At 38.6% G+C, this 288,358-nt stretch overlaps 1 protein-coding gene and 1 pseudogene across 2 annotated transcripts; both read right to left on the minus strand.

Moving 5' to 3' along the window:
• Positions 1–4,063: 4,063 nt before the first annotated feature.
• P3H2 (prolyl 3-hydroxylase 2) lies at positions 4,064–167,930 on the minus strand. The gene is made up of 15 exons (XM_084872821.1): positions 167,235–167,930; positions 42,451–42,603; positions 39,138–39,327; positions 33,400–33,531; positions 31,511–31,653; positions 31,101–31,190; positions 28,448–28,488; positions 26,749–26,843; positions 19,782–19,909; positions 19,133–19,228; positions 18,414–18,564; positions 17,425–17,542; positions 16,449–16,524; positions 11,237–11,377; positions 4,064–5,062 (listed from the first exon to the last, which is right to left on the minus strand). The coding sequence occupies exons 1-15, from the start codon at positions 167,715–167,717 to the stop codon at positions 4,970–4,972; spliced, it is 2,130 nt and encodes a 709-aa protein (XP_084728947.1). The 5' UTR covers positions 167,718–167,930; the 3' UTR covers positions 4,064–4,969.
• On the minus strand, positions 9,736–10,159 carry LOC311616884 (cytochrome c oxidase subunit 7A2, mitochondrial-like; annotated as a pseudogene). The gene has a single exon. The product of its transcript is annotated as a cytochrome c oxidase subunit 7A2, mitochondrial-like (transcript).
• Positions 167,931–288,358: the final 120,428 nt, after the last annotated feature.

The following is a 288,358-nucleotide window of genomic DNA, read 5'->3' on the forward strand; positions in this document are numbered from 1 at the left end:
CTGCCACAAATTTTCTTTCACAGCACGTAACTCATTTTATAGTTTTCATTCATTTACATCTATGTTTTTCCACTTTACTTTGACTTCCATAAAGGGTTAAAGTATTACTCATTTTTTTACTACCTACCTAAAACCACTACTGAGTAGCCATTCAAAACTGCCTGAAGAATTAATTCATGGATTTACCACCTTCCCTGTGACGGTTTCTTTTCTCTGTATACAAAATGAAGATTGCACTGATGTGTCTCGAGATAATTGCCCAACTTACGTATGACTGGCATGTGGCTCAAGACCCTAAAAGAGCTTTGTAAATGCCAACCATGATTACAACCCTTTAAAACAATGGGATCTATGATTTACAAGTGGAAAAAGATGAGACACAGCAGGTAATGTTTCTTGCCTGGTTCACATTTCTATCCCCACCCATCATCAGATAGTGATTCAGAGGTAAAAACATCAACTTGGGAAGAGTGAGGAGGGTGTAAGTCGGGTCTAGGTAGAATTTCCAGGACCAATGCCATCACATCTGATGGGGCCAAGGGCAAGGGCAAGGGCTCCCAAGTGGAACGATGCTATCCAATTCACTACTGCAGTGGAGACTCAAATGACCTGCCCTACCAGAGCAAAAGAAGACTCGGGACAAGGTCCGAAAATTTGTCCAACTCTACGGCACCCTCCACCTTCTCTGTGGTGACCTACAAGGCACAGGGAGGGTGAGGCTTGTCTTGTTCACCTTTTTTTCCCTCTCCCCTAAGGTGTATCACATCAAGTGGCCAGAAAAGGTGGCTGTCTATCGACTGAATGGGGCATTCAGATTTCCTCCCTAATAATGTGTATAAGGAAAAGAGGGGGCAGAAACGTTTTGTTTGCTTATTTTTCTGTGGGCCCTTAACAAGGTCTCTGAAGGAATAAGTGACTCACTGCGCCAATTTCTCATACGGCTGAGGTCATCATCCATTGTAGAGCAGAGCCAGAATCGATGATCTGATTGTTCCAGACGTGACATCGTCTGGCCTCAGAGGTCAGCAGCAGGCACAGAGAACACTGTGATTTCCCAGGGGGAGGAGGACTGGGGGAGGCTCTGACAGGGTGAGTCCGAAGCTCAGCCCAGGAGTGAGCTCAGAAGTGGTTGATGTTACTTGTCTCTCTGTGTTTGAGGAAATCAACCAGGTCCAAAACAAAATGAGCCCTGATGTCTCCTGTTGGAAACATCCAATTACCTAGGACTAGAGGTTGTGTGGGCGGGCTGTGGGAGTCTGTGGGAGGTCACTTCACATCACAGGCTTCTTGGCAGGAGCTGGAGAGGGAATCATAAACGTGGGCCCAGTCTAACTGATGCATAAGGGTTTTCTGCCAAATGGCTCCTGTTTCTCCTGAATTCTGGATGTGGCAACAGTTCAAATTGTCTTCCCACTTCTCAGCTGTACCATTGTCAGTCACCTCAGAATGGTAATCCTTCAACATAAGGAACTGGTGAAGTGGCCCCCATTACCTCCTTTCTTGACGTCAGTGAGGGGTTGTTTGCCTGTGGCTCTTCTGTGAAATATTCATCATTTAGATTGCAATTAAAATTCATGGCTATGCATTATTAAATGGTACTGACTCATTCCATGACTTCCCCTCCACTGAATAAGTGCCAAAAAGTGTCATGTCCACAGGTTGCATGAAACTAAAAGTTTCTTGTCAAACAATTTACATTCAGGGCTCCGAAGACAGCACATTACAAATCCAAGAATATCAATCAGTGTATTCTCAAGGGGAAAGTTAAGTTCAGGTTTCTTCCTGCTAGAGGAAGAGGAAAATGGCTCCTGAGAACTTTCTTCCCTTTTGTGAGTTTCAGGAAAGCAGTGCGTGGCTCACAGAATTTACTAAAAAATGGGCTAATCTGATTGAATTATATACCCCATATGTACTATATCTTAGAGGAGAAGAGCAAATGTGCTTTCACACATAATTCAGCAGGAAAATAAAAGAGGAAGAAGTTTAGATTTATAAAACCAACCAGTTTCCCCCCCCCCCCCTTCATGTATTATTTAGTACATTGGATATGTTTGGAAGCATGGCAGAGAGAGCAAACAACCCTCGTCCTTTCCTCCCTTCTTGTTTAAAAAAAAAAAAATGGTTTTCTGCCTCAGACATGGACATCTCGAGCTCACCAATCACAGGCTTGCATCTCACTGTTCCCCACCTCCTTATCTGCAAAATGGACACGTAAACAAGCTGTGTGTTACAAGCAATGAAATTACGTAGGTGAAAATAAAGCTTTGTAAAACCTCAGGCTTTTTACACATATGGCAATTCTCCAAGAGGTAGAGATGAAGAGTCTTAGACATGAAGTGATGAATTGGGTTTTATAGCCTGACCTGCCTCAAGCACATAGAATGCTATTGAGTGAAACTAGAAAAAGGCACCCCTTCTAGACAGGCACGAGTCTTCGGGTCCACAGATTGGAGAGCAAGCATCACTTTTGCCAATTACAAAAAGGCAGCCCTTCTTCTTGTGGACGATGCCCTTTGCCAGGATTCCTGTGCCCAGAAGCCTCCTGGGCCAGCCATTCTCCCATCGCTCCGATTCTGTAACCAGAGTTTCCTGATCTCTGAGCCTCAGTTTCCTTCCAGGGATGGGATTCAACTGTGACTTCTATGACCTCCTTCACGCCTTTATTTTTTTAGTTCTAAAAGCTGCAAAAATTCGAATGGGCTCTTCTAGCACACGGACTGTCATTTTTTAGTTCAATTTTTTAAAGTTGTCTGATGATACTCCCTAACTATTGGAATGAAATCATGTATGGTTTTATGTGGAACAGATTAAAAATACAAATACTTTCCAGTATAGTTGATGTCCCAGGTGTAAAACAATATTGGTAACCTACAAAACAGGAAAAACTCCTCCGTTGTCAGCAAAGGGTGGGAGATACTGATCTACCACAAAGTAGATTTATGGAGGCCTTCACCTACTTTCTGTGGGGCTGAATGTCAGAATCCCCCCTGAAGCCCCTTGCTTGCTCAGAGCACTCAGAGCACCCAGAGCACCCAGGAAGTGGGACTGCAAGGAGCCAAGGGCTGTTTTCTTTTTGATGCCTTGTTGCCAGAAAACAGAAGTCAGATCCTTGCCAGAATCTTCTTATCAGCGGATCTGAGTGCCAGCAAATGCTCCTCAGAGATAGCAAACAAATAGCAATCTACCTTCTCAGAGCTCAGAAACTTTTATAGTCTTAAATTGGGTTTAAAGTTTTAAAATCATATATATATATATATATATATATATATATATATATATATATATATATATATATAAAATGAACCTAGTCACACAAGTCTCGAAATATTAGTAGAAGTAAATGTGATTGCATTTGTGAATATTTCCAAAATCAGTTCTTTTGTTGTTTGTTTGTTTATTTATTTATTTATTGAGAGCCAGGCTTCTGGAAACAAATTCAGCCAGTTAGGACACTTACAGAGAAGAGAACTGGAGCCCAGAAAGGGAAGGAGAGTAGCTCCAGGTCACACAGCAGGGCATATGTGATCGCTCTGCGATTATTATCTAATGCTCTTTCCATCTCCCATGATGGAAATGCAACTAGAAGGTTGGGTGGAAAACAGCATGTAAATCGCAATGACTCATTTGTTCAGACTCAAGGATGAATGTTCTTATCACTCACCCAGATCATAAATGGCGGAAAGTAAATGTGAGTTTTAGAGAGAAAAAAAAAATTTGTATTTGCTGCTTTTCTGAAAGGCTATGACCACTATCACTGTCCATCAAAGAGGCAAGTAACTCCCACTGTCTAGGGGTGCAGGTTCCCCTTAGCTAGAACAACAAAGCTTCATCCCAAATAATGTCTCAGAATGGGCACCAAGGACCAGACATTGTCTGGATGAATATCTCTGTTTGTTACCCACTTCTGTTTCTTCAAAAGCAGTGCTCCCACAGAGCATCTGCCAACAAAACTAGTCATTGCCCAACATTGCACTTGGGTCATCTCCAAAGCTCTTGTAGGACCACAAAACCATTACCTCAAGATAAAGCAAATATTCGGGAGAAGAAAAACAAATGCCAGATATTAAAATAAGGTTCCCTTTATTAAATCAACCAGTCCCAAGAACAAGCCCACATGCTGGACAGTAGCAAAGAGGAAGGACCACCAAGCTATGCAGATGAAGATTGGAATCAATTAAAAATCCATTTTTCTCAAGATCAACATGCTCCTTCTCACCCATGGACTCCACTCTCAGGCGACGTGTCCAGATTCAGATGAGATTCAAGATTTTCTTCTAAAAGTCACTGGGGTGAAGGTCCACTCTGTTTCAAACCCCTCAACAACCTTCAGAAGAACATGACTCCCATGGTGTCCTTTCTGGAGCGCTGTGGAGGATGGATGGAAGCTTCCAGTGTAAGTTTATCTTCTGGTGGAAATATCACCAAGGCCTTGGAAGGGCTGGGCCGCTCCATCTCACACAGTACTTGTCAGAGGTCAGAGTGGTTCTTTCTCAGTGCCTAGGGGTCCTCAGCCAGTGACAGGTGAGGCAGTGAAGACCCCACCACCCCTGGGCACCTCAAGCTCAAACTCATGGCCATCATTACCATGAGAGGAGGTGGCTAAGATGCTCAGAGCCAGAAAGGCCTTTTGAGAGGGCAACACACGCTAGCTTTAGAACTATATCACACATAGTTTATCCCGAATTGACTTATTCTTTCTGCTTTAGCTCTTGGATCTGCAGCCATTGAAGTGCATGTGTGTGGAGGGGTTGGGGGTGGGGGATGACTGGGCATTGAGAGATGAACTGATGAAAACAATAAGACAGACAGACTGAGTGAGGCACAGCAAACACCCTTAGGAACAGAAGGAAGATCTGATGACTGGTATTAACCTGTTAATTTATACCATGGCTCTGTACAAAAATAAAAAGGTTCTCATAAGATTATTAACAATTTAAATAAATATCTGATAGAACACTCTTTCTCATTTTTATAGCTCATCTTTTGGGTTGATGTTCAGTTCGTGTTTCCCTCGTTGTTCTTGATCCAGGATTGCAATCACTTCATCGGCTTTTATCCGCTCCTGCAAAAAAGACAATTTGCACATTTTTGTTACAAGCATCATAGTCAGTCCTGGTGGCAGATGCTTTCCCAACACTTCCAGGCATCCATCTGTTCATGGGATGGAAGCTAAATCCAGTTAAGGATTGAGCCTCACCTCATCCCTGCAATGGTGCCTTCTCCTAACTTCCCTGTGTCCTAGTCAATCACTTTCCAATATTTCTCTCTTGCCAAGAATTCTTCTATATTCAACTGCTGACTCCCTTTTCTATGTTGTGGTCCTATAGACATCTCTGGGTCAGCTCTACAATTCAGTATTTCAAGCTGAATTCACCGTTTTCTTCTGTACAGACCTACTCTGTTCCTCTTCACAAATCCCCCTTCTCAGTGAGCCAGCCCCTGCTCACCCATATGCCCTAAAAGCCTGACCATGGATCCTTAGATTTCATCTACCTCCTGTGCCCTCACCTTTCTTTTCAGTGCACATTACTGTTGCCTTAACTTAGGCCAGGTTTCTCAATCTCAGCACTACTGACATTTTGGAACAGTGAGGGCTGTCCTATGTGTCATAGAGTGTTTAGCAGCATCCCTGGCCAGTAGCAGCTCTCTCCAAGTTATGACAACCAAAATTGTTCCTGGACATTGTCAAATGTGCCTTAGGAGGCAAACCACCTCTCGCTTAAAAATCAAGGATTTAAACTTTCATCGTCTTTCAAGTCGGTTGCTAAAGTAGCTTCTAAATTAATCTGCTCCACACCCCGCACCCACATGCTTCTAACAGAACCTATGCACTTGACTCATGACCACATCATCTTCCTGTTCACTGCTCACAGCCCTGGCATGGCCTCCCAGTTCGTGAAGTTCCAGGCCCAATCTTCCTGCTGTGTTTATAAGGAGTTGTTTGATTTACATCATTCTTCTTATTTAGCTCACCTGTCCTCTCTCACTTTACCAACCTGCTAACTCACCTCAAGCTCTCTGAACCCATCACTCTCAGAAGAATTCCCCAGTTCTAGAGTTAGCTAAATGCCCCCCTGGATGCTTCCGTCATATCCTGTGCTTTTTCTTTCCCTCCACATCAGTCAAATAGTAGGCCCAGTTGGTCTATCTTCAAATGGCATCTCAAACCTTCCACATTTTTTCACCTTCTCTCTAACTACTTTCATCTATAACATGCTGGCTGGATAAGTAGAACAGCAAATTGATCTCTCTCTCTCTCTCTCTCTCTCTCTCTCTCTCTCTCTCTCTCAAATCAATAAATAAAAATTAAAAAAATAAAGCTATTCTGTAACCATTTCATACCCTATAACTCCCCAGGACTAGGGGAGGCAGGGTAGATAGGGTACATTGCTTCCCTCCCCCACCCTCAGTTAGAATACAATCCATACTCCTTAACCAGTTTGTTGAGTTTGACCCCTGTCTCCTCTGTGGCCTCTTTTCACATCACTCTCCATCTTGTACAGCACATTACAGTTACTGGGCTTCTTGTTTCTTGACCACTCTAAGCTCCCTCTGGTCCCTGGGCCTTTGTAACCTGTTCTCTGCCTAGAATTCTCTTCCCAAGGCCATTATCAGAGTTGACTTCCTGTTACTCAGGTGGCAACTCACCTGTCATCAGTCCCAAGGACCTTCAGGGTGCCACCCCTTCCTTATCCCTCTCATATCAGTGACCTTGTTATCTTTTCCATACATTTCTCACTATCTGAAAACCTCTCAATTATTTATTCTTTTACATATCTGTTGTCATTTTTTCCACTAGAAGGGAAGCTCCATGAAATCAGGGAATCCTGTCATTTGTAGTCACCGCTGTATTTCCAGTGACCAGAAAAGCTACTGTCACTTTGAGAGGCCTCCATTCTATCTGGCACATTAATGTAAAAGTAAATGAAAGTCTTGCTCTATAAAAATATCTCTCTTTAAAGAAACTGTGCTCATCCTCTGAGATTCATGTCAAATGTCATCTCCTCAATAAAGCCATTCCTGGTTTCCTGTTTATATCCCTTAATAACTATTATTGAACTGCTTCTTGTGTTTTAATTACTCAGGCACCTGTAATTAGCTGTCCACTTTGACTTGAAGCTCCTTGAAAATAGGAGTTTTGTCTGTCTTACCTATTTTGTATCCCCTGTAGTTAGTTCCTAGCACAATGCCTTATACTGAATGTCATGACAATAACTATTTTGCAACTTGAAAACAAAGCCCCATTCATTCAAGAACTTGTCATTAAAAATGACATCGATATAAAGGTAACTAAAAGGCCCAAATACACTAAATAACAGAAATCTAAATTGCTGTCATGATGCCTAAGTAAAATGCCTGGATATCACTTTCTGAATACGGGAAGAATAACCTGCTTAGCAATGATGTACACACGAAACTTTCTCCCCAAAGTGCCGGGGAAGGGGCCTGCTGCATCCTCTCTCTCCTGAAAGGAAAGAAGTTCCACAGCGGGGACACTACACACAGGAACTGAAGCCTCTAATATTGGGCATCTTTAAGAGTTTATGATGTAAGATACTCCGTAAGAATTAAGTACCTTTAAAATAACCTATAACAAGCATAGAAGTTGCCAGCTCCAGTGATTTATTCACAGGCAGCCTTCGTCTGCTCAGGGATTTAATCTGAGACAAGGCGCCTAATTCAGAAATTTTCAAAATTTGCTGCACATTAGAATTACCTGAGTAGATTTGAAACTTCCGATACCCAGGTCACACCCCATGCCAATCAAATCAGAATTTCTGAGGTGGGCAGCCTGATGTCAGGAGTTTGTAAAGTTCCCCAGGTGATTCCAATGTAGAACATTGCTTGAGGCTCTGGTCATTTTTTTCAGTGGTCACTAGATGTCGCTACTGTCCAGATATTGGAAACATTTCCCATTATTTGCCCTTCAGAGGAGCACTGATGTTACTGGCTAGGAAGGACCAAAGAGAACTATTTTGTGTTAAAACTTTTATTTTGATTTAAAAAAAAAATCTTGAAAGAGAGAGTTGAGATCTGAGTAATAAAACAGAGGAACTGTTTTTTGGATTGAACACTAAAGAGAGGAAACAGTAAGGCAATTTTTCAAAAAGCTATCTTCACTGTCGGCTGGCTTATCTAGGTTCCCTAGTACAGAGTGCTGTGGCGGCATGCTGGCATGTGGAGGTGGAGAAGCACAGGAAAGGAATTAATCACAGATGAAGGAGATTGCTCAATGTCCCTTGAAGTTTTCAGAACTCTCTGTGCTCCTTTCCCTCAGCAGGGCCTTTTTTTTTTTTCTTCTTTCTGCACTTTTCTATGCTTTTCTTTTTCTTTAAAAATTATTCTCATTGAATTTGAGAGAAAGAGAAACATTGATATGAAAAGAAAATCAATAGGTGGCCTCCTGTACTTTCTCCTGTCCACCAATGAGGGGCATTGAGCCTATAGCCTATCCAGGCATGTGTACTGACTGGAAATCAAATCAGCAACATCTAGGTGCATGAGACAACACCCAGCCAACTGAGCCACGACAGCTAAGTCTATATATGCCTTCCCTGATTCCCCTACAACTCATACTGATGTCTTCTCACTTTCTATTTCCTTCTTGACCTCCCTAAGCTCCTCCTGGTCAGGTACTATGTTTTGTTCCCCTTTGTTCCTCCCCCACCCCAGCCTACCTATCAGAGTTTCCCAGATACAATAGTAGCTCTTCTGTAAATATTTGTTAAATATATGAATGAATGCTTAGAATATGGGTGAGTTAGGTTTGATGGCAAAAAAGTATATGAGAAATTTGGTTAATTTTAAATAGTTTCTGATTAAATTGGATTCAATTTAGGGATCTAAAGAAGAAAATTGGATGGAATGTCATTTTATTTATTTTTAAATTATTTTTAAATATAATTTTATTTATTTCAGAGAGGAAGGGAGAGAGATAGAAATGTCAATGATGAGAAAGAACCATTGATTGGCTATCTCCTACATGCCCCCTACTGGGGGTAGAACCACCAACCCAAGTGTTTCCTTCACCGGAATTGAACCTGTGACCTTTAAGTCCACAGGCTGAAGCTCTATTCACTGAGCCAAACCAGCTAGGGCAGATGGAATGTCATTTTAAAGAATAAAATTCATCAACAGTTGAGGCCAGAGAAGTCTTTGAAACTGTCCAGTTGAAATTTCCATTTCAATTTCAGCATTCCATGCCAAGCAGCTGGTAAGGCTTTAGTGAGAGCCATCCTGTGATGAGGAACACAGTACTTCCAAAGCAAACAATTTCACCAAACAGTGGTTATGATTTATAAGTTATTTCTAATATGTTTAATCCATTTTTTCCCCTAGGGAATTCTACCCATTGGTCTTTATTTATTCCTCTGCTACTTCACAGATAGAGCCTATCACCTCTGCCCAAGGGCATCCGGAGGATAAGATCATGGTCTCTAATCCAGGCTAAATTTCCTCAGCTGCTTCCCATATAATAAGAACAATATTTTTATATTTAGGATTTAATTTATTATAATATATAACATTGAACTTCCAGGTTCCCTTACCTCTTCTACATGTTTCATAAATTAGTCAGTGCTCCTTTAATGATTTGTTGAGGAAACAAATAATTCTTCCCAGTAACCATAGAAAGTGGTTCGTCTCTCCTGATGCTAGAGTTGTTGTTGTTTTATTTATTTTTGTTTATTTTCTCATGGTAAAGACTGCTTTATTGGTGGCAATAAAGTACAAGTCAATAAATATTGATCCCAAAGAAGAACTGTTATTGTCAGCATACTGGTCCATAGAGAGCTGAATGAAACTGAACCAGCTGATTGCTGGGAGGATAACTGACGTCAACCCTGCTTCTTGGGAAATGAAGCCATAGCCAGCTGATATAGGGCATAAATTGTTCCACCAACTGTTAGAACCATGGTAGCTCTATACAGGAGGGCATCAGCTACCCCACCTTTTAGATGCACTGGAATTCCATTGTCCTCCTAAAATAGCTTTTGTTTTTCTTGAACTTTATTTTCAAACTGCCTGGGTGAAGCAGTATTATGGTCCTCTGGGAAATATGACGAAGAGCCAGCAGATTCTGAAACCTGTTGGCTCTCAGTTGTTGTTGTTTTAAAAGCTCAAAACTAATTAAGGATAGCCACATATCATTGATATATCAACTTCTGCAGACGTTCACTTATTAGAACGCATGTGATTAAGAATTGCCTTCATTGGCAGTGACGTGTCACATCACACCTGTCAGAATGGCTACCATCAACAAATCAACAAATGACAAGTGCTGGTGAGGATTAGAGAAAAGGGAACCCGAGTGCACTGCTGGTGGGAATGCAGATAGGAACTATGGAAAACAGTATGGACTTTCCTCAACTGCCATTTGACTCAGTGATCCCACTTCTAAGAATATATACTAAGAAACAAGAAATATAAATCAGAAAGAAGAGATGAACCCCCCCACCCCCCCCACCCCCCCCACCACCACCAAGTTCACAGCAGCACGATTCACAATAGCTAAGATCTGGAAACAGCCCAAGTGCCCATCAGCAGATGAGTGGATAAAAAGCTGTGGTTCATTTATACCATGGAATATATGCAGTTGTGAAAAAGGATCTCTTACCCTTTGAAATAGCATGGAGAGACCTGGAGAGCATTATGCTAAGTGAAAAAAGCTAGTCGGAGGAAGAAAAGTATCACATGATCTCACTCACATGTAGAATGCAATAAACAAAGTAAAGTGATGAACAAAATAGATCCAGAGACATAGAAATATAAAACAATCTGATGAATCTCAGAGGGGAGGCAGGGGTGGGTGGATAGTAGGAAGAGATTAACCAAAGAACTTATATGCATATATGCATAACCCATGGACACAGACAATAGTGTGGTGAAAACCTGGGGTGGGGAGGGTTAGAAGAGGAAGAGGGACATCTGTAATACTATCAACAGTAAAGATAAATTTTTTAAAAATTGCCTTCATCATCATCTCTCTCCTTTCCTACACACTCACACCATAAACATTAGATGATCAGGAGAATTTTCTCTTGCATAAAAGACGGTCTATATTAAAAACATGAGAGAAAGAATTCTGTAACAGCTATAAAAGTTTTTTTTTGTTTGTTTCCCGTGTTCTCCAAGGTTCTTGAATGGTTGTGAATCAACTTAAAGGACTTTTCATATAAATCAGTTTATGAATTAGGTCTATGAGGCAAGTAACTGGCTTTCTGGGTGGGACACTCACCAATTCTCTATAAATTGGGTCCAAGGTAAACCACAGAGCCACAGCACATCTCTGGCCCTTGGTGACTGCCTTCACCCCATGCGGGTTCTCCCCTCCAGATGAGAAGCTGATCATTCGTCCACACTTGGGTTTGATAGAAGCCTGAGAAAAAAAGTGAAAATCAAACTGTCAATTCCTGTGTCACAACATCTCTACAACCCCGTTCTTTATCCTTCTGTGGGAGTAGTTGAGTCCCACAGTGTTGAGTCAAAGAATAATGGTGCAAGGAATATGAGGTTGAAGAAGACACAGATTATTTCAGTTGCCTCATCTGTAAAACAAAGGTAGGTCAAAATAATGCTAATTCAGAAAATAAAATTATTCAGGTGAAGGCTTCAGGGAAGGGCAGGGCTGCGTAGAGGAGGACAAAAGGGGACATCCATAACACTGTCAACAATTAAAAAAAATGTCTGAGGCCGTGTGTGTGTGTGTGTGTGTGTGTGTGTGTGTGTGTGTGTTCAAGGGAAGAGCAGAGAAAAGGAGTCAGTTTCCAGTTCTTTTTTTAATTTTTAATATATCTTTATTGATTTCAGAGGGGAAGGGAGAGGAAGAGAAAGATAGAAACATCAATGATGAGAGAGAATCATTGATCAGCTGCCTCTTGCACACTCCTCTCTGGGGATCAAGCCCACAACCCAGGAACTGGCTCTTGACTACCTTCAAACCTAGGACCCTTTGATCCACAGGCTGATGCTCTATCTTTTGAGGCAAATCAGGTAGGGCCTGGTTATTATTATTTCACAATAATGAGGGGTGATTTGTCTTTGCTAGGGAAAGTTGCTTATGTTAAACAGCTTGACCATGATAACTTTTCTGATGTCAGTCTAGTGAGTTTAGTAGGTACGATCAGTATCTATCTGATTTCATTTTTCTGAAGAAGAAATATATTGTGCATTTCCAAATAAAAACAGCATAGTAAATAATACCCAATGTATATAGCATAGGATGGTGTTAAGACCTGGTTTCAGGTTTTCTGGCTGCTCATTCCCTGGCACTGGTCAGGACTCACTCAACACACAAGATTGCTGTCACTTCTGTGTGATTTCTGAATCTCAGCATCAGCTTCTTACAATACTTCTTACAAGAAAGGGCATGAGGACAATGGTATGCTTTCGCTCTGGCAGAGAGGGAGGTTGGAAAGCATTTTTACACATGAAGAACTTTGGGAAAGTTTAGGAAAAGAAGCTGTCAACTGCCTGAAGCAATTGGAATTGACTACAGGTATGTGGATTCACAAAGTCTCTGGGACTAATGTTACTATATAGACAGTCTCACCTGTTACATAGCAGGTACATGGAGGAATGGACAAGCCCAATTGATGACTGCTTCTGTAGGATAATACATTCTTAAGTATAGATAAGTAATTGTAAACATATTATGAAACACAGCTCCAGAGTGATTTTAATTTTTTGAAATTTTATCTTTTGGAAACTTGCACAGAGAAACCCAAATTCCTAAATACCTATGTTTCACAGATAAATGTTGCTGTTGAAATAATCCATGTATCTTCCAAGTATAATAAAAGCAAATGTCTTTTGCTTTTCACTTAACAGCTGATGACATGTCAGAGAAGCTTTTGACTGGAGTAAATGTAAACCTTTAGCCACCATTCAGTTAATTATATTATTTCCAAATTTTTCAAAAATAAAGATGCTACTCCCTGTGTAGTCCCAAACTGGGTTATTTCCCTACTTCATCTGTTCCTCTAGAGGCAAAGAAGGGGAAGCTGAAAAGGAAAACTACCCCATTTCTCTTTGCTATTGGGATCAGTTACTTAGGAGTTTTGATTACCTACAAAATTAGAACTCTACCACATAAATTCATCTGAAGTAGAAATAATTTTGGAAAGTAAAACTCCTAACTTGGAGATTTTGAATAAAAATGTTTAAACCATGTTTTTCTTTTACTTTTGAGGGGAAAGAATAGTTAAAGTCAGTAATTTTATTTTTATTTTTTAAAATAAATCTTTATTGTTCATATTATTACAAATGTTCCTTTCCCCCCCCCTCCATTGAACCATTAAAATAGTTTCTTTCACATAATTAAAAAGCAGAATAACAATTAATCCACTTATATGTAGAACCTAGTGAACAAAATAAATTAACAAACAAAAACAGACTCATAGATACAAAGAACAGACTGAGAGCTGTCAAAGGGAAGAAGGTTGGGGGTTGGTTATAAAAGGTAAAGGGGTTAAGAAAATAATAGCACCACCCATAGGCTCACACAACAGTATGGTGATTACCAGAAGGAGAAGGGGAGAGGGGAGGTAGAAGAGGGTAAAGAAGGGATAAATGGTGATGGAAGAAGATCTAACTTTGGTTGCCGAAACCGGTTTGGCTTAGTGGTGGAGCGTCGGTCTGCGGACTGAAAGGTCCCGGGTTCGATTCCGGTTAAGGGCATGTACATTGGTTGCAGACACATCCCCGGTGGGGATGTGCAGGAGGCAGCTGATCAATGACTCTATCTCATCAGTGTTTCTAGCTCCTATCTCTCTCCCTTCCTCTCTGTAAAAAATCAATAAAATATATTAAAAAAAAAAAGCTTTAACTTTGGGAGGTGAACACACAATACAATATACAGATTATGTATGGTATACCTGAAACCTACATACTTTTATTAAGCAATGTCATCACAATAAATGCAATAAAAATTATATATATATATATATATATATATATATATATATATACACAAATAAAAAATAAAATAAAATCCCTGAATACTGGGAAGGAAATCCAGTTAATTTGCATTCAATAATGAATGAATTACTGATTCAGAGGCTATTCCAGTCATCACTTTCAAACACATTTCCAAATCTGGCCACGAGGTGGAGTAGAAGCAAAGAAATCTTTCAACAATCGGTCTGATTTTCTTTCCACCTGGGCAAGATGCATTTTTGAACCTCAGTTTTAGTGTTAGCAGAGCTTAACAATCAAATCCTTCTTCACAGAAGCTCTTCAAAATATTAGAATTTTGTATAGAGACTTTAAACTCCAACCCAGACTTTCCGTCTTTATTTAATTTCCCAGATAATGAAGCATCACACTACTCCCATGTTAGTATTTAGACTTTATCAGAAAGTGTAGGCACCATAGCCTTTTAAATATACATTATTACATTAAATTTTATTAAATATAATTTCTTAATTATAACAATGTACCTGGACAATTTTAACCAGAATCTTTATATTTCTTCTTTTACAGTAACATACAGGTTTTGAATACCATCTGCTTATAGTATAGCAGTATGTCATTAATGATAAATGACTGTTTCATTATTTTTTAAAATACATTGTTATTGATATTAGGGAGAGAGGAAAGGATAAAGAGAGAGAGAGAGAGAAACATTGATGTGAGAGAGAAACATCAATTGGTTGCCTCCCGCACACACCCTGACCAGGGATCAAACCCTCAACCTGGACATGTGCCCTGACTAGGAATCAACCAGCAACTTTTCCGTTGTGCTAGAGATGACACTCAACCTAATGAGTCACATTGGCCAATGGATGACTGTTTCACTATTAATAAAAATATGTAAATTTTGAGGAGAAAAACCATAAAACTAAGAAAATGTTACGGAAATAGCATATGTAATGCAAAATCCTTAAAGTTTATCACATGCATGTCTCATCTATTTATATTTTGTATGCAGAAAAGAGATATCTCATAATCTATTTATAATTGAACTAGAGGCCCAGTGCATGAAATTTGTGTATGGGTAGGGTACCTAAGCCTGGCAGGTGATCCTGCTGGCCAGGATCTCCCTTCCCTGGCTTCTGGCTGCTGGCTGGGGCCTCTCTTCATTCCATGCCACCCCCTGCTGGTCGTCACATGTCATAGCAAGTGATTGATCTCCTGGTCGAACTCCCGTGGGGACAACTTGCATATTAGGCTTTTATAATATATATAGACTAGAGGCCCAGTGCATGAAATTCGTGCATGGAGGGGTGGTGTCCCTCAGCCTGGCCTGCACCTTCTCCATTCTGGAACCCCTCTTACAATCTGGGACTACTGGCTCCTAACTACTCACCTGTCTGCCTGACTGATTGCCCCTAACCACCTCTGCAGGCCTGATCACCACCTAACTGCTCCCCTGCTAGCCTGATCGCCCCCACTACCCTCCCCTGCTGGCCTGATTGCCCCTAACTGCTTCTGTCTCAGCCTCCACTACCATGGCTTTGTTTGGAAGGAAGTCAGATGTCCAGAAGATGGCCAGTCACCCAGTCTAATTAGCATATTACCCTTTTATTAGTATAGATTATCTTGTCAATTGGAAAACCTGCTTTTCTACCACAAGTATCCTCTTTGCTGAAAGACCAGAGCATGCTGCCCATGTGGTCTGTATGTACTCTGCAAGTTGCTTTTCCAAAGGCATCAGTTGGCTTAGGAAGATGGTGGTTAAATTTAACTTTTGATTTTTACCTATGAAGGTATGTTTGGAATCTCATCCAAAACATGTCATGTGGCCAGATATACAAACGTGTGCATATGTGAATATCAATGTTCAGATATGGATTTATTTGCAATCACAATCATAAATATGCACTCACACATTCACACCAATATACATACATACAAAGATAAATGTGCACACATTATAGCTCTTGTATCTTGGATCTGATGGCCAATAATCAATCCAAGTATGTACAACACCAGGTTATTTGAAAGTCACTCTGTGGAATCACTTGACTTGTCCTAGGCTTGGGTGACTTAGGAATTAGTGTTTTATGTTTCCACCTTCTATTGTATAATAAGAAGACCAAGGTTCTGTTTCCAAGACTAACTTAATTTATATGAGGATCAGGAAATCCTTAATATTTCTATTCTTTAATTTACCCATCTTTAAAATGGATAGAAAGATTTCTATTTTGAAGGTTACATTTCTAACATTTTACGATGCATAAATTTACTGAGATTCTTTGCACCTCTTGAATTCTTGATCTCAGAAATACTTAAAATCTAATTGTCTGAGTCCTTGGAAAATGGCAAAACTGAGATTAAGAATAGTAAATAAATATGCTAGAGAATAGGTATATTTACCATGGATACAGATAATAGCATGGGGAAGGTCTGGGGAGGGGAAAGGGTTTGGTGGAAGGGGGGAGAAGGCAGAAAAATGGGAGATATCTGTAATATTTAAACAACAAAAAATAAAGAATAGGTTTACTTACAGTCACAGTCTTGGCATCCATTTCAGTGAATATGAATTCTCCTCCTTCAAAGTCATCATTCATGTAGAGCAAAGCACTATACAAAGAAAGGGGAATCATTTGTACTGTTAAATGCTTACAACATCATTACCACAGAATACTAAAGATTTATGATGAGCTTGCTGTACGTTTCCTTTGAACTAGACATTGAAATAATTGATCCTTCTAACCTTTCAAGAGTAAGATCGGATGTAGTTTGGATCATACCCTTGAAGTATTTATTCCACTTACATTAATTTTTAATTATAGTTTAAAGCTCATCTCACATTTCACTTCCTTCAAAGAAAACCTAACTGGATTTAATCTAGCCATTTGAACCTGCCCACACTACTTACAACTCTTCTTCCCTGTCATACTAGTAACTCTACAGAATGTATTTTTTCCTTAACTAGCTGGAGAACTCCAAGAGGTTTAGCTTAGCCTTGCAGATAGAGGGCGCTCAATAAAAGTTTTTGTATAGAGCATGGAGTAACAATAATTCACACACTGTTACCTATATGGTGACTACAAATCCTGACTCTTCTCCTTACACACAAAAAATATCTTTCAATAAGAGAAAACATTTTTCCCACTTGAATGTCCAGTTTCTTGGTAAAATGCAAATATAGATAAGTGATGTGATAAGATCCATCTGCATAAAGGATATGTTTCAGTGAATGCTAAGGGATCATATATATATGTATATATTATATGTATTTATATTATAAAAAATGGACACTTTTTTGGATATGATATGAAAAATATGTATGCATTTTTAAGATTAAAATATGAGATTAAGTCACTTCTCAATTGTGACAGCTGCTTCAAAAGGTTATTTGAGACTCTGCTTTGTGGCGATGAATGTGATGACAAGCAAAAATGATCCGCTTTCTAGTTTCCATGAGTTTTTGGTAACTGTTTGACAAAAGCTTGGCTTTGCAGCAGGTGCTGGCTATACCTATAATCCCGGAATGTGTAAGCAGGAGGCTCCTTCCAACATTCATTGGCCTCTGGATCCAACAGGCAATTATCAGCATGGATTGGATGACTGAGGTCATTTCTTTTATCCTGTTGACCTGCCAGGAGAGGAAACAAGGAAGAATGAAATAAGGAGAGTGTTAACCTACAGCAAAACGGACCATCAGACTGCCTTCTCCCATTGCTGGTGCCCTTGTAAATCTGAAATTATAGAAAGCCAAACAGAACAGATGAAGGAACACTAGGCGAGCAGTCAAGAGACTCTATTTTGTCCCCACTTTGATATGAACCTGATGTAAAACTGTGAGCAAGTCACACTTGCTGCTAGAGCTATAGAAGTTATCTGATATAAATAGACATTCCATGCATTTCATAGGTTGTACTTCATGGGGAGCAGTGATAGGAGGAGGGTGAAATTAAAATGTTAAAAAAAAAAAAAAAAAAAAAAGATCTGATTCAATTGAACTGTCCCAAGTGTAAAAGTCTTGCCCTGTGATGTTATCCATTCCCTCCTACTCTGGAGTGGTGGAAGGGAAGGTCTAAAGAAGAAATAATGATAGCACATTGTGAGGGGGTCTCTAACTTTTTAAGAATATTTATTTCAACAATCCCTTCATCTTCTACACTACCATTCAATGCTTATGGATATAATAGGAGACTAATTTCCAGGTTCCTAGTTCCCTGAAAAGTAAAATCTAGAACAGAAAATAATTTTTCTGTGCAAAAGAAAGTAGAAGTTTATTTAAATGGGGGAAAAGGTAGGGTGATGGTCTACTGGTACTTTAGGGATAAAAAAAAAAAAGGAGAAAAAGAGGAAAGGGAAAATAAGAGCGATCAAGTTAATTTTGTTTTGGAAATTTAGAACTCTTCTAAACCATTTGTCTAACATGTAATGGAATTTGTTGAGCATTGTTTTCTTTCTCATCTCTCTGTGGGTAGAAGGAACAAGTGAAGACTCTGAAATCTCACCAGACAGGGCTGTTCGGCAGACCATGTGTGTGTAGGAAAAATACAGGGTTGAGTTCAGCATGAAATAGGATTCTACAATCTTTCGAGCCTTCTCGCTGATGTCATAAAACAGACGGGCACTCTTCAGTGGGACTCGGCCTTCATAACCAAACTGAGGAAAAAGGAGAATATTAGATATCATGGGGCTGGTTGGAGAGCTCGAGAAAAACAGATGCTAGGTTTCAGTCAGCCAAGGTACAATGGTCATCTCTGCATTGGTTGGTGAGGATACTCTACATGCTTGTGGATTTGGGTTAGGAAAATGAACCATTGAAATGAGCCTTCCTAATCACAGAGAGAACATTAAGAGCTAATCACTCTCTTTTCTCTCATAACACTCTCCTCATTCCTCTCTTACGTTCTTGAAATATGGAACGATTACTTGTTTGGGTATATTTTCACCATTGGACCATGAGTTCCTTGAGAAAAGGGTGGCAAGGGTGGATGGGAGCTGTATGTTATTGGTCAGATATAAATGTAGAAAATATTAAGTTTGATAAATAGATGATAAATAGATAAATGAAGGATTTAAAGCGATGCAGATGCCATTTCATTCTTGCTCCCTTCAACTGTCCTAATAAAACTATATTCTAAGCTCTTTTTTTCCCTGTGCCTGCCATTCACAGAAGTTCCTGAATTAACACTTAAAAACCCACTCCCCAAACAAATTAAGACTTTACTTTGAGTGCTTTCAGAACAGTTGCGCCTTCAAACTTTTCATTGGGTGTATGAGGTGAAGTTTTCCCTCTGTATCCATCACCAACAATCATGATTCCCTGAAATACAATACAAGATGTTTTCTTAATGATAACTCTGAATGCATAAGGTCTTCCTTTCTGCCTTGATTTCCAGGAAGCTAAGAGCCAAAGCCATCCCCATTTTGTTTCCAGGATCCTGGTATCATTCATTCTTCTAAGCAAAAGGGATATACTAGTATTTATTTAACTTTTACACTCTATTTTTATTATAAAACACCGCCACTTTTTGTGGAAGTATGTAGACTCGAAATGATTAATATATTGGTTATTGATTAAAGTAAAGGGATTTCTCAGTAACTTTATATGGTAGATAGGGTCCATGCTGGATGATGGTTGTCCTAGGAATTTAGCTGCTAACTACTCCAGATCCACTAGCTATATTCAAATCTGGACAAAACTAAAGTCATCTCAATGCAAAGGCTATGAAAGTGCCTCTACAATCAATGACCTTCTCCCAGAGAAAGTGACATTGCAGGCCTGGTTCTCTGGCTCCGGGTGAGACCAGAACCAAAGCACTTGCAGGCTCGCAGTAGTCCAACCTAGTCAGGCCCCACCCTCCCGAGGTCCTCACATTGGCCACACTGTGCAGCTCCCGGCATTGATCTTCTGACAGGACATTATCCAGAAGAACCCGCTGAGTCCCGTTCAGCTGCTCTGAGTTGTAGACGAAGGTGATATTCTCGTAGATCAGAGGGCCACCTGAAGGGACAGAGCACATTGTCTTCTCTGTTACCTCTGTCCACGAGGGGAAGCACAGAACACCCACCAGCTAGCAATGTGCAGCTGAGGAGAGCCAGTATCTTCATGAACATTTAAGACTGCTTTGACAAATGACTAATTCAGAATTTGAAAAACAGTGTGGATTCAAGAAAAGGGCAGCTGTGTGGCTTTTCCAAAATGTCATGCTGATATAATATATTTGCGTAGTATCTTGTATTTGATAAAATATCTTTATATTTGTATCTAGTGACAATCCAGTGAAGCAGAGTGGGCATCTCACAGGATTCTCCTCTAGCAAGACTTTCCAGGATTCTCTCCACAACTGGTCTCGCCCTGCTCCACAGCCATTGGTTCCTACCATTGCTATAACATCATATGCAATTACTCTATGACATGCTTCATCCCCATGCATGACATAAACATCAGTTTCATGAGTATGTAGAACAATGCCTTCACCAGGAAATCCAGGTAGTAAATGCACTGTCAGTACAGTCATACCCAAGTCACCTGACTCCTTCTAAGTCTTCTTTCCACCACTCCCTGACTCTATATAATAGTATTGATTTTAGAATATTTATTCTACTCTGCTCTATGGGTATATCATTATATCATTGTCCTTGCACTGGATGGCTTCCTGCAGGCTCCTCTCTCTCCCTAGATAGGGTCCACAACTTTATCAAATTAGTGCCACACAGGCTCTTCGGAGAATGATGCATTTGGGCCATGTTTAGGTGGTGAAATGATAAAATCTGGGTCTTTTTCTCACAGAAAGTAGGATTAAAGGACAAAACCTCTGACGGTGAGGAAATCTTCAAATGTAACCGAGTGTAACCATCTGGATTTGAACCAGAAAAGTGAACAGAAAAGAAAAACACTGTTTTTTCTACTCTTTTCAGTACTCCTAAGGGACCTGACATTTACCTGTCAATAACAATAACTCGGCCCAGAGGGAGTGGTGGGGAGGACACAGCTCCTCCCTTCCTCCCATGGTGGCCAAGCAATGGTCTTGAACATGCAGGTCTCAAACATGTCAGTTGAAGGGAGAAGAGACAATTGGTGTCCACTATATCGCTTTAAAATAGATTAGTCAAATTAGAGAGCAGCACTAAGTGTTTATTAATCTAGTGAGGATAAACGAATCACTATAGCCTACAATTAAAGGAATTGTCTGCCATTCACAAAAGATCCTGGATTGACACTTAGGAACCCAACTAAACCCAAAACAAATCAAGACCTTACTTTAAAGTAATGAGGTAGTATTTATCAGTCTTGAGTAATATATGGTTATCTGCTAAAGCAAAAGTTCCCTAAGGAACTATGGTGCTGACAAATATTATTTATACTATAATTTTACTTCCATATTTGCAATTATAAAATTATGAAAACAGTATTTATTTTTATGGTTTCATAATACAGAAAACCAATTTACAAGATTAAGTAAAAGCAAGACCATAAACCAAATAAATTAAAATAAGCAATATTAATGAAATGAAACAAAAAAGTTTACAGAAACAAAAAAGCTACATTCCTCATGAATATTCTACTAACTGATCTGGTCAAGGTTTTTCGAGGCAATGTTCCTCTATACTTTTGGTGTGTAATGACTCACTTATTCTACCACAACTTTTCTCTATTGAAATTACGACAAATCTTAGTGTACCATGATGAATTTTGGTCTTCAACTGGTCCTCATACATTATTTAAAATTTGTACTACTTTATTTCTTATTAGTTTTCAACCATTGAATATTATTAACTGCTGCCAATGTGATGGTAACTGCACCCATACCATGGAGGTGTGAAATCTCATGGGAGTACTTGGCTATAAGGTGGTTATTCAGATGTCCCATTAGTTGCCCCTCTTAATATTTTTAAATTGTCAACAAAATTGATTATTATAGAATTTCTTGGCTTTTAGGAATAGATGTATAAGCTCCCAGTTTCAGTACAAATATTTTGGGTGAATAGAAAAAAAAATATTTTTTCCCTACAGTTCAATGTTTCTCAAACTTTTTTCTATATAAAGCTTTTGATGAAAAAGTAGTTTCTTTTTTTTTTTGGTTTGTTTTTAATATGGAATGCTTCATGAATTTGAGTGTCATCCTTGTGAAGGGTCCACACTAATCTTCTCTGTATTTTTCCAATTTTAGTATATGTGCTGCCAAAGCGAGCACGAAAAATAGTTTCTTGATCAAATGTGTTTGGGAATTACTGAGTTAAACCAAATTTAATAGGAGTTTTTAGAACATGCATTATGAATATCCTAAGTATCAATATAATATGTAGTAATTCTCACCCTTAATTGAGCACGTTATCCTCCCTCCCTCCCTCCCTCCCTCCTTTCCTTCCTTCATTTCTTTCTTCCTTCCTTTCTTCCTTCTTATGGCAGAGAGACTCCAAGATGAACCCTAATGATCACTGCCTCCTGGTGTTCATAGGCCTGTGTAATTTGCTTCCCTCAAGTGTGGGCAGGGCTTGGATCTTGCTTATAACCAATAGAATATGGAAAAAGTGATGGGATGTCATTTCTGTGATTGCATTGCATAAGATTACAACTTCTATCTTGCTAGCTGACTCAGTCTATTACCTTCTCAGTTTGCAATTTGATGCAGCAAGTGACTGTATTGGACAGGCTCCTACGGCAAAAAATTGATGGGATCTTCTAGCCAAAAATCAACTAGGGCCCTAGCTGGTTTGGTTCAGTGGATAGAGCATTGGCCTCTGGACTGAAGGTCCCAGATTTTATTCTGATCAAGGGTACATGCCCCAGTTGTATGCTCAATCCTCTGTAAGGGGTATGCAGGAGATAGCCAATCAATGATTCTTTCTTATCATTGACGTTTCTATCTCCCTCTCTCTTCCTCTCTGAAATCAATAAAAATATATTTAAACAAACAAACATAACAACTAGGAACTGAGAACCACAGTCAAATAAGCTTTTAAGTTCCAAATTCTGTCATCTGAACTTGGAAGAAGATAGTTCCTCAGTCACCCTTAGAAGAGATGCCAGCTTGTAAAGGTCTTCAAGCAACAGACCCCTAGCTAAGCTATTCCCAGACTCCTGGCCCCAAGAAACTGAGAAATAGTAAATATATGCTATTGGAAGCTGCTATATTTGAGCTAAATTTTTTCATAGCAATAAAAATTAACAACAGTAGACTTTCTCTCCCATCATGGAACTTCTTAAAATAAAACACAGTTTGCTTAGGGAAGGTTACTCTAATCTATATAGTTGAATAAGATCCATAACCAAATTGAGGCTATCTCTCAAATATTTGGAAAAGTCAAGTGCATATTCCAATCTCATTTAGAAATATAAAAACATTTTCTTTCAACAAGAAAGACAAGATACTCATAGGTTCACTGAAAGCATTTTCTAACATAAAACTTAATTAGAAATGGAAGACAAAGAGTTTAGTGAATTTCATTGGTTTATACTTTGCCATGTTTATCTTGTTTTCTATATTGAGAGTGTATTACTTTAAATATAATTTGATTTATTTTAAAAATATAACTTTAAAAGTTACTAAAACTAAATAAAACACTTAGAAAAATGCCTACTATTCTTAAGCTCCATATAAGTATTTACTATTACTATAATGATTGTTTTTTAATTAGTAATATATGCCCAATATATTGTATTAATTCTGACTGAGTCATCTTAATAAGCATAATGGAGTATATTTAAAAGAGAGCTACTGAGCCTTGGCTGAGTGGCTCAGTTGCTCGGTGCATTGTCCCATATACCAAAAAGTTGTAGTTCAATTCCTGGTTAGGACTCATACAGGAGGCAACTGAGAGATGTTTCTCACATAGATGTTTCTCACTTTCTTCCCCTTTCTCTAAAAATTAATAAAAATGTGTAAGGATTAATAAATAAGATAAAAGATAACTACTGAGATATTGACAATTCCCCTAACCATGTCATAAGTAACAACATAGATCAAGTGAAGGAGCAGAATGCAAATGGAGTCTTAAATGCCTAAACCCACAGGTTCAGACAGAATATGTACCGTATTTTCCGGCGTATAAGATGACCCCCTAATTTTACAGTTAAAACATAGGTTTAGGCCTATATTCGCTGTATCAGACTACCCCCCACTTCAAAGAAAAGACTTACTTTGCCATCAAGATCTGCAGGTAATTTTTGTGCAATTTTGGTCTTTTGCCCCCGATTTTCTGTTTCACTGATTGACTTTTTTCCCCCGTTTCAAAAGTTGTCTTATATGCCGGAAAATACGGTACTAGAAAACTGCCTTATATGCAGCTGACACTGTCACCACAATGAAGTTTTATTCAGGGGTTTCTCACACATACATTTAACCAAAAGACAACCAACTACCCACTCACTAACCAAAAGGGAAAAAAGAAAAAAAATCCTGCCATTCAAAAATGCAAGCCAACCAGCCTACAATGACTAGTAGCACACCAGACAGAGGAAAATATTAAAATAAAATAAAATTTTAAAAAAACGTAGTCCAGCAAGTTGTGGTTCCTGGGCCTGATTTGATAGCTTCAGCCAACTCTTAACCACAGCCCAAAGGGATTTCAACAACTTAATTCTTTTCTCATTCATAAAGTATGTGCCTGGCTACAACTCTCCATTTGCAATAAGGACAGATCATTCAGGAAAACACCCTTCATGCTCAATGTCTGTGGCTCATAGAAAGAAGAATCATTTTGCCGTAAATATCTCAATGTCATAAAGGCATGACAGGGATATGCTGACTAATAAGCCCTTATATGAGCACAACTTTTTAAGGTTTACAAAAGACTTCATATTCATCCTCTCCAACAGTGACTACCCTTTTGTACCAATGGGGAACATAGTGCCCTGAGAGATTGAGTATCTAGTTATGCATCATTTCAGAGCATGCAAAACTGAGGCAATCCAGGAAACCTGGTCTCCTGATTTCAAGTCCAAAGTTAGTTCTACTAGAACCCACTGGCTCTGGGATTATTATCGAGCAGGACCTTTGGAAAACGGATGGCTGAAAGAAGACTAGATAAGTGACAGATGTTTTTTGGAAGTTGACATGTATGTTCCATGGACTAGAGTCAACCGGCCACTCCCATCTTAATACTTGGGAGCTGTCCAATATGAATATGACTAACTACTGTTAGATAACCAGAGTAGATGACAATGTCTTTGTGGAAAATGTGAAAAGCTGAAACACGTTCTACTCTGTGAAGCATGCTTCCTTTCTTGTCTCCCTGACACCTGCTTTAAGCCAGGCTATGATAGGAAAGTGTTTTCTGGTTGGGAACTTTGCCTCTGTCTACCACTGTTCTTAATTTAGATACTATTTATGTCTCTAGTACTGCACAGAAAGTTTTCCAGTGGATTCCCAGAGAACATCTTAAGATCCATTGGCCTAATTCAACTAAGCAGAAATGATAGAATTTGGTAACCCAGCCAATCATGATCTTTCTCCATCCTGTGTAATTCTCTATTCAACTTTTCCCATTAATTTTCCTCATTAGTTGCTGGACATCAAATTCCTTGGTAGCTAAAAAAAAAAAAAATAATAATAATAATGCTTAAAATTTGGCAACTCTTCTGGAGTTTCCCAAACCTTTACAGCAAAGTTCTGGCTTATTGTCACGTACTTCCTGGGTGACTTCTTGGATTAAAAGCAGCATGAACTCTGGCTGACCATGAAACACTTATGAAACAGCTTGGGCTTTGTGGCTACAAATTAAGGTCTGGGTCAGATTAGATGATCATATTATCCTGTTTACTACCTCAAACTGACTCGGAAACTAAGGAAGGAAAAGGCTGGGAAATATGAGCTATAGAGAGCCAGTAGTTTTCAAATCAGCTAGAAGAATGTGCTGACAAGCTTCTTTCTGGGAAAATAGTACTGTACTTCCTCTCCATGAGAGTTTCTGCAATTACTTAATTTGGATTATTTTGGATATCTAGAAACTTCCATCTTCAAGTGAAGAAGAGAAAATGGGGGTTTCATTCAAAAGCCTGGGCTTAAATGCCTGCTTAACCTATTCTGAGCTATGAGACTTTGAACAAATCACTAAATGTCTGTGAGGCTGGCTTTTCTTGTCAATGAAGCAGGGATACTTTTCTCAAATGAGATGCTGCCTTTACCAAAAGGAATTGTGTGTATTATAGGGTGTTTGATTGTCTAACCACTATGCTCTACACCTGAAACTAATACAAAATAGTATCAGATGTAAAAATTTTAAAATAAATACAATAAAATGCTTTGTACATTAATTTGCTTAAAAATTTGTTTATTTTAAGTAAGCATATGATGCTTTGCTTTCTTCATTTCTGTGCCTTTGTTCCATCTGTTTTACCCACTAGAATGGCTTTCTTGACATCTGTTAATTCAACCTAAATTCTACTTCTCTCTCATAGCCTTGATCAGATATATGTGACTCAAACATTTTAGATGAACTAATCTAACATCCCATGCAAGCTGTCTCTTTAAGTTCTTCTGATACATAGTCTATTCTATACTATCCAGCACACTCACTCACTTATGACAAAAGTGAGCCATGTGACCTTTCTAAGCCTCAGATACCGAACTGAGAATGGCAATGATAACACAGCTCCTACCTCTCTCACAGGATTCTTGTAGGAAACAGAAAGTCCTTTTGCTGGAAACTAAAAGTAATGATATATAAATCTAATATATTCTTGTTTTTTAGCCTTGCTTTCAGAATTTCATGAATTGTAGTAGCTTAGTCTTTTTTTTCCACATAGAAAGCAGGTTTTGCCTTGATCTGAATAACAACTGGTCAATTCCCATTCTACCCTTACCTTCCTTATAAGAGTTAAAGTGCATAGATACTTACCCTCTCTTAGGTCTCGGTCTATCTTGGGTGATGTTTTTTTCCCTACTGACAATCCATGAACTTCTGCTCCTTCCACATTCACTCCTGAAGGAACCCTGCTTATTAAAAAGTGGAAATGGCAATTTCTCATTGAATAAAGATGTTCAAAAGCAAAAATACTTTACCCAGGTACTCTATGACTCCATATTTTATATGCTCATTGTACAGAAGTCTACCTATCTTTCAAGATCAAATAAAATGTCACTACCTTCATGAAGTACTTTTTAAAAAAATATATTGATCTGAGAGAGAGAGAGAGAGAGAGAGAGAGAGAGAGAGAGAGAGAGAGAGAGAGAGAGAGAGAGAGAGAAGGGGGGGGAGATAACCCTAGTGTATCAGGACAACAGCCCTAACAACCTAGCTACTGAAAATTCATGAAGTTCTTTTCTATTCCTTCATGAGTGTGTTCTATTTCACTTCTCTAAATCATCTTAGCAATCATTACTACAATTAATTGTATCCATTACTTAACCCCCTTAATTTAAGACTTTGAATCACAACCAATCTGGAAAAAATTATCATGTGCATCTATATAATGCTCAGAGTGTCACATTATATGTCTTGAACATAGAGTGTTCATCACTGAACAATGGTTAAACTAAAATAAATCACGTTCTAATGTAGTGGTTCTCAACTATTCCAAGAAGGAAGCCACAAATTTGTGTCAAACTTTGCAAACACACAAATAATAGCATGATGAACACAACCAAATGTGCATATGCATTCTTGGATCTCTTGCAATAATTCTAGGCTACCCCGAGGTTGAGTCTTTGAAGTCTAGGGAAAGAACACAAGATTTTGAATAAGAAGATCTGGATGTGCTGTCCTTGTTACTGTGAGACTCTAAGGATTCCTTTGCCTTGTCAGGTCCTCAGCTTTAGAATTTGAAAATGAATAGGCTAGTCCATGTGACCTCAGACATGTAACATCAACATTCTATAATACCTTGAACTGTTTGTGACACATAAATGGACTTTTGACTCCTATCATTTCAAAAAATGAGTTATCTTCCAATTGAGTTAGTTAGCACCTAGTATTTTAGCTTACACTAAAGCTTTCAAGCTTTATTATACTAATAAATTGTGAAAAATCCAATTTGCTCTGCTATAGAATTACAGAATGTTTAACCCTCAGAGATCACCTATTTCAATTCCTTCACTTGAGTAAAATCATGAGGCCCAGAAGGGAAAATAAATTACTCCAGGTTACACAGAAGTGACAGGAACAGCTGGGACCAGTTCCCAGTTTGGAATTCTTTTAATTATATATTTTTGCCTATTCATAGAACTCAGTTTCTTATAATAGGTCTGACTCTATATATTTCTTTTAATTAAATATAAACAGTTAACAAACAATATTATATTAGTTTTAGGTGTACAACATAGTGATTATACATGTTATCCTCCCGGATAAGTCTAATACCCACTTGATACCATACATAGTTATTACAATATTACTGACTATATTCCTGTGCTGTACTTTACATCCCTATGACAATTTTCATAACTAGCAATTTATACATCTTAATTCCTCCCCCCTTTTCCCCAATCCTCATCCCATCTGGCAACCATAAATGAATTTTTTTTAAAGGAAAAGAAATTGTATACCTTTGAAAAATATTTTAAAATTAAACAGTTGGTGTTCTGAATGGAGAACTCACCGATTCTCATCCTGTCGTCCTCCATATCGAATCCAATAGTTCTGTTTTAAATTAAATATAGCTCAGTAGTTTTGTCACTAAAACATCACTTACAGAAATAGAATACCTTTGAAATACTCAAAAGGACTATGAAACATTCATGTTATATATGATATTTTATATTTTTTATTTAAAAGTAATAGAAAGAAAGGCTAAGGTTAATACAATTTTGACAAAGACAAAACAATACACACATTTTTTAAAAATATCATGAAATTATCCTGGACATCCATTAATTTGTCCAAGAAGTGATTTAGAGTTTGGTATCCAGAAGACATTTAAAAAATCATTTAGTCTAATTCTTTTGTGTTTTATGAATAAAACAAACAAAAAATCCAGCTCAATCATCTCTACAAGACTATAAAGTGACCAATTGGCTTTCCCTGGGGTCTCAAAATAATGCAGTTTTGAAAGAAAAAAAAATCCTTTGTAGGAGTAGATAAAACTATTAGAAGTATTACATTAGAATTGATAAATTAGCCCTAACCAGTTTGGCTCAGTGGATAGAGACTGCAAGGTCCCAGGTTCAATTCTAGATAAGGGGCATATACCTTGGTTGCAGGCACATCCCCAGTAGGAGGTGTGCAGGAGGCAGCTGATCAATGTTTCTCTCTCATCGATGTTTCTAACTCTCTCTCTCCTTTTTTCTCTGTAAAAAAATCAATAAAATATATTTTTTTAAAAGAATTGATAAATTAAAATTAAACTAATTTTTAAATGTGCCAATAAAATATGATATAACTAGGATACAAATGAAAGGAATATGTTACAAATAGGATATTTTGCAAATAGTGCTTTTTATAAACATATGACATGCAAATTATATAAAGAACACATATAATAGCTAACAGATAAAAGAACAAAAAGTACATCCAGACAATTCAAAGTAGAGGAAAAATAATTAATAGTATGTGAAAAGTTTGTTTATAGTGACCATCAAAGGTAGCAATAATGAATGTAACAATGATGTACCATTTTGTATATAATATATGATTAATACATGTTATTTTAAAATGTTATTTCTCATTGCTGAGATGCTTGTAGTAAACTAGTATCTTTATGCATTGCTAGGAGCAATAAAGGTGTCAGAAACCATTCTTAGAAAAGCAATTTCAAGAACTTTAAAACTTATCACATCCCTGAATGTCAGAGTAATCCCATTCCTGGGAATTGATTCAAATGGTGTAGTTCAACACAGGGGAAAAATGCTTTATGCATTAAGCATAAGAGAAAACAAATAAAATGTTCAGCATCATGATAAGAGTTTATTTATTGGACATAAACTATATATATGCAGCTAAAATAAACTTTAAAAATATGGAAATTACTTATGGTTCCTGAAATCAAAATCAAAATAGAAACATATCTATATGCCACAGTACTAGTTCTGCAGAATATATGTCTTCATATGAAGAACGATTAAACAAGTGAAGAAAAGCCAGCATGTTTGGGTACTATAATCATGAGTGATTTTGTTCTTTTTGAAGTTTTTAAAATGTTTTAAATGTTTGAGAGAAAATACAAAATGTTGCATTCATAATTCAGGAAATAAAACAAACCTGAGGCAAATGCATCATGTACAAAATACTTCACTTCTATCCAAATATATTTGCTTTTGACTTGGGATCTCAGGAGTATGGGAATCTATAAAAATCTTATAAAGTTTATCTATCACTTATCCTATATAATAAAAGTGTAATATGCAAATTTCCCCTTGACTGGGAGTTCATCTGGGAGTTTGACCAGGGGGCAGGACCAGTCAGGGGAAGGAAGGGAGGTCCTGGCTGGCAGCCAGCAGCTGTTAGGGACCCTACCAGTGCATGAATTTTGTGCTCTGGGCCTCTAGACTATATATATAAAAGACTAAGTGTCCAAACATTTGATTGTTCAGCCAGTAGCAATGATGCACACTCACTACCAGGGGAAAGATGCTCTGACCAGTTAGTTAGCTTGCTGCTGGAGTCTGGCTGATTGGGATGAGATGAGACAGCTGGACATGCCCTAGAGCCTTGGGTAGTCCCTCTCCAGCCCTGATCATGCCCCAGTGGGTCCCTCAGCCTGGCTTGTGCCCTCTTGCAATCTGGGACCAACCCCTTGGGCATTGTTGGAGAGCCAGTTTCGGCTTGATCCCTGCAAGCCAGGCCAAATGACCCCATGCACTGGGTCTTTACTTTGAATAAACATTCATTCACATCCTCTTTTTGTTCAGGCAGGGGATTAAGAATTTTTAACAGCCAAAACCGGTTTGGCTCAGTGGATAGAGCTTTGGCCTGTAGACCGAAAGGTCCCAAGTTCGATTCTAGTCAAGCGCATGTACCTTGGTTGCGTGCAAATCCCCGGTAGGGGTTTGCAAGAGGCAGCTGATTAGTCATTCTCTCTCATTGATGTTTCTAACTCACTATCCCTCTCTCTCTTCCTCTCTGTAAAAAATCAATTAAATATATATTTTTTAAAAAAGAATCTTCAACAAACAAGACTGGCTAATAAAAGTATAAAGAAAATGTCTACTGAACAGTTCTTTTAAAGAACACTTAATAAAGAAATTTTAAAAATAAATAAATTTTAAAAATAGAAAAAAGAAAACAAAACACTTCCTTTTTACTTTTTCTCTTACCGGTTCAGTATATGAAAACCCCAGGCCCTCTGCAGCTGATTTTATTAGTTCCGATTCCAGTTTATGACGCTTCACAAACATAGCCAAATCCTAGAGGGGGAAAAAATGAAAGAAAAATTTAAATAACAGTTAAGAGATATAATAAGCATTTAAGTAGGAATCATTTTTATTAGACAGTGGCAATAAGGGAAAAAAAACAGAACTGTAAAAATGTCTCCATCTCAACAGGTTTTTATAAGCTAGTACATATGAAAAAATATGCTTCTGGCATTAACAAAGTTCAAAAGAACCGAGTTCTAGAATGTTTACTACATTTTCAGGTATATTTAAGTGCAGTGTTATATTTTTTACTAACTCTCCCTGGAGCACCTAGTAGAATGCAGAATGGCTTCTGAGGACATTGATCTCACCTCTCGGGCCTCGATGGATGCTGGGTTGATGCTGTCGTCCAGCAGGCTCTCATAGTAAGCCACATTGTCCAGGACATCCTCGTCATCCGGATGGAGAAGAAGATAGGCCTTGGCACACTCTAGGGCTTTCACATATTCACCAACTGAAAGATCGAGGAGTTGAAGCATTAGAGTCAGCTGAGGTCTGTCTAAAGGAGGTTGAAGGATACTTCAATATGTATGTGAAAATTCAGCATTATATGTCAATAAGGAAAGATAAGGTGAGGCTGAGTAGAGCAATCAGAAAGAGTTACAGGTAGAAGGAATATGATTTCAAGTATTCAAAAGGTACTGCTTTGGTCTTCTTTGGTGTTAGTTGTTTTACATAAATATTCAAAAGTTTCCATCTGAAGATGTATATTGACAACTTATAATATTTAATACCGATACACAGAATAGAATTTTAGTAGTTAATTCTGATCTTTGTACTGATTTTGACAACATGGTACCTAAGACTAATTTCAGCAATCAAAATTATGTTCAATGCCCTTAAATATAAGAAAAGATGCTCAGTCTCTTTCACTTTTTTAGATAATGGAAATTAAACTATATTGAGATATCATTTTTCACCTAATACATTGGGACAATTTGATAATATCTGACAATTTGATAATATATTCTGTTGATGAGCAATAAAAAATGTCCTCAATGGAGAAAAAATTGGCAACATCTATTAAAATTAAAAATAAATAAACCATTTAATTCATATAATTCCATTTTATAGGTATTTATGTGCAAATGTAAAGTGAGATATGTAAAATGTTATTCATTTTATCATTGATTATCATAACAAAATATTACAAACAATGCAATGCCCATCAGTAAAGAATCACATGAAATAAGTTATATGATATGAAGACTGGAAGAAAAATTAATGAGGAAGGTCTGTATGTACTAATACAATTAGGTTGAATCATATAAAATTATCAAAATTTATAAGAAAATGGTAATTTCATAGGACAAACCTACTAAAAAAGTATTATATGTAGTATTAGGTAAAGAAATCAATGTAGAGAATAGTGTAAAGAATATGCCATCTTCATTGTGTAAGATGCAGAAATAAGTTAGAGTGTGTATTTGGGTGTGGGTGTGGTGTTGTCTGTATTGTTTCTATATAAATTTTTAGAGCAGTGGTTCTCAACCTTTCTAATGCCTCGACACTTTAGTACAATTCCTCATGTTGTGGTGACCCCCAACCATGAAATTATTTTCGTTGCTACTTCATAACTGTAATTTTGCTACTGTTATGAATCATAATGTAAATACCTGTGTTTTCTGATGGTCTTAGGTGACACTGCTAGCAGTTAAGAACTGCTGCTATAGAATCTAAGACCATCTAGTATCATTTTCAGGACTTTATCACAGCACTAGAAGCCAAATGCATGAAGATTTGTGCTAGAATAGGCTTTCCTTTCCCTGGCTGCCTGCACCGCCTTTCCACTCTGGCCTAGCCCCTTTCCGCTCAGGCCCTGGAGCTGCCTCTTTCTACTCAGGCCCCTTCTTCCCATGCTGCCAGAAGCCCTGAGAGACCAGGAGTGGGGCAGAATGCCTGCATCATTGCCATGGTAATGACGCAAGCATCCCACCCCCATCATTCAGCAGCTGAGTATGCAAATTAACTGTCATCTTTGTTGGGTTAATTTGCATATCACTCCTGATTGGCTGGTGTTGTAGCGGAGATATGGTCACTTTACATGTTTGTCTATTATTAGGTAAGATTTGCCCATTTGTAGTTTAACTTCCTGCTCCTCTTGTCCTGAGCTATGGTGATGTGAGAGGTGAGAGCGATTCTGTTACAAGGAGCAAAACCCTTGGCCCCCAAACATCTTCATGGATAACCCACGCTTTACCTCGATAATAGGCAAACTGTAGGTAGTCATAATGCAGGGGAAGAAAGTTCTCAATCGGAGAGAGGCGGCCAGGTCGGGTGGCAAGTTCCCTCACGCACTCATGCTGACAAACCAGCACCTGCACGTAGTGATCTGGAAGACAAGAGCCCACAGTGGGTCCCTCCAGTCAGCTCAATGGCCAAACCTCAGATAGAGCCATAGTGACAGCAGAGCATTCCTCACCTCACCACACCTAGGAACCATATCATTATTATCCTCACTCCACAACCAGAAATCCTTTTCACCAAGGGAGTTAAGTGACTTGCCAAGGCCTCCTAACCAGTGATCATGATAGTAATTAAGAGTAGAGCCCAGCTCTAGCCAGTTTGACTCAGTGGATAGAGCGTCAGCCTGCGAACTGAAGGGTCCCAGGTTCAATTCCAATCAAGGGCCTTCAGGAAGGGGTGTGCAGGAGGCAACCAATCATTTTTTCTCTCTTATCATTGATATTTTTATCCCTTCTCTCCCTTCCTCTCTGAAATCAATAAAAATATATATTTTTAAAATAGTAGGTTCCAAATCTTCTGTCTGCTGGTCTTGTGTCTATACTGCACTCCTCTCTTCTGTGTACCCTGTTTTCTACACACACCCTGAAAGTGACATAGGCCATCTTACTCCACTCACACCCAGATGAATAGTTGACTTTCCTATTATAACAACTTCAGAGCCTCTTTTCAGATATTTTAATAGGCTGGAATAGCTCAGAATCAGAATCAGAAATTTGGGTCATGGTTCCTTTAGTTCTGGGCTCTGGCTTATGTAAGCATGAGCTGAGGAAACACAGTGGCTAATGAACCAGAGGATATAAAAACAACACACTTGCTATATTTTGTCCCAATTTTGATTTTTACATTGAAGATGAAGGTAGTCTTTTCCATCAAGAGAACAGTTTTTTCATGCTCGTGCTGAGTGAGCAGGTTCTCTTGAGAATGATAACTATACCATTTAATTTACCACAACAGCCTTCTTTCAAAAGCTTCTCAGTTAGGCAGAATTCAGATTGTATCTTGATGTCCTTGAAGAAAAACCCCAAAACACAACAGGAAGGAAAGGTACATTAATGACAAGGTGTGTAAAAAAAAAAAGGAGTGTGCCATCCAGTCATGGTTGGATTCCTGGTCAGGGCACATGCCTGGGCATGCAGAAAGCAGTCAATCAATGATTCTCTCTCATCATTGATGTTTCTGTCTCTGTCTCTCCCTCTCCCTTTCTCTCTGAGATGAATGGGTGGGGGGGAAGAGGGGAAAGAGGAGTGTGCTATTTTTTACATAAGCTGGCTAACTCAAGCTTATATAGCATAGCTAACAGAATCCTTGCTGTCCATTGATTCTTAACTTCAGGTGAGGGAATGTGAGGGAAAGAATGAGTTCTGTTTATTTGATTAGAATGTTAGAAACAAATAGCTAGCTATTTTATTTCTTAAGAAAATAACAACAAACAACCTTCAACTGTTTTCTCTTAATTAGCTGGTTATTTACCTTTTAATACATATTCCTCCTAATTCCAAATGACAAGCAAAAGGAAAAGGTAGAAAACACATCCACTGAGGACTCAAAATCTGAATAAATGTATTTTTCAAAGCAAGATATAAATAGCAGCAAAGGGTGACATAATAATATCCTTTAGGGCTTCAACAAGGATCGCTAGTAATAAATAAATGTATTCAGAAACTATTTGTATATTTCTCCAATTTTTAATGGTCTTCTAATTCTAAAAATTCAAATATTCTGGCTTTCTAAATACATTTATGTTTTAAAAGCCAGTTTTACTCCACATTTATGACAGTTTTGAACCAAAGAAGAATTTACATAGAGTTATAATGTCACTTTTTATTAGTTGTACTCCTTGCTTCTTTCACCAAACATTATTTTGCAATTAATATGTTTCTAATAAGTTTAGATCTAAGACTCTGTGTGGTAATACTTTTTAAAATTTCTTTCTCATAAAAAAATTTTTGAATATGTTTCAAATACCCAAGACTTACCATATGACTATAGTATATAATATTTGGCTTGAACTTAAAGAACTATGACATTTTCTTAAATCAATTTGCTTTACTGGATGTGAGCGTCATGGTGTTGGAAGTCGTGTTAAGTGTTAAGAGCCTGAGTTAGGAGATCGCTCTTCTTTTTCAGAAAACAGCATGCTGTGGTGGCCTTGAGGAAATTACTAAATGTTAAGCTGTGGGAATTGTTATTCAATTTTCCTAAACCAGATCTAGGACCTTTGCCAAGGCTGTTTAGTTGCCATTGGTAGAGGCAGGCACATGTAGAGGCAAATGTGGAAGTGGAGGGAGGACACATATCCCCACAAAGCCACAAGATAGTAAACTATAATAAAGGAAAAGTATTTCTCTGTAGAGAAACACACACCACTTAAAATGTTAAACACATGCAACTGGCATTCAAATGAGCAGTGCTCACAAAAATGCAGGCATATGGTTCTGGCAGAAGCCCCATGAAACACAACTCTGGGGAAAAATTCCTCAATAATTCAAATATTGGTATTGATTTTAAGTGAACTTAGTTGATTTAGGGCAAGCGAGTGTGTGGCAAATTGGTCATTTGACAAATCGATTTTCATTCCAATTTACTTGTCTAATGTAATAGATATTTCCCCAAGTGCCCCACTAAAGGAACTCAATAATATATGATCTACATTTTCACAAAAATGGAGTATTATTAACCCTTTTAATCTCTGCAGTATAACTGATGGATATGCCATCTCCTTCGGTTATGCAGCCCATTCATGTAACACATATTTACTAAGAACCTATTATTTGCCAGTCCCTGTACTTAGGCACTGGGCACTGAGCAAGATCGGACATTAGGCAGTGATAGAGGAAAAGGATATTTGGAAGGCCTCTAAGTGGAAATGAACTTGGCATATGCAAAGAATTAAAAGAACTACAGTAGGAATGTGTCACAAAGAGAGGATGAAAATGTAGACAAGTATGTCCTCCTTATTGAAGGTTTTGGGTTTTATTCCAAGTGCAATGGAAGCCAAGAGGGTTTCCAGCATGTCTGTGAGTAGACTTTTCCTTTTTTACGAAGACTGCTCTGTCTGCCTACAGAGTAAAACCTGAAGAGGACATAAGGACCAGTAAGAAGGCTTATCGTAGTGGCTTAGTGAAAATATACTGTTGATTTGAAGCAGGGTGGTAGTGAAAGAGGTGAAGAGAACCAGGGAATCTTAAGTACTATTAGAAGGGAAAATCTATCAAAGTTTGGTAACAAATTAGATGGCTATAGGAATTGAGGGAAATTTTGGATTGAAAGATACTTCTTGAGATTTGGTTTGAGCTACTAGGTGAGTGGTGCTTTCTACGGACGGAAAAAACATTGGAAGTTGGGGAGAGAATACTGACTTTATCAATTTAAATTTCTATGAGTATATGTGAAGTTGAACACTATTTTTCATCTATAATAATAAAAGTGTAATATGCAAATCAACTGAATGACCAAACAACAGAAACACTGTCCAGATGACCTTTCAGATGACCCTGTCGGGTAGGCAGGGCCACCTGGCCAGCCGCCACAGAGGGAGGCCCAGGCTGCCCAGCTGGCAGGCTGCAGTGGTTGGGTGGGTGCTCCTTCTCTGGGGTAATTGATCTGCAGGGCAATCGATCCAGGGGTCCCCAGATTGATTGCCCCACAGAGGGAGGCCCAGGCCAGCCAAGCAATCATACCCCACGCCTGTCACCTGGAGAGAGGGAGGCAACTGGTGGCAAGAAATAGGTGCAGGGGGCAGTGCCACACAGATGGCAAGCAGTGGCAGCTGGCAAACAGTGGCAGCTCTGGGGGTGGGGCCAGCTATCAACAGCAAGGAAAAGGAAAGTTCTGATAGGCCCTGATCACTGGCCAGGCCTAGGGGCCCTACCTGAGGGGTCTGGGATTGTGAGAGGGCACAGGCTGGGCTGAGGGACATGCTCTCCTGTGCACGATTTCATGCACCAGGCCTCTAGTATTTTTATAACTTGGAACATACTACACATTCAACAATTATTTGTTAAACAATGGCATTGAATAAATCACTCTTTGCTCATTTTTCAATTGTGTAAACCTTTAAAACATGGGGTTCCAGAGTGAGAAAAGCTAGTCTTGTTTCTAAATTTCACTTTAATTACATTACTTAGGCTTTCTGAGGTACAAATCCCTCCCTCACTTTTAAAAAACAAAGAGAGTAAATAACAATAATATCTACACAAGAAGTTGTTTAGAGAATTAAAATATAAAGAAGTAAAATGCTTTGTATATTGTAACTGCTAAGTGAGTGTTTATTATTATTATTACTACTAGTAAATAACGAATAAATTACTACTCGTAATAATTAAGAATTTAATTAAGAATAGTAACTCTTTGCCTGTAATGTTTTATTTTTTCAATTTTTCCCACTTATCCTTTGTAAAACAGCTTGACTTATTATATCTTTTGTGTTTGTCTTATTAAGGTCTACCTTTTTCTTCATATTTCTTGTTTATGCCATGCAAAGAGCTTTTCCTCTCCTAATATTACACAATATTACTCTGTATTTTCTTCTAATAGTTTTACTTTACACCTAAATTATTAATATAAATAGAATGTATTTTTGTGTAAGGTGACCAGATGTCCTGCTTTTGGCGGGACAGTCCCGATTTTTAACAATTTGTCCCACGTTCTTCGGTGTTTTAAAAAAGTCCCAATTTTCTTTCCAAAAATCAAGACTGTCCTACCAAAAGTGGGATGTCTAGTCACCTTATTTTTGTGTATATTTTTTATACACCAGAAAACTCACTTCCCATCACAAATGGTTAGCTAATCCCCTCAATTAATGTAGAATGCATATTACCTACTATTTTATTTTTTTTAATATATTTTATTGATTTTTTACAGAGAGGAAGAGAGAGGGATAGAGAGTTAGAAACATCAATGAGAGAGAATCATCGATCAGCTGCCTCTTGCACACCCCCTACTGGGGATGTGCTGCAACCAAGGTACATGCCCTTGACCGGAATTGAACCCGGGACCTTTCAGTGGGCAGGCTGATGCTCTTTGGCTCCACGGAGCCAAAACGGTTTCGGCTTACCTACTATTTTAAATACTACTTTTACAACACATGAAATTCTCACATATAATAGAATACCCTTTTAAATAATTAAATAAGACTATATAAAAGTATTCACTACTACATTGTTTATAAGAATAATAAATTGCAACTTCCTTAATATTCATCAGTAAAAAACTGGCCAAATAAATTGTGCTGTCACCAAATAATGAAACATTGTGCAACCATTAAATAAAATAAGGTAGATCTCCATGTACTTACATGAGAAGAAGTCCACAGTACATTGTTAAGCATAAAATAAAACAAGAAATATACTGGTAATCAGTATTTATAGTATTGTCCTATTTTTTATAAAAAATAGAATTATCTCACATGAATGTTTAGATATGCATCTGAAAAGATTTGGGAGGGAGCACAGTCACCAAAATTTAAACTGCATAAAGTTATCTATAGCAGAAAGGAGTGTTTAGATATATGAGAATCTTTCATTTCTTACTATATATATATATATATATATATATATATGTATATATATATACATATATATATATACATATATATATATATACAATTCTATGTTGTTGGAATATTTTTAGAGATTGCATGTAGTATTTTTATAATCATAAAATAAATAAAAGAAAAAAAGTAAGTTTTACCTGCAATAGCTTCATAGAGACCAGCTTTATACCTTAAATAATCATACTCTTCAAATCTCTGAGGCCCCTCACATAGGACTCGACATTCTGTATCTTCATTGAAATATTCTCTCAAAGCTTGTTCAAAATACTTGATAGCTAGCTCAAAGTCATCAGCCTCATAATGCTTGACACCTGCACTGTAGCTCTCCTGCAAAGAAACAGAAAAACTTTTTTTCTTTTTTTCAAATAGCACTTACCCACAGGGCACTTGGATAGCAGGGTTCATATAGACTCAGGACCACTGAGGTAGGTGGGATATTGGATTCCTGTGCTGTGAAAGGGTAAAAAAGGATTGCATCGGGAGATAAAGTATAACTTTCCCAGTTTCAACTAATTATAGATAAGAAAGGACTTAATTGGGCAACTCGTGTGATGCCAGTCAATTTCATTTTCTTCCTGACCACACTCAAGACTATACTGTCTGCACCTGAAACCTCTATAACTCTTATAAGCAGAAGCCAACAGTAGGATTGGCAGGAGAAGCACCACAGGCTTATGAGAGGCAAAAGAGCATATAAATAAGTACAGGTGCTTGGTTTCTATGATCTAACACTACTGGAAGAACTGAACATATATGTAACCCAGGAGGGGACGTTATAGGGGTCTTTGGTTACACCAAATCCCAAAAGGGCTTGGTCCCAGGTATGGAAAGGGGCTGAAAATAACACCTTGCTGTGGGGGAGGGGGGGAGGCGGAGAATAACCTGTTGTTGCCAGCACCCCAGGTTAACACCCTAGAGCCGTGGTCTGCAAACTGTGGCTCATGAGCCATATGCGGCTCTTTGGCTCCTTGAAAGTGGCTTTTCCACAAAGTACCACAGCCTGGGCGAATCTATTTTGAAGAAGTGGCATTAGAAGTTTAAGTTTAAAAAATTCGGCTTTCCAAAGAAATTTCAATTGTTGTACTATTGATATTTCACTCTGTTGACTAATGAGTTTGCCGACCACTGCCCTAGAGCTAGTGTATTCACCTGGCCTCGGGAAACTCAAACTGGTACCTGCTGGTGCACTCTCCTAGCCCCATGGAGGGAGGGTCTTGCCCTGGGCTTGCTACCATAATTGATAAGTGGCCAAGTACTATTGCATCTGGCATATTTGTATTTCTCTTCTCACAACTAGTATTCTGGATTGGAGGGGACATCACCTATTGAAAAGATATGGTATGGAAGACCAGAAAGACCACATGAACAAGCCACTATTTTTACACAGAGTACAGCAATGGCCTGTATACCACCCACTGGTGCTAATTTGCCTCTGTTGGTACCTACTAAACATTTATCTTATTGCCCTTAGTTCCGTGCAGGCTAAAGCTTTGCAAGATGGGCTAACGAAGTGGCTCTCAGGTTACTTCGTTAGCCCATCCGTGTTTCAGACGGTTGGGTTTGTGAATAAAATGTCCCTCTCTGCTACTGCTGGGCTATCTTAGAAAACAAATCCGATCAACCTGACAGTATGGTCTAATCTTAACATATTTAAAAATGTTCTTAGGACTGGCAATCAACTTTATGTACTTTGATACTAATATGTATAAATGTATTATATATCCCTATTATCCCTTTACCATATGCTATATGACTGCTGTAAAAAAAAACAAATGTAATGTCTCACCCATCCTCCTCCCTCCCCAGGATATATGCAGAAAATATATGGGCAGATTGTATGAGAGTGAAAAGAAAAGCATCCATGTCGGGGTGGGATGTGTGATAAATAGAAACATGGGCCCCATCCCATGCTCCAACTCTCTCTGGAAAATATAGTGAAAGCTATCTGCAGATGGACTGTTACACATTGGGACAGGCAGGACTCCATCCTCCCCTCTCCTTCAGCAGTAAGATGCTTTCCATAAATACTAATCTCATAGATACAAGACTTAAAAGTAATGGGGAAGGAAGGGACACTAAATAGAAACAGAATCACAGTTGTTTGATAGCTACTCACTATAAAGAAAAGATTTTCTTACAAATCCTGGGGAACTGAAGGACATGTTATAAGAAAAACTCTAGCTGGTTCGCTCAGTGGGTAGAGCATTGGCCTGCGGACTGAAGGGTCCTAGGTTGGATTTCAGTCAAGGGCACATGCCCGAGCTGTGGGCTCAATCCCCAGTGTGGGGTGTGCAGAAGGCAGCTTGTTTGAAATGAATTGTTAGAGCCATCTTTTCAGCGTGTTACACCTGCTGTCCCTCCCTCAGATTGCTGACTTTCTGATTCATAAGCACACTACAAAGATTCAACCTCGTCTCTGTTTATTTGATTGGTAGCAGCAGGCAGCTCAGACCCTTGCATGTCCCATTTCATATTGACTGATGGAACTGTGACATACAGGGCTGAAAGGTAGATAGAGAAACTGAACAATTACTATGAGAAAATTATGAGATCTTGAAGTTATTAGCTATAGAGCTTAGTATGCCAGGTCATATATTGCCAGAAAAGGTTACCAAGCTCCTTTAATTTTATGTTATCACAAATGTGCTATCGTTATAGTGTGTGTTGACATATTTCTTTTCATCTTACTTAAAGAGCAATGTGATTTTGTGCTGGCTACAATGCTAAATCCTAGGCTTTTTCTGGTTGCATGGGACCTAGTCCTTCTCCCGACCCACAAAAATGATGATACTTTCGAATCCTTTTGAATGTAGGTAGGGCCATGTAACAAAGTGCATGAAGATTGATGGGGGTGGACATGACAACCATTTCCTGACCTGGCCCAGTTGAAAAAAATAAGAAGGGGGTTGGGGGGCTTCCATTTAAAATCTTTCTCTCTTATCATTTTATTTAAATCAGTCCACGTGTTGAGAATAGAGATGTCTCTAATTGTAAAAGAAGCTCTTTCAACATATTGTGATTTTAAGTAAACAAATAATGATATAGCTTAAAATCAAAACCCCAGAATTTGAAAGTACAGGCACAGTGGAAAAACCACAGGGATTTGGAGCTAGGAAACGAAAGTGTGACCTGAGCAGCCCACATTGGCTCAAGTCCCAGGTATAAAATAAGTCAGGCGGAGGATCTGAAGCTCAGAAAAGGTTACAGATATTTATATCATATTCTACTTTCTACCATGTCAAACTGATTTTCTACATTAATTTTAATTTCTCAATTTTTTAACCACGATAATTATAACATTTTATGTAATAACTCTAAAAGTATAAAAATGCCCCTGTTTTGGAAACCAGGAACCATTTTGAGATATCCATTTACAGGAATCTGCTTTGAGGCAAATGACACTTAGGAGCTCTTAGCTCCACATGGTTGGTTGGGGTCCCCAGAGCTCACCAGGTGCGGTCTGGCTTCTCGATCTACCAACTGGGATTCTTTGACGCCGGCCATTGTTCTGTAATTCTCAATGTTCTGCTGCATTTCCATGTGCTCAGGATTGGCCATGAAAAATGTGTGCCCTGCTTCCACTGCCTTTTCCAACTGGTTAAGCTGTGGAGAAGGGAAAAAAAAAATAATAATAAAGGTGGGGTCAAACATTTCTAAACCAAGCTCAGTACTAGGCTTGAAATTGGCAGGGTTGGGTTTCAGTTCACATTCAGGATACTAAACCTCCATCCCAAAGGGTAGGAGGTTAATATATGGTACTACTAAAATATGTGGATGATTTGACTTTAGTGAGAATGGATACATGTACTTTGTTCCAAGTTCCTTCTCTTCCCCTCTTTTCTAAGCCATCTGTGTTTTCCAGGAAATTGAATCTATATGCTTTGGTTTCTTTTATAATTAATCAAAATAAAAAGCTGCTAGTGCTGTGCCACTTCCAATTCAGATTTTCAACATATTTTTCTTTTTTGCTCTCTTCATTTGTTTTTGTCCCTTTTGCATTAGTCCTAACAAAGGGAGTATAAACACATTTATGATTTTCCAAAGCAAGGGATTGGGTATATCATCCCTATACCAAGTTTTTTACCAGGCTTTAGAATATGAAGAATACTAAGTTGTAAGAAGTAAATTATTCCAATAAGAGATGCTAAATACAGTACATACAATGTTCTATCACACTCCTTTGACTGAGGTATTTAATTTCAAATTTACAAGTTTGATTATCAAAAGTACAAAAGGAAGAACTTTTAATAACCACTACATAGACACAATAAATCTTCTCCTAACCCACTTAATATACTGCTCTCCATGTAACATACAGTGATACATTTTTTTTTAAATATATTTTTTATTGATTTTGTACAGAGAGGAAGGGAGAGAGATAGAGAGTTAGAAACATCGATGAGAGAGAGTCATCGATCAGCTGCCTCTTGCACACCCCCTACTGGGGATATGCCCACAACCAAGGTACATGCCCTTGACCGGAATCGAACCCGGGACCCTTCAGTCCCCAAGCCGACGCTCTATCCATTGAGCCAAACCGGTTTCGGCCAGTGATACATTTTTAACAAAATGAAATTAAATTGACTCAATTTAAGAAGTTTCCTTATGCTTTAGTCATGAAGAATGTCTGTAGATAGATCCATTTGCCCTATATCAGAAAATTGAGTATTAGTAGCCTTTTCCATGGTAAATCCAAATAATGTTTGATCTACTTTAAAGTGAAAAGAATTAAAAACTCATTGTTCCTGAACAAGCAAATGTAAAATCATGAAACAGCATAAAAGATTCAATTGAGTATACTTTTAACAGTTTGGCCACTCAACTATGAGTAACAAAAAGTCCCCAGTAATTGCATCTCATGATATATAAAGAATCTTAACACTTACCTCAGAAAAGATAAACTTCCATATTTCAAGATCTGACATCCTTAAAGTTGTCTAATAATAGTAAAATGTTCCCCATTCCCCTTTAATTTTCATATTCCTACCCTACTGGCCCTCCTTCCATTAAATCTCGTCTGAAACTTTTCCTACCACTTTGATTTTGTTCTCAGTTGTATGCTCCCAGAATTATTTTGAATGTCAAAAGTCACTAATTTTGGAATTGGTTTCTTTATTAATTAAAATTCATCAATTTATCACACACTAACACAAATAAATATGAATTTTGTGGACATATACATAGCAGCAAGTATATAGATATAGAGGGAAAGGAATAGGTTGTAAATTGGGTGATCGTAAGAACCTGGAAAATATCATCTATGCATTTGTGCCTCAGTTCTCCTTTAAGAAAAATGACAATAAAACACCCATACCATTATCTACTACATAGGATTTTAGAAGAAATTAATTGTGCAATATATATGAATGTGCTTCAGAAATCACTAAAACTCAAATAAAATAAACAACAGAATACAACTTATACATGATCAGTTCTAAGGTTGTAAATATGCTCTCTTAATGATGGAAATCCTATATAATAAAGTGCTAATATGCTAATTAGACCAGATGGTGGAACAACCTTCAGGAATAAACTTTCGGGATGACCTTCCAGAACAACCAGTTGGCAGGGGGTGGGGCCTCAAGGCAGCAGGGCCTGCTGTGAGGGCCAAGCCCCTTGCATGAATTTTGTGCATCTGGTCTCTAGTAGTATATAATGCTCACCCTATCTAATAAAAAGGCAATATGCAAATTGACCATACCTCTGCTGCACACACAAGCCATACCCATCAGCCAATCGGGAGCAAGTATGCAAGTTAACCCAACCAGAGCTGCAGCATGCACGAAGTTTGGGTTTCCCCAGCAATGGAGGAAGCCAAGCTTCCCTGCTGCCCTGGCTGGCCCAGGCCTACACTCAAGGTTACAAAATTTCAATTACAGAAGATAAATAAATCCCAACAAAAATGGCAGCAGCCATGGAGCTGGAGAGAGCAGGAGGCTTGAGTTGCCCCTGGCAATGGAGGAAGCCAAGCTCCTGCTGTCCTGGCCTGCTTTGTCTCCACTACAAAGTTTCAATTATAGAAGATAAATAAATCCCAACAAAAGTGGCTGCAGTCATGGAGTGAGCAGGAGGCTTGGCTCCACTCAAGGCTACAATGTTTCAATTATAGAAGATAAATACACCCCAGATACCAGGGCCTCCACTTGGGTCACTGGGGAGCATGGCTGGCCTGCAAACCACCACAGGCCCCTCACGCAGGTCATCCCACACCCCAAGAGAACCTCCGCCCTGATCTGAGACACGCTTCAAGGCAAACCAGCTGGTCCCTACCTGTGCACCAGGCCTCTATTATATCTAATAAAAGAGTAATATGCAAATTGACACACAAGATGGCTTCCCCTATGTGGTCAAAGTTGGTCAGCAGGGGAGGGCTGTTTGGAGGGAACAGGTCTTCAAGGGAAGGCAGTTGGGGGAGATCAGGCTATCAAGGGAGGACAGTTCAGAGAGACCAGGCCTGCAAGGGAGGGCAGTTGAGGGCAATCAAGCCTGCAGGGGAAAGCAGTTAGGGATGACCAGGGCGGCAGAGGAGGGAAGTTGGGGCAACCAGGCCTTCAAGGGAGGGCAGTTGGGGGGGTAGGGACCTAAGCTGTAGGAAAGAGCAGTTGGGGGGAACCAGGCCTGCAGGGGATGGTAGGGGAACAGTTAGACATCAATCAAGCTATCAGGGCAGTGGTTAGGGGGTTATCAAGCTGGTAGGCAGAAGTGGTTAGGGGCAATCAGGAAGGCAGGCAGGTAAGCAGTTGGTAGGCAGCAGTCCTGGGTTGTGAGAGGAATGTCCAACTACCCTGGTAGAATTGGGCCTAAATGGGCAGTTGGACATCCCTCAAGAGGTCCTAGATTGGAGAGGGTGGAGGCTGGGCTGAGGGACACACACCCCTGTGCATGAATTTCATGCACCAGGCCTCTAATGAATACATAATTTATAAGATTTGTTAAGGTTCTTGTGGTTGTGCAAACTGCCTCCAGTTAAGAGTCAAACTATAAGTTATGAACAAAACAGGCCAGCACTGACATATTCAGGTTCTATAGCACCATTATAACTGATAGAACATATATCAATATTTATTTTACATTTTCCTATTTTCATGTTTTGCTCAGGCTGTTCCATTGACTTGAAGATCCTTTGTCCCTTGGTCTTTTCTGGTTGAAATCTAACATCCTAATATATAAAAGCCCTGAGTCATAACATTGGAGGCTCAATCAACCAGAAGTCAGTCCTGCAGTCAACACTGGGTTGCTATTGCAACCCAGCACTGACTACTTCCACTATGGCTTGGTGCCCCAGCACTGACTGCTGAGGGGGCTGAGAATCAGGGCCAGAGAGAGATTTAAAGAAAGAAGCAGGGATGATCTGTTGCTTCTGTGGCAGCTTTTGATCAGCACTTGCCTCTCTCTCTCCCAGTCTGGCCAGTAGCTGCTCCTCCATTTATCTTCAGGCCTCACCAGGGCTGCTGATCAGGCCAGCCTTTTTTATCAGGCCCCATTGATAGGCTCCGAGATGCTGACTATCATATAAACTGACCAATCAGAACCAAATCTGAGTGAATGTAATGAGCCAATGGCTGCCTAGGAGGCAGAACTTTTGATACTGACTGGCATAGAAACTGACCAATCAGAAACAAATTTGCAAGCATGGGAGGGCAGTTAGGGGAGAGATCAGGTAGGTAGAGGAGGGGAGTTGGGGGCGAGATCAGCCTGGCAGGGGAGGGCAGTTGGGGGTAATCAGGCTGGCAGGGAAGGGCAGTTGGGGGCTAGATTAGAACAGCAGCGGGGGACAATTAGGGGCAAGATCAGTCAGGCAGAGGTAGTTAGGGGTGATGAGGCCAGCTGGAGAGGCAGTTAGGGCTGATCAGGCAGGCAGTTGGGGGTGAGATTAGGTTGGCAGGGGAGGGCAGTTAGGGGCAATCAGGCAGGCAAGCAGGTGAGTGGTTTGGAGCCAGCAGTCCCAGATTGTGAGAGGAGTGTCCTATTGGAGTGCGTGAAAGCTGGGCTGAGAGAAACCCCCTCTCTGTGCACAAATTTTGTGCACCAGATCTCTAGTACACTATAAAGCTTAACTTCAATTCTGCCTTCTCTAATAGATCCTTTCCCCACTCTGTAGCTGTAGCCAAGCATTGCAATGCCATCCCTTTTTCTTTACTGTCACTTATATGCTGCCATACATAGTGTCTACTGAGTATGTTTGTTTCTCTGACTAGAGTTCTGAGGAAAGGGACCATAAGACTTATTTATCTTTTTGTTTCCTACCTACTTCACATACAGATGATGCCTATGAAATGTCTAAGAAAAGAGAAAAGAAACTTCTAGCAAGTAAATCTTTCACATACAAATAAAAAGGTATATTAGTATACTACATGGGAGTGTGCTTCATAAGCTACCATGCACTAAAATGATATAAGTTTAATAACATCTCAGAAGTCATTATTTGCACTGAGAGCTCCCAATAACGTTTAATACTGATGACTGTGATCCAGTAGCTCTTGAAAACTGTCAGACAATGTTGATACACTGGATCCTTTTCTTAAATTTGACCACATTGGTTTTTTTGCTTATTTGGTGCTTTCCCCATTATAACCTAGTATTGAACATAATACCATCATCCCTAAGTATAAAAGATTCCATGACTTAAACCATAAAACTTACTCGTAAACTGGCCAAGGCTTTTAAATCATTGTGAACCAGTTCAGGAAACTAGAATTAGCTGCCAAAGTCTATAAAACAGGCTATTATTTTAACTGGAAGTTTAATATTTTTGTACTTTATTTTAGAAATTAGATACACATATCTAAAGTGGTAGGGAAAGTCCACGTGAAGTTTTTTAGGTTGTAAATTGGGTGTATACTCCATATAATGCCATATTATTGGCTGTGGATTTTTACAAGGCCTTGTAAGTACAAGGTTTCAGCTAAGAAAGGACCTACCCCCTATTCTTTTTAAACAAACGGAAAACCAACTACATTAAAGGCTCCAAACTGGGTTTCCTTTAAGACTAAAATAAAATAAACCACAGGAGAGGGTAGCTCTAAAGTGAGGATAATTCTATGATTTAGAAAAATAAATTTCAAATACTGGTAAAGAACAACTGAGAAAAGGGAAATGATTTGACAGCAAGTTGGTATCACTTTTAAAGAAGCCCACTGTTCCGATGAGATATGAGAGATGGGGTCAGATATGCCTTCAAGAAGCACTGGCTCATTTCCCCCTGGGCTGTGAAGAACTAAGCAAACATGTTCTCCTGCCAGCCCAGGAGCACAACTGTACATGGCTGTCATGCTGCATGGAAAAGAAATGAACTCTGATTAAATCAATACCCTGTTTGCATTCAGAAGTCCCTCTGTCTACTGCTGAGGGAATGAGACTCTTCTGAAATGCACCTAATTTTCCAGGACTAATCATAAAGGAGCATTTCATACACACTGACTACTTCAAAATCTTCAGCACCTATCCAATGACCTCAAAGAGATTCCAGAAACAATGTACCATGACATTCAAGAACCTCTAGGATTTGGCCCTCACCCTACCTTTCTTTCTAGCATAACTTCTTCCTTTCTGTCATTATGCAATCTTTCCCCAAAAAAATGTTCTAGAAGAACTTCTAGAAATTTTCTAATTTACCACCCTCCTGTTCAAGAAAACACACATGGGCCCAATTCTCCATGCATACCCAAATTACTTATTTAATGCATTCATTTATTCAGCTAATATTTATTTTGCACAGATTCTGTGCTAGACATTGTGTAGTCAATGAGAATAGACCATCTATATGACCCAAATGGATAAAGAACCAGTTCTTTCCAGGAGACAAGTCTCAGGTAAACAAATCATTAATGAAAATTATTTCAGATTGTGCTAAATGCCATGAAGAAACCAATGAACAAATAATACTGTAAGAGCCTGCTGGGATTGGAATGAAAACAGGACTTATTTAGGAAAATTAGTCAAGGAAGGTCTCTCTGCAAAGGAATTTTTGAGGTGAGACCTAAATTTTTAAGAAGTCAGTCATGATCAAATGGGAGGAAAAGTGTTCCAGGCAAAAGAATGTCAAGTGAAATAAATGGACCTGAAGTGGAAAAGTCTTGACATTTTTTTAAAAGCAGAGCAGAGACTAGGGACAGAGATTTGAGGAGTTGGAGGACAGATCACTTGTAGGCTACAGTAAAGAATTTGAATGTCATTTTAAGTGTAGGAGAAAACTATTAAAAATTTTGGAACATTATCTGACATGCATTTTAAAATAATTCAGTCTGTTATGTGGAGAGTAGGTCTTTGGTAGCAGGCCGGAGAAGACCAGGTCAGAGATAACATGTTTACTTTGCAGACTAAAAATATCACAGAATAGGTCATTCCCCATCCTTTTTTCTCTCCTAATTTCCATTCCTTTCTCTTTCTTTTCATTTTATCCATTCTTGCTATAGCAATGTTTCTAAATTCGGAAGACAAACACATAGCACAAAAGAAAAAACTTCTAAAATTTCCAAGCATATTTTAGGGAACTATTACAAGTTCCCTCTTTTCTGAATTAGAAGAAATATGAAGCTCACATATTTTGAATAGGAAATTTAAAATAGCTTCTAAGACACATGCAAGGAAGGAAAAAGACATTCTGAAGCACATAAGAAACATGTAAAGAACACTGTGTACTTGTGAAATAAAATATTTAGGATCACTTTCTTCTGGAATCTGGAGCCTTTTTCATACAATCAGGGTAAAAGGTCAAACCTGAAGTAATTTCCATTCTTCCACTCAAACATCAACATTTTCAGTAAAGAAGGGAATTCTTTCTCTGTTAGTACTTTCATCACCCTAACTTTTGGAATTCGCCCAGTATCATGCATTACATTTTGATAAAGTGCCATAATTTTTGCCTTGGCTCTTTACTTAAATTTCACAATATAGCAATTTTAGAGAATTTTTAACCCCATATGAGATTTCTTACCAACTGACAAGATGTTCTGTTTCTAAGCCATAGCAGAATCTTTAAGTTCTACTTAGCAGTGGAAACACACTGGCTGAAGAGAAAGAAAGTCACCAGATTACAGGATGTACATTATGCTAAACACTAAAAAAATTATGGCCTAAAAACTTTAGTCTTCCTTTTATGGATCAGTAAGATTTTTTTCTTAGTAAGATAACACCAGACATTTTTTTATTTTTATTTTTTATTTTTTAACACCAGACATTTTTGTAGATATTTTAGCATATGCTATTATCTCCAAACAAATTTTGAAACAAAAATTTGAAGTAATTTGAGCTACTAGATTAAACAAGTTCTATAAGTCAGAGTGTTTCAAATGTAAACTTTGGGGCTGGTTAATCATATTGAATGACACTTGTAATTGAAAAAGAAACAATTAGCCATATAGAAAACAATGTTATATACAATATATTCTTATTTCACAATTTCTGGTGATGGTATTATTCTTTGTACTGTTCATGTAACTTGCAAAAACACCTATATATTGGATTATTTTAATAATTCAGTTAGGCAAAATAACTGTTTCTTTTGACAATTTGTAAAATTAAGTTACCAAACATTGAGGACTACATAATATGTTGTGTTGTCTTTTTTGCCTTGTCCTTTTTGACTAATAGAAAGCTCAAAACCAAGTTGTATTTTTTAGAAGCTGGTACATTTCCCCTTTTGTAATTTGCCATTGTTTTTGTTTTCATTTCAAAAATCTAATTATACAAATGATTGGTTTAGAAGGGTAACTCAAAGTCCTTTGGGACACAAAAAAGGTACAACTTATTCAAAATATAAACCCTTATAGTAAGGGAAACTTCTACTAATTAAATTATTTCCTATATTTCAATGTTGAAAATTTAGAAATTTCTAGCTTTAAAGATCACATGTTAACCACAAGTTAGATTTTCATGCTAATGCAGAAAGTAAACTTATCTTTGCATTTATTGAATGTTAGTCTGAAATGTAGTCATGGTTATAAGTAAATATTTACAGTTTTCAAAGCCCTATTTGGTAAGAAATGACATTTCTAAAGAGTAACATTTTCTCGGTGGAATAAGTTGGAAAGGAAGAATGTCTTTTTAAAGACACTTTCTTTTTGCCAAACTGCTCATAATCTTTCCTTCAACTCCTTATAGTCCTCAACCTGATTAATATCTTCCTGCTCTTTCTAAATACACTAGTGAGGTTTTAATCTGATGTTTACAACTTAATGTTAAACACTGGTGGTGAATAGCCACTGTCAAATGAGGTTACCCTTATAAGCACAGTGGAACAACAGGTTCTATCAGCTATGTTAGGTTTCTTATCAGTGAAAACCATCTTTCGGGGTAAGGAAAAACTAAAGTGAAGAGGCAGAACGTTTAGTCATTAAAGTCTAACTTGTGATTAACATGTGATCTCAGGTTAGAGACTATTTAAAACAAAAAGTCCCTGAAGTTATTTTAAAGAAAAAACACCCTCAGTGTATCTGCCAAAAAATAACTGCGTGCTTAATTGGACAAAATCCCTCAAGCCATCTGTGTATTGTCTAATTTCCTAACAAGAGAATAGCCAAGACTTGAATGCCTGCCGGATAAGGAAGAGAGAATACTATCTTTGGGATGGAATGTGGGCAAGTCATATCTGCCAGGGAGCAAATTAAATTAGTGTGTATGTTTTGTTGATATATTTCTATTGCTTTTGGTTCTAAACATTGGGAAAGAGTAATGTGGAAGAGCCGGGCTGGCATCTTAACCTCCGAGGTATTATGCAGAAGTCTCCCTTGAGAATGACTAATAGTTACTGAAAAGTAGGTTTGCGCCAAGACCTGTCTGACATTTGCTTCCTGCTACTGTTTTTGCAACCACAGCTTTAATCCTCTTTAAAATTTCCTTGGAAGGTAGATGCCACTCAGTTTTGCCAATGTCCCATGGCTACTGCAGTAGTCATCACTTTATAGTGTAAAAAATCTTATTCGTGTCTGAGTTTGGAAAATAAATAAATAGAATTCCAGTGTCCCTCTTTGTGAGCTCAGAACTGTACTCCCCTCTTTTGGGACCTTCGTATTGGTGACCATGATCCCATATATGAGGTTAAAAAAATTTACCCTTGTATATTGTGCAAAGAACTTTACAATACTGATAACAAAAAAAAATCATTTATTGTCTACTCAATTCCTATTGTAAAATTTTTCAAAAGGCTAAAAAATTAAACTTCTACATCACATTGGGTCCAGGTGATCATTATGTGCAAGGGCATATGCACATAAGCAATAGCACCGTGTAGAGCTAGTGCTGGGATAGACTGAGTTACCCCTAATGAACTTCATGGTTCAAAACCAAATTCTGTTGTTCTGACCGTTCACTCATGCTTTGCTGCTTCTGCCTGGTTTTCATTATGATAAATGGAGATGAATGTTGTCTTTCCCTAGTGACCCATTTAAAAACATCTATCTGGACATCACTTCTCTAGAGCCAACAGCCAGCTCCCTAATTGCTCACTACTGGAATTATGTCTCTGCAGCCATCAGCAGCCAGACCACATTCCCACCCTCCCCGCAACACACACACACACACACACACACACATACACACACACACACACACACACACAAACACACTAAAATCTTGCAAACACTTGGCTTTATTTGTCAAATGTATTTGATTGCAAAATGGCAATTAACTATGGATTTGGGTTTTCTGCTTCTAAGGTAGTCTTTAAAAACTGGTAGAGAAATAGCTTAATACAGACCTACCACTGGTTTTTCTGCTCTTGAGAATATTAAAATTTCACAACTTTTTTGTTTTTCTGTAGCTTTATTTTGTGAAATAAAGTGATAGCCTAAAATGCTTGTCATGGACAAGAAGGAGTGGGCAGACAGACCACCAAGAATCAGAGCGTGGGTTTCTTTCCTGTTAATCTCATGAACACCCATTTTTCCTGCATGGTTTGCAGGTGGAGGCATGTGGACCAGGGGAAAGAAGAAATAAACTGGGCGTTGCCTTGTTAAAAATGGTAACAGTGTGAGGCTCACACTGGAGATAGGCTGGTCAAACTGATGATGTGAGAGGGGGGATTTCAGGGTCTAGTGAGCATATAGAAAAATGTTGTTACTATTTCTAACATCTCCCTTCTATTCTGGTCTCCCATTTTTGTGTTTGTGAAACAAATTTAACATTCCACCAAATCACTCCTCTGTGAGAAATATAAGAAAACCAAATAAGCAAATCTAAAGCTTTTCCACTTATACCTTTTTGGTATAAATATGCCACGTTCCCCTGTGAAATACAAACTCTCTCTTGCTCTTATAAGGGTGGGGAGATTACTTCATAAAGTATTTCCAAACATTCACTGGAGCTCATGTAAAGGAATGCACCATGGCTGGAAGCCAAGGGGAGTTTCACTCTAAAGACCCCTCATGCAGGGAACTTCAAGGAGGACTAAGGTCCCTTTAGGTATAACCCATCACGCTAATTGGTGCTCTTAACCTGACAGGTCACATCGTCTTAGTAAAGAGGTAGTTTTGAAGGCAAAGTTCTGTCAAAGTTTCATAAGTTCCTCTCCATCACATCTGCACTTGATAAGTATTCGTCCACAGCAATAGCCTTCAGGCTGTACTATAAATTAATTATCCCTGCCTATACACAGGTTAAATATAAATCCAAACATTCTCTCTGTACCTTAGCCAACAGACTGTACTAGAAAGAAGTTCCAGGCTAGGTGAATTTGTGAAAAGTTAAAGCTTGGACAAAATCCACTTACTGAACATATCAGGTAGCATTAATACTTATGATACTTTTGCAGTGCTTGCATTGGTCTTATGAATGCTAACTTTCATTAACCATAGGTGACCAGGGCTAGAAATTCTATTTAAATCATTTAGTATCACTGCTTCATTTACAGGTGGAAGAAGGATTTGCTCAGAAAATTAGTGGCAAGATAATGGTTACAATCTACATCTTTTATTAAAACATTCACAAACATATATTTGGGACTTTAATTTACTATTTCTAAGTAGAGATGAGTTTGTGCATATCTGGTCCATAAAAGAATGGTTTTCCATCTGTAGATAAAAACTATTTTCATTATGATTCTTGAACGTTTATTAAATACAGTCCAGTAGGGCAAGGACATATACACAAATAACTAACATCATGAACTAAGGATCTGGAGAATTAGAGGGAAGCATGAGTGGTTAACAGGCAATGCAGTGCTATAGAAATTGAGATAAATTTAAAATCACAATAACCTGTGTAGGAAAAAAGATATCTACTAAGAAGGGATATTGGTGGCTAACTAGGCTCAAGTTTAAACAGCAACAAAAGTGTGGGGGGGGGAGAAGAAAGTAAGAAAGAAAGAAAGAAAGAAAGAAAGAAAGGAAGGAAGGAAGGAAGAACTGAGCCTAGGAGCCATTTCTAAGCAAGTGCCTTTCACTCTCATACTCTCTCCAACCACACTTCATAGAGAAGTTTGCACTGAACACTGGCCTCTGTACTGAATATCCTGTCTGCATTGTTCCTGCCATCTGATCCAGCTCTTTTATTTATTTTTTATTGATTTCAGAGAGAAAGGAAGAGGCAGAGAGATACAGAAACCTCAATGATGAGAGAGAATAATTGATTGGCTGCCTCCTGCACGACCCCACACTGAGTGTCAAGCCCATAATCCTGGCATGTACCCTGACTGGAAATTGAACGATGACCTCCTGTTTCATACGTTGATGCTCAGCCACTGAGCCATGCCAGCTAGACTGAGTCAGCTCTTTTAAAGGAGTTCTTGGAATCCAATTTCAACCAACAGAACTGCTATATTCCCACGAACAACTTCACTGACCAATCAGACCAGCTCCATTCTGATCAACCAGGAGGGTGCATTTTAGACCAATCAAACTGCAAGGATTTGGAGTCCTCATTTGCATGAGGACAGACCAATCAGAGACCAGGATGTAGACTTGTCTATATGAGCCAGCTCCCTCTGGCTCTGGGAGTTCCCTTTCCCTTTCCACTAAAGACCAAAAACTGTTTTCCTGGTTGAGCTGAAATACCTACTATGTCTCAGTGGAGCAGACGAGTGCAGAGCGGACAAGTAAAGAGCAGAGCAGAACTGAACTGTCTAGTTGGAGAGGGGCCTGGCCTCAGGGCAGCCTCACAGCCGGGCTATATCACAATAGAGCTGTTCCACAGCTGTGTTGTTTTCACAGATGTGCCTTGTCACAATTGACCTGTTTCTGCACCAAATAAACTTTTCTTCTTCACCACATGCCAGATTAAGGATTCCTGTTGGCATTGAATTGGCACCAACAAACATTGGTTGACACCGGGAAGAATCAGAGAAAGTGGAACTGAGGCTGGGTCTTTAATAATAGAAAACATGTGGATGTCTCTGATGCAGAATAGAGGAGAGAAGGGAAAATAGGAATGACTCAGATGTTTTCACAGCATAGTGATTTGACTAACCTGGCTCACTTGGAAGGTCTAGATTGCAGAGTAATGGAAAACCAGGTTGAAAAGGGCTGGATCATGGAGATCTTTGAACACTAAACTGAGGTGTTTTGATTTTTGTTCTTGGGAAAAGAGAAACAGATGTATCTACGTGTGCATGTATGAGAGTGTGATCATGAAAATCTCCACTGTCTCACTCCAAAAAGTAGTCAAAAAATAAAAACTAAAATATTTGATGTAGCTCTGAAAAACCTTTTAAGACTCCTGTTTTGTTTTGTTTTTGTTTGTTTGTTTGTTTGTTTTAGCAACTTTAGGTTCCCAACAAAATTGAAAAGAAAGAACAGATTCTCAATATGCCTCCTATCCACAGGCATAAGATTCTCCCATTATCAATATCCCTAGCCAGAGTTATACATTTGTTACAATTATGGAATTACACTGCACATTATTATAATCACCCCAAAGTCCATAGATTTCACTCTTGCTATTGTACATTCTTGAGTGTGTAGAAATTTATGACAGGTATATATCATTCCTGTGTCATATAGAGCTTTTCATGACCTAAAAATCCTATTCTCCAATCATTCCATTCCTTCATATCCCAACCCCTGATCTTTTTACTCACTCCATAGATTTGCCTTTCTCAGAATATCATATATTTGAAATTAAACAATATTGTGCCTTTTCAAGTTGTCTGCTTTCACTTTGTATATGCATTTAAGTTTCTTCCATGTCTTTTCATGGTTTGATATTTCATTAATTTTTAACATTAAGTGATATTCCATTGTCTGGATATACCACAGTTTATCCATTCAACTACTGAAGGACATCTTTGTTGCTTCCAAGTTTGGCAATTGCAAATAAAGCTTTTATAAACATTCTTGTGCAGGTTATTGTGTGAACATATGTTTTCAACTCTTGTGGGTAAATATCAAGGAGTGAGATTGCTAGATAACAAGGTAAGAGCAGTTTAATTTGTGAGGAACTACCACACTATTTTCTGGAGAAGCTTCATTATTTTGTATTCCCAATAGTAATGAATGAGAATTCTTGTTGTTCCATGTCCTTGTCTGCATTTGATACTTTCAGTATTCTAGATTTTGGCCATCCTAATAGTGTGTAGTGGTATCTCATTGCTTTAATTTGCATTCCTTGATAATATGTGATATGGAGAATTTTTAATATGCTTATTTATCAACTGTATATCTTTTTTGGTGAGGTATTTGTTAAGGTCTTTGATACATTTTTTAGTTGGGTTGTTACCTTATTTTTGAGATGTAAAAACTCTTTGTATGTTTTGGATAGCAATTCCTTATCTCAAATATGTCTTTTGCAAATACTTTTTCCTTGTCTGTTGCTTGTTATCTAATTCTCTTGACATTGTTGTCTACAGAAGGTTTTTTTCCCCCTTTATATACTGTGTCCTCACTTCTTTTAGTACACACTAGAAAAGTTATTGGTTTTTCAGTCTGTTCAGCCTTTTATTTGTTGTTAGGATGGAATGGCAATGCCACGCTTCTTAAATGCAAAACCAGGAACCAGGAGTCTGAAATACTTTTCTTTTCTCAGCAGGCAAAATGGTATGAGAATGAAGATGTATTATTGACTTGATAATCCTCTCTCATGGAAAGGTTTACCTGGTTATTGTAGGATAAACTGGAAGCAAGCTCTCTGGTGTCTCTTTTTATAAGGCATTAGTCCTATCACGAGGCCCCATCCTCATGAACTCCTCTAAACCTAATTATCACCTAAAGGCCCATGGCAAATACCTTCATTCTGAGTTAAGAATTCACTATGTAAACTAGAGGTGGGAGAGGAACAATTCAGCCCATAGTATTAGCCAAAGGACATGTAAAAGTTAAAGATATCCTTAAAATTCCAAAACCAGGCAATTAGGAATATAATAGAAAAACTAATGTAAATCAGTACTTTTTTAAGGCAACTCCAAAATTTGTTTGTGGATTGGAGAAAATAATTATTTCATTTTGAACCAGTTTACTAGTATATTTGATATAATGAAAAGGCATACAAAGGAAGACAAATTCTTACTAGTAAAGAATATTGATTTGAGAATTGACTGGGCAAGGTTTTCACTTGATGTACATTTTTTATCTTTGGCTCAAAAAAAGTGAGACAAGACTTCCCAGAATGAGGGCATGATCATTTGTATGTTAATAACAAATTACTCAGAGCAACCTTGAAGGACAGGAAAAAATGTCTTTGGGTTTGTAATTAGCTCTTACTTTGCTAAAAAGTTTATCCGGATGGTTATAAAACATATAAAATAAAAGTTTTTATAGAAATGTAAGATAAAATGTATTAAACATTAAGCATATTTACAGTAACATTTTAGAATATTTAATACTAGAGGCCCGGTACACAAAATTCAGGTACAGAAGGGGGTTGTCCCTCAGCCCAGCCTATAACCTGTCCAATCTGAGACTCCTTGAAGGATGTCCAACTGCCCATTTAGGCCCGGTCTCACTGGGATTGAGCCTAAATGGGCGGTTGGACATCCCTCTCACAATCCAGGACTGCTGGCTCCAAACCGCTCACTTGCCTCTGCCTGATTGCTTCTAACTGCTTCTGCCTGCCAGCCTGATAACCCCTAACCACTCCCCTGCCAGCCTGATCATTGTCCAACTGCTCCCTGGCCAGCCCAATTGCCCCTAACTGCTATCCCCTGCCAGTCTGGTTGCCCCTAACTATCCTCTCTTAATGGCCGGGTCATCCTGAACCGCCCTCCCCTAGAGGCCTGGCCCCCTACCCAACTGCCCTCCCATGCAGGCCAGGTATCCTCCACAACTTCCCTCCCCTGCAGGCCTGGTCCCCAACAACTGCCCTCCCCTGCCTGCCGGGTCACCCCTCCCAACTGTCCACTCCTACTGGCCTGTTCTTTCCCAACTGCCCTCTCCTGCTGGCCCAGTCTCACCCCTAACTGCCCACAACTGCCCTCCCCTGCAGGCCATCTTGTGGCAGCCATCTTGTGTCCACATGGGGGCAGCCATCTTTGACCACATGGGGGAAGCCATCTTGTGTCTTGGAGTGACAGTCAATTTGCATATTACTCTTTTATTAAATAGGATATTACTCTGATAGCTAATTTCCATGAATGGGTTAGTGTGTTCTACATTTTTCTATTTATTTATTTACTTACTTTCTTATTTGCTTATTTATTTATTCTTACCAAAGAATCATCCTTCCTTCTTCAGAGTAATTCAAAGACAATTAGCTTTCTGAGACTCTACATTAGGGGTGTCAAACTCAATCAGAGAAGGGGCCAAAATCTAAAATCCAGCCTAAATCGCGGGCTGAATGGTTTACTGAACAGTCATAAACTGACAATGACATAAACTGACAGCGGAGTGCAGTGATGACAGTGCGGTGCGGGCCACATTGCAAGGCCTGGCGGGCTGGATTTGGCCCGCGGGCCTTGTGTTTGACACATGTGCTCTACATTATTGGTATATATGTGGCAGCCTACACTTTGGGTAAACTTCATTAATTTTGATAAAAGAATTATTTAACTTGTTAAATCATCATCTAAGTGATCCAAAAGTGAAAAGACTAATATGGTTCTTAGACATCACTTGGTGAAAGAATCCTCCTCTAACTATACTTAGATGGACAAGTAAGAAATTGTTCTATTAGGCCACATGGGTCCTAACAGAAATGCTGAGTTTACCCCCGGCCTTTTAATTCCAAAATTAATTATTTTTCTGGTAAAATGCAATATGTCTAAGACTAAGTAGCAGGAAAATGAAGAATAGACCATTTTGAACAAGTGCATATCAAAAATTTACACCCAAATATATCTCTCCAAAAGTCTTAAAGGAATACTTTTCTCCATGCCACCCAGAATAAGTCAAATTAAACTTGCAAAGTGGCTGCTAATGAGTACAGAAGAGAATTAGGATTGTGTTTGATTGAAGAGCCTTATTTGAACTGAACCTCAGCCTAGAAAAATCATATCAAATAGACCATAAAATTATATTTAGTGGTTATAAAACTTAGGGTTTCTGATTTTGTCCTTGCACATACTGTGGTTTACATTGGCTTCCTTCTCCTTGAAATGTTATATTGTAGCAGAGGTTAGTAGTTTCATGGTTGGTTGGTCTGTACCAAGAAAAGATTGCCATTATGATCTTCCACAGAATCCAATATTCCCATCTCATCTGCATATGGCACTATAAGCTTTGTATTTCTAAGGTCCCTGAGGCTTAAGTTACTCTACTTTGTCTTTTAATTCAACATTTAATGAAGGTCTTATGCTAAGTATTGAATGGGTGGGGATGGTGGGAAGAAAACTGAAATACTCTAGGGGATGGGATGAGAAATCAAGCAAATACCTATAATTCAAGATTAAGTAAAGGACCATAAGTAAAGAAAAAAAAAAACAGATTACTATAAGGATTTAAAGTAGCAGAAAGCACTTCTAGCTGGGTGGATTTGGATCTCGAGAGTTTTCCTGGAGATCTTATTATGAATATGGAATTTGTAATGAACAATGAAGGATGGATGGGATTTCAACAGGCAAAGGTGCCAGGGAGAGCATTTCATCATGACCCTGGGGACACTGCATATGAGAATTTAGTTTGTTGGGAGTAAAAATATTGAGAGTGCGGTGTAGAGTAGCTGAAAATACTTAAGAAGTAGACTGGTGCCAGAGTATTGTGGATTTGAAGCTGAGCAAATTTGAGTGAGCTTGAAAATTTCAGAATAATGGAGTGACTTTAACCTTTTGAAGCTCTCTTCCAGAAACATCCTCATCTCATTGGAAAGGAGTACGTCTAAATTAATAGGTTATACTAGCAATGTAGAATGATCTATTGTTGACATAGGCAGATTAGATGAGTCCCACTGAGTTCCAGGTGCCAGTACACCCTAAACCACCTATCAGGTCTCCACATGGCCTTAAAATCTGAGCACTGTGGAACCAGGCCACATACTTACACTCCAAAAGTACAGTATTGTGCATGCCAATAAAGGGCTAAAATGCCACATTTCCCATTTCTGGAAGCCTCACCTTCTGTCAATCTAAAACCTTTTATATTTTAAAGACTCCATAGCAAGTCCAATTTCAACCAGAGAGAAATCCCAGCCAAGTCATTAAAATGAACATAGCCTTCCATCTGGAAGTTGCCACCTCTACTCTTTCTACCCAGAAGAACATGTGGTCTTATTACAAAATAATAAGCAGTGTTCATGCTTTTCATTTGAAAACACTCCCATGAGGCACTAGAGGAATTCTCACCTGCCTCTATTTGGAGAGATTCTGCTACACTTTCATTAATTATTGCCTCATGCCCCATATGAGCAGAGTCTTTATGGGAAAGGCTTTATAAATTGGTAATTATTAACCTTTGCTTTCCTATTCAAGAAGTGAGGATTCTGAGACCTATAAGAATAAAAGGGAGATAAATGTGAGCCTAAATCCTCCTCTTGCAAATCCCAGTTCTAATGGAAAAGAAGCTAAGAGCAAATGCCTAGATACAATGTGCATATTCTCAAAGGGAAGGCAGTAAATATGTATGTACACATGTGAAATTAACAATAAACTACTACTTCTTATTTTTCAAAGAAATTTAACATGAATTATCTCAAAATAATCATCATATGCAAACTGGTTATATACTAATATCTAATATCTAATTACTGAGTAAAATGAAGCTCAGAGAGACTAAATAATAATAGTTCCTACTATTATTGAGCACATAATATGTCAGAGAACTGAAAGATATACTACCAAATGTTATAGGATAAACTGTATCCCCTAAAATGTATACGCTGAGGCCCTAACTTCCAGTGCTTAAGAATGTGACTGTATTTGGAGATAGGAACTTTTAGAGGTAATTAAGTTAAAATGAGGCCTTAAGGGTAGGCCCTAATCCCATCTGACTGATGTCTTTAGAAGAAAAGGTTAAGACATAGAAAGACTAGGGACTCTTGGCACACAGAGGAAAAGACCAGATGAGGACATAGTGAGAAGGTGACCATCTGCAAGCCAAGAGGTTGACCTCAAAATATTATAGACACTGTGATCTTATACCTCAGGCCTCAAGAACTGTGAGAAAATAAATGTCTGTTGTTTTAGCCACTTGTCTGCAGTACTATGTTATGGAAGCCTTAGAAAATTAACATACCACATTTTAAAAAATAATAGTGAAGTAGGAATCAATAACTTCATTTACAATTAAGAAAACTAAAAACCATGAGTAATTGAATCAGACTTTGAACCCAATGATGTCTTACACCAGATTTCAGACCCTTAATCTCTCAGCTATATTCTCAAGTAATAAGCTAACCAATGACAATGCTAACAACCAAATGAAAGCCTTATAACTTTTAATTCAGTGTTTTTTTTTTTGTACAAAAAGTATCATGAAATTACCTTGGTAGACCCATTTAACATTAAAACGGGATGGAAAACATAGAGTTCCTAATGAACATTTAAATAACTGGTTTCTTTTGTAATATCTTAGGATAAGGCTAAAAAAGTCTAGGCAAATGATTCTTTCCCTATAGGCATTCTGGAGTGGTAAGGCTGTTTTTATTTATAGTACATAAACCTCCTATTTTGATTTATTCTAAAATGGAGTTTGATCAAGAATATTCTGCTAAGCATCTCTTTTTATTTTCTTGTAAGTAAAAAGTTTTCCTGCCGAAACCGGTTTGGCTCAGTGGATAGAGCATTAGCTTGCGGACTGAAAAGTTCCAGGTTTGATTCCGGTCAAGGACATGTACATGGGTTGCGGGCACATCCCCAGTAGGGGGTGTGCAGGAGGCAGCTGATAGATGTTTTTCTCTCACAGTGTTTCTAAATATCTGTCCCTCTCTCTTCCTCTCTGTGAAAAATCAATAAAATATATTTTTTTTTAAAAAGTTTCCTAATGCAGAAGACTTCCAATGGGACGATACTTTCCTAGTATTATTTTAATTAGAGGTAAAGTTCTCCCAATATGAAAACTCATAGTACCATATAATCAGACAGAGAATTCTGCCTGGGAAATGTCATCTTAATTTTGTGGAAGAAGAATTTCTGAAACTCACATGGACTCTGGTCTGATCAAATGAAAAGTGAAGTTTCTAACAACAGGAATGGACTAATTTACAGTACAATCATATGGTAGAATATTTTGTGCCCACTGAGACTAAGCATGCAGAGATGCTCATGATATGCTCTTGAGATCAAAGCAGACTGAATATGTATAGTATGAATCCAATTATGTAATATAAATTCATAAGAAACATTTTATATGCCAAATAATAATAATAGTACTGTGGTCAAGTGGAACCAAGGGACTTCATAATCATTATTTTTAGCTTTTCTCCTCATTTTCATAAGCAAATACATGGAATACGTGTGTTATGAAGAAACACATGGAAGTAGAGTGAGAAATTTAGTTTCGTAGGCTATAAGTAAATTCTAATTCAATCTTTTTTTTTTTAATTAAAAAAAAAATGTGTGCTATCTAACCTTGATTCCCAGAGGTAAAATACTCCTCTGGGAATCAAGGTTAATCATGATTTCCTAAAAAAGAATTTTTTTCAGGTAATGAAATAGTAATTTGCTTAGATATTATTTTCTCTGCTATGTCTGCCATGAACCACCAAATCCCACATGCCTGGTTAAAATCCCACATAGTGCCTCCTTCATAGTATCACAACCATCCACAGACATGCCTGAATTCCCCACAGATCCTCTGGGGGCAGAGTTCTAAAGATATCCTTTACCAGTATACAGAAGAAGATTGAGATTCTGCAAGCTAAAATAATAATAACTCGTTTGTAGAAAAACAAAACAGAACTATCTTATTATTTTAAATTTTAAATTATACTAATTCATAAAAAGCTGTGTTTCTATGTCTCTCTGATTGGCTGTTGTATTACCCTCTTTGGTATAATTTGGGTCTCAATAAGAACTTCATGAAAGCTTGTCCATGTAGTTGTCCACTCATCAAACACTTATTGAAAATCCTTGATAATTCTGCGGGTTAGTCACTGATTATACATGATAGGCACTCTGGGCAGGAGTGTGTCTCTCAAAACATATGAATATCCATATAATAAGAGATTATAGCTCTGTGAGGCCTACAGCATGTAAACAGATAATAATCAAATAGTGAGTTAAGTACAAAAGGGAGTGTTAAGTGCAAAAGGAAGTGATGTGGGAACACACAGAAAGAGCACCTAACTCAAAATAGATGCCATTTATCACCTCATCAAGTTTAAAAATTATGGTAACTGGTTAACAATTATAGCACTCTCTTGATAGCTACTTCTCAAAAGGAGTTTGGTTGAACTGAAACTATTAAGTCATTTTTTAGCATTTTAAAAAATTAATGATAGTTTTAGCCAACTTTGATGAATTGAAACACATTTCACTTAAACAGGCAAAGACTTCTTCACCAGTGACTGGATGGTGGATTCATCCATGGAAAGACAACTGGATTTCCTTGCCATGTAGGATGACACAAAGGAGAGGCATGTAAGGAGAGAAAAATAGACAAATAAAATCTGTAAATTCCAAAGAGAAAACAGATTTTCCTTGTAAATATTTCCCCTTAGGATTTCTGACATCCTTTGGGGAAATGATGATTTTAACAACCATAACTTTGAATGCTGCAGGATTTTCAAATATCTTTTCCAGAACCAGAGGGTAAATGGAATAGTCCTGGCTGCCAAATACTGATGACTTGAAAATCCCCTATGAGGGAGAAAAAGGGGGGAAAAAAGTCAATTAAATCATCACCTCATCATTTTTGCATACTGCATGGAGACCACAATTTAATGAGATGGGTTATCAGTAAACATCTGATTCAATCCTATTTAAAAATTAAATTAGAAAAAAAAATTGTGTGTTATCTTTACTTAGTATTTTTCCCCGAGAAAAATAGCACTAATCTAGGAGTCTGATATGCACTCCCTTTTTGTGTCTTGCTCATCCCTTTTGGGACCAACCTTGAACTACTCCTCAAGATGAAAATGGATCCAACATTTCTGATCTTTCTCAAGATGCTATCATTAGGGTCTGGTTTAGTTCAGCATCATTGCACATGCCTCTTGGAATTTATTGTCTACTAGAGGGGAAAAATGTTTGGTTGAAAAATACAGACAATAAATAACTGATTTATGGGAAACATTTATTACTTACAGGTGAGGAATTAGGGAGAGATTTATGCTGGCCTTTGAGGAAAAGATGTGACTTGGCTATGAGAAGGTGCTCAGAAAAATTTTGTTAAACTAAAAGATTAAATGAATAAATAATTGAATGAATGAATGAATGAGTGAGTGAATGAATACCTACATCAGGTCTTCATGAAGTCAGAGAATTTCTTGGCTTTGAAATTATTTTCTCCAAATAATTTTTATTCTTTCTGAGAGAAAAGTAGACAGATGACCAACAGGTATGGCTATGTGAGAAAGCATATTATTGGAAGAGAGAAGTAAGACTCCATAAAGGATCAACCATTATACATGAACAAGGTTGAACAACTGAGTATGGATAAAGAAAGGTATTCTGAGTGAAATAAGTGTAACTGACAAAAGTAAAGTGCCTAAAAAGTATAGGTTATGTACTAAGAAAGGTGTTCCAATTGTCTGAGGCTGATTGGAAAGAGTGGGAAATTAAGCTGGATGAGTAATTTACATTGTGAATGTATTCTACTCCAATCAATGTGGACACCTACTTGACAAATTTTTAAATTAAAAATTGAACATAAGTTTACCATATTCCTACTACTTTATCCATTGAAACTCAGAGATAAAAATGACCTGGAGAATACAAGGTTGGCCAAACCTCCACCTTCTCTTTTGGTACTTGAATCTTCTGAAAAATTCTACCAATGATCATGTTACTTCTTATTATTTTTATTTTTTTTATTGATTTTTTTACAGAGAGGAAGAGAGAGGGATAGAGAGTTAGAAACATCAATGAGAGAGAAACATCAATCAGCTGCCTCTTGCACACCCGCCACTGGGGATGTGCCCGCAAACAAGATACATGCCCTTGACCGGAATGGAACCTGGGACTTTTCAGTCTGCAGACTGACACTCTATCCACTGAGCCAAACCGATTTCAACTTGTTACTTCTTCTTGAAGTAACCCCCATTGACAGGAAATTCACCATCTTCCAAAACAGCCCGTTATAGTTTTACACAGCTTCGGCCATTCTGAAATTCTGTTTTATGATGACTAGAACCTGTGTTAAATTTTTACCAGCTGATCTCCAATCCATTCATCACATAGGTCTAAAGTAGCCATTCAAATGTAGGTACACTAAACTAATGAGTCCTTTCAGTAGAAAATGTTGGTCCTTTAAAAATATTTTTATCATGGGCAATCAATATCAAATCTGAACTCTCTACCATTAAACCTACCCCATCTTCTCTGTGTTCCCTTACATTTGTTCTTTAGTCCCTTTCCAGCTGTTCTGTCAGTCACATACCCTAAAGAATTTTGTTCAAGGAAGTAGTGTATCATATGGCAATATCATTTCTTTTTCCTCCATAAATCAGGAAGCCATGACTGGAGCAGTGAAATTCTACTTAGTAGTTTAAATTTAAGCCACCTCAGCTGCTCTCTCAGGGACAGAAAAAAAAAAAAAAAAAGCACACAACCAAAAAAACTATTTTACTGTTGGTTCTCTAGTTACAGAAGTTTGGGAATTATCCCAAAAAAATTTCAAAAAGAGATATTATTTCCAGAGGCTAAATAGCACACACATGGGGTACAAAAGATTTGTTAACTGCATGGAGCCAGCAACAGCATGGTAAATATATCTGACTCCTGACAATAACCAAAACAAGTCCAAAGACAGCTTGGATAATGGGAAATGGATTTAGAAAGAAATTCTCTTCTGGATTTCTCCTTACCACATTCACTGCCAGCAGTACACAGTTATGTGTTTGCCATTGAACCACGCCTCTAAGCCACAATGCATTATGCATGTGGTAAGAGATGCTGAGTGCTGCTGATGCTATGGCCCTTGTTAATCTTGGATCAGGAGGCAAGGTTTGTGTGTGGATCTGCAAGCAGACAGATTAACGTTATATCTCTCTGTAATCTATTTCCTGAAAAATGTCTCTTTACTTTCAATGATCTTGTCTTTGTAATTAAAGCCAAATTCCTTTGGACTTCAGAATGGTAACACTTGGTCCCCAGACAGTAGAAAAATGCTTTAATGACAGAGAATGTTTGCTAATGCCATAGACACATACATCCTGGATACATATTAACCTTAAGTATTACAGATTTGAACAAGTCGGTGAAAGTAAACGTGCTTAACTTATCTTTCTCACAAATTGTCATGTGAGTAGCCAATTCTATAGTTCTTTAGGAGCCTATCCTCTTATAATGAAAGCTTTTACATGCTGCCACTAATGAAGTACATTAACCTTTATGAAGAAGTGATGTACTACTCAGTAAGAATAATTTCTAAGAAGAGGATGCCTACTTTAAGTTATTTTCTCAGTCATTATGGTCTATTTGGTAAGCTCATTATTCATATCTCCTCACCAATTAATCTCCCTTGTATACAGATGCACTTTTCTGCAAATTAATAATAATAATAATAATAATAATAAACACATATTGTACTATTGTGCAAAGCACTTTAAATTAATTACCATTAATTTAATCTTCTTAATAACTATCTAAGTTGGGAGCTAATAGTTCTATTTTACTGGTGAGAAAACCACAGCTAAACTAAGTTAAATATTTCAGATTTTTCTAACTCCACTATTTCATGCTGCTAGTTTATTTTTATACTAGAGGCCCTGTACACAAAATTTGTGCACTGGTGGAGGGAGGTGTCCCTCAGCCCAGCCTGCACTCTCTCTAATCTGGGAACCCTCAGAGGATGTCCAACTGCTGGTTTAGGCCCAATCCTACATCCCTCTCACAATCCAGGACTGCTGGCTCCCAACAGCCCACCTGCCTTCCAGCCTGATCACCCCTAACCACCCCACTGGCAGCCTGATGGATTCCTAACTGCTGCCCTGCTGGCCCAATTGCCCCCAACTGCCCTCACCTGCCAGCCCAATCACCCCCAACTACCCTCCCCTGCCAACCTGGTTGCCCCTAACTGCCATCCCCTGGCAGCCTGGTCGCCTCCAACTGCCCTGTCCTGCTGGCCTGATTGACCACAACTGCTCTCCCCTGCCAGCCATATTATTGCAGCAATCTTGTGACCACATGGGGGCAGCCTTCTTGTGTGAGGGTGTGATGGTCAATTTGCACATTACTCCTTATTATATAGGATGGGCATAAGGAGGGAATGAACTAAAATGTGGTTATAGATATATTTCTGCATGTACCACTTGAGAATGCTGTACTCCTTTCTTCAAATTATTCACTATTTTAAGACAGAATAACTATTTCCATATTTCCCTCTAATACAGATGTCTGCAAACTCCTTACATGGTAATATACCAATTATTATAGAAATACACATAGAAACCTTAGTGCCACTGTGACTGATGTAAAAAAAACTACTGGATTATATATCATTCAGTCTTGTCCAAAACACACATGGAAGACTTAAAACACAGTTTGACCAAGGCCTCCTTGAGAAAGCTAAGAAAATTGCTATTAATTTCAATAAATTAATAGAAAAACCCAAAGGGGACTGGCTTCCTACTGTCTGTGAACACAGACTGCTTTCGGACAATTTTTTATTAATGATACTGATGTTACATTTAAGCCCATATTCTCCTAAAATAAATGCCTACCTTATATCCAAATGTAAGGTATTTTGTTCTAACTCAGAAGCACGATGTTAGAGCTATGTATTCAGAATATGGTACTGAACATGGTAAGCTCAGTTTCCAGAACTGAGAAATGTTATTGACTCCATGACTTATTTATTTATTCTTACATGAAAATATCCTTCTATGCCTACATCCAGTCCTAAATCTACACCTGTCAGAATGCTCATGGTTATTTCCACTTCCATTTACTGTACTTTGTAATAGTAAACAGACAGATGACCCTGAGTCTGTCTTTCATTTGTGGAACCTCAGTCAAGTCACTGCACTGCCCTCCTAATTTTAATAACCTCATGAATAAAATACTGTTAGTAATGGCAATCCCTTTTGGTTTGCTTCAAGTGGTTGCTGCTAGAAGCAAATTGAAAAATCTAGGTGACATTGCTTAAAACACACACACACATACACAAATACATACACCGAGAAAACCAAGATGGTGACATAGGTAAACACCTAAACTGCTGCCTTGCACAACAATTTCAAAACTACAACTAAAAGACAAAACATCTATCACCCAGAATCATGGGAAAGTTAGCTGAGTGGAAAATTCTAGAAGAGAAAAGAGCATTGAGACATGCACAAGTGCTGTAAAGCTGAGGTACAGAGGCATGTGAATTGGGCTGGCGGTGGATGTCTGGGCATGCTGTTTCTTTCAACCCAAAAAGAGACAAGCTCCTGATGACTATGAACTCCAGTTTCTGGGGAGAAGCTGGGGACCCAAACTTCTATGGGGAGAAGCTGGACTGTCTGCCATTGGGTCAGAAAGTGAGGGCAGCTTACTTGCAGAGGTGAGTGTAACAATCATTGTTTACTGCGCTGGGGCATGGGACTCAGAGACAGCTGACTGACAGCCATCACTGTTTGCCATGCCCTAGCCTAGTGACTCTCTGAGACCCCGCCCCACACAATCTACAAACCCACCAAGCTCCACACAGCTGCCTTTGCATATAAATTGCCTGCCGTATGGCAGCTTAACAAAACAAACTGCAACTCTGTTCAGACAGTTCCAAAACCTCCAAACCCCAAGCAAAGAGTAGAAAACTGTAGTTATTGCTATAACTCCTGTTGGGTTGCCTCAGACAGTAGCTGACCTGCACCCCTTTGAAGATCCAGAAGCTAGTGTACCTAGTGGTCAGTGTGAGATGACACCAGATTTCAACTACTTACATCCATAAGTGACACATTCAAGAGGCAGACTCAGTGAGTACCAAAGCCTCACTGAAGCATGTCCTGCCCCATAAGCTTGTCTCCAGTGCAGCAGTTCTTTTATTATAGACACAGCAGGTCCTCATAGCCAACTGGTCTGGAGGTCAGTTCCTCCCAGTGATACCAACAACAATCAAGACTTAACTACAACAAGGCTGTACACACAGTCCAGAAAGGGGTGCAACAAGAGTGTCCACTTCAGGTAACTGGGAGGCTACCCAATGAACCATGTAGGACACTTTTAAAGCCACCCTACCAACTCAGGGAAGCAGCAAAAATACAAAGACAAAGAAACAGATCACAAACTAAAGAAAGGGAGGAAAACAAACAACTTGATATAGAGTTCAAAACCACGGTTATAAGGTTTGTCAAGAATTTTTTAGAAAAGGCTTATAAATTCAATGAGACCCTCAAGGATATGAAAAAGGACCAACTAGAAATTGAGCATACACTGACTAAAATAAAAAATAATATACAGAGATCCAATAACAAACTAGAAGAATGCATGAATCAAGTCAAAAATGTGAATACAAATAAGCAAGAAACACTCAACCAGGAAAGCAAAAAGGAAAAAAAAAAAGTGAAGATAGTGTAAGCCTCTGGGACAACTTCAAGAGTACCAACATCAAAATTATAGGGGTTCCAGAAGAAGAGAGCAAGATACTGAAAACCTATTTGAAGAAATAATGACAGAAAACTTCCCCCACCTGGTAAAAGAAATAGACTTACAAGTCCAGGAAGCACACAGAACCCCAAACAAAAGGAATCCAAAGAGGACCACATCAAGACACATCATAGTTAAAATGCCAAGAGCAAAAGACAAAGAGAGAATATTAAAAGCAGCAAGAGAAAAATAGTTAATTACCTACAAGGGAGCACCCATACGATTGTCAGCTGATTTCTCAACAGAAACTATGCAGGCCAGACAGAAGTGGCAAGAAATATTCAAAGTGATGAATAGCAAGAACCTACATCCAAGATTAATCTACCCAGAAAAGTGATCATTCAGAATTGAAGGTCAGATAAAGAGCTTCACATACAATAAAGAGCTAAAGGAGTACATCACCACCAAACCAGTATTATATGAAATGCTGAAATGTATTTTTTTTAAGAAGAGGAAGAAGAAAAAAGTAAAGATAAAAAATTATGAACAACAAATATATATCTATCAGCAAGTGAATCTAAAAGTGAAGTGAATTAAAAATCTGATGAACAGAATAAACTGGTGAATATAATAGAATCAGGGATATAGACTGGGAGTGGATTGATAATTCTCAAAGGGAAAGGGATATAAAGGGTATGGGAAGAGACTGGATAAAAATTGTACACCTATGGATAAAGACAGTGGGGGGAAGGTAAGGGCAGAGGGTGGGGTGGGAACTGGGTGGAGGGGAGCTATGGGGGGGGGAAGGGAGAAACAATTATAATAATCTAAGCAATAAAGATTTATTAAATTAAAAAAAAATACATACACCCACAAACCCACAATTAATGTTGGTGCGATTATTTCTGTTTAAGTATGTCTTCTTTTCATTGTGACAAGAACTTGTCATATTTCTTGCCATCTTGAGACTTTAGGAAGGGTAGACTTTCAGTGAATATTAATGATATTGATGAGAATGAATCTTAGCAAGCCTCACCCAGTGGACATAATTCAGTCAGTAGCCATGATCAGTGTCAGAAGAAAGTGGTACAAGCCCAACAGCTGTGATTAGAAAGTTCACAGTTGGTTTACTTCTATAATAAACTATGAAGCTATCAAATTACCTTCAAAGTTTCTTCCATTAGCTGTGGTGGCTGCCACCTCCAGAAAGGCTAAGGCATTCAACACCAGGTGTCTGGTAAAAACAAAGGTGGTGATTCAAGAAATGGGCATCAGATATCATGAAATCAGGGATAATTTTCAGCACACAGATTTGTTACCTTAATAAGGTAAAAATCCAAGAGATTTAGGAAAAAGTAAAATCAATTAAAAGATGCTTTCCGAATAGCCAGGTTTGCTTCTTCTTTTCCATCTTAATCCAACAAATTTTCCTTCCTTTCTATCTAAGCAGTTTACTGGATCCCCAAATATAGCATCAGCAGTAACTTCAAAGAAGCCACGATGAGTTCTTCAAGGACTTTCCCTCATAAGCATCTTTTTTTTTATGGCTGAACAGGGCTGACCTCCAGGTCTCATCTTAAAAGTCAGAACTTTCCCAGTTCATGAAAGCCTCCTATGTCTGATCAGTTCCAGACACATAGCAAAATTAAAAAGGGTCACAGTTAAGAGTGGATATTTAGTGTGAAGCCCATCCAGGGGTGGGGAAATTTCTCCTGTGCGTGATCTGGCTGGGTGGCTGCCGCAGACACATGTTGATTATTTTAATTCTGCTGAAGTGCCTGGAGCCTAATTTTTCTAAAGCTTTATAAGGAGTAATTTTACAAAGTGGAGGGGACTCTATAAAAAATGTGAAACCAAAGGAAGCAATGTCTACAAAACCCCACTTAAAATTATGCTGGAGTAAGGACTGGAAGGTTATGGAGCTGCAGTGAGTTTTAGGCACACTTTAGTTGCAACCTCTCAATTTTATGAAAAAAAAGAGACAGATCCAAAATGGGTAAATGATTTTCCCAAATTCACTTGGGAAACTTCAGACCCCAGGACCCGAGCTAATCATCTTTGCCTTACACCAGGCTAGGGTCTTCCAGATGTAAAGAATGCCAAAATAATAAACATCTGGAAACATCCAGCATGGGATGTTTCCAAATGATCAGAAATTTAGATTGAAAAGTTAATATACAACAAAAAACGTTTGGGTGGTTTCAGAGATTTCACACCATTTATGTAAATGTTTTAATCTGGTGGAGAAATAAATGAAATAAAGAAATACAAAAGTGATTCCCTTTCTTATGCATCATTGTAGCTCATGAAAATCATGATGCTTTGCCTCTGTGTTTATTTTTTTTGGCATTTCTTAAGCCCGGAAAAGTAAAATTCAATTGGCTTGTTTCACTTTGTTTTTAAAGTCTTCCTTTTTTCATTTTTTGGTTTTATAGCAATTAGATTTTCAACACTGTTAGAATGCATCAATCCAAACCAAACAGATTTTTTACTTTTATAATTTCCTTTTTCTAAAGAGTAAGTTTTTCTTCTCTGAAAATACTTTATTCCTAGATTATGTAAACTTTTCCTCATCCAGTTTTTTGAAAATTAAGTCCAGACTTAAAGCTTATATTGCACAAATCCATAATATTCATACTACCAGATGCTTATCCACCAGGTCATCCATTTGCTAATTCATCCATCTATCCATCCATCCATCCATCCATTGACTTCTTTTCTCTTAGACTATTTACTTAAAAAATGACATTCTTGATTCTTACATGCCTTCCTCATAGTATTGTAACAATTAAACTGAAATGAGAAGAGCTTTGTAAACTGAACATATCAAACAAATGATATTGGTTCTATTGTAATATCTGGGTCTGATTTTTCAATGGAAATTTGCTGGGGTATAAAGCCAAAAGATTTAAAAGTTTAGGCTAGGAGAGAATATCTAAATTTTATTTCCAATATCATTACTTTTCACAAGCCAAAAACTGATATTAGATGAGCTACAAGCATTAAATCCATATACTAATCTTAAGTAGGTGTTATTATCATACTCATTTACATATGGGGAAACTGAGGCACTAAGAAGTACCCGAAGAAGGGACTTGCCCAAGGCAATGGGGTTAGAAATAATAGAGAAAATAATTCAAACCAGGCAGTTTGTTCTGAGGTATATGATTATAAGCTATGATGCCTAGCTAAGTCCTTATCACTTAGCTCTGAAGAGAGAAACTCCCAACCACATAACTTACTATGAAGTAGAGGTGCTATAAACTTACCTCTGTGTTCTACCCATAAGGGCAATCAAACTAGGGAATTACAGCCAACTAATTTCTCACTATGTAAAATACAGTAAATCCATCCTTAACTGAGATGAGAGACAGTGGTAGGGTACATGAGAAGACTTAGAATAAAATAATTCATTTTGAGAAAACATAAGATTATATAGGGAAGGAGGTTATTAGTTAATTTATAAAACACTGTAAATATTTAACTGATGGATAAATAAATGCAATCATCATTCCCTGCTCAAGATTTTACTTCACTATTCTCCCCTCTCACCTCCATGCAGGTACCTGAGTTTTGCACACAGGAGATCCTCTGTGCTGGATCTGAGCACCTGCCCTTCTCTCCACCTTTACAGAATAGAGTTCTCAGACTCTATTGTTCCCTGAGGCCTCTACAGTCTATACTTTGGCCATTCCTTTGAGTGACTTTTTCTATTCCTAAATAAATAAATAAATAAATAAATAAATAAATACAACCCTCTATTTCCTAATATTCCCATAAGTAAAAACATGATTGGTATTCCCTTTGACTCTTATTCTGGTAGAGTGCAAAATCAGGGTGAAATGCTTAAAAAGCCAAGTCAGGATTTGGGAGAACAGGACAACTCATTTTTGAGAGCTGTTCCAGCCAAGCTCTGGAGTCTAGAACTCCTCTATTCCTCTTTCCAGTAGACATACTTGAAGGGAGATGTTTCTGGGTTTAACCTTTATAGTAGCCCTTCATACAGATTGATATTCAGTGAATGCTACTGGAATTAATTGAAACTCTTCATTCTAAATTATTAAAATAAAGACCCTGTGTTCTATTTGATTTTATTGTTATTTTAATTTGTTTGGTTTCTTAGTTTGTTTACAAGGTCTATTCTTTAAAAGTGAAAACACATCTCTGCTAAATATAAGAGAAGAAAATGATGATAGGTCTGGACCTAGGTTAAACAAGACTAAAGAGAGGAGAGTGAGAAAAAGCCAAAGGATAAATTCCCAGAAGCCAAGATAAAGGTAGAAAGCCTGAATTACAACCAACACAAAATCATTCACAGGCCTTTTTGATTTCTTTAAGCTCTTGTCTGCATTTCTTGAGTAAATATTAGATTACATCTTAAAAGCTGGATTGGGGTGGTTAATGTTTACTGAGTGACTATTGTTAATTTGACAGATTGTTGGCAGCTCAAGGACATTATCTGATAATGGAATTTTCAGTATCTGCATAGAAGCTGGTACTCCCAGCACCTAAAACCATTGATTTCCCTCACTATGAAATTCCTTATATCAGAGGTAGACCTCTCATTTAAGCTCTTGTGGATAATTACAAAGAAGATTTAGGAGGTCAAATGCATCCAGAAAATATTAAAAACTTCATACTGTTAACCATATTAAGTCTTAAACAGCCTCGACTTGACAATTTCATTTGATGAGAACTACTTATTTATATGTCAAGCTATGGTCGGTCTCTCACAACTGATTTTTCTCTAGAAATGCCCATAAGCAAAAGAAATTTGGTGACTTTCCATATTTTTTTTCTTTTCATTAAAGTGTCTGATCTGTGCCCTACATTCAACACAATTTCTAACTTAAAATCATACTTAGTGACAAAATATTAGAGAAATCCTTATACACAGGGTCATTTAACCCTGTTTTAGAAAGTCAATCAATCTCAAACTATGACAAAAAAATATTAGAAAAGAAAGAGATAAATTTATCATTTTTTAAGAACCCAAGAAAACAAGCTGAATTGTTATACTTATTTAGAACTCAATTAGCTTTATAAAAAGATAATTATATAAGGATGTTTAGTTTTCCTGTATTTCTTTATTAAATAATTTAAATATATAATTTTAAAAGATACATCTACAAATTAAATAGGCATAAGTTTAAAACAATGACTTTTATAAGTTTATGTGTTATAGCTACATGAAGGAAACTACAAAATTTAAATGTTAGAAAAATAATGAGAATCTCTTAGAACTATATCAAATGATTCTGATGTTCACATGGAAAAATGAGAAAGCAAAAGAGATAACATTTTGAAAAATCAAAAGTAATGGGTTAAAATTTGTTAGAATAAAACAACAGTAATTAACATAGTTGATTAGTGAGAGAAAATTGGACATAAAATCAATTGAACAGACCAAATAGATCATAAACAGATATTAGGATACAAAAAGAGACAATACTACTATATATGAAATCAATAAATGTTAGAGAATATTGATTAATTATTTAGAAAACATCACTTTGATCTTAGCCTGATATCATAAAAATAATAAGCTTCAGATCAAAAAGTTACATGCACTGAAATGTTTCTTTAAATTATATACATTTTAAAAAGTACAATAAAATAGATGTGAATATTTCTGATTCTACCTGCATAAGGATAATTTCTTATGCTTAAAAGTGATAAAAGTAAATTATAAATCAATTAAATTGCCCTAAGATGATAAAACTATAAAGCAACTGGAATAAAATATATGTGGATATTTCTGATTATTAGATAAGAGAAGTTCTTTATTTTTTAATAATAGAGGACCTCGCAAGGAATGTAAACACACATAAACCAAGAAAAATAAAACAAAATAAACCACCACATACTTCAAATGGTGTACTCATGATGGAAAAATATTTTAAGTAAATATAATTTATGTCAATATTTTAATACTAGAGGCCCAATGCATTAAATTCATGCACAGGAGGGGGCGGTGTTCCTCAGCCCAACCTGCACCCTCTCCAATCTGGGACCCCTTGGTGGACAGGCAGTCAGGCATCTCTTTCACAATCTAGGACTGCTGGCTCCCAACTACTCCCAGAAACATGTGTCTAATGATGGAGGATGTACTTCTTTCCCTCATTTTATTCTGAAGCAGATATTTATAAATTACTTATCTCTTCAATTCCAGAAATGTTTATGATAAAACTCCCTGGTACACATTACTCATTCTCAAAGATAAAATAATTCTTTCAAGTCACCATAATCCTGAAGTGTGGTATCAAAATGCTGGTTCATCTGCTCATGCACTAAATTTAACACATGGATTGCCTTGGAATTCTGGTGAGACTCTAAATTCTTTCTCCTAAAGAAACATTTAAAGACTTCAGTTCCATAATTTCTGTGATTTGGCCTCAAGAAATTTAGAACAAAAATGCAATGTTAAGGTTTTAGTAACAACAAGGAGGAGGAGGAGAGAGGAAGAGAATGGAGGAGGCAAGAAAGAAGGAAGGGAAGGAGGGATCAACCATATAAAAGTAAATGTTAGACACTGACTCAGAAACCATGAGAAAAGAGAAGCATAACATTAGCATTTACATGGTACATTTGGAGCTTTGGCTTTGCAAGATCAAAATTTGAGGCTTATTCCCTTCTAGGAACATTGCCCACAATTAGATGAATTGTCATTAGATTACAGAGGGCACCTAATCACCAAGGTGGAGCATTACATTTTGGCTTTCTTAGTACCATTGCTTTAATTTACACTAAAAGACAGCAGGGTGGGAGTATTGCACTATTGATAACACAAAATTATTCCCATTTTAAAAAAAGGCAAATGGCCAAGCACCATCTGTTGAACTTTAGGGGATTTGGGGACTTGAAACAAACCCAGATTGCATGTTAGAACGTTTCACTGGATTTTCCTAAACATATGCTGCTAATTAGCTGAGAGGTTTGGAGAGGGAGCAGGAAACAAGAGGTACATCAGAAATGTGCCCAGTTAGTAAGCAGTTTAGTTTAAAGCATATACAGTAAACTGTAGTGAAGAGTTCAAGGGAAGTATCTATCAGTTGAATGAATATTTCCTACTAACCATTTATTGAATTGCAATTACTATCAGTACTGTTCTAGTTTTGAATCATTTGGCTTCCCATTTTCCACACCCAGAATAAAACTTACTTCTGAAAGTTCTAGTATCCACCACCAGTTCCTTCCTACCTCTGTTGTCTCTAATATTAAGTTATAGTTTCTGCTTTTTGTACTAATCACTAATAACATTTAAAGTGGCTATCACTTTATAGTTGACAAGCTGCATCCCATGATTATTTCATGCCCAATAGAATCTTATGAGATTGTTCTTTTCTGTCTCCATTTTAAAACAGTAGCATCACATCTCAGAAAGAATATGTCAATGATTGTATGGAAACAAGGCAGAGTTCAACTCAGAATATATTGTCAAGTCACATTCATATCTCTTTCGACTTCTTCCTCAATCTTATTCACTCAACCTATCTTTGACCTGTATTGAAAGAAGAGAAAATTATTTTTCCCCAGTTCCCTTTGAGTGACTTTTTCTATTCCTGGGTAGAATCTGACCCAGGCCAGGAACAACATGGGATCTATCACAGCTTGTTGGACACCCTGCCCTGCCTCCACTGTGATGTTGATTAGGCACTGGACATAGTGTATTACATACTGACACTGACTCGTTTAAAAATAAAGGCCTCAGAGGGTGGGAAGAGATCAACCAATGACCTTGTATTCATAAAAGCATAATTCATTGGATGGTATTATGTCACCAATAGGATGGTGAAGGTCTGGGGTGGGGGATGGAGGTGGGTTAGAAAGGGTCAATGGGGAGGTGACATATGTAATACTTTAAAAATAAGGATTTTTAAAAATAAATAGAAGGATAAAAGCCTCCAAAGACATGGAAAGTCTACGAACTGAATAATCAATCTCTGAAAAACTAAACTGACAGCATTGGCAGGATAGAAAGGACATAGTTACTTGGTAATGGGATAAAATTTTCAACCAGCGAAGGAAAATATCTTGCATTGGCAGTTACAGAAGCCCAAACAGTTTAAGACAATGGTAATAATCCCTAAGTTTTCATATCTCTTATTGTTTATGTTGGCCAGTCACATACCCCATGTCATTTGACTCTCAAGAGGAAAGCGAGTATGGATCATTGTAAAATGAAAGATATTATAGTTGAATAGTTTCCCACACAAGATATAGCACCAAGCAGAGTGTCTGCCCTAAAAGCAGAAGCAAATTAGAAGTAAAATTTCGCATTACTAATACTTAATATTACTGGGTTATTATTTTAGATTTCTCCCCAGAAAGATACTCCTATATACACAATTTTACATGCAATTTTATAGACTTCACAGACCCCCAAGCCTCAACAAAAATATGGACTTCAAGGGAGAATCAGTTCTCTGGTTAGAGTATGCAGAAATGATGATACAGTGATCTTAGATTTTATTTTATTTTTTATTTTCTTCATTGATTAAATAAAGTATCACATATGTGTCCTTTTCTCCCTTGCCCCCCTACCTCCTACTCATGCCCTTACCACCCTAGTGTCTGTGTCCATTGGTTATGCTTATATGCATGCATAAAAGTCCTTTGGTTTAACTCTCCCCTTTACCCCCACCCTTCCCTAACTTCCATCTGAGGTTTAATGGTCTGAGTGATGTCTGGATCTGTTTTTGTTCATCAGTTTATGTTGTTCAGTATATTCTACAAATGAGTGAGATCGTGTGATATTTATCTTTCTCCAAATGACTTATTTCGCTTAGCATAATGCTCTCAGGTGCATCCATGCAGTTGTAAATGGTAGGAGTTCCTTTCTTTTTATAGTAGTATAGTATTCCATTGAGTAGAAGTACCACATTTTTTTATTTTTTATTTTTTTAAAATATATTTTATTGATTTTACACAGAAAGGAATTGAGAGGGACAGAGAGTTAGAAATGTCGATGAGAGAGAAACATCGACCAGCTGCCACTTGCACACCCCCTACTGGGGATGTGCCCGCAACCAAGGTACATGCCCTTGACCGGAATCGAACCCGGGACCTTTCAGTCCACAGGCCGACGCTCTCTCCACTGGGCCAAACCGGTCCCGGCATGTACCAGAGTTTTTTAACCCTCTCATCTGCTAATGGACACTTAGGCTGTTTCTAAATCTTAGCTATGGTAAATTGTGCTGCTATGAATATAGGGGTGCATATGTCCTTTCTGATTGATGTTTCTAGTTTCTTGGGATATCACTGGGTTAAATGGGAGTTCCATTTTTAGTTTTTGAGGAAACTCCATATTGTTCTCCACAGTGGCTGTACTAGTCTGCATTCCTACCAGCAGTGCACAAGGGTTCCTTTTCCTCTGCATTCTCTTAGCACTTGTTTTTTGTTGATGATAGCCATTTGGACAGTTGTGAGATGGTACCTCATCGTCCCTTTGATTTGCATGTCTCAGATGGTGATCGCAAATTTTAGCAAAAAGGCTTTTTTACATTATATCAATCTTTTTCCCTGGGTCTCAATACCTTGTTCTCCTAGGCTTATGTATCCTATTTGTATGGTACTGCTTTCTTCATGTAATTCTAAATCATCAGGCTTTTAATAGTTATTTAAAATTACTAATGTACATTTATCATTGGAAATGCAAGTGTTGATGGTTCTATGAAATGGCTTCTTGATAAAATCAAATTATAAACAATTTAATTATAGATACTGTTTCTAAATTTTTATGCATCTCCTTCCATGTCATATATTTCAGACACTCAATATTTGGTCAATGAAACCATGATTTTTCATAATTAAAACAATTGATTATTTCCACAGCAAGGTAAACCTCAAAATGTGGCTTCTAGTAATAGGATCTATATTATAATAAACATTTATTTTCAAAACAAAGTCATTTTCCAGGTTCTGCTGAAGTTATATTTCTTCACTGATCTCAAAGACCTCTAAAATGTAAGAACACACCTGAGAATTGCTAGCTCACACTGATGATAGGAACTATTCTCTCAAAAAATAACAAGAAGATTGAATTAGGATTGGTACTGAGATATATTTAAATCTAGAAGCAAATTAAAACAAACCTTTGTTGACACCTACTTGTATTATGAATTTTAAAACTTCATATTTTTGCTGTTTCAACATCCCCACAAAGAGGTTACAAAACCCTGCCAGGTAGCCAGGTTCAGTGGTGTGATAAGGCTGTCCCTTGACACAGTTTGCCTTCTTGCCCTTCTCTGATTATAATCTAGATCAGTGATTCTCAACTTTTCTAAAGCCAAGACCTTTTAATACAATTATCCATGTTGTGGTGACCCTAACCATAAAATTATTTTCATCGCTACTTAATAACTGTAATTTTGCTACTGTCATGAATTGTGATGTAAATATCTGTGTTTTCTGATGGTCTTAAGCGACCCTGCTAGAAGTTCTCAACCTGTGGGTTCCGACCCACAGGTTGAGAGCCATTGCTGTAGAGCCTAAGACCATCCGAAAGCACAGATATTTACATTACGATTTATAACAGTAGCAAAATTACAGTTATGAAGTAGAAACAAAAATAATTTTATAGTTGGGGGTCACCACAACATAAGGAACTCTATTAAATGGTCACGGAATTAAAAAGGTTGAGAACCACTGATCTAGATAGTCAAACACACCAATGAAATCCTCTCATGCTTTTTGCTTATGTACTCCACCCTGGCCCCCAATAGATTTACTTGCCCATGGGTCCTCACACTTTCTTGACTCCCCAATGCAGGATCCCTTGGTACTCCCCTCACATGGTTCTCTCATTGCCTGTGTGTTGGGTCTGAGTCCCTCTGCCAGGGACTGGACCTCCTTGGATGTCAGGCATTAGAAGATGGAGAAGACATGAGAAGTCATGGGTATATAAAAGAGTCTTTATTGTAGTCCAAGTAGCCATTGTTTCCAAGTAGCTATAAAACAAAGCAGTCTAGAAAAGCAGTCCTTGCTAATACAGGAGCCCTCCTAGTAAAAACAGCCAGCACTGGCTGATTAATAATACTACATCTTTCCTACAATGCAGCCTCCAACATAGGAGCCTAGAGGAGCCAGCCACTCTGGCTGATCAGTAACATACTTTATACTAACTTAGACAAAAGAGGCTTCTTGCCAAATAGTGACATCAATCTTTTGGATTGTAGAAGGGCATGTTTATACAATGAAACTGCTGTGTCCTTGCACCTGCATATGGCAACCTGGCCTTGAATATCCTAATTAGGATTACCACACTCAGAGTGGCCTTGAACATTCGGCACACTCTAGACAGGGCCCCCACTGTGTGCTGTGACTCTCTCTCATTCTCTCTCTCTCTCTCTCTCTCTCTCTCTCTCTCTCTCTCTCTCTGTGACTCTCTCTCTCTCTCTCTCTCTCTGTGACTCTCTCTCTGTGACTCTCTCTCTCTCTCTCTCTCTCTCTCTCTCTCTCTCTCTCTCTCTCTCTCTCTCCCATATTCTCTCTTTCTCTCTCTCTCTCTCTCTCCTCTCTCTCTCTCTCTCACCTATGATTATAATAAATTTTGTTTTTCAGTGTCTCCCCTTGTGGTTGTGCCTGGCTAATCATATCATGAAAAAAGTACAATACATACTCAAATGGTTTCATAAGATACTCATCTTCTGCACCTAAGTACCCAACAGATCAAGATCTGGAATGAACAGGGAATCGTGATTGGTCCTGTGTCTCCTGAAGGCTGTAAAAGAGTGATAATGGTAAGAGGCACAGAACCTGCTAGCACTAGAGTACTGGGCACAGCCCTGCATTATCTCAATCATATTGGGTCTCCTTCTAGATAAAACCCCATGTATAAACAAAAGGAAGAGTTCATTCCAGAATGAAAAAAGAAAATTGTGAAAGACATAAGCAGGAGTAGAAAAAAAAATCACCCAAAATAAAATCTAATTTTTTTTCCAGTTCACATTCCATTTAAAACTCCGAGGATGCAATAAGGATAGAAACTGGCATTGTAGCTTAAAGGAAATTGTTCCTCTAGGATGCGTTAATCGCAGAAACCAAAAATAGAAATGACTGAACAGGCCATTTATTTCTTCCTCATAACAAGCCAGAAATATACCTTATAGTTTCCTTCCCAAAGTACATACAGCATTTATCGTACCCTGAATAGAACCATATGCCATGGTAATTCACATTTTATGAACGAGACAAGGTTAACAGTTTTGAAGAATAAACTAGACTAGTATGCTTCATTAGAACCCACTTCTTAATTTTTAAAACAGTTGTGCATTGTAAGAAAGAAAAATTTTATGGGACATATAATTGAGTTTTCCTGCAATAGTAAGGCCTCTCCGATTCCTTCACACATCATCACCAGCTATGGTTAAATGGCAACTCACGGTTCAATGACAGCACATATTCAGTTTTAACAGGTCTGCTTCACAGTTTGCAAAATTTAATGAATCTAATTCTGAGGTCATGACTTTATAAGATGTAACATCCCTACTTCCTCACTTACAAATGAAGAGAAAGGACCCAGAGGTACTAGATTACTAGCTAAATGTCTCATAGATTGCTAGTGACAAAACCATCAGATCATGCATTCATTTAAAAAAAAAAACATGTTAAGCTCATAGCATGTCTTAAGAATTATGAGAACTAAAGTATCTCTTTTCATTTTGTTGATTTTTTTTCCAGTGCAGAAGCTTTCTATTCTAATGTATTCCCATTTGTTTCTTTTTTCCTTTGTTGTCCTTGCTCTGGGAGATGTATCTGCAAACAAATTGCTATGAGAGATGTCTGAGATTTTGCTGTCAATGGTTCCTTCTGGGATTTTTATGGTTTCATAGCTTACATTTAAGTCTTTTATCCATTCTGAGTTTATTCTTGTATATAACATTATCTCACTTATATATGGAATCTAATGAACAAAATAAACTGACAAAATAAATCCAGAGACATGGAAGCATGGAACAGACTGATGAATCTCAGAGGGAAGGTGGGAGGGGGGGGCAGGAAGAGATTAATAAAAAAAACTTAAAGACATATATGCATAATCTATGGACACAGATAATAGTGTGGTAGGCTTGGGATATGCAGTGAAGGGTGGAGGGGATTAATAGGGGGGGAAGGGAACATCTATAATAATTTCAACTCTAAAGATAATTTTTTTTAAAGAACTATATTGGTAACCAGGGATACAAAGATGAGGAATACTTAGTCTTTGCCTTATAGGGCTTCCAAATCTACCAAGGAGCATAAAAATGTCTCTAAAGTAAGAGAGACTATGGCAAGTCTCCCTAAACACTTCCAGAGTGGCATGGAGCTCACAGGAGGAAGAAATCAATGTAAGAAATTACTTGAGTTTATTTTCTACTGATAGTGAACTTGTCAAGGGTGAAAACAGGCCTTATTCATTGTTTCCTCAGAGAGGCTAAAACATTCTATAGGTTGTTTGGAAGGAATAAACAAAGTGAATGCATTAAGTTGTCCAGCCCCTATATTTCCTTTACATGAGATGGCTAAAACAAGCACTATTTACTCTAGGAATAAAGAACAGAACAAAAACCCAATGCACTACAAGAAGAAGAAGAAAAAGAAGAAGAAGAAGGAGGAGGAGGAAAAAGAAGAGGAGGAGGAGGAGGAGGAGGAGGAGGAGGAGGAGGAGGAGAGGAGGAGGAGGAGGAAGAGAGGAAGAGGAAGAAGAAAAGAGAACATTGACTACAGCTACAGTAGATGTTTCTTAAAGGGATATTTGTCCTTTTAATCCTTTTCCATGTGATGATTCAGCATGCAGAGGGGTGGGCAAAAGTAGGTTTATAGTTGTGAGTACAGGAAACAGCATATTCTTATGTTATTATTTATTACTGTGTTATTGATTTGTATTGCAACTGTAAATCTACTTTTTCCCATCTTGTACTTGATCAGAGGGCATGCAGGAGACTGCTAAGTATAAGACAACTACATATTTAGCAGCATAGATTCCAGGAAAGATTTGAAAGGTCTGGGATGGGAGTGTTTTCAGAGTACTGCCAGAACACTGAAACAATTTTTATTGGGCCTATAAATGATTGTGTTGCTCATGTAGTCTAAAAACCTGTGTGCAAAAAACAGGTTATTTCATGCTCATAAAAGAGGATGCCAACTAATAGTTACTGAATCTGCCACTTACAGAATAACTTTGGAACATCATTCTATTCTGCTGAGACCCATAGAAGTGAACTGACTTGTCTTAGGTTTACAGTGAATTAGTGATAACACCAGTTTTCTGACTTCTAAAGAGGATTCTTTTTGCTCTTTGACTATAGGTAAGCTAGCTATGTGTTGGTGCAATGTTTAACAACAGATTCTCTAGACATAAATACATCTTGATTTGTAGCATTTATTGGTTTCTGTAGTATAAGTATTTTTATTTTGGTGAATTTCAAGGCATCTATATGAAGTCACTGAACCAAGTCATGAAGAGTTGGTTTAAACAGGTTCCCAATTCCATGTTCTCTACTATCTTAAAGGTTCATAGAGCTTGGAAGTCAAGCCATTCAAAAAGTGGTTGTTGTCAGAGCATGCTAATTTCTGGCTATGAGATCATGCAAAGAACTATAAATAAAAATAACAGATCCAAAAAATAACCTGTTGAAAATATGACCAGACGACCAAGTAAATAGCAAGTGCTGTTCATCGTCATGTGTTGGGACCAAAAGTCACTGATAACTTCTGCAAAGATGTATTAATGTACCAGAAATATAAGTCCCCAAAGCAGAGCAGAGAAGTCTATGTTCTATAATGTTCCCTGTACACTTACCATGTGCCAGGCACTGTTCTAGGCATTTGAGATACAGCATGGACAGCTGCCCTCATGAAGCTGACATTTGAAAAAAGAGTGCAGAGGGGAAAATGGACACTATAGTGAAGCTGAGAAAAAATCAGAGTAGAGACTAACTCATAAGGATTTTATTTTACTTTAACTAGCCTGGAAACTTAATCTTTTGAACTTTTCAGTTGTGTGTCAATGCCTAGAGATCTATAAATTCTTTAGATAACCTTCTGAAACGCTTAGGAAAGAATGCTCATGTGTCTAGACCATGGGACATTTGGAAGATCACTATCTTAGACAAAATCAGAAGCTAAGAATGCAGGACTGCTTCTTATGAAAAATGTGCTTTTTACTATAAAAACTTTCAACTCTTTTTTAAAGAACACTCTGGGTATTATCTAATAGTGTTTCTTGAGCTGCAAGTCACTTGTTTAAGAACCTTGGGGGGAAAAAAACTTTGTCGTTTAATTCTAAAAGGAAAAAAAAAATCAGCCTCTTCCATTGGAGCCAGACACAATGTGGACTATCTTTTCATAAGACATGGCAATAATTCTCCAATGAGTGTTTGGTGGGGAAGATGGGGGCCAACAAGTAGTACCCGACATCAGCTGGGAGTCCTATGATTCAACTCAAGTCTGACACTACCTCCTTGGAGATCCAGTCAGATCCCACAAGTTAAGGCCTCAGATCCACTAAACTCCCTTCCTGATCTCCCCTCCCTCACTTCCCATTTCTAGACACTAATCAAAACTCAAAATTGTTACCTGTGTTTCTGACCTACTGGCTATAGATCAGGGGTTCCAACAACCCTCTCATCAAATTTGATTATTGTACAAGAGCAGTTCACAGAACTCAAAAAAACAACAACAACAACAAAAAATATTTTATTTACTAGATCACCAACTTATTTTAAAAGGATGTAATTCAGGATCCGGCAGATGAAAGAGATGTATAGGGTCAGGTATGGAGAAGGGGCATGAATCATCCCGTGCTCTCTCTGAGCTCACCAAAATAGGGGGTGTGCCTAAAAGTTTCAACACTCTATTCATTTTTGGTTCCCCTGGCAACCAGCCCTCATCTTTAGGTGCTTTCCAGAAATCATCTTCATTAATATAAACCCAATTTTGGTGAAAAGGGGCTTGTTATGAAAAACAAGACAGGACACTCATTTCATCTCTATGGCTCTAAAGCGATTTCAGGAACTAAGACCAAATCTATCTATCCTATCTATCAATAATAAAAGAGTAATATGCAAGTTGACCATACCTCTGCCACATCCACAAGGCATGCCCACTAACCAATCAGGAGTGGGTATGCAAATTAACCCAACCAATATGGCCACATCCACAGAGCTGCAACAAGCAGGAGACTTGGGTTTTCCAGGGAATGGAGGAAACCAAGCTTCCCTGCCATCCTGGCCAGCCCAGGCCTACACTCAAGGTTACAAAGTTTCAATTATAGAAGATAAATAAATCCCAACAAAAATGGCTGTGGTCACAGAGTGAACAGGAGGCTTGGCTCCACTCAAGGCTACAAATTTTCAATTATAGAAGATAAATAAATCCCAGATCTCAGAGCCTCTGCTTGGGTCACCAGGGGGCGTTGCCAGCCTCCAAACCACCACAGGCCCCTCGCCCAAGCCATCCCACACCAAAGGGAACCCCCACCCTGATCCGGGACACCCTTCAGGACAAACCAGCTGGCCCCTACCTGTGCACCCAGCCTCTATCCTATCTAATAAAAGAGTAATATGCAGATTGACCATCACTCCAACACACAAAATGGCTGACCCCATGTGGTCAAAGATCCAGCCCGTATGTGGACACAGGATGGTCATGACAAGATGGCCAGCAGGGGAGGACAGTTGGGAGGGACCAGGTCATCAAGGGAGGGCAATTGGGAGAGACCAGGCCTGCAAGGGAGAGAAGTTGAGGGTGACCAGACCTGTAGGGGAGGGTAGTTAGGGACAAACAGGCTGGCAGAAGAGCAGTTAGGCATCAATCATGCTGGTAGGGGAGTGGTTAGGAGGTGATCAGACTGGCAGGCAAAAGCAGTTAGGGGCAATCAGGAAGACAGGAAGGTGAACAGTTGGGAGCCAGCAGTCCTGGATTGTGAGCGGGATGTCCAACTGCCATTTAGGCCTGATTTATGCAGTTGGACATCCCTTGAGTGGTCCCAGATTGGAGAGGGTGCAGGCTGAGCTGAGGAACACACACCCCCATGAACGAACTTCATGTACCGGGTCTCTAGTATATATATAAAATTCTAATATGGAAAGTGTTCCTTCAGGGGTTCGATCAACTGGGAGTTCGATCCCTTGCTCTGACATGCACTGCCACCAACAGGCAGTGCAGAACAAAGGAAGGCCCTAGATGGCAGCCAGCAGCCAGGGAAGGGAGGCTCCAGCCAGCAGCCGGCAGCCGCTAGCGACCCTACCTGTGCATGAATTTCATGCACTAGGCCTCTAATATTATAATAAAAGGTGCTTCCATTGCTCTATCACTCAGGAAATTCCAAGGGTTTGGGGAGCTGTGAGCCAGGAACCCTTGATGAAGACCAAATATTTGAGAAATATATATTTGATTATTGAATGACCAAATACATATTTATTATAAATCAAAATCTTGTACATAGAATCTAATCTATATGATCATCTAAGGACACTGTAAATGGGCTAAAAAGAAATTCATAGCCATAGACAAAAAAAAAAAAAAAAAGGCAATGTTTTCATCTTCATGATCATGTAGCAAAGTAGCACTTTTTTAGGAGTGGTGATGGTTCTGAATTAAGTCATTGACATTATTTCACTTTGTTCACCTCATACAAAGTGGGCCTCACTTAGGACAAACTGAATTAATATCTGTGGGAACTATTGGCCTTGCAGATAAGATTGTATACATTCTCATTACTCACAAAAACTGAGCTACCCAACATGATCCATTCAACAACTATTTATTGAGCATCTACTACAAAGCTAGTATGTAATAGTCATAAATTAAGTTCCATATGGTGGGTTGTATGACCTTTAGGTCAGCACTAAAATCTGTGTTCAACACAAGTTCTTCATTTATTTTTTTTTTTCATATCCTATTTCCTTTAAGTTTATTAAGAGTGTGTTTTCACAAAGAGGGTGGGAGTGAAGAGAAAACAAATTTACTGCCCAATCAGCAAAATGTTTAAAATTCTCAGTTCAATAAGAGGGTCTAGGGAGGCTCACAGCTAGCTTCTACTTCATGCAATTATGAATGAAATCCAGCACTTTTGTCAGAGCTTGCTTAAAAGTTTCCATGCCTGACTTGTAAAAGCTTAAAGAGAATAATAGCTATTCTGCAGCCTGAAAAGCCCCATAGACCTAGGTCAATAAGTTGAACATCTGGTCTGGTCATTCATTGTTTGCCCTCTACTAACATTTTAAGACTTAAATTAAATAATTTCTCCCAATTGCTTTTTTATGGTTTTATATGTCCCCAAGTACAGTGAGAGAGACAATCTGCCTTTATTGGCCACACTGACAATATTTAATTTTTAATAGGAAATACTGTAAACAGAATTTTAAAATTCACGGTCATGAGAAGTTCAACTTCTTTGAAATTTCTAAACATACAAGAAAGCAATTACTTCATTTTTCTTACTAGTTTTTCAGTTTTGTATCACATGTAGTCCCCAAAGGAAAATATCTTAATTATTAAAGTCTGTCATTGGCTCACTGTCATCTGACAATTAGTTGCTTTAAATTTTCTAAATTGGCTCCCAATGTCTGAATGCAATGGTAGAGGAGTGATGGGATAAGGAGGAAAAAGTGATTTATTTTGATGATCACCTTTCTGCAGTAGGATCCTAACAGATATCAATAGGAATCTCAGATTCTGAACTGTGTTGGGGGTTAGGGTGACAGGCATATTTGATTTTTTTTTTTAACTGATCTAGCCTATAAAATTTGTTGCAAATGTCCATGAAACTGCAGTGTAAATAGCAGAAAGAATCAGTGTTAGGAATTAGATGATATAATTCCAAAATGTTTTACTTGTTTACTCTGTGTGTCTTTAGTCACAACACCCTAAAAATTTCATATAGAGATAGGTAGATATAGATATGAATATACACTGGCCAAATTTCTTATAGTAATAGAGAGTACAGATATAGAAATGGATACAGTTATAAAAGTATTGTGGGATATATCAAAGTAGACTGTAAGTTTTAAGCTATCTTACTAATGTAAAGTATATTACATTTGTGAGAAAAGATTTTTAAAAATTAATGTAGCTTTGCCCTAGCCAGTTTGGCTCAGTGGATAGAGCACTGGCCTGCAGAACAAAGGGTCCCGAGTTCAATTCTGGTCAAGGGCACGTACCTTGGTTGCAGGCTCCTCCCTGATCCAGGCCCTGGTCGGGGTTCATGCAGGAGACAACCAGTTGTTGTGTTTCTCTCACGTTGATGTTTCTCTCTGTCTTTCACTCTTTTTTCCACTCTTCCTAAAAATCCATGGAAAATATCCTCAGTTGGGAATTTACAAAAAAAAATTTAATGTAGCATCTTCTTCATAACAAAATTATGGATAAAACTAATGTATTTTCTATTTTATGTCATTTCCAGTCCTTATATTAAACTTCTTGGCCTGAAATCAAAGGAATGGTTCCTCTTTTATATTGGCATAGTTGCTGTTCTTTGTTAAGGATAAGTGGGATTCCAGCATGCTGACTATTCTTAGAACAAGCAGTGAAAACTTGTCCCCAGAGCTCCACATTCCAAAGAAATCTGGTGAACCCTAATGTTTATTTTTCAATCAAATAAAAGAATACTTTGGTAAGAAGCCAGAGTAGTAAAGAAGGCCAACTGAATGTAATGCTGAAAATAAAGGCAGATAGGTATATTCATTTGAAATGTAACCATTAAAGATGGTCATTATATATAGTTTTCCAAAAATACTCTCCAATAACAGAACAGAGCCAGATATGTTGTGTGTGTGTGTGTGTGTGTGTGTGTGTGTGTGTGTGTGTGTGTTTTAAATAAGCACTGCATTTATCACATTTTTTTAGTAGTTAATTATAGTAAGATCTCATATGAGGCTTATTATATATGTTCATAGAAACGTACATGTTATGTTTAAAATATATGTAGATTTCATCCTCTAGGAACCAAAGCAACAGGTCAAAATGAAGGAACCAGTGTCTATAACATCCCTGGGTCACCCTGATGAATAGAGATGATGAGGCCACTGAGCAATGAGTGGAAAGAGTCCTGACATGCTGAGGCTGATTCACAACTCTGAGCATTTTCTTATTTTCTTTGAACTGGTACTTTATGCTGGTGAAAGGGAGGATGGCAGAATGCAGGCAGACTTGAGCTTGGTACAATTTCATTATACAGAAATGGATTGTTATCAAAAAATATTATACCTCTATCAAGCTCTTATGCTACTTTTGATATCAAGCAAAAGTTTATATATCATGATTGGAGCACTAATTAGAATAATGGTAATCAACTTTGAAAGCCAACATTTCCCACAAGTCCTGACTCATTTCCAGAATTAAGTGGAGATGCCTGGGGTTGCAGAATGATACTATCTGGGCTGAAAGCCATCCACTTTGACCTTCTCAGGGAGACACTCTGGGGTAAGGGTGAGAGAGGTGAGGGGTGTATTCAAGGTTCTTGAGGGTCAGTAGCAGAATCAGAGCCAAAACTCAGCTTTCTGACCCATTCTTTCCATTGAACTCATGCTGTCTCTCTTAGTTCTCCAGAAACTGCTGGAAGAGGAAGTCGTAGATAAGGAAATCCAATTAACTGGACTACTGAGTCAGCAAGTTCATTCTGACAGAAGAGGAAAAAACAAAAATTGAAACCAACAAAATATGCTTTGAAGCCAACAAGGCCTCCCTGTGAGTCCCAGTTTTATCTATTATTGGCAGAATACTAAGCCTCTGTGATCCTTACTTGCTTATCTGAAATTTAACTAGGAGATAGTGCATGCCCACGTTTTGCTCCTAGTTGCTAGGACAATATTTTGCATTTAGTAAACATTCAGTAAATGGCAGTGCTAAGAAATGTGTTAAACCTTTAAACAAATCTGGGTATTTATACTCAGGTCATTTTTCTCACTTAGGTTTGCATCTGCCACTGAACAATCCAAGCTCTCTGTGAACTCCTTCAGAGGGAGGAGCTCCTTGGATAAGAATTGACTGTGTTGAGCTCTAACCTTGTAAAATCCTCCCATTTGTACTGTTCGCACTTTTCCAGCCATTTCTAAGAAATCCCATCTCACTTACTCCAGAACTTGAAGACAGCCCTCAAATTCTCACGTTATCTTTCCTCCAAGATAAACTTTTCCATTTCTTAGAGCTAAATGAATTCCTTGACTTTATTTTTATTTTTATTTTTTTATTTAAAAATATATTTTATTGATTTTTTACAGAGAGGAAGAGAGAGGGATAGAAAGTTAGAAACATTGATGAGAGAGAATCATCTATCAGCTGCCTCTTGCACACCCCCCACTGGGGATGTGCCCGCAACCAAGGTACATGCCCTTGACCGGAATCAAGCCTGGAACCTTTCAGTCCACAGGCCAACACTCTATTCACTGAGCCAAATTGGTTTCAGCATTGACTTTATTTTTTATTGGCATTCTGATGACTATGTTTGGTTCTCTGTGTAGGACTAGGATATGCCACTGATGACACAAAACCAATTCAGAGTTCCATGTAACCACTGAGCCAGGGCATTTAAAGGGAAGATAGATGACAAATGTGTATTATGTCCAAAAATTATCCAAAAATTTGTGTAAGTAACAAGCAGCAATTTGAATCTCCATTTGCAATATTCCTTTTATTTACCATTTCGGGTTTACAACTACTAAACCAACTTCAGCTTAGATAAGATATTCCTTTTACAATTTATAAACATTAACAAAGCTACTGACTATGGGTGAAGGTCAATCACATAAACAGTAAGCACGTGTAAATAAATGAAAACTTTTCCCCCCCAACATATTTATCTGTCTTTATCTATGCTGGTAAAATTTTCCAGAAAAAAAAACAATTCCAGTCAATGAAATAATTTCATAATTCAAATAATCCTCACAGTATAGGGTGTCTTGGTACACTGAGAGACAAGCAGAAAATTATATATACTTTTAAAAATATATATTTTATTGATTTTTCACAGAGAGGAAGGAAGAGGGATAGAGAGCTAGAAACGTCGATGAGAGAGAAACATCAACCAGCTGCCTCCTGCACACCCCCTACTGGGGATGTGCCCGAAACCAATATACATGCCCTTGACCGGACTCGAACCCGGGACCTTGCAGTCCGCAGACCGATGCTCTATCCACTGAGCCAAACCGGTTTCAGCAGAAAATTATATTCTTGCAAGAGTTTCTTCATAAAAGCAAATGGCATTTGAGGAAACTTCTCTGAAACTAGAACATTCACTAATGAAGAATAGCAATCATAAATTTTATCATTATCTCTTCCGAATTTTATTACACTTGGTATCCATTGCTTTCCCTGTACACATTTTTTATGACCATCAGAGTAGGAGGTGGTGAAGTTCTAGGCAACACATTTCCAATTCAAAAATGCTTATAGAGAAAATAATCACTAATTCAATACAAAAGGGCCCTAAGACACCCTAATAATCTACATAAGTTCATGTCACTTTGACAGGAGGACAATATAGGCGATAGAGAAACTAGAGTGCAACTCTTTTCATAAAGCATCTGCTAGTCATAAGATTCAAACTTTGAAATTATAATCTGCCCATAAAATGGTTCCATTATTTGAAAACACATCTTTTTAAAACAAACAAATAGATTTTTTCTAACAATCTGCCTTAAAAGCAGATCTTTGTTATTAAAATATGAGTTTGGAATGCTATCTGTATGAATTCTGGGAGAAAATCTAATCAAAACAAGCAACAGAATATATTGCTTTTCTGGACTTCCCAGATAGTAATAAACACTTTGCAAATAAGTGTAAAAGTAAAAATGACAATTGTTTCTATTTTATTTCTACTTAGCATATTACACATCTGTTAAAATACATGCAGGGTCAAACAAGTGTGTTTAAATAAAAACAAAACAAAAGCACAAACAAGGGAGTTACTAAGTGCCCAATGCCACTTCTGAAATATTTTGAAAGCCATCAGCTAATGCTTATTCAGAACTAGTTAGAAGTGGAACTTATTCCCCAGATACTCACTGCTTTCTCACCACACTTCATAATTCTAACACATTAGTTTTGGCTGAACCAGATGCCAAATGGTTGCACAGTACAGAGCAGTCAGCGTGGTGGAATGATACAAAATATTTCAGCCGAGCTTCAACCCCTGGGTTCTCAGTTCCCTCCCAGCTCTTCCTCGGACAAATCACACACCAAATGCAGTTCTGACTTTTGCCTCCCTTGTACATCTATTATTCTTCATATTATCTGACTCTTTAAACATGAATACATATCTTTCTCCCATATGTTTCTATTATGGCAACATCTCATTCATGCTCCTTATTTATCAGTATACTCTGATTTCCAAATGCTCATTTCCTTCATAATGGAATTTCTGCCTGAGAACTTCAAGAAGAACCCAAACCTGACTTAGATCATGGTTAAAAAAAAGTCTTCTCTGATTCTTCTCTGACAAGAAGCTCCATTCGCCTATTTAATGACTCCCTTACATGAATTTCTGGACTGCATACTCCTTAGGTTTCTTCTATACCTACCCCCTTAGCCATGGCACAGAAATCTATTCATATTCTAGGGAAAAACTCAATGATCATATGTTCCAGGTTCCTTTAATCATAGTCATCCCCATCAACCGTTTTCAAACTTCTATGACACTTAAGACATCCTGTTTTAATTCTAGATCAAAAATATCAAACTCAAAGGGTCACAAGTTTGATATGCTTGTTCTAGATGGTTGAATTCATATTCTTATTTAAAGCTAGATTTCTCTGTACTTGTTTTCTTAAACCCATACGTATTTTTCTTATAGATCCAGTGCCTATAAGATTCTATTTCTTTGTAGGGTGGAAAAAAGTAACCTAGAGCAGTAATTCCTAAACCTACAGGCACAGAAGACTCACCTTTTGTGAAGTATTATTAATTATTTTAATGTTTTGGATTCAGACGATGGAGCACAATATAAAATCTACCAATTCTGAGCCTCCAGGGTTGTGAAACAAAACTCTATTTTCAAAAGCTGGCTTGATCCCCAGTGGGGGATATGCAGGAGGCAACCAATCAATGATTCTCTCTCATGTTTCTCTTTCTCCTTTCATCTCTAAAATCAATAAAAATATATATTTAAAAAAAAATAAGTAAGTGGGGCAGGAAGAGATTAATTTAAGCTTAATGTCATGTCTTTGGTCTATTTCAAAGCTATTATTTTCCATCTCTTTGGTTAACTATACTAACATATGTAATATACATAAAGCATTCCCACAGACATTTTCTTGGAGTAGTTTATCAGATTGGAAGACTTTTTGTGTCAGATTGCACTATAGGAGCAACAGCTGAAGGTCAGCTGCAACATATTCTGGAAGCAGTGTTTCTTCTCATCAGTATTACATCATTCACAAGTTTTAAAAAAATCCTGTAAGAGACAGGAAAGGGATTTTTCTTGCTGTTTTCTATCTATATGTCCTCTCAGCCCAGATCCGTTCAGAGGAACAAGAAAAATAGCTTTGCAGGTGTGTGCATATGTGTGCGGATAGCATTTTAAGAGCTAACCAGCTGCCTGTCACTTATTGCAATTTGCTTCAGATTCTGGCTTCCAGTTTCAGAAGATGTGAGGGAGGGCACGTCCATGACTCAGTCCTCAAACCTTGCCAAAGTAGTAGTTTTCTAGAGAAAAAGCTACAGAAAAAGAAAACAAAGAAAAGAGAAGAGAAAAAGAACCTGCTATGCACATTCATAACTCCTGCTCATGACTAAATCCTGACAATGTGATAAGAAGCACAGGTCAGTGTGTTCAGCAAAGACAAATATGCATAATAAGACTTACCTAACGTTTCAATATACACACGGTTATTTTCAGCCACATTAATTAGACTCTGTGCACGGTGCTTGCACATAAATAAAACCAGATGCTTAAGATGTGGTTCAGACTTGTATTCTCTCATATCTTCCTGCCCTCCCTCACCACTTTCAAGAAATTGGCGTTTGGCCTAAATGGCAGAGGAGGAAAGGGGAGAATAAAAAAATAGTTGTGGGGTTATACTCTTACTGCTGTGTTGATGAGCAGTTGATGATGTGTGATGACTGCATTTGGCTTTCAGGACCTCTCGGAGGGAAAGCTAAGAATTGTCGTTTTCTTGAGGCAGCTGGGATGCTGAAAGGTTTGTTTAATCATTAAAACTCAGTTACACACAAATTAGCATGTATGTTAATAAATGCAGAGAGAATGGTCTCATGGAACTGGAGTCATCGGGTCTTCCTCCCTGAATTGCATTTTTTTAAACTGATTTCAAAGAGGAAGGGAGAGGGAAAGATAGAAACATCAATGATGAGAGAGAATCTTTGATCATATGCCTCTTCTATGCCACCCACTGGGGATCAAGCCTGCAACCTGGTTCAAAGGTCAACACTCAACCATTGAGCCACACAGATCTGGCTGAATTGCATTTCTTTTTTTTCTTTTTTTTTTTTTTTTTTTTTTTTTTAAATGTATTTTATTGATTTTGTACAGAGAGGAAGGGAGAGAAATAGAGAGTCAGAAACATCGATGAGAGATGAGAGAGAGTCATTGATCAGCTGCTTCTTGCACACACCCTACTGGGGATATGCCCGCAACCAAGGTACATGCCCTTGACCCGAATCGAACCCAGGACCTTTCAGTCCCCAAGCCGACGCTCCATCCATTGAGCCAAACCGGTTTTGGCTGAATTGCATTTCTAAGCACACTTGCTCCACCAATAAGTGGAAAATTTTTAGGATTTAAATGAATCTGAGAAATGCTGGGTCACACCAAGTTAGACGTGTTTTCCTTATTGTGGGACTGTCAGAGCCACTAATGTGTAGGTGCACATTGTGAATATTCATGTGAGCAGTGTACTACTCAAAGCTGGCTCACTCAGACACTTGTGGGATATTTTGTGAGGGTAGCGATCTGCAACGCATGCTGTGAGAAATGCTACTCTAAATCAACCCAACGTGTTTGTCTAGTCTCTGGTTGAATTTTCCCTGTGTGAGGAAAATAGCCACTTTCCAAAAAAGTCCCTTCTGTCCTATACAAAATCTAAGTCAAACGAAATTTTCCTAACATTAGCCATAACCAACTTCCTTCTAACTTCCACTGCTGCTCCTGGTTTTGAATTTTAGAAAAACAAAAACAAGAATAATGTAGTCCCTTTTTTTCCATGATAACTCTTCCAATATTTGAAGGCAAAAATTATATCCCCACAGTCTTCTATTTTGCAGGAAAACTCCAGTTCTTAAGTAAATGTGTCAAATTACAAGGTCTAATCCTCTGTATCTGAATATCTTCTTTAACAAAGGCACCCCAAAGTGAACACAGAAATTCAGATGCCCTCGTATAAATGTAATCCTAGATCTCACTAGTTTCTGTCTGGCACATGTTTCTTATCATTGATCCCCATTAATTTACTAAAACTTTTGAGTGTTTCTCACAAATTTTGTGGCAAAGTGTGCGTGTACATACAGGAGTTTTTTTGGTGATGTTAGGAGCACACACGTCCATTAGATTCCATTTGCCTTCCATCACAGAGAGTGTTCTGTATAATAAACTCGTTCTCTTTTCTCAGTTACCTTATAAAGTCATCTCAGTTTAATGCAAATTTTATCACTTTAAGAGAATGGGCTGATCGACCATGAAGCTTATTATAGGTACTAGAGACCTCCTTCCAGTTTAAAACTGACTCATAATGTGATACCACATAAATCCTTTCAAGCAGTTACAAATGCACGTAATACTAACTGGAAATTTCTCTAGCTGGTCATGAATTCATAATATAGTGAAAGATACCAACAAATGCCTTCTGATACAGAACTATAGTGATTTCCTGATTTGCAAGTCTAAGTGGCTAGTCTCATTGATGTAGATAATGCAGTTATTAATTCACCATCTGTGGCATCAGTAATAGGACCATCACATAGTGTGACATGAGTGTTGTGGGAATAGGATGATGTTAATTGCAAGTGATGTAGACACAGGTTGGAATCTGAAGGAAGTGGCTGGCAATGAGATCACTTCAAATGACAGAAGAGGAAGCAGTTAAAGAAAAAATCACCATAGTCATGTTAATAGGCCACCAGTACACAGCAAGCCTTTTGTTTTTATTCTTTATTTTTTAAAAATGGAAATGGAAAAAGAGGTGACATTGAGTTTTATGGCATTAAAATAAACAATGTCATTTCAGTCTTTGTTCAAACAATGATTTAATTTGAAAAAGGTTAATTTGCTCAAACTTTTGTACCACTGGTCTCATCAGTTGTTGGTTTTTTTTGTTTGTTTGTTTTTAATCATATTCTAAGTATTTAGTAGCTGCAATAAGATTTTACTAAAAGAAGAACTGACTTTGAAAAGTTATAGCTTAGTCTGCTTTCTTTAAAATAAAAATAAAAAGTAAGAGGAGCAAAAGAAATCTTCCATTTGACAAATTCAAGTGTCTTATTGTCGCTATTCTGGAAAATCCCCAAGAATTTAATTGAAACAGAGATAATAATGAAAATCTGTAATACTTGTTTGTCATTTTAAGGACAAATATTACTTTCAAATAACTTTCCCTTCCCAAGATTTAATCTGCCAGGTTTCTGCCCACAAGGAATTCTTGCTGCTAAGAAAGGGCATTCAAGTGAGAAATGCTGAGGGAGGCATTTCAGCTGTGGAGGAAGATGGAAATTTTCTGACACTAGGTTTTCCCCTATCAGGCCTGGGAATGCCATTTGAAAGGCTTCTTCACCCTTGTGTTCTATTCATGCTGTCACAACAGTCACGTCTTGCAACAACAAAGAAAGGAAAAGTTCTGGAGGGAATGCAATATTGTTCCTGGTAACAGACCCTCTCAAAAATAAAGGAAAAAAAAAAAAAACAGAGAGGCAAAGTAAACAAACCAATAAGGTATAAAATGATTAGCACAGGGTAAAAATTGTAGCAAATATTTTGTAGATCTTGCTCTGTGCTCAGCATGTTGTTCTGAGGGAATATTATGTCACCATTTTACACAAATATAAATTGAGGCAGAGAGGTCATTAACTTGACTAAGAACAATTGGCTGTGTGTGTGTAAGTGTATGTAAAGCATACATATATACATATCTGCATGTATATATGTGTATACATGTGTGCATATACATTTATATAGATGGCCTTTACTAAGGTCTTAAGTGAAGACCAATAAACTTCACAAATTAAAGAATACAATTTGAGTTGTTTTGACATATGTATTTGCCCACAAAATAATATCATGATCAAGATCATGAATACCCTCATCACCCTTGGAAGTTTCCTTGTCCCCCTTTGCAATCCATCTCTTTGCCTTTGTTCATGCTGAAGCAACCATGGATTAGTTTTCTTTCTATAGTTACTGTGCATTTTTTAAAAAAATTTTATATAAAAAGAATTTATACAGCATATACTTTTTTATCTTGCTTTTTTCACTTTTTTCAGTCCCCATTTCTTTAAGGATGCTCCTAATGGCTTTAAAGCTCTTCCTGGCATTGTGCAAATCTATGATCCTAAAACATTCACCTATTAATCCAAATTAATCAGGCATATGAAGACAGTCTCAAGTATTCCCATAATCATCTTTCCTGCCCAGAATTATGAGTGGGGACTAAAGGACAATATTCCCCCTTTTTCACATTATACAGTTACATGCCGCTTCCATCTCATTCTTCATCTAGAGTAGCTCTACATTTTCAATATTTTTTTTAAATGGTTAGCCCAAAACTAAACACAGTTCTCCAAGAAGGGTATCACAAAAAGTACAGTGGGGCCCACTTGGTGTCGTTCAGTGGTTGAACAATGAACTATGAACCAGGAGATGAAGGTTCGATTCCCAGTCAGGGCACATGCCTGGATTATGGACTCAATCCCTAATAGGGAATGTGTAGGAGGCAGTCAATCAGTGATTCTCTCTCATCATTGCTGAATCTATCTTTCTCTCCCTCTTCCTTCCTCTCTGAGATCAATAAAAATATATTAAAAAAAAAAAAAAGAACTACAGTGGGAAAGTCATATGTGTTATTCTTTAGGCCTCTCTAAGGCCTTTGCCTTCCACAGCAGTCAGAGAAGGATATACATCTTTCTTGCTCTGTGAAGGAGGGGCCTCAGTCAATCAGAGGACTTCTGCATGCTCTTCACATGTGTAACAAGGACATCACATGGTAACCCTGGAACACAAACCTCTGTGCTCATAAACAAGCTTTAATAGTGCATTTTAGAGTTATGAATAATAACCAGGAGCAATAATATATTGCCTCATGATCAGTAGTCTCCTTATTTATCCAACTTTGTTTTGGTTTGGATAAAAATAAAAATGTTTTTCAAGTTGATTTTTCTTCTGCCAAAGAGTGACGTTATATTTGATTTTTGTAAAACTAAGTTTGAAAGTTTGAATTCACATCAATGTGTTTTTTATTACACCCCTTTTACTTGAATACCAATCCCAATAACAAAAAAGGTTTTCCATTCATGTAATAAAGACCTTTAAATGCTAAACAAAATGTAAGCAAATTCTGGGATAGGAACTTCTGCCAGATGCAAAGTGTTATGTTTCCCTTTCTTGGGTTTCACTAAATACCAAAAGGCCCAATACTTAGATATGAGAGGCATCTACTAATTACACTTCAAGAGTCAAGCAACGGTCATAGTTACATTTCACAAAATGATCATATTCTCTTGAAGAAAGTCAAAGATTACTATTTGGGCATTGAAGCAAGTATGAATAAAATAGACTCTGGTTTTCACAAAGGGAATATAGAATACAATATCATTCATTCTCAATTTTATCCTCCTGGCTTTACTGATTTGTATTTTTGGTGGATGACAAAACTAATTTTTTTAAAGCAATTCCATGAAATAGAGCTCTAAAAAGAGCCTGAATCTCTTTTCATTTTAGCATGTACCATACTTTGAAATTAGGTATCATTTGTGTGTTTGTTTTGTAGATTGAATGTTTGTGCTCTTCCCAAAAAATTCATATGTTGAAGCCCAAGCGTATTTGGAGACAGGATCTCTGAGAAAGGTTAAATGACATGCTAAGGGTGGGTCCCTGATCCATATGATTAGTGTCCTTAGAAGACATCAGAGAGTACTCTCTCTCTCTCTCTCTCTCTCTCTCTCTCTCTCTCTCTCTCTCTCTCTCTCTGTGTGTGTGTGTGTGTGTATGCACTAGGAAAAGACCATATGAGGACAGTTAGAAGGCAGATGTTCTCAACAGAAAATCAATCAGAAGGAAACTTGATCTGGGACTTCTAGGGTCCAGAACTGTGAGAAACAAGCGTCTGTTATTAAAGCCAACTAGTCTGTGGCAGCCCCTCCTGTCACCCACCACCAGTGTACTAAAACACATTGTTAAGTGGCTGTTTCCCCCAGCTAGATTATAGGCATTCTCATGTGAGAGGCTACCATCTCCATTTGGTTCACAAGTGTATTTCCAAGTACTCAACTCAGGGACTCCATATAGAGTTATTGGTGGAGTATTTTCTGTGTCCCCACTGGTTGCTTGTGGAAGTGGGCTTGAGAATAAGAATTCTCAGAGGTCTCCACAGGAGGATGAGATATCATGAAAACTTTTATTTCTGTGGAGTTAAACCCCTTCTGTGCCACCAATAAAAAGGTCCCATTTTGTCTTTAGCAGGGCTAGGATTAAAGCCATGGTTCACTTTCTATTCCATATCTGCACAGTCCAGTCCAACAATAGACTAGCTTAGCTTGTGTTCCCAGCAGCAGTCCACTATGTCTAGGGCCACAGGGCTATGAAAGGGGCATGGATGAGTACAAGGAAACAGGAGCAAATCCAGAGAAACAGAGAGAGAATCCTTTTGTCTGCAGATTTTAACCTTCTAATATTTTGCACATGTGCAGTGGCTCCAACCCTTCTAAGCAATTACCTTTTTCCCATTTTAGACTAATAGGCAAGTATTTTCCCTACATCACCTCAATTTTACTGTATATGCATCAAACTTCCTTTTTGTTGGATCCCTTCCCCCAGTGATTGGCAGGGAATGGACCTGTGATTCTCTGGGGAGTGTGAAATTGCAGCTTCATGGTGAAACTGCCCTGATGACCATGCTTATAATGTCTGGCCTTCCCTTTGCTCCTTTCCTAATTGCATTGGTAACAATAGCAGACACTTAATAAATTGCTAGAAAAAAAGTAATTTTAACTAGAGTTTTTTCAAATGAACTTTGGGAAACCTTTATATACTCACTTTTTATTCAGAATAGTTGATATCGAGACTCTCTGTGACTGATTCTGAGACAAATTCTGATGTGTGTGTAGGAGCTGGTGGTAGTTTCCTCACACCAACAAGCAATTTGTTGGACATCAACTTGGGTCCTACCATTTAAACCAGTTCTGGCACTATCTACCTGAATATGGCATCAGATCCCACAAGTTAAGGGCTCAGTCTTACCCGTGCTAGCCAGAAGCCCAGGTTGTTACTTGTACTTCTTCTGACTGACCGACTATAAGTCAAAGGTTCTCAAGACAGGATATCCTCCTTGGTTTTGACTTACTGGAGCAGCTCAAAAAAAACTGGGGAAACCTGTTTACTCACTAGAGTACTGAGCAGCCCAATAGAAGAGAGGCATAGGGTGGGGAATCTGGAAGGGCACAGAGCTTCCATGCCTTCTTCAGGCGTGCTTCTCTCCTCATCTCCATGTGTTGACCCACCCAAAAGCTTTCAAAAAAATTTTTGTGTTTGGTGGAGGCTTGATTACATAAGCATGATTGATTAAATAACTGAACACTGACAAGTGAGTTCAATATGCATCCACTTTTTCCTCCTCAGAGGTTGAGAATGGGGGCTGGGACTGAAAGTTCTAACCTTTTAACCACAAGGTGGTTCCCAGGGCAACCAGCCCCCATCTTTAGGTTACTCAAGGGCTTTCCAAGAGTCATCTTATTAACATTTAAAGACACCTTTATCACTCTATCATAGGAAATTCTGAGGTTTTTTTCGCAGCTGTAAGCCAGGAACCATGGACAAAAGTAAAATATAGGGTAAAAAATGTATACACACACTTTGAATAATTATAAAGATCGTGTTTATTAAAATACATTTCATTTTCAAAATTGAGCTATCATCTCTTAAAGTGTGTATACATTTTTGGGACACCTATTTTTTTTAAAATAAAGCACAGCATCACACTTGAAAATCCATATTTATAAGGAACATAATTTCAAGGTGTGGATGATAGTTTGAGTTAATGTATCCCTCTTAAGAGTCATCAACTCTAATGAAGCTTCTATGTATGAACAGAAATAACAGATTTTTTTTCTGAGGTCCAAGTCACTGAAATGCCTTAAACAAGCCAGGCCAGAATCTACTTCCATAAAACCATTAGACTGGATTAGAAAAGCAGAGGCAGCTGCTCAGACCTCCCCACATCCTCTGCCTAGGGAATGTTCTCAAATCCATGCTCTTCCTAGACTCTGCTCTGTCTTACACAGGCTACATACACTTCCAGGCTTCACTCTCAGACAGACCCTCCCCCTTCACCACAGACTAGAAACATGTCTTTTGGAAAATGTGACCTCATCCCAGGATAACTTGGGTTCATTTATAGCAGAGAGGACTGATGAAGCTGCTGCCAACCTTCAGCCAAGGAGGAGTGGGAGGAGGGGAACTGGAGCAGAAAGAGGTGGAACTTGCACTACCTATAAATCAATTTTGAAAAGTTTGGAAGGTTTGACTCTAAAGCTTTAAATATCTTCTTATCCTTTTACATAGTGATGGGTAGTTAAGAGTCTTGCTATTCAAAGTGTGATCCTCAGACTGGAAGCAGAGTCATCAGCTGGAAACTTGTCAGAAATGCTCATCTCTGGCTCCACTCCAGACTTACTGAATAGAAGCCACATTTTAACTAAACCACACAGGGATTTATATGCACAGGAAAGTTTGAGGAGCACTACTTTTAAGGGGTAGGAGTAATAGTTGGAGAAAGATAAGTCCTGGGAGATATAGCTGAAATCGCCAGTTCTGATCCCTACTCAGGCCCTGGATGAACTCTTGGGTCCCTCTCACAGTTCTCTCCTGAGGCCTCTCTCCCTCTAGGGCTATACACTTCCCTGGTTCCCTGGGAGCAGAATCTGCATCTCTTTTCTACATGAAGCAAGCATTTTGTCCTCTGGGGGTTTCCAGTGGTTAATGATGTGGATGCTGAGAAGGAAGAAAGAGGCTGCCACACTTGACCTCACAGGATCCTCCTGTAGGAGAGAAAATTCAAAAGCTGCTAAAGGGTGGGGCAAAAAGGGATGGTGTGGTGTGAGGTCTCTGTTTTAGGATAAATTTAAATTCATCTCCCTTTCAGTAAAAAGACACACTTTGCCTACGAAGAGCATCTTTCCACAGAAACGTGGGAGTGAAGAGAAAAATGAAGGAATAGGAAAATAACCAGTGCTAGAAAACTACTTTCAGCTCTGAAGGTTAGAAAGAGGGGTAGCAGAGATTGAGAAGCAGCTGGGGCAGATCAAAAGTAGGATGAATAGCTCTCATTAATTCTCCACCCCACCCACAAAACATAAAAAGAATACAAGGGAGAACATGGAAATTCCCAAAACACCTCAGCAGTTCCACATTTAGTATACTTGAGTAGCGTGCGTGCTCTTCTACACATAGCCTTAAGGTGTCAGCAAGGTGCCTTGTATATAGAGGACTTCAATCCATGTCTGCTAATCACCTTGTTGAAGGCCTACTCCTTTTCCATTAAGGTGGTGATAAGTTATACTCTCCTGTGTAGAGGAAGGAGCATTTGTCAAATTCTTATAGGTTCATTTTTTTTTTAACTTCATGGTGAAGTTAATGGGGTACTGGTGACTTCCCAGGAGGTAAAAATTTGTCTTAAACAGAGGCAAAGATTGTTGAGCTACACAGGAACTGTAAGAGACACTCTCTTGGAATTTTGAGTCAAGTGTTCTGACATTGAATGGGAAGTAATGATCTCAGGAATGTGAGGAGCAACTTAGTAACAGAGTGGGAGTGAGAGGAAGAAGGGGAATGGACCTGGAATGGAAACAGTGACATGTTTATATCAATTTAAAAGAGCAAGGGAGATTCAATTGCTTTGACTTATTCAACATTATGGGAGAAGCTGGGGAGGGTGGGAGGAGTGGTGGGGAAAAGAGAAGGGCCCCATGCTGTGCTCCCAGACAGCAAATCATAGGGGAAATGTAAAAAGGTCAGCAAAGTTCAACCTGCACTTGAGCAACAGCTGTTATTTTAACCCTGTGCAAAGGGTCACAGTGTTCTGTCCCTGATAGTAAAAGGATGTTGAGAAAAGAGAGAATGTACCACACAACCGAATTCACCAAAGGTCAGATTTCATTTCAGGGGAAACAAACTGGCTTTTGTGGAGGGTCTCTGTAGTGGCACACGGTATGGTTTCTTTCTTCTCCTGGTGTCCTTTTAGCTTAATGGATTGGAGAAGGAGGCCATTCTTAGGGAAGTTCTGCTTTCATTACCACCTGTGAGCAAAAAGGGGCCACTTACTAAACCTGACAAGCTCAGGGGAGGTCTGCATGGCAGGCTTTATAAACTCAGAGGCCAAAAGTAACCACATAGGATGGTCTGAACATAAAAAGCAAGTCATGGGTCATGGCCAATAATCACATCCTAGGCCTTCACTTCTTTGACAAAGGTCAATCTTTACCTTAATTGAGCCTGTTTATTTATTTATTTGCATCTAAGATAACATCCCTTTAAGATGTCAGAGAAGTAAAAAAATAAAGGTCCTTTTCCAGACCCCTCAGGTACAACTTCCCACCAGAGCATAAAACTCCAGAACCCATTACTGTTATCTTGTTCCCCAAATACGTTTGGTCTCTACGTGCTGTAAGTGTTAATTACAAACTATCCTGTACCCACCAATGAAAAAGAAGCATGTGTCTCACTGTTTTACGTTTTATCCAATACCAAAGATTTCCCCATTTCGCTTTCTCCCTCCCACTTCATTGACCACAAATGGATTTCATGCAACCCTCCTTAAATCTCCTTTTGATTCTCATATATAAAATAAGCTGCAAAACTGCCGTCCTTTGGAGAAGTTTCTCAATCTGTTGAGATTTTGCTTCCAGAAAACAATCGTCAGTTTGGCTCAAATAAATTCTTATAAGACTCTTAGGCTGGACATTCTTTCATCAACACATCTTTCTGGATTGCCTCCTGGTACCCAAACCTTCCCTTGAACAAAGGCTGGGCCAGAGAGGAAGCCAGGCCAGACAGGCAGTGCCTGTTTCTTGGCAGCAGGTGAGTACCCTGTGCGTCTGCAGCCCTGCGGGCATGCCTCTATTATATACCCCCCAACCTGTGCCACACAGCAGTAGCATCTGTCTCATGCCTGTCTTCCCTACTGACTGTGTGTCTTTTCAGCACCAGGTCTGTGTACTCCATACTTTCATAAAGCTGGCATACATAGTGCAAGAATGGAAAATGTATCACAGAAAGACAGTTTCCGTGAGTAAGGGACTCCCAGCACAGCTGGGCTGGACTGGGGTACTCCCAGCGCTGTTGCATCAGGCAACATCAAAAGCACATCCTTGTTAACCCACACTAGAGAATGGAAAATTGGAAAGGTCACTGGTGTCAGTCATGAAGGCCCTTTCCCTCCCCTGCCTCTCCAGCCATAGTGTCATCTTAAAAGAAGCAAAGACCAAGGGAATGAGGAAGCATGAACTGCCAGAATTGGAAAAGGGCACATTTTCCTATGTATCATTACATCCTCACTTCGTTGCTCTACTCCACCTCCAGGGCCACTCACCTCTGCTGTATCTGCCACCCACACCCTTCAGAAGCTCTTGCCACTTGTTTCCAATAATTCTGGCCTCCTTGTTCTGGTAGTAGCTCTTTATTCTGGGAAAGAAAACCTGAATGCCAATTAAGGACCTAGGACAAATATGTTCTCAAACTTTCTTTAGGATCCTTGCAAGAACCCTAACCATGATTTTTCATAGCAGACTCTTGTTCACCAGCCTAACTGGCTCCTTTTTTCATACTGTGGAAGTGAGGATCTCTGTTGATAATCTGAGGTTGTGTGAAGTAAAAAAGTGTGATCATGATTCTATATAAATTGCACTGGCAAATCCTAACAGGTATGATTTCATTTTTAAGAGAAAAGATAAGAAAATTTTTATCAGGTATGACAGGCTAATAAATGAAAAAATTTCGAAGAATTTATGGTCTGCTGAGATATTATAAGGCTTTAGTCAAAATCAAGAACATTCTCATAAACTCTGGCTTTATTATGTCACTTAAATTTAAGAATTTTGAACATTTTGCTTAAAGGCTAATCTAATGCCTAATGAATATCTGGGTTTTGTACCAAATAGCTGGGATTGTTTGCCCGAAAGCGGCTTTTGGAAGAAACAACTTTACTGAAATTCACTGCTTTGGAGGTCCCTAAAATGCCCTAAAGTTAATGGAAAGAAGTAGCCATTAGAAAAACATAGTATGGGGGGAGGATCCAAGATGGCTGCTCGGGTATACACCTAGCCGCAGCAGCTCACAACAATTTCAAGGGAATACAACTAAAATGTAGAGTGGACATTGCCCAGAGCTACAGGTAGTCGACTGACTGAAAACTCTACAATAGGAAGGAGGGAGAAAACCAGAAGGAAAATCAGAGGAGCTGAAAAAAAGCCTAAGGTATGGAGACATGCTGCGCACTCGCACGCACGCGCGCGCGGAGAGGTCGCAGCCGGAGAGGAGGAGAGGGCTGGGTACTGCCTGGCGTTCCCTAGCAGGAAGGAAATAGAACCCCCAGCCTGGGCTGAACCCCCGAACCGGCAGCACTGAGCCCCAAGTTATGGGCCAGACCCTGGGGACCCAGGCTCCGGCAGGGGGAGACAATCCCAGGGGGACGGCGAAATGCGCGGCCCCCGGAGTCGCGCGCACATGGCGCGCAGAGAACTGAATGTTGACTCTGATGCTGGATTACCCTAGCCGGAAGAAACAAAGCCTCCGGCGGCGGCGCTGAGCCTCAGTCCGGACCGCCCCAAACTCCAGGTCTGGGCCAGTCCCTGGGGACCCAGGCTCGGGCAGGGGGAGACGGGGCTGTGAGGTGGAGTCCTGGGAGCGCGGCGAAAGGCCGAGCCCCCAGAGTCGCGCACACTGTGCGCAGAGGACAGTCTGTTGACTCTGATCCTGGACTCCCCTAGTGGGAGGGAGAAAGAAAGCTCCAGACTGGAGGAACGCGACGAGGAGCAGGAGCCCCTGCCGGACACCGGCCAGCCGGGCGCCAGCAAGGAGCCGGGCGACAGGGCCCCCAAGGGGGGGTGCCCCTGAGCCTTCGACTGCTGAGCTCGGGCAACGGAGCCAAGGACGGGGGCTGCTTCCTGGGCGGCGCTGACCCCAGCAACAGGCTGGAGCAGCGCGGGAGCCCGCGGAGAACAAAGGGGTGCCACAGGCCAACCTGCTGAGCTCCCAGGACAAGGAGGAAGAAACCAAAGAAGTTCTCAATGTGAAGAAATCAAGTGAGAGCAAATGATAGTAAAATTACTTAAGAAAGAATACAAAGAAGATCTTGAAAAATCAAAGACTAAGTCAGAACTCAACGCACCAACCAACATTGCAACATAAATGCGTTTTTGTTTTTTTTTTAAAAAAAGAAAAAAAAAAAGAGAAAAAAGGGACAGAATGTTGGAACAGCGGCGACCAGGCCTAGAGTGGCTAGGCACAAGGCAGTGGCAGCTGGGCCCGGAGCAGCAGTGGCCAGGCCCCAGAGCAGCAGCAGCCAGAACAAGAGCATCAACGGCCAGCACTGGAGCAGCCAGACCTGGGGCAGTGGCAGCCAGGCCTGAGGCAGAGGCGGCCAAGCCCAGGGTGGCCAGTCCAGGAACACCCAGACACGGAGTGGCTGGGCCCGGAGAAGCCGGGCCCAGAGCAGCCGGGTTGGGAGCAGCCAGGCCCAGAACAGCAGTAGCCAAGCACAGAGCATCCAGGCTGGGAGCGGCCAGGCTCGAAGCAGCCGGGTCGGGTGCGGCCAGGCCCGGAGCAGCGGCTGCCAGGCTGGGAGCGGCCAGGCCCGGAGCAGCTGGGTCTGGTGTGGCCAGGCCCGGAGCAGCGGCTGCCAGGCTGGGAGCGGCCAGGCCCAGAGCAACAGCTGCCAGGCTGGGAGCGGCCAGGCCCGGAGCAGCGACTGCCAGGCTGGGAGCGGCCAGGCCCGGAGCAGCCGGGTCTGGTGCGGCCAGGCCAGGAGCAGCGGCTGCCAGGCAGGGAGCGGCCAGGCCCGGAGCAGCCGGGTCTGGTGCGGCCAGGCCAGGAGCAGCGGCTGCCAGGCTGGGAGCGGCCAGGCCCGGAGCAGCCGGGTCTGGTGCGGCCAGGCCCGGAGCAGTGGCTGCCAGGCTGGGAGTGGCCAGACCTGGAGAAGTGGCTGCCAGGCTGGGAGCGGCCAGGCCCGGAGCAGCTGGGTCTGGTGCGGCCAGGCCAGGAGCAGCGGCTGCCAGGCTGGGAGCGGCCAGGCTCGGAGCAGCAGCTGCCAGGCTGGGAGCAGCCAGGCCCGGAGCAGCCGGGTCTGGTGTGGCCAGGCCCGGAGCAGCGGCTGCCAGACTGGGAGCGGCCAGGCCCAGAGCAACAGCTGCCAGGCTGGGAGCGGCCAGGCCCGGAGCAGCCGGGTCTGGTGCGGCCAGGCCCGGAGCAGCGACTGCCAGGCTGGGAGCGGCCAGGCCCGGAGCAGCCGGGTCTGGTGCGGCCAGGCCAGGAGCAGCGGCTGCCAGGCTGGGAGCGGCCAGGCCCGGAGCAGCAGCTGCCAGGCTGGGAGCGGCCAGGCCCGGAGCAGCCGGGTCTGGTGCGGCCAGGCCCGGAGCAGCGGCTGCCAGGCTGGGAGCGGCCAGGCCCGGAGCAGCAGCTGCCAGGCTGGGAGCGGCCAGGCCCGGAGCAGCCGGGTCTGGTGCGGCCAGGCCCGGAGCAGCGGCTGCCAGGCTGGGAGCGGCCAGGCCCGGAGCAGCAGCTGCCAGGCTGGGAGCGGCCAGGCCCGGAGCAGCCGGGTCTGGTGCGGCCAGGCCCGGAGCAGCGGCTGCCAGGCTGGGAGCGGCCAGGCCCGGAGCAGCAGCTGCCAGGCTGGGAGCGGCCAGGCCCGGAGCAGCCAGGTCTGGTGCGGCCAGGCCCGGAGCAGCGGCTGCCAGGCTGGGAGCGGCCAGGCCCGGAGCAGCAGCTGCCAGGCTGGGAGCGGCCAGGCCCGGAGCAGCCGGGTCTGGTACGGCCAGGCCCGGAGCAGTGGCTGCCAGGCTGGGAGCGGCCAGGCCCGGAGCAGCAGCTGCCGGGCTGGGAGCGGCCAGGCCCGAAGCAGCCGGGTTGGGTGCGGCCAGGCCCGGAGCAGCGGCTGCCAGGCTAGGAGCGGCCAGGCCCGGAGCAGCAGCTGCCAGGCTGGGAGCAGCCAGGCCCGGAGCAGCCGGGTCGGGTGCGGCCAGGCCCGGAGCAGCGGCTGACAGGCTGGGAGTGGCCAGGCCCAGAGCGGCCGGGACCGGAGCAACCGGGCCCAGAGCAGCCGGGTCGGGTGCGGCCAGGCCTGTAGCAGCAACAGCCAAGTCCAGAGCAACTAGGTCGGGAGCGGCAGTGACCAGACCCGGAGCAGCTGGTTGTGGAACGAACCAGAGCAACAGAGGCCAGGCCCGGAGCAGCCAGGCCCGAAACAGCTCGCTCCTCGCCTGTACCTGCCCACGGCTGCCTCTCAGACATGGCTGGAAACTTTTGCGGGAACTTGAGGGTCTGCTGAATCAAGTGATGAAGGCTTAGATCTGGATGTGTTGAGTTAGTATAGCGCTGGGGTGTTGATCTGTGAGTGCCTTGGGTGGGGCCTGGATGAGGCTGGTTGACCTATTTGAAAATGTCTTTTGTGTGAAGTGTATCATTGGGCATGTGGAGGTATTATTGATATGAGAAAATGCTAAGTAACAGATTTACTATCTGAAAAGGGATTTACTATCGGGGAAAGGGAGGGAGGAAGAGACTGAACATAAACTGTGCACCTATGGATGAGGACAATGGGGGATGGGGAGGGGGCAGAGGGTGGGGTGGGAACCTGGTGGAGGGGGGAAGAAATGAGGAACCTTTGTAATAATATGAACAATAAAGATTGATTTAAAAAAATAAATAAATAAATAAATAAATAAAATAAAGAAAAGAATTTCCTTTTTCCAAACCTGCTCATGATTTTCTACTGTGAAACCAGAGGGTATAAATATAGCACGGTCTTTTTCTCTTTTTGTCACTAAAGAGCAAAAAAAACCAAACAAACAAAAAAAAAACCCAAAAAAACAAACAAACAGCTGATTGGCTTCATATTTTATATTTGTGTTATTTTTAGATCTATAATTTCATTTTATAAGCTACATCTTTAAATGCAAAGAACACCAACATTAACTGCTGATTTTCTACAGGAAGTAGAACAAATCCCCAGCTGCCCCAATCTTTCCCGCATCTCCTGTTCAATTTTGTACAACCTCCCCATCCCCTTTTCAGCTAGAAACTATGAGAAAATACTTAAAGGCAATCTTATTTGTTTTTAGTGAAATTATGACCCAGAATTTGTTTTTAATCTTTATTGTTGAAAATATTACATTTGCCGGGACTGGTTTGGCTCAGTGTATAGAGCGTCGGCCTACGGACTGAAAGATCCCAAGGGCATGTATCTTGGTTGCGGGTACATCCCCAGTTGGGGGTGTGCAAGAGGCAGCTGGTCGATGTTTCTCTCTCATCGATGTTTCTAACTCTTTGTCCCTCTCAATTCCTCTCTGTGTAAAATCAATAAAATATATTTTAAAAAAAAGTTAAAAAAAAAAAAAGAAAAACATAGTATGGACCACTATTAATGATACACAAGGCTAAATCCTAATCTAGGGCATCTATTTTTTAAATCAGGTTTATGATTTATAAGCAAGTTCATTATCTAACTTGTAACTCAATCAGCAGTCAAAGCTTCCAAGTTATTAATTTTGTGGGAATTAGAGAGACTGTGAATGCCAAATCAGACTTAGAATAAGTTCTGGATATTTTAACAGTCAGTGACTCATGGTAGTAGTTCCCTCTCACTTGCTCTAATTCCTATTGGCAGTTTTATTTTTTTTAATAGTTGTCCATGCATTTGGTCTAATCATCCCTTCTCTCTCTCTCTCTCTCTCTCTCTCTCTCTCTCTCTCTCTCAACTGAATGTGAATGATATACTTTTCTTAGTCATAAAGTCACAATGGCCTAATGTAAACTATGATCTCTACTTCTTGAGATGGAGCCTATCCCAAGGAACAAAGCAGAGAATCCACATCAAACTATACTTTGGTGCTATTTTGTTCCACTGTCTCATAAATGGGTGAATCCAATTATGAAAATACCACAGAAATTGGATTGGATTGTACGGCATGACTCATCTATTAACATGCTAGAAAGGTAGGGAGGAGGAGTGCAGTAATGGCCAATATGCTCGGGCTCTCAGTACTGCCAATGACGCTGTTTCTGATCAAGGGGCATTTGTGAAGTGAGACTGAGCTGGAATCCAAAACAAAACTAAAACATCTTTCCTGCTCTATTTTCTCCTTATTTTCCCCACAACTGCTTGAGAATCCCTGCTCCAGCTTCTTTCCCCTGGGCCTCAGAACAGCAGTCACACAGCATGATGTCTGGAAATTTACTGTGTACTCATCTCAACTAAGGGAGAATTGATGTCTCATAAGAACATACATTCCACTGAAAGGTTGATGCCAAGAACCTATGGTTGGATTTTATTTAGTGCAATGGGGTCTATGTTCTTACTTTGATAAAATTCCGGTGATAAGGTTAAAGTTAGGACAACGGTACAAGGACAAAATCAGGAATTACAAAGACCAGCAGCAGGATGATGGGAATGAGTATACGTATAGCCACAAAATTCAGAGTCAATGTTTGGGACAGAAATAGAATAGTGGGGACCAGCTATAATTGTAATAAATATTAATCATGTTCTGTTAATCATGATCGTTTTGTTCTGATTAAAGACGAGACATTCTAATCTGGCTGGAAGTTGCACGCAGATGTGGGAGTTCACCTGGAAATGTGGCCCATCCTCTCCATCCGGGAGCTCCCTATTATCAAGGAAAGACTAACAACCTGTTGCAAAAACTGGAACCAACGCAGCCCTTTGAAAACCCCAGCCCTTGCAAATCTCTAGCCCCCATTAACTGTAATCTCTGCCTTTCTACCCAATATAAGCAGCTGGCTTATGGTGGGGGTAGAGCAGCTTTTTGTGGATGACCTGTGGCTCTCCCATACTGTTGGCAGTATTGGAATAAATGTCCAAATATGATTCAGCCTTATCTCTGCTGAACTGGCTCAAGTAGTGACAGACAGCCCGGACCCTTTGATTGCCTGGTTACAACATAACTAGGTCATCTAGTTTGTGTAACTCCTCCTTCTATACTGCTGCACAATCTAAACAATGCTAAGCCTTACAGAGTTTAATTCTGTAATATCCTGCCAATCATTTCTTATTCTCCATTCCCCTGCCAATTCCATGTTTAAGGCGACCAATATCTCGTAGTCTTGCTTTCTCTCTACTCATTAAGCAAACTGGTGCCAGTTACCATATATTCTTCCCCAAAGAAAAAATTTAAGGGTTCTTCATTAACTTCAAAAGAAACACAATATGATAGAAAGGAAAGAACACATATTAGGATCCATGCTATCCTGGATAAGGATCCTAGTAAACTGCCAATTGGCCTCAGGCAAGTTCTTTAGTCTATCTAGGCTTCAGTTTTTCCTTTGGTGAAATAGAGAAAGCAACAATTATTTGTGAGAATCACATGAGAAAAAAAACATGTCAAAAGCCTGGCATGAGGTACTCAATAAATAAATGACAGATGGGCTTTCTTTCTCCTTAAGGTCCACCATGATATGCCAGTTTACCTTCCCAATCTCAGCATGCCTCTACTCTTCAATGTGCACCAATATTACCCCATGCATTTACTTTAAAAAAGGGGGAGAAAAGAGAGTGTGGAGCTGATAGGTTCAAGCAGGAAGATGCTTTGTAACTTGATATAAATGCAATTAATGTCAGTCATTGTGCATTCACACATGTATTTATTTGTTTAACCTATTTTTATTAAGATTTAGGGTGTGCCAGGCAGAGGGTGCAGAGCAAAACGTGGCACAACCTCAAGCTTCATTGAGGAGACTATTTGAATATGTGTAGTATTTACAAAAACAAAGATGTCCACATTTTATTTTTTAAATATTTTTATTGACTTTTAGGAAGAAAGTGAGAAAAGAAGAGGAAACAAAACAAAACAACAACATTGGTGTGAGACAGAAATGTCAATTTGCTGCCTCCTGCATGTCCCCTGGTGGGGATCAAGCCCACAACTCAGGCATGTGCCTTGACCTGGAATTGAACTAGCAACCTCTTGGTGCATGGGACAATGACCAACCAATGTAGCCACACCAGCTAGGACATGATGCCCACATTTTAAATAAGTAAAATTTGACTCACTCTGTATAGTTTTGTGAATCCCCCCTAAATTAACATGGTATCTTGAGTGTTTTCCTGGCTGGGAAAAGTAACAGGATGACCTGTCAGAGGACCTAAGATAAGCCTTCCTGATCTATCCTGGGCAGATACAGAGCAAATTCCAATGTAATGAATGCTCATTAGGCACAAACAGAAGACTGAGCTGTTCAGCAAATTCCATCTTCATCTGGGCTCTTGGTTTCTGGGATTGGAGGAGTCCATGCCTTAAAACCCCTTGTGCCAGAATGCAGAATGCCCATGGACCCACTAAGAAATCAAATATCTCCCAGAATTAGTGCAGGCAATGTCAATATTTCAGAGACTGTCTGATTGTCCACTGAATCTGCTTTCACCCTGGGAACAAAGCTAGAGCATACTTTCCAGCCCCTTTGCATTAACTCAGGCTGCAAGACTGAGTTAAATAATGCAATACGAGTGCAGGTGATATATGCCATTTCCTAGCCTGGCCCATAACAACTTTTCCTATAATCCTATGTGTTCTCTCTCTCTCTCCCTCTCTCTCTCTCTCTCTCTCCCCTTGTCTACCAATTACACTATCAATACCAAGGATGACTTTGGAAACCATTTATTTGAAGATGCTAGAGGAGCAGTACTCCCCACCATCACTTAGACTTTATACAATTTTTTTTTGTTTCAAGCCACTGAGACTTAGAAATTTCTCTTTTATAACAGCCAGAGTTATTATTACTTAATAAGGAACAAATATGTTTTTTTAATTTTATTTTTATTTGCTTCTATGGAATTCTAACTGAAGGCTTGCTCTCACCAGCCAAAACCTTGGTCAACATAGGACTCAAAAAGAGCCCTGACTGGTTTGGCTCAGTGATTGGAGTGTAAGCCTGCGGACTGAAAGGTTCCAGGTTCAATTCTGATCAAGGGCATGTACCTTGGTTGTGGGCACATCCCCAGTGGGATATGTGCAGGAGGCGGCTGATTGATGTTACTCTCTCATCAATGTTTCTGACTCTCTGTCCCTCTCCCTTCTATTCTGTAAAAAATAAATAAAATATATTTTTAAAAGAAACATTAAGTTTTATTTATTTTGCCATTTCCTTAATCTATATATATAAAACCTTAATACGCAAATAGACCAAACAGCAGAACTGAACAACTGAACCATCAGTCACTATGACATGCACTGACCACCAGGGGACAAGTGCAGAACATGGCAGACATCAGCAGCAAGTAGCAGAGCACAGAACATGGTGGGCATCGGTTGCAACCGGATGGCAGAGAAAGTGAGTGGGGACAACAGACCAAGGCTGGGTACCAGTCATTGTAATCTGGGTGAGCCTCTGGTGGTTACTGAAAATTCTTTGTTCCTGTGCAACACAGTCCAGCCTGGCACTTGCACCTGTTGCCAGCGCCAGCCCTGTAGCACCTGCTGTCTGCACCCAGTGCCAGCCCCTATGCTCAGCGCTGTCAGCATGTATGAGTGGCAGCTGCCAGCCCTGGTCATTCCTCATGGCTTCTCCACCTTCCTCTGCTCCTGAGGGGTAATTAGGGCAGCAGCCACTGCTCACACCAGCTGACTGTGTTGGCCCCGCTCACAACCGCTGCTGGCACCAGCCCCAATCACTCTGTGTTGTCAGCAGGTGCAAGCATGGCTGGTGCTATCAGTGCATGGGAGTGGTGGCAGTGGGAGCAGGACTCCACCAGAAAGGGGATCAGGGGCCATGGTGGGAAGGGTTTGGTGGGAGTTCGGAGGATGGACCAAGACCCACCCCTGTGCCCACTGCAGCCTCGTGGCCCACAGTTCCTTTCAAGGTGCATGAATTTATGCACTGGGCCCCTAGTCTGTATGTATATAAAAGTCAGTGTCTCTAAAGACCACAACGACCAAATGACCAGTCACCATGAGGTGCATTGAGCACCTCTCGGTCCCTCCCCTTCCCCTGCCGCCCCACCATCCGTGAGCAGCGGCTCCTGGCAGCAGCGTGGGGAGGCTCATGGTTCCCAGTGCAGAAAATTCAAACCAAAAGGGTAGGTCTGAGGCAGTGGATCAGATTTTAAATTAACTGCTTTTGTGGCACAAAATGTAGAGCTGGAAAAGTGGTCCAGGCTAGGCAGTGTCTCTCACAAGAATGATCACCATGTGTTCCTCCTCCAGCTTGCCCAATGTCCTCAGTGTTGACTGGAGGTACTGCTGCGAAAAGTCAGGTGACTTGTGGCTCCCAGCAGTGGGGAGGGTGGGGCAGTGGGGCTGGAGGCTCTTGGCGGTGGCTCGTGCATGGTTTCATGTGTGGGCTTCTAGTTTTATATAAAATGTCCCAGAAATATTTGGTCATCATATCTGCCTTTGTCACCAAGACCTAAGAAAGCCTTTCTGGGCTACTGCACAGCTTCCTATGTGGTCTTCCATTAGTGTGCTCTACAATCTATAATCTATACAACTTTATGAAACAAATCTGATAGTGAAATTCCTCTGTTCAAAATCATTTAAGGCTTATAATATACAGCACAAATGTCTATTGTTCCATTTAAGCTCATGCTGGATCAGACTCCAACTTACATCTCTAGCCTTGTCTATTCAGAACCTTCCCCTGTGTTTGTTTTGCTTACAATGTTCCTACCATCTAAATGTCTTCCAACTGCCCTCCCTCCCACCATCCAAGGTCCAGTTCAAAGGTCATTGGCTAAACAGTAATTTTCTCTACTAGTAGCTTACCTTTCCAATTTAACTGTTATTTTATATTATAGTAGATGTCTCCACTATCAGATTCTTAGCTTTTTGTAGACCTGATTTGAGTTGAATTTATCTTTTTACCCAGAGCAATTCCTGTCATCTGGCATTTAATAATTACTTATTGAATAAAAAGAAATAAAGGTGGGGGGGGGAGGAGAAAGAATATAAATTACTGTGAAATCCTCTTTTAGAATCTACATTGTAGGACCTTGAAATCAATGTTTCTTGTATAGAAGCAAAGAGACAAATCCTTAGTGTTCTTTTTACTGTTCATTTCTCTAGAGGTTTTCTTTTGGATAAGCTGTAATTCTGTGTTATTCTCTAGTATTTAATATGATTTTACATAAAATGCTAACACGTTTACTTTCTAGACATCTTTCTTATGATAAAAAAGTTGTTGGTGTGTGTTTTTTTTTGTTTGTTTGTTTTAATTATTTACAAAAGCTATCTAAGATAAATTTTATGAATCACCAATGCAGTATTCCTGAATAAAGATGCAGACATAGACAGGGCAGTTTTATAAAAATCAGTTGCAATTTCTGTTTTGCCCAATGGAAAGATTGATATATGTTGATCTACATCATACATATTTTCTTCTTTGGCAATAATTTTAAGTTCTCCTACATATTGATGATTTTGTATCCAAAAGTTAAAAATAAAGTATATCTTCTAAGACTTTTTTTAAAAATTGCAATTTTTTTTTTTAAAGACCAGATTTAAACCTCAATTCTGACTCTTAAAAACTATTGCTATGTAGACCATCCCATGCCCAGTGGTGTCCTGAGAAACCATGGAAAAAATGTTTCATATTAATGAGGTCAGTATTTTCATAGGTGGCACTTTAAATAGTTCCAACAAAAAATTCATTCTCTAGTATATTTATCCAAGACAACCTCGCCCATCACTGCCTTCCACATAGTAGCAGCTCAATAAATATTTGGGGAATTAAGGAATGAATGTCAGCTTCCATGTGGTTTGGCCCTAGAACCTAGAGTACCTTTTGGAGAAAGTATACCAAGAAGAACAAGAAAGTCTATGATGACACACTTCTGGGACGTTGTTGACTTTGGTTTCCAATAAAAGGTCATTGTTGCCTTCAACATGGGGCCTAATTAGCTCACCAACCTTACTGAGCTGGCATCCTTTGACTTTGCACCGATTTCAGGGCTAGAAAAATTGTGAAATCACAATCCCTGGAAAACTTTTCCTAGTTTCAAGGTAGATATTATGTTTTATGAGGCATCTCGAGCTCCATCTATAAGTAAATTTCCTCTTCAACTAAACACCAACCACACAGTACATTTCTGTAAAATTTATGTGTTCACCTTTCTTCCTTTTTCAGTCCTCCTTACAGTCTCTCCCTCTCTCTTCAGCCACTGAAATACCCATATTCCAACATTCCAGGGTCTAGTAGAAGTACAGCCAATAAAGGAGATTGAAAACAGCCAGTTAAATAGAAGGAAATCTGCAAGAGTGAGGGAAAGGAAAACTAGAGAAGGAAAGACTGCAAGATATAATGTAGTGAGAGGGGAATATTGCTGGGAGCTCAAGAAAGCTGAAGGCAGATAACTAACCATTGGCCCTAGCAAGAAGTAGACCACTTGGGACATTTATCAGCAGCCATTCAGTGGAAATCCAATTTGCATGAGTTGTGGGAAAAATGTGGGAGAAAATGGGTAGAGACAGCAAATACAGTTTTTAAAGTGTGATAATGGAGTGAGATCAAAGGTGGTTTATTTTTTTTTTTAATATGGACGCTTTAAGATAAGTTGATGTGCTACTGAGAAATGGATGATTTAGGAGAAATAAAAAAGATAATTGCAAGCATGAAATGTTTTGGAAGACTAGGAGAGATAGGTTACATCCAGGGTATGAGTCAAAAATCTTGACCTCCTATTAATTTCACATAGGTTTTTTAATTTCATATTATCATCATTATTATTATCATTGAGATAAGAGGAAAAGCAGCAGTATCTATCTACTTACAGAAGCTAATGTTTTGGTGGAATTGATCAGATGAGATTTTTCTCATTTGATGACATCAATCTCATTTTCATAAAAGTCATGCATGGTCTATTAAAATATATCGAAGAGGTCCAGCTGGTGTGGCTCGGTTGTTGAGTGTCGACCTAAGATCCAGGAGGTCAGGGTTGGATTCCCAGTCAGGGCATATGCCTGAATTGCAGGCTACATCCCCAGTGTGGGGTGTGCAGGAGGCAGCCAACCAATGATTCTCTCTCATCTCTCCCTCAATCTCTCCCTCTCCCTTCTTCTCTAAAATCAATAAAAAATACATTTTAAAGAAGACACAGAAGGGTTCTAGCAAGTATTGGGTCCGACTTTCTTGACTTGTATTCAGAAGGACAGTTCTAGGAATGTGCTTCTGAAGTTACAAAAATCAAATGTGTCCTCTGAAAGTCTATCCTGGGACTTCTCTTATTCAGGCTGCCTCTCCTTTTCTTCTACAAAATCAAGAGCTGTAATTAGGATTACCCCATCCAAGGAGGGAATGCCCACAGTTACAGCAAAGAAAGCTTATAGGACAATAAAACTGGACTGTCCATATAACTATTTCTACTTCCAACATGAAACACTCGTTTCTCACAAGCCATGTGAACAGCCCGTCTTCTCAAAAAGTTATCTTTAGTAAAAACACATTGTGTGCCTGAAGCAGGAATTTCCATTACCTCAAACTTGCCTCAAATTCCCACCTCCTGCTGCAGCCTCATGTTTCACGCTTACGTGATGCCCTCACTTCATTAACTGTTGCTAATTGAGTCCAAAATGTTCTTCTCTAAGCTGACCAGAGCAGAGCAACATAATCCTATGTCATATAGACTGCACGAGGTCTTTTTAATGATTTAAAGGCACAATAAATTAAATCAAGGAAAATAATTTATTAGAGAAATTTCAGAAAGTAAGACAATCTTGGCTCTAATTCTGGACTCTAGCACATTTTCCCTAGCTTCCAAGAGATCCATCACATCTGAAGTTCCTAATTTCCCCAATAAATACCAACATATTCCAGGATGATGTTTGTACTAAAATTGATTAACTAAATCAAAGTCTTATGAGACCGGCTTTAGCTATCATGGTTTGTTTTAGACATTCAGATAGTATCCAAAAGTTTACTAGGTAAATGCTGAAATAAAGCTCCTTCAAAAGGCATAAATTATCTTTGTACTCTCCTATTGCAAACCACAATAAATAGTTTGGGGACTTTTCCTGCCAGTCCATAAAAGAATACATCACCTAAAATAAACATTAAATTAAACTTAAAATATTCAATATGTCCTTTCCTGGAAAATCAGTTAAATATGTTTGCCATGTCAGGAACACAGATATTCAGTCTACTTCTATAATTCCTAACTAACCCCTCATGATATTAATCATTGAGCAAATATTGTTTGATACCTACTATAAATTTTAATATAAAAATTTAAAAAATAATTGTATTTATTCCAAATAATTTCAGTGAGAATTTTAAAAACATTATTGGGCTCATGCCCTACTTTCCATTCTAGGAAAGTTCATAGTCATAGTCACTGTCTTCTTATATTATTCATGGGTCTTTATAAGCATATATAAAAAGAATCATATATAGCAATAAAAATAACACCTCAGTAAAATGGACAAAATACATGAACAATTAATAACATTTTTAAAGGTTTTCATATTGATAACCAAAAATGCATATTAAGACAAGATATGTGTTTTTATCCAACAAATTGTCATAGCTTCCCTCTTTTTAAAATATTTGATTTCAGAGAGGAAGGGGGAGAAAGAGAGAGATAGAAACATCAATGATGAGAGATAATCATTGACCGACTGCCTCCTGCACGCCCCACAACCTGGGCATGTGTTCTGACCAGGAATTGAACTGTGACCTCCAGGTTCATAGGTCAATGCTCAACTACTGAACCATGCCAACTGGGCTGTCATAAGTTCCTTGATTTAAGTATAATCTAGAATCTGGCATGGCTTCTAGGAAATAGATCCACAGCCACTGCCAATTTAGTGGAGTAAGTGGTACTGACTTTCTAAAGGACAATTTGGCAATAAATACCAAATATCCTAAAGTGCACATAAATTTTGATCCAACAATTTTCTGCTAGGAATATACTTTACAGAAATGATAAGCAATGAATATTGAAATATAATAATTATCCCAAACAATATTTTTGAAACTGCAAGACTGCACAAAGGTCAAATAACTAGAGCAGGTATTTGTTAAATAGATTATATATATTCATATACAGGCATACCTTAGAGATACTGCAAGTTTCATTCCAGACCACAATAATGAAAGTGATGATCACATTAAAGTGAGTCAAAGGAATTTTTTGGTTTTCAAGTGATTATTAAAGTTATGTTACACTATAATGTGATCTATTAAGTGTGTAATAGTATTATGTCTGAAAACACAATGTACATGCCTTAATTTAAAAATACTTTATTGCTAAAAATACTAACCATCTTCTGAACCTTCAGCAAGTTGTAATCTTTTTGCTAGTGAAGAGTCTTACCTTTAATTTTTTGTTTTGTTAATCCTCACCCAAGGATATTCTTTCCATTTATTTTTAGAGAGAGTGGAAGGGAGGGGCACAGACAGAGAGAAAGAAACATTGATGTGAAAGAGACACATATTGGTTGCCTCCCACATGTGCCCTGACCTAGGCTGGGGATGGGGCCTGCAACTGAGGTATGTGCTCTTGACCAAGAATTGAATCTATTACCCTGTAGCCTCCAAACATTGAACCAAACCAGCTAGGGCCTTACCTTGAATTTGTAAGAAATGCAATATCTGTAAAGCAAACTGGATGCCTTAAACTATAGCCATAAATAAAGAGGTGTTGTTTTATATTGCTCAATTAATAAAAGCTACAATATGCATAATATTATTCAAATATTGAATATATTTGGGTGATGATGTTGAGTATTGGTTACTTATTTGTCTCTCTTGTACTCTGCATTTTGTAAATTACAATATCTATGTTGAATATATATTAGTCCATAAGAAGTAAATATTACCCTTAAATCATTATTGCAACATTACATATCAGAGTTACTATATTTCTGTATTATTTTCAAACTGCATTTATGTCACTCTGAAAATAGCAAAACAAAATTACTTGACATATACAGAGACAATGCAAACAGTAACACTGAAAACACTATCAGGATTTGGCTAATAAACAGATTGATCTAATTGGGAGCTGTGAAATGATTGCAATTGATGGTAAACTGTTTTTGTCAAATGAGTGCAAACTGTAACTTATAAACTTGCACTATTCTTTGTGTATATTATACTTCAAGCAAAATTAAAAATAACTCTAGCCACTGACCCCTGACTTGCTTTTTACAGACTGGAGGCAGAGCTAGAAGGAAACCCAAGAGGCCATTAACTCCAATGGCTCATCTCACTTCTTCAGTACTACCGATAAGAAATTCCACAGTGGCTGGAATGTCCTTCCTGCTGGACAGCCCTGATAAAACCTTATTTCTCACAATGAACCACAATCTGCTTCTTTTCAACTTCTGGGCAAGTCAGAGCTAATCAGCTACAGGCACGCATGAGCATCCATAGTAAGACGATCATCAATCACTAAGGCCTAGAATGCATTCTGTCATTTGGCCTGGAAACAGTGGTTGCCACAGCAGCCCTGGTGGGCATGATTGAAGGACGATGACAGCAGTGTGTCCAGAAACTGCAGTGCGGTCTACAAAAGTAGGGCAAATGAAAAAAGTAGGGCCAGGATTTCTAAGGCTCAGATGACGGCAACCTGAGTTTCTTTTTCAGAGCTGGTGGTAAAGTGGTGTATGGATGTCCAATATATGTGAGCTAAAAGGAGAGATGCTGGCAATAATGGAAGCAGACAGTTCAAGTGTAGCCAAAGTTTGGCTATTTTTGACGTAAGGCCATACCACAAATGAACTACAAGTAAGACTGGTGAATCATGTCTGCAGCTATATGACTTTGCCTGAATTTTTAAAATTATAAACAAGACTTATAGACAATACTTTTAAATACAGTTAGCTTTTTGCAGGTAACTACTGAAGCAGCTCATACAGTGAATGATTTATTATTAAATTAAGAAATACTGTACAAATAAAAGACAAGACAACCTATAAGTTAGGACACTTGGATTTTAAACTTCAGTCTTCATAACTAAATCATCCAATCTTATACTGTTGCAATTTATTCATTAGTAATGTGAAATTGGATAACTTATTTTTCATATTTATAACATTTTTTTTATTTTTTTCAATTATGATTTACATTGGATATTATTTTGCATTAGTTTCAGGTGTATAGCATAGTGGTTAGACAATCATATACTCTATAAAGTATTCCCCCTGGTATTTCCAATACCCAATAGGACCACTTAATCTTTTTTTAAATCCTCACCAAAGGATATTTATTTATTTATTTATTTATTTATTTATTTATTTGAGAAAGAAAGAGAGAAAACTCTGGATGTGAAAGAGAAACATTTTCAGTTGCTTCCCATCTGAACCCTACTGGGGATTAAACACACAGCCTAGATATGTGCCCTGACCAGGGATCGAACTGCAACTTTTTTGTGTACCAGACAATGCTCCAAGCAATTGAGCCACCCAGCCAGGACTAGACCACTTAATCTTAAACTCTCATTAATTCCAATGAGTCTGAATTTAAATCCAAAACATTGTGATTCTAAATTTATAGTCTCACCTGAAAAACTATTCTGTAATGAAAAAGATATCTCCTAACTTTTTAAAACAGCGTGTAATTCCCATATTTACAAAAGCTGTATTTGCATGAAAGTTATAGAATCAATCCTACCTCATTACAGCCACAAGGGCGAAGATAACAAGAAAGGGTGTGTGCACAATGAACATAGCTTGCTATCTCCTAAACCAAATATTTCTTTTGATTTTCAACAATTTTCATGTCTCTGTATCGCACTTTTTTAGCATTCTCTTAGACTCCTTTCATGCATTATAAAGATAAAACTAACAATGGAAAGATGTGAAGGCATTCTTCCAAACTGCAAGGCTCAGGGAAAGCTTCCTGAAAGATACCTCACTGGAAAAGGCATTGAAAGGGGGTAGGTTTGATACGAGGAAATGAAGGGCATACCTGAAAAAGATGAGGGGAAGACCTTCCTGAAAGATAGGATGGGTCAGAGCATCGGACCCTGAAAGCCTTGAATTCCAGGCTAAGGCAGTCAAAATCTTTATACTATCCAGAAATCATTACAGATTTTATATTAGAGGAACAGCATGACTGGATCTGGACTTTAGAATGACATAAACTTCCCAAAACTTAAGTATTTCTTCTGAAGATGTATCAACTACCTTTCAGAGAAAATCCTCCAGGGAAATTAAACATAGCTTTGTCTTGTACTGCTCATGGTAACATAAACTGTTACTCCACAAGAGCAACTCATCATTAGATATGAATTGAGAATATTTTATTTCATCTATTTGATTAATATTGGTTGGACAACTTCAGGTTTGTTTACTCTTGGCTCAATCAACTTTCCCTGTCAACAGTAGTGGCTTCCAGACATTTAAAGTTTTAAAATGATAAAAGGGGTATATATATATATATATATATATATATATATATATATATATATATGTTAAAACTAAAGCAATTAAGTACAAATGTCCTTAATTTGTGAGATATTTATGTGCTTTGGCAAAAGCACACTGGATCTCAAGAGCCAAGTGCTCCCTGCTTCCTGGAATCTTGACAAGAAAGAGAACGTGTTTGACCTTAAGCTCTGAAAAGCCAAAACACTCCCCAAAGTAGCTTTCTGGCTCTAGAAAATGAAATGTTGGGAAATTCTTATATAAAGTCAATTGGTATCTTAATCACACAAAGCCCCAGCAAAAAGAAGAGTACCTTCTTACTAATCCGCACATTCTCCCTTTCCCATTCTACCTTGGGACCCAAGCAGAATAAATGTAAGTTGATCCAGGTTGGTGATACCTGTCTATGGTACTGGAATCATATAAAGCCAAATATTCTATAAGGTCTGATAATCCAAATTCTGGCTTCATTTATCTGGGGGTGGGGGTGGGGGGAAGGCAATTCATAGAGGAAGCATGACCTAATGACCTATGCAAGGCTGCACTGGCTATTGGGTGCAAGCACAGATGTCAGTCAGTAAGGAGGCCTATTTTGTGGAGGTGAGGCTACGCCTTTGTTATAAACAGTGCAAAGAGTTTTGACATTAACTCAGTAACGATTCATTTGATCAACAATTTAGACTACCTCAGATGAACTTTGAGGACAAGTAAGTTAAAACTCTCCTTGGGCTTACTTATTTTTTGGAGTAGTGGCTTAAAATACATTCTGGAAAGTGGCTTAAAATACATCACTATGTACCTCAGAGTGGCACTAAAAATGTCTATGCATTCCATGACTACTGTTGGATCATTAATTAAGAATCTGTATATGAAATAATTGAATAATAAAAAGAGGATAAAAAAGGAGTAGGGATACTTTCTTGACTGTTTTTATCTCTGGTTGATTCTGACTCAGTACACTGGCATGCATGATTCAACAGTTTTTGTCAGACACGAATTCCAGCCCACTACCCTCCATTGTGCATGTTCTCATTCCTCAGCCTGACAGCAGAACTGGTCTCCTAGCAACAGTGAGCATTTTCTCTGCCTAGTCATCTGTAGCAATTGGCTCTTTTTCAGGGCCGTTCTTCTTTTATCTTCTGTCCAGACAAATCCATGTTGTCTAGCACAAAAAGCACTGACTGTTGCTCACCTAGTGTGTGGATCAGTAAGTAGACACTCTCCCATTGCTGGTCACCTCTGATGACCTCATCATGTGAAAGGGGGGTGGTAAATATTCAACTCACAGTGTTCTTGTAAGGCACAAAAGAAATAGGCTGACTGGCATGGCTCAGTAGTTGAGCATCAACCTATGAACCAAGGGGTCACAGTTTGATTCCTGGTCAGGCCACATGCCCTGATTAAGGGCTCAATCCCCTAGGTGGGGTTTGCAGGAGGCAGTTTATCAGTGATTCTCTCTCATCATTGATGTTTCTATCTCTCTCCCTCTTCCTTTCTCTCTGAAATAAATAAAAATATTTTCAAAATAAAAGAAATAACCCTAGCCAAAACCGGTTTGGCTCAGTGGATAAAGCATCAGTCTGCAGACTGAAAGGTCCCAAGTTTGATTCCAGTCAAGGGCATGTACATTGGTTGTGGTCACATTCCCAGTAGGGGGTGTGCAAGAGGCAGCTGGTCGATGTTTCTCTCTCATCGATGTTTTTAGCTCTCTATTCCTCTTCCTTTCTCTCTGTAAAAAATCAATAAAATATATTTTTTTTTAAAGAAAGAAATAACCCTAGCCGGGTTTGCTTGGTGGATAGAGCATTGGCCTGTGGGCTGAAAGGTCTCGTGTTCAATTCTAGTCAAGGGCTTGTACCTAGGTTTCAGGATCCTTCCCAGCCCAGGACCTGGTTAGGACTCATGCAGGAGGCAACCAAACAATGTTTCTCTCTTGATATTTATCTCTGTCTTTTTTTCTGTGTATCACTCTCTCTAAAAAAATCAATTGAAGAATGTCCTCCAGTGAGGATTAAAAAAATGTTTTAAAATAAATAAATAAATTTTAAAAGAAATAAAAGTTAAAGGGTTTTGAAACAAAACAAAACAAACAAACAAAAAAAAGGTGCAGAGATATAATGCACTGACTGTATTAACTTTAACAATAAGGAGAGGAAGTCAGAGTCAGTGTCCTGTAGACACCTATATTAGGAAGAGACACAACCAAGCAAACCTGTGAAAACTGGTTATTGCGCACTTAAAGTCAAAGCCCCAATCATGGTATGACTGGAATTTACCCTCTTTCCATTATCCAAGTGTCAAGTTTCACCAGAGCCTCCCAAGGGCGTAAAGACAATACTGATTACAAGTGATGAGGAATATGAGACCAGGAAAAGAAAAATGACCTTAAATCCAACAATTTATTATATTATAGTTCAAAACTACTTCCAATTACCTCCAACATAGCTCAAGGTATAATGGAAGTTCCAATGGGTAGCTAACTCTAAACCTTCTCCAACTTTTCCACAAGAGATAATAAAGTAAACTGAATTTGGAGTTAGGCAAGGTGAAGAAATACCTAAGTGGAAAAAGAACTTGGTCAGTTCTCAAAGTCTCTTGGTTACAAGCTCCATGAATCCAGAAATCATAGGGTTTTGTTTGTGTGTTTGGTGTATATGTTTGTTTTGTTTTTACTATCCTTGTATCTTCATTGCAAGGTTAGCAAACAGTAGGTCCAGACTATAAAACTGCCTACTTGAGCAGGGTGTTTTTGTTTGCTTGTTTTGTTTTTATCCTCAACCGATAATATTTTTACATTGATTTTTAGAGAAAGTGGAAGAGAAAGGGAAAGACTGAAAAATATCAATGTGAAATGAACACATCCATTGGTTGTCTCCTGCATGAGCCCTGACTAGGGCCTGGGTCAGGAAGGAGGCTGCAACTGAGGTACGTGCCCTTTATCAGAATCAAACCCAGAACCCTCAGTCCACAGGCCAATACTCTATCCACTGAGCCAAACCAGCTAGTGCCTTTTGAGCAATTTTAATTGCATTTATAATGAATTTGTTTAAAACTAATACAATTACTATTATTAAACAACATATGCCAATCATTTGGCACTTAATAGGATCTCAATAAATAAATGGGAGCCATTGTTGTTTCATCTTCTACTACTATCCAATTCAATCTCATTCATTAGCACCTGCTAAAGGCGAGAGATAAGAATTAGGCATAAGGAGCCCCATAATCTAGCAGAGATACCAACAAGCAATAACAGCCCCATGAGATGGACAGCATATACAAGAGACTAACTGGCATATGTATTCACAAACTGAAAAGGTCTATGGCAATATCAAGTGTTATTATCCTCGCTCTCAATTTTACAGAAAAAGAAAAAGAGACGCAGTTCCCTCAGCTCTGACTGCACACCCAAACTTTGCATTTGTTTTTGTTTTTTTGTTTGTTTGTTTGTTTCTATATTCTTTATAAAATCATCATTTATTTTGTGCAAAGTAAGACTTTGCACTTCCAGGGAAGCAGCAAAAACAAAAACAAAAACAAAAAAAACCACTGTGCATGTATTCATATTCTTAGTTACAGGATGCTAGGATAGTCAGACAGCTTTCTTGGACCCTTCACTAGGAGGTACTGGAGAGTGAAATGATGATTTGCATGCACAGTGGTTGGAGGTGTGGGTCCTGGTGCCCAAATGCCTACCATGATCCAGCAGTAGCTTAGTCACACACTAGCTATATGACCATGAACAATGGCTTAACCTCTCTGTGTCTCAATAATCCACATTTGTAAAGTAAGGACAAAATAGTGCTTACAACAAAGAAGTATCATTAGAATTGAGTTAATGCATATAAGCACAACAAATGAACCACAAATAAATTTAAATTTTATTTTTAAAAGAATAAAATTTGGCAGCATCCCTTTGGATATATATCCACAGCACATAACACCTTATTTCCTAAATAACTGATCTTCCTGAGATTGAAAGCCTACTATATATATAAAACACAGAAAGACTGTACAGTTTGCATCATGCTTTCCACCTTCTCAACTGAGCCTCCACCAACAGCATACATAGGGCTAGGAACTGGCCTACAAAAATGAATAAGACATTGAACCTCCTCTTTCTTAATCACTGATTTTAGGTAGTATGTTTTAATGTTAAAAAGACTTGGCTTTAATGCAGACAAATCTGGATTGAAAATACTTTCTATCATTTACTAGCAATATAACCTAGTGCCCAGTTTTCTCATCTACAGTGGGGAAGGAGGATACTAATAACAATTTCAGAGATTTATGGCAGGCCACTCATTTAAATCATATATGAAAAGTAATTAGGAGTGCTTAAACTATAAAAGTATTAAATAAATAATTTCACTGTTATTATAATGCAGTAAAGAAAGGCAGAATATACATTACTTTTATAGTTAAGGCAAGAAAAACTAATTGTAAGAGAATTCACTGGCAATGATGAGTTTGGAAAGTGGATATGCAATTTGTCAGTGAAGAGGGTGGTGTTGCCAAAACCGGTTTGGCTCCTGCGCACAGAAAGGTCCCGGGTTCGATTCTGGTCAAGGGCATGTACCTTAGTTGCGGGCACATCCACAGTGAGGGGGAGGAGGGTGCAGGAGGCAGCTGATCAATGTTTCTCTCTCATCGATGTTTCTAATTCTCTACCCCTCTCCCTTCCTCTCTGTAAAAAAAATCAATAAAATGTATTTTTTTAAAAAAGAGATGGTGGTGGTGAAGCCTGATGGGCAAAAAGAAGAGTGGATAAACCACAGGTCCATAACAGCATGGAAAATTCAAGTGATGCCAATCCTATTTTGGTTAGAGCTGCAGAATGAGATATGGGCATAAGTAGCAACCAATGAGGCTGCAATGTAAACAAGGTTACATTTGTGTGAAGGACCTGGGTGTCATGGTAAGAGTCTTAGTCTTTACCTCATTGTCCTCAGATGATCTTGTTGACAAACCTGGAAAATAATCAGTGCAATTTGATAAATTTTTCTACCCTCACTATAAATGGTGCCTGCAAAACTTGAAGGGAATATCATTAAAAAAAAAAAAAAAAAAAAAAAAAACTTATCCAGAATATGTCTGTGTTTAGAAGTAAGGGAGCATGAAATAAAAATAATGGCCTTCCCCTCTGTTGGATTTACATACACCTTCTAGAACCTCTTAATTAAATAAAAAGCAATGTGCTGATATTTCATTCCTACACAGATAGTAATTTACTTCAAAAGAAGTTCAGGGTTTAAATTACAGTGACATTACACTCAATTACACAAATGCTTACAAGTCAATCCAAGCAAACAAGGGAATGTCTGTGCCTCAGTTACTTAAGTTTCCTCCATAACAGAAAAAGCATACACGTTCCTGTCTTTTTCATGGAGCTACAGAAATTATCAAATAGTCGAGTAAATATAAATCAAATGTAAACTATAAAGCCTTTATATGTGTGTGATGCCTTTTATTATTATTTTAAGTTCATGTATGTAAATCACTGACTCATAAAAGACTAGAAATAAATAGATTATGGTAAGTATTGTACATTCAAATAAAAGTCTAATATTTTATTATCTGAATTTGCTTACTTTGAATTATAACAATATGTAAAAACAGAGCTTCATATAACCACTGACCTCACAATAAATGGCTTCCTACATTTAGCTGTATGTTATATGTTTAAAAACCTGACATTAAATATAAATGGAAAGAAAAAGAATAAAGGGCCTTCAAATTTTTTCAGGGAAATGATTCTCATTCCTAAAATGAACTACCATCCAGTTTAACTTTTCTCTTCAGTCATGGGAGAACCAGGACTTTTGAATCCCACCATTCTAGTCTAGAGGAGAGACATTCGGGTACACCCACTAGCACTGTCTCTAGGCCTGCCCTGGGTATTGCCACCTTGCATTGCATTATGTTCCTCAAAACCTTAAAATGATGCTTTTACTTAAAACCAACTCTACATTAGAATTTAGACAAATTATAATCTGAACTGCAGAAAAATCAAAGTGATTCAGAGTCAATGATAGGTCTAGGATGATAGGAAAGGCAACATTACAATACCTGACTATTTGTTCTAATAAAATATTAATTCATGGGATACAATATGTTCTGAATTGCTAAAGGATTTGAGACATGACACTCAAAGCATTCATCTTAAAGAGGCTATACAAATTCGTGTCTCAAACATTGTCGTTGTTGTGGGACAAACCTAAATGCAAGTCCTGAAATTACCTTCTCCTGATCATATGAATATGCAAAAGGTAGTCTTGGTTTCCTCATCTATAAAAAGAGACTAGCAGTAGCTAGTTTGGTGCCCTTGCTGGTTTGGCTCAGTTGATAGAGTGTTGGCCACAGACTGAAGGATCTCTGATTTGATTCCAATCAAAGGGCACTTACCTAGGATGCAGGCTTGATCCCCAACCCAGAACTTCTTGTAGGAGGCAACCAATCAATGTGTCTTTCACATCCATGTTTCTCTCTGTGTGTCTGTTCCCTCCCTTCCACTTTCTCTAAAAATCAGTGGAGCTATGACCGATTTGGCTCAGTGGATAGAGTGTCAGCCTGCAGACTGAAGGGTCCCAGGTTCGATTCCGGTCAAGGGCATGTACCTTGGTTGCAGGCACATCCCCAGGGGGAGTGTGCAGGAGGCAGCTCATCGATGTTTCTAACTCTCTATCCCTCTCCCTTTCTGTCTGTAAAAAATCAATAAAATATATAATTAAAAATATCAATGGGAAAATATCCTCAGAATTCTTATGAGGAATGAGTTTATGGACTTAGCAGGATGTTTTGCATAGAATAAATGCTCAAGAATGATTGATTACCACTACTAATATAAATAGTAAGTGGAAAGGGAGAATCCCTCTCAGGAAGAGATTATCCATGCACTTTTTTTAAAAAAACAAAAATTGAAATTAAATTGTTTGTGTGTGTATATGGGTTAAGGTTAGGGCATAATGCAGAGAATCATGAACTTACATGTATTCTCCAAAAGTCATCAAAACCCAAGACACTAACCAAGATGTCCAGGTCTTTCCCTTATTATAAAATTGACTTTTTCTAAAATTTTGAAAACCCAATTATAAAAAGAATTCACAGTCTTCCTTCTTCAAGCTAATTGATACAAGTTCACATTTGGCCTGAGAAATGAAAAAACATCTTATGTATTTTAAGGAACAGACAGGGAATGGGATGCTCACAGGGAAGGGCAAACAGCAGGAAACACTAAAGTCATCAGAAGTGTTGGGAAGGAGGTGTGCCTCACCCACATCAAAGGAGCAAAACCCAGCCCTTTCTATTTGGGATGAGGAAAGGACTCGAACCCCTGGGGTGTTCTTTTCCACTAACAACTATAGCCTGCATAAATCTCCTGGAGACTAAAAAAAAAAAAAGAAAAAAGAAAGAAAGAAAGAAAAAAAAATCTGCATGTGCAAAAAGGATCAAACCATTTTCAAAGGATTTTTAAATGGTAATCTTTTAAAGGGAAAATGAGGGGGTAGAAATTACATCTATCATCAAAGAATCCTCCCTTCTAAAAATGTGTAATTGCGGTGTGGCCCGACCCATCCAGGCATAGAAGCAGCTCTAAATAAAAGTCCTCTCTAAAATTAACTGAGTATAAAAATTCCCCAGGGACCCATAGAGGTCCACTCCATTTTCAAATCATGTACTGTTTTCGCCTTCCAGAAACACTTCGGATTAACATCAAACCTCTCTACCCCGTTGCCAATTGCACCCAAGAGCAATGTTGGGCTCCGTATAAGAGAATCTTGCTTTGTGGCTCCCACTGTGCCTGTAATATGTTCAGACAAAGTAACTAACTTGCTTGTTTAAAAAGTGAACAAATAACCACAAACTTGGCCGGGTTTTTAAAATGAGAATTTGAATGTTTTCATTAGAGTAACAAGCAATAGGTTAAGAGCCTATGCCATGTGCTCTGCCCTTACTATTTTTTTTTTTTGGGGGGGGGGGGGGTCAGGAATTGTCACAAATCCAAAAGGTGTTTGTCTAAACAACTTGAGTGGTCCCTGAGAGGGCAATTTGAAGAGCAGTGACTTCCATCAGCAATTTAACCCAGGTCAGAGAGTAAAGGGCAGAATCAGGATTGTTTGAATCAACCTATGAGGTAAGGACTCCAACAAGTGGACTGGGTACACTGTATATATTGTGGATAGTGTGGCTACAGCTACCATTCATGAGTAATTCCTCACAACTTGCTTTCTTTATCTTGCACCAAAATCTCTTAGATGTGTTTACAGCTAACAAACTTCATCTTCAAACTAACTTCATCAGAATAAGAAGATGACAAAAATAAGAGGTCTCTGCTATGGGGGAAATGAATGGCAATTAACCTAATGATTTTTTAAACCTTTTGCCATTGTTCAAAACAGCACTTAAAGAGCATTTAATATCATCTAAAACATAAATAGCCTTGTCTAATTTATTCAGAAAATTTGTCTTCATTTTTTCCAACTCTTGGCCAGAAGACTTACCTTCCTAAAGACATATTGGACGACCCTAAACCGTTTGGCTCAGAGAATAGAGAGTTGGTGTGCACACTCAAGGATCTCAGGTTCGATTCTGGTCAAGGGCATGTACCTTGGTTGTAGGCACATCCCCAGTAGGGAGTGTGCAGGAGGCAGCTAAATTGATGTTTCTCTCTCATCGATGTTTCTAACTCTCTATATCTCTCCCTTCTTCTCTGTAAAATATCAATAAAATATATTTTTAAAATTATTTTTAAAAAAATAAAGACATATTGGAAAGGGAGGAAAACCCAAAGGAAAAACTCTATAAAAGCCAAATGTCAACTGAGTAAATATTATACTGATCAATGGTCTTGAGGTTTTAAAAGCTCAATAAATGTTTTATAATTAATATATATAATATGCTAAATTTATAAAATTCCTTTACTCTATTTCTTTTTCCATTAATGATCCTATATAATAAAAGGGTAATATGCAAATCAACCGAACTGTGGAACGACCAGTCACTAAGAAGTGCACTGACCACCAGGGGGCAGATGCTCAATGCAGGAGCTGCCCCCATCCCACAGGCCCCAATGGTCTGATGGTGAGTGAGGAACCAGGGGTGGGTGTCGGGAGGGGGTGGGGCAGCTGCAGGGAAGATGGCCCTAATAGCAGGCCAGGCCTAGGGACTGTTCTGTGCACAAAGTTCATGTGCTGGGACTCTAGTACAATATAAAATAAAGCAAAATATACAAGCTGTGGGGACAGGACTCAGTACTAATCTTTTGAACCTTTTGAGCTGCAGTTTCCTCAGTCTTGAATGGATTTAATCTATTTCAAGACTTTTATTGAGAGGGAAAAAAAACAAAAACAAAGCATTATGCAGTTTTTGGAGAAATGAGGATTATGTTAATCTCAAATATTAGAGAGTATATGCAGGATTTGTTTAAGGACCTTTGGAAGATAGACATTAAATTATTCTCTCTCTCTCTCTTTTAATCTTTATTGTTCAAAGGATTACATATGCCCTCCTCCCCTTTATTTTAAATGCTTATGGTGAAACTTTCTCTTTTCACAGCTATAACAATTGAGGTCCAGGGAAGAACCATGACTTTTCTGGGGTCACAGAATGTCCTGGGGAGGAGAGAAAGCTAGAACCTAGAGCTCTTACTGCTGCACAGGAATTACTCAGGAATCACAGCTGTTATCAAATGATACAATCATTTGTGATGTCTGCTCTTCTCATTGAGAGTTTTCAGTGTAAGCATGATATTAACCACGAAGGCCAAAATGATGACATACCAATGTTTGTTGATAAAGGCATACTTAAGGATAGCTAACCCCTGAGGTGCTACAAATCTTTGGTTATATTACGGTTAAACATGCAAGCTTTTAAATGGAGAACAAAGTGTTGTCAGCAGAAAAATTACTGATTTCTCAATTTCTTGACTAGTTCAGACACAAGTTATCTAACCATTTGCAGCTCCAGCAGTCTAATAGATTAAGCACACTCCTTGTAAACAAATGGCTCTCTAGAATTATTACTCTTCGGGGAACTGGCTACATTTCCCTCTGTGGCAGCACATTTTTAACTGTTGAATAGCAGTTACTTTTAACCCTTTGTTTGAAACAGATTAGAAAACCTAGAGGGAGAAAATACTGTTTACGACCAAAATTGACTTTTGAATTATTGGTATATTGAATATGTTTTTGAATGTTCCTGTCCATTCATTAACATAGATCATAAAAATCTGATGTGCCTTTATTTTGTTGATAAGTTACTCCTTAATTTAGGTCTCAAATCTAAAATCCACAGTTTTATATATTACCAGTAATTTTTCAAGATTAATACTATGTGTAGTCTGGAATTTATAAATTTATAAATTTCCAGGGTAACACTTTTTAATGGACAAACTAAGAAAGATGGGAATTTTCTATTGAGTAAAGTATACTAGAAAGATTTGGATACAATTCATTCTTCATTACTGCTGAAGACTGAATGTGTCCCCTCAAAATTCCTATGTTGAAACCTAACCTCCAGTGTATTTGGAGGGGTGACCTTTAGAAAGTGATTAGGTCATATGGGTAGAGCATCCCAGATTAATGGAAGTAATTCTCTTATAAAAGAGATCCCAGAGAGCTCTCTTTGCCTTCCACTACTCGAGGACACAGCAAAAGACAGGAATCCAAGATCCAGGACATGGGCTCTCACCAGGCTCAGCTTCTGTCAGGGCCTTGACCTTGGACTTCTAGTTTCCAGAACTATGAGAAAATAAATTTGTTTTTGTTTATAAGGCAGTCTATGGTATTCTATTATAGCAGCCTGAACAGACAAAGACAATTACTAAAACTGGCCTCACTAAATTCAACACTAAATATACTCTAGGACTATATATTTTTATCAATGGCATCACCCAAGTAACTAATGTTGAGGTCATCTTCAAGTAGTCTACACAACTCCAAACTAAATCTGTTTGACTCTTAACTTTTCTAATGTGTCTTGGACCCAACTGCCTCCTATTACTCCTCAAACACAATATCCTATTTTAGCACCTTATTAGCTCTCCATATCCAACCTCTGACTTCACTATCCAGTAGCATGGCAGCTTGTGGGGAAGGTTAGATATGTTAAGGAGCATAAGTTTCAACGTGAGTAGCAATTAGAAATTAGTAGTAAGTAAACTGCCATCCCAAATGATAGTTTGTGCACTTACTCAGTCCTGCAAATTCTTACTCATCTGTCCAGACCCAGTTAGGTTCACCTCCTCTTATCAAGTCACAGTCAAATGCCAGCAGGTAGAGTAAATTCCTCCCTATACATATTTTTTCAGCAATCTAATTTACTGCTATAGAAATATTTTTAAAAATTCTATCCTGCTCTTTACACATTTGCATCATTGGTTTTAATATAAAATAATTCAGGAAAAGGGCAATGCCACCAATCTACATTACTCTTCATTTGAGTAGGAATTGATTTGTAATTCCAAATTCAGTTCTATAAAATTTCATAATGATGCCGGGTTTTATTGGTTTTTGTTAGTTTTGATGTTGAAGATTCTTAGTTGAAAATGAGTTGGGGAAAATAGTGCAAGGGAGGAAAAGAAAGAATACAAAGACAAAAAATTATCTGAATTGCCGGGACCGGTTTGGCTCAATGGATAGAGCGTCGGCTTGGGGACTGAAGGGTCCCGGGTTCGATTCTGGTCAAGGGCATGTACCTTGGTTGCGGGCATATCCCCAGTAGGGGGTGTGCAGGAGGCAGCTGATCGATGACTCTCTCTCATCGATGTTTCTAACTCTCTATCTCTCTCCCTTCCTCTCTGTATAAAATCAATAAAATATATTTAAAAAAAAAAAAATTATCTGAATTGCTGTAAATTAAAGGCAGAGGTGACCACCCCACAGTTTCACAGATACCTAACCTGTAAGATACCTTATTATATTTTGCATATTAACAAATATTAGAAATGAAAGCACCTGTCCAAATTTTTAAAAAGCTCTTAAAAGTAATTGTCTTCTGACTTCTCAACACATGGATTGCACTGTGAAAACTTTTCTTTTCAAAAACATATGTACTAGATTTTCAATTTGACTTAGTTCAAAGTAAATGGAACAGAGATCAAACATGAAATTTCATATGAAACACACGGAAATAATCTTTATTTCAATAGATCTAAAATCTCACCTGATGATAAGCATAAAAGTTAAAGCCATTTTAGAGGAGGTCTTTAAAATGAATATTCCCTTTAATTTTTTCAGAAAATTAATACATCTAATATTACATCTGGATAATCCTGCTGTTTCGTGAAATCTCTTGGCAATACTGAGTGAAATGTCTGTACAGGACCACATGAGAAACTTCTGAGATGTCTTGGGGAAAAAGGAGAGAAAGCCAATTATTCATTAAGTTCTCAAAATTTCCATTTTTCTTTGGTGACCTGAAAAGTGATACGTGTGAACTAAGTGCGTGCTTCTTACTACATGACTGATGTGTAAGAAAAACATGTGGGTCTCCCTTGTGACTGGACTGATTATAAACAAAATGAGTCAGAATTGGAGATGGAAGAATAAAAACTGTGTCTACTTGAGAACTGGAGTATTGGGGTGAAAATTATTACAACATATGAAGGCAATCAGAAGACTTAAAAGAAAGATCCATGTGCTTGATATTTTCCCACTTTTAAAAAAATAAGAAACTGAGGGGATAAAAAAAAACTTCATTAATGAAATTCATTTTTATTAATATGAAAACTCATAGGTAGCATTTTTGCATATACACTGCCAGGAAAACAGTCTCTGGAGTAGGTTCATTCAGAAATGAACCTGTATAATCCTTCAACCTGTTACACTTACACCATCCCAAATACTCAGAGGGTATGAGTGGTGGGAGTGGGAGGTACAAGAACGAGATCTGGATTTGCTAGAAGTCTTCCCCAAGGTCCCCGGGGCTCCGCAAACCACATGCTCTATTCTAACTCTTTGTCTCCTAGGATTTCTGTCACCTTCATTCAGACAATATTACCAAAGAAGGTTCCAACTGTGTAAATCAGATGTTGAAGTCATGACAATTACCAAAGTAGTCTTTTGAAATAAGAGCAAAACAGAATGAACCCCAAGCTCCCAGACCAATCTTCCTCCATGGGAACTTCTGCTCCTGCTTTCCAAATCACAGACAGGCTGGGTAGATGGTCTGTCCTGACTCTAGAAGGTGCTTTCCCTCCCTCTTCCTGTCTCTTGTCAGTGCAGGGCTGTAGTATTTATAGGAATAAGCCATGGAGACCTCTGAGACATGTGAGGGGAAGCACGTCAGAAGCTGGGAGACAAGTGCTGGCTGTCAGACTGGTGTTTCCCAACCCCATGGAGTCATAAGAATCTGGGCAGGACGAGATGGGTGTCCAATTTGTGAGGTCTGTTAAAAAAGACTCTGCTACCACAAAGCTACCAGCCTAGTGCAATTGGGGTTTTTGATCCCATATTTAGCTCTAGTGTTGCCCACTACCTCATCACATTTCAGTCACAGAGTGAAGAAATGATGAATGGGGCCTATGTGGGGAAGCTTTCTGGGTCTGGCAAAGTCTCAGTGGTGGGTGAAGGAAAAGGCTTGTGGTCTGGTGTCTGTGCCATGAAGTGGAAAGAATATGAAGTCAATGAGTCCTCTCTGTAGGTAGATGAATCTAAGACTTGTGGGTAAGTTTTCAGAATGGCTCCCTCCTTTGTGCTCCAACAGCACCTTTTTATTTCTGTTTGCATCAGACCAAACATGTGTCTTACCTTAATAAATATCACTATGACCTCAAAGAGTTGGGAATTTCTTTAGAAGATACTATTTGTTTCCTTTCCATTCATTTTTCCTGTGGGAGTTTATCAGATAACTAGAGGCCCTAGTGCATGAAATTTGTGCACTGGAGGGAGGGGGTCCCTCAGCCCAGCCTGACCCTCTCCAATCTGGGACCACTTAGGGGACATCCCTCTCACAATCTGGGAATGCTGGCTCCAACCACTCGCTTGCCTGCCTGCCTGATTGCCCCTAACCACTTTTGCTTGCCAGCATGATCCCCCCTAACCATTCCCCTGCCAGCCTAATTGATGCCTAACTGCTCCCCTGCTGGCCCGATTGCCCCCAACTTCCTTCCCCTGCAGGCCTGGTTCCTCCCAACTGCCCTCCCCTGCAGGCCTGGTCCTCCTCAAGTGCCGTCCCCTGCAGGCCTGGTCCCCCCATCTGCACCCCTCCCCTGCAGGCCCAGTTGCTTCCAACTGCCCTCTCCTGCCAGCCATCTTGTAGTGGCCATATTTGACCACATGGGGACAGCCATCTTGGTGTTGTAGTGATGGTCAATTTGCATATTATCTCTTTATTAGATAGGAGAGTCACTAAAAGAACATGCTAAAATACTTAGTGAGCCCTGGCCCAGTCACTGAAGGGTCTTTGGTTTGATTCCTGATCAAGGCATGTACCTGGGTTGCAGGTTCATGTTGCCCCAGGTCAGGAAGCATACAGGAGGCAACCAATTGATGTGTCTCTCTCATATCAGTGTATGTGTTTTTTTCTCTCTCTTCCCTTCCCTCCCTTTCACTCTCTTTAAAAATCAATGGAAAAGATATCCTTAGGTGAAGATTAAAAAAAAAAAATGCTTACTACGAACAAAATATTAATCATGTAAATAGACTAACATTTCATAGATATATTTTTTGCAGTTCTCATTGAGCATATTATAGACTCAAAAAAACCCAAAAACACTGTACCATCTATTGCCTTAGAAAATGTACTATATACTCAGAAGAATTCCTCATCAAGCTCTTAAACACCTCTGAGTTTTTGTACAGGTTACCTCCCTCTCTTCCATGGAGGGCCAAACCCTGTGTCTTCTGTCTGGGGACTACTCACTCACTTGAAAGGCATAGCTTCAATGTCAACTTCCCAGAGAGGTTTTCCTTGGCTCACCCACAATGATCTGCTAGCTGGTCAGAATTCTCATAATCTTTCTCACATACTATTTTTAATACTGAAATACGTGTCTCCCTGTCTTCTCCCAAAGCTATGAACCTTTAAGATAGGGATTCTGTTATGTTTACTATATGATTCTTGTTCTATAAATGATTTATATATTAAAGCTAGTTTTTTATTGAGCAAATAAAGAGAAATATCAGCCACAAATAAATTAAAAGGCAGTAGGTAATCTCAAAATTAGGTGTATTTGGCTTTATTATTCTTGATTCTGATTTGAGAAAACGCATCTGTCTTCTAGGAAATGCTTGCCAAGAGATAGCATTAAGCTCACATATGCTGACTGCCCTCTTGTCTGGCGTAAAGCATTCAGATTGACAGATGTGGTTCTCAGAGGCACACTTGCTGGATGGAAACACAAAGTGAGCACATCTGTAACCTTAACATGAACTACAAGGAACACATAGTCTCAAAGTCATGTTTCTCCCAAATTCATAGTTAATGAAATAATATAACAGTCCCTCCCATGCTACTTCCCTGCCTGATGAAGAAAATAAAGAAAACACTGTTACAAGTGCAGAGCAAGTGACCATTTAGGTTAGGGAAAGATGTATCTCAATGCTTATAAAAGGTGTTTAGCACTCTCCTATCAACCTATCCTATGCCAGAATGGTTTTGTGTGTGTGTGTGTGTGTGTGTGTGTGTGTGTGTGTGTGTGTGTGTGTTTAAAATACTAACCTACAAAAGTTCAAAAGGAAGTATGATAGGAGCCAGACCTTTGACAAATCGGCTCCTTGGATCACTGTGGAAAGAATGACGCTGCAGGATGCTTGCAAAGAGTGCAATGCGAGCAAAAGGATGTTGGAAAATCATTTGTTTCTTATGTCCCGGCATTTCCGTGACGTGGGGAAGGTGGGATACAAAGAAGCTGAGATACTAAAGAAAACCCCATGGAAAAGGGAAGAGAGCATGGAACCTGAGCTTTGTCTAAGGAACCACCTGGAATCCAGTTTATACTAAGGTGTCATTTAGGATATGCAATCAGGTGTTGAACTAAAAATATCTTTCCAGTAGGTCTTAGCCATACTGTATTTCTATCAAAGAGGAAATGTTTCAGCTGAGATTGTATACGAGGGATATTCAGGGCAAGCTGCTACTAAAATAACACCCATGTTTTATGTCACTTCCTAACCATCTCTGTCCGTCTTTGACTTGCAAAACCCTTGGAGGAGACAGTGGGCTTAGCAAAATAGTTGGTGCTTAAGGCAAGACATAAAATCTAGAAATTTTTCCCATTAAATCCTGCTGCATCCCGCTTCCGTGGCTATTTTAAAAATAAGAGGAAGGGCAAAGGATTAATGGCATTTTTCCAAAGGCAGGATGCTGTTATAGTTATCTAACTCTATTAAGAGCATTATTCAAACTTATTAAGAGAATTATTATTTCTGGAAGCCAGGACCTAAACCCTTTAATCTTTCTAGTATGTGCCCTTTTATTATTATTATTATTGTTGTTGTTGTTGTTGTTGTTGTTGTTGTTATATTTTTAGTTTTCCTGGTATGTGCTCATTCATTTCAAGCAATAACATTTTCTCTTTTATTAAGGTAATTAAGTACAAATGATTACTTTTACAAAGGGCAAAAGGGCCAGAAGTAGGCAGGAAAAATCACATCCTTCATCTCTACTTCCTTTCTCATATTTCTTGTTTTTATTCATAGAATCACAATCCATCAGTCCCTCAGACTCTAAGTCTGTGGGTCAGTTCTGATCCCCCTCTTTTACCTTTATATTCCCCTCCATTAAAAGATACAAATGCCTGCTAATTTCATTAAATTGGTGTCTCATACATGTACTTCTCTTTTTTCCCAGAATGCCACCCTAAAATATTTCCTTATTAAAACTTACCTTATGAGTGTAGGAGGTAAGTCATGCAGAGAATGAAGGATTACAGATTTGAGGATTATAAATCATTCTCAACATCAACTTTGAGGGGGAAAAAATGTTTAGCCTCAACAGCAGAAAACTAAAAAAGAATACTAACAATACACACTAAGATACTATGAGCACACAGTGAAAATAAAATAGAAGACCTCAAAGGCATGGTTATGTGGCCTTTGCAGTGTTCATAGAACAGGACTTGAGCACTGCAAAGCTTAACAAAATGGAAAGTTACAGGATAGAGTGATTGCAACCTTTAGTGCAATGCAAATGCCAATATAAGTAGATGGCTAGAGACAGGCCATGGGGTTGCTTTGGATAGAAAGGTAAATAAAGATGTGTGGGAAGGACATCCTGGGAAGTTTTGAACCACAAGGTAGCTAGTAAGGGCAATATCAGATCAAGAAATTTGAGAAGATTAAAGAAAAACTATCAAAGCAATGTTTTCTATACTCACAATGTCATGCTTATAAAATTCACTGAGGTTGGTAGCTGGACAAAATCAGGGACTGTGATAAAACCACAAACCAGAAGCTGAAGTCATCCAGGAAGGTGTACAGAAGAGCAAGAAGATCAGTAAATGGCTCTGCTGAGAAGGTAATAGGGTGTGGGAATTAAAATAAGTGACTGAAGAAAAAGGAACATTTGTCTGCTTTCTTTTGTTCTGGTTTAATATCATTATCATCAGGATTAACAGTAGATACGTTGGCAATACTTGAAAAGCTGGTGGACTTTTTCTTAAAATTTTGCAAAACTCCTCACATGAATCTTCAATGAAAATGGGAGATTAAATGCTATAAGGTAACATTGCTCACTGAAAGATTCCAGTGAAGTTATTTAAATTTCCTTTTATATGATTAAGAAAAAAAGAATTATACTAATAAGAAAAATTGTGTAGCAAAAACAAGTAATTTAGATTTTGAGAATTTCAGAAGCATTTGGTACAGAACAATGGCAACAACCTGAAATTATATATATATAAATATCGTGTGTGTGTGTGTGTGTGTGTGTGTGTGTGTGTGTCTGTGTGTGTCAGAATTTGGAATGAGCAGATCTGGAAAGTTAATCTCTTTTTTAATATATCTTATTGATTTATTACAGAGAGGAAGGAATAGGAATAGAGAGCTAGAAATATCGATGAGAGAGAAACATTGACCAGCTGCCTCCTGCACACCCCCTACCGAATATGTGCCTGCAACCAATGTACATGCCCTTGACCGGAATCAAACCTGGGACCTTTCAGTCTGCAGACCCACACTCTATCCACTGAGCCAAACCAGTTTCAGCTGGAAAGTTACTCTTATTCTACTGTCTGTAACTGTGGCACTACATACATTTCATTGCAGAAAATGCTCATGAGCAATTTAATACTGCTGCCAGTCCTCTACCCTGGAAAGCAAAATCATGGGCCATAGCCTCAAGTCCACATCATTATCTGAATCTGTTATCAGTTACAAGCAGGAAATCTCAAGGCTGGAGCCTCCCATTTAGCTATCTTCAGCTCTGAAACTAGCCTTGGGATTCTTGCAAAAAGAATTACTTTGGGAAGTTATTTTCCATTTATCTTACCTATCTGATGCCCTTCAGATCTGTGACCCTGGTTGCTGGTGGCAACAAGAACCATTCTAGACAGATCCTAATTTATGGAACAGTGAACCAAATTTAGCAGCCAAGTAAACCAGCGCACTGATTCACATTTCCCCTATAATTTCCACAGTATCCAGGCACAGTTCCATAAGCACTGGGACAATGGTGGCCTTGGAAAGGCTGAATCAAGGTCAATAGCCCTGATATAACAGTTTAGTTGTGCCTCAGTACAATCTACCAACAACAGTAGGGTGCTGAGTTTCTTTGATATTCTGTCCAACCCCAAATAGTAAATGTTTTAAAGCTAGTAGCCACATGTTTGCAGTCCTTTGAAATTTGCAAAGTACTTACACAACCAATATAAAGAAATATCCTTCAGATAATCCTGTAAAGTAAGGAGCCCAAGTATAAATATACCACTTTTCTTCATCATAAAAACATCAGATTTAAAGATGTAAAATGATTTGTCTAAAGCCATGCAGCTAGAGAGGGAATGAGCAGGACAATTATCCAGATTTCCTGACTGATCTTCCATAACCACTTGCTTATATGAAGAAAATGCTGCCACAACCAAGACAAATTTGAAAACTTACTAAAAAAATAGAACCAGAATTTCCCAAAGTGTGATCCATTAGCTTTAATAGGAAACTTAATGTGTGCTTCCTGCATATGACTTGCCAGACATACCTAAGCACTTTATCTGAATTAGCTCATTTAATCCTCATCATACTTCTAGAGGTTGCTCATTTATCAAACAGAAAAACTGAGACTTATTATATTTGTTTTCCAGATGACAAAACTGATTCTTATAGACATGAAATACCTTGCCCAAAGTTACAAAGCTATACATAAGGACTTGATATTAAACTGTGTATCAAAACCAAACTCTTTCAAAGTCCATAAAGCATAAAGATTTTCCCCTCAAAATGATACAGTGTTTAACATTTTGCTTACAATTTTCCAGTGTGAAAGAACAACATATACCATCCAAAAGTTTTAAGAGCATAGATTTGGTTGAAATCTCCACATAATTAACCACAATAAGAGAGAAGGCCAAACCCATGAAGATATGTCAACTTAGGAGAAAATTAAAAAACAATTCTGATTTAAGACAACTCAAGGGAAAGACATGTAAATATTGCATAGAAGGCCAAAACAAACCAATGCCAACAAAAATCATGAGTAATTGTGAACTACTTCTTTCAGTACGCTATCTTAGATTCTGAAAATCATGCAGTCCTTTAGCAAAGAGGGAAGGTAGGGGAGGGCGAGGGGAAGGGAAAGAGATCAACCAAAGGATTTGTATGCGTGTATATAAGCCTAATCAATGGACACAGACAGCGGTGTGTGTGTTTGTGTGTGTGTGTGTGTGTGTGTGTGTATGTGTGTGTGTGTGTGTGTGTGTGAAGGCATGATTGGGGGTGGGAGGGCAACTGGGGAATGGGAAATAAAAAAAATAAAAAAAGAATAAAAGAAAAAGGAAAAAAATGGGGAAAAAAAGAAAAGAATGAAATCCAGAAATGTCCTTCAATGTTTATACCAACCACAAATAGAATGTTTAGAAATGGAACACTAACATGCATTGAGAACTGAACAAATAATCTAGGTCTATACAACTTTCATTTCCTTTATGTGACAGGGACAATCAGGAGTATTATGTTATCCAGAGGGCTCAAGAAAGAAAAGGGAGGCGAGGGAAGTCCACTTCAAATGGGACAAGCTTTTGGGTGACCCCACATTGACCTGTGCTACTTGCTACTGCTGACGGAAAATGCTATCCTCCCACTCAGCCTTTCCCATGCTATCAGAATCCAATGAGAACAGACACCCAATGGGGCCAAAAGCTCCCATCTCTTAAAGAAATGGAAAGATAAATGACTGAATTATAATCTGTAGCTTGAAAATACCACATATCAGAAAAGATAAGGACATAAAACAAGCCCTAGCTAGTTTGGCTCAGTAGATAGAGTGTCGGCCTGTGGACTGAAAGGGTTCTATTCTGGTCAAGGGCACATGCTTGGGTTGCAGGCTGGGTCCCTGGTGGGAAGGGTGCAGGAGGCAGTCGATTAATGACTCTCATCATTGACGTTTCTCTCTCTCTCTCCCTCTCCCTCCTTTTCTGAAAGCATAAAAAAAAAAAAAAAAAAAAGACATAGAACCATGGCACGATGAGGGCCTTGAAGTGAAAACTTAGAATTTATAGCTTTGTGGCTACAAAGAACTCCTCAAATCTAAACAGACAGCAACTGTGACATGTAGGCAAGAACATTGACCTTGGAGCCAGAAAACTCAACTGCTCTGCCATTCTCTAAGTGTCTGAATGGACAAACCATAAAACCTCGGCTCTCATGAGGAAATGAGGATATGTGTATGAACATACTTCACACATTTACAAGCATGACATAAACATGAGAGGTGATTATCTGCATGCCCATTGTAATTCTCCCCACTCAAACGCAAAGAGAACCAGTTCAGGAAGTTGTGTGCTGAGACATATTATGTATATCCTGACTCAATCATCGATGTGCTATGTTAACATAAAAAACCACTGAAACCTGTAAAGAATTTTTGTGAGTTTATTTGAGCCAAACTGTCAACATATACCAGGAAGCAGAACCTTAGTGAATTGAGATAATGTTCTGGAGAATGGCAGGTTACATTTAAATTTATACATTGCAATCAAAGGAAAGGGATGTAGGTGGGATGCATGAAATCCATTGGTGACAGACTAGAGAAGTGGGAGAAAGCACAGGGAAGAAACCTTTGAGATAGGGTAAAAAGTGAAATGATGGATATCTGCTTCTTTTATATAGATGAATACAGAATAGTTTTACATAATTAACTGTTGACAATTAATTTGATAACAGTAACAATGAGGGAATGTCCTGGTGCCATCTGTTGTGCTCTGAGGGGTTCAGGGCAAAAAGGGAAATTGCAAGTTACCCATACATTTCACAGATGTGTTACCTTAGAGAAAAAAAGACAAATGGGCTCAGTAAAGATCTAAATTGATCTTTGTCAGGGAAAATACTGGCCTAGGACATAACTAATCACCATAACTTGTTTGTAGTTAAATATTTCATTTCCAGACCATCTTTTGTGGTTATTTTGGGCCTCTGAGTTTGCAAGACTGCCATGCAGGCCTCCCCTGAGTTTGTCAGGTTAGCATGTGGCCCCTTTCGTCCACAGCTGCAGACTTAAAGGAAGATGTTGATCTGATTTTAATAACACAATTCTTTCCATAAATTTAAATATCAGAAGTAATGGTGCTGGCTTCTCATGTACAGTTCAATAAAGAAGTCAATAGAATCTGACACATAAAACAAAAAGCTATTGATTTTAAAAAGGGAGGGGGAAAAACACCCCTAAGAAGGAACAGCACTGACATAACTTCAGCCCTATGATCATGTCTGTTATGACTCAACAACTAACAAGTCCACCCTGCCCACATAGCTTAGTGGTTGAGCTTTGACCTATGAACCAGGAGGTCACAGTTCAGGGCACATGCCTGGGTTGCAGGCTCAAATCCCAGTAGAAGGTGTACAAGAGGCAGTCAATCAATGATTCTCTCTGAACATTGATACTTATGTATCTCTCTCCCTCTCCCTTTTTCTCTGAAATAATATATATATATAACAAAACACTTACTATATTATGGGGCCACTCAGACCTTCCACATTCACATTCTTTCATTTCTTACTTCCTCATGTGCCATCTCAAGAAAATCTTTCTTGATTGTCCAATTTTTATTCCTGCTAGATTCCCCACAAATTGCCAGATAATCTTTGGAAGCTGATGCTATCATAGGAATTCAAAACAAGAAGTTGCAAATATTCTAACCATCAGCCTTATCAAACAATTCCTGTTCCAAGTGTTGTTTTAAGCTACAGCTTCCACTCCCCACTCCCTACCTCCAGGCATGCATGGGTCTGGAGCTTATTAAAGGAAGCTAGAGATCTTAAAATTACCAAGGACAAAAAGGAACCTGGACATATGCTCTCTTGTGTCTGCACAACGCATATTTGATTTCTGTAAGCTTGAAAACATTTGGAAAATACTTTCAGGTTATATTAATGAACTTCATGATGATATGCAATTGCCACTGTTCAGATAAAAATGAGCAATTTAATGTGGTATAAAAAAGAAAAATGTTATTAATATAGTAATAAAAGTAATCTCAATAGGTAAAACTTGCCGAAACTGGTTTGGCTCAGTGGTAGAGCGTAGGTCTGCGGACTGAAAGGTCCCAGGTTCGATTCTGGTCAGGGGCATGTACATTGGTTGCGGGCACATCCCCAGTAGGGGGTGTGTAAGAGGCAGCTGGTCGATGTTTCTCTCTCATCGACATTTCTAGCTCTCTATCTCTCTCCTTTCCTCTCTGTGAAAAATCAATAAAATATATTTTTAAAAAAATAGGTAAAACTTCATAAACTACACATATTCTTGTATAAATAAAAATTATTTTGCTTTTACATTACCTTTGTATAGAACTTGAACATTTTCAAAATGCTTTCTTCAATCTTATAGTTCTACAGATAGAGTAAATATCAATAGTATTCCATTTTCCAAATTCAGAGAATAAGCTGAATTTCAAACAAGTTAAAGATTTTTTTTAAAGATCTTTGAAATCAGTCTATTGTTTTGTAATAGACTGTGTTCCATTTATGCTTTATATAACACTAGAGGCCCAGTGCACAAAATTTGTCCCTCAGCCCAGCCTGCACCCTCTCTAATCTGGGACTCCCTCGAGAGATGTCCAACTGCCCTCTTATAATCCAGGACTGCTGGTTCCCAACTGCTCGCCTGCCTGCCTTCCTGGTTGCCCCTAACCACTCAATTGCCAGCCTGATTGATGTCTAACTGCTCCCCAGCCAGCCTGTTTGCCCCAACTTCCCTCCTCTGCTGGCCTGGTCACCCCTAACTGGGTTGATCGCCTCCAACTGCCCTCCCCTGCAGGCCTGGTCCCTCCCAACTGCCCTCCCTTGCTGGCCATCTTGTAGTGGCCATCTTGTGTCCACATGGGGCCAGGATCTTTGACCACATAGGGGTAGCCATCTTGTGTGTTGGAGTGATGGTCAATCTGCATATTACTCATTTATTAGATAGGACTGACTAGCGTAGAGTAAATCTCATGCCACAAAATTTAAAATTAAGAGATGAGTTCTGAAAAGAACAATTGCCACAATTCTTCTTAGTTCATATAACAAAGATGTGTGATGGATTAATAGAAAGTCTATTAGAAAAATAGTAATGATAATAATGTGATATCAGCAGCAATTACTCTTCACTGAGTGCTTATGCTATGAGCCTGGAGCATTTCTAGGCCTCTGACATGTATGAACTCCTCATAACATAACACCCGAAGGTTTAACCCTGCTTCAAAGAGACTTTAATTTGCTGAGGGGAATAAAATCACATCTCATTACTTTCCAGATCAGTGTTTCTGAAAATATGTCAATCATTCGTGGCTCATTATATGAAATGACAATAGTTTTAGACTTAAAAGTGATTTGATTTAGGTGTATTACACTAATTTGAAATGTAGATTTAATCATGATTTTCACAGAAATCCCAGTTGTGCTCTTAATAATCATGACACCCTTAAAGTCAGAGAAGCTCTTTGCTGGACTTCACTGGATGTTTCCTGTCCACCACCATTCAGCTATCAAAGTGCATTTAATCTTGCCTACTTTATATCATTTGCATGTTGTTTGCCATTATTAAGTTTATGATTTTATCATCATTACTATATTTTGTTACAACTCCATTTACAAAAAAATAAAAAAAATAAAAGATGCATGGTTCTTAGTAAAGCCCATTAGTAGAGAGAAAAAAATAGTAACAAACACTACAACTAAAAATAATTGGTTTTAAAAAAGGGCATTTTTCAAAGTTACACTCCTCATAGCAAAAACAATTACATTAAATACTATTGGCTAGAAGCTTACAAAAATAGTCTCAAAACTAATACTATATATTATGATTGGAAAGAAACAATGAACTTATGGCAAAATTCTATTTTCAAATGACTCTGCAGGATATCACATAATATATTACAATGGGGCTGAACAATTACTGTCACATAGTTAGATATAATGACATTTTGATTTATAGCTGGATATACCATGAAAGAACTGTATCAGGACAATTGGAGCATATGCAAGGGAGCGAATCATTTCTTGTTTATTTTCCACCAAAAGCCCATGCAGACTTTGGTGCTCTGGCTTAATTCACGATATTGTGTGAATCAGAACATAGATGTGTCAAAACAAGATGTGTTGAAATCAAAATTGGTAACAGACCACTGTTTTTTTGTTTTGGTTTTGGTTTTGCAGGGGGAGAAAAAGTGCATTTCAAATAAGAAGTCACAACTTTGCCAATACATGAAGTACTTTTTATTCATAGAGAACAGCTGGCATTAATAACTTACATCTTAACTTTGATTTAGCGTCACAGGGAATAGTGAAGATTTTGAATAAAATTGAATCTAAGCCATTAGTTTACATCATTTTAGAAAGGAGTCTGCAAAACTGTGTAGTAAATTTTTTTAACACTGAAGTTAGAGAAGAGAGATACAGTTTTTTGAAGTAAGTGATGAGATCAATATATTTCTTCAGGCCACTGACACTGCTACAAAAATCTATTTCTATGATTGCAGAGGGCTTGCCCATTTGGCTTTCTTCTCCAATACATTAAATATTTTGTATTGCCCAAGCCTATCATTCTAATGTCTCTATTTAAAACATATTGTAGGTAAGAATTTAAATAAGACTAAATTGAGGAGCAAACAATTCAATTGCTGAGAGTTTCAGAGTTTAGTAAAATGTAATAACTTTGTTTATTAAAAGAAATATTATGTCAAACATAAAAATATATTAAAGCCAGTAGAGACTTTCAAGGCTATATATTCCGATTACCTCATGTTATAAATAAAGATACTGAGACCAAGAAAGGGTCATCCATCATCATAAAGCCAGAGTAAGTGACATAGTTAGAATCTGAGCCATAGTTGCCCCCCTGGCCAGTGTGGCTCAATTGGTTGGAGCATTGGCCCACACACCAAAGCTGTGGGTTTGATTCCCAGTCAGGACACATACACAGGCTACAGGTTCATTCCCAGTCAAGATGTGAAAGGGAAGCAGTCAATTGATGTATCTCTCTCTCTTCCTCCCTCCATCCTTCCCTCCCTCTAAAAATCAACAGTCAACATATCCTCAGGTGATGATGAAAAATAAGAAAGAATTATGGCCACAGTTTCCTAATTTCTTACCTAAATACTATTTTCAATAGTATATCCCACCCAACTTCATGTTAGTATACTTATATCCTAATATATAAAAACTCTGGGTCCGTCACATCCACATGGCCAGAGGCTGGACCTAACTCCCAGGGCTGCATGCACAGCAGGCTCTGGTGGGTGGGGACTTGTGGCAGCGGAGAGAGGGATGGGGGAGGCAGGGTTGGCACTCACACTCACTCACAACCGCACACATGCACAGACACACACAGTGCCCACTAGCTCACAGTCTTTCTCCCTTTCTTTCCCTCCCTCTCAGCTGGTCTCAGATCCTCTCTCAGAATGAGGAAACAAAAGAGACTGGGCCTGAAAAGGCCTGGATAGAAGGGAGGGTGGGCAGATGGTACAGCGGCCCCCACTGGTCCCACCTTCTCCCTGCCAGGAAAGAGGAAGGGGGAGACAGGGAGACAGGTAGGCCTGGAAAATTGCTGAGAAAAACAAAGAGAGGCAGAGACTGGGTGAGATCAGGCCAGCAAGGTAGGGCAGTTGGGGGCAACCAGGCTGGCAGGGGAGAGCAGTTGGGGGAAAGATTAGGCCAGCTGGGGAGGGCAGTTAGGGGCAATCAGGCAGAGGCAGTTAGGGACAATCAGGCAGGCAGGCAGGTGAATGGTTAGGAGCCAGCAGTCCCTGATTGGAGAGGGTGCAGGCTGGGCTGAGGGAATCTCTCCCTCCGGGCATGAATTTCATAGACTGGGCCACTAGTATGTATGATGGTGACCGACTACACATCCATCTGACCATCTGATCAATGCACTGTCAATTTAAAAATAAATATTGACTCGTGCATGTGCAATATTTGTCTCTGACACTAGCCTCCCATTTAAATTAACTTGAAGACAGTTTCCTGTGATGCCAACACAGTACCTATTTGCAATGACTATTAATAAATTACAAGGACAAACTCTAGACAGAGTAGGAATATTTCTCCTTGAAACCATTTTCAGACATGTTCAGATATATATTGCTTTCTCTTGAGTTAGAAGAGTGTGTGATGTTAAAGTTGTAAATACTTCATCACAAGGGAAATTAGTCAAGCACTCTGAAAGTGTTTTTACTCTTAATGTGGTATATGGGGAGATATTAGAATAAGTTTAATCAATTTATCAGTCATTGTTTTTATCAATGTTTTTATATCATGTTTTTTTTGTTTTTATATCATGTCTTTGTTGTTTTTATATCATGTTGTTTCTTTATTAATTTATATGTTATTTTCATATATATTTTACTAATTTTCTTTCATCTCTGACACTTCTTTTATAGAGAAAGGGTGAATAATGATATTAAAATATTTCTACTAATTAATTTTCTTTCAATGTGCACAAATCCATGCACTGGACCACTAGTTGACTTATACATTTGGTACCCACCATGAAAGAGCTCTCTTTAAAAAGTGGTTGTGGAGGGGTCAATGGGGGAAGTATTGTTGTAATACTTTCAACAATAAAGATCAAATTTTTTTAAATAATAAAAAAAAACAAAGCCAAGTTTCTGCTATAGACTTGTAGGGTCCAACACTGTTTTTAGAATCACCCATGAGTAGAGTTTTATAGGGCAACTGATTTGAACCCAAACATCTAAGTGTCTGAAGAATTCAAAGGGCCTTATATTATGAATGGTCAGTGACAGGGTAGGGTAGACAATAAGGAAGAAATAAACAAAGCTGTCATTCCAGCCCCCCTAAAAAAATGTATGATCAAGTACACAGAACAGCATTTTTAAATACCTAATTATGAGGAGTGTCATAGAGACAAATTCATGCTCTAGGAGCAATGACAATTCAATTCAATGAACCTATTGAGTTAGTACCAAAAGCAGAGTCAAACAGTGAAGTCAGCCAAGAATGAAGTTTAAGTCAAAAACTCACACATAATGACCTGGAACATAGGAGGTATTGATTAGGAAATGTCATATTTGTTCTGAGACAATGGGAAAAGGAGAAGGGAATCATTACTTAGGAGCATTTTTTTTTCTTATTCTAAATCCTACCTTAATTGGCTTCCCTTATATAGCACAGTAGGTAAAACTGTATTAAGTATCCTATTGGGAAAATGGAACAGGATGTACAACTACTCATTTAAGCATGGAGTTAAATTGCGGTGTTCTGTGGACCTATAAACAAGTGAAAAGGCAACTGGTGGCAGCTCAGCAGAAGTGCCGGGACATTTGAACCTCTGAAGCAGGAGCAGGAAAGAATACTCTTAACAGCCTGCATGCACCCTGGCACAGTCCAGGTGATCTACTTACGTTTTCATTAATGGTCGTGAGAGTTGGCTAGAGATTTTTATTAGAGGTCAGAAAGGTTTTGCTGTAACTTTGGGCATTAATTAAGCATTAGTAACAAAGTTAACCCAGAGTTTTGAGATAAAGTCCACTCAACTTATATGCACCATCATCATCATTATAATTCAAAGATCATTTGAGGAATCCGCATGAAGACTCCTGGATGTGAACAAGATGGTAAACTCATTTCTCCCCTACTTCCCTTTAGGTACACCTAAAAACACTGGACAAACTACCACAGGCAATCACAGGAAGATTGAAAGGGGGCAAGAAGGCAGCCTGGCCAAGGAACCGACACTTGAACATAGTAGTAAGTTTCCTTCTTTCTATCTGTCATATATATATATGACAGCACACCATATATATATATATATATATATATATATATATATATATATATATATATATATATATATATGACAGACAAAAAAAAAAAAAGGAAACTTACTACTATGTTCAAGCTTGGACTCTGGAGAAGCCTGCAACCTGGAAATGCCGATGGGAGTGAACAAAAGCAGGTTTCTCTAGTTAAAGGACCAGGAAAGTTGAGCATAACGGAATAGAAATGATTGTGATAACACGTGCCCTACCCCAGCCAAACACCAGGGAATAAAAACATGTGCTGGCTCCAACCCAACCTTGGTCAGCCCGTAGGACAGAGAGCCTGGATTTCCCCTTTTCTCCTTCCTAGGGGTAGCAACAATTCCTCCCTCTACCAAATAGAGAACAAAAGAGGAATTTCATAGAGGAGAGGCCAAATAAAATGGTTCTCTAAATATTCTTTAGCAATATTTAATGTTAAATATCCTTAAACATAAAGTCCTGGGAAGACTCCCTAGCAACCCAAAGTGCAAATGAACATCTGCAAAAGGTTTCAGAACTGAACTACAGTGCGGAATATGGTAGACAGGTTTTCAGACTGGCCTCTGGATAGCAGCACACAATTAATTGAAGCAAATTAGAATTGCCCTGTAAAGACTCCGTAAATGAAATTGGGTTTTCTGAGTATATTGTCATGTATTTGCTAAAACAAGTACACCCACTTTCAATTTCTAAGCATAGATGTTCTGATAAATTACTATAAGTTTAATTTAAAACTCTCATTGGTACTCTGTAACCACAAGTAAATTCTTTGAGCCAGAAATCAGAACACTGATGCAAATTATACATGTGGATATTGTTACTGCTAAATATTCTGTTCCTGTATGTTCCTGTGTGTGTTCTAAAGCCTTGTTTTTGTTTTTCCCCTCTTTCCTTTTTTGCATTATGTGCGTTGCTTATAGAGATTGTGCTGGGAACCCTGGTCTAAGATGACATTAACCAGAATTAAGAAGCAGGACAGAGAGAGAACTGTATGTTTTTTTTCCAATGAAACAGTCCTTAATGATCTACCATCTGTGGATATAAAACAAATTTTTATTTTATAAGACCTGAATTGGAAAATATGTTACATGTTAACTATTTCAACATCACTTAATGCTTGAACACTAAATGCAACCTTCCTGTTAAGCATTTGTCTGACTTATGCTCAAAAACTTTCTTCTGGGGTTCCTTATTATATCTGACTAGATGTCAGCATTAGGAAAGTCTTTGGGTTTGAACCCTGATCTTATTCTCTGTAACTTCTGTTACTTGGTCCTAGCTCTTCAATCGGCTTGGTGCGGTTAAGATCAAGAATAACTGTCTCACCCTAGGTGGTTTTGTTCAGTGGTTAGAGCATCAGGCCACAGATTAAAGGGTTGTGGATTCAATTCTGGTCAACATCATGTACCTCAGTTGCAGGCTCAATCCCCAGCCCCAGTCAGGGGCATGTACAGGAGGTGGCTAATCCATGTATCTCTCTCAGATCATTGTTTTTTTTCTTCCTGTCTATCTGTCCCCCTTTCTTCCACTCTCTCTAAATATCAATGGAAAAAAATATCCTTGGGGGAGGATTTACAAAAAAATAAAAAAATATAAAATAAAAAGAATAACTGTCTCACTGCAGACTGGTGTAGCCACTATGGAAAACAGTGTGAACTTCCCTCAAAAAGTTAAAAACAGAACTCCCATTTGACCCAGAGATCCCACTTCTAGGAATATATCTTAAGAATTCTGAAACACCCATCAGAAAAAAAAAAAAATAATAATATATATATATATATATATATATATATATATATATATATATACCCCTATTTCATAGCAGCACAATTTACAATAGCTAAGATCTGGAAACAGCCCAAGTTCCCATCAGTAGATGAATAAATATAAAAAATTGTAATACATTTACTCACTGGAATACTATGCAGCTAGAAAAGAGAAGGAGCTATTACCCTTTGAGACAGCATGGAAGGACCTGGAGATGATTATACTAAGCAAAATAAGCTAGTCAGAGAAAGACAAATATATGACCTCACTTATATGTGGAATCTAATGAACACAATATAGTGATGAATAAAATAGAACCAGAGACATGGAAACGTGCAACAGACTGAGGAATCTCAGAGGGAAGGGCTGGAGGGGGGGGGGGGGAATGGAGGGAGAGATTAACTGAAGAATTTATGTGCATATATGCATTGCCCATGAACACAGACAAGAGGATGCTGAAGGCCTGGGGCAGGGTGGGAACCAGATTTGGGAGGGGAAGGAGGTTAAAAGGGGGGAGATACTTGTAATACTCTCAACAATAACAATTAAAAAAATGAACTAAAAATAAATACCTATTTCTGATGGAATCCCAAAATGGGGAGAAAAAAAAAGAGAGAGAGAATGTCTCTGATGATGCATTTTCTAAACCTCGTTTTTGTTTGTTTAGTCTATTCATCCCTATTTCAACTGTTTCTCATCATAGTTAATGAGTCTTGTATCTATCTGTTTGTCCTTCCTGAACTTGCCCTAGTTTATCTTGTACCTCTTAAAGAACCACCAAATTAGATACCAGTGTGATCTTCTTGAAAGTTTTAAATGGATTGACTGTCATCAGACACACTGGAAGCACTTATTTTTGTTTTAAATCTCCTTTTAAACTCCTTTTATCTTCATTCTATTTTGCATTTCATTATCTTACCCTTTCTTCTTTTCCAAGTAGATTGTTGGCTCTCTGGATCAGACCACTAAAGTATTTTAGAATCTCTGGCTGGCAGAGATAAAAAGAACTCTTATAAGCCATCTGGCCTAACACTTCTCTTGTCCAAATGGAGACCTCCATGCCTGAAGAGAAAAGTTAATGACAGACTGGGGACAGAGTCTAAATTGCTTGATCCCTAAACTCATAACACTCTACTTTTTTATTTTACTTTATTTTTTAGCTTCTCTCTCATTTGCTTATTATACAAGAAGCAGGTTCATTTTTGGTGTTTGTAATGATGAAATGTTTGTTGATTTTCAAACCTAGGCCATCTCTGATGGGTACTCAAGATCAGAGTGGGGAAAAGGCTTACAGGGATTTAAAATTCCCAAGACGTGTTGATCTGTGGGGAGAGATTTTATCTATTAATATGAAACAGAGAAGGTTTGGAATGTGTTTGAACAGAGTCCCATTTTTTGAAAAAGACAAAGAAGAGGCCATAATCTCACGGAAATTGAGAATTCAGAGTGTTGAAGAATGTAGTGGAGAAGAGAACAAAAGGACTTTTTTCACCACAACAAAAAAGCAGTCCCCACTTCTCATTAAGTGGAGGATTTCTGCTTTAGCCTGAAGGTGAAAGGAGGCTGATCAGCATGCACTCCAAGGTATAGAGAACTGAAGGTGAAGTCCGTGACTCAAGCTGACTATGTCAATTTCTTATTTTGTGTATCCTGAAGTTTTCTGTACCTACTGTATGTGTTAATATCTTCTAAGTTTATCATAAAGTATGGGCCTATTCTTCTGCCTTTCATCTGCCCTCACAAGTTTGCCCTCTGCCTAGGAATAATGAGGCAAGAAACAAGTTCTTCTGTGTCCTGCTGACCTACATGAGCCCACAATCTTTTTTTAAAAAATTCTTACCAGAACCCTGTGAAATAGGTCTGTCATCCCTATTTTCCAGATAAAAAACTTCAGGTCCATGTTGGTGAGCTCTTTATAACACTAATAAAAGGCAGTACTTTTATGAATATAGAACTGGGTTTTGATGTTAAAACCCAATAAGCTATTCTAATAAAGTCAGAAAATTGTTGAACACATTGTAGCTACATGAAATGATGAATGTTGTATACATGACTTAGTCTTCTATAAGGATTTTAACGCCTCCTCTTCCTCATTTCTCATCTTATCTGTTTGCTCATTCCCGCATACATAACTTTGAAAAATATTTTCCCCTTTTATCTGTACATCAATCCTGTGAGTTATTTGTGGTTTTATTATTATTATTTTATTATTATCTATCTTTTCCCAGAGACAGATATTGAGTCAGAAAGAGGGTAGGGAACTTGGCACACAGTAAAAGGGCACATCAAACCACACCTAGGGTTTCAATAAAACCTGAAATGGCATATGATGGCATTTCCCTTAGCAAGTTTAAAAAGTCACTAAAACAATTCACTCAGACTTAAAACTTTGTTTTGAAGTGACATATTTTATAACTATACTTAAAGTAAAAGTCCTTGAAGATAAAGTTTCATATATTACCATATATCAATTTTTCAAGCCTCAGAATAGTATATATTATTTTTTAAAATATAATCAACTAGATCTATCCTGAAAACATCCTAAATTCCAGATTAAATTAATTCTCCAAATTCTTCATTGTGTCTACTTCCAATGTTTTGTTTTGTTTTGTTTTTCTTAGTCTTTTTTTTTTCATATCTAAAAGTTAAAAATTAGCAGTTTTGCTGAAACTGGTTTGGCTCAATGGAAAGAGCATCAGCCTGCGGACTGAAAGGTCCCAGGTTCAATTCCAGTCAAGGGCATGTACCTTGGTTGAGGGCACATCCCCAGTAGGGGGTGTGCAAGAGGCAGCTGATCAATGATTCTCTCTAGTCGATGTTTCTAACTTTCTATCCCTCTCTTCCTCTCTGTAAAAAAATCGATAAAATATATTTTAAAAAATTAGCAGTTTGTTTTTTCTAAATGGAATTTCTCATATACCTTAAATCTTACGTCCTTTCCATACCTAATCCCATTGCTTTGAAACAAAACATCCCTGAACTGCCACCACATAATATGTTACAGTCTGCATGTTTGCATCCCTGCAAAAATTCATATGTTGAAACCTAGCCTCCAAGCTGATGGTATTATGAGGCAAGGTCTTCAGGAGATCATTAGGTCATGGAGCCAGGGCCCTCATGAATTCAATTAGTGCCCTTATAAAAGAGGCCCCATAAAGCTTGTGGCCCCTCCCGTCAATGTGTGGTTAACGGGGAAAAGATGGCTATATAGGAAACAGGTCTCTGAGCAGTTGGCCTTTCTGCCATGAAAAATATGAGAAATAAATGTGTGGTGTTTAAAAGCTACCCAATCTATGAGTATTCTGTCTTAGAAGCCTCAACAGACTGAGAAATCCTCTGACTCTCTCTCTCTCTCTCTCTCTCTCTCTCTCTCTCTCTCTCTCTCTCTCCCTTCCTTTCTATGTCATTCTCCTTTCCTCTGGCCCCTCTTATTTCTTCCACTGTCCAGACTTCTACAGATTGGCATTTGGGGTTTCAGTCAAGCTGCTTTCTCTGGATATAGGCGATACAGAGCTAACCCCAAGAAAACTAAGAGTTGCTGTAGATTACTTTTAAATGTTGGCTCTGGATACTTCCCAAGTTGAATGAGAAATACATTAATTCTGGAGTTAGGATTTCACGACTGAAGATGCTAGCTTGTGTTGCTGAAGCAGTCTGTCCTGTCCTGTTCAGACAATAAGTAGAGGGAAGCCAGAGCCTCTGGTCTTTCCCACAAAGCTGGATGCCTGCAGCCACATGGGAGCACCAGCTGTGGGATATGAGTCCAGTGATTTGCATCTTGGAGAAAGAGGTTCTATTTCCAATGGATTTCCCCTCATGAAAAATTTCAAGTTGTAGCCAAACTTTCTCATAAATTCCATGATTCACCAGTGGGCACCTTGCCATCCAGCATATAGTGAAAAAAATTGATATTGTACTTGTCTAACCTTAATGTCCAGTTAGCTTGAGTATGGCTAAATGTTTCAATCAGTGGCTCTCTGTGTAGATTGATTTTTTACCCCCAAAGACATTTGCAATGTATATGAAGACTTTTGTTGTTGTCTCAGCTTGTAGTAGGGTGAAGTGTGCTGATACTGCTGTCTAGTTGATAATGGCCAGAGATGCTGCAAACCATCCTAAAATTCTCAGAACAGCCCACCAGAACAAAGAATTATTCATCCCAAATGTCACTAAGCCAAGCTTGAGAAGCTCCAGCTTAAATGCCTACTGACCTGAGATCTGTAGACTCCACTGTATAACTGAGCCCTTAGTCATCCTATAGAAATAATGACTGACTGTGAAGGTCTCTGTCCCTGGTGGTGGTGCAAGAATCAAATGCTGATTGTTGGCTCTAGATTCAATTTGAAAAATGTTATTAAGAAATAGCTCTTGCTTCAGTGGGGAAATTATTAGTATGGTGTTCTGGATTACTTTTTGATACTATAATTTGAGATCATTTTCAAAAACAGCCAAATTTAGTTTTAAGGTAATTTCACTGTTTCTGTAGTCCTAATTATGTGTTGATTTCTTCATGCAAGCTTATTGATATTGGCAGAGTGCAAGCTAAAAACCTAACATTCACACAAGAATAAATCAAAATTGGCTCAATTAACTTTCTTAGGATTCAGGGTTTGTTAACAGCTTCTCTGTTTTGTTTTGCATTTATTTATTTGATTACATCTTTTGCCTTCTTACACTCCCATCCAGAATGCAAGTGTAATTACATGGCAACCTTCAGCAGGGTACTGTTACTTCCACAAAAGTTGAATCCATTATCTGCAGATAATGAATTCCAGCAGGATCAATCCAATAGCCCTGAACTTCTGGAAAACCTGCCTTCTTGGATCTTCCTCTCTCTGGCTCTTATTCTTTCATTTCCCTTCTAAAGAAGATTCTTTGCCTCATTAGTTTTCATTAGGTTTATTAGGTTTATTAGAAAACAGCACTGACCAGGTTTCCATTTCTGAGGCTTTTGTTTTGTTTTTGTTTTGTTTTTTCCCCCCCAGAAGTGAGCAGAAGAGCACAGCAAGGAATAACATCACATAAGGAGATGGTAGCTTTTGTTTTCTAGATCTATTCCAGTTAGCAAATAATATCAGGGACAGGCTATGTGTTTTAATGTTGTTGAGTTTATGTGTTCAGTGTGGGTCTTTCAATAGTGGTCATCAGTACTGTCACAGAGGTGGAACTCAGGGTTCTTGAATTCTAATCTTGGTTCTTGTATTAAATGGCTGGATAAATATGGACAACTTGATTCGCTTTGGGAGTTTATTATCTCATCTGTAAAATGGGATGGTTGGAACACTAATGTCCCATGAGTGTGGCAGAGAGCAGTTGCAGAAATATGGGGAGCTGAGAGGAAAGAGAAACAACTTCTTCAACATATGCCTATGTTTTACACAAGGCATATGAGGAAAGGGGCACAAAAAGTTTCAAAGAAGTAGATGCCTATGTCTGTGGATCAAAGAAGCTCTATGCCCTTCATTGCATTATATTCAGAAACCTGACATTACCTCTACCACTACCTGCAAGTCTCTTCCCTCTAATTGTTCCCCTCAAGTCTCTCTCTCACCATGTAGGTCACCAATAGGGCAAGGAATGGGGGAGGAAAGGGAGAAAGTCAGAAATAAGCATAGAAAACTAAGTAAAGAAGAAAGGAGTGTACTCGAATGAAATCGGCTTTTTCCAACAATAGTCTGTTTCCCTCAACAGTTCTAAAAACTGAAAATCATACACAAGTGCTAACTCATGCCACTCAGAAGTCTGAATCGGAAACACTTTTTTAAAAAAAGATGTGTCTGGGCTATTTGGCAAAAGAGGGCCAGGTCTCATAAAAAAAAACATAGCTAAGAAGTCAGAGAACGGGAAAAGAGGGATAAATGAAAGGAAAGAAAATGAATTATAGGATAGAAGCTGAATGGAAAAAAAGGACAGAAGAAATTATTTTTCCCAGTAAGGAATGCAAAATTTTCCACCAGACAACTGGGACTCTTGGCTGAGTGGTGGATGCATCATGTGAATGAAAATGTAAGGTGGGCGGGGCAGTGCAGGAAGATCTGTCTCCTGTCTGCACTGTCTCCAAAGCAAAAGGTTCACTGCAGTCCCAGCTGCACCACTGGTTCACCACGATACCCTTTGCAGAGTCTGCCATGGCCATTTACATAGAGGCAGCCATGTCCATGACATAGAGTGTGGAAAGAGCACTGGAACTTTCGTTAGAATATCTGCATTCTGGACCCAGCTCTCCTTGCTGACCCACCTTGATTTGTCATGGAACCTCTGAAGCCAGTGTTATTAGTTATTAAGTGACAGGGACAGAGTTCTTCATGATCTCTGAGAGTCTTTCAAGTTGTAGCACTTTTAATAGTTGCAAAAATAAGTACTTCATACCCTTGCTAGATCACACTTTTTGAGCAAATATGGTACTTATCCCTCTCTCTCACCCCTCTTTCGCTGCCCAAAAACAATTATTTTACCTGAAGAGAGGGAGTGTTGAACAAGATGGTCTCTTGGAGTCCCTTCCAGCCCCAAGATTTGTGATTCTAAGAAATCCATAGTTCACTGAACGCCTTAGCAATACAAAAGAACCATTATTATACCACATCTGAGGAGTTTTTATTTTAAGTGAACCCACCCACCTTTCAGAATTTCTCAAGTCCCACCCATGAAACGGACATTTTATCGAACATTCCCCAAAGAATTCCACAGGCTATCTATCCTTTCAGAGTTTATCAGTGAACAGATTATATTAGTGGCAGAATGCACTTGATTCTCAAAGATGGGATCTGTGAAGAGAGACCAGCAGTTTATTACTTTCTGTTATTAAAACCTGTAAAGGAATCCCTGCTTCATCAGGCTGAGATAGGAGAAAACTTATAAGCAGTTGCTATCCTCATTTAACTGAATTTTAAACTCTGTGTCACTATTTATAATTGCAATGAAGAGCTGACTGGGCCTTCCAATGGACAACCCCCATGAGGGGACAACTGGAATTCCAACTGCTTAGCATACAGGACCTAAGAGCTGGCAACACACACACACACACACACACACACACACACACACACACAAAAATAAATAAATAAATAAATAAATAAATAAATAAATAAATAAAAAATCACCCAGTAGGAAGATTTTAGAACTGTTTTTAAGACATAAAATTAAGCTCCAATCTGAAATAATTGGGGGAATAAAAATCACAAAGTCTACATGTAGGTAAAAAGGAATTTAAATATGGAGTTTGAGAAAGGTTTTTATTCTAAACTAACAGTATGTAAATCATGCACGTGTGGCCTGGGGTTTCCATTTTTGTTGTTGTTGTTAAGGCATTCATCTAGAAAGAGAAATAAGTTCATAAAGCAGAATAGAAGTGAGAAAATCCCTTGAGCTTACTTTTTTCTTTTCTAGTAACCACTCCTAAGATAGATGATGGTCAATAAAAGGGGGGTTTGGCAAGATGACTCTAGGAGGGAGATAACATTGCCTAAGTTAATTAGATTTTCTTTCTGTGCCTCTTTAATTCTGAGGAAAATACAAAGGCCAAATAGCACAAAGCACCAACTCAGAAACAATGCATGCAGGAGCAGGCTTGTTCTAAGTAAAAAAATAAAATAAATAAAATAAAATAAAATAAAACAAAATAAACAGCACTAGGTTTGTTTTTTGTTTTTTTTTTTTTTTTTTTCTTAAATGGCTGAAATAGCAGGAGAAAAAAAGATATCATTCAAGTTTCCAGATTATAAAGCACACAGGTGAGAAAAATAAATAAATAAAAGGCTCTCTCTGCATTTGTTTAAACTCAACAAATGTACATAAAGCAAGAACAATGTGTCAAGGATTTTCTGAAGCACAGTTTTAGGTAATAAGAATCAAATCAGTGTGTGTGAGGTGGCAGGGGGCAGATGAGGAAAGAGGGGAGATGGGATAGAGAGGGAGGGAAAGGAGATTTGCAATACTAGCCAGAACCTGCAAAAAGAAGAGTGTCAAGTCAAACAATCTATAATCCTTCTGTAACTTTCTCCCCCAACCAACCAACCAACCAGGAAACCAAGTAACTAGTGTGGGGCAACCTTGGCTGCCACACTGTAATCTTTCTCAACAATATTTCATGCACGAGGAATCAAGCTATTATTTATTCAGCAAATACAAACTGAGCATTAACTGCTTTTGCTACTGGTTTAGGTATTTGGGAGGATACAGATGCTGAGGACCCAACTCTGATCTACTGGCCCCAAAACTCTCATTATAAATCACATTTTTTTAATTTTATTTTTTTATATATTTTATTGATTTTTCACAGAGAGGAAGAGAGAGGGATAGAGAGTTAGAAACGTTGATGAGAGAGAATCATCGACCAGCTGCCTCTTGCACACCCCCTACTGGAGATGTGCCCATAACCAAGGTACATGCCCTTGACTGGAATCGAACCCGGGACCTTTCAGTCTGCAGACCAACGCTCTATCCACTGAGCCAAACCGGTGCCGGCATAAATCACATTTTTAATACCCAGATGATTAAGAATAATCATCTATCTAATAATCACCCAAGTCTGAAAACTCCTATTTTAGGAGATATAGCAATGACTATGAGAGTTCTTAATCTCAAGAAGCTCATGTAAATGATAGGCAAAAATAGGAATTTCCCAAAACAAAGCTGAAAGTGAAACATGATATGCAAGGAACAAATTCTTCGCTGTGGCTGGGCATTTAGAGGAGGGAGGAATGATGGATTGTTGAGAGCTGCACAGGGAGTGAAAGAGGACCTCACCCGAATAGGTACATTTGTGGTAGTCGAGTTACCATTTCAACACGCAGAGAAGGAAACATCTACTATTAGAATTAATACTAAGCAGACACATGGCTCCAGTGTTCAGAGAAAAAGAGACCTTGTCCTGAGAGCTTTACATAAATCTCCTCTGCAACCCGATCCAAACAGTCAGTTACATCCTATCATTTCCCTATTTTGCAGACGGGGCCAGAGAAGATCAGAAATTTTCTAAAATTTGCTCACCATCACAAAGCCAGAGATTGAGGAGCTGAAGTTCAATATCAGGACTATCCCATTCCAGAGCCTACATGCCTCCCAAAGAAGAATAAACAAAGCACAGATGTGCAAAGGTGTGAGACACATAAGACCAGGCATCTATTGTTCCCTCTGGCTGGAGGGTGGCAGAGTGGGGAAGGGGGGTGGAGAGACACGGCTGGTAGAGTTAAGGGAGAGCCAGACTATAGGTGCTGTATTCAACTAGGTGGGCTATCTACGATAGCAAGGGGAAACCAATGAAGGTTTCCCATAGAATACTGTGATAAAAGCTTTATTTTAGGGTTTAGGCTATGAATCATGAGTTATATCTTATAATCAGAAATAATATTAAAAATCAAAAGTTTGAATAGTCTTTCCCTGGCTAAGAACCAGGTGGAACTGTTGTCTCATAGCTGTTCAGATAAACATGCCAGGTCTTAAGGAAGATTCTACAGAGCAGGCCTTAAGATAAATGCACTGTGTGTCTGTTATCCTGCAAGACAAGGATCAGCTCATCCCTGGAGCTGTCCAAATCTGGCAGAAGGATAGCCCTGGAGACTAAAGCATTCCCTGGGACCTGAGGCAGCCCCATGGGGCAGTGGGCACAGCACAAGCATGGGCATCGATTATTGTCAGAGCTCAGACTCCTGAATTCTGGTCCTGTGTTCATTTCATCAAATCAAATCAGCTGACACTGGGCAAGCCCCTTTCAGTCTCTGAATCTCCCTTTCCTTGTCAGGGAAATGTGAAATTGGTCCGGACAGGACTCAGATTTCACAAAATTCAATTCTTCCCTTCCAACATCCCAGCATAAAGGATCTGCTACCATCAATGTCTCACTTCCCGGGATTTGGGGGTGGGAAGAGCAGCATCTTCCAAGAGCTTCCACAGTTTGTAAAGCCCGAGTGAGAATAACTGTACTCCCTTATCTCTAGGAAGCCCACTAGTTCTGACTCCATTATAGATTTGCCATTCTCAAATCCTGACTGCAGAGTCCTCACTGAAATCAATCTGGCCCAAGTTTATCTTTTTTTCAAGTGCAAACTGAATCATTGATTTAAAAATAATTCAACAACAACATGACCATATCCAAGCACATGCAGGGAACTCCTCATTGTATCATCAGGGGATGAACTTTAGGATTCATGCCTGTCAGGGTATTCCGTTATTATTTGAGATTTTTTGTTTTATTCTCAAAAGATTGTGTGTGTGTGTGTGTGTGTGTGTGTGTGTGTGAAATTTCAAATTCCTTGGAAGCCAAGCAAAGACTTAAAACTGTAGATGGAAGGGACAGAACCATGATACATCTTATTCGACATTCACAAAAAGTATTCCTGCAAATTCCAACCATCAAAAATGAATTTCCAAAGACATGATCAATTACGTGGATCCAAGATGATTTGCCTATAGAAGGGGTGAATATGGAGAAGATACAAGATTAGTTCTGCTCTTAGAAACATTGCTGGTAATTTGTTTTTTTTACATTGCTTCACATATTTTTAAAAGAACTTTTAAACTCCATGGGTTCATTAGACCACACCTACTAGTTCACACGTAGAGGTGCCCACGAATGACTGACTCCTATAATCAATTCATTGCAACAATGTGACGCATGTTAATCCTATTGGTGTCACCTTCTTTGACCTCCAGCCATGGGACAAGAGTAGGAGAATGACATAAATGCTAACATTTACAGTGAAGCAAGCTTAATTACAGGACCGAAGAAACACACATTTTGTTACCTCATGGTTATTTATTTTTATAGGACCTGAGAAAAGAAAATCTGCCCAAGATGTGTGACAGGGCTCTCAGCAGGACTGCCAAGCTCACATCTGTGACTCCTGGGAAGAGTATATTAAAGGGGACCACCCACGCTCTGCCCTGGGAACTAGCTTATATATCTTCAGCTGTCAGGCACTCAAGGTCCCCTCTCCGCTGACCATGGACTGATTTTTGTAAGACCACCAAAACTATCCACTTATTCAAAAGAAATCAGATTTTCATGCCTTTGCAAATCTATCAGGAGGCACAAGTAAACAGAAGACAAATCCTGGAAAGGACTCAAGGTTCTCTCCTTACTTCTTGCCCAATATCATATAGTGAAGTCCAGCATCTTAGCCACAACATTGGGAGTTAGGAGTTTTGCCCATGCTGTGATTTCCTGAACTCCACATCTGCAAATCTCCTGAAAGCCTGAGGAGAGAGACCTTGAGGGGGGGAGCTGCTAAATGCATCTGGATATCTGCACATAATGTGTATTTCATCACCCCAGAAATGTAGCCTGGTACACTGGCAGGCATGAACTGCCACTTCAACAGCTGTAGAAGAGACATTGATATACTGACATGAAGAGGCAGAAAGTTAAGAGCAACATGAATGAGTAAGAGTGGGGGTGAGGTTGAGGACCACAAGCTAAGTACTCTCTGCTGAAGCATCCACACAGATCTTTAACATTGTGGATATGGGGAAAATGCTAATATATATCGCATACCTCCTGACACTAAGTTCAGGCAAGTTGTATACACAAAAATAAAACCAGAATGAGAGCACGAGGCAGCTGATGATGCATAACCCAGTCTAACACTTAAACCTCCAGAAACTGGAAGCCTTAGTGAGATTGCCTCACACAGATTTCACCTCTGCAAGCATTCCTTCTCTTTAACCTTTGATCTTAAACTTTTGTAGATGCAGGGGAGAAGAGAGAAATTTATTTCACAGTAGAGATAAAAACCTACTTTATCTCTACTGTTTTTAGAATGCTTTCTTTTAAACTTCAGAGAAAAGTTATAGACTAGCATGTAGGAGGGATGAAGGAATGGAAACATCAGAGAAATGGATGTGGAACTACACCAAGAAATGAAGTGAGAGAAACCTTATGCTAGACCCAACTCTCAAGGATCAGTGCTTAGTGGGGACTTTAAACATCGCCTTATCAGCACAGTCCTGAGAGAGAGAGGGAGAGAGAGAGAGAGAGAGAGAGAGAGAGAGAGAGAGAGAGAGAGAGAGGAGAGAGAGATAGCGCAATAGACTTGCCCAGCTTCATCTAGTGTTGATTACAGAGCTCACACCACCAGATACCTGAATCCACAAACACATGACAGAAACATTAAAGGATTACTATGGCCTTGTAGTACAGTTTGATATCAGGTAGTGCGATTCCTCCAACTTTGTTCTTCTTTCTCAAGATTGCTGTGGCTTTTTGGGGTCCTTTGTGGTTCCATATAAAATTTTGGAATATTTGTTCTAGTTTTGTGAAATATTCCATTTGGTATCTTGATAAGAATTGTGTTGAATCTATTGATCGTGTTGGGCAATATGGACATTTTAATTATTTTAATTCTTCCTATCCAAGAGCATGGTATATGTTTCCATTAATTTGTATCTTCTTCAATTTCTTTCTCTAGTATGTTATAATTTTCTGAGTGCATACATTCTTGTTTAAATTTATTCCAAGGTATTTTTATGCAATTGCAATTTTTTTCTGATAGTTGATTATTGGTATATTAAAAAAAAAAATGCAACTGATTTCTGGGTATTTATTTTTTATCCTGCCACTCTACTGAATTCATTTATCAGTTATAGTAGTTTTTTGGTGCAATCTTTAGGGTGCTCTATATAAGGCTCTGGTACATTTACTCAATGGAATAATACTCAGTCATAAAAAAGAAGGAAATCTTATCTTTTGCAACATGGATAGACACGAAGAGCATTATGGTAAGTGAAATAAGCCAGTCAGAGAAAGACAAGTTCCATATGATTTCACTTATATGTGGAATGTAATGAACAAACTATACTAACTAACAAAACAGAAACAGGCTCACAGATACAGAAATTGTGAGCTGTATCTTGACAGCGGTTATTGACAGCTGTCAGAAGGAAATGGAGGTTGGGGAGCTAGGTTAAAAAGCTGATGGGATTAAGCAAAAACAAAACAAAAACCTCATAGACACTGACAACAGTATAGTGATTACCAGAAGGAAAAGGAGGTGGGGGTAGTGGAAGAGGGTACAAAGGGGATAAATGGTGGCCAAAAGAGGTCATCTGACGTTGGATGGTGAACACACACACACACAATATATATATATATATATATATATTATAGAATTGTACATCTGAACCTATACAATCTTATTAACCAATGTCACACCAATAAATAGAAGAAGAAGAAGAAGAAGAAGAAGAAGAAGAAGAAGAAGAAGAAGAAGAAGAAGAAGAAGAAGAAGGAGAAGAAGAAGAAGGGGAAGAAGAAGGGGAAGAAGAAGAGGGGGAAGAAGAAGAGGAGGAAAAAGAAACATTAAAAGAGACCAAATCTGGCCAGAAAAACCACAGTGGCAAGGACTCAGGAGAGCACCGGGAGCCACAGGGAGCTTAGGGGGTCGGCGGACTGGGTACCTTGATGTAGGCTCGCTGCAGGTAGTTGTAGGGCACTCGGCGCTGGAAGTCGCTGTGCACATCCTCGCTGACCTGGTGGCGGGACGCGGGGCCGCCGAGGCGCTGGGTCTGGCAGCTGCGGCAGCAGCGCGCCCGCTCCAGCACGGCGCGGAAGAAGGGCAGCTCTGCCCCCGGCCCGGCGCCTGGGGGCGCGAGCGGGCGGCGCGCGGCGCAGTGGCGGGCGCAGCGCGCGCGGACCTGCCGCAGGCGCCGGTGGCTGCGCAGCGCCCCTTCCAAGTCGCGCACGGCCAGCTCGTAGTCCCCGCTGTAGTAGGCGGCCACGCCGCTGGCATAGAGCAGATCGTAGGGCTGCAGAGGCCCTGGCTCGGGCTCCAGCTCCGGGCGCGGGCTGTCCGGGGGGCCGCCCCGCAGCGGCGGCGGTAGCAGCAGCAGCAGCAGCAGCAGCGGCAGCAGCGGCAGCAGCGCCCAAATGCGCTCCCGCATCCTCCGCCTCGGAGAGACGCGGGACGGCCACGCTCCAGACCGCTCCCGCACCTGGCGTCGGTGCCCCTTCTCAGTCCTCCGAGGGCGAGAGCACTGGCCCCGCCGCGATCTGACTGCCCCGTGAGCCCCAGGTGACCGGGGACCGCCGGCTCTCGGAGGACTGAGAGGCGGAGGCCAGCCGGCCGGCAGCTCTTAAAGGGACGCCCACAGCTCACACGCTCCTCCTGCTGCCCGTTCGTCCACACGGGCCTCCCCGCCGGAGCTCAGCGCGCGCCCTGCCGGCTCCGGGAGGGCTACAGCCACAGGGATGCCAGGGAATGGATAGGATCCCTTCTTTTTTTTTTTTTTTTTTTTTTTTTGGAGAGGAAGAAGATCCGGCTCAGGGAGGTGAAGGTTCTCATCATATTCTGGAGTCTGTACCCGGCTTCACAGTGTACAGAGGCCTTCACCTTCAGAGGAGGCACAGGTGCTCCAGCCCAGGCTGTGAGGGAAGCACTGGAGGGCCATTTGGCCCAGGTGTGGGGGCTTGACCAGAGCCATCAGTCCCAGTGTATAGACCTGTGAAGGGGCAAAGGAAAGCCTCACCCCTGGGTCTTGGGATTCAAAGTTTAGAGTTCCTTCCCTTAGGGAGGATTTCTCCCCGTCCTTCTCATCCAATGTGTGTGGGGTGGGTCTGGGTATTGGAAGGGGTGGGGGGAGGGGGGCACAAAGGAAGGGCAATCAAGAGTCCCCCTTTCTATGCAGAAGGTATTATTACAGGACACAGAGAACTCGGAGGAAGGAGCAGCTGCCTTCAATTCTGCCTCTGTTTACCCACAGTGTGACCTTGTGCAACTGAGCCTCAGGTCCCTCATCCCCACAGCAGACAAATGTCCCCAACACATCACATAGCTTTCAGATATAAATTCTTCTAAGAGTCGAACAAAGAGGCAATTTAATAAATCCAGTACCCGCGGGAGTTAAGCAATGAGTATCAATCTAGGAATGGGAAAGCTGACAGAAGTGGCTGCCAGATTCCAAAGGACTAGCTGAAGGCTTTTCTGTTCCTCTGCTTCTCCTCTCTCATAAATCCCTTCGGAGGCAAGTTGTTCCCCTCTTTCCTGTGCCTTGGCTCCACACTCTCACAGGGATTCCTGAGAGCTTATCCGCTGGACCTTGACTCCAGCCTGCCTCCTGAAGGCATTCCTGTGGTCTCCTAGTGCCATAGCAATTTCACCATTCTTCTTGGCTACGGGGATGGTGAGTAAGAGGGAAGGGCAATGGTAAAGAACCTCATATATCATGCAGTTGGTATGAATTTCCCAATGAAGGCTTTTGTGAGGAAATACCACTATGCCCGGGAGGTTGCCGAGTTTCATGCTCAATCTTTCATTAATTTTGTTGAGTTTAACTGCTCTGACAATGAACAGCCTTGGCTCTGTTACTCCAAGGGATTCCCCCAAATCATGTTCTTGTTATTTTTCCCCCATCAAACATCACTCATTTGGCTCATCCCACTGATGGAAAAACTACGGTTTCGAGCTGAGTGTGTACTTTGGATATTCAATTTTCCAGAATTTGCACTTGACTTATCTGCCTAGACATTTTCTCTAGGGATTGTCTCTCTTTTCAGATAAAGATTTTGGAGTCCAGAGTTATCAGTCTGCTTGTGGGGCATTTTGAAGTGTACTAGACTAGGGATTCTTCCCGTGGGGGGGATGCTTAACCATAGATTACCTTTACATTCTGCGACATTTACATATTATTTAATATCTGTCAATTAAATTCATATCTTTGGATGCCTACTCTCAAAGTAGATGTTCTAGTGGAGGGAAGAGACAAATAAGCTAGGCCCCTTATCCCTGGATCTTACAATATTGTAAGATCCAGGGATAAGGATCTTACAATATTGAGAGAGACAAACATGAGGTACAGGACTATGATATAAGGTAGAATGTGGTCCATCTTAGATTAGATTCAAAGTGCTACAGGAAATCAGAGCCTGCAAAGATTTCTGGTGGAAGGATCTAGAAAAACTTAGGGAAGAGTTGACAATGGCAGAGAGTTAAAAACTTATAGGCTGTAGCCGTACCAAACTTTCCATTTACCCCCAAACAGGCCATGTGCTTTCAAGATATGTTCTACATGTCTTAGTACTTTATCTCCCTCTGTACAAATCCTGTCTGACTTTATAGAAAGTGTTCAATTGACATCTCAAATTTGCTTGAACATTGAAATGACCCAAGAAGGCAAAAATAGTGATATCTGGCTCTCACTCTGAGATACTGAGATTTGATTAATTTGGGGTATGGCCTGAGCATTGAGATTTTTAAATAGTTCCCTAGGTGATTCTAATATGAAGCAAAGATTGAGAACCACTGATCTAAGTCAATGTTTTAGTTCAGATAATAACTAAGGGCTCCAGGCGCTGTGGAGGATTCATGAATGTGAGATGTACCATCTCTCCATCCGCCTTTCCCAAGGACAATCTGATTTGCCTTTTAAGCCTAGATTAGGACCGAAGTTCATGGCAATAGGGTGATAAGAGTCATACAGGGCCAAAAAGTTGATTTCAAGCGATGCTCTGCCCAGTGGAATCAACTCTGGGTTGAGAAAGACAGTCTTCCCTGAGTCTCTTGAACTCCTGCATGTCTTGCTGGGTGTGCCAAGGTGGCACTTATTCTTTACTGGGGCCATTTCCTAGTCAATTGAATTCCCTCTCAGAGTTTCTGACTCACTAAGTTTGGGGTGGAGCCTCAACATGTTAATTTCTAACAAGTTCCTTGGTGATGCTGAGGCTCTTGGTGCAAGAATCATACATTGAACTTGGTCAATACAATTCCTTATGATCAATGGTTGCCAAACTTTGTTGTGTCTGAAAAGAACTAATAAATACATAGAGGCCCAGGCTTTTGAATTAGAAACAAATCTGGGTCTTTATGTCTTCACCAAGTTCACCAGGAGTTCTGATAGCCACAGGTGTTTGAGAATCAGTGTTTTAGTGATTTTTTCTTCCCTGAAGGCATCATTGGTTGGCACTGGGGCAGGGGAGTATAGTTGTACTATTGGCATCTAATGTATCATACTAATCATCCCTCGACAAGAAATTATCCAGCCTAAAATATCAACAATGTACAAGTTGAAGGACCCTGGGATAGAATATAGTTTGAGCACTGCAAGTCCTATGCAATTGTTTTATTTTACAAATATTGACATTTAGGCCCACTGTTCACATAGTTAGTAACAGGATCAGTGCACTTAATTTTATATACCAAAATATAAAACTTGAATTGAATGTCATGGGGCATTGAATGATATAGCCTTTTAAATTTTTTTTAAGAGAAAGAAAGTATGAAAAGTAAGAAAGGCAGAAATGATGGTTTGAGAAAAGGAGACATTGGAACCATAAGATGTTGAAATTAATGCTAAGATAGGTATGAACTGAAAACTTGTGATTTCTCTATTTTTTATAAGATCAGAGAACAGCCAATGCACAAGAAAATCCATTCAAAAACTTTAAAAGGGATTCAACCACTTCCTTTTTTATTATATTTGGAATGAAACTTGACAGAAGCTTGAATTTCCTTTTGACTTCTGTTTACAAGTCAACAGCATCATGGCACTGGCTTGCTTTAGGAAACCTCCAGCAGGAAGGAATTCAGAAAAGAGCTCTCCAAATACTTATTAGTTCCCCCAAATCAGCTTTGCTTTTCAAAGATGACTCTTCTCTTTCCTGCAAAATCCTTATGGAACAATAAAAAATGTACTGAAACTCCAGCAGGAGACTCCATTGATAGTAGCCTCTTTCAATAAGCAAATCTAATATTTTGTTATTTTGATCATGTGTAACCAGGGCTCTTGCTTGCCCCAAACATCTTTGATTCCTTTGAAATGAAAGGAATAACTCTCAATACACAACAACCCAACCCTGTTCAGCTGCTGTTGATGCTGGCGACAAGGGAGCTGTTTTGAAGACTTGTTTTTTCCCCCTTATACAAATAGGATCATCTGAAAACTTTTTTTTCCTCCTCCAAATAAGTTAGTGTGAAAGGCAAGCCACTAACAGTCTGTCAACATAAGAGAGAGGGAGAGAAAAAGAGAGAGAGAGAGAGAGAGAGAGAGAGAGAGAGAGAGAGAGAGAGAGAGAGAGAGGAAAAAAAGCCTCCCTAGAAGAAGAGTGTTTTTTTTAGAAAAATTAATATTTAACTTACATTTAAAATCAAACAGGAGCTGCCACATTCCAGGACTGTCTGTTCCTTTCCAGTTTCCTTAATAGCCATGTCCCTGTACATACCTTAATTCCTGATTGGGCTTTAAAATTCCAAATCAAACAAAATATCACAAACACTCTATGCCCACACTCCTGTCATGAAGGCATTCTAATAGTATTCCTTGGGAGACTCAGATTTTAGTTGAATAGGAAAGATGTGAAATAAAGAACACTAATTATTCCCAAAATAATTAAAGCCCAAAACACAATTCAGATAGAAACCCAGAGAACTGGGCAGATCTTATGTGCTGGGTAGCAGGCCAGTTCTTTTCATAGACATGCAGTAATTTAACTTTTAAGGGTCTCTTTGAATAAGGCACTAGTGTTATAATTATTCCATTGAGAAAGTTGAGTCTTATAAAAGAGAAATGACTTGCCAAAATCCAGTTTGAAAATTACAAGGCCAGGACCAAAGCCTATTTAGTACTTTTCTCACTCTACTATGCTGCCTCTTTCCAAGCCTAAAATGTCTTCATAACTCCCATCAAAATTTTGCTTTGGTTAAACCTGGACCACATGTTTTCTTTAGTCACCAACTTTCTGTATGTTCCTCATTCAGCTAGATTCACAGACTTACAACATTGCTCTTCAGAATAAATATTAGTATAAACAAGATGTGTGTGTGTGTGTGTGTGTGTGTGTGTGTGTTTGTGTGTTTGTGAGAGAGAGGGAGACAGACCACATGTATTAGACAGAGGCTGACTATGACTGTGAACTCAACTTGATAGGTGATGTAATGTGAGTAGAAACAGTCATGACCACTAGAGAACATAAACAGGTCTTCAATCATACCTACATAAGAGATGCCAGATTGCTTCAGATGGATGCAAAGAAAAACCTTACCTATTAGATATTCTGAGAGAGAAGATTATTCTGTCTGTGTATGTAATCCATCATTCTGAGATTACCCTTGTGTCCTGCCTATCTTTGAGACCCCCTTCCCATCTCCATTCCTGAATGCTTCATAGCAGAATTTGTGCTGAATTCATGTTCTGAGTCCACGTTCTGAACTAATTCTGCATTCTCTCCTACTAGGCTTCTCTGCCTTTAAACTCTAGTTTAGAAACTAAATCCTTGTCTTAGAAACTAAACCTTTGTCTTCTCTTGTTTGTGGATGTATTAAGGTTTATAACTAATCATTTATCTTTTTTTTTTTCAACTTCAATTTTGGAACCACTTGAGTAGACCCAGAAATGGAAGTAATACATACCCAAATATTACCATTATTGCTGAAAAGCAGGTTTGGAGGTATGGGTTTTAATATGAAATAAATGGCCTATTTATTACTTCTGCCACCCACATCCTCCAATCAAACTTGTCCACTCTCAGACAAGCTAGGAAACTTCTGAAACATTACTCTAGAATTTTCCTCATGTACACAGATAAGGAAAATAGGAATCCCCTCCAACATTCTGTTCATTTAACCAGAATAATCACCTCACAGCCTCTGACGTGGTGCCCCTGCTATTCCTTGCTTGCTCAAAGACCATTTCTATACCCAACCCCTGTTTCCATCTGTAAGGCATCACTAAGCCCGAAACCTCCCTGGACCAGCACCTAGTTCTTGCTGACAGAATGCTTGGGATGAGCTTCATCTCTCTGCTGTGACACCCTTTTCTCATCTTAGAGCCACCCTTGATGCTGACTGCTTTGCTCTTGGACACCTGGCTGAATTTCAGCATGCTGCTTGTTGATTCTGTGACGCTAAATCTGACCCACCAAAGTGTTTCAGACCAGTTGTCAGGAACTTCCTTCTGGAAGGTCTGCTCTGCTTCTGACTGCTCTGGTGCCTTTCTTCACTGCAGCAGATGTATAGGTGTCTCACCTCTCTGGCCTCAGCTTCCTGAATTGCATCATGTACCCATTTCCAGGAAAACATAGGCTGCTGCAGATTCCACATTGTGATGGGGACCTAGATAGAAGGCCAAATACAAAAAGCACAGGAAGAAATATAAAGTTATTATTGAGTGGAAGAGAATTTATGTTGAATTCCTTTATAGCAGTAAACTTCCATCTTGTTCAGATTTAGATAACATTAACTGAAATTTTTGAGCTGGGAACATTTTGTGATTTTATTTGATCCTTTGGGTTGGAGGATGGGGAGAAATTAAGGCTATATTATTATACAGACTTTACAAATAAATAAATTTTGGTAGGAAATGTTTTAATGTTCACAACACAAATAAGTTTGGGATTCAGGACTTGAATCTGAGTCCAGAGCCCACTTACTGAAGAGTGCATACTTCTCTTAGGGTCTCCAGACAGGAATTCTTTTTAGCATCTGTCCACAGAGGATTTGTTCTAGTAGCCTTCTTCTAGTCGTTTTCAGGCTCATCTTCTGGTGGGATATCAAGGAAAAACAAAGATGCAAGTATTAAAGCAATAAAGTTTCAGTTGCCACAAACCCCTAAATTCTAGTGCTGGTTGCCTGCCGCTCTCATTATTCTAGTCTGCTTTGACCACACTTAACACCATTTCCCTCTTTTGGGACTCTCTCCCGTAGTATTCTCGTCAGGAATGGTCTGACCTGTGGTAGTCTGCACACTGGCATCCCCACTTCTCTGGGCAGGATCTAAATGTGCCTCTGCTGGGGCTGTTGGGCTTCTTCTTCTGTTTTAAGGAATTCATTCAAATGAAAACATTGGCAGAGCCCATAAAATTCACCAATGTGGCTTTGCTGGAGAACTTGTCACTCATACCTGAATACTGCAGATTCTGACTTTGCCATTTATTTGGCCCTGAAAATAGATTCCAGCCTCCTGATTACCTGACCACCTGTTCCTTGCCAGCCTGGCAGGGGCCTGCCTGTGGTTTCTTTCAACATCTGCCCCCCACACCAGGCTGCTCCTGTTGTGTTTACATCTAAATTGCTTTTTTCTAAAATTTTTTAAAATATATTTTTATTTACTTCAGAGAGGAAGGGAGAAAGAAATAGAAACATCAATGATGAGAGAGAATAATTGATTGGCTGCCTCCTGCATGCTCCCTACTAGGGATCAAGCCCACAGCCCTGGCATATGCCCTGACTGGGAATAGAACAAACTGTGACCTCCTGGTTCATAGGTCCATGCTCAATCACTAAGCCACACCAACTGGGCTCTAAATTTCTTTTTATTAGCAGTACCTGACAATGTGTAAATTGCCCCAATAAATGAAAACTCAACTCAAAAAGATACCTAATGATCATCATCCTGTTAACCTCTTGGGAAGAAAGAGATTTAGTAGATCTCAATATTGTACTTATGTTATAGAAAATGATATCAAATAATTGAACCAAATTAAGGTATAGAATAACCTTGGGCATTAAATTAGGATGTCCTAGATCTGGTTCTGGTTCTGCCATGGGGTCATTGTGATACCTCAGGGCAAGAAACTTCTCTTTGATCCTCTTTTACCCCCATCAATAAAGAAAGTTCTGGAACTAGACTTCTGAGAGCCCTTCCAGCAATAAGTATTCTCTGATTCTTTCATTTTAAAAATTCTGTTATCACATTCCTATTGGCCCTCCAAAGCATTACTCCCCCTCTCCCTACATCTATCTCTGGGATAAAGTTAAATTTCGGTTCCCAAACACATTTTCAAGCTCCCTCAGGGGTCATTAAAGGTCTCAGCTTACTCAGAGCTTGTTGGTTTTGCCTAGAAATGTCCGCCAGCCTCGGCCAGTAGAGCAGAAGACTGGCCTTGTTGTTTTCAGGCATTTTGTAGCATAATAACAATTCCAGGCACAGCAGAGTTGATCCACATGCCCCAGCTCCCAAGGGAACTTCCCACGTTAGTCTGCCCAGCATATGTCTTCCCTTTCTGCATTTACCCACAGGAAAGAATCATGAAGAAAATCCAGGATTTACAAAAAATAGTGAGGAGAAAGATAGCTGCCCAACTTTTCTAACCCATTTGATTAATGGAGAAAGTAAGACACAAATGCAGTGATGAAGTGGTTCACCTGAAACACACACACACACACACACACACACAAAAGGAATAATTAGCCAAACCAATATTTTAATTTCTTTACTCTATTAAATCTGATCCTCTTACCACCTTAGTCTTTGAAAACATTCAGGATCTAAATAATAAACTGATCTGAGCCAATTTACATGTGGGGGATAGGACAATTTATATTTAAAATTAGCTTAATCTCCAAACCACTTTTGAACTTAAATTATTACTTTTAAGATACTGTAAAAGTACACAAATGTATATTTAAAAACTCTATAGACAACTCCTTCCTCTTACTTTCAAGAGAAAGTAGGTTGTAAGTTGTATAAATAAAATCTTGTGCAAGTTGTAGCAATAAAACCTTCATTTCACCCCCACAACCACTTCAGTACCAATGTACCCACAAGAAAACATGGGTCAAAAACTTGACATTCTGCCTCTGAAAGACTGCCAGACTTCAGATTCTACCACACAACATGTAATCAGAGATTGATTTGTTAAAATAAACACAGAATAAATCGTAAAATCAATGTCTTTCAAAGCCAACATCATGGGAAGCCATATGCTGATCCCATTTATAATACCAATGCTTTGGGAGGGACTTGCAGAGAAATTGTGCATACTATTTTATAATCAAAACGGAATGTTTACCCAAAAAAGAGTTTTTCTTACCTTATTTTCCAGAATGAACTTCGGGGACATTGAGATGTTTCCTAGAGTCAAGTGCATTTTCAAAACATAAAGAATCACTCACATTAAAATTATTGCAGTGACTGCAGCCAATCTTCTAAGGAATCAGAGGCTTTCCTTTTGGTTCAAAAATAGCCATTCCATATGTAATAATAATCTCTATTTAAAAAAAAAATAATGTCACTTAAATATTTGTAGTACTTAATCATTTTCAAAACCCTTCCCATATAAAATGATAGATGCTGTCTCTCCACCTCTCAGGGTCTCCTAGGCATTCCCTACACAAAGGCTTTGGGTTACAATGAAAAATGGGAGAAATTCAAAATCTCACTGCACTCCTTAGATTGCTTTTAGCAAACGAAGACCATCTGCTCACTCATAACCAGAGACTAGATACTCTAAACTAATCAATCCCTCCTCTTTTTCAGCAATTCCACTGGAACTTTCTTATTACTGAAAACTTTCTAGGATGAAAAAACTTTTAATAAAACAATATACTTAACTTTCTGGAGGTGTTGCAACACTTTAAAAGATAAATTTAAAGAGAAAAAAATGATTTTCAAACTTTGAGATATATGAAAAAATGACTGCTAAGTGTCCCTTTCCTTTATTTCCCTCCCCCCCACACACACTTCATTCTTGATATACCCACAAGGAAACAAGGCTAACTTCCACATTCTCTATCTGAAAGACTGCCAGACCTCAGATTGTATCACACAAAATTTGAAATTCTCTAGGGCTCTGTTTCTGTATTTTTGCAGGATAACAGAAAAGAACAGAAGAGAACGGGAGCTTGTACTTGTATTACATTCACTCGCCTCATTTTAACTGGCAAAACTTACAACTTTTTCCTAGGAAGATTATGTCATAATTAACTAAGGCTTTCTGACAAACTTTAATGACATTAAAATGAGGTTTTTTTTTTCATTTAATTTTTTTTTCTTCAGAGATATTCATCTTTAAAGAGTCTCTCATCTGACATTTTAAGAACAGATGTTGTATTATGTATTTATTCATAATGTTTGCTCTTTTTACCATGAGCATAGATCAAAACGTCTCAAATTTTCCTGATAATGAAATTGATCAGGACCTAAGAAATTATCTTCTCTCCAATCTCACAGTGAGCCCAGAAACTAAGTCAGTGAATGAAGTTCCCATAACCAGCTTTCTGATGGTGGTGAACCAAGTCACACAACCTCCTACTAGCATTCTTATCTGAACTTTCTACTACCTTCCCTTCCCCTACAATTACACAATTACCTATCATTCAAAGGAAAATTTAAAGAGGTTATATGTGCATATATCGCCTCAATAGAGACAAGCTTATGAATAGTTAAACTCACAGGATGTTCCAGGATGAGAGAAACTTTTAACATCAACTAGCATAGATTCCTGACTCACCTGGAGATCTCTACACCTAGGTTGGATAGTGACTTGTTAACACCCAAACATACAGTGATTTGGTAACTAAACTTGCAGCATGAAAATCACATGTTTGTAGACAAAGCTTATCAAGATTGACTTTTGAACTGTTCCTTGATGATTTCTTTAAAGTCAGTATTAGACTGTGAACTGAGATGCTGAGAAGTCCCTGCTCACACTTCAACCAGAGCTTTTGGATTTTATTTGCATATAATGCATTTAAAGAAAAAAAAAAAAAAAGATACTGCTACTTTGAAACTTTGAATAACACACTCTCATTTCAAATATGCCTTACTTCCAGCCAACACAGGTTCATAAAAGTTCAGGTAGGATCTGGAGAAAGCATTCTTAAGAACAACAAAAATATACACAATTCCTTAAAGATCTACAGTTAAAAACATCTGCATTGTTCAATTGCACATGACATTATAAATTGCTTTTGCTTTTACTTTCCATTGCATTTGTGGTATGCTTAGATTTCCATGGAAGATGTTAATGTAAAAACATTCAAACCTGTAAAGAATTTTGTTAGGGTTGCCAAAGGAGGAACACATGAGGCCAAAGTGGTAAGGGATTATATATTTATCAGGTCATCTGGATACCAGATGGGCTGAACCCCCAAATGGCACCAGCACCTCAAGAAGGGGAGTCAGAGTTTTTGAAGGGCTCTAGGTGGGCTTTTTCTGGGCAGATAATTCTCTGTGTAGATCTGGATTCTGGGAAAGTTTGGAGGGCAGAGATAATGGTTTAAGCAAGTGGAATGTCCATTGTGAAGTGGCCTAAAGGCTAATTCCCAGGGGAGGAGATATTGACTCAATTATTTAACCAGACCTTACATTCTAGCCTTTTTGTTTTATGGAATAGGGACAAAGGTCATGCCTTCCATAGTTACTTCCTGCTAAGAGGAAACTTCAAGGTCACAGGGGGTTGGACTTTGATTGTAGTCAGCTGGAACACTGTATAGATTCCCCTCAATGGTTGGAACAAGGAGTTCAGCAGCATGATTTCCCCAAGAGACTGGTTGGTGAAGGCTCAAAAACTGTCCTATAGAGTGACTTGGGAGGTAAAAGCTGGTCCTGAGGTGCTACAGAGTCACTTGTCTGGCTTTGCTGCTTTTTTGGGCCTGGTGTTGAAATACAAATGAGGCCTAGATGTTATCTTTAGGGAGGAAAAGATCAGGGGTCTAAGTTGCCTATCTAATGATATGAAGAGGAGGATAGATTACCCTGGGGGTGAGGTTCTTATTTTCCTAGTTTTGCCCCTTGATAAGTATAAAGAGCTGTCTAGTAGGTCCTGCCACCACAATCACTACCTGTGGCTCTGTTCTGGTGATGTAAGTCTGTGGGACCTTGTCAGGGCCTGGGCAGCTTCAGCCTTTGGTGGCCATTCTCAGGAGGTCAGGAAGCTCCAAACAGGATCCAAAGGGCGGCCTAAGTGGATTATATGAAATCCACTGGTGACAGATTAAGGAGGTGGGAGAAAGGAAATCTGGGAAACCTCTGAAATTGGATAAAAAGTAAAATGATAGACACATATTTCTTTTATTTAGATGAGTATAGGAGAGTTAACAGTCAACAATTAACAAGATAATAACAATGAGGGCCCAGCTGAAACTGGTTTGGCTCAGTGGCTAGAGCCTTGGTCTGCGGACTGAAAGGTCCCAGGTTCGATTCCAGTCAAGGGCATGTACATTGGTTGCGGGCGCATCCCCATTGTGGGGTGTGCAGGAGGCAGCTGATCGATGATTCTCTCTCATCGATGTTTCTAACTCTCTATCCCTCTCCCTTCCTCTCTGTAAAAAATCAATAAAAAATTATATTAAAAAAAAAATGAGGGTCTAGAAAAAAAGGGAAGTTACAAGTTACTCTGACATTTCATGGGTATGTTATCTTAGATGCAAAAAGACAATAGGCTCAGTAAAGATAGAAGTTGATCTTTGTCAAGGAAGATACTGTCCTAGGACATGACTACCCACTGTAAATTGCTTTTTAATTAAAAGATTTTAATTTCAGACCATCCTTTGTGGTTATTTTAGATATCTGAGTTTGCAAGGCTGCCATGCAGGCCTTCCCTGAGTTAGTCAGGTTAGCATGTGGCTTCTTTTCTTCCACAGAACATTTGGGGTCAAATCATTAGAAGCACAGTGGTTGCTCTCTGCTATTAGTTGCGAGGGGCGATGGATATATTTCCTTCTCAATAGATCAAGAGTTGACAACTAAGCTTCATGATAAAGCAGCAAAAATAAGTAAATATGTAAAACCCCAAAACACAAGCAGAGTTTCCCTGCCCAGTCACAACACCACAGGTACTTGAGCAGATTTCCAAGAGAGGAAATAAGGAATTATACTAAGGCATCACACACGGGAGAGCTAGAATGCCCGGTATTGAGGAGACTATCGGAGACCACACGTTTTCCCACTGTCCCTTTTCTATGCATATTTTTGATCCATCCCCTTTTTGTCATCCAGCATCCTTTGCATATTCATTTTGCATATAATGAGTATGATTGTGATCCCTGACTATATGTCATGATGTTTTAAGTCTGGCTGCTACCTTCAGCTGTAGCAGTCTCTAGGTTTCTTAGATGGCAGAGACAATTAGATCGGACCCAATTAGTGGTTCTATCCAATATCAGCTCTCTGAAAATACCACCAAGATAAACTATTGACCACCAAAGTAACCTCTTAATAAAGGAAAGTAGAGTTTATTGCTTAACATAACAAAGGAGATTGTTACCAGACTAAAGGGGTATGCTTGCCTGTGCATACCAAAGCCCTATTAAACACAAGCAAGAGTTAGCAGCCAAGAATCTAACAGTTTATTAGTTGAAGAAATGCTGTTGTGGATGAAAAAAGGGCCACAGGGTAACCTGACTAACTCAGGGAAGGCCTGCCTGGCAGCCTTACAAACTCAAGAGATCTCAAGTAACCACAAAGGATGACCTGAAATAAAAAACCTTTCATTAAAAATCACTTTAGAGTGGGTAGTCATGTCCTAGGCCAGTATCTTCCTTGACAAAGATCAACATTGATCTTTACTGAGTCTATTCTTTTGTGTGTGTGTGTGTGTGTGTGTGTGTGTGTGTGTGTGTGTGTGTGTTTCATCTAAGATAATATACCTGTGAAATGTCAGGGTAACTTGTAACTTCTCCTTTTCTGGATCCCTCAGGCCACAGCCAAATACCTGGGCCCTGGGACAGAGACCACAAATTCCTTCATTGTTATTGTTAATTGTTGACTGTTAACTATCCTGTACTCACCTAACTAAAATAAATATGTGTCTATTATTTTACTTTTTATCCAATCTCAGAGGTCCCCCAACATCCCCCACCTCTCTTCCCCCCTTTGCTTTCTCCTGCCACCCTAATCTATCACGGATGGATTTCATGTAACCCACTTACATCTCTTCCTTTGATTATAATGTATAAATCAAAGTGAAAAACTGCCCTTCTCCAAAGCATTATCCCAATAGGTTGAGATTTTGCTTCCTGGCAATTGTTGACAGTTTAGCTCAAGTAATCACAAAAATTCTTTACAGGTTTGAACTTTTTTTTAATTAATTTTTTTTTTTTTTTTTTTTTTTACATTAACAGTTCCAAGCCTGAGTCTCAGGTAAGCTTGTGTTTGAAAATCTGATTTTCCAATGGCTTCCAGTGAGTGGGTTATATAGAGGGAAAATCATTAATCCTGGTGGTTAGAGGAGTTGGGGTCATGGGATCTATTGATTGGTTAGGCCAAGGTATCAGGTCCTGATGTCAGTCCAGGCTTTGTTCTGCCTGGTTTCATGAGGGTGTGGTCCATAGGGTCATTCTGCTTTCATGGGCCTGGGGCTGAAGCACAACTGAAATCAATGTTATCTTTGCTTGACAGAATCTCTGTTTCTCAGGTCAACACATCTGAGGCTTTGTTCTTAAGATTGTTTGATACTGACCAGAATCTGATATCTTAAGAGTTTAATGATTAAGGGAAGGAGTAGAGGGACAGAAAGGAGAAAGTGTCCTGTGAAGGAAATGGAGTTTGATCAGGTATGCCTCTGTGGTGGTTGGGGACGAAGGGAGGTGGATGCTGGGGCATGTAAAATATGTTTGCTCTTACTAGGGACGATGGGTGTGGCAGGTACCTGGAAACTTGTCTGCAAAACCTATTTATCATCCCTAGGGAGTGCCCGGTTTGAGGTGATGAGTACTCCACCCACATTTTTTTTAATCCAGTTGTTAAAAGGCCAACCCCCCGGCAAGTCATAGAGGTTTAAACTGCCAGGACTTGAGTGTGTGAGGAGCCTGTGTAGGCTGGACACACCAGGTGCTATGGTTGCTGTTGATGACCAGAAGTGGGTGGAAGCAGCAACGGGAATATTTTATTCCTGGGCCATAGCCCAGAGGCTCCAAAAAATAGACACTGAAAAGATGATGAATCAGCTAATCAGTGTGGGAATGCCAGACTATGGTCAGGAAAAGGCTGTGGGAAACAGCAGGGAAATAGAGAAGTGGGAGAATGACTAGAGGCTTGCTAGGGTATGAGGGGCTTTGGCAAAATTTAGACCAGTATCCCAAGGTACTGTTGGTGGGAAAGGGAAGTTGAGTAGGAACTGATGTTAAGGCACTCTGGAGAGCATCAGAAAGTATCTGATAACATGTTAGCAGAGAAGAAAAAGGAGCCAGGGAGAGCTGCTGGTGGTGCTTTGAACTCTCACTACTGTAAGAACTATGTATAATAACCACCCACAGTCAGCAGGGAGTAGAGGGCTAGGAGAAGAAAATGGGAAGAGATCCTTTAATGTTTTTTCCCAATGCTACCAAGACAAAATCCCAAAACAAAACTTGTTGAGGCCATATGAATAAAGAGTGCTGCAGAGAGTCATTGTTCTCAGGAAAGAATCAGATGGCATCCATTTCATGCAGTTACCACTTATTTATGCGCCAGGAAAATTAGAAGAGAAAATAAACAGCCATAATATTGACTAACAACAAGGCAAATGCAAAAAATAAGGTGTGGCAACATTTTGGAGACACAACTATGTAATATACTGCTAATTTATGAAATCTTCTTAAAAAGAAATCTGGACTCAGAAAATGTCTGAATAATTCTACTTCTAGGTAAAACTCCTAGAAAAATTCATACACATGTATCTAAGAAAACATTTATAAAAATGCTCATAAAATGTTAATTATAAATCAAACTTAGAAATAGTTCTGATAGTTGAAAAATTAATAAATTGATTATGATATATTTATGTGAGAGGATACTATATGAATTAAAATAAATAACAATAGCTAAGGTTTGAAAACAGCCTAAGTGTCCATCAGCAGATGAATGGCTTAAAACATAGTGGTTGCTTTGCACAGCAGCAGTATCACAGCCAATGAGGTTTATCGAAGCTTGATTATTGCTAACTGAAAAACAAACAAAAAACAGTGGTACATCTGCACAATGGAATACTACACTGCTATAAAATAAAAAAAGAAGGAAATATTACCATTTGCAACAGTATGGATGGACCTGGAAAGCAGTATGCTAAGCGAAATAAGTCAGTCAGAGAAAGGTAAACATCACATAATCTCACTCATTTCTGGAATATAATAAACAACTGATGAACAAAAGTAGATCCAGAGACAGAGAAGCATTGAACAGACCAAGCAAACCTCAGAGGGAAGGCAGGGGGTGGGAGAAGAGTGGGGATCTTAAGAGACCAACCAAAGGAATTGCATGCATGCACACAAGCATTACTAATGGACACAGACACTAGAAGGGTGAGGGCATGTGCTAGGGGGTGGGAGTGGGAAGGGAGAGGTCAATGTCCAGGGAGAGGTAAATGGGGGAAAAGGAGACATATGTAATACTTTAAACAATAAAGAATTAAAAATAAATAAATAAATAAAGGTGTTTGGTCAAGACAAAAAAAGTCTATAAAAATACATTTAGTATGATAATATGTGTATATAGTTAAAAAATAAAAAGATAAAAACAACAATGAAATACCACTCTACACTTGTTAGAAAAGCCAAAATAAAAAGCTGGAAACACCATACACTGACAAGGATGAAGAGCAACAAAAACCATCATTGCTGGTGGAAATGCAAAATGGTACAGTCACTTTGGACGACAGGTTGACCATTTCTTACAAAGTTAAATATATTCTTTCCATACAATCAAGCAATCACACTCCTTGGTATTTTTACCCAAATGAACTAAAAAAAGTATTATCACACAAAAACTTGGACATAGATATTTTTTATCAGCTTCACTCATAACTGCCAAAACTTGTAAACAACCAAGAAGTCTTTAGGAGGTGAATGGATAAATCAATTATGGCACATCCAGAAAGTGGAATATTATTCAGCACTGGAAAGAAATGATCTATCAAGCTATGAGAGAGGAACTGAAAATGCACATTACTAGGTAAATTATCAAGTGCATATATAGCTAAAACCTGAAAAGGCTACAGGTTTTAGCAATGTATGCACTTGATAATTTCTCTTCCAGAAGCATCTGTTTTGAGAGAAGGAAGTCTAAGGGCTTACTAGGGCCAAAATTAAGCTGTTATTTATGACATAAATCCATCTGTCTTATAGCTAGAATGCAGGGGACAATGAAGGGCTTTGAAATTGCTTTCTGTTCCTACATTTCATTTGATCTGATCACTTAAAAGTCTATTAAGAACAATAAATAAATAAATATAAATAAATAAATATTGAAGAGTAATTTAGAAAATATATGAAAATATAGATTGCATATGCACTAAATTCATGAAAACATCTGCATTGGGAGAGAGAATTGAGGTTTAGAATGTTATCACAACTTGATGTGTAATACTTTATTTGTTTTTAAATCTGAAGAATATATGATATATTATTATTAGTTAGGTAGTCCCATGGGTGTTGTCTATATATATATTTTTGTCTTTATTGATATTAAATCAAACCAATAAAAAACAAATATATAAGCCAAAACCGGTTTGGCTCAGTAGATAGAGCATCGGCCGGTGGACTGAAAGGTCCCAGGTGTGATTCCGGTCAAGGGCATGTACCTTGGTTGCCGGCACATCCCCGGTGGGGTGTGTGCGAGAGGCAGCTGATCGATGATTCTCTCTCATGGATGTTTCTAGCTCTCTATCCCTCTCTCTTCCTCTGTGTAAAAAATCAATAAAATATATTTTTAAAAAATATATATAGCAGAAAGCTCAAGCTCAATTACCAGGTGTTTGTCACAATATTTGGTAAATTGTATTTGGTAAATTTGTTAATTAAATTTATCAAATACAATATAGGGCATTTAGAAAGCCAAAGACAAGATTTAGTCTATGCTTCCAAGGAACTCACAACACCTATAACACACATGAGCATGTGCGTACACACACACACACACACACACACACACACAATTCTAAAGAAAACAATCACAAATACATAATTATACAAGTAAATATAAACTTTTATGAAAACACTTAATTTTGGTTAAGGAAAGGGAGTAAAAAAAAAAAATAAAACTCACTACAATGTGAATAGGACATTTTAGCCACTTATAAAAGTAGCTCTTAGCAGGCAGAAGAAGAGATGGTGTTTGGAAGATGGAACAGCGTGAAGGAAAAGATATAAAACATAAAGATATTTTTAATAACAACACTTAGTATTGTGTCATTAGAAGTATTATGTGATTAGATCATATGACTTGTAGAGATAAATGGCAGAAAATAGAAATTGTGATTACTTAATAAAGAGCCTTGAATGCTATTTTAAGAAGCTTAGCAAGGGTACATTTCAGTAAAATAATGTCACTGGGGAAATGGATGATGGATTGAATTGATGTATAGCTGAAGGAAGAATTGCAAGAATGTAATAGACATTCATCATACATTACTAGATGAAGAGCATCCTCTATAATAAAAGCCTAATATGTAAATTGTATCCTCCACCAGGAGTTTGAGCAGCTGGCCAACCAACCTCCCAAGTACCCTCCCCCTGCACTGGGCCTCTAGTTACTTAGATAAAGTCACTTCCACATCAGCTGCTAACAATAAAGTCTCCAAACTTCAGAGGTAAACTGAAGGTCAAAACTAGGATTAACCTGCTCATGGCAATTCTAGAGAGAAGCCAATATTGAGGCTCAAAAAAACCAGAAATGTGGAGCACAAAGTTGCTCTTTACCCAGCTGAGAAAATTTTCTGTTGAATATTTCTTATTATGAAGAATATATAAATATATAATCAACACTCTAGGCAAAAGGGTTTTATTTATTTGTGAAGCAAAACCAGCTTTATTGAATGGTTCTACTGTAAACAGGGGCCCTTTGTAACTGCACCATTAAAATTCTGGTGAACCTGCCAAAGGGTGGGTCATCTTGGTTGGAGTGGTAACACAGATTGGCTCCTCTTCAGGAAAACTGAGGAGTTTCAATAAACCACCAAGGACCCTGAAAGCACTTGTTTGAGTGATATTAGTACTTGTTTGAATGATATTCTGGCTGAAGACAGATTTTTTTCTTTGGCCCCCACCCTACCCTCCTCACACTGTAGCAAGAACACTACTCTGGGTGTCAGAGGCTTTAGTTACATCCTTTCATCCCATGACTCATTTATGATTTACCTCACTGGGTTCCAGGGTCCTCATCTGAAACGTTATTTCCCTCAACTAAATGCTGGGAGCATGGAATACAGTAACTAGGCAAGGATGGGTAAAAGTAGAGTCACAGTTGTTCATATGGGAGTGGAGGGACAGGCAGGTTATGATTATTACAGTAGCTTTATTAATGCAAAAGATTGTCACAATACAACTGCAAAACAACTTTTGCCTAGCCCTGTATCACTCAAGAGCTTGGTTCACCTTGTTGACTCAGTCTTTTTCAAATCCCTTCCATTAATTCAAGAGAAGGAAGTGACATGTTTTTAAGGGGACTCAGAAACTTTCCTGTGTGCGGTCTAGACTTTGAGGGGACTGATCATCCAAATGTGGCACAGACAGTAGTTCAAGGCCCAAACATATAAATATGGGGATAATTCAACTGATCCCAATGGGTCTGTGAGCTTCGCACTAGGTAATTCTCCCATCAGTGTGTGGGTGGATGCTAGCATTTTCAGTCTTCCTGGAGATTTCTTCAGGACAAATTATGTGCTTGGCTAATATCTTGGACTTTTTTTGGTTCTTATTTCTGTTTCTAACATCTGATCCAATCAGAGTCCTTCTCTCTCTTATGACGAGGTTGAAATTCTTACCCATCTTCAAAGCTCAGAGTTTTGTGAGTGAAGTCTGTGCTTCTTTCTGAAGGAATTTGGAACAATCTAAAGGCCCTTTCAAAAACATTATTCTTACTCTTGCCAAGAGCTTTCAGCTCTGGATTTGGACGAATGGCTGCGGGTGTGCATAGTGTAGAAAAAGCTTTAATAAAGTTCTTTTATTGCTAGCTGTGAAACTTTGGGCAAATTATTTACCTTCCACGATTTTCAATTTATATATAATTAAAGTCAAAGACAAAATGTCCTCTTGTAAAAATTATTATGATGATCATTTGGAGGAGAAGGTTCATGTAAGAGATTTGGGAGCAAAGATGATATCAGTACATTAGTTCACACCACTATAAGTACTATTCAGTTCTAACTAACCAAGAAAAAACTGCAATTGTTTTCCAGTAGCAAGTTCATATTTCAAAACTGCATTTTTCTTAGTCACATTTTTAGGTTCATTTTTCAGATTAGTAATACTTTTTTATGAATAGGTTACTATAAGTTGAGACTAAGATAGAGGTGGGAGGTGAGATGGTAATTTTACTTTGTCACTTACTGATCCTCTCCTCAATTGGAACTACTGTTAACTTTTGTTATTCCTCAGAAACCAAAGCATTCTTCAGGAACTTCTTTATATCTCTCTCCTTTCATTGATCTTTCTGGGTAAAAGTCATCTTCCTGATTACACAATCTAACATGGCTGGAGAATAACAGATAAGATGCCTTAAACTCACTTTAGATTTACAATCTAAACCTCAGATGTGACCTCAGTGCAACTGAGCAAGCCAACTACATCCCATGAGTCAATATACATTTATCCCATAGTTAGACACCTATTTTACACCTTTTCCCATTTCCTTAGTGATGCATATGACTTTGCTTTACATATTCATCTGAAAAAAAAAAAAAACAACACAAAACAAAACAAAACAAAACATTAAAATAGAGCTTGGCCATCTTTCCTCCAATACACTATAGATGAGATGCATTATAATTCATATTTGTGCCGTATTTTCTGTTAAAATGATGAGCTCTGTCCATGCTTTTCTTTAAAATCAGAATTTTTACTTGTGCACTGAATTCCATTTCCTCTTAACTTTTCCCTCTTCAATCTAGGACCTCTCAGTGGATGTCTGACTGCTGGTTGGACATCCCTCACAATCCAGGACTGCTATTCCTAACCACTCACCTGCCTACCTACATGATTGCCCCTAACTGTCCCACATTCCAGCCTAATCACCCCTAATCACCTCTGCCTGCCAGTCTGATTGCCTGTAATTGCCCCCACAGCCCACTTGGTCACCCCTAACTGCCTCCCCAGCTAGCCTGATCACCCCTAACTGTCTCTGCCTGCCAGTCTGAAAGCTCCTAACTGCTTCTCCTTCCAGCCTGGTTGCCCCCAAGTGCCTCCCCTGCTGGCCTGATCACCCCTAACTAACCCCTGCTGCCAGCCTGATCACCCTTCACTGCCCATCCTGTGCCAGCCTGGTCACCCCATGCAGCCTGTTGTTCAGTCATTTGGTCATTCCTCATTGCTCCCCCTGCCGGCCTGGTCTCCCCACACAGCCTACTGTTTGGTCGTTTGGTCCTGACCAATTTGCATATTACCCTTTTATTAGTAAAGACTAGAGGCCCGGTGCATGAAAATTCATGCACTGAAGTGGGGGGGTCCCTCAGTCCAGCCTGGCCCATCTCATAGTCTGGGAGCCCTCAGGGGCAGGAGGCAACCCAATGATCAGGGAAAGGTGATGCTGCTGCCACTGCCTACAGTTCAAGCTTCAGTCAGCAATGGTTACCTGAGCCTCGGATGGCCCTGGGTGGCTGGGCAGTCACCATCCGAGGCTTTTCTGCAATTCAGGCCAGCCCTGGGAAGCTGGAGAGCTGAGGGGTCTGGGGGACTCCAGAGGCAGGCATGCAGAGCGGCAAGGCCAACCTGGGAGTGGGCCTGACCTTACCACATGCCTGCTGCCCCAGTGGGGCTAAAGTACTGGGCATCGCCATCTTGTGGCTGTGGGTGCCGCATCTTTGAGGGCATGGCAATCAATTAGCATATTCTCTCCTTATCGGCTGTAGGTACTGCCATATTTGAGGGCATGACAGTCAATTAACATATTCCCTCCTTACTGGCTGTGAGTGATGCCATCTTTGTGATGGTGTGAGGGTCAATTAGCATATTCTCTGTTTATTAGTTAAGATGATCTAACACAATTTGGCTAGTTTTTAAAAAAATACAGATCCAGTTCTTAAACCTACTAACTTACTAAATAGGAGTCTTATAAACAGGAGAATGAAATTGTAATCAGAAGGAATCTTAATTTCTAAAAATTTCATCAAGAAATTCTTTTTTTTAAAATATATTTTATTGATTTTTTACAGAGAGGAAGGGAAAGAGATAGAGAGCTAGAAATGTTGATGAGAGAGAAACATCAACCAGCTGCCTCTTGCACGCCCCCTCCTGGGGATGTGCCCGCAACCAACGTACATGCCCTTGACCAGAATCGAACCCGGGACCTTACAGTCCACAGAGTGACGCTCTACTGCTGAGCCAAACTGGTCCACAAGCATTGACCAACTTGCAAATGGATTAGAAGACCTCAGTCATTCCAATAAAAATGGATAATAAACAATTTGAGAAGGACAGTTAGATTTTATATCTTGGATTTCAAAGTTTAGAAATGATTTAAAGCAGAATGAACTAAACTGGTTTTTTTTGTTTGTTTTTTGCTATTGTTTTAAACAATTGCTGGTTTTTAATGGCTGTTTATGCCTAATAAAAATGAGGATAAAATTTTTACTTTTGGAAGCAGAAAATAAGATTACTTTGGAACACATATCATTGGAAATAGGGGCATTTTTTATTTAACTGTTTAATTCCCTCATTTAACATATTGACAGGAGTTTTTATTGGTAAAATAGGTTTAGGGAGTTTTATTTTTTTATTTTTTAATATATTTTATTGAGTTTTTACAGAGAAGAAAGGAGAGGCATAGAGGGTTAGAAACATTGATCAGCCACCTCCTGCACACACCCCACTGGGGATGTGCCTGCACCCAAGGTACATGCCCTTGACCAGAATCAAACTCGGGACCCTTCAGTCTGCAAGCCAATGCTCTATCCACTGAGCCAAACCTGACAGTGCAGGTTTATTGAGTTTTATAAATAAAGAGGGCCCATTGGGAGAACTGCAAAGCTTGAGGGGGTGGGGGGGCTGGGACCTGCCAAAAGGCATATGTTCACAGGAGAGAAAAGATATGCCCCAGGATAAATAGGAAAGAAAGACACCCAATTTACAGAAGACAGAGGAAAGCCACAGGGAGTAGAAAAACAAAAGGGAGAAAGAAGGAAACAGATTTTCACAGGGAATAGAGAGTTCTACGGCAGGAGGGGGACAAATAGAGGGGAACCCCATGTGGGCTTTGAGCTCTGAAGCTGCTATAGTGACCAATCAGAGGGGCTATCAGGACACAAAGAACTGCAACCTATATCAACCTTAGGAAAGAGGGACTTAGTGGGATACCCCTTTGAAACCCCCTCCCCACGGGGGAGTCTGCTTATTTCCCAATAAATTTCCACCTTTTTTTATACCATCTTTTGTCCATGGATACATTCTTCAAATCCACCTGGACAAGGATCCAATAAAGAAATCATCTTTACTTTCTGCCCAGAGGAAAACCACACATTTCAGTTTGATTTCTGCATTTCAATATGTTTCCCCTATGTCCTGGAGAAGTAAGTGATCAAGTATCACTGACAGAAATGGAGCTCATATTTGCTTTTAGCCCAGCCAGTGTGGCTCAGTGGTTGAATGTTGGTGGATCTATGAACCAAAGGATCGCAGTTCCTTTCCTAGTCAGGGCACATGCCCAGGTTACAGGCTTGATCCTTCTGGGCTAGATCCCTGTGGGGGATATGTAGAAAGCAGCCAATCAATGATTCTCTCATCATTGATGTTGCTGCCTCTGTCTCCCTCTCCCTTCCTCACTGAAATCAATAAAATATATATTTAAAAGAAGTGTTTTCTAAATTCTAGCCTAGTGATTTTTATGTTAAATGATAATTATGCCAGCTAGAAATCTATATACTAGTTCTGGTTGTAAGATTGTTTTATATGAGTTTTAGAGCAGGTACCATAAGTGCATAAATATCTTTATGTTTATTTTAATTTCCTGAATGTTAAAGCATGTAAGCATCTTGATCTCTTAATATTTAGTCAGGAATACCTTTTAACTTTCTGCATTAAACATTAATGAGTAGATTTCTGTGAAAATTTGGCATTGCTTCCTAACCTAGAATTAAAGAAAGTTTCTCTGAAACAACTGGAAACATAGCACGTGTTCTATTCATTGCTTCAACCAAAGCCAGCCTCATAAATATTTTTCTGATTTTGTCCAGACAAGTCCAAATTAGCTACTACATGACTAGCCCAGACAGCCTTTCGTAATCAAAATTGCTTCGTACATGGCAAGAATTTTGGCGAAAGCTGTGTTTTCCTGTGCTCTTATAAATTGCTTAGTCCAGAGGGAGGTGAGAGTTGGACAATTGCTGCTTTTCTAATGAGTCCTCTTGGAATTATAAAGTGGTAAAATAGAACAACAACAACAACAAAAAAGACTCTTTGATGATCATTTGATCCTGTGTTTCTGTCAAAAAGAACTGGTTTTGGGTTTTTTTTGTGTGTGTGTTGTTGCCGTTTGTTTGTTTCTTCCTAAACACCCATGTGTTAAATATTAACACTTTTAGAAAAATAAAACTAAACTAAATTACTAAAAAATATATAGAGATATACAAAATATATATCAGATCTTCACAAGAAATAAAATTACTCAAAATGTTGTGAAATGTTTTTAAACATTTGCTCTCAAACTCTGCACTCATCTCACACCAGTAATAAACATCTTAAGAATTAGCACTAGTCTAAAGGCTATACATCAAGTGACACTAATGCAGTTCCTTCCTGTGATTCTTGGAGAAATGACTTACTCATTCACAGAGACAGTTGGTACCAGAGATAGGCTCTGATCCTCTGCCCTTTGATGCATGAGGTAGTGCTCATGATAACAGAGAGTTCTGCCTTCATTCATAACTCTTAACGAGGATACAAGGAGATTCTAGAAGACACCTGTACAATTTAGCACCTGTGCATCTCTCCACTAGTCTTCAAACTGATCATAAACATGTTTCACTTTTATACATATTTCAAAGCATTTAGAAGTTGGGTCCTTTGACTCTTCAAAAACCTGTTTTGAAAGTTTAAAAAGGTTATGCAAAGTTTTAATGTAGCCTTTCTGTTTTTAAAAATAAGAGCATTAGTTTTGTTAAATAATTAAGTTGAATAAAATCACTTTAGTATGTGACTTTACCCAGGAGTTCAAAACATAGCAAGTCCATATGATTTGTGAATTTCTTTTTTCTTTTTCTTTTTCTTTTGTCTGGATTCAGAATGATAGTCAAACTGAGAACTTATTTTTGCTTTCTTACCTAAATCCTCCCTGGGGAATCAACTACCTAACTCACTTTAAGAATTGTTATGTATCACAATGTGCTCAACAGATGATTTTTTTTTTTAAAGCTAACTCTACAGATAAGTCTGCATATTGAAAATGTTTAAACTCTTAGGCTATCCCGGTAAAGTTTCTAATTCGTAAGTTTTATCTTGGTCTACATACTATTGGTAATTAGATGAGAACAACTAAGAAGCTATTATACATGATATGAATATTCAGTTAGTTTCCCCCATCTGTTAGTTTCTAACTTGTGAATGGGTTGATACTTTAATGATCCAAATATTAATTTCTAAATAAAATATTTCTACCTTATTTTGTAATTTCCCATAGAAAAAAAATTATAGTTGATTACAGTGTCCAAGTTAGTAAATAGACTTATTTCATATACAATATACATAGGTTATAATATTTTCCTTAGAGAATATTAGAAACTTTTAGTCATAGTAGAAAATGTTGATTTTTTAAAATGTGTACAGAATTCCCAGAAACCAGGGATAAGCCTAAATCGTCTCTAATTAAACTAAAGACCACTTTACTCCAAAGGCCACTTTGCTTCCTGATAAAGAATAATGGATTCCCTCTTAGTTACATAAAAACAATAAAACCAATCACCTTGAAGGCTGCAAGGGGCAAAGAGATGGACATTTTAACCAGAAATCCTAGGCCTTGAACTTCCTTTCAATTAGCTGTATTATTTAACAATTGTTCAAAAGCCTGTTAGGTCCCAAAGCCTGTTTTCTTGTCACCAGAAACATCATAAAAACATATTTTTACATAGCAGGGTTGATACATAATAATTTAAAATCATCTCTCTTCTCTTAATTCTTTTGACAATACCATGGGAAATAAGAAGCTAGGGTCAAATGTGACCCATTGGGAAGGGTTCAGATGATGGAAAACAAAAGCTGATGATAAAGACCTTTAAAAAAAAAAAAATCCACAAATGTGGGATAAAAAACATTTATGAAAGTTCAGTTAAATAATATGCTTTTGTTGATTCCGCAAGGGCTTCTTGTTAATGACCCATCCCCTCTATATAATTAGGGATAAAATAAACTTTTTAACAGAGCAAGGAAGATTTACCATGGAGCTAATGAAGGTAAACTTTCCATAGGCCCTTCCTGAAGCCTTGGAGGAGCATTTGCATTATAACACTATAGTCTTATCCTATCTAATAAAAGAGTAATATGCAAATTGACCATCACACCAAGACACAAGATGGTCGTCCCCATGTGGTCAAAGATGGCTGCCCCCATGTGGACACAAGATGGCCTGCAGGGGAGGGCAGTTGTGGGAAGTTAGGGATGACCAGGCCAGCAGAGGAGGGCAGTTGGGGGTGACCAGGCCAGCAGAGGACAGTTGGAAGAGACCAGGACACAAGATGGCCACCACAAGATGGCCTGTAGGGGAGGGCAGTTGGGGTGGTACCAGGCCTGCAGGGGAGGGCAGTTGGTGGGGGCAGGCCTGCAAGGGAAGGCAGTTGGGGGGGTATCAGGCCTGCAAGGGAGGGCAGTTAGAGGAGACCAGGCCTGCAGGGTAAGGCAGTTGGGGGGGGGGGTAGGGGGGACCAGCCTACAGGGCAGGGCAGTTGGTGGAGCAGGCCTATAGGGAGGGAAGTTGTGGGGGGGCAGGCCTGCATGGGAGAGCAATTGTGTGGGACCAGGTCTGCACCGGAGGGTAGTAAAGGGGGACCAGGTCTTCAGGGGAGGGCAGTTGTGGTTTATTAAGCCAGAAGGGGAGGGCAGTTGGGAGCCCGTAGTCCTATCAGGGGTCTTCAAACTACGGCCCGCGGGCCACATGCGGCCCGCAGAGGAGTCTGATCCGGCCCGCCAGGTTTTTTGGGCAGTGAGCGCAGCCGAGGTGTTACAGTAGGAGTTAGTAGTTCATATAGTCCGGCCCTCCAGCTCTCTGAGGGACCGTGATCTGGCCCCCACTTTAAAAAGTTTGAGGACCCCTGTGATTGTGAGAGGGATGTCTGGCCACCTGTTTAAGCCCAATTCCAGTATTAATTTTAAAATATGGGTAATAAATAAACAAGGAAACAATTGGGAAAATAAAAAGCATGAAAAATAGAGTAAATAGGGTAAAATATTAACAACGGTATTCTCAGAAATATATATACAGTTATTCTTTTATCCTTTATATTTTTTAAGCTTTTCTATTTTTTAAATTTTAAAATTATTTGTGAATTAAAAGCTTTTTAAAAAACTACAATAGTTCTGACCTCCACTAGAAATAATTTTCAGGAATACTTCCACTGTCACTTAGCAATGTGGCATGAAGATGCAGAGTCAGAGGGCATTTGTGCTAGAAATGGGTCCTGTGACATGCAGCACATGAAATACAGGGAAGTGGAAGGCAAAACAAGGTTTTAAATGCAATGATTGATCCAGAACACAGTGAGTAGGACATTATCTCAAGCTTCAGGTGTAAAAACTATAAACAGATATAATTTTGACCATCTGATCAAAAGGAAATCTTTTCTGATAAAAAGATATGTAATATCACAGTATATGCAATTATAAACATTATACTTCTTTAAAAGTTTGGTTAGGAACTGTGAAAAGTAGAAGGCATCATAATATCTGTGTTTGGTGAAATAAATCTTTAGCAATACTACAACAGAGTAAACCTGTGAGTGAATAGTCAAGTCATGTAAATCACAACAGGATCATGTCTTAGCATAGCTGCTCCCCTTTGCCCTGACACGTCTGGATCATCCAGATGAAACAGCATGTGAAATTTCCTTTGAGGCAGTGAAATAGCCTGAAAAAAAAAAGTGTTCTAGTGACAAAACTCCCACAGTTCCCATCAATAAGTCTGTATATGTAGTACAGTAATTATTTGATCAGATAATTATGAAACTCAATGAAACATATAAAAATTTCAAAGGCATTAGAATTGTTTTTGTGTATGACAAATTTAATACCAAGGTGAAAGTTTTTAAAACTAAATAATGAAAACAAACTTTGCCCAGCTCAGTTGGTTGAGTGTTGACCCATGAACCAATTCTTGGTCAAGGCATATGCCTAGTTTGCAGGCTCTATTCTCAGTAGGAGGTGTGCAGGAGGCAGCAGATCAATGATTTTTTTCTCTCCTCATTGATGCTTTTATGTCTCTCCCTATCCCTTCATCCTCCTCTAGAAAAATCAATAAAAACATTTTTAAAAATTTAAAGAAAAAAAAAGAAAATAAATTTTGATCAATCATACTAGAGTAAAGATTAAATTCTGCTTCTGGCCAGTGGGTTTGCAGTGTCTGAATTTACTTTTCCTCTCTATACCACACACATCTGAAAAAACAAAAACTCTGGGAAAAAATGACAAAAAAAAATGTGAAACACAGTTTCACAGTGGGGGAGAGGGCTTAGGGACAGCCCAGCTAAAAAGGTTAGGCAGCCTTGATTGACTGTCTCCTTAGGCTTTTATTGGAATTGTTATCTTTAGATACAATCAGTAGAATGAGTAATCTTGGGAGGACACATGTGTTTACATTGTCCTCTAGGCAAGAGCATACAGGGATTAAGAATAAGGATTCCAGTAAACACCCAGGGGTCTGCACATGCACAGGCTTGTTTAGAAAGGTCAAGGAATAATTAGGGGAGCTGCCTTTGAGACTCCCCTAAGTCAGTGTTTTTCAACCTTTTTTGGGCAAAGGCACACTTGTTTCATGAAAAAAATCACGAGGCACACCACCATTAGAAATGTTAAAAAATTTAACTCTGTGCCTATATTGACTATATATAAAGTAATTCTCTTGAATAGGAATCAAATAAACACAAAGAAAGTATTTTATAATTACTTTATTATGAAATATTAAGTAAACAAAATAGTGAAAAATTATAAAATTCTTGTCTTGTCTGCACCTACGGCACACCAGGCAACATCTCGCGGCACACTAGTGTGCCACGGAACAGCGGTTGAAAAATGCTGCCCTAAGTATCCCTTAAGTTGGAATTCTGATAACAGTGCAGGCAGCCTTCCACACACTTCCTTTTCTCAGAATGTCCTCCTTTCAAACTTTCCAACCAAGTCTCCTGTGCTCCCAACACTAATAGAAGAATAAAGTCTGGGGAGAGAGACAAAATGGCAGCAGAATAGACGGACATGTCCCGAGCCTTGTCCCAGAGCAGATAGAATGAGCAACTAAATTGAATGACATCCACATTGAACTGGTGAAGTAGACACAGCTAGTGAGACAATTCACAGTCTGGAAGGGCAGAGGATGCCTGGAGAATGGTAAAATCAGGGATCTGGGCTGGAGAACACTGAGAGACCTCTGTGTCCAGAGAGTCAAGGGAAATTGCACAGCTGTGCAGGGAAGTTGGGAGGCACCAGGCCTGCAGGGGAGGACAGTTGGGGTGACCAAGCCTGCAGTGTAAGGCAGTTAGGGTTGACTGGGCCAGCAGAGGAGGGCAATTGGGGTGACCAGGCTGACAGGGGAGGACATTTGCAGGGGGACCAGGTCTACAGGGGAGGGCATTGGGGGTGACCAGGCCAGCAGGGGAGAGCAGTTATGGGCAACCAGGTCTGCAGGGAAGGGCATTTAGGGGTGACCAGGCTGATAGGGGAGGGCAGTTAGGGGCAATCATGCCAGCAGGGGAGCAGTTAGTTGTTGATCAGGTTGGCAGGGGAATGGTTAGGGGGTGATCAGACTGGCAGGAAGAAGTAGTTAGTGGCAATCAGACAAGCAGGGAGGTGAGCATTTGGGAGCCAGCATTCCTGGATTGTTAGAGGGATGTCTGACTGCCCGTTTAGGCACAATCCCATCATGATTGGGCCTAAACGGGCAGTCGAACAAATCTCGAGGGGTCCCAGGTTGGAGATGGTGCAGGCTGGGTTGAGTGTCCTCGCCACCCCCATGTACGAGTTTTGTGTTCCAGGCCTCTAGTGGATTTTATAATAAGACACATTGAACTTTAATTCTGCACTAGCACTTCAAAATTTTTGCCTTTGTGTTAGGTGATTTACCTCTTGGAGCTCTGCTTCCCTCAACTGTGAAACATAGTGAGCACATTTTATCATTGTTGTAAGTGTTAACATCCATACACTGAAGTCCCTACCATATGTTAAACTCTCAATAAATAAAGGCCATTGCTATATTAAAGGAAATTTAAACATACGAGCTGGTGATGTTAGAAAGCCTTTGACATGTTACTAACAAAGTTTATCCACTTTTATACCCTAAAATATGATTACAATACCATATAGAAATGATCTAAAGAACATGGATTTTTCTCAGTAAAATTTTAAACCCATTCCTGTGTCAGACTTTCCAAGTACTTTTATATACATTTTGTCCTTAAATTCTCTTAGTGCATCAGTAAGCTATTACTATTTCCTTTAATATAAGGAAATTAACTCAGGTGATTAAAGTGCATTTGAGGCCACATACCCTGGGAGTCAAGTGGGGCTTTTGGAATTATATAACTCAGACACAAGAGGCTCTATATTATTGTAGAGCATATATCACACCAGGGCATTGTTCAGATGGGGAAATGCAGATGGTAAAAACCTGGCCAGTTTCCCTCTGGGAGTTCTAGTACTACTGCTGCCTTTCTCTTTATTATCCCCAGAACATACATACTGCAGCCAAGATGATGCATTTATTGAGGGACTTTATTGGGGACAAGGCCAGGAACATTCACAACGGAGACATTTTATAAACTTTAGCCAAGGCACGCTGGTGCATTTTCCATGTGCTACATTTTGTAACTGAAGATGTGGTTTGAGGATTTAATATCTCTCAGCACTTACTGCTTGTTAAATCACTTTATTTTCTCTATTTGAATGACATATAAAATGAAGTTGCCATCTATTTGTAGTGAAATATCAGAAAAACAAAACACTGGAAGTGGAATACAGATTGGAGAAAACACATTTTATTGTCTTAGCCAATAATGCTATTGGCTGGAAGATGACTTGAATGAGTTACTGTCTGCCAGACCACAGCATGTGGCAGACAAACAGAAAACAATGAGGTCATGCAGAAGTAGCTCATTATCCCTAGCACAGTATCATTTAATAGAAGCCTGATTGGTGGTTGGTGCGATGTTAAAAAAACACACAACTGGAGTATAATTCAAGACATGTGGGTTCTAGTCCTAGTTTTACTAGTAACCAGATCTATGACTTTAGTCAGTTCCACTTTTTTTTTTCTTTTTTTGGCCTCAGTTTCACTGTTTATCAACAAATGAGAAAGGAATAAGTTTAGATGATACCCAGGGCCTTTTCCAGTTTGGCAATCAATCAATCAATCAATATATATTTATTTAGCACCTACTATGTGCCAGAAACTTTATTATGTGTTGGAAATAGATTAATAAACAAAATAGACTTGATTCCTCCTTTTATTTTAACATGAAAAAGAGCCAAGGAGTTGTTTTATAAGCCTTCAGAGGGCCTTAGCTACTCCTGAGGAGTTAGAAAGTCCCAGGAATTCCACTGCTGTGCCTGAAGGCCACTGTATATTTGTATTAGTAATGTAACTTTACTGTTACTGCCCTCTTTATTGCTTATTGCTGGAACAATAGCAGTCAGCTCAGCAACAGCCTCCTTGTCTTTGCCTCAGTCCATTAGTCATGCAAATTGCCATCAGTGATCCAAGAAATTATTAATTTCTTTTTCTTTTAAAAAATCTTGTTTTCCTCATGGCAAACAAAACCATCTACAAAATCCTTAAAAGGAGATTCAAAGCTCTTGGTGACCTGGTCTGAAATTCCCTTTTCTATCTTTGCCCATCACATTCATTAATTTATGCTCCAGTAGAGTCGAACTGCTTATCTTAACAACCACTGCCTGCCTCACAATCTCAGTTATCAGGATCAGTTTCCGTCACTACACTGAGAGCTCCCAGAGAGCAGAGGTGGTTTCTTATTTATGTCAGTGAATCCCCTTGTGTAAGCCAGCACTTGGAGGCACATTGGGCATTCCATAGTATCTGCAGAATTGATTGGGTCCCCTTGGGCAAGACCTTTCTCTGCCTGTTGTATTTTTCACACTAAAAACTGAAAGATCATTCGTGGGCCGAAAACCAGGTGACACAGGCTTTATTAGAGGAAAGTCTTGCCAAGGGAGATCAGCAGCCCAAGCAGAGGTGAGGGTCCTTTTGAAGGGAGGAATGAGGAAAGAATGGGGGCTTAGGGTACTTGGCTGGCACTGATAGGTGATCCAATGTATAGTCCATATAAGGTACAGAATTGGGCCTCCTGGTATTTCCGGGCTGCGGGCCATGTCCTGATTACCTTTACTCTGCCCACCACTTCGGAGAAGGGGTGATCTATCAAAAGCTCTCAATAAGTAACTATTGATTTTTTAAAAGTAATTCTTTATTGTTGAAAGTATTATATATACCCCCTTTTTCCCACATTGACCCATCTAGCCCATCTCCCCCCCACACACACACACACACCAGGCCTTCAGCACTCTATTGTCTGTGTCCATGGGGTTATGCATAGATGCATTCAAAGTCTTTGGTTTGAATGCATCTCACTTACCCAACCTTCCCACCTTCCCTCTGAGATTCCGCACTTAGTTCCATAGTTCCATGTCTCTGGGTCCACTCTGTTCATCACTTTATTTTGCGTATCTGTTGATTGTTACCTAATCAGTGGTCTGTGATGGTTTGGAAACTGCTAGCATCTGCTTTACCTGGGAGATGTTAAAAAAGTAAGTTTTTAATTTTTTTAAAAATTTAATTTATTGGGATAACATTGTTTAATAAAATTATACATGTTTCAAGTATACAATTCAAACATCATCTGTATATTCCATTGTGTATTCATCTCCCAAAGTCAAGTCTCCTTATGTTACTATGCCCTTTATCCTCTCCTACTTGCTCGCATTCCCTTAGCCTCTGGTAATCACCATACTATTGTCTCTGTCCATGAGTTTTTGTTTGTTTGTTGTTTTTTGCTTAATCATTCATCTTTTTCACCCAGCTTCCCAATCAGCCTCCCTCTGACAGATGTCAGTTAGTTCCCTGCATCTAAGAGTCTGTTTCTATTTTGTTCATTAATTTATTTTGTTTATTAGATTACACATATAAGTTAAATCATGTGGTATTTGTCTTTCTCTGACTGGCTATTTAATTTAGAATAATACTCTCCAGGTCCATCCATGCTCTTGTAAAAGGTAAGATTTCCTTCCTTTTATACTGTCCAGTAGTATTTCATTGTATAAATGTAGCACAGCTTTTCTACCTGCTCATTTACTGATGGGCACTTGAGCTGCTTCCAAATCTTGGCTATTGTAAATAGCCCTGCAATGAACGTAGGGATGCATATATCCATTCTAATTAGTACTGGCATTTCAGGTTTCTTCAGATATATTCCCAGAAGTGGAATTGCTGGGTCCAAAGGCAGTCCCATTTTTAATTTTTTGAGGAAACTCCATGCTGTTTTTCACAGTGGCTGCACCAATCTGCATTCTCGCCAACAGGGCTCTCTTTTTGCACATCCTTGCCTGTTTGTTGATTTTTGATGATAGCCATTCATATAGATGTGAGGTGATATCTCAGTGTGGTTTTAATTTACATTTCTCTGATGGTAAGTATGTTGAACATCTTTTCAAATGCCTATTCGTCATCTGTATGTATGGCCTCTTTGGAAAATGTCTCTTCAGGTCCTTTGTCCATTTTAAATTGGATTGTTTGTTTGGTTTGTGTGTGTGTGTGTGTGTGTGTGTGTGTGTGTATGTGTGTGTGTTTGGTGTTGAATTTTATAAGTTCTTTATAAATTTTGGATATTAACTCCTTATTAGATGTATCATCGGCTAGTGTCTTCTCCCCATTCAGTGAGTTGTCTTTTCATTTTGTTGATGGTTTTCTTTGCTGTGCAAAACCATTTTAGTTTGATGTAGTCCCATTTGCTTATCTTTTCTGTTGTTTCTTTGCCCAAGGGGATATATCAGAAAAAATATTGCTGTAAGAAATATCCAAAATTTTATTGCCTGTTTTCTTCTAAGTTTTTATGGTTTCAAGAATAACATTTTAAGTCTTTAATCCATTTTCAGTTTATTCCCAAACACTATTTATTGAAGAGAATGTCTTTATCCCATTGTATGTTCTTGCCTCCTTTGTCAATATTAATTGATCATAAAGGGGTGAACTTATTTCCAGAGACATGTCCCAAATATTTTTGAGGGTGAGGACAAAGGAATCTACAGCTTCTCCAAATTCTTATGCATGCTAAAGTTGAGAAGCACATCCCTAAACCATTACCAGAAATTAATGTATAGAATCTGACTCATATCTCAGTTAATAAAAATGTGGTGATTTAACCAGTGCCCAAACACTTTGGCTTGGATTTCACTGACTGATAAAATCTAAAGACAAAGCTAGAATAAAGCCTGAGTATTGGTGAAACTGAGACAAATGTCAAGAATTTTTAAAATCTGCTATGCTTATCACAGTTTCATTGTTGTCTTGAGCCCTTCTCCCAATAAAAACACAGCCAGAATAAACACATGCAAAGGTTACATAATGTAAGCAAACTCCCCTATGCTATATTATTAATGTATATTAAGTAAAGGCTAGGGAGGTATTAATTCTCCAAAGTAATACAACTTTAATTTACAGAGACATTCATGATATCATTCTTTATTTACTAATTAGGTCATTTATTCATTCAACTAATATTTATTGAAGGCCTACTATTTGTAATTATTACGCTAACTATTGTAGAGTTACACAAATAATTAAAAGGCACAATCTTTGCACTCAAGTTGCTGACAATATGAGAGGAAATACAATAAATGTGCAATTTTAAAGCAATGCCATTTGCATTAGCTATGAGTTAACACCAGCTGTCAAACACCCCAGCACATGAGTCTTAACCCTGCTTAGGGGGCTCAGGGAAGCTTCCTAAAGGAATTAGTATGTTGGCTGGGGCTGGGAACACAAGTAGAAGTACTCAGACTAAGAGTGGAAGGAGAAGGAATGAAGTTGGTATTGGTGTAAAAGGGTGTTCTAAGTAGAGAAAATTATATTTAGAGGGGCTAGAAAACAGGGAAGATACAACAGCAAAGTGCCTTCATGGAACCATAAGTTGTTCAGTCTGGGGCCACATAGAGTACAGGAAGAGAAAGATGAGGTGATGAGGTCAGGGATAAATCACAAAGGCCTCCTAAGTCATATGAAGGTGATTGAACTTTATCTTAGAGAAAAGGGTGAAAGAGACTAGGGTAAGCAGTGCGTGTGAGAAGAGAAAGGCCAGCCAAAAAGAAGTCAAGTGGTTTGAAACATCTAGACAGCCACAGCCTAATGTCTATTTTAGAAGAACAGTCTTGTTTAACTATGTATAACTGATTAGAATGGGGCAAGACTGGAGGTAGGAGACACACTGGAAATATTGTCACAATGAGGAAGAAGAAAGGACAGCTTGAAGAAGTGAAGGGCTAAGAAACAAGAGGCCTGATGTAATATGGGATGTGGGATGGAAAATCAAGTCTAAGACTACCTAAGTTGGATCTTGAGACAACAAGTGGGTATGAGTTCACTGAGATAGAGAATTTAAGAGTTGCATTGGGATGGGGGAGACTCAGGGGTTGGGGGTGGTGTTGGGGGGAGAGATAGCAGTAGGTGAGAGGATGTTTTCTGTAAGCAGGAAGTCTGTTATTCTTTAAAGCCATACTGTGAGATTACCAGATCTGCTGTGAATGTTCCTCAGATATTTCTGAATAAATAAACTCCATTCCCAGAACAGACTATGGGCACTCTGGATGGAAGAGGATTCTTAGCCATATAACCGCTCTGTCACCTTATCTGGTTCAGTGAGCCCAAGAAACGTTGCACCCCCAAGACTGTTCCTGAGTAGCTCTATAACATCTGTATTTTGAATTTTTGACGTGTGAAGTGGGAGAAATATTATATCAACCTATTTTGCACACCTACCCTAAGGAATTTCCACTTAAAATATGCATAAGACAATGTACAAATTGAACATGACCATAAATGCATAACAACAGACTTACAAAATATAAAAAAGTGTGAGACTTTTCTCTAATCTGAAACTTCTTTGATGCCAGAAGTTTTATATATTGAGTGTTCACTACCTCATCCCTCAGTAGAAACTCAGGGAGAATATAATGTTTTCTCTTATGTAATTAAAAACAAGTAAAATGCTAATCTTAGAAACATTTGCTTTGAGCATACAAACATAGCACATTTCATACACTGGTCTAAGATTTTGGCTACTCGTTCTCTATTCTTTAACTGTTCTATCATCCTACTTAGATTTGAAGACAATATTCTGAAGGGAAAGAATCCTATGATTAATTTCAAAGGATTTGCACTTAAGTCCCAGCTTTGATGTTGCCTTCTGGGTGAGCCCTGGGAAGGCCTCTTTATCTTCTGCACCTCAATTACTTCACCTATTCTAGGGGATGAAGGTGAAATTCCTTGATTCACTTTCCTCATTGGCTACACTAAACAGTTATTTAGGAAGGGTTTACTTAGGACTTGCTGTATGTAGAGCAGTTCCCCAAGTTTGGCAAAACAGAGGGAATTCATAGGATAACCCTAGGGATGCATATTTAATTGAAAACATCCATCATTACCTAAAGTAAAAACATGGCATTTGCTGGTTCTTGCTTCAGTCACAGAGGGGCAGAGAACAGAGCAACTAGCAAGCACCCTGGGTACAGTAAAAGAGGGGATGTTCAAGTGTTCAAGCTCTATCTTGAAGAAGCAAATTGAGTAGATGGGTGGTTTAGGCCTTTGCATTTATAATAGCACATAATGAAGACAAAGAATCATGCTTGGGAGTTATGACAGATAATTATAATTACGAAGAGTCATTGCTGTCTATATATAAAAGAACTACTGAGAAAATGATGCAAGGCTCAAGGATTCACATAATTTTACCCATCACTACCTCTTTTATCCAAACTATCCAAATACACCCTCACCACACCCATGTGAGTGTTACACATCAACCTTGCAATGTGAAATAAGGGCAAGGCTCAACCCAAAAGGTATTACCCAAGGGATCCAAGACCAATGAATCGGAAAAGCGAGTGTGAATCAAGTCTTCAGTGAACAAGAAAGTTTATAGCCAAGGAATCCAGGTGCCCATGCCAAGTCCAAAAGGCAGAAGGGAAGCCACAAAATGGAAATGAAATTGAGGTTTAAATGCAAGGCAGAAAGTGGCATGGCACTATTATACTTTTCATTGGGTCCATAAAATGAGTATGGCCAGTTTTGTGTTTTGTTTTGTTTTTCTCTAATTCTGCTTATGCATTTCCTTAATTCTGCTTCTTCTATTATTATATGATCTGTATCTTGGTTTAAAAAGTGCTCTGCTTTTTAAATCCAGTTTGAACTTCCCATCTATTTTTAGCTTTACCTTATTTGCCCCAGACATTAATTCATTCTTCAGATAGTTTAATTCTTTCCCTTGTTGTGTCTTGTCAGTTAATTTTTATAAGTGTTTATCAAATTTTTCAAATACTTACTAATGAAATAAATTATTTTTTTCTTATAGGATTTTTCTAAAGATTTGAGGTGAATGTTGAAAAATATAATGCTCAGGCTGCATGAAAACATATTTGCACATCAGTTTCCAGGGGACAAAGAAAGATTTATAAATATCTTATACATAAATATGTATATAACTACTAAATAAATTCTTTTATTCATGACAACGAGCAAAATTCTTAAGACAAAAATAATCCATTTATGTATTTTCAATAGTGAGATACTATTTATACTCTAGTGAAAGTGTTGCCGCATTGAACGAAGGTCCTTGAACTGTAAAGGTCCTTACAGTTAATTTTAAATACTTTCTAAACTCTAGGCTCTTCCTTCTCTGGTTAGGAAGAGAATCCTAAATTCTAAACAATGTATTGTGCAAGAACTACCTATATGTTGGACATCTCCCTCTCCCTCTCTCTCTCTCTGTCTCTCTCTCTCTCTCTCTCTCTCTCTCTCTCTTTTTTGGCTCAGTCTGTAGTGTGATGCTATCAATTCATGTTCCTCCTTTTAAAACAATGATTAAATTATGCTTTTATTTGAGATTTATCTTACTTCAAAATCATAATTTTCTTGGAAAAAAGTATAAGTATTTAAAATAAAAATTGAGTAACTTAGAGACTAAAAGATCAATGTGCTTCAAATACCACAAATACATATGCAAAAGGTGGGTTAAATTACCAGCCATCATTAACTAAAGGAAAATTATAAGTAAGGATATGAAATAATAACAATGACATAGATAAATAATACAAATAAATCATACAATAATTAATAAATAATAAGAATAAAAACCTACATTTTTCCACCCTTGTGTATACATACTATCAAAAAATTTAAAAATTAAACTTTTCCAGTTTTTAATAACATTTTTATTGAGTTTTCTGATCTATGATTTTTAGTAAATGTATTATATTTTGTATAATACCTTAAATAAATGGAAATCATTTTTAAAACATTTTTATTAATTTAAGAGAGGAAGGAAGAGGAAGAGATAGAAACACTAATGATGAGAAAGAATCATTGATTGGCTGCCTCCTGCCCATCCTCTACTGGCATGTGCTCTGATCGGGAATCAAACATGACCTCCTGGTTCATAGGTCGATGTTCAACCACTGAACAATATGGGCCAGGCTATATTTCTATTGAAGGTATAAATTTGTTTTTTAGTACAATAACTTTATGAATAAGGCTCTAATTTTATTCCATTTGATAGATGATATAAATGAGACTTAGGTTAGTGAAGTGACCTGTAGAAGGTTTGATCTAATAGTTGCTTATTGGGCCTCCAGTAACCCATTTTCTTTATTTAATACTAGATGCTTGTCTATTCTCTTCAAGAATAACTCTCAGGCCCTGCCACTGTGGTTCAGGTGGCTGGAGTGTCACCCTGTGCACTGGAATGTATCAGGTTTGATTCCTGGTCAGGGCACATGCCTAAGTTGTGGGTTCAATCCCCTAGGGTGCTTTCAGGAGGAAAGCAATCATGCAATGTATCTCTCTTTCTCTTTCTCTTCCTTCCTCTCTAGAACTGATGAAGAGGAAGAAGGAGGAGAAGAAGAAGAAGAATCATCTTCTTGGCCTTCAAGAAGATTCCAAGTTTTCCAGAATATTTATCAATGTTTCCCTCCAGGACTATACACTTTTCAAGTGGTCTTCTAGATGGGATCCTCTCTATGTGTCTGAGACCAGAGCACTCAGTGGCCTCTAGGAGTCCTATCCCCAGACACTTGATTTACAGTTGCTTTCTCAAGGTCATTTCCAGTGTTCAAATCAGGGTCTTGGCTCCATCAGTACAAAGTCACCAAGGCCACATTCCTGGTCCTCGGGGAATCTCTCTAGTTGTGTGACCCTCTTCTCCCACAAGCACATACAAGCTTCTTGGCTGGACAACTGCATACCATATCTGGAAAATCCTAAGATATTTCTAAATTTGGGCTAATATTTATATTTCTCTTTCTGTATCCCAGAAATGTTATTCTAACTGTAAACAGCTTTCTGGAGCCAAACTTCAAACCAGGCATACTTGGCAATTAAAGAAATATTTCAACTGCTTCTGAATCAGTTGTGAAAATGATAGCATATATGTTGTTATTTATAAAGCTTCATAGACATTGCCAGATGCTATAAAGATCCCCAGAGAATACTGGCTTGTGCTCTGGTATCAAGCAATAGAAAGTGACAATCTACATGGAATAAATTGCCTATTAAATTCAGTAAGCTCCTCTCTCTGGTATGTAAGACCCACCACCATATGGCTTAAACTTGTTTTTCAGTCCCTTCTTGCAATAAAATTTCAAGGCTCCAGCTAATATGGATTATTTGCTTTTTCTTGAACACACCATTTGTGTTCACATTCCATGCTGACCCTTTGACCTGGTATAATAATAATAGCCCAGTTATTGGTAAGAGTGTAGCATCTCCATATAAATGATTTTATATAATATTTATAATTGCCATTTTACAAATGAAAAAAAAATTGCGATAGAAATGCTTTATTGAATCTCTCTTTCCTGGAAACTGACAGAGCTTGTATTTCAATCCAGGCTTCAAAGCTCTGCCATGCCATAGTGTCTTTTCTGAGACCATTTAGTTGAAATGCAGAGAAAGTACTCTCAATAAATACAACCACATAGTTACATGGTGTGATAAAATTAACAAACTGATATAAATATAATATTGGTTTTAAAGATTTAAAAAAATAAAGGAATTTAGACTTCAAATCAGCAAGAAATTGAGAGAGGTATCCTTCACACATAATATTTCCTCAGCTTAGAACATGCTTTCCCTTAATCTTTTTCTACTTCTAAATCATCATGTTTAAATGCCACTTTCTGTTGGTAGCCTTTCCTGATCTCCCCTTTTGACATAAGACTGGGATAAATAGTCTTCTCACCCTGGAGCCCTGTGATTGTTTTGATAATGAAAACTGTTTTATTAGTTCTTGTTTGATTTTCTAGCTTTGATGTTACATTAAAAGCTCCATAAGGGAAAAGACTGTATCTATTCCTTACTTCAAGGTATAGGCGGCACATGGTAGCCATTTATAGTTTACTAGAGGCCCGGTAAATGAAATTTCAGGTTCCTAAGCCTGGCCTGCTCCCTCTCATAGTTCAGGAACCCTTAGGGGCAGGAGTTGACCTGGTGATTAGGGGAAGGTGATGCCCCCATCACACCTTTGCTGCTGCCACTGCTAGCAGTGCAAGCCTCAGCTGGTCTAGGTTACCTGAGCCTCAGTGGCCCTGGGAAGCTAGGTAGCTGCTATTTGAGGCTTGCCTGTGCCTTGGGCCAGCCCTAAGCAACTGGGCAGCTGAGGGGACTGGGGGACTTTAGAGGCAGGCATGCTGACAGGCCTGAGGGGACTGGGAACTGCCATGTTGTGACTGTGGGCACTGCCATCTTTGAGGGTGGGACAGTCAGTTAGCATATTTCCTCCTTATTGGCTGTGGGTGCTACCATTTTTGTGATGGCATGAAGGTCAATTAGCATATTCCCTCTTTATTAGATAGGATATTGAAAAAGAAAGAAGGAGGGAGGAAAGAAGAGAGGGGGGAAAAAGAACAAAAAACCTTTAGACTCTATAGTCAGACCAAACTTAGCCACTTAAGAGTTTTGTTTTTGACTTGGAACAATTACTCAACTTCCCTCATCTAGTGTCTCATCAGTAAAAGAGTCATGCTAGAATGACAACTATTTATAAGAGATCTTCTGAAGTGCCTGGAACATAACAAACAAACAAAAAGAATTTCTTTCTGACATCCAAATCCATGACATTCTCTCAGAGTGATAGTGTGATTCCAGTGAGTCTCTGCTTTTAGTCTTTCGATGGCAGTTCCTATGATAACTCTCCCTATGTCCCAACCATGTAGAGATAGCCCTTGGGTATTTAAAAATCAACACCACAAACTTTATTCATTATCTTTCCTCTTAAGACTACACTTCCCCTTTATTTACAGTTCAAGGCTCCATCATCCATTCAAATTGCCAAGTCAGAACCAGAAACCTTGTCTTCTATCTTCACCACTTTCATTGATTTCCTGAGTCTTTATCAATGCTTCTCATTTAGGTATAATTTTGCTTTGCAGAGAACATTTGGTGATGTCTGGAGACACCTGTGTCACACTGGGGAAGCGGGGTTAGCCTCTAATAAATAAAGGATAAGAATGTTTTAAAACATTCTACAATGCATAGGACAACTAGAACAAAGAATGAATTAACTCAAGATATCAATAGTGTTGAGGTTGAGGAAATTTGTATCTATAGTGAGGGGTAAGTAAACTTTCAAAACTGGATTTCTGATCATTGGTCTTTAAGACTGCTGTCAGTATGGTATAGTTTACTAGTGAGAAAAAGGGCTGACTTTCTGCAGAAGATGCTGTAATTTCCCCAAGTTTTTTTTTTATTCTTCTTTATTGATTAAGGTGTTACATTTGTGTCCTTATCCCCCCATTACCCTCCTCCACCTTCCCACTCATGCCCTAACTTCCCTGGTGTCCATGTCCATTGGTTAAGCATATATGCATGTATACAAGCCCTTTGATTGATCTCTCCTCCTTACCCCTACCCTCACCTACCTTCTCTCTGAGTTTTGACTTTCTGATTGATGCTTTTCTGTCTCTGGACCTGTTTTTATTCATCAGTTTATGTTGTTCATTATATTCCACAAATGAGTAAGATCATGCAATACTTATCTTTCTCTGACTGGCTTATTTTGCTTAGCATAATGATCTCCAGTTGCATCCATGCTGTTGCAAATGGTAATAATTTCTTTCTTTTCTTTTCTTTTTAATTGCAGCATATTATTTCATTGTGTAGATATGCCATGGTTTTTCAATCTACTCATGTGCTGATGGGCTCTTAGGCTGTTTCCAAATTTTAGCTATGGTGAATTGTGCTGCTATAAACATAGGGGTGCATAGATCCTTTTTGATTGGTGTTTCTAGTTTCTTGGGATATATTCCCAGACGTGGGGTCACTGGGTCAAATGGAAGTTTCATTTTTAGTTTTTTGAGGAAACTCCATACTGTTCTCCACAGTGGCTATTCCAGTCTGCATTCCCACCAGCAGTGCACGAGGGTTCCTTTTTCTCTGCATCTTCACCAGTACTGGTTATTTGTTGATTTGTTGATGATAGCCATTCTGAAAGGTGTGAGATGGTATGGCATTGTCATTTTGATTTGCATCTCTTGGATAATTAGTGACTTTGAGCATGTTTTCATATGTCTCTTGGCCTTTCTTATGTCCTCTTTCTAAAAGTATCTATTTAGGTCTGTTGCCCATTTTTTGATTGGATTGTTTATCTTACTTTTGTTAAGTTGTATGAGTTCCCTGTAAATGTTGGAGATTAAACGCTTATTGGTTTAATGATAACATTGGCAAATATGTTATCTAATGCAGTGGGCTTTTTTGTTGTTTTGTTGATCATTTCTTTTGCTGTGAAAAAGCTTTTTATTTTGATGTAGTCCCATTTGTTTATTTTTCTCTTTAGTTTCCATTGCCCTAGGAGCTGTATAACTGAAGCTATTGCTTCAGCATATGTCTGATATTTTGCCGCCTGTGGAATCCTCTAATACTTTTATGGTTTCCCATCTTATGTTTAAGTCTTTTATCCATTTTGAGTTTATTTTTGTGTATGGTAATAGTTAGTGGTCTAGTTTTATTATTATTTTTTGCATGTATATGTACAATTTTTCCAATACCATTTATTGAAGAGACTGTCTTGACTCAATTAGTGTAAGGCTTGCTGGTGAGATATGCAGTTGATGGATTTGGAAGGAGTTATATAGATCATCTAGATTTTCTCCAGAACAGCAGCCTCAAAGTGTGGTCCTGGGACCCCTGGTAGTCCCTGGGACATTTGCAGGGGATATTCAAGATTAAAATTACTTAAAGATAATATTAAGGGTGATTTGCTTTTGTGTGTGCATTATCTTATGAGAGTAAGAGTAGTTTTCCAGAAATTACTTGATGTCCAATATTACAACATATCAAGTTCAGAAACAAGTATGAGTATCCAGCTACTTTCTATTAAACCAAACATTAAGATTTTTAAAAGTGTATAACAATGTAACCCCTTACAATTTCTTGTTATTAAAATTTTTGTTATTCTCAATTAAAATATTTGTTCTGACATCTCATAGGTTTGTTATTGTTATTTAAAACTAAGTAATAAATAATTTTGAAGGTCCTCAGTTTTCATTTATAACATAGGAAATAGAAATTTGGCATAATCTATATACACAAAAGTACTTTGGGATCCTCAATTTTTTATTTTATTTTATTTTATTTTATTTTATTTTATTTTATTTTATTTTATTTTATTTTATTTTATTTTTTTGCTAATCTTCACTCAAGGATACTTTTTCCATTGATTTTGAGAAGGAAGGAGGAGAGAGAAACATCCATGTGAAACTCAATTGTTGCCTCCTGGGTGAACCAGGGGCAGGGATCAAGCCTACAACTGAGATATATGTCCTTGATCAGAATCAAACCTGGGACCCGTCAGTCCAAGGGCTACACTTTATCCACTGAGCCAAACTGGCTAGGCTCTCAGAAATGTTTTAAGAGTGTAAAGGGGTCAACAAACCAAAAAGTTTGAGAATAATTATTATACTGCAGTGCTTCTCACAGTACAACTTGTGGATGAAGTGTGCATATATCTATAATATGTTAAAATACATATTCTGATTCAGCAGATATAAGAGTTAATTTTATGTGTCCACTTGACTAGGTCACTAGGTGCCCAGGCAGTTGGTCAAATATCATTCTGGGTATGACTGTGAGATTGGTTGGGCATGAGATTAGTATCTGAATTGGTAGACTGAGTAAAGCAGATGGACTTCCCTAGTGTGAATAGGACCTATCCATTCACTTAACTGAAACAAAGGCCTGACTGAAACAAAAAGATGCCCCTCCTGAGAGTGAAAGGGAGCTCCTCCTGCCTAATTGCTTTGAGCTGGGACATTGGCTTTGTCCTGCCTTTGGACTTGAACTGAAACAGTGTCTCTCCCAGAGTCTCAAGCCTGCTAACACTCAGACGAGAGCATTAGAACCAGCTCTCCTGGTTCTCAGGCCCTCAGACTCAGACTGACACTGTACCCCTGGCTCTTCCAGTCTCCAGCTTCCCCACTGCATACCTTGGGATTTGTCAGCCTTCATAATTACATGAGCCAATTCTTTATAATAAATCTCCTTATATATACATAGCTTTTAGTGGTTCTGTTTCTCTGGAGAACCCTGACTAAAAAAGCAGGTCAGGATTAGGGCTGAGATTCTACATTCTAACAACCTCTCAAGAGATGCAAAAATGCAGGTCCATGGATCACACTTCTAATGGCTGAGGGTCAGAGCATCAAATTACCAGGGAGTTTATTAGAAATACAGAGTTTCAGATCTTGCCTCTGACCTACAGAATCAGAGTCTTTATTTGAACAAGATCCCCAGGTAATTCATTTGCACATTAAGATTTAAGAGACATCGTTTTAGGGTAGTACAGTAGTTCTCAATCCTGGTTATATAATGGATAGCTTTGAAAAACTGGGCATGGACTCCACACCTAATAAATCAAAATTTTGAAGAATGGAGTCTGGATAGCCTTATGTTTCAAAAGCTTCATAGATGATATAATGTGCAGTCATAAATAAAAACCATTGTTCTAAAAAAAAAAAATCTGGAAACCAGCAATTGTAGTCTTTGAGACTTTAAAGAAAATGAAAGGGATAAGAGCAAAATACGTCAACTAGACACTCAGTGTTTCTGGATATGGAGTCAATAGTCAACAAAGCAAGCCAGATTTTTAAATAAAATACCAAAAGAAATCATGGCACCACTGTCCGTAAGAAGAGACTATACATCTTGTGTGTTTGACATCATTCTTCTGGGAATGGGGGACTAAGCTTTGAGCATTTAACTGAAAATCCTTTCTAAGTCTAGGGCCCTGTCATGTCCTGTGCTGCATGATAGGAATGGACTCACAAAACTGAAGGTGATCTTATGCATTATCTAGTCTAAATACTTCATTTATAGAAGGAAAAGTGAGGCTCAGAGAGGGCAATTTATTTGTCATTGGAGATAGAGTAGTTCAGTGGAGGCAATAGACCTGAGTTCAACTCATAGCTCTCACATGTTCTCTAGAGTTATCCTCACTTTCCAAAAGCAAGTCATACATTTCCACCAGCACCACCAGAGGACTATAAGTACAATTATCAGAGTGCATCCACTGAAATTTTGATTGCTGATTACTGAATAGTTTATATCTATCTATCTATCTATCTATCTATCTACAATATATATATATATATATTGTAGATAGATAGATAGATAGATAGATAGATAGATAGATATAAACTATTCAGTAATCAGCAATCAAACTTATATATATATAAGCCTAAGTGACCATTGGGATTTGTCAGCCTTCATAATTACATGAGCCAATTCTTTATAATAAATCTCCTTATATATACATAATGGTCACTTAGGCTTATATATATATAAGCCTAAGTGACCATTATGACAGAATGACCAGAACGACTGGTCGCTATGATGCACACTGACCACCATGAGGTAGATGCTCAATGCAGAAGCTGCCCCCAGCCACAGGCCCTGATTGCCAATGACGCCTGCCAGTCAGCCTCTTGGACCTTTCCCCCAGCTGGCAGAACCCAATTAACTGGCTGGGGCCAGGCCCCTGTCTGGGATGGGGATCCAGGGCTGGGTGGCAGCAAACATGGCCTCTTCCCCAGGGATCTGAGGGCCTGCTCCCTCCTCAGAGCTGGCGGCCAACCTCCCGGGTCTCTCCCCCATTCTCTCCAGGCAGGCAGGCCCCAATTGGCCCACCACCCACCCACCATGGTGGCACTTAGCCCCTCCTCCTGGCCAGCAGGCACCAATTACCTGATCAGGGTCTACCTGCCAACCTCCCAGTCCTTCCCTCTGGCTGGCAGGTCCCGATTGCCTGATCGGTGCTGGGCCCCAGACCCGGGTTGGGATGGGGAACTGGGGGTAGTTGGTAGCATGCAGGCAGCAAGGAAAGAAAAGGGTGGGAAAGCAAGAAGGCAGGAAGGCAGGGAAACCACATGGTGGTGACTCACAGGGTGGTGAGGGAAGGAGGAGAAGGGGAGGTGGGAAACCATGTGGTGGTGGCATGGGCAGAGAGGGAAGGAGGAGGCAGAGAGGCATAGAACCTGATTGGCCCCGATCACTGGCAAGGACTAAGGACCCCACCCATGCATGAATTTTGTACACTCGGCCTCTAGTCCTATATAATAAAAGCCTAATATGCAAATCGACTGAATGGTGGAATGACTGGTTGCTATGATGTGCACTGACCACCAGAGGGTATGTGCTTAACACAGGAGTTGCTCCTAGCCTACAGGCCCCAGGCCAGCCAAGGTGGGTGCTAGTAGGGCTCCCCTGATGGTCCCACTGGTCACCCTACAGAGGGAGATGACCTGTGGCAGCCGCCCCACAACCCCCATTCACCCTGCTGATTGCAGGGGGTGGTGCCAGGCTGGCCAAGATGGGTGCCAGTGGGGGTCCTGATTGACATGCTGGTTGCCCCACAGATTGGCCCTGATTGCTGGACAGGCCTAGGGACCCTACTCATGCACAAATTTTGTGCATAGGGCCTCTAGAGTGTATATATATATATATATATATATATATATATATATATATATATATATATAATTTATAATAATAGAAGTGTAATATGCTAATTAGACCAGACAGCCAGACAACCTTCTGGACATCCTTCCAGACATCCTTCTGGAAGACCTTTTGGACGAAGCTGCTGTGGTGGGGGCCAAGGTAGAGGCAGTTAGGGGCAATCAGGCAGGCAGACAGAGTGGATAGGGGTGATCAGGCAGGCAGGCAGGCAAAATGTTAGGAGTCAGTGGTCCCATATTGCAAGAGTCTGTCTGACTGCCGGTTTAGGTGCAATCCCGCAACCAGCAGTCAAACATCCCCCGGGGGTCTCAGAGGGTGCAGGCTGGGCTGAGGGACCCTCCTACCCCCCTGTGCATGAATTTTATGCTCTGGGCCTCTAGTATATATAATATAATATAATATAATATAATATAATATAATATAATATAATATAATATAATCCTATCTAATAAAAGAGTAATATGCAAATTGACCATCACTCCAACACACAAGATAGCTGCCCCCATGTGGTCAGAGATGACTGCCCTCAATTGGACACAAGATGGCCACCACAAGATGGCCAGCAGAGGAGGGCAGTTGGGAGGGACCAGGCCTACAAGGAAGGGCATTTGAGGACTATCAAGCCTGCAGGGGAGGGCAGTTAGAGGCAAACAGGCTGGCAGGAGAGCAGTTAGGCATCAGTCTGGCAGGTAAGTGGTTAGGAGGTGATCAGGCTGGTAGCAAGAAGCGGTTAGGGGCAATCAGGAAGTCAGGCAGGCGAGTAGTTGGGAGCCAGAAGTCCTATTGGTATCAGGCTTAAATAAGCAGTTGGACATCTGTTGAGGGGTTCCAGATTGGAGAGGGTGCAGGCTGGGCTGAGGGACACCCGCACCGCCCCCGCTCCCTCACCATGTGCATGAATTTCATGCATTGGGCCTCTAGTATAATATAATATAATATAATATAATATAATATAATATAATATAATATAATATAATATAATAAATATATTTTTGTTATATTATTTGTATATTTTTAATATATAATATATTTATATATTTGTCATTCAACAACTGTTTACTGAGCCTTGCCAAGTAGTGTTAGGAGTTAGTAGACATCATTAAAAGCAATTATTTTGTTGCACAACAATTATTTGCAGAATTATCTAAAGATTCCAGATCTCCTGATTTCTACTTCATTGTTTACTTAACTCTATGTCATACTGCCCTCCTTGGCAGATGAAGATGGTTGAAAATTTGAACTATTCACCCAGCTTGATTCTAAATGCATTACATAGCCTTCTCTGAAACAAGACCAGGGCCTTAAGAGCAGTAATGGACTTTGGGAATCATTAGTAATTGAAGTTCCCTCCCAACTTTTCATCCTTTCTCCGAAAATAGAACTGGAGGGAGAGAGAGAGAGAGAGAGAGAGAGATATGAAAGAAAAGGCACACTGTTTGATGTGCTGTATGTTGGAGGGTTCTGGAAAAACTTATAATGTGTTCTGTGCTCAGAGACAAGATTTTCCAAAAAGACATTTATACTATTTTCTTCCAAGAGTCTGCTTCCTGTTATACTTTGGAAGAAGTGACCTCATGGTGTTTGTATTTGTCTCTCTCACAAAACCTCTTTTATAGTATTAATGCATGTGCAGATCTTAGACTATGTCATACATTAGGCTCTGAGTCGGGCAGGTCATTCAAAGAACATGCTGCTCGTTCTATAATGCGTCATCTTGTTTTATAGCGGCAGAGGGGATGGGAGGGGGGCGAGAAATGGATAGGAGAAAGCTTTATGCCAAGCTACTTGGAAAATATATGCCACAGCAATAGAAGGAACTAATAAAAATGAAAGAATATTAAGCAGTGGTGCAGGTTATTAGTCTCAGAGGAACTGACAGTAATTACTATAATCCCTTACAGTCTATTAGAATTATAAGGTGATTGGTTGCTCATTACCTCATTGCTATATTACTTTAAAGTTTATAAACTACTTCCTTATAAATCATTGTGGTTGTTTCTCCCAACATCCATGTGAGTTATGCAAGAGCAGAAATATACCAAATTTATAGGTAATCAAACTGAGGCTTTGAAAAAAATAATAATATGTAAAGTCTTTTAATAGAATTTGGCAACATCAAAAACTTTTTTTTTATATATTGGAGCTCATTAGATCGCCACAAGAAATATTTGTAATAAATAAAATTATTATTAATCCCATTTTTTTCATGTAAGGAAACCAAGACATAGTAAAAGACAACCTAGATTTTGCAGCAAATCAAGTTGCACAATGGGAACTTAGATGCAGATTGACTCCTTATTAAAAGGTGCTCTTTCCACTAGTTTAAATTTGCTTCTTTATAGAGCATGGACTCTGACATTGGCCAGACCTGGGTATAAACCTTGGCTCTTACACAGGTGACTGGAGGGTGTATTCTGAGAAACCACTTAACCACAATAAACACAGCTTTCTAATCAGTAAAATAGGAAACGTAATTCCTACTTCATGGGATGACTGCGAGGGAAAAATGAGCTAATGTTTGTAAAATGTTTAGTATAGCATTTGACACACAAAAAGGGCCCAATGACATTTATTGTAATAAATTTTATTTCTGGCCCCTATTGGTACACAAGCCCATTCTGTCCCAACTTTAGTCCCACAGTGCTGCACAAATGTTTTAGAAAATGCCATTTGTTTTCTTTCCAAACAAAGCCGTGAACTCCTCTCTGAGCAGTGTGGGAGGGCCTGCACTCATCTCTACAACAGAAATCATGGTTTGATTTCATATCTCTGAGACCCAAGCAAGCCCTCCTTCCCAGCCTCTGTTTTCACCTGCGGTTCTGAGTGAACAAGATAAAGTGAGAACTGCACTCAGAAGGAAAACAAGCTGGGCTGTCGTAACATCTGGTTAAAATACCACAGCCCAGGACCCACACTGAGAAGCTACTGAATGCTGAAAGGGGCATCTTGTCTACCCCAGCTGGTTCTACTGCACCTCTAAGAAATCAACCACCCAGCAAGGTGGGATCCAGGAAGCAGTCAAATTAGTCAGGAAATAATGCAGGTGTATAGAGATCAGCCCGGATCTCTTACCTGTTAAACATGCTGCTTATTCTCATAGGAAATAGACACTTCTCAAGGCTTGTCCCCTCTACCACAAACTGAGCATTAGTTGTGGCAGAGGGAACACTGTTGGGCCTCTGCCTGCCTTTGTAGCCTCGGCCTCTGACACTTACTCACATAAACCTTGCAGCCCACTTGTTCTGAACTGCATTGTGTACTCCAAGTGCACCTTTTAGATTTTATTTTTGGAGCTTTTGCACAAGTCGTTTTTTTTTTTTTATAAATTGTTCTTTTAAAAAACATATATATATATGTATATATATATATATATATATATATATATATATAGGACAATCCTACATAATAATAGAGTAATATGCAAATTAACCATCACTGCTACACCCACCAGCCACGCCCACCAGCCAATCAGAGTGACTATGCAAATTAATCCAACAAAGATGGTGTTAATTTGCATACGCAGACAGAGGGAGGAGTGAAGACTGAAGATAGCATAGAAGGAAAAGGGAGGGAAAGTGGAAAGCAAGGGAGCTGTGGCTACTGGAGGGAAAGCAATGGTAGCAAGTGCAGGGCAGGGCAGGGCAAGGTGCGAGGTGCTCAGCAGCAGGGTGCGTGGCTCTAGAGTTTGTGGCAGCAGGTGTGGCAGGTCAGGACGTGCAGTACCGGTGGAGGCAGTGGCAGCAGCCAGCGAGGTAGGTCGGGCATGTGGGGTGAGGTTCAGTGGTGGCAGCGCCGGCGTGTATACCTGCGGAGATGGTGGCAGAGGTGGCTGCAGTGGGGTGGGTGGGGCAGGCGGGGCTTGCTCCGCCTGTCCTGCCCAACCCGCCATTCCCTGCCCTGCTAGCTCCAGCAGGTGAGGTAGGGGGTGCGTTTGAGGTGGCCATGGTGGGAGGGAAGCTCGCCTGAAGTCTTGCAGGAATATTCCTGCAACAGATCCCTAGTAATATATATATATATTATTGATTTTTTAGAGAGATAGAAAGGGAGAGGGATAGAAAGGTAGAAATATCAGAGAACATTGATTGGCTTCCTCCTGCACCCCGTGTCCCCCCACACTGGGGATGGAGCCTGAAAGCCAGGCATGTGCTCTAACCGGGAATGGAACTCCTGACATCCTGGTTTATGGATTGACTCTCAACCACTGAGCCACTCTGGCTGGGTTACAAATGTGTTTATTTCCTGAACTGTTCTTGCAAGATGAGCCCCGATTCTTGAACAGATGTCTCCCGGTTGCCTCTATTCCTGAGGAGCTATATGGGATATAGATAGTGATTTTATCTTTTGTCTCACTTCCTCTATTATGGCCTTTAAATACAATATTATATATAGATTCAATATACACGTCTATCTATTTCCTTCACTCATTTCTGAGCTCACTAGGGCTATTTTTTCCCCACTGTTTATTTATGAAACACAGTGCTGAGCACATACTGTAGTATGAATTTAATGACTTTTGAGAGGCTTTATGGACTTTTAGGACTTAATCTTTTTTATATGCTGGATGCCTTTGGCTGCCTTAGAGCTCCAACACTACTGTGATTTTTTTTTTTCTTTGTCACCATTCATAGTTGAAAGAAGTGTTAAAGTTTAGTAGGAAATAATATAGTTTTTAATTCTATCCCTACATTCTATCCCTATATCCTATTCCCACATTCCTGATTGAGGACTCCTGGAAAGTAAGGGATTTAGAATCAAACAGACTGAGTTTCAAATTTCAACATCTCTCTGCACCAACTAAATATGAGTTTTCTGAGATTCTGTTTTAGATTGGCATATTACTAACCTGTATGTGAGAAAAACATAAAGCATCTGTAATGATGTCTAGTACTTGAGCACTGTTAAATAAATGCTAAATGTTATTAGTTTATTGAGACTTCACGGGGTAATGAAAGAAGATCCAACATCCTGGATTTGAATTTAGCCTTGCCTCTTAGTAGCTTTGTGACTTGGGCTTTTTTAAATATCAGTTTATTCATCTGGATTATGGGCCTGATGATGCCTGCTTGTAATACCATAAGCCTTATTGTAATACCATAAGAAATGTACTATCATGGGCCTGGAAATAGAAATGTTCAAGAAACAATTGATTGAAAAAAGGAATGGCTGACATTTAAAAATTAATTAATTCCACTTCTTTGGGTCTGACAAATGTCAATTCTTAATGACAGTAAAAGTCCTAAAACATATGATGTTGATTTTATGTATGTACTTATGAAAAATCAAGTCAAGGTATGGTAACTTATTTATTATTTTCAAATAAAAAGGTTAAAATTTAAAAATAATGTCAAATCTCTATATATTTCTTAACCAGCACCTTTTTACCAAAAGCCAATATATTTCTGAAAACATTCTGAAGAAGATAACTGGTTAAATACACAAAAGTTACTTCAATTAAAAGACCAATGCAATTACAAGAAATTAAAATTTTAAATGAATAGAAATAGTTACTAATTGTTTTGTAAACTCTATTTTTTGTAAACATTTCTTAGAAACACAGTTAAAATGAAAATTAATACAAGTAAATATAATTTTTTTAAAAAAACAGCTGATGAAATTTCTAAATACTTAACAAATGCAAGAATTAGGTATTTATTAAACATAGGGTGACAGTGATATATGAAGTGGGGCCAGATAGATTCCATAATCTGGTTGCTCAGAAGAAAGGCCCAATTTCTCATCCCCACTTCAGATTTGCCCTTTGTTTAACTGCTGACAATTACATTTCCCCCTAGCTGCCCATCAATGTTCCAGAGTGGCAAAGGCCTGGGTGGACGCACCACTCTGGCCACCCCAGAGAGTTCTTCCTCAGTCTCTAGCTGATGTTTACCATGAGAATAAAACATTAACAGATGCAGTCTGTATCTTAACTTTGCCTACTGCCTTACTGTCTTCTCTGGTAGGACCCTCTTGGCCAAAGATCATCTGACTGTAACTTTGGAAAGCTGCCTGGTAGAGAAAAGGGAAGGGGTTGAGGAAGAGAGAGAGAGAGAGAGAGAGAGAGAGAGAGAGAGAGAGAGAGAGAGAGAGAGAGAGAGAGAGAGAGAGAGAGGGGAAACAGGGAAGAAGAGGAGAGGGAGAGAGAAAGAAAACTATCTTGAGTTGTGCTTGGAATTGAGATAACTTGAATGCAGCTTCACCTCAGCCATTCGCTTGCTGGAGAATTTAGGAAATATACTTTCTGTACCTCAGTTTCCTCATCTATAAAATGGCCTATATTCTCCATTACTAGTAGAACTCACAGGAGTACTCAATACTTAAACCCCAGTCATTTTTTACATTGTATCCTATATAATTATAGCTTTACCCAAACGTTAAAACCTCTGTGGATAAGACTAGCCTGGGCATTTGGATAGATAGGTTTTATTATTCCATCAATAAAAGTGGAGGAGAAAGCTAGTAGCATGTTTACTACCTGTCCTACACCTCATGCAGTTCTATTTTACGTGATGACAAAGCGGTAAAGTGACTTTCCCCATTTTGGGGAAGAGTAAAAGTAAGATTAAAGGTAAATAACCTGACTGAGGTCAGGATATGAATTAGCAAAGTCAGGATTAGATTCTATTTATTTGTTCATTCATTCATTCATTCATTCATTCATTCAATATTGTTGAACATCATGCCAGATAATAAAGCAGGGACAAGTGTCTCCAAAGATCATATTTCTTTTGCTACTATACTGAAGGTATAGTCTTGTCAGAATATCTTGAGAATATCAAGGAAAAATATAAATTAAAATTTTCAAACTCTTGCCATATTTGAGAAAATAAACCACCAAGTTATTTTAGAGTACTTTCCCAAAGTTTTTGCTCTGACTCTTCCCATTTTACATTGAAAACATCAAATTTATAATGAGGAATAATGAATTTTGTTAATCTCAACTCTACAAACATAAAGCATACATCTCTCTCTCTCTTTTAAATGAATGACACTAATAGTCACAATTTTACTACAGAACTATGGCATAGAAACAGCATTTTTAGCAAAAAATAAATTCTCTAGTATAAATGGCAAATATAAGTATCTTAGGAACATAATGTTGAAAAATTAGTTAGATAATTAAAATGAATAATTAGAGAAAATTAAGATAACAGACACACATTGAGTAAACTCAATGTACTAGACATTAGCTAGGAACTGTGGAGGATAAAAAACAACCATCAGAAGAATCCAGATTATACCAAAGTGAATGAAGTATTATTCAGGTTCTTTTGATTTCTTTCAAGTATATTGCTACTAGAACAACTACTGCTACTATTAAAAACAAGAATTCACATTTATTGTGTTAACTGTTTGCCAGTGAAGTGCTTTGAAAGTGTTGCAGCATTGATTTTTTCAATTACCCCATATGTAGGCATTTTCATCATTTCCATTTCACAGATGAGGAAGTCTGAGAATTAGCAATGTTCAATAACAGCTCTGGCAGTGTGGCTCAGTTGGTTAGAGTCTCCTCCCCATATGCCAAGGTTGCATGTTTGATTTCCCCTCCGGGCACATATAATGAATGCATCATTAAGTGGAACAACAAATCTCTCTCCCTTCCTCCCTCTCTCTTACTCTCAAAAGAGAGAGAGAGAGAGAGAGAGAGAGAGAGAGAGAGAGAGAGAGAGAGAGAGAGAGAGAGAGAGAGAGAGAGAGAGAGAAATGCTAAATAACATATAAAGACACACAGAAAAACAGTGGGATAGCTGATATTAAAAGGCCAATTATTTCAAGTTCAAAGCTAATGCTTTTAACAGCTAATTCATTTTAAGATATCAAGACTAAGTAATTAAGAGATTGATAAAATTGTTAATACCATAAAAATCAATATATGAACTGATTTGAAGCAAAGAAAATGAGCGAGGATTCAAATGGGTTCACTTTTAAATGACAGTAAGTGGATGTCCAATGGGATTGCAAAATGAATAAGATTTAGACCTGCTCTTGCAAAGAAGCCAGCCAAGGATATACATAACCTATAGCAGACCCAGAGGAGAGGATAAAGGAACTCTGAAGCTAATTATGGTGGGGGAGATGAGAGAACTTGACACACCTGAACATACATCAAAAACCAAACTGCATACTGAATAAAACAAAGCAGAGGATGAGTTCATTGCAAGGTTTTCAACCACCATACAAGGAAACTCCAGTATACCAGGACAGTGAGTTTCAAGTTGCTGGAATTCCAAGGAATTTTTATGGGGAAAAATACAGAAGTCAGAAAGGCTATTTCAGCTGATTCATTGCCTACTGGCCTTCATTCTTATTTGGATCAGGGTAGCTAAGTCAGGGGAACAACAAAGTCTAGAGATGGCATGAATAGTCTTGGCAGTTGAAGATTAATTGGCTGATGTCCTTGGCTAATTTTTGAGAAGAGCTGTAAATTCCTGTGATGGTAGGTTAAGTTTATTATACATGCACCTGCACTGTCTGTCTCCATGTACACACTTGTGGAGAGGCTAGGACATACAAGACTTTGAGAAAACTTCTAGGTAGCTTTCTTGAACCTAGAAGCATAGAGTAAGAGTTTAATATTTGTTCTAAGACTGAGGGACTATCTATGAAGTGATCTGGTGCATTTCAGAAAGTGGAGCCTTGGGATACTCCATGATACTTGACAAAATGGAGTCAGAGAGATTCTACTAGTATGTGTATATATATATATATATATATATATATATATATATATATATATGTATGTATAAATTTTTCTTGATTATGATCCACAGTATTTTTCCCCTCAAAACCAAGACACATATTCATATAGATGCACTTATTTAGCTGATATTAATATCCTATAGAACAGAGGTTCCCAAACTTGTTTGTGCCGTAGACCCCTTGCCATGTTTTTCGGTTTTGGGTAGACCCCCTACTTACCTGATATTGATTTTTTTGTAAATTTCTAACTGTAGTGAAGTTTAGTGTTAAAAACTTGAACTAAAAACACATGTTAAGTTTTATACATTTATTTATTGAATTTAAATTAAAACTACTCAAAATAAAATTTTGTATCTGTTATATAAAATATACGTAACATAAAATTTAATAAAAAATAATGTACCTACTTTTCTCCGGCATTCTCAAACAAAATAACACTGATTCACTATAATTTGTATGATAAACTACCAGTTTATATTTTTTTAAATGTTTTCTCAGCACTTTCCTATTCAAGATTCAGGAAACGAATGAACATATTTTTCTCACATTCTTATTTATAGAGTGACGAATTGAACAAGTCGGTGCAAGTTCGCGAAGCTTTGAGACAAAAATTGGCAAGAATGTTTACTGCGCGTATGCTTGTAACAAGATGATACTGGTATATCATTATGTGCAGGTTTTTATCCTACAACTTACACAATTTTATAAACATATATAATAAATTTTTTACTTCATAGGTACTTTTATAAATAATGTATATGTTTTTATATTATAAGATAATATGATGTAAGTAAATAGGTACTATCAGTGTATGTTGAGATCCACTATCGTGGACCCCCATTTTCATTTCATGGACCCCCAAATTTTTTTTTCGCTGACGTAGACCCCTTGCAGGTTGTCATAGACCCCTGGGGGTCGATATAGACCACTTTGGGAATCACTGCTATAGAAGAAATGTTTGTCCTTGCTATGGGCATTACACTCTGATATTTTCTACTATTATATTTTAGTTTTTATATTGCTGGGTTCAATGAGTTAAATTTATTTCACAACTGACTAATGGCATACAGTTTTGTTGCATGAAAAATATTGGTTAAGGGATCACTGGGAGAGGTACATGCTAGCAACCTATGTGCCCTAGAGGAAGACAAGGACTTAGGTAGTTTATGGAAAATGTCAGTCCACTATTACTAGCAAAAACATAAGACTTAAGGATGAAAGTAAGTTTAGATTTATGTATGCAGTTTGGGGGTACTGGGCACAGAGATGATGGTTGAAACCTTGCATTAGATAAGTTATTCAGAGAGAATACAACATAATGAGCAGAGCAAGGCACAAGATAAAAAATAAACTCTACAGAATACCATAGTTCTGCCGTGGAGTAAGGAGGAAGAAATAGAGAAAGAGTGCAGAAACATGTTTTTCTGATAAATTAATATAATTTATGATAATTGTTTTTGAGTCAGGAGTCATTGATCTATTTTATATTGACTTTTTAAAGATCAATGTTATTCCCAGTGTGTGCTGGTTTTTTGTGGACTATAAAATAATTTATTCTTCTCAGTGGGGCTATGACCAAAGATTTTAAAAATATTTTTCAATTTCAGTTGCCATTCAATATTATATTAGTTTCAGATGTACACCATAATAATTATTTACATAACTTACAAATTACCACCCATTCACCTAAATCTTGCCTTACTTGAATTTGTTGTACAAAATGTTTAAATGGTTAGACAGTCCAGGAAAGATGGCTTATACTGCCACCTAGTGGTCAGTTTTATCATGCTGGAAAAACACAACCAAAATTTATTCAGACATTTTGTTAAGGTATATGCTATGTGAATATTGGAGGACAGTCAATATAGTCACAGATATCAAAATCTGAGGCAGGCCCTCCTCTTAAAGTTGATATTGGGCATCCTTTCACAATATTTTCCTTATAAAATGCTAGGAAAAACCATAAATTAGCTAGGAATAAACATAACATGGCATGAAAAAGACAATTATGAAGAAAATGATAGAACCCTACTGAGACACACAGAATAATGAAGGCATGCCATGTGTATTGAAGAAATGTTCATTATTATAAACTAGAGGCCCAGTGCATGAAATTCGTGCATGGGGGGTGGGGTGGTCCCTCAGCTCAGCCTGTAACCTCTCCAATATGGGACTACTCTCACAATCCAGGACTGCTAGCTCCCAACTGCTTGCCTGCCTGCTTGCCTGATTGCCTCTAACTACTTCTGCCTGATCACCTCATTAACCACTGCCCTTCCAGCTTGATTGACACCTAACACTCCCCTGTTGGCCCAGTCGCCCTTAATTGCTCTCCCCTGCATGCCTGTTTGCCCCCAACTGCCCTCCCCTGCAGGCCTGGTCCCACCCAACTGCCCTTCTCTGCTGGCCATCTTGTGGTAGCCATTTTGTGTCCACATGGGGGCAACCATCTTTGACCACATGGGGGTGGTCATCTTGTGTGTTGGAGTGATGATCAATTTGCATATTACACTTTTATTAGATAAGATATGCATAGTCTTCCTAAATTTGACTATAAATCCAATAACATAATAGGCAAAATCACAAAAGGTTTTAAGCATGAACAGGCTACTGTTGAACCTCAGAGGGAGGGTAGGGGAGGGTGGGTAGAAAGAGATCAACCAAAGAACTTGAATACATATATGCATAACTTGTGGACACAGACATTTGAGTGCAGGAGTACCTGTGGGAGGACAGGAGTGGGCTGCAAGGGATTAATGTGGGGAGGGGAAGAAGGACATATGTAATACTTTCAACAGTAATAATTTTAAAAAAAGAAAACAAAGATTTTTGTTTGTTTGTATATTGGGACATTATAAATTGATTCTAATATTTATTTATTTTTTTTTTTTTTTTTTTTTTTGAGGTACACTCTTTTTTTATCTTTAGGGAAAGTTTTTATTTGCAATATTTTGTTGCATAATTGTTTTGCTGTTTACATTCTCTAACACATAAATGTGTTAATTTTAAGCAAATATTAATCCATTTATGCTTTTTCCCCAATTGCTACTCTGTGAATCATGTTCAGTTATTTGTTCACTGATTGATTTTTTTTTATTTTTTTATTTTTTTTATTTTTTTTTATTTTTTAATATATTTTATTGATTTTTTTTTTTTGCCCCCCACCCTCCCTCCCACACATCCCCTCCCTCCCCAGAGTTTTGTGTCCATTGGTTATACTTATATGCATGTATAAAAGTCCTTCGGTTGATCTATTATCTCCCCCAGATCTTCCTCCCCTCCCCGCTGTAATTTGACAGTCTACTTGTTGATATACTGTCTCTATATCTATCTTTTGGTTCATCAGTTTATAATGCTCTTTGTTATCCACAAATGAGTGAGGTCATGTGGTGTTTCTCTTTCATTGATTGGCTTATTTCACTCAGCATGATGTTCTCCAGTTCCATCCAGTTTGCTGCAAATGATGAGAATTCCTTATTTTTTATGGCCGCATAGTATTCCATTGTGTAGATGTACCAAAGTTTTTGGATCCAATCATCTGCTGACGGACACTTAGGCTGTTTCCAAATTCTGGCTATTGTAGATTGTGCTGCTATGAACATAGGGGTGCATATATCCTTTCTGATTGGTGTTTCTAGTTTCTTGGGATATATTCCTAGGAGTGGGATTACTGGGTCAAATGGGAGTTCCATTTTCAGTTTTTTGAGGAAACTCCACACTGTTCTCCACAGTGGTTGCACCAGTCTGCATTCCCACCAGCAGTGCACGAGGGTTCCTTTTTCTCCGCAACCTCGCCAACACTTGTCGTTTGTTGATTTGTTGATGTTGGCCATTCTGACAGGTGTGAGATGGTACCGCATTGTTGTTTTGATTTGCATCTCTCGGACAATTAGTGACTTTGAGCATGTTTTCATGTGCCTTTTGGCCTTCCTTCTGTCTTCTTTTGAAATGTTCTATTTAGGTCCATTGCCCATTTTTTAATTGGATTATTTATCTTCCTTTTATTTAGTTGTATAAGCTGTTTGTAGATGTTGGAGATTAAACCTTTATCAGTGGTATCATTTGCAAATATGTTCTCCCACACTGTGGGCTTTCTTGTTGTTTTGTTGATGGTTTCTTTTGCTGTAAAAAAGCTTTTTATTTTGATGTAGTCCCATTTGTTTATTTTCTCTTTAGCTTCCATTGCCCTAGGGGTAGTATCAGTGAAGAAGTTCTTTTGGCATACGTCTGAGATTTTGCTGCCTGTGGATGCTTCTAGTATTTTTATGGTTTCCCGTCTGATGTTTAAGTCCTGTATCCATTTTGAGTTTATTTTTGTGAATGGTGTAAGTTGGTGATCTAGTTTCATTCTTTTGCATGTGTCTGTCCAATTTTCCCAACACCATTTATTGAAGAAACTATCTTGACTCCATTGTATATTCGTGCCTCCTTTGTCAAATATTAGTTGAGCATAGTGATTTGGGTTGATATCTGGGTTCTCAATTCGATTCCATTGATCTATATGTTTGTTCTTGTGCCAGTACCAGGCTGTTTTGAGAACAGTGGCTTTGTAATATAGTTTGAAGTCTGGTATTGAGATCCCTCCTACTTTACTCTTCTTTCTCAGGATTGCTGTGGCTATTCGGGGTCTTTTATTGTTCCAAATGAACTTTTGGAGAGTTCTTTCTAGGTCGGTGAAATATGTCGTTGGTATTTTAATGGGGAGTGCATTGAACCTATAGATTGCTTTAGGAAGTATGGACATTTTGATGATGTTGATCCTACCAATCTATGAACATGGTATGTTCTTCCATCTCCTTACATCTTCCTCTATCTCTTTTTTCAGTGTCGTGTAGTTTTCCCCATATAGGTCCTTTACTTCCTTAGTTAAAGTTATTCCTAGGTATCTTAATTTTTTTGGTGCGATGGTAAATGGAATTGCTTTTTTAGTCTCTGTTTCTGCAGTTTCTCTGTTGGTGTATAGAAAAGCCATGGATTTCTTGGCATTAATTTTGTATCCTGCTACATTACCAAATTCATTTATTAAGTCAATTAGTTTTTTAATGGAGTCTTTTGGGTTTTTTATGTACAATATCATGTCATCGGCAAATAAGGATAACTTTACTTCTTCTTTTCCAATTTGGATGCCTTTTATTTCCTCCTCTTGTCTAATTGCAATGGCTAGTACTTCCAGTACTATGTCAAACAGGAGTGGCGAGAGTGGGCATCCCTGTCTTGTTCCTGTTCTTAGAGGGAATGGTTTTAGTTTTTGCCCATTGAGTATAATGTTGGCTGTGGGTTTATCATATATAGCTTTTATTATGTTGAGGTATGATCCTTGTACTCCCACCTTGTTAAGAGTTTTTATCAGAAAAGGGTGTTGGATTTTATCGAATGCTTTTTCTGCATCAATTGATATGACTATATGATTTTTATCTTTCAATTTGTTTATGTGATGTATCACGTTTATTGATTTGCGGATATTGTACCATCCTTGCATTCCTGGAATAAATCCTACTTGGTCGTGGTGTATGATCTTTGTGATGCTCTTCTGGAGTCGATTTGCTAGAATTTTGTTGAGGATTTTAGCATCTATGTTCATGAGAGATATTGGTCTGTAATTCTCTTTCATTGAGTTGTCTTTATCTGGTTTTGGTATTAGGGTGATGCTGGCTTCATAGAAGGAATTTGGAAGTGTTCCTTCCTCTTGGATTTTTTGGAATAGTCTGAGGAGGATAGTTTTTAGTTCTTCCTTGAATGTTTGGTAAAACTCTCCTGTGAAGCCATCTGGCCCTGGGCTTTTGTTTGCTGGAAGCTTTTTGATGACTGTTTCAATTTCTTCCCAAGTCACTGGTTTATTGAGATTTTTAGATTCTTCCTGATTGAGTTTTGGAAGATTATATTTTTCTAGGAATATGTCCATTTCCTCCAGGTTGTTCAGTTTGTTGGAGTAGAGTTGTTCATAGTATTTTGTAACAATCCGTTGTATTTCGGTGGGGTCTGTTGTTATTTCACCTCTTTCATTTCTGATTTTGTTTATTTGGGTCCTCTCTCTTTGTTTCTTGGTTAGTCTGGCTAGAGGTCCATCTATCTTGTTTATCCTTTCAAAGAACCAGCTCTTGGTTTTGTTGACCTTATGTATTGTTTCTTTGGTCTCTATGTCGTTTATCTGTGCTCTGATTTTTGTTATTTCCTTCCTTCTACTTACACTGGGCTTTTCTTGTTGCTCTTTTTCTAACTCTTTGAGTTGTAGAGTTAGATCATTTGTTACACTTTTTTCTAGTTTTTTGCAATAGGCTTGTAAGGATATGAACTTCCCTCTCAAAACTGCTTTTGCTGTGTCCCATAGATTTTGGATTGTTGTGTTTTCATTGTCATTTGTTTCCAGGATGTTTTTAATTTCTTCCTTGATTTCTCTGGTAACCCAGTCCTTGTTTAATAGCATGCTGTTTAGTCTCCATGTGTTTGATTTCTTTGGATTATTTTTATTGTAGTTAATTTCCAGTTTTATGCCATTATGGTCTGAGAAGATGCTTGATATGATTTCTATCTTCTTGAATTTGAAGAGACTTTGCCTATGTCCCAAAATGTGGTCTATCTTTGAGAATGTCCCATGTGCATTTGAGAAGAATGTATATTCCGTGGCTTTGGGGTGGAATGTTCTGAAGATGTCAATTAATTCCATCTGGTCTAGTGAGTCATTTAGGATTGATATTTCTTTGCTGATTTTTTGTTTGGATGATTTGTCGAAGGGTGACAGTGGGGTATTAAAATCTCCTACTATGATTGTATTGCTGTTAATCTCTCCCTTAATGTCCTCCAGCAGTTTTTTTATGTATTTGGGTGCTCCCGTATTGGGTGCATATATATTTACCAGGGTTATTTCTTCTTGTTTGATTGCTCCCTTTAGTATTATGAAGTGGCCTTCATTGTCTCTTGTTATGTCCTTCACTCTGAGATCTAATTTGTCAGATATAAGTATTGCTACCCCAGCTTTCTTTTCATTTCCATTTGCCTGGAAAACCTTTTTCCATCCCTTCACCCTCAGTCTGTGTGCATCTCTTTTTCTGAGGTGGGTTTCTTGTAGACAGCAGATGTATGGGTCTTGTTTTCTTATCCAATCTGTTACCCTATGTCTTTTGATTGGAGCATTTAAACCATTTACATTTAATGTTATTAATGATAGGTACTCATTTGATGCCATTTTTATTGTATACCCCTGTGTTCCTTCTTCACTTCCTATTTATTTATTTTTACAGTAGACCTTTGAGCATTTCTTGCATTGCTGGTTTGGTGGAGATAAATTCCTTTAGTCTTTTTTTGTCTGTGAAGCTCCTGATTTCCCCTTCAATTTTGATTGATAGTCTTGCTGGGTACAGTATTCTTGGATTCAGACCCTTTCTTTGCATGACTTTGTATATTTCATCCCATTCCCTTCTGGCCTGATAAGTTTCTGTTGAGAAATCAGTTGTTAGTCTGATGGGGGTTCCTTTATATGTAACTTTTTGTCTCTCTCTGGCTGCTTTTAAGATTCTAACTTTGTCATTGGTGTTTGCCAATTTAATTATAATATGTCTTGGCGTCGGTCTTCTGGGATCCATTTTGCTTGGGACTCTGCGAGCATCTTGGATTTGTGTGGGTTTTTTCTTCTCTATCTCAGGAAAATTTTCTGTCATTATTTCTTGAAATACATTTTCCATGTCTACCTCGGTTTTCTTTCCTTCCGGAACCCCTATTATTCGAATATTGTTTTGTTTTGCATTGTCCCAAAGCTCCCGTAGGCTCTCCTCCTGCTTTTTAATTTTTTTTTCTAGAAGCTGCTCTAATTGGGTATTTTTTTCCATCTTGTCTTCTAGCTCACTGATGCGATCCTCTGCTTCTTCTAGTCTGCTCTTGATGCTTTCTATTGAGTTCTTCATAGTAGCGATGTCATTTTTCATTTCATCTTGAGTCATCTTCATTTCCTCTTGGGTTTTTTTCATTTCCTCTTGGGTCTTACTCAAATTGTCAAATTTGTCTTCCATTCTTTTTAGCCATCTTAAGATCGTTACTCTGAATTCTTGCTCTGGTAGGTTGCTTGCCTCTATATCGTTTACTTCCTTTTCTGGTGAAGCCTGCTTTTCTTTCATATGCGGGCTGTTTTTTGGTCTCCCCATGATCTATGATGTCTGGTTGTGTAGTTCTCTCTCTCCTGCTTTGATTTAAAGGCACAAAATACAACACAACCAGGTACAACACACAAGGCACTGAATCGAAATGTGTTTGCGATATTAATAACCACCAATAAGGGTGACTAGAACCCAGCTAACAAAAACATACAATCAAACAAAAAGCATAGGCAAATCAATCTTATAAAAGAAAAGCATACAACTTCAGTAAAGTTAACATTCAACATACAACTTCAAAGAGTTAGAGAGTAAGACTGTTTTTTTTTTTTTTTTTTTTTTTTTTTTTTAGGACAACTGCGAGGGAGGTGTGAATGGGTTTGGAGCAGGTAGTTGGAAATTAGATATATACAAGTAGGGTGAAATTTTAGGAGGGGGTAGACAGATGGAATGGGGGAAATCTAGAGCAGGAAAGGGTTAAGATAAACAGGGTATCAAAGGAAAAGATTGGAAAGAGTGTGAGGGCATAAAGGTAGGGTTGAGATAGAATAAAGCGCTGGAGAAAGAAGGATAGATAAAGACTGTAGAACAGTAATCCTGAAATTAAAATATATATATATATATATATATATATATATATAATCAAATGGAATAAAAATAATAAAAATAAACAAAAGAAAATAAGATGAAAAAGGTAAATTAGTAGTAGTAATAATGTTGATTACATATACAATGTAATAATTATCAAGATAAAATCAAGTGAGGAAAAAGAAAAAAAAATAGTTTCTTGAGTAAACGTTGCAAATAATGAAAACAAAAGTAAAAAACAAAAATTTAAAAATTTTAAAAAAATAATAATAAAATTTTAAAAATTTAATTAAAATTAGCAGTAATGAAGGTCATTCGCTTCCTCTATTGTTATGATCCAGTCCTGGTTTTTAGGCAGGTTTTGCTTTGTTTTTATTACACTAGAGTCAATTTGTGAATTAGCCTCTGGGGGCAGTGTTTCTAGGTTGACTTCCCAGACTCTAAAGCCTCTCCAGCTTTTTTTTTTTCCGTCCTCTCTGAAGCTGGAACTATGGAGGAGGGGAGGGGGCAGGTCCGAGCAACTGCAATCTCCCGCAACTCTCCGATATCCCTCCGAGCCGGATCCAAATGTGTTGCTCTTTAGATATCTCCCCTGTTAGGAGCCCCATCCACTTTCAAGGGTGACAACCGCCCAACAGCGGGGGCTTCTACTTGTAATCACCACCCCTGTCCTCCAGCTTCCGGGAGTGCGCTCTGTGTGCACAGGCTTTTTGTTTTCGCCGCGAGCGCTCTGACCTTTTCGCTGAGCAGTGGGGCAATCCTGTGAGGGCAAGTGTTCGCGCCGCTTGGGATCCGCGTTCTGGGGGTCACAGATGCTTGGTGGTCGCTGCGGCTGTGGATATTCAGGCCTCTGACACGATCCTATCTTCCTCTCAAGATGGCGAGGTTTCCCCGTCCAAGCCGGTAGGTAGCTCCGGGCAGGGAGACAGCCCGCGTGGGTGCTTCCCTGTGAGGGGCACCTCTGTCAGCAGCCCCCCAGCAGTTTCTTCTGGTGTTCGCTGTCTCCCAGCTTGCCAATAAACACTCACAGCACAAGACTCTCAGTTGCTCTCTCTTTCTGCTTCGGGAGAGGGCTCAGAATCCGCCCATCTATTCTTCCGCCATCTTACCTCCTGATTCTAATATTTAAATCAAAGAGAAAATGTGAAATAATTACCCCCCCAAAAAAAAAAATTTAAAAAGGACAAGGTAAAGAAAGAACATGCTGAAGATATTTAAATAACAGTCACTAAATATTATGCAGAAATAAATAAACCAATTGAATAGCACAAAGAATCCAGAAACAGAATCATGGAAAAATATTGAAATTCAGTTGGTGATTAGAGTAGCATTTCAAATCAATGGGGAAAAGAACAAGTATTCAGTATATGATATTGTGAAAGTGAGTTATACATTTGAAAAAAACAAAAATTATTTTCAACTTTATTATATACCAGTATAAATTCTTTATGGTTTAGAGACCTAAATGCAAAACAGCAAAACTATAAAAGCGTTAAAAAGGAAATGCAGCATAATTTTTATAACCATATGGTGGGGAAAATCTAAGCAAAACACAGATCCAGAGCCATAAAGAAAAGATTCTACATTCCTGATTACATAAAGATTTTCGATTCTTTTGGACAAAAGATACTATAAAGAATTTTTAAAAAATATATTTTAATTGATTTCAGAGAGGAAGGGAGAAGGAGAGATAGAAACATCAATAATAAGAGAGAATCTTTGATTGGCTGCCTCCTGCATGCCCCCTACTGGGGACCAAGCCAGAAACCTGGGCATGTGACCTGACTAGAATGTAACCGTGACTTCCTGGTTCATAGGTTGATGTTCAACAACTGAGCCACACGGGCTGAGCAAAAATGTTAAACAGCAAGTGACAGACTGGAAATGACATTCAGAATATAAAAATGCTTCCACATCTACACATTGATAAGGAAATAAGTAAAAAGAAAATGGGCAAATGATTTGGACCACGTTCACTGAAGAAATACAAATGACCAGTACACACTGATAAAAAGACCCTCAAATTTAACACTGTTTATAAAAATGCAAATTAAAATGAGATATTTTCATTTATTTTTAAAGTTTAGTAGTATCAAGAATGTGTAATAATGTGGGAAAATAGGCTCTCTCAAACACTCTCAAAAGGTGATTAATAAAGCAGTTTTGAAAGACAGTTGGGCAGAATCCATATAATTTTTAAATTCACATATTTTTGACCTAGCAATTATACTTCTGGAATCAATCCTCAAGAAACAGTCACATATGCTCATACAATGTGTCCATTATTTTATTTTTAAAAATAATAGAGAAAAATGGAAAACACACTAAGGTAAAATAACTTTCTTAACTTGTTTTCCAAAACACCACAGGCTCCTGGCTTTCTCCCTCATTGGCCACTCAGACTAGACCTCCTTTCTTGTTCCTTCTCAACTCCTCCACCTCCTCATGTTGCAGTTCCCCAGGACTCAGTCCTAAGGTCTCTTCATCTCTATAAATTTTTTCTTCATTCACATATATTTCTGGAAAATCTTTGTACTCAGACACTTATACCCAAGCCTAAAGATAAATTTTATTTTAGAATTGTATGCAATTGTAATTTTTAAAAAATATATATATTTTATTGATTTTTTACAGAGAGGAAGGGAAAGGGATAGAGAGCTAGAAACATCAATGAGAGAGAATCATTGATCAGCTGCCTCTTGCACACCCCCTACTGGGGATCTGCCCGCAACCAAGGTACATGCCCTTGACTGGAATTGAACCTGGGACCTTTCAGTCCGCAGGCCAATGCTCTGTCCACTGAGCCAAACCAGTTTCAGCTGTAATTTTTTTTTTTTAAAGGTGTATGGTATGAAATGCAGACATTTCTTAGAAATAATTTTAATTAACATCAGCAAATAGCATAACAATTTTCCCATTCATGTTTTAAATAGGTATTTAATTTACTTGCATATGCATGTCAACTCATAAAAGGAACTGTAAGAATGCATACAGAGCCTAATGGTGGGTGCCTTCGAGGAGGGCTGGAGATGTGGTATCTAGGGGACATGAGGAAAAGAGATCCACATTTTACTCTGCTACCTTTGCATAGTAAAATAAATTTGTAAAAATTCCATGCCAGTTAAGAAAAAATAATTAAAATAAACTAAAGTTGATTTAAAAATACTAACAGACTCATTTTATAGTGCTGGTATAATCTCTAAAACTTTTGTTTTTGAACAGTTTGTAAATACTGTAGGATATTACAACTAACTTAACAAAAATAAAAGTTAGGTTACAACAAATTCTTACTTCCCACTTCCCTTCTTATGTTTATATTTTCCTATTCAAACCCTTGATAGTCACTTTCAGCCTTTATCACTGCATGTGTTTTATCACAGCTCTTTGTGCCTATATCTGTTTTTCTTACTATGTTCCTTATGGGACTATCCCATTTTCATCTTTGCAATTCACATATCTTACACAATGGCTAGGATATAGTAGGCTTTCAATGACATTAATGAATAAATAAATGGAAGTGAATGGTCTGTCCCCTTGCTCTCCCCTTTGCCTCATTGGTTTAAAAACAAAATGTTTGTTATATATTGCATGTCTAATGATCTCCTTTATATTTATTGGAAAGTAAATTCCAGACATTTAATATATTTACAGACATTATCTCATTTTTCTTACTCATTTTGTGGTGAAGAGTCATGGGTAGAATATAGATTTAGCTTACACATAGAGAAGTAGAATCCCACAGACAGACAACAACTTTCTAAATGAGCAGCCATAGATACTGTGACCAGTAGGCTACATGCTGAACTAGCAGCATGAAGACCCAAACATAACTTACATACTTAATCAATGACTCTTCTACTAACATATACAATACTTGAGAATTAAAGGTATTTTTTTTTTAAGTTTGAAACTGGGCATTCCACAGATATAATTTAGATATAATGTATTTAATCAGATTTTAGAAGGTTTTTTAAAGATCATTTAAAGCAGCACTTTATTAGTACTTAAATTAAAAAAAAATCAGAGAAAGGCAACTCAACTGACACGTTTATCAAAGGAAAGAGAATAAGGGTTATTTTTATGACATGGACCTGTGTTTATGTGTCCATATTTATTAAAGTGAAATCAAAATGGAAATTTATAAAAGCAGAGACATTTTTATTTTATTCTGTTGTGCTTTTTGGGTACTGGATATTTTTAGCAGCAGCAGTTAAACTGATATCAACGAAGCAAAATAACAAAGTGAAGCTGGCAAGTGGTAAGAGATTTCAATACCCTTCTAAATGCCTTCCTCAGAGATATGGAACTTTTGCTGAATGGAAGCAGTAGAGCCATTTCTGGGTTGTTAAGAAATTATTATTCTAGGTCCCTCATAGGTACTGTGTTTTCCATATTCATTTCAGTCTATACCCACAGAAATGTAATGTCTTCAGAGACAGAACTAAATAGAAAGTGGGTCCTTATGTCCTTTTTGCAGCACTAGTGGTCCATTTAAAAATGATACCATAGTTTTTCTTTTTGAAAAAGAAAGCATTACTCAATTAAAGCATAATATTTTTAGGAGCATATTTCTCTACACAAAAACAAAAACAAAAAAAATCTTAACAGAAAAAGGTAGAAAATTTAGGGAAAAGAAACACTTGATAAATGTCAACTTCTAGAAATTTATCTAAATATTCTACACATTAAGGTTTGAGTAGAATATTAAGGTCATAGAGAAATATTCTTCTAGTAATCAGTTGGAGATAAAAATAGATATCTGGAAATCCACTCATATTATATAAATTCTCATACTAAACTTAAACTTGTAAAAAAATTATGAGGAAGCAGAAAACAAAACAACAAAAAATAAGAAACACCCATAGAAACTATGAAAATATTTTTCAACATAAAGCAGACAAATAGCTAGAGGTGCTCCATACTTTTCTTTGAAGATCACTGTTACAATATATCACATCAATACAGAAAGGGTATGTATTAAATATAATTCTCATTTCTAATAAAACCTTTCAGAAAACTAAGGAATATAAATGAGTCTCTTCAAGTTCAGGATGACAGATGGAAAATATGATAAAACATCTTCCCTTGACACAAGATATATTAAATGAGCAAACTTTGGGCCAAATTAAAAAACAAGGATAAGAACTCTTTAGAGACCAGAATTGGAGAGACATTCCTAAAAGAGTAAAGCAAACTGAACACCATCTCAGAGTCTGTTGCTCTCCTGGCATGAAGTTGGAACTAGGGCTGCATACTCAGAAGCAAATTTAAAGGCTTCTCTGCCCATCAGACTAGTGTAAAGCTAAGCTATCAAGGTTAGTATCTATGCAAATTTGAAGCCACTTCACAGAAAGAAATTCACACCACAGGATGTGAAAAGAATTCTGCGAACACCCAAGGATCACAAAATGCTAAATTAACTTCAGTATCTTTACAGAGAGACCATAAACTCAACCACCAAAGGAACTTATAACCAAATAAGTAGAGATAATCAGCCTAAAATTTTTTTCTAAGTAGTATGTATTTCAAAGAGCCAAAGGAAGTAACTTCTAAAAACTTGTTCCCAAAAGCAAGAATCAAACATTATGATAAAGAACACGTGCGTATGAAGAACAAATTAAGAATGCTAGAAATTAGAGGGAAAAAAAGTACTTTAACTAAAAAAATAGTACTTTAAATAAATAAAACATGCTGTGCAAAAACTGAGCTGGGAAATTCCCTGAACGTGTCTCAAACATTGAAACTATTAAAATAATGTAAAGTCAAGAATAGGGCCGAAACCGGTTTGGCTCAGTGGATAGAGCATCAGCCTGCGGACTGAAAGGTCCCAGGTTCTATTCCGGTCAAGGGCATGTACATTGGTTGCTGGCACATCCTCAGTAGGGGCTGTGCAAGAGGTAGCTGATCAATGATTCTCTCTCATGGATGTTTCTAACTCTATCCCTCTCTTTTCCTCTCTGTAAAAAAATCAATAAAATATATATTTTTAAAAAAGACAAGAATAGGTTTGGTATCCTAATATTCAGATTTTAAAAAATGTTTTAGAAGGGAAGATTAGAGAAAATGGAGAGAAGAAAATATTTGAAGAAATATGGCAAGAATTTTCCAAAAGTGAAGAAAAACATGACTCCTCAGGTTGAAAGGGCCCTCTAATTGCAAAGCAAGATTAAAAAATAAACACAAGAACAAACTCTCATAACTGGAAACAACAAAATGAAACCTAACAATAAAATGAAAAGAAATTAACTTCTAAGGACAAACTTTATGAAGAGAAGAAAATAAATTACAAAAGAAAGAGAAATAGACTAACATCAGTAATGCTGAATTAAAAAAGACGAAGTAGTAATATCTTCATATTATTGTGATATAATAATTTTTTAAGATAAAAAAGTTGAAGACGAACAAATTGAAAGCTGAGAGACCAGTTAGGAGATCATAACATTTGTCCAGCCATAAGACAGTGATACGCTGGACTGAGATTCTGGTAGTTTAAACAAAAGCAGATGGATTTGGAGATAGGAACTAGTAGGACTTGATGATTTATTAAAAAATAAATAAATAAATAAAACAAGAAGAAGAAGGGAAAAAAAAAACAATTAGAACCAGAGGAAAAGAGGATCTGTAGATTTTAGAACTGAGTAATTGAGTCTATGGTGATGTGATTTACTGTGATAAGAATAAAGGAGGAAAATATGTTTAGGACATGGGGAATCAAAGATTTATCTTTGGGAACTATTTTAAAAAATCTTGATTTTGAAAGTATTATATATGTACCCCCTTTCCCTCCATTGACCTCTTTTAGGCCACCCTGGTCCCCACCCAAGGTCTTCATCACCCTATTGTCTGGTTGATTACTTCCCACTCATTCCCCTTCCCCTGTCTTCCATCTGAGATTTCAGTCTGTTCTATGCTTCTATGTCTCTGGATCTATTTTGTTCATCGGTTTATTTTATTCATTAGATTTCACATATGAGTGAGATCATGTGATACTTATCTTTATTTGACTGGCTTATTTGGCTTAGTATTTTGCGGACCCTTTAACATGAAGATATTTAATAGATATCAAAAGGAAATATTTTGACTCATTATGTTGATTCAAGACTAAAGAGACTGCTACCACACTACTGACTCACTCAGGGGTAGAGAGTAGTTTATTTTTTTATTTTTTATAACTATTTTTTAGAGCAGTTTCAGGTTTACAACGAAATAATGGGGTCATGTTGTGCAATGCTTAAGCCAAAGAATGTGCTTACTGACTCAGAGCTTTCACATCCAGGCTCAAATCTGACCTAATCTTTGAATAAACCTAACTTTGATTACACCTTCACATTTTCTCTTTAGCACTGAATTTTACTTTGTATGGTATTGCTTTATGTTTCTTTGACCTACATTTTCTTCTAAGAGTCTTAAATTGTTTTGCATTTAAACTTTGATGAAACTATTCCTTCATGAGTTTATTTGCTTATCAGCAGTTATTAATTCAGCATCCAAAACACTTATTTGGGATTTTATCATGCTCTGCTGAAAATCAGGAAAATATGATAAAAGAAGTTAATTTATTGGATCCTTGAAGTATCATCATAATTTCCAAAAGCAGAAATGGGAGAAAAACCTTTCTAGCATTCTCATGCAACTCCAAGGAGATTGATTCTAGAACATCAGATTCTTCAATGAAGTACCTAAACCTAAGCCACTAATTTTCACTCATATTAGTAGAATAGTCTATTTGTGTCATGGTTTTGCCATTTGAAAAGATTGCAATATTTTAATTCTGCCTTTTTCTGAGGATTAAGTAATAAAAAATGCCTTCAGAAAGCATTATTATTCAATAAAAAGCATAATTTTGTTGTAAATATTCATGGTTATTGGTTATTTTCAGCACAACTGAAAATAGACTCTGAAGAAATCATAGCAGAAATTGTATTTTAATATGCACTCTACAGTGTGTGGCCTTGTTAAATTTTTATTATTGTCTCAATAATACAAGGCCCTTTAATGCAGCTCTTACACATAAAATCAGCAGTGATCTACAAATCTCTAATATTTATAAGCTAAGTATTTCCTCTCATTATTCAGGATGGATAAGAACAGATTTTCCTGGAAGAATGTAACCCTTTCAGCTCTGCTCTAAGTCTTAACCAACTGCCACTGGAAAGACCTCAATGAAGATATGAAAGACAATCTTTCTGCCTGTAGGTGGAGCCACATGAATGCAATTCCAAATATTAATTAATTAATTGATTAATTCAACCTTAAATCATTCTCAAGCAGATTCCTTCTCTTTCTTTCTTCCTCTCTTTACTCTCTTCAGCAGAGAAGCCTCTTTACCATTCTTCATATATTTCTTTCTTCTTTATTTTTTTTGTTTCTTTGTTTCTTTCTCCATATGATTCTTGCTTCTTCTTTCTCTCCTTTTTTCTTCCTTCATAATTAAAAGAAAAATTATTGAAATATATACGTTTTTAGGATCAAACTATCAGAGTAAGAACTTTATACTTGATGTGTGGTGTTGTAGGCTCCAAACCCTTTTGCTTGGGATTCTAGGACCAAAGTCTTAGGGATTTCAGGATTCATCAGAAATCTTGCTTTCCCATTTGACCAGGGATGCAGCAGGAGTCTTGAGAAAGAGCAGTTATCTTTTTACCTTTTCTAAAAATATGTCTACTGCTTTCTGCCCCATAAAGAAAGTGCTTTTTTCCTCTTTGTAATCAATGCACTGAACATAGCTTTTCCTGTCAGTGCCATTTCACAAAATTCTCACCTTTTCTCAAAGAAAAAAGAATAATAAATTTTGGCTGAAATGGTTGTGATAGTAATTCAATTCTTTGCTTACCAAATATTTCTTAAGCACCTTCAAGGTACTATCTTTTATTTCTTTCTTTATTTTTTCTGCTAACAGCTGAAAATCAGTGGGGAGAAAAAGGAAGGAACAAAGGGTGACTAACATAATAAGAGGGAATTAAAAACAAATACCCCCATTTAAAGTAAAAGGATGGGTAAAGTCAGAAAATGTCCTTTCTCATTTAAGCTTTAATTATATTAAATTTGTCACTTTGTTTTCCTAGAGAAGTCATAGAATTCTCCTGATCTCCAAACCAGAAAAAAAAAAAATCAGAATTTTCATATATTCAGGGATGACATTGCAAAAGACATTGCATTTGACTTTGTGGCAAATTATTAAGGAAGTGGCAAGCATCCTCTTTGTTCTTGAGGAACTTGAAACTGAAGTGGAGGTGGAACCAGCGTCTTTGGAAAAACAAGGAACACAAAGGCTATCGCAGAAACATGGCACACATCCTTATACAACTGTGATTGTGCAGAGATAGACTTTGCCCACAGAAACAGCCATTGGCAGGTCCAAGAGAAAAGTGGTTTGAGTTATTGGATAGGAAAGTGGGCAGCATGCCATGCAAAAGGGAGGGCTCAACTGCATCATGGACATAGGAAAGTAAGCAATTTGTCTGGTTATAATACAGAATATGAGTTGGGACAAAGCAAGATATTTTGGAGATAGTAAGTAGGGGAAAGGAAAAACAATTATACTTTTAGAGTGATTCAAATGGCAATTTGGGAGCTTAGAGAAGAAAAATATTTTACATTTTACTAGGAAAATGTTTAAACCTGCATCACAATAGAACCTCTGTGTGCCTATTATGTACCTATAATAAATATCAACATTTTGCCAAATATTTGAATGGGTGTTATTGCTACTGAATACATGAGTTATTTTACCTCTTGTGAGTGGTGGTGTGTATTTGAATAGATATCAGAAAAGAATCACGGAGTTTCAAGCTAGAAAGGGCTTAGATATTCAGGGTTAAGACAAACCAGTTCTGCTTTTAAACCAGCTTGGCACCCACATCAGAAGCAGGAACAACCTGGGAAGTCCCCCAGGAGACAGTTTTTTTTGTTTTTTGTTTTTTTGCGGTTCTTTGTTTTTAATGAAGCTTTTGCCAGAGGAGCTGACATGAGGTTTGGAAGAGGTAAGCCTTCATGCAGCCAGTGCTTCTCACTGGGCAGAGATACAAATATAGTTTAATTGTACCTAAAGAAGCCAAGTATTCTTGAAGTATTCTTGGAGAATAAAACCAGTAATAAGGCTCAGACAGAAACTATATCTCAAACACTGGAAGTGGAAATAACATTTTATAAGAATGTTACACTATACTGAATATGCTATGATTCTGTTATATAATGCTGTGTTACCTATATTATCCCATTAAAAAAAAAACAAACCCAAACACACCACTTTTGTATTGTTTCCTCATTTTAGTTGTAAGTAGATTGGGGCATAGAATTCTTAAGTCGCTTATTCATGGTGCACAGCCAGATTTAAGATGGCAACCCAGTTTAGTCTGATTCCCAATTGTGTTTCTCCCCCATACAACCTAGAAAGCAGAGAGAGAAAAAACAAACAAACAAACAAAAAAACAGGTCCTTCTCAGTATCATGAGGCTCAGGAACCCAAAGCCAGAGTTACATCTAAGGGTCTGATAGACCATACTGAGCAGTGAAGAGTGTTGTATATTCAGAAGAACAATAAGCAGGCCAGACAAGAATGCACCTTCTTCACCAAGGAGACTGTGGACTGGGGATAACTAGAGCTCTACACTTTTTATGTCACTACTTCATGTGCATTTTTTTTTTGTCTTTAATGTGTTTGGTGGTGAAAGGGAATTTTTCCACAAATAAAACATAGAAGAAGACTCAGATAGGTGAGGCTGGATAGTGGTAGATTTCCAGGATACAGTAGACCCGTTGTTGGGGAAAAACCTAAAAGGTAGAGAATACAGGCAGTAAAGAGTACTCTGTTGTGAGGACAAATTTCCTTATGGACTCTAAATAGCCTTTGGAAAATGTGAGTTACCAAAGTGTGATTTTATTACAATTGATAATATTTAAAATTTTGGGTATAGGAACAATAATTTTTTTTAAGTTATGTATTGAGTTTCAGGAGTATTAGAAAAATAATGAACTTGTGAATTCATGGGCATGGTTAGAATAAGGCTAACATTTTGAAAATTATTTTAAAGAATAATAGTAAGTTAAAATAGTGTAGGTATTATTTTGGTAGACAAAATAAAGATTACCTAAGCAAGATATTAATTGACAATTAAGGCTAGATTGGAAAAAGAGGAAAGAAATTGTCTGGAGGATGTTAATTTTTGTATTGTCATTTGAATGATGTCTATGGGTAAATTCAAATGAATAAAAACATTTTAAAAATAGTCACATAATTAAAGTAAAATGTTTTTGAAAGAATAAAGGGGAGGAGTTTTGGGCAGTGCTGCTGATTGGTAAGAGTAGGGGCAAAGCACCACAGGGACCCAGTTTGACTTCTGGGCCTCCCTGATCCACAGAAGGACTGTAAGCAATGCACTTAAGATTCTTGGGCCTTGGTTTCTATAATGTAGGAAAAATGAAAACCTTCTTGCAAGATGTATTTTAAGATCACAGATAATGATGATCACCAATATAGCTCCTGACACCTAATAAGTATTAAATATTTGTGTGACAGGGGTAACAGAGAGGAGAGGAAGTGCTGTGGAATGGTCTCCAGGTCAGAAACAGGAAGTACTTTGATGTAGTGCCAACAGAAAGTAGATAAGTAGAAAAGGAAGGTTGGGTTTGGGCTTTTAGAATCACTTTCAGAGAAGCTGGTAGATATGTATATTGTGCTTAAGTTAGCATCCTCATTCTAGAGAGTGAGTCATTTTTCTTTACTTAGAGTCTTTGGTAGTTATGCCACTTCACTTAATATTTCCACAAAAATACTGAGAATTTAAAAGGGAATTTCCTAGTGTCTCGGCTTCATGAAACCAGTGTTGAACTATTTGGCATATGGATTACATCAACTTTCCTTGAATTATAGATCTTCTTTCAAATTAATAATATTGTTTCCATATGGTTATATTCCTCTGCAAAGCAGGACAAAGAAATGCAAAGTGCTTGGGGAGGAAGCAAATACATTGTTATGACTCAAGTTTATCAGCAAATTCCTTCCATTTAATGTACATTTTCCTAAAGCGCAAATACATTGTTTACATTTGTACAGCTCTTGTGAGTTTGCAAAGTACTTGCACACATATTACTTCGTTTACTTTTTGTGGCAATAGTATGAGATAGGTATTCACATTCTCACTTTCTAGATGAGGCAAGAAAAGCTCAGGGTTTCAGTGTCTTGTTTAGGGTCACATAGCTAGTGAGCAGTTGATCCAGATTATCTGAATCCAATTTCAATATAGTCTTCACTCTGTACCTCCATTTTTATGTTTCCATTATTCAATATAAGTTAAACAAGTCTGCCTTTGCCATCAAAGAATTCCCAATTTCATTTGGGAAGAAACACACACACACACACACACACACACAAACTTGCACATGCACATATCCCAGAGTGAAACATCACTAGGGCAAAATATCAGTATAAGATGCCAAGTGCCTTACATGTGTTATTCACAAGATAGTTAATATGAACAGGAAAGAGATTAAAATCACTATGAGTTGGAGTGGCCCTTGACATATCATAGAGAAGGTAAGAAAAATATTTTTAGAGAGTAGAAAACGAGGCACCCATTTGGGATGACTGTAATAATCAAGTTGTCCTCCACCCACAGCTCCAACTCTCATCTATAAACATTCCAAAAGAAATAGGACATTGCATTCTTGGCTGGAAATGAAATAGGCAAATGAATCATCTGAAAATTCAGGGTTGGAGTAGGTTTTCATCTGATTAGTGTGAGAGGTATTCACATTCATGGGCTCCTTGCTGATGGTGTGCCCATAGTAACCAACTCTGTGATTTTGAATACCTTTCACATTCTGGCACCTGGAGCCATAGCAGGGTTTGACAAACAAAACTATAACTTTTTCTGAGTCAGTGTTATAAGCAGTGTGGACAGGGAGCCAAAGGAAAGAGCTTGAATTAGGAATCGGAAGAGCTAGACTATATCTTTGTGTTGTAGAAACTGTAGGAATATGACCTTGAGTCACTCACTTCCTCTGTCTGTGTCCAGTGTCATCATCTATGAAATGGGCTTTAATGATATCTGTTCATCCTATCTTTTCATGAAGAATAAATGAGACCACATATACAAAAATGTCCTGAAAGTGGTAAAATATTATACAAATGTACACATTACATAAATATATGTGCTTATTTCAAGAGATACGTTCATAACTTATCCTCTAACTCTCTTTAAAAATATGTCTTTATTGATTTCAGTGAGAGGAAGAAGGAACGAGAGACAGATAGATAGATAGATAGAAAGATAAAGAGATAGATAGAAAGAGAGAAAGAAACATTAATGAGGAGAAAGAATCATTGATCAGCTGCCTCCTGCATCCCCTCCACTGGGAATTGAGCCTAAAACCTCAGACCTGTGGGTCTAACCAGAAATCTAACCATGACATCCTGATTCATTTGTCAAATACTCAACTATTGAGCCAATTTGGCTGGGTCTCCTATTGTAACTTATCAAGCACTTAAAAAAAAATGTTTTTGCCTCATCCTAATTCCTGTATATCTGATGTACACAAAGATAACTGTGAAATAACTGTAAGTAAAAACTTAGAGAAAAAAATTATTTTCCTCTGATCCTACACATCAATGAAAGTGTGGGTTGTCATTTTTGAGCAGAATTCTGATTACTAAATGAACAGTTATATAATTATGAGATGTGTAGGTTGATGAGAAAGGTTGGGGTAGGAGTTAGTGAAGGAAGGGAACAATTAAAATATAAAGACTAAAAAATATACTTTCCTGTAAACTTGTTAAAATCTCTTTCTCTCTATATATATATATTTAAAGAGGAAGTATGCAAATTAGGCTGGGACTCTGTAACTGGTCACAACCCAACAGGAAGAGGTTTCACACACAGATGAGTCCTGGAGTGGAGCCAGGAGCCCCTGCCCAAACTGCGGTGGAGGCTTGAGCAGGCCTGGAGACAGGGTGTGTGTGACAGCCACAGCTTGCCAGCAGTCCCACCTCTGCTCGTGAGCTCTAGAGAAACACCTTTTCTGACTGTTCATTGGCTAAGCTCCCTGTAGGACACTAACAGTGTTCTTGGTAACTTGGGTAATGAGAATCCAAGAAAGTGATCTAGGGTGTTGCCAACTCACTCCTGGAGGAAAAAATGAAGGTCTGCTGCTGGAGGGGCTAAGAAATGTCATATTGTGCCCTAGCTGGTTTGGCTCAGTGGATAATGCCTCGACCTGCAGATCACAGGGTCTGGGTTCAATTCTGATCAAGGGTGTGCACCTAGGTTGCAGGTTCCTCTCTTGCCAGGGTCCAGGTCAAGGCTCATGCAGGAGACAACCAATCAAAGTGTCCCTCTCACATTGATGTTTCTGTCTGTCTTTCCCTCTCTCTTCCACACTCTCTAAAAATCAATAGAAAAATATCCTCAGGTGAGGATAAAAAAGAAAAAAAGAAATATCATATCTTATGAAAGACACATCTTGAAAGTGCCTAAAGAAAGTTGTCATTTTTTTCATGGTGAAGGAACTGGAGTCCATGTTGATGAAAACACCTTGGCAGCTGTGGCAACCAGCAGTGGCAGCAGCAGTGGGGTGATGAGGGTGGCACCTTCCCTGATCATCCCAGTCACCTTCTGCATAGGGAGGCCAGACTGTAGGACATCCCCTGAGGGCTCCCAGTATGTGAGAGGGGACAGGCTGGACTGAGGGACCCCCCAACCACCAATGTATGGATTTTGTGCACTGGGCCTTTAGTAGATTCATAATAGTCAATGACTGGCTGACACTTTCTTCTCTATTACCATTCTGTTCAAAATGTGCTATATGGATTGGCCTCATGGAACATCACATGAGAGCTTGTTAGAAATGCAAAGTCCCCAGCTTCACCCCAGACCTACTGAGCCTGCACTTTTACAAGATCCCAGGGTGATTTTTATGCTTATCTCATTAGCCTATGAGTCAGTTTCAGGTACATATGTCATCCAGCTCTTGAGGCTATTCTGTTGTAAACTGTATTCATACCTTGCCTGCCCCATGCCCCATTTTCCAGTGAAACTCAGAGAAGTTCAGGGACATGGCGAGATTTGGCCTCTGAGAGATTTAAATGTTGACTTTCTAATTCTAAAGTTTGTGTTTCTCCCACAACACCCCTCTTGTGTTCCATTTTTTATAGAGGGCCACCTGGGAAGACACATGGACATTCTTTAGATTGTTGTTGGCTGGGCCGGGGATATTGGCGTAGTTATGTCAGTTGCATTTCCGCCCTGGTTGTGCAGAGATGTTCTTAGTTCCTGGCTTGTGTTTGTCCGGGAGGAAGGAGTGGGTGGGACCTGGGCCCTCCCAGGCTCCTTGTTTTCCTGTGAAACCCCCTTGTGGAGTGGAGAATAAATAGGTGTGTTGCGTGGCTCAGGAGGTCGTCCTCTGTCTCTCCAGCAGAGGAGGTCGGCAGCCCTCCCAGCTCCCAGCTTAAAATCTATCTCTGTCTTCTCTCTTTATTTCTATTATTTCTCAATCCCTGGCCACCTCCACTTAGAACTAGTTCGTTCATCTCTTTTTCCGCACGGGACTCGGAAAAGGGAGATCCCCCGTCGCATCAGGCCCCTGCAATTTCTCTCACTCAGATTTTGTATATGAAGAGCTATTTTGGAACCAGAGCTAACCCCCCCAGCAATTCTGACTTAAAGATCCACTAATTTGCCCTGACTGGTTTGGCTCAGTGGATAGAGCATCAGCCTGTGGACTGAAGGGTCCTGGGTTCAATTCTGGTTTGAGGCATGTACCTTGGTTGTGGGCACATCTCCAGTGGGAGGTGTGCAGGAGTCAGCTGATCTATGTCTCTCTCTCATCGATGTATCTGACTCTCTATCGCTTTCCTTTCCTCTCTGTAAAAAATCAATAAAAAATATAAAAAAAGATCCACTAATTTATCTAAGGTATTCCACTCTCATAACTTTGACTCACAATGCAAGAAACATCACAGAAGTAGAGGAAGAACTGCTTCCTCTGGTGGCAGTTCAACCTTTTCAGTCTGTGCCAAAGAGATGACAGAGGAAATTCCATTTCATATTCTTCCTTTTTTGCTTGGATAAGTAAGGTCTTCATGACGTCAGACTTTCTGAGATCTTTCCGGAAGTTTATTCTTGGTTGATCACATCATCAGAATATTACTATTATAGAATGACACACCTGGAATTGCTCAGAGCCAGGTGGCTGACTGGGCTTCTTTTGGGTGCCTCAAGGTGGCTACTTGGAGCACAGACTCTGCTTATGTTGTAAGGTAAAGACCTGATTCAATCACTTTTGAGAAGAGCTTGAAATATGTTGCTGGATGTCCTCCAACTTTCTCTTTCTTAATAGATTTCCATTCTTGTCACAGAAATCAACAGGCAGTGATTTGAAAAATTTTCATTAGCAGTGACTTATTTTACAGCTAAGAACTGCAGAATTAAAATCACACTCTGCTTAACATAATATCCATACATGACAAAAAAAATGATTAAAAAACAAACAAAACAAAAGTGCAAAATTTAAGAAAAAAAATAAAGTTATGGAGATTGTGCTTTGAAGCTTCCTTGTATACCAAATGTGCCAACTGGAACCCTATCCAGATATGAAGCTTTCATGTTCCTTAAGAATGAGCTCAAGTGGCTTTCCAGGGTGAAGAGACCTACACCTACAACATATCACCCTCTTCCTGTCTACCCTTAGGACGCAGCACAAAAGATGCCAATATGTTCTAGAGAGCTTTAAGTGAAGATACACATGGAAATCTTCAGGATATAGCTAGATTCAAGAGTCAATCTTAAAATGAGAACTAATGTCCATATAACTGTTTCTGTTTGGTTCCCACCAATGAGAAATTCCATTGTATTTCCCACTGAGTGTTTCTGTCCATCAAGGGACCCCCAGCAGCCCTACAAGATGTAGATAACTATTGCACTATTGTTCTACAGGTGCCCAAAGATCTTGCTTACAGTATTCTTTCAGCCTGAAATGTTCTTTAATATATATATATATATATATATATATATATATATATATATATATATATATGTTGATTTGAGGGAAGAAGGGAGAGGGAGAGAGAAAAAGAAACACCAGTAATGAAAGAGAATCATTGATCAGCTGCCTCCTGCATGGCTTCTACTGGGGATCCAGCCTGCAACCTGGGCATGCACTCTGACTGGAAATTGAACCTCCTGGTTCATAGGCCCACCTTCAACCACTGAACAACACCAGCCCAGCTCAGCCTGAAATGTTCTTTATCAACTCTGCCTTTTCATATCCCAGACAACATTCAAAGCTTTTCTGTTCCGAATTCTCTGATTAGTCAAATCAAATATAACCACAGATCAGAGCCTATGCCTCTACGAGAGTGCTTAGGTTTTCTGCCTGCTTGAGAGTTATTTGTGAAACCATCAGTCTTTCCTACTGGGCACATGCCAAACTATTTTACTAGATTATGTTTTTCTGATTTGTGTGATTTTTCAAGTTCTTATAATAACTATTCCTTGTTCATTCTGAAACACATGGATGTAATAATAAATCACCATTTCAGTGGGAACAGTTCTCTAAAGGTTAAGAAAGAAATCTCAGGCCTTGTTTATACAGTTTGGAGTAGGCAAGCTATGATTATAGCCCTCAAACCCTGTGTCCTCTGAGGTTGTCTGTACACCCCAGGGGCTGTATCCAAACCTGTAGGACTTGTTCTCCAGCTTCAATGAGAAGAGCTCTTCACTCCAAAAAGGTGCCTCCCTTTCTTGTTTCATAAAACCTAATATCCTGTTCTCACACAACATAGATATGTGCGCTAGATTATAAGAAGATTGTTTTTATATTTAAGAAATTAGTATTGTGATGTAAGAAAAAAATCATGAAAATAATAAATTATACATTTAAATTCTATTATAAATTCTATTATTGTCTCTAATTATATTTTTACTTCCATACTGCTATACAGATGAAAGATTCTGAACAGTTTTGAAAACACACACACACAAAAACAAAACAAACAAAAAAAAAACACACACCAAAAAAAAAAAAAATACTAATACTTTTTCCAAGACTGAGACTTAAAAAGAAGCTGGCTTGCAAATTTAGATACTTAAAAACAAAAAAACAAAACTCTTAACATTTAAAAATTCTGTAAGGGATACAAATGAAAAAGAAATAGAGGGATGATCCTTGAAGTATCCTGATATATTGTATAAAAGGTAAATGAAACATTGAGAGGAGGTTAAATATTGCTGTAGAGCAATGTTTCTCAAACTTTTGACATATGTGTACTCCTTCTATAATTTTCGTAACGCTGAGTACCCCTTGTACTCATGAGAATCAAGAATTAGGCGCAGCTAAGCACGGTGCAGTGCATGTCCCCACCAAACTCTGGTGCAACATGTACCCCCACCAAACACTTCCTGTACTCCTGGGGTACCACACTTTGGGAAACACTACTGTAGAGGAGGGAGGTATATGGAAATTCTCTACCTTCAATTTAATTTTTCTGTGTATCTGAAACTGGTCCAAAAAAAAAAAATTAGTAAAGTCTTAAAGTCTTTCTGAATACTGCCAAATGTCCCCTGGAAGGCAAAATTTCCCTGTCTAAAAACCACTGCTTTACACTTGTTAGAAATTCAAATTGGGCTCCACCCCAAACTTACTGAATCAGAAATTCTGGGAGTGAGGCTTAGCCATCTGTGTTTTAACAAGCCTTGTAGCTCTGACGCAGCTTGCTGTTTAAGAACAATACTGGTCTTATCTACTCCTCAAAGCCAGTGTATCTCATAGGATATAGACTAGTATTGCGACCATGGATTTTCTATGTCAGAATCACCTCTGCTGTTAGTTAAAATAGCATCTAGAACCTACCTTAGAGTTTTTTTTTGTTTGTTTTTTTTGTTTTTTTTGTTTGTTTGTTTTTCTTAGTACTTAGAATTTTCTTTTTTTTTATGTTTATTTTATTTATTTTTTTTAATAAGTTTTTATTTTTTCATATTATTACAAATGTTCCTTCCCCCCCCCTCCCCCACCATTGCTCTCCTCCACCAGGTTCCCACCCCACCCTCTGCCCTTTCCCCTTTCCCCATTGTCCTCATCCATAGGTGCACAGTTTATGTTCAGTCTCTTCCCACACCCCCCTCTCCCCTTTTCCCCAAGAATCGTCAGTTCACTCCCCTTCCATACCTCTGATTCTATTATATTCAACAGTTAATATTGATCATCAGATTTTTTTAATTTCCTTGGTTTTTAGATTCACTTGTTGATAATTACGTATTTGTTGTTCATAATTTTTATCTTTGTTTACTTTCTCTTCTGAAAGAACCCCCTTCAGCAAGTCATATAATTCTGGTTTGGTGGTGATGAACTCCTTTAGCTTTTTTTTATTAGTGAAGCTCTTTATCTGGCCTTCGATTCTGAGTGATAGCTTTGCTGGGTAGCTTATTTTTGGCTGTAGGTTCTTGCTATTCATCACCTTGAATATTTCTTGCCATTCCCTTCTGGCCTGCATAGTTTCTGTTGAGAAGTCAGCTGACAATCGTATAGGTGCTCCTTTATAAGTTACTACCTTCTTTGCTCTTGCTTCTTTTAATATTCTCTCTTTATCTTTTGCTCTTGGAATTTTAATAATGATGTGTCTCGGTGTGGTCCTCTTTGGATTCCTTTTGTTTGGAGTTCTGTGCGCTTCCTGGACTTGTAAGTCAAATTCTTTCACCAGGTGGGGGAAGTTTTCTGTCACTATTTCTTTCAGTATGTTTTCGATATCTTGCTCTCTCTCATCTTCTGGAACCCCCATAATTCTGATGTTGGTTCGCTTGAAGTTGTCCCAGAGGTTACTTACATTATCTTCAATTTTCTGGATTCTCTTGCCTTCTAGCTTCTGTGGAGGAGTGTCTTCTGGCTCTTTATGTTCCAAATCTTTGACTTGATTCTTGCGATCTTCCCTTCTGTTTTTAGGACTCTGTAGAATATTTTTTATTTCAGACAATGTATTCTTTATTTCTTGTTGATCCCTTATTAGTTCTTGTTGATCTCTTTTCATATCCTCATAGGCCTTATCCATCTTTTCTAGGAAATTCTTGAAAAACCTTATAAGCGTAGATTTGAACTCTATATCCAGACGCTTTTTGTCCTCCATTTCTTTCGTTTGTGATCTATTTTGTTGTCGCATTTCGCAGTTACAGATGGGACGGGGTTTCAGGGTGGAGCCTGCAGCTTTGGCTTCCGTCAGCCCCGCCCTATGCGGGTCCTTCAGTGCTCCCTGCCGGCGCCTCTGAGAGGTGCCCTCGATTTTCGCCTGCTGCCAAACAGTCTATGCTCTCCCCCAATGAGCCCGGTATTGGGGTTCAGTTCAGTTGGAAGTGGAGTTGGAGGTGGCGTTCACAGCAGTCTGGAGCCCCAGTCTCCTTCCCGTCAGGGCAATCCCGCGGCACAGCCGACCGGCCCTTCTCTGGGGGCAGTGTGCGCACCTCCGGGACCTCCTTTCTCCACTACCCCGGGGTTCCGACTTACAGCCCAGCTCCCTATGGCTGAGCCTGAGTCCCCGGGGTCTGGCCCAGAACGGGGGTTCAGAGCAGTTGGGGGCCCAGCACAGTCGGAGTTTTATCTCCTTTCCGCTAGGGAACGCCCGCCAGGCACTCGCCTCCCTCCTCTCCGGCTCCGTCCTCTCCGCGCGCCGCGTGTCTCTGTACCTTGGGCTTTTCCAGCTCCTCCGCGCTTCCTTCTGGTTTTCTCCTTGCTTCTTGTTGTAGGATTTCCAGTCAGTCGACTTTCCTGTAGTTCTGGGTAATGTCCATTTTATATTTTAGTTGTATTTTATTAAAATTGTTGTGTGCGGCTGTGGCTAGTTGCCTACCCGAGCAGCCATCTTGGATTCTCCCTACCTTAGAGTTTTTGAATCAGAATCTTAAAGGAGATGTGAAGATGAGAGTGATGTGGAAAGCAGGGATCCAGCGTTTTTGTTGTTGTTATTGCTACCATTTTTTTAAATTAAGCATATCCCACTGACTCTTATATTCACAGTTGTTTGAACATCACTGACTGGTATTATCCCTTAGACTTTATTCATATTACTAAGATCCCAAGTTCTGATTCTGTGTTTCCAAAACAACTTTCTGATGACAAGTTGGCTTCTTGTTTAGACCTACCTACAGCAGTGTTTCTTAGCCTTGGTAGCATTTTGAAGCACCTGGGAGCTTTTAAAATCTACCAATGCCAAGTCCCCACCCAAGACCAATTAAATCAGAATCTACGGGGGTGGTATTTTTTTTTAAAGAGTCCCAGAGGATTCTAATATGCAGCTAGGCTTGGAAACCACTGTCTATGGGAGGAAAATACACTAGTCTGACCCAATGGTAACATTCCAGTAGGTTTAATGCTTACATATCTCATTACAAATTATTAAGGTAATGTTCATGTTTGTATTTCATGCTCTTTTTGTTTCTTTAAAAGCATTCAAGTTCTTCCCTAGCTGGTTTTTCTCAATAGATAGAACGTCGGCCTGCAGACTGAAGAATCCCAGGCTTGATTCCAGCCAAGGGCACATGCCCAGGTTGCAAGCTCAATCCCCAGTATGGGGCATGCAAGCGGCAGCAGATTCATGATTCTCCCTCATCATTGATGTTTCTGTCACTTCCCACCTCTCTCTTCCTTTCTGAATTCAATAAAAATATACATTTTTTAAAAAAAAACGTTCAAGTTCTGAGGACCATGGATAAATACCAGATCCCAGAATGCACTGTTATAAGTAGGATAGTCTTCTTTTTCCCACACACCTGCTGGCCTTTTCTGTATTCTCCCTAATATTCCTTTAAGGCCATTTTCAGGAATTTGTTCAGTTAATTAAAATAGAAAAATGGCTTCAAATTTCTATATTAAAAATAAAAGCACTTTGATATTAACCTAATAATTGGAATATCTTACTTCCAATTCATAGAAAATATGATTAAGAAATAGGATAGAAAGACTAAACAAACACCAATATGGAAGAATTTAGACTAACCAAGAACATGGATAGTTTATAGAATAACTGCTGTCACTTCAACTAGTCAATATTATAAAAAATATATATGACATTAAAAGGGAGAATGTTTTTAATTTAAAAAGACTTAGAAGCTGAAACCAGTTTGGCTCAGTGAATAGAGGGTCGACCTGCAGACTGAAGGTCCCAGGTTCGATTCTGGTCGAGGGCATGTACCTTGGTTGCAGGCACATACCCAGAAGGAGGTGTGCAGGAGGCAGCTGATTGATGTTTCTCTCTCATCGGTGTTTCTAGCTCTCTATCCCTCTCTCTTCCTATCTGTAAAAAATCAATATAATATATTAAAAAAAGACTTAGAAGATATAACAATCAGAGCCAATGCCTTGATTGAATCCCAGTTAGACAAACCAACTATAAATGAAATTATTGCAACACTTGGAAGAAGTTGAATATGATTTGGGTATTAGGTGATGTTAAGTAATTACTTGTAGCCAAAACCGGTTTGGCTCGGTGGATAGAGCATTTGGCCTGCGGACTGAAAGGTCCCAGATTCAATTCTGGTCAAGGACTTGTACCTTGGTTGAGGGCACATCTGCAGTGGGGTGTGTGCAGGAGGCAGCTGATTGATGTTTCTCTCTCATCGATGTTCCGGACTCTCTATCCCTCTCCCTTCCTCTCTGTAAAAAAATAAGAAATTACTTGTAATTTGTTGTGTAGTTATGATATTGTGGTTATATAGAGAAGTATACTTTTTTTAAAAAAAGAAATGTATAATAGGGGAAAATGCCATGCTATCTATGGGCAATTTACACTACTTCAGTCAAAACAAAAAGAAATCAATAATGCACATACAGCAAACTATTAACAATGATCTAATCTAGATTATGGACCTAAAAGAACTCATTACTTATGATCTCTTTCTGTTTTTCATTTGCTTAAAAATTTTCTTAGTAAAAAATTTTCTTAGCAAAAAACCCCCCAAACTAGACATAAAAGCAATTTAGGAAGTGGGGAAACCTCTGGAGTGGGAATAAAACCACCTGATGTATTAGATATGGCACGTGAGGGTAGGAGAGGAATCATGGATTACTCCTAGAATATTGGTCTGAGCATCTGGGTAGATGATGGTATCATTTATTAAGATAAAGAAGACATGGGAATACATAGCTTTGGAAGAAAGTACTCTATAGTTTTATTTTAACTATGTTAAGATTGAGTCAGTTGTTAGACATTAGAGTCTAGTTTTTGAGTTTAGAAAAAGTCACCTTGATTTATTCTAGCTAGAGAGAAAAATAAAATTTTGATAAGCATACTTTCTTCTGAAATAAATTCAATCTGGGCAGTAGAAAGAGACATATGTGGCAAAAATTTTATTAGTCTAAATCAAAAGTTGTAAACAGGTGGCCCAAGGATATGTTTTGTTTGGAATTCAAAATGTTTTTAAAAATTAGGATCTCACATAAAATACTCTGACTTCTCTTAAAAAACAGGAAGGCTAGGAAATATTGGCCTGATATTTCTACAACTGAACCTCTCTACATTTCCACAGACTTCACTGTTCCATGTTGCATTGCTCTTGCCCAGCTTTTATAGGAATTTGAGTTCATGGCACTTGAACTAAATTCTATTCGTCACTCTGCCACTTATGATTATCAACATTTTGCAGTTATTTCCCTTTCTGAGCCTCAGGTACTCAATAATAAAATGTGAGCTGTGACTAGCTCACAGGGTTCTTTTGAAAATCATATACAATCATGGATCTAGAAGCATCTTGCATTGATAATGTACTCAAAAGCTATATATATTACTTCCTTTGAAAAATCAAGAATTGAGATTATTGATTTATAACTGCACAATGAGAGCTGAAAATATTTAAATTTAATTATTTAGTTATTTGGCAATTTCTCCTGAAAGAGAGTCAATTTAAAATAAAGTGGAAATGGGGAGAAAGTAGCACTTAAAGTTGAGAAGAGAAAATTCTTTGAAGGAAAACATACCCATAAATACTGAGAATTGAAAGCATTTGAGTTGGAGAAAGATTAAAGATGAAAAGAAAAATTGGAAGAGCAGAGGAATAGGAATCAGAAACAATAAATTCTTTAAAAAAATGTCTTTATCGATTTTAGAGAGAGAGGAAGAGAGAAACATTCATTGGTTGTGATTGAAGTTGTAAACTGGGTATGTGTCCTGACCAGGAATTAAACCTTCAACTCTTTGGTGCCCAGAACAACACTCAACCAACTGAGCCATATCAGCCAGGGCAGAAACTATAGATTCTTGTCCTAGCTTCACAACTTCTCCTCTGTGTGAACTTGCAAGTGGTGATAAAAGGAATTAATGCTTACTAAGTGTTTCACACACATCATTTCACTTAGCACAAGATTCTTATGAGATCGATAGAGCTAATTTCCCTATTTACACATGAGGACATTGAATTAAAAAATATACCCATAGTTACATAGCCACCAAGTGTGAGAACTGGATGAGACATTTTACATCTCAGATTTTTGGAATATAATATGAAAAAAATAACACTTTATTGTATAAAGATTTTTCCAAAGTGCTATAGAGATGTAAAGAAGCTATTATTAACACCACAAAGGAACTGTCGTTTGTGTAATTCATGTAGACTACCTGTTACAAGTGATTTAGCAAAGTTTGGAAGTTACAAAATAAGGCATCAGGTTTAGCAGTTTATGAACATACTAGATGCCCGATGCCCCAAATTCATGAAAGGGGCTGGGACCTCACAGCCTTGGCTGGCCCTCAGAGCCTGGTTTCATCCAGAATGTCGTCTGGATGGTTGTTCTGCAGTTCGGTCTAATTAGCATATTCGTTTCTTTATTATATATGACATGCATTGCTGTTTAATATTTTATCTTGATCTGGTTGATATATACATCTACTAAAGCTGTATATTCCAAATGTTATTTTACAACTGTCTTTAGCTAATGCAACTTGCAATTTCTATGCCCATTACCAAGACACAGAATCAGGCAATCCCCTTGTCTTTGTTGTTGTTGCTGAGGTCCCACATATGTTGTACAAATGGGATCTCATCGCCTCAATCTCCATGGCATCTGTTTAATGCCAATATGTCCATTCTTTTGGCACTCCATACGTTTTACAAGTTGCTGTCCTGCTAACCCATGGAGTGAACATTGAAAAGCCAGTATCCTTCTTGAGGTCTTAACTTCATCCATCTATAAAATGAGAGGGTTAGTCCAAGTGATCTCTAAGTTCTCTGACATTCTGGAACTTTTAAAATGTTGGTATAAAATAAAATTGTGCCCTCTCATTGTAATAAGTAGAGTATGAGTTGAATTCCCTATTAAAAATAAACAAGTCTCAGAGTTTCCAACAGGACTAAGAAGAACAAAGACAAACCACAGGTTCCTCATTCTTATGTCTGAAGTCAGTGGCTAATGCCTGAATGTGGGCCTTGTATGTTTTACCAGCCCCGAATGCTTTACCTGAATTGGTGAGCTGAATGCTAACCAGGAACTCCGGCTGTGCAGAGTGAACCCTGTCTGATTACATCAGCAGGGTGGGTTGGGAGGCTTGATGCAGTTCAGAGTAGTCATTCAACAGTTCAGTGACACATAGAAGGTCACAGACTTCAAAGAGAACACCGAATGCAGAGATGAAGGCCTGTGCAGAATGGCCCAGTTAATGAACACACTTCATAATTTCATGGTGTGCTGATTCTCCCAGACATGGAGCCTTCACCTCAAGGTCCCTCCCTGATTCCTCAGCATGTTCAACTGAGTGTTTTCCTTTACGTAATTATTTTATGATTAGAGAACTTAGCAAGAGACTAATCCTCATTATGTTGGGCACTTTCCTCCACTATTTGCAAAGCCCTTTTCACATCCATTACTTCGTCATCTCACTGCACCTGTGAGGTATGCAGGGCGTATACAATGACCTATACCTTAGAGACAGAGAAACAGAATCAGGTAGGAATAAACTGCCCCAAATCACATGGCTAGTAAATGCCATATTCACTCCTGCCCAGTGCTCTTTCTTCTCTGCCACAGTCCATCAACCTCACAGTGGGTGTGTTTTTAAGCCTAGGCATCTTTTGTGCACTCTAGAGGAAGGGGTATAATTTCTGCTTTTATATGCTGCATTTCCTAACATTTGATAACGACCATTTCTTGCTCCCTTGTGCTATGGCTAATGTAAGTGCTATATCAGTATCCATGTACTTTCTTTTTCTATGCAGTGGTTTTCAAGCAATGTTCTGTGAAACAGGGGATTTCAGAGGCCTTTGGAGAACCACCACAGTGTGGTTAGGGGGAGAAGGATAAATAGGTTAGAGCTAGACCATAAGCTCCATCTCTGCTCCAACTGGAACGTTTTGTTTTCATCTGTTTTACATAGTGAGCAAAAGGCCTCTAGCCTACATGTTTGAAAACTACAGTTATCATCTTCTTTTCTAAAGACACCATATTATTCCAGCAACAAGCTCTAATCAGCTAGCAGGAAAAAGCATCAGATCTGTGTTCAAGTCCAACTCTCTGGCTTTGAAAGAGCCTGAGTAACCTCCTTAAGCCTTGGTTTCTTATAGGAAATGATAACAACAGCGCCTTCTATATTACTTTGCCAGAGCTATAGAAAAAAAGCTTAAACAACAGAGTCACTGTTTCACAGAGATGTCAGCAGAGTTGGTTTCTTCTGAAGCTATGAGGGCAGAATCTGTTTCAGGTTTTGAAATAAAGAGTCCTATGACTCTGATTCAGCTTAGTTTTAAAGCCTAGAAATCATTCTCTCTCTCCTGATCCCATCAGACACCTAGCCTCTCCCTCTGATAAGCAGCAGCTTCCTGAGGCGGCAGAAGACAGCAGCTTGAGCCTGATTAATGGTCCCAGGGTCTTACAAGCTAAAGACGTCTTGACCTAAGCTATGTTTCAGTTTCCGAGCCCTAAGGTGAAACTGCACTGGTTGCTTTCCCATGAAACCAGACAGACCCCACAGTTGTCCTAAAGACCTGAAGAAATGATTCATTACCTTTACCTCACCTCTGACTAATCAGCTCCCAGCATGACCCTGAACTCCTAGCCCAAGGTGCCTTGTGATTTTGCCCTGTATAATCTGTAAGCTACATGCCATTGGGGAGTGGGGATTTTAGAAGCATTAGCTCCCACCTCCAAATTGGCCAATTCAATAGTAAACTTTCTGTCCTGCAAACTCCTGTTTGTGCATCTATTTGGGCCAGGGACATAGGGAGGCAGACTTAAGAAAAAATGTGGGAGTTCTGGTAACAGTGTAGATGGTTGTACTTTTCCTGTGTCACTTCATATTGTCTTCCATCTAAGGGTGACTGTCTGTGTCTACATTTCTTCCCCCCCCCTTTTTTTTTTAAATCTTCACCTGAGGATATGTTCTCATTGTTTTTTTTTTAGAATGAAAGGAAGGAGAGAGAGAGAGAGAGAGAGAGAGAGAGAGAGAGAGAGAGAGAGAGAGAGAGAGAGAGAGAGAGAGAGAGAGAGACATCAATCAGTTGCCTCCTGTATGTGCCCTGATCAGAAATTGAACCTGCAACCTTTTGTTGCACAGGACGATGCTCCAACAGACCGAACCACCCAGCTAAGACAAAAATGTCTCCTTTTTAATAAGGAAACCAGTCATGGTGGATTAGGGTCCAAGCAAATAGCTTCTTCTTAACTACTGTATTTTTCCGTGTATAAGACACTGTTTTTGTTTTTGTTTTCTAAAATCATTAGAAACATCGAGGGGTGCCTTATACACTGAAGTCAGCCAAGGAGGGAGCTGTGCCAGTGCATAGCTGTACATACTGTGTTAAATAGGCTTCCTCTAATTATGAGCCTTATTGTTACTGATGTCAGCCAATGCCATAATTGAAGGTGGAGGTAGACAGTGTGCAGATGCAACAGGGACCCTAGTGTTCTGAGCCCATAAAAATGTATATGGGCTCAGAACACTAGGGTCAAGAAATAAAAAGATAAATGTTGGTAAGTGATTGTCTTACTCTACAAAATTCAAACTGAATGTAATCAGCTATGCAAAAGAGCATGGAAATAGAGCTGAAGAGAGACAATTTGGACCTCCTCCCACTGAGTGTATGATCAGACAGTGGAGAAAATAGGAAGGATAACTCTTTAAGATGTCAAAAAAGAAGAAGGCCTTAACAGGAAAATCAGCAAAATGTTTAACATATTGATTTCTTAATTTGGAGTTGGAATCTAATACATGGAAAAATACAGTGTAATTACATCTGCCACATCACTATCTCCAAATAAAGTCACATTCTGAGGAACTAGGGGTTATGATGTCAACATATGAATTTTAGGTGCACACAATTCAATCTTTTGATGATAATTAGATAAGGTTATGCATTTAAAATGCTTTACTGAGGATCTAAGACATAATGGCTATTTAACAAAATGGCTATTTTGCTTCCTGCCTTTTGTGTGATATAAGCTGCACTGATAATGTTTTTCTCTCCAAACATTTCCTATGTACTTCTTTGCTATGTTTCTATTTGTACTTTCCTCAGTAGCCTCATGCTATGACCTTTTGAGGCGACTCACTACCTCTCCACACTTCCAGGGGAATTTCTGAAACGTAGGATGAGGTTACATAAATAACAAGCTGTACTTTTCATGGGAGATTATCCTATGAATGAGCCCCAGACTGATTTTGCAGGATCATTGAGTTCCTCCAGGTCTCTTTGTATAGAGCAGGGACTGACCACCTTGAATCCAATCACTGCAGTATGTGAGGAGACCCTGGGCATGTAGAAGGGTCATTGTGAATTTATCAAAATGTCCCAGAGAAGTAACATCAGAACTTTTTGAGAAAAATTCGTAAACATGTCTGAACATAAGGGAGTGGTTTGAGCTGCAAATGCCAGATTGAGAAGAAAGAACATTTCGAATGGAACAAAAGTTCACTGGGACAAAGAAGGGAAAAACACAATTGCTTTTTTTTTTTCATTCCAAGTTTGTCTAAAACCAACATGTCAGAAGTACTTCCACCAGTCTTTGGTTAGTTATTCTTCAATAAGAATGTTGAAATATGGCAAATCCCCTGGGAACTAAGCAATGCTATTGGCCAAAAGGATTGCTTTAAAGTTGTGACACGCTTTGGAAGGTCTATGAGTAGTTTATTGGTAGACATCCTCTTTAAAAACCTACACAGATAATAGACTGGACTATGAAAATTAGAGTGCAGAGGCTGGGCAGATCCAGTCTTCCTCTGGTTTGCTGAATATACCTGACATGTCAAATAGCCAGACAGAAGCATATAATTATGAGTAGTAGAATTGTTGTTTTGCTCCTCATGCATACAGGGAGCCCCAGGACAGAGAGGCAGAAGTTGATTCTGGGGTAGATAAATTTTCATGATAAGAGACATTTTGAGAAATGTACATTCCCTGACCCTATGTCCAGGCTGCAGTTGAGATAATTGGTTCACTGAATTGGGGCTTCTTCTGTAAGCCTGTCACAGGGGTCTTGAAATCTGCATGCCTATGTCACTAGATGTCTATGATGGGAGTGGGGGCCTTAGAAAGGCAAGAGAGCTCTTTTTTTTTCTGATGAAGGGATTGAGTGGGTGAGGTTGAAGCTGGAAGTTAATCTCTTTATGCAGGTGTGTGTGTGTGTGTGTGTGTGTGTGTGTGTGTGTGTGTGTGTGTGCAAGTGCTGACCTGGACTTGGCTAGCTCAGCTGTTGTTTTCAAAGGCAAAACAACAGTTCCTAATTCCCTTGAGCACCATCAGCCAGGGTTCCAGCCCTTACAATGGTGGTGGTCTTGGCAGCAAACCACCCACACAGAAAAGAAAGAAAAACAATATCTAGCCCCTCAAGCAAGTTTTGCACTTTTAATCTCAAAACATTCAGAAGCAAGATATCTTTTATAGTTTGTTATGCAGCCCTTGAAACGAGTATCAGCATTTTAGAAGGAGCAAACCAAGTCAACAGGAGGCCTAATAACGTCAATAGTGTACAGCAGTAACAATGGTAATTTACATTCTTTATCCCTCTTTGAAGCTTTTTCCCCCTGTGGAGGTTTCTTATGAGGAAAATGCCATCAGTTTGGAGTGACTTAAATTACTATTTTGAATCTGGCATTAGCACTGTTATTTTGTGCATTTACCTTTACTTCTATGAGCCAGGTTTTCTCATCAGTAAAAATGAGGCAAATACTGCCTGCGGAAAATATTGCCCTCAGGACTGACTAATCATATATATATATAATTTATAAATATACATACATATAACTATAAATGTAAATATAAATATAATAAAATAAAAAATTGGAAAAACAATTGTACTATTACTATGCTTCTTTTGCAAAAGTCATGAGGAACTTCATAAAAAGAAGAATAATATCACACTTTTAATTTAACTTGATTATCAAGACTCTCTCCTTTAATTTGCTTTACTTTAAAGTATATTTTGCCTAATTGGCAATTGGATTTTTGTAGTCAGAGTGAACAAAGCAAACTTCTTGGTGTATTTCACTATACTTAGAGTTTGGAGGCATTACAAAGAATTATGGCAAACAGACTAGCTGGAGAGACAAAGACCTACACAAGAGTTGGGCAGGAAAAAAGAAATATTAGTGTGCAAACTTACACTGGTATTTTAACTATAAAGTTTCCTCATTTATTGGATTCATTTCTAAGCCCTGATGACACTATGGCCTCCTATGTCTCACACCATAATCATGTTCTTTTCTACCTTTCAGAGAGTTTTTGGTCTCTACATTGCACCACCTTCCTCAGAGATTAAACTGATAATTTTCATTCTGGCATGAGGTTTAGTCATTCCCCTGTCCCACTGATGGAGAAAGCACCATAGCAGGAGTAATCCAGGAGGATAACACACATATAGACTTTGGAACAGGGAAAATAGATGCTATTTAGAAATCTTCACAACTTTTATATAAAACAGAAAGCTCTGAGATTTTATATCTTCATGTATCTTCACTATCTCTAAACATAATGGTAGAAACTAGAAAAAAATTCTCCACTTTGTAATTCTGCCAAACACTTGATTCAAGCCATGATGTGCAGTGTCAAAACAGCCAAGTACAACCCTCTTGATGGCTATAAGCCTCAGTCAACACTGGTTGCAATAGTTACCCTGTGGCAGTGCACCCATGATGTGCAATGAAGTCTAAAGCTTTTCCACACCCTCACCTCACCCTTACCGAAGTGTTTATGAGGGAGGGTGGCAAAGGGCAGTGGTTCTCAAATGGTGCTAGGTAATCTAATGCAAGTGGTTTGGATACCACTGTTTAATACTAACACATAATCTATAAGTTCAAGATTTCAAGTTAGAAAAGTCTACATTTAAATCCCAAAGCCTGAAGTCCCTTGCTATTCAGCATTGGGTGAGTTGTTCAACCTCTTTAAGCTTCAGTTTTCTCAGCTATAAATTGGGAATAATGACACTTAATTTAGAGTGGTTGTTATCTCAGCTTGAAGGGATGTAATGTGTACAGGGAATTGCCTCACTGGCTGCCACTTAGTAGACACTAAATCAACAAATGACTATTATGTGATATAATACTAAATTCTGGTAGTCTTTTAAAAGATTTGCCATCTTGAAAGGATCTAAATTTATCCCCAAGTGGAAGAATTAATAGGACTATTTTACTCACAATATTGAAGCACAATAGTATAATTATCTTATAATTTTTTTTTTACATTCAACTCCAAACAATTACAATGAAGAATAACAAGTTAATTTGAACATTAGGGCATGGCACATTTGTCCTTCAGGAATCTGTAATATTGTAAGTAAAGTGCTGATAAAGGTCTTTGAGACAGTCATGTGGGAGTGGTGGAAAAAAAAAATTGACAGTCATTACGTATGAGGCAGTAAATATAACCCAGGACTAGGGATCTGGGTGGCTGTTTTCTCAGTAAAAACAGTTCTGTTTTCTTCACAGCAATGTAAGACTCATATGAGAAAATGCAAGTGAAAGCCATTTGAAAATTGAGCAATACTAGGATAATAAGATTGTTATGATGAGGCTTCTGTTCTGAAACCCAGAAAAAATAACACAAAAAATAAGTAATAGGTCATTTTATAAAGAAAGCCCAGGATTATGTTCTCATCATAGCATAGTCATATGTCATCCACTGTTGAGTGACTGCAAAGCTAGATGTCCACTTGGTGAGATTGATAAAGAGCTGATTCAAAAATTAGATAGGAAGCCCAGATTAAGTCATTTTTGAGGTTTGCTCTTATGAAGGTATTAGAAGATTCTAAGAAATACCACATTTAATTAGAAATTAAAAGTAATAGCAAAGAAAATGTATTCCATTTTTTTGCAATTAATCTGGCACACTTTCTAGAAATACATTTAAAGTACAATATGTATTTTTAAAAGCTTGTATTTTTTAGTAAACTGCTCGATCAAGTAAGAAAAAACCAAAACCAAAATTACAGGCCAGGTTGTTTACCCAATGAAAATTCTAGTCCTCATTATGGCTGTGGGATTTGGATCTCCCAGAGCTATCACACCTGGCTGTTTGAGCAATAAATGCCTGTGGCACCATGAGTCAGGTGGAGCATTAACTGGCAAGTCAAGAGCATCAAGAGCACAGTCCTAAAATGACATCTTTCCACCTGTATAGGATCAAAACTTGCTCTCCACAAACTAATACAGCTTAATGTGGGTAGAAAAGGAGAGAAAGGTGGCAGCAAAAGGCCCAGAACTGGGAACTACTTTAAGGAAAATATTATTTCTCTAAGCCAATCAAAGACAAGTATCACATGATCTCACTCATCCTAGTATGTGGAATCTAACAAACAAAATAAACTGATGAATGGAGTGGACCCAGAGACGTGGAAGCATAGAACAGACTGAGGAATCTCAAAAGGAAGGTGTGGGAGGTTGGGAAGTGATTAACCAAATAACTTGTATACAAATATGTGTAACCCATGCAGGAGCAGGGTAGAAGGGGTCAATGGGGGAGAAAAGGAGATATATGTAATACGTTCAACAATAAAGATTTTAAAAAAAGAAAAAAATACAATTTCTTTTAGCATACTTTCAGGCAATTAGGTTTTTCCTTCTATGTTCTCTCAATATTTTGTATTTATCTGTACAACTAATTGTATACTTGTGTACTAGTATCTTTCCCTCATGAGGTAGGGAATATGCCTCATATAATTCTGTATCTCCAGTTATCTCCAGTGGCATACCACAATGGCATTGGCCCCAACACACAGAGCTCAGCATGGGCCTATCAATCTATAATAACAAAAGGGTAATTAGATGGAACGTCATTCTGGATGTCATTCCTGATGAAGTCAGGGCCAGGGGGAAGCCAGCCTAGGTCCTGGGTGCCTGAGGGTGGCCCTGGAGAAACCATCCAGGATCCTGGGTGCCAGAGGGAAGCCAGAGCCAACAGCCAGGGGAAGGAAGGTCTACTCTTTCACGAATTTCATGCATCAGACATCTAGTTGAGTATAAAAGCATACTCAAACTATAAAAGTATTCCAGGTCAAATAAATACTGCCAGTTGGTGATAGAAAATATGTATCCAGTTGGAAACCTATAGGAAAAATAACACACATTAACTTCACCCACAATAATCAGGACTCTTTGAAAATAAAATGGTAGTACAATAAAAGTGCAAAGATCAGAGCAGCATCAAGCTCTATAAAATCTGAAGCTCTCCTCTTGAGCTAAAGTGGAGTCATTCCATGGTGGCAGAAGGTCAAGGGTGCTGCTCCAGTCTTCTCAGTTACCCTATCCCCCAAAATAAGTAATAGCACTTGGTAATATGAAAAGCAAGCCTCAATCCCCAATTTAGTACCTTGAATTCTGGCTTCTGCAGTTACTACTCTTCTGAAACTAATTCTTTCAAAATTTCTTAGGAACCTCATTTGGTCAACTCTTGGTCAATAATTTACTCAACTAATTTAGATGATGGAAATTTGCTGACCATTCTTTTCTGTTTAAAACTTTCATATGTGATGTTGTATGACAATGTTCTCTTCTATTGTACAGGTAAATTTTTTTCTACTTTGTTGGATTCTATTTCTTCTCAGACAACCATAATCCATGATTATTTACCAGAGGACTCAGCTCTCATCTCTTCTCTCCAAACAATTACCTTGTAGAGATTTAATCCATTGGCAGGACCACAACTATACCAGAGCTCAGAGATGTCTTCACAATCTCCATGACTGGCCCTGTCCTATATTCCAGTTGAAGATTTCCAAATGTTTGTAAGACATCTGTTTGTAAATGCTCCATTGTCAACTCATCATCACCCCCTTTTCTTCTGCATGCCATCTCACAAATACAATCTGGTTTCTTTTTTTGTTTTGGTCTCACAACTTAACTTAGATAGTAGAAGATATTATTTTAGGTATTAAACGCAGCTTTAAATTCATGGTGAAATTTTCTTAAAATTCTTATAATTTTAAAAAAAATCCTTGGCAACTATACATATTTTATCACTTTTATAAGCATATGTCAAAAAGCTCTAAACTAAAAACCACCATGTATATTCTTGCCAATATTTAAATTCTCTGACAAACTCTGTTAACTTTATTTATTCTAAGATTTGAATGCCATTATTGAAATAAACCAAGACCAAGAGTCTCAAAAGGGTAAAACTATCAGCCTATTGATATTAAAAATGACTTTACACTCTTGCCTTGAATTTTAGATATGCATACATGAGTCTGTTTTTCAAACTGGATTTGAGGTCCTAGAAGTAAAAATTGATATTTGATTTATTTTTAGTCTCATCTTCCAACTCAGTGCCTGATATTTGGTATATGCTCAGTATTTTTTAAATGACTTCAATTATCAAATGTTAGTCTTTTTACATATATTATTTCCAAATAGTGCAGCAGGAAATTGCTTAATCTAGACAAGAGTATGGGAGCTTATACTTTTCATAGAGTGGTGATAAAAATAGAGAATAAAATCCAGTGTTCAAAAAACTTGCACAGGGAAAAGGAAAGAAGCAGATACTCTTCTGCCTCTTGGCAGAATAAAGAAAATAGGGCTGCAGTATTGGTGAAAGGGCAGAACCCTTTTGCTGCCTGCCTTGGTTTTATGATTCTGACTGAGAATACCTGGGTAATGAGTCATAGTTATTCGCCAGAAGGTAGAGAAAGGTTGAGGCAGAGAGTAAATCTTACCTTGAAGTCCTGGAACATTCTACAAAATGTCTTTCTGAGCTCCTTGCTAAGCAGAGGCCAGACAACTGCAGGGCAAGGAACCTATAGGGGGAGTTGTAGGTACTGAGTCTTAGATGTAATTGAATTAAGTGGACTTTAAGTCCATACCTATTGTACTTTTAAAAACTAGTTATATTATAAAAATACAAGTCATATTATTTATTGAGTATTGTGTTAGGATACTGAGCAAGGTACTCCATATATGTAATTATAGCCAACACTTACATAGCATTTACTATGCACTGAATAGAGACCTTTGGGTGTATGTATTTCATAAACCTATGGAGTAGGTATTACCATAAGTTCCATTCTATAGATGGAGAAACTGAGGCATGGGGTGTCCAGCAATTTGTACAAGGATATTCAGCTAGTAAGGAGAAGAGTTGGGATTTTAACCCACAAAGTCTAGATTTACTCATAGTTGACTGCTGCTTTGAGGTTTGCAATGGAAATGTGACAATAGGATTACTAATCTTCCTTTATAGATGAGAAACTGAGGTGTAGAGATATATGGTATGTGCTTTTGAGCAAACTCTCCAAGTCCCCTAATGTCCCAATTTGGTTCTAGTGCTGCTCACCCCATGCCTGAGATCTTGCAAAGACTTATCTCTACCTTAAACCTCTTCCCTTCCCACACATCCTTCAAATTGCTGCATGATGTCATTAAATATCTCCATTGGCTCCTTCTTGTCTGTGATATCATTTTCAAATATGTCAAAACTGTGGGTTTTCATAATCTGCCTCCCTAATCTTTTGAAAACTTATCCCTGACTCTTGAAAGCACCAAATCTATTCCCATTATGCTAATTTCATCATTGTTCCACTCATATTGAAATTTTAAGCTTGTTTCCTATAAACAATAAAAATAATGTTCCATTACATATTCCTTAAATAGAAGCTTTTCTTTCTTTCTCTACCCAATATTCATTTTGGCGCCTTGTCCTCTCTCTTTCATCAAATTACTCTTCTCTGCTCCTCATCACCACAGTCTTAGCTCAGACCCTCATCACTTCCATATGAATTACTTCTATATTTCCTGATTGTTCTGCCACCCATATTGTCTCCCTTAAAGCTACACTCAACAATGCCACTAAAAAACCTTTTAATCATGCTAACTTCCTAGTTAAGCACAAAAGGGTATAGCCTAGTGGGCCTTGAAAGCCAGAATGAGGATTTAGGTACAGAAAATATTTATATAGGATGTAATAATATTGGAAAACCTCATGCTTTCTTCTGGACTGTATGACTCAGGATTGTGTTGTAAACCAAAGATAAAATATCAGAGGTGCTAGCGTAGAGACCAAACAAGATGTTTGTTTGCTCTATCTTCTTCTATACTTCATCCCTGCTGTGATCCTGTCTTTGGAGGAGGTTAGTTTGATAGGGGAAAACCAAGGAGAGCAAAGGATATGTAAATGGCAGGATGGTGGCACAAAATAAGTGAAAAACTATACCTCATACCTGCCTGGGGTGACCTTTAAGTATCATGATGAGAGTCTCTGGTCCTTACTGAAGGACACCCCTCCAGTACCCAGCTGCAGGGAAATGTAGATTTTGGAATGGTTTGAAAAATAAAGAAATCTAATCAAGTTTCTTTCTTTTTTTTTTAAATATATTTTTATCTATTTCCAAGAAGAAAGGAAAGGGAGAGGGAACTGGAAATATAAATGATGAGAGAGAATCTTTGATGGGCCGCCTCTTGCACACCCCACACTGGGAGATTGAGCCTGCAACCCAGGCATGTGCCCTGACCAGAAACTGAACTGTGACCTCCTGGTTCGTAGTTGATGATCAACCACTGAGCAGTACTGGCCAGACTTGATCCCAAGTCTGATCAGTTAAATCTTGTTTCCGTTTCATTACGGTTCTTTGGCTTCCTCCATGCTGACAAAGTAGATCTTGACATACTTTCTCAGGCATAAACCATCCCTGCCAGATCACAGATCCTTCACCTCCATTCCCTCTTACATCTCCATCTGGTATTATAATTATGTATATATTACAATTTTGAAATTGTTGCACAGTTTTTGAATGTTCTGGAGTTGTTGTTTTATTCTTTCTTCTCATTGCTATTCAGTTTGGAAAGTTTCTACTGATCTATTTTCAAGTTTGCTGATTCTTTCTTCAGCCTTGACCATCTACTGATATGTCTATCAAAGACATGTTTTATTTCATTTACTGCATTTTTTATTTCTATTATTTATTTTGATTCTTTGGTAGAATTTCCATATCTATACTTACATTGTCCATCTGTTATTTTCCATTCAAACCCTAATATATTGCCCAGTTGATGTGACTCATTGGTTGAGCATTGGTTTAAGACCAGGAGTTCACAGTTCAATTCCTGGTCAGTGCACATACCAGGTTTGTGGGCTCGATCCCCAGCTGGGGGCATGCAGGAAGCAGCTGATTAATGATTCTCTGTGTCATTATTGATGTTTCTATCTCTTTCTCCCTTTCTCTTACTCTCTGAAATCAATAAAAATATATTTTAAAAATCCCCTTGTATATTAATCATAGTTATTTGATATCCTCTGTCTGCTACTTCCAACATCTGGTTCTGATATTTTCTTTGCCTCTTTAGCCTGTGTATTTCCTTGATTTTGGCATGTCTTACAATGTTCTGTTTAAATCTGAATATGATGCATTGCATGATAGGAACTGAGGTAAATAAGACCTTAGTGTAAGGATTTATGTTAGTCTGCTTGGGAGCAGGGCCGGAGTGGGGCTGTTTTCAATATTTGCTATAGTTGTAAGTGACAGAGGCTTCAGATTCCCGTTCTGTCCTTGTTTTTGTCTCCTGTCTTTAAAACTTTTGTTTTAAATATTGATGAGAGAGAGAGAGAGAGAGAGAGAGAGAGAGAGAGAGAGAGAGAGAGAGCGAGAGCGAGAGTTTGGAGTTTGCTGTGAGAGAGAAACATTGATTGGTTGTCTCTTGCTTGTGCCCTGACCTGGAGATTGAACCCACAACTAGGTATGAGCCCTGATATGGAATTGCTACAGTTAGGTGCTCAGGAAATTCTCCAACTAACCAAGCCACACTGGCCAGGGCTTTGTCTCCTGTCTTGACTTTGGGTTACCTTAAGTATGCTTCCTTGGAGAAACCTGTGTCTTGTATCTCTTTCAGATGCAGTCCACTATGCTGAGGTATTAGTGTGATGGTAAAGTGTGGGGGAGTGGAAACATTAGATAACCTTATTATTAAATCTCGTTCTTTTAGTGGGTCTTTTTCTCTGGCTATGACCCTCACAAGGGTTTCTTTAGTGATATAGCTCTCCCCACTCCCCATCAGGTGATACAGAAAGACTAGGGACAGAGTAGAAGGAATGCCTTTTTCCCAAGTGGAATAAGAGTCTGGTACTTTTCCCCCCATATGTCTCTTCAGGGTGTGTTTTGTACTGTAACCTCACTCCTCTGATGGGTCCAAAAAATAATAATTGATTTTCAAGTTGTCCATGTTTTTCTTTGTCAGGACAAGAGTGATACTAGTAACTTCTAAGCTCTTTTTATTATTGGAGCTGAATCCAGATGTGGAATGCTAAGGAAAGAGACACATATGTGTGTGTCTTATTCATCTTTGCATTCAACTTTATGCCCAGCAGAATAGAAGCTTAACACAGTGTAAAGTATTAGCGCTGAGTCAAAAGAAAGGAACGAACTGTTCCACACATTCAGAAACTGGTACACTCCAGTTAATCAGCAGGATCAGTTAATATTCCTAGGAATAATAATTGCTTAAATCATAGCAAAGACTTCTACAATGTAAAAGCAAAATAACATTTTTCAGTGTTAGATGGGCATTCTTAAATAAAATTACAACCTTATACCAAACAGGTTATTATTCATGCTGTTTATAAATCTGAAACTCAAACAGGGAAACGTATAAATTTTCTCCAAACAATAGCACCCACACACGTAATTCACCTGTCTGCTCGTTTCCAAGCACCAGGTTTTACACTGACTGGAATTTTGGCAGAGAACTTCCCAGATGCTGCCAAGGTCATGAGAGAGGAAATGAATCATAATCTAGCTGATTCCATTCCAACTTTTAGGAAAGAGGATCATACATTTCTGAGTGTTTTGGGAAGATGGAGTTGGGAGGTAAGAATAATGGGTGAGGAGGGAAAATTTCTTCAGGATTGAGACTAAATTCCAATAAGGCAATAAGTAGTCATTCTTAGAATGTAGCTTTAAGTTACAGTCTTATGTTTGATATCAAATAAATATATCACATGGGTTTAATTATATTATTATGCCTTATATATTAGTACATTTATCTGTCTCAGGTCTTACCTTCCCTTTCTATCTTTCTACTGGAGGCATTTTTCACAGTATCACTCTCCTCTTGCTACCTTGTCATGCAAAATCTGATCGTTTCCTTCAGTAGAGCTAAACTTTTGAACCTCTGTGTTTCTTTAAAAAATATTTTTATTGATTTTAGGAAAAAAAGGAAGAGGGAGAGAGAGATATAAACATCAAAGATGAGAGAGAATCATTGATCAGCAGCTTCCTGCACATCCCCCACAGGGGATAGAGTCTGAAACCTAGAAATGTTCCCTGAGCAGGAAATAGAACTGTGACCTCCTACATGCTCAGCCACTGAGCAACAATGGCTGGGCTGAACCTCTATGTTTTCGTTTGCTTTAATGTAAAGTGCTCCTCTAACATCAGAATCTGACTTTTTTTCCCCCCAGAAAAGTTAGAATATTGTAATGTTGGATTAGAACCAGAGCTATCAATATGAGCTTCTGGTTCGTTCTCTCTCTCTCTCTCTCTCTCTCTCTCTCTCTCTCTCTCTCTCACACACACACACACACAAACACACAAAGATAGATATAGAAATGTAAATATAGGCATGTAATATTCTTGGTCAGTATCTTCCTATATAATAAAATCATAATATGCAAACCTACTGAACAGTGGAACGGCCAGTCGCTATGTTGTGCACTGACCATCAGGGGGCAGGAGCTTCCCCCTGATGGTCAGTGCACTCCCATCAGGGGAGCACTGCTCAGCCAGAAGCGGGGCTCAGGGCAGTGGTGGCAGGAGCCTCTCCTGCCTCCTTTGTAGGTGGGTGGTAAGGAGTGAGGGGTCCTGGACTATGAGAGCTCCAGACTGTGAGAGGGATGTCTGAGTGCCAATTTAGACCTGATCCCTGAGGGATTGGAGTTAAGCTGGTGATCGGGCCTCAGCTGGCAGGCAGATATCCCCCAAGAGGTCCTGGACTGTGAGAGGGTGCAAGCCGGACTGAGGACACCCGCCCCCCCCTCCACCACCGCCACACAATGCATGAATCTTATGCACCAGGCCTTTAGTATATACATAAATTTCCAAGATGTTAACATAAGAAACTCTGAATGAAGCTCTATAGAAAATCTCTATAATATTTCTGCAACTTTCCTATAAATCTAAAATTATTTCAACATATAAAATATAAAAGAAAAAGTGAAAGGCTGGAAGGGGTCATTTGAAATATTAAAATGTTTGAATAAACAAAAACAAAAAAACTTGCTATTATTCAAGACCTCTTGTGAACTCTCCATGAAACTATCACCAGCATCCCACAAGAAGTCATCTGTCCTTTCCCCATAAGTCTTTGTGATATCATAGATGCGTGGGCCTCTGATATAATTTCAGGGATCTTCCTCAGACTCCTTCTCAGTTAAGAAAGAAGCTAGGTAGGAAAGAGAAATCTGGGCACAGAGTAAGGAACAACTCCTCACTCCTTCCTTACTTCATTCACGGACAACAATTCCATTAGGAATCCAGTAAAATCCCAGGATGTATGCCAAGTGGTCATTCTTCCCCAGTAGCTGTGCAGCAGAAATATGGCTACACCTGTAGAAAATGCACAAAACTGGCTTGAGGCAAGAATTTAGGAGTGGATTTTAAAGGGAACTCATGCTCCCAAGAGAGAATTTTTTTTTTCTCTCTCAGCATAAAACAATCAATCCCACAGAAATTGAAAGTGTTCCATACCTTTTTGCACTTGAACTTTAAATTCAGTAAACAATTGTCACCTTTATCCTGGGAAAAATATATATTATAGCAGGCCAGCATGCAGAGTATTAGGGGCAATCAGGCAGACAGGCAGGCAGGCAGGTGACAGGTTAGGAGCCAGCCGTCCCGGATTGCAAGGGGGATATCTGACTGCCAGTTTAGGCCCAATCCCTGTAAACCGGCAGTAGGACATCCTTCAAGGGTCCTAGATTGTGAGGGTGCAGGCCGGGCTGAGGGACAAACACCCCAGTGCATAAAATTTAATGTGTACTAATTTAATACATAAGGATATATTGAATAGAAAGAATGAAATCAGAAGGATGGCAAAAGATACACTATGTAAATATTAGGTCTAGTAATAATTAATGTCGTTTTTAAACATTCGTTTAAAATCTTGCTTGGCGTTGACTTGTATTGACATAACCTTCAAACACGTGGTATCTACAGAATGGGTGAAGTGCAATGAACAAGTTTTGCTTGAAAAAGTTTGTGTTTGTTTTGGTTTTTGTTGCAAAACTAGGGCTAAGAAGATGGCGGATGAAGAGCATATTCGGCACTGCATGCTTTACGAGTTCCAATTAGGAAGAAAAACAAGTGAGGCTGCAAAAAACATCTGTAGTGCTCTTGGTCAAGATGCAGTTAGCGCCAGAAAATGCCAGCGTTGGTTTGAGAAATTTCGCGAGGGAAATTTTTCGTTAGATGACAAGAGTGGTCGAGGCCGTGTGTCCAATTTTGATCAAGAAGCTCTTCAAGCTCTTTTGGTGCAAAATCCTCAAATTACCCAATAAGAGCTTGCGACAACTTTAAATTGTTCACAAAAAACAATTTCCAATCAATTGTGTGCACTTGGCAAAGTCCAAAAGTTTGGAAAATGGGTTCCTCATGAGTTGACCAACAACAACCGTAATCAAAGAGTCACAATTTGCAGTTCGCTCCTCTCTTGTCAAAACCGTTTGCCGTTTTTAGAGCAAATTGTTACCGGAGATGAAGAATGGGTGCTGTATGTTAATTTGAAAAGGCGGCTTCAATGGTTGGACAAAAATGAGGCTCCGCAGCCCACGCCAAAACCTGACTTGCATGCGAAAAAAGTGATGTTGTGTGTTTGGTGGAATTTTAAAGGAATTCTTCATTATGAACTTTTACCATCTAACCAAACCATTACAAGTGCAGTGTATAGTGCCCAATTGGAAAGGTTAGCCCAAGCTTTAAGAGAAAAAGAACCTGCGCTGATTAATCGGAAGGGCGTAATTCTTCACCACGATAACGCACGACCGCATACTGCAAGAATCACTGCTGAAAAACTGCGCCAGTTGGAATGGGAAGTTCTCCCTCAACCTGCATATTCTCCTGATATTGCCCCTTCCGATTACCATTTGTTTCGTTCTTTGCAAAACTTTCTTCTTGGAAAAAAATTTAATAATGAAGAATGCCTCAAAAATGCATTGACCGAATTTTTTGCATCAAAATCACAAGAATTTTACAACAGAGGGATTAAAATGCTTCCTGAGTGTTGGGCACAAGTAGTAGAAAACAACGGCAACTATATTGTTGATTAAATTTTGTTGTATTGTTTAAATAAATTCGATTTAAAAAACTATTAGAAAACTACATTAATTATTACTAGACCTATTATTAACCAAAAGAATTCCAATGTAGTTATTATTTTATGAGACATGTATATTTCTAAGGCAAAAAGCATCTTTAAAGATAAAATGGATTACTTAAAAATGATTAAAGATTTAATTTAAAAAGAGATATAATAATTCTAAATTTGTATGCAAACAATAACAGGCAACTAACAACACAGACTCAAACTGTAGAAGATAAAAGTGTTTTAACAAGACAATAAAGATCAACTTCCACTATGAATACTTGAAAAATATAAATACAATTTCATCTAATTAACATACATAAAACTATACTCCAAACTTCAGAATGTACATTCATGTCAATCACTGAACATTTGTAACTATTGACCATATTCTATACCATAAGGCAAATGTCTGCAAACTTCAATAGATTGATGTCACAGTATGTCCTTTGACAAAAATGCAATAAAAATAGAAATTAATTATTTATTAAAGCTAGGACAAAAATTGTAATCCTTTAAAATTAAGAAATGAGCTTTAAAATAAACCACAGATCAATGAAATTATAATGAAAATTAGAACATAGGTTTAACTGAATGATAACAAAAGTATACATTTTGCAACCTAGAGAAACTATGCTTAAAGGAAAAGTTTTATCTTTAAATTCATGCATTAGAAAAGAAATGAATTAGCTCATCTATCTCGAGAAAATCATTTTGAAAGAATAGCAAGTTAAGTTTAAATAAAATAAAACAAACAAGATAGGGGATATGGATATCAATGAAATTAGAAACAAATATACTGTAGAGAGAATCACAAAAAGTCAAATCTTGATTGTTGGAACATAGTAATAACAGCGCTAATTATTAGTAAAAGTATCAAGGTAAGGAAAAAGCAAGAAGGAAAGCAGGTTTGTTTCACTTTAATGATTGTAAAGAGGTAGTGCAGATGGAATGAAGAAAAAAAAATTGTTATCATGGCAGCATCTCTTCAAAAGTGGGTTAGCAAATATGTAAGTTTTTGCAAAGCAGTTGTTTATATAAATGATCCACTTTTTGCTGCAGGGATTTATTACAACAATTGGATTTTTATTATGAGACTGTTTATTAATTCTCAATTGCTGATAAAAATAGGTATTTTCTCTTAACATTCTAACACATAATTAGAACAAAGTCTTTTTTTTTTCCTTGTTGAAGTTTCATAAAAAGACAAATCCTCCAGCTACCTGTCAAGTGAATTAAACCCAAATACTTGAATTTATCACTACCTTTACTATAGGCAAGACAATGCAATTTGAGTTATTTGTTCTGACATGTCTTATGGCTTGTTATGAGAGTAAGCAAATAGCAATGCACATGTATGAATATATTTATTTCCATGCCTAAACAATTTAAAGCATAATAAGCACTGTTTGCTGAAATCTTTAAGTAATAATGCAAATATTTGTTTTTAAGCAGAGGAATTTGGCTAGATCTTACACTTGTATTTTGTGTGGCATTATATTTCATGTCTAAGTTTTCTGGAGTTTGGGCAACAAAGTAAATGTCAACATATAAAAATACAAAATTGTGGATTTTGTGTAGTGTTATAGTTCATGCCTAAGTTTTCTAGAATTTGGGCAGCAAAGTAAATGTTAACATATAAAAACACAAATGTAAACTCTGCTATCTTGCCTTAAAATTTTCATTTTATTATTTATTGTTTTAATTTTATTAATCAGATGCATATATTGTTTATTCTTATGTTCTAAACATTCCACCAAATGTTTCTAATCCTTTCTTACTCTTAGCTACACCTCTATTTATGAGACTCCTAAGGCAATCAGACTATTTCATGATCCCCACAAACATCGCTGACATTCCTGGGTTATCTTGGCTCATGCTGTTCTTGTCTTTTCATGATGAAACAATAATTAACTTTCAAAGCGCCTCCATAAAGTATTTTCTAACCCCCCCCAACAAAATGTAATCTATTTCAGTTCTTTGCAACTTCATAACCTACTTCTTGTTAACTGTGTGTTTATTATTTTAACAATTGGGCATCATTATTTTTGAAATTTTCTAATTTTGAACTTCTAAAAGCTGAATTATGTCTTCAAAATATTATATCCTCATTATCCTGACTTAATTAACTTGAATAAAGTTATTTGGAATTAAGGAATTAGTAAATGAGGAGTGAGAAGATGGGAACTGATGAAGGTAGAGAGGCAGTGGGGGGCATGAGACTGGTTGAGGGGAGATTGGAAGACTTTGCTGGAGTGAAGGAGAGTGAGTGAGAAAGAAGAGAGTTATATTGGGTTTTGGCTGCTCTTCTGTATGTTAAATCACACAGGGGAGTGGAAAGAACTGAATTTTAATAGCAAAAGTCCTTGGTTTGAGCCACATATCTACAAAAAAGGAGTAATAATTTTTTCTTTATTAGATTCGGTGTATATAACCTTAATGAAATAATTATATAGAGATGTATGATAAAATATTAATTTTGATATCATGCTTAGTAAGTGAAGGAAAAATTCTTAGAGGTGAGATTATAGATTTCTCCCAAATGGTTTGAGTTATTTCATCTGATTCAGCATTGCTTTACTGAGTGCTTCTGGAAGAAAACATGACACCCTTTTTTGGAAATAAACTGAAAGATGAAACGGAGGGGGCCGTAGACCCGGATGCCAGGACATAGGCTTTATTGAAGAGAAGAGTACCACTGCCAGCTGCTTCCAGAGGAGAAAGAGAGCGAGGGCTGGGTTTTAGGCCCCTTCTAAGAGGAGAAAAGAGAGGGAACGGGGCTTAGGGCACTCAGCACACGCTGACTGGTGGTTTCATGTAAGGCATATGATTAGGGACCAAGGGACTTAGGAATCGGGGGCTTGGGGTATTTGGCAGGTGCTGATTGGTGGTTCAGTGCTCAGGAATGTCTGGCTGCAGGTGGAGTTTACGTCATTCTCTGTCCATCAATTGGAGGAAGGGAGGATCTATCAGAAATTTATTTGGAATGGGGACTTTTCCTAATAAAATTCATACAAAATAAGTAGACATATTAAGAATAAAAATAACAATGAGAATGGCCAATATATATCAAACTCCTTAAGTGTCAAGCATCCTGGTAAGCATTTTATAGAAATAAGCCATTAATCCTCATAATAATGATTTTATTACTCCTACTGTAGACATGAGGAAGCTGAGAAACTGGAAGTTCAATTTATCTCAGCTGACCCTGCTGTTAAGTGTTGGGGCTGGGACTCAAATCCAGGTCTCTCAAGGCAAAGTTCATGATGGTATGTTATTAAATTAAATTTATTACAATGACATTGGTTAATAGGCTCTATAGGTTTCAAGTGTACATTTCTATAATACAAAATCTGTATATTGCATTGTGTGCCCACCACTCAAAATCAAACCCTCTTTCATCACCATATATTAGGTCCTTCCAACCCCCAACACCCCATCATTCCTTTTTTGTAGTAACTGCCATACTGTCGTCTGTGTCCATGAGTTTTGATCAATATTTTACACCACATTAACAAAAGAAAAGTTAAAATTCGTATGATATTATGAATAGGTGAAGAAAAAAACATTTGATAAAACAACATCCATTTCTGATTAAACCACTCAATAAAATAGGTATAGAAGGAAATTATCAACAAAACAAAGGCCATATATAAAAATCCCTCAGCCACTATCATACTCAATGGTAAAAAACTGAATGTTTTTCTCTAAAATCAGGGACAAGACAAGGTTTCCCACTCTTACTACCATTATTCATCCAATGTCCTAGCCATAGCAACCAGATAAGAGAACAAAATAAAAGGCTTCGAATTGGGAAGGAAGAAGTAAAAGTGTCACTATTTGCAGAAGAAATGATTCTGTACATTAAAAACAAACAAACAAACAAAAAACACTAAAGGACCCATCAAAAAATGATTGGAAGCAATAAGCAAATACAATAAAGTTGCAGGATACAAAATCAGTGTACAAAAATCCACTGCTTTCCTTTATACTAACAGATTCCATGCTCTTAACCACTATGCTACATTATCACACAAGAGGCAAATACTGAGTTAACCTACTTTTACCTAGAAAAGTAACAAAACAAAACAAAAAACCTCTTGGAATAATTGTTTCTCTTTCTGAAAAACTCATCTTGAAATGTAGGAAGTACTATAGTCAGAGCCCCAATCATAAGAGATTGTGTTTTCCTCTCATAAATATCAAATTCTAAACATTATGTTGAATAATGACTGAATATAGTTTGGGACCTTTTCTTTTTTCCAGTTTGGTTTCAATGAGTTTACAGCAAATTAAGTCTGTAAGGAAAGGAGACTTAGCCAGACCCGAAATATGATTTCCATGGGTAAATATAAAAGACTATATATTTTAAAATATTTAATGGTCCAAAACATTTGGACTATACAGGGACTTTTGGCCACCGGCATTGCTGAGAAACTGCTAAGATTGCAGAAAGGGAATTGTGTACTCTGCAGAGAAACCTGGCAATTAAGGAGGAGGCACATATTAGTACTCTTTGCTCAGTAACTGTACAAACAACAAAACAAAAAAGATCCTCCTCAGTGGAGACTTTCATCTAAATACCATTAGTGTATTGCTGTGTCTGCAGCTATCCTTATGTAGTCTGTCTAGCCACATACAGAAGCTCCCACCATCATCATATTCAAGAAGAAAGAGTTTAAAAAAAAAAGCCAGAGAGAATCTACATGATAAATAATCATTAGTAGTCTATGTGGGGAGTAAACAATTCATAGTCAAAATATGTTTTTTGTTTGTTTGTTTAATGTTGTTGATGACTTTTCTTTGTTAAATGCTGTCCTTATTCAGTTTTAATGTTGGGCTTGTAGTCTTAGCTCTTTTAGAGAATATCAACTAATCCATGATAATAGCTTTGCTATTTTGTGTCCCTGGAGTTAGTCCTGGCCTTGAGAACTAGGACAATGGTGCTGGATCCTAAAATTTCTTGGTTAAACAAGGTGTGGCAAAAGCAGTTTACGGTTGTTCATATGGAAAATAATATAATAATCTAATCTAATGATAGAGGAATATGAAAATTTGTCCATTACAGCATCATGTCATGACCAGATCAGCAGACTCTGATCCCCACCCTCTGTTCAGGCAGCTGCAAGGTCTGTGGTAGGATAGGATATGATAGGCAGGGATAAGAAAGGAGAGGGAGCGGAAGGCAAGCTTGCATGCATGCAGACAGGCCAAGAGGAGAAACAGAAATGCAGAAAGGAAACAAGAAAAAAAACACAAAACACGCAGGAATGGTAAAGGGAAGGAAACTGCATGCAGAAACGGATGGTGAACACGGGGAGGGGGGAGTGATGGGGAGGTGGAGCAGGTGCACCTGGCAAGGGGCGGGATTCAGGCAGCTTAGAGCGGGGAGCTCTTCCTAGACATGGGAGGAGGGTGGTGATGACCAGTGGCAGGGAGGCACCCAAGGATCTGGGATGGAGTGGAAGACAGCCCGAGGCCTTCTGGGCAGAGGCACTCCTGCTTTGTGGGAGCAGCGCCTGGACCATGAGGGCCTCAACCACCTTTGTTGAGCCGGGCCTTCCAGGCAGGGAATGGGGAAAGGACATTGGTGGAGAGGCTGCAGAAGTGGGGGTGATGAAGCCCTGGGCTGGGGGTTAATGCCCCTCCAGCTTTAAGAATGGAAGGAGGGAGGGAAGAACTTTATAAAGGAGTCAGTAGAGAGCAGAGTTAAAGAAGGAAAGATGATGTGTAATCTGTAGGAGCTATAATGAAATCACGTATAGTTGTGTACTGGGGACAGATTATAAAAGTAGGAGTCAGAAAAGAAAAAAGATAAATGATAGTGAATAATTAGGCAGGTAGATAGATATTAAATAAATTAAGTATAAATAGAGAAGAATGTGGATGAGAGAGAAAGAGGGAGGGAAGAAAAGTTTTAAAGGGGAGTCGCTAAACTTAAAAGGAGAATGGGAAGAAGGAAGAAATGAGGGCTGAAGAGAAGAAAAATATTAAGGTGGGAAGGAAGGAAAAGGGGAGGGAGGGCAGGAGTAAAGATGAAAGAAAGAAGGAATGTGGGGAGGAAGGGTAGGAGAAAGATGGGAAGAAGGATGAAGGAAGAGAAGTAGGAATTAAGGATGAAATAAAAGTTTATAAATGATGAATCAGTAGGAAAAATATTACATAAATGAGAGAGAAAAATTCTGTGACAGGGAGAAGCCAATAAGGAAGTAAAATACAATTGTGTGTAAAAGGGATAAGATTAAAAAAAAAGTTAATAGGGGTGACCAGGCCCGCAGGGGAGGGCAGTTAGGGGGATCAGGCAGGCAGGCAGAGTTGTTAGGGCAGGCAGGCAAGTGAGTGTGTAGGAGCCAGAGGTCCCAGATTGTGAAAGGCATGTCCAATCCTGTGGGATTGGGCCTAAACTGGCAGTTGGACATCCCCAGGGGCTCCCAGATTGGAGAGAGTGCAAGTCAGGCTGAGGGACACCCCCAACCATGCACAAATTTTGTGCACAGGGGGCTCTAGTTAAGAAGTATTAATACAAAAATAAAATCTCTATTTTGTATATTCACAACTGTAAACCTACTTTTGTCCAACGCTGTTGTTGTCTGATTTCTCCCTGTGACAGCTCTAATCTAGGAAAAGTCAGTTGACAATTGATATTTGATGAAGCAAATTACAAGTCAATAGGTCAGAGCTAGGTAACCCAGAGTCAGCAATAGCTGGAAGTCTCTAACACACCAAGGCTGGAGGGAGAAAGGAAGAAGGTAGTAAACCAGTGCCTGGAGTCCAGAGTTTCCTAGGAGAAACTAGAACGAGGGAAGATGGGAACCAGAATAGAGAGTGCTAGAGATTCTGCCAGGGGTAGAAAAAGAAGAGGGAAATAGCTGGCTTTTCCCTTCCGACATCCTCCAGTCTCCTGCCCCTACTTTCCATTAGCAGAACCAGCAGGAAGTCAGCTGATACATGACCTGATTCTCAAAGTTACAAGGGTTAGCCTCCACTACACTGCCAAGCAGCACATGGGAAGGACCTGAGAGCTAACCAGCTCACTATTGGCAAGGGAAGTGGGAAATGAATGCAGGGCAGGGACATATTTAGAGGTATTGAAATAGTTCAGAGGCTTAGACCAAGGTAGTGGCGGAGAAAATGGAGAGAAATAAATAATTTGAGCTATATTTAGGAGAAAAAAAATCAGCATGACTTAGTGACAGATTATATTTCAGAATTAAGAGAAAATAAGCTGTTGTGAGCAACCTCAACCATTTTCATTGATGAGGTTAGTTTTGCAGTTTCTGCAGAACGATAAAGATGCCACTCAAAATAATCCCTGTGCGTTTAACCAAATTGTTTCTCTGATTATTAATAAGTAAGAAAAGGTGGCCAGCAATTGGCTACAACAAAGAAGGAAGGAGCCTGGCTGTTGCTGGGGGTTACTATGGTTACTGTTTGGGGTTATTGTCATCAGGAGGTACAGGAGAGAACAGCAAGTTATATAACAAAGGAATAGAGGACTTAAGGAATAGGACATCTCCTGGCTATCTCTTTAGGCTAAAGAGCAGTGTCATTTCATTGGTTACAAAGATCAATTCATTAGAGAAATGAGAAGGCTACCACAGCAAGCAGTTATGGCAATAATTGCCAGGTGTGTGTGTGTGTGTGTGTGTGTGTGTGTGTGTGTGTGTGTGTGGTTAAATACTTGAAAAGTACTTTGTGAATTTCTGCAAAGAGCCAATTAGCCAGTCCAAACTTAAGTTTTAAAATTCCAAACATCAGAACAAAGGTGGAGACCAATGAGGGGTGTAGAGGATTCATGAGCCAAAATGAATGGCTACAGACTTATTTCATGCTATTGCCACTGCAATAAAGAGGATGATGTGGAGTGGAGAGGAGAGTCACCAGACCTGCCCTTGGCAACTTGTTGCTTGGTCAGTCCTCAGCCGAGAGCCCAAACTTTGACCACAGAGGCTTCTGTTATTATTTTATAAAATGTTAACGTTAGTAACAATGTGGGCAAAAGAGAGCTAAACCAATTCTATTAATTATAATCCAACCATATGATGATAAGTTTCTCTATGGCCCAATAAGGAGACATCATTTAAATGCATTTCATATTTATGGCTTGTTCTAGTTCCTGAAAGGACTACAAAGAAATAGATGGCAAACTTCAACACAATTACATAATTTTATTCTTAATTTTGTACATATTGACATTTCACATGTACTAAACTCTCTACCTCTGTCTATTTTATGAATCAGAAGAAATTAATAGTTATATGAATCACAGAATCTGAAGAGATAATTATGATGTGGGTATTAGCAAACTAGATTGGAATGAGGAGTATGAGATAGACAAAAAAGTTATTAAGCAGGTTTTGTCACAAAAGGCCCAAGATGCCATCCTGACCTATACACAATTTCCAAAGACTAACAAGATTATTATAGGAGATACATTCTTATACCAGACTAAAAAATAATCAGGTGTTCTACACAAGAAAACAATTGAACCCCAGTTAGGAACCAGATGACTTGCCAGAGCTGGGGCCTTGAAGAGCAAAATGCAAATTTTGATAGAAAATATATGAAAGGCAAATTGATTCAACTATTGAGATTTTTGATTTTGTAGAGGTAGTCACATCTAAAACTTTCATTCTACATGTATGGAAACAGTCACACTGGAAGACAATTAAATGATTTGCCTAAGACACTTAATCTCTACTTTTAGAGTAAATCTAAAGAAGCAAGAAGCAAGTCCTAAAATCAGAATAATTTTTATTTAGTAGTGAGGCAGGAGAGGAACGGAGGGAGTGGCAGGAGGTAGGGCAGGGAAGAATGCATTCTGAGAATTGCAAATTGTCCTTCACAGGAGAGTTCCCTGACTTTGACCTTGAGTTTCCAGCTCCATTCAACTTCATAAATAGCCAAGAGAAGTGGTTTGTTTTGAAGTTTTGGCAAGCTGATCAAGTGGAGGAGGATAACAAAAAGGAAAGTAGAGAGTATTTAATAAGTAGGAAGGGTACTTAACTTGTCTACATTCTGTAAAATAGTTGGACTTTTTCTACACTGACCTCAGACCATGCCTGCACCCCAGTGCTGGGCCAGGGGCCCTGAGGCTGTGCCCCCCACCCAGAGGGGCTTGACAAGGGTGAAACCGGCCCAGTCTAGATCTAGCCCAATGGTGGGGGGCAGTGGCTGGGTCTGGGTCTTGGGCAATTTTGAGGCACATGGGTGGGCAGGGACATAACTCTGGGTCCTGTGGTGAGCCTCAGACTCTGACAGGAGGGAGATTTTCATATACATCTTTCTAATTTTCTTTCATCTCTGACACTTCTATTATAGAGAAAGGGCAAATAGCAATATTAAAATATTTCCTCTAATTAATTCCCTTTTAATTATGCACCAGGCCACTAGTTAATAAATAACTAGCTAGGATTTTGATTTCAAAAGAATAGCTTTTTAAGAGTATTTCAGAGTTTCTTGCATCCAGAAATAAATTGTAGTCACAAATGAGTAGTATATTGTCCCCTGGGAAAGTATCAGAACAAAACAAATGTGTTTGGCTCTAGTTGGTTTGGCTCATGGATAGAGTGTCGGCCTGTGGACTAAAGGATCCCAGGTTCAGTTCCAGCCAAGGGCACAGGTCCAGGTTGTGGGCTCCATCCCCAGTAGGGGGTGTGCAGGAGGCAGCCAAGCAATGGTTCTCTCATCATTGATGTTTCTGTCTCTCACTCTCTCTTCCTCTCTGAAATCAATAAACAAAAAAACAAAAAGAAAAACAAAATAAATGTGTTTGCACTGAGATTACTGGATATATAGTCACTATGGATGCCCTGTGTGTCTTCCCTCTCTTAATAGACTCTAAGCTCTCTATCTATTACCTTGTGGACTATCACTTTCTTGTGTATCAGCTATGACTGCCCTATTAAGTTAAAGCTCAAAATTTTGAAGGAAAATATAATTTATTGGTTCTCAAGTTTCTGAATTGCAAAAGAATCAGATTCCTAGAAAATGCATATATTCCAGAGGGACATTGGCACCATTTTTGGCAGATTAAACTAATTATGAATAAAACATATGGGATTTTACATAGGAAAATTTACACTGATTAAATTAAACAAGACAAAGATAAACCCATAGGCTATAATACCCGAACTGATACTAATAATGTTTGCAAACTAAATTGTTGTGGCAGTGTAACTCTTCATTACTTTTTGGATAGCAGTTGGGCAACATGTAAAATGCTATAAAATATCCAGTAATCTCGTTCATAGAAATGTATCAGAGAAAATTTGAAAAAGAGAGAAAGGCTATATGTATGTATGTAAGGTCATTATCAAATTAATAATGAGAAACAAATATATAATTGTAAAAATATACTTAAGTAAAATATGTCTCATCTATTTAATGGATTAATATTAGGTGTTAAAATAATAATTATGGAGTCTAGACAGAATCATGAAACATTTTAGTACGATAAATGTTTAATGAGATAAACAAAATATTAAAATTAAGGATATATTCTGGTTATAGCAATGAAAAAATGATCTGTCCATAGACAAACATTGAAAGATATTAGGCTAAGCATTTTTGTTGTCTTGCTTTTCTAAAGGAGCCTACATAAAACAAAACAACTACAATTTTTGAAGTATGGGCAGGGAGTCTACCTTCTTTTAATTTTCCTCACTTATTCCAACCCATAAGAGCAAGGGTGACTTCTCTGATTGCTGAGTTTGAAAAAGAGGTCATTGCCCATTTTTAATTTAGCCTTTTCTCTTTTCTGGGTCTTGGTCAAGGCTCAGGCTGCAGGAATTCCTTTCTTTGCTTCAGCATCCTAGAATGGATAAGCAACCTGGAATAAGCCTTGCCTTTGAAGAGAACTCCTGCCATTTGCTAACTCCACTGCCTATGACTAGTCACACATATTGATTTCAGGGGGGTAAGAATAGAAGGTGTTTCTGGGCTAAAGATATCCTTGATTGGATACTTTCTCAACAAGCTTTATAACATAAAGCTGATATTTATATTTTTATGAGTTTTATGAGAAGACTAGAGTCATTACTCAATTCGTTCTATCTGGATGGAAAGAGAACATAATCTCCACCTTAAAAAAAGTCACAAAAGTGAAATAAACATATCAAAAAAATAATTAGCAAAATACTAGCAAACTGAATTCAATAGCAGATTAAAATGATCATCACCATGACTGAATGGGATTTATCTGTGGGATACAAGAATGGTTCAACAAAGATACAATCAACAAAATGAATAGGTAACTCACAGAAGGACAGAAAATATGTAAACCATATATCTGATAAGCAGTTAATATCCAATATATATATATAAGAAATTCCTACACCTCAAAGCAAAACAATAAAAAACAAAAAGCAACAACCAATAACCAAATTTAAAGAAAAATGAGCAAAGACCTGTTTAGATATTTTTCTTAAGTAGACATACAAATAGCTAACACGTATATTAATAGGTGTTTAACATTACCAATCATTAGGGAAGCGAATAAAAATCACAACGAGATGTCACCTAAAGAATGTTAGAAAGGCTATTATTTAAACAAACAAAAAATATAACAATTGCTAATGAGGATGTGGAGAAAAGTGCACCCTTAGACACTGCTGGTAGAAATGTAAATTGGCAAAGTTATTATGGGAAATACTAGAGATGAATCAAAATATTAAAAATGGCACTACCATATGATTCAGCAATCCTATTTTTGGGTATTTACTCAAGAAATTGAAACCAGGATCTCAAAGAAATAGCTGCACTACCATGTTTATTGTAAGAATATTCATTACAGGGAAGATACAGAAATGACTTTAATGTCCATAGATGGATGAATAGATAAGAGCATAGTCAGAATATGTTTTTAATATATAAATGGAATATTTTGCATTTTGAATGTACATTTTACCCATGCATGATTTTGTAGTGTCATGCAGTGGTGTTTCTTAATCCTTACCCAAAATACATATTTTTTTAATTTTAAAGAGAAAGAGAGAGAGAAAAATATATAGATAGATAGATAGATAGATAGATAGATAGATAGACATTGATGTGAGAGAAAAACATCAATTTGTTCCCTCTTATACATGCCCTGACCAGACAAAAACATAGGTATATGCTCTGACAGAAATCAAACCTCAATCTTTTTGGTGTATGGGATGATGCTCCAAACCCTAACTGGGTCTGCATTGGTCTTTCATCAGTTCACTAAGTCATGCAGATCTTCCAAACACATGGTACATTTTATTCCACAATATTAACAAATCACCTTTGTTATCACCAACCTCATCAGAAAAGTCTTTAAGTTGGAAGCTGTCAAACTCATGGTGCCAGACACATTTTCCAATTCACAAGTTAATATAGTTTTATTTGAAAGTACACATATTAGCAACAAATACTCTGCTGTTTTCTTTGAAGTGATAACCTCACTTAACTAATTAAAAAAAAAATGTTTACCTAAAACCCAAGCTTGAATAATCATAGTTTGCCTTTCAATCATTCTTTCATGAAAAATGCAGGTGGTTCAGTTTGCAACCTAAATACTATAATCATACTAGTGCTTTTGTTGAGACAGCTATCATACTTCAGAAGTGTATTATGCATACTTCTCATTTGTTATAATTTAACTAGAGGCCCAGTGCATGAAATTCATACACTGGAGTGTGGTCTCCTTAGCCCAGCCTGCACCCTCTCCAATCTGGGACCCCTCAGGGGATGTCCCCAGGATTGGGCCTAAACCAGCAGTTGGACATCCCTCTCATAATCTTGGATGCTGGCTCCTAATCGCTCACCTGCCTGCCTGCCTAATCACTCCTCACTGCTCCTCCCTCCACCCCCTCCGCCCCCGCCAGCCTGGTGGCCCCCAACTGTGCCACCCCGCCCCCCTGTTGCTGGCTTGATGGCCACCAACTGCCCCCACCCTCACTGGCCTGGTCAGCACACACAGCCTATTATTAGATAGATTAGTGGCCTACTGCATGAAATTTGTGCATGGGGGGTTGTCCCTCAGCCTGGCCTGCACCCTCTCCAATCTTGGACCCCTTAAGGAATGTCCAACTGCCAGTTGGACCCCTGTGGGATCAGGCCTAAACCAGCAGTCAGACATCCCTCTCATAATCTGGGACCACTGGCTCCTAACTGCTCACCTGCCTGCCAGCCTGATCACCACCAACTGCTCCCCCCCCCACTGGCCTGCTCACCCCCAACTGGCCCCCCTGCCAGCCTGATCACCCCCAACTGCCCTCCCGTCCTGGCCTGATCATCTCTAATGTCCTCTTCCTTGGCCCCATCACCATGGCTTTGTCTGGAAGGATGTCCAGAAGGTCTTCTGGTCTAATTAGCATATTATCCTTTTATTAGTATAGATAAGGCGTATAGGCAAGGGC

This window comes from Pipistrellus hanaki (assembly GCF_964339955.1).
Source record: "Pipistrellus hanaki genome assembly, chromosome: 2".
Taxonomy (NCBI): domain Eukaryota; kingdom Metazoa; phylum Chordata; class Mammalia; order Chiroptera; family Vespertilionidae; genus Pipistrellus; species Pipistrellus hanaki.

Excerpts from the sequence above, each read along its gene's own strand:
- P3H2 (XM_084872821.1), bottom strand. The coding sequence starts at position 167,717 with ATGCGGGAGCGCATTTGGGCGCTGCTGCCGCTGCTGCCGCTGCTGCTG. Across the intron at positions 33,532-39,137 it reads TCTCTATGAAGCTATTGCAG|ATCACTACGTGCAGGTGCTG; the intron begins GTAAAACTTACT and ends CTTGTCTTCCAG. Across the intron at positions 28,489-31,100 it reads GGTTTTCATATACTGAACCG|AACTATTGGATTCGATATGG; the intron begins GTAAGAGAAAAA and ends AATTTAAAACAG.